We start from the raw sequence: 288,358 nt of genomic DNA, 5'->3' as shown, positions 1-288,358 counted from the left end.
ATACTTTGCAACAAATGCCTTACGCTATTCTTTAGAAGGAGTTAGCTTACTTTCAAGCGGCAGAATCGGTAATCGAATTTTACTTTATATGTTAATACATTCGTACAAAATACTAAGATTATGGATTATCAAGAATGATACCGCATGCAATGCCCAATGTCTTGTTCCATATTAATGTGTGTAAGCGTAGTTCTTCGCAGATAGCCAACAAACATTGACACGGATGACAGGCACGTGCGTTTGAGACGAGCCAAGCGTTAAGCTTTCGGACCATCCTGGCCCGGCATGACTTGGTCTGCATGGCTAACAGGTGCTCGTTGATGCTGATAAAGCTGCGAGGGAAACCGACGTTCAAACAAAGTGGTGGTGCAAATATGGAAATATGTACTAAAACGACGAGGCGACCATAGTGAAAGTAGTAAACAGAGAACAGCTGAACAGAGCATACATCTCACAAGGAAATGGCGAGAGCGGAAATACGCATGCGCTTAGAAGGCAGTATATTTTTCTGTGAAGATGTAGTTGTGTGCTCACACATTTTACTATAGTTAAGGGATATTCGGATCTAACTCGGAATGAGTTTACGCGATTTCGGTGGCGGCGCTATTGGTTGGTTTTACTGAAAATTTCCCTTTTCCATGTCAATGTGTGGAAGGTTTTTAAGGGGCTTAAGGGGATCATTAACGAAGTGGTTGCGGAGACACAAAGTTGCATCATGAATGGTTGTGAATGGAAGGCTATGGAGTTACGCGATTTTTGGATATATGGCAAAGGTTTAGTACAAATTGTGCGTTCGTACGGTACGGGTGTATTGACGACTTTTTGCGATTAAAAAATTCAATTTACCCGCAGCAAATAAGCGTATGCCAAAGTGAAAAATTAAATACGAGTATGCAGTTCGAATTTTCGGAGTGAGGAAAGTTGAAAGTGAAAAGTTAAATTTAATCAATTCAAATACAAAAGGCAATTTACTCACGGTAATAATTAAATTCTAATGGTCATATTGGTGTACATATAAATAGCTGTATGAAAAAGTTTAAGGAAAAGTAAACGAAAAATTAAAAGGAAGTGATATTGTATTTTGCAATATATGGTATTTGTAATTGATGAGTTGTAAGTGCGGGGAGTGTTGAACAATTCTTTAGCCTGCCAATCATTGGCACCCACAGTGATCATTGTTTTTATAATGCTGCATAGAAGGCGTTTAAGTGCTCAATTAACAAAGCTACAAATTCAATAAAAAGCGCATAAAAAGCGCTTGTCCGCATAGTGTTGAACGTTATCTCACACAATTACATGATTACACATATACATACATACATATGACTTTATGCTTACACTTATACATATCCATTCAAACAACTGATAATATAACAGCCAGAGCTGACATTAACCGAAGTGATGGCAGCCAACGCACAACTACAAGACGAAAACACAAAATAAAAAGTCGGAAACTAAAACAACGAACAACCAAAGGGCGCCTTGCACAACCGCCCACAAAAGGGGAGCCTCTCAAATGTTGAAGCACAGCTGGAAGGAAGCTGAAATTAAATTGCGCGCGCTTTTTAAATTATTTATTAAGCGTAATTAAAGCGAAGCGAGAGTAAGTGTGTAAGTGCGATGAATTGTAAAAGGAATTCAGTCTAAAGGGGGGGTGAAAGAGGCGGGATGGTGACGATGAACAGGGCGGCATACCAATGTTCGTATTTTAAGTGTAAATGAGCACGTAAATGAGTCTGAGCTCCCGTTGTACATCCACTCATAATCCTGACTCAACTTCTTGCTTAAAAGAAGTGAGTATAAAAACTGAAAACGTTGTCGGCAACATCGGTAGCTGGCGGCTATAATGAGCAGTTGCAGCAACAAAAGCACATATACGCATATAATTATTTGTGTAAGCAACAGGAAAGCGGTAATGCGTTAACGGTAAAAAGGCCATAATAACAGACAAGCCAGCAATGCCGCGTTGTCAAAGAGGGATCATATTGCATATACCACCATAAGCATGTGTAAAGGTATATGCACGAGTATATGGGCACAGTGTTGGGCCGTCTACTTGAATGTGTTACATGGCGTTGAACCGGTAGTTTTCAAATACTTCTAATATTATCTGTACTATATTAGTACTGTACGCATCAATGCTTGTGTATTGTATATATATGTATATGTATTTAAATACATGGAATTATTTATCGCGTTGATAAAAACGCCGCAAACAGATTTCTTTCTATGGGTTGAAACAGCAATTGATTCAGAAGAGGGTGAATATTTTTCCTTAGCCGTCTTTATCTAAACACTCCTATTCTCATATGAAGACTAGCTTGCAAGGAAAAAAGTATGCAAGATGTACCTATTAGTACAAAGGTTCAGGCAGAATTTTTTTCTTATGCGACGTGGCATTCCGCTTCGTACCAGTTACCCTTTTGCTCAAAGCCAATCGGCCGTTCGCAGCCTGGTGAACCGTTAGACTGAATACATCAGAAGAGTCGCACCAGAGTACCGCGTTCTCACTTTAGATTATGTTTGGTTACTAATCAGCGGATATTTGACCATTTTATTTGATAAGGTTAGCTAGCGAAACATGACGGGACTGCGTCTCTTTGTCTTTCTACTTCTACTCTCTACAATATCCATAAGGCAAGCCATTTCCTAATAAAATTCGATTAGTTCCAGTATAAAGCCAAGGAGCTGCAATAGAGCCAATTTGGAACCAAGTTTTTGTTTGGTTTTTACTTTGATTTAAATTTTATTTGCTATGTGAAATTGTACGATTTCTAGTTTTAGCAAGTCCATTAAACAATGTATCTTTTGGGCTCTAAGCTCGTAATCGTGGTATCAACCTATCAGCTTATTTCGAAGGGAATTTCGTCCAGTTATTCCTAGGATAAGATGCTATACCTCATGCCCGTAGCAATTATTTGAGTGAAATCTTGATGAACCAAAAATTTAGCAATATTAATAAATAAGTCCATTTATAAAAATTGTACAAAAATTATTATTTATGCAAACATATTAGATTTATTTTTAACATTTACAATTTTTTTCGGTAGTAGTAGAAAAGTTCAACAAATTTTCTTCGACATTTTAAACTTTCTAGTCTGCATATTTATATAATTTTTGGGTACGAATTAAAACTTTGACTTTTAACATGTTTTGTTTTTTGCTAACGGCATAAAAGTGCAATTTATAAAAACTGGACGCTGAGTTTTTGTTTTGTTTTTGTTTTTGCAAACAGTCTTGCATAATTTCTTCTACACTAAATTCGTTTGTGTATGGAATCAAGTGCAAACAGCAGTCAGAAAAACAAAATTATTAAAAATCTACACGACTTTTAGCTGCTCAAAACTTGCATTTAATGCACTAAAATTTTATCAGCCATGTAACTGCATATCCAGAGAGTTTCTGAAAGGTAAGATTAAAATTATGAAAATGTGTTGAGTTTTTCTAAGTTTTTCATAAAATTAGTTTAAGTGGTTTTGCTTAAAGCATGAAAATTTGAATTATTTAGAAAAATCACCATTTTTAATTGCAGGGCGGCCGCCGTAGCCGAATGGGTTGGTGCGTGATTACCATTCGGAAATCACAGAGAGAACGTAGGTTCGAATCTCGGTGAAACATCAAAATTAAGAAAAACATTTTTCTAATAAGGGTAAAGGGAAATATAATGCGCAGAAATCGCGAAAATTCGGGGGTACTGAAAATTCTCGAATAGAGCATGTACAACACAATGGATTTACTCAAGCCAATGATGAATTTCTGCTGGTCTTCTCGCTTGACCGATTGGATACCGCCAGATCTTTTACTGTGGGGCTAGAAAAAAAAGGAGTGCACTGTTAAACCTCAAGTACTCGTCTCTCTAAAACCCACTGAAGGCCAAGAAATGTACTAAAATGTAGTGAAAAAATGCAAAAAAAAGACTCCAAATGCGCGTCACTGTAAATGGTGATGATCTTCTCGGTGTTGGTTATGGTCATTGGCCCAATAAATTGTTTTGATCAATTAGAATTTTAATTGGAGGAAATCACAATTGTTGCGGTTTTCATCAAATGTTCGCTTGTGTTAAGTATGAGTGGAACACCCTGTACATTCTTGTAAAGCTCATACTGAAATGGTATAAAGTATGCCAGGTAGCAATTATGTTCTTTTTCAGCACGCAGACTTGGTATTTATGCAGTATTTTTTGTACATTCTGCCTCATTCTATAAAAAATACTTAGTGAATATTTTTTTATTAAATGTTTCTTCAGCATTTGATCAAAATATTTAAAGAAAATGAGCTACTCAAAAAATTGATGTAACATAAAATACTCAAAACTGTTTTATAATTTTGAATGAACTGTAACATTTAAGCCTCTAAATCAAAAATAAATTTGAAATGTGCGTACATAAACTGGCTGGCACACTTTATATTATTATTTTATTTATTTATTATGATTTGGCATACAACAATCACCTAATGGAGAAAACTAAAACTAATAACTAAAAAAAGTTGGATGCAGGTTATGCCGTGGTCCCTTCAGGTAGACAAGTAATAACGCAATATCTTATGACGGAAATCAAAAAAGTGTCAAACCAGAGCATTCTAGTGGTTGGTCGCGCAAAATATCTGCTCGGAAGGAAATAAAAATAACAGGAAGAGATTAACCAGCATGATTGTGAATGTATTTTTCTTCAAATAAATGGACCTACAGTTTTATGGCGCCTCCGAACGGCCTATTTTTTTTATGAGAAACTTTTTCATGGCAGAAATACACACGGTTAGCAAACACTTCTTCTATCATTTGATGTTTCATGTCCGTAGATTCGAACTTGGGCATTTCCGAATGGCGAGTAAGAGCCAATTGTATATATGTGTACATATATATATATATAATTAGCGCGTATACCCTCTTTGGGTGTTTGGCCTAGCTCCCCCTCCTATTTGTGGTGTGCGTCTTGATGTTCCACAATTGGAGGGACCTACAGTTTCACGCCGACTTCGAATGGCAGTTATTTTGTATGAGGAGCTTTTTCATGGCAGAAATACACTCGGAGTTTTGCCATTGCCTGCCGAGGGACGATCGCTATTAAAAAAATGTTTTGCTTTATTTTGGTGTTTCACCTAGATTCGAACCTACGTTCTCTCTGAATTCCAAATGGTAGTCACACCAACCCATTCGGCTACGGCGACCGCCAATTGTTTATACATATATAAATAAGACCCTACCAAAAATAGCTATTGGCGCTACCCCTGTGGTTATTGGCTTTAAGGCAGAGCAGTTATTCTTTAATGGAACCCTTTGTCGTCTATTTATATGATATGTATTTTAGAAATGTTCCATAATGTGAGAATGGTGCGGTCTCCCTTATCAAAGGATGATCGCATATCCACGACTTTCAGCACTGCAGTTGAGCAACTATGCGCTCGTCGATAAACGGATTGATATTCGGAAATGAGACAAGTCTCTGATAAGTACCTCATCATTTGAATTAGTATGACCCTTTTGAAAATTATGACAAAATGCTTCTTGACCCGTAAGTCGTAGGATTGAGTGGCAGTATATTTTTTAACAATAGGTACTACATTGGTCACTTTCCAAATTTTGCCGTATCTGAAGGTTTTACAAATTAATCGAAAAATGTTTCAAGTTTCTTTTGATTATTTAAAAAAATGAACTGAAATCAGTGTAGCTTAAATCAGAGTTAACACATACAGTAACCCAAATATGGAACACGAAAAAAGTAAATATGTTGATTTTTTATTATATGAATTAGTACTTTTTCAAAAGGTGCCACTTTTATTAACCCAAATGAAATTCATTTTGAATATTTTAGTATTCAATACAAATTTTTAATTCTCATATCTGGAAAAACAAAATGTCAAGCAATTCGTGTTGACTGTTTGGCTGTTTAGTGCCCCGCTATTGGAGTTTAAAAAAAAAACGAACACTGTGAAATCGCGCCACAATCGCGCCAAAAAAATCTCTGCAAAACTTTCTAAATTGACCTATTTTTCTGCTGCAGGCGTGAAGTGGTTGTTTATAATTTATTTATTTCCTGACGCAGACCCGTAACCGATGCTACGCGCATATTTGGAGATCAAGGAATAATCTGGGGAAAATGACTCCAAGTAAAAATTGTATTGCTTAAATGTGGAATTTATAAATTTTCAAATATTAAAATACTACTTCAAAACTCCTTTACGCGGCCTTTTTTCCACGATTTTGAAATTGCTCGGCTCACTAATACCTTTTTTACATGAAATTTTCGTTCTTGGAAGAATCTCAAAACAAGGCCGTATTAAGTGAAAATGTTTCATGTAAGATAGTCATGCTCCTTCAAAAACGATGAAATAAGTGCATTTAACTCTACCAAGTGCGACTGTGTCTTAAAATTTCAACGTCTAAAGATTACGTTGAAGATCACGTGTAGCTGGACAACAAGTATTGTACAAGGTGGCGCAAAATTAATCATCCAATTTTGTTTTCGAACCATTTTTTTAATGAATAAAAAATAATTTTGAATGACATAAATCTTTATTTGAGCTTTCCCTGCTCCACTGCTTGTCTATTTGTATACTGCAGCTGTATGGTTCACAAGTGTCAAATATGACTAACGTTCGACACCATGTGCAAAAAATCATAAGTTTTCCGATAGGGTGATTAATTTTGCGCCACCTTGTATAAACAACTCGAGAAACCAATACACAGTCGCTAATAACAGACTTTGTTGCAACAAAAAACCAGCAGCAGCCGTTAGTAATCTGCATAAAATCCGACAGATGAGCTGGACATATCTGACATTGTATTTGACATATGGCATCTGCTGATGATGGCATTTGCGGTCCAGTCCATAATAACGCGCACGTTTCTTATCAACTAACGATGAAGGTGTAAAATTGAGCTTTTTTGCTCACTTCGATTTTGAATTTTTATCTGTTTGGACTTATGGATTGAATTTTCACTGTTCACTAATTGAAATTTTTTTTGTAATAAAAATTAATTGTTTTTGCTTTTTAAATACATACTTATGTCATATGAATTTCATTATTACTTTTTTTGCACAGTGTTTAGGGAAAATATTTAAAGTTTTTTCATCTTACACTATTAGTTAAAGCTATCCCCAATGCTTTTTTTTTGAAGATTTTCAGACATTTATGGTTTTTTGTGGGGTCTTTTATATTTACTTATATATTTCAGCTATTAAAAAAGGAAATATGTAAAGGCAAGGTCATGATTATTATCTTCTTGGCCACAACGAAATAATAAGAAAAGTTATAGCTCATAATCAAATTATTTTCAAGTTAGCGCGGTACATCTTTTTAATACAATTTTCCGTATGCATGCCAAAAAATCAGTTAATAACTTTGAACTATGTATATGTACATATACTTAATTTTGTTACTCTGTTAACGAATCTGTAAATTTTTATCCCGCTGGTTGCGGCCTTCGTACGGTATTACAACGCCTGCCTACCATTTAGTAATTAATAATATTGTATTTTATTTTTGTGTCTAACTGACTGTCAAGTACGTGCAGAAGATGATCCTAAACTAACAAACTGGTCCGTGTCGAAATTCTGGACATTTTTACATAATGCAGATCCATCAAATTGGTTTGAAAGTTTTTTGACGAACTACTTGTATATGAAGATGCGCTGGTATATAATATATGTTAGGATATGTTTGCCGCTTTTGATTTATCGCTTCTTTGCTCGCTAGAAAACTCCGCTGCTCGATGACAAAAATTGTGAAATATGTGAAAGCAACAACACTTTAGCGATGATCAAGCGACTTTGTTAATAGCTCCCAAGCGACAAGTAAGAGTCTTTCAAAAGGGAACCGAGATGTAAGTAGTGAATAGTTCCTATAATCCTAGACCTTCTTTCTATAGACCTTTGGTAAGTAGACAGATGTATAACTTTGCACGATGGAACAACGCGTTAAAATTATTGAAGCTTGCAATAACTATAGTCGATCTTTAAGAACAACATATCGTGATTATTTTGTTGAAATAATTATCCGAATATGTCGACAATTCCAAGGTTGGAGAAAAATTGCAAGAAATTGGTTCCTTCGAGGATAGAAAAGAACTGGTAGATGAAAAATGGGCATTCTGTTGGATGTTGCTGCTGTAGTGCAAAGTGTTGCTGAACAACCTTCAACATCTATAGTCCGACGTTCTCAACAATTAGTTAGTTTAAGTGTCACTGTTAACTGTTAAGAACGATATTTCGAGTAAAAATAGTGAAACCTGAAATATTCTAAATCTTTATATATTTTATTTTAAGACAACATTTAGGCGCGTCTTTTGAAGGTCCTTTTGTAAGCAATCAATTTTTATTATATTTCGTGTTGAAGGACATACAATTATGTATATAGCAGTTTGAACAAGCGGGACGCGTGCTTTTAATGAACGAAGTTTCGGGTTACTATAGGTGGTCATACGGAAATCAAAATGGGATGAAATTTTAAACTTTTAGAAAATTAGTTAGCAATATACAAAATTTATAAGGTTTTCTAATGGAAACAACTTAAACTAAATCATTACAATTTTTCGTAATATGATATTATACGCCTGCGCACTGTGTTCAAAAGAGATCTACTGTGCAAAGCCTGTGGAGATACCCCTTATTTTAAGTATTTTTATTGTACAAATTTTAACACATTCTGTGGTTTATTGTTCCAAGGTGGTTCTGCCTTTTTTGCCATTTGGACTTAATACTTACAACTAAATAATTCTGTGTTGGCATAGAAATAAAAAAGAATATATAGTTTTTTATGTGTCGGATTTATTTCCGAATAAAATATTTAAAGAAGAGTTTTAAGCAAAAGCAATAACAATAAAGCAATAAAGAGAATATTTGCTATGAATAAAAAGCTATATAGAAAATAGGAACACAAATTAGGGAGTTATGTTGTTAAATTATTACTTAAACTTACATCCGAAATCATAAAATAAAATAGAAGCCCTTTCTATGCAAAAAAAAATCTAAGAATATGGTACTACTCAATGAATTGATAATGGAATTAACATTCCTATTTGAGTACCACAACTGTTTGGGTTCTGTTGCGCCAGTCGTTGCCTAAGAGTCAATGGAAGAATTCCCCTTCATTTCGAACAGCCCGGGCGTATGCGCAACACTTCTTCTGTGCTAATTTTGCACGACTTTGCTAATTATGCTAACATCGTTAGAAAGTTAGTTTTCCACAAATTCCTTAAAATGGAGATTAAGTTTATTTATAATATGCCCTTTGTATTTAATGTATGTTATTCATTATTATGTTTAAAGTATCGGGTGTTTTTTATGTGCATGAGAACGATTTTTTTATGATATTGCTTTTTAAAAGGACATTGTCTCTGTAAAAGACATTGCATGTTTTATTTTCGTAACTATTGTATCGGTTCGTAACATTTGGTTAGAAGGAAATAAATTTTGGAAAGCCAATCATTCATTTACAAAAGTGTATGTAACAGATGAAATGTATGTACATTTATGCTCATTCATATTTTCATATATTTGTTTTTATTTCCATTAATATATTATATATACACAAAATTAAAAGGAAATGTTAGTTCATTTCCTTGGGCAAAAATACATGAAGTTTATTTCCACTGATTTTCAAAAGTTTGTATGGCTTCAAATTATTTGGTCTCCATCCAGGAATGTGCCTCGCTTGTACTACATTGAGAGGGAATGAATAAATAGTGTTTAAGGCAACCCCAAAAACGAGGCCAGCGCAACAAATTAATTATTATTTTGTGCACTTCCCAACATGTTTTATTTTGCTTATAGAGTAAGTTTTTAAAATATTACGATTACTTGTTGATTGTTTTTAATAACAGTCGGTTACTAATAATTAAATGGATTCTTTAAGTTAGTCTAATTGGTAATCTCTGCATTCACTAGCAGCACTTAACGGCTCTGGTTTAAAGATACTTACGTACATATATCGAGTTGCAGACAGCTACCACTATATTTATTAATCATTAATAGTGAGGTAATTTGTTCGGTTTTTTACCATATGTTCTGCAGAGGAAATGATTCAATGATTTCTGAATTGGCAGTTTTGCTTCATAAAAATCAGTGGAAATGAAAAATAATATTTTGCATTGTTATCGTTTTGCAAGTTCACAAAGATATTTTTTATATAATGAAGCATTTTGGGCGAGTTATTATTGTATCTTATTTCTGTGGTATGAGTGTAATAATAAGTGAGAGTTTGTAAAGATTTCATTAAAATTCCCTACCATTTAATATTTGTAAAATAATAGATTTCAAGGTCATTTTGGTTGTGTTTTCTAGACAAGATTGCAATAGGATTGCCGTGGATGAATGAAATGAGTAAGGCAAATTTTCATGAAAAGCTTTGTTGTTGAAGGTATAAGGGGAGGAGAATAGGAAATATGGGAGTAAGTTGATCAAGATTTGGCTAATTTTTCAGCAATGCCCTCTGTATACATATATGTACATATAATATATATTAATCCCTATAAATGAAAAGTATGTGAAGGCGAGAATAGGATGCTGTAAGTACCTTTATATCTGGCCATACCTGTTTCGGGCTTGACGAAGAACTTATGGCATAATTGCAATAAGGGTTTCTAGGTATTGCCTAGTTGCTATTTTTAGCCTTTTGAATAGTGTATTCTTCGGGCTTGAATGTGATAGAAACATGTGTCCTAAAGTAAAATCAATGTTTTGTTTTCTGAAGCTTCGGCATTTATGTTTTTGGAATCCGGTTTATTACTTGACAAAGATATCGCAAGAAAACAGAATCTGTTGATATCGTTAAATATTGGTGATGAGGTATATAGCAATTAATTAATAATAAATATGGTAAGGGCTAATTTGTGATTAAGAGATTTTATACAAAGAAAGTCATAACGTGTTTACAAGTGGTATTTTGAGAGAAATAGTAAAAAGACTGATGCATTTATTAAATGGTTACGAGTTTTGTTAAACGAAATAAGAGATTTTTGAGACTCAACAATTTAAATTTATATAATTCTTACAAAGCCCATTAATTTTCAGTTGTTTGAAAATGGGCTGTCCGTGATGAGGAGTTGGAGTGAAAAGGAGGGAGGCTTAAGCTGTGAAAGAACGGATATGATCATTTGGTTTACATTGTAGTGGATGACTGAATTATCCGGTATGTGGTCCATGGTGATATCGTTGCTTGTATTTTTTGTGTAGTTAATATTATTGTTGTTAATATTAGAAAGAATTTGTTCAGTTTGGTAGTAAAGGTGGTTTGAGAAAGAAGGAGGTGCTGATAGTGGAGTGATGCTGGTTCGTGTAAAGCATTTGTTGTACTTTTGCTATTTTGTTTTGGTTATTATTTCTTGTGATGGTGTTTCTATTATTATTGCTTATTGAGGAGTATTGCATGTATTTGGTGATTGTTTGTGCCAAGTATATGATAATATTGGTCTGTTGATTCTTCTTTACATTTTTTATCACAAACCGTCGCCGTAGCTGAGTGGAGCATGAACTACTAGAGAGTACGTGGTTACTAGAGCAATTTACGCAAAGTGTTCGTGAACATGATGATAGGGTGTGAGGTGGTAGTGCAGTTGAATCATATATCGGAGTTTCATAATAACGGGTGATTTTTTAGCTATTATCTTTTTAAACAGTTGGTTTAAACAGCTGACGCAAGTTTCGTGTTTTGTTTCACTGTCAAACATCTTCAGTTTGGTCTATAATTTAACCATGAATCGTCTTACAAACGAACAACGCTTGCAAATCATTGAATTTTATTATAAAAATGCGTGTTCTGTTAAGAAAGTTTATCGCGCGCTTCTTCCATTTTATGGTCAGTTTAATCGACCCACTGAAGCGGCTATTCGAGCTATTGTGACTAAATTTAGAACCAAATTTACATTATTGGACATCAAACTACCAACACGCTTACGTAGAGTGCGAACTGAAGAAAATATCGCAGCTGTATCGGCCAGTGTTAATGATGACCATCAATTACACAGTCCTGCGAGGGTGAGTTTCTAGAATGGCTGTACTTGTTTCTTGTAGTTTTTTATGCGCTGAAAACGAATCTGACCTTCAAAATGCTCCATCACGTCAGGATTTTTGGTAAATGAATCCTAAAAGGTCAAAAAATGGCCATTTTAGCCATTTTTGATAATTTTTTTTGGGATAGAAATTTTTTTTTTTCAATTTTCGACGAAAAGGTCGCATAGTACAACTCTTTAGCTTTAAAACCCATTTTTTAAAATTATTGTATAATACGATTTTTTAAAAAAAAGTTATGATATTTTGAAATTAACAGTTTCAGTTACGCCAATAGACGTTATACCCAACGTATACGTATACAAGAAACAAGTACAGCCATTCTAGAAACTGAAAAAAGTGAAATTTCGCAGGCCTGTGTTATCAATTCGTCGCCGTTCGCGGCATTTGGGCCTCTGTTGCTCAACAACGTGGAAAATTTTGCGAAAGGATTTAGGTGTGAAGCCTTTCAAAATACAGCTGGTGCAAGAATTGAAGCCGAACGACCTACCGCAACGCAGAATTTTTGGTGAATGGGCTCTTGGAAAGTTGGCCGAAGATCCACTTTTTAATCGAAAAATTGTGTTCAGCGAGGAAGCTCATTTTTGGATCAATGGGTACGTAAACAAGCAGAATTGTCGGTTTTGGAGCGAAGATCAACCAAAAGAATTGCAAGAGCTACCAATGTATCCAGAAAAGGTCACAGTTTGGTGCGGTTGATGGGCTGGAGGTATCATTGGACCGTACTTCTTCCAAGATGCTGCGAATCGTAACTAACTGTGAATCGTAACTACCGTGAAATGATATCCAACTTTTTTTGCCCAAAATGTAAGAGCTTGACTTGCATGACATGTGGTTTCAGCAAGACGGTGCCACATGCCACACAGCACGCGTAACAATGGACTTGTTGAGAGGCGAGTTCGGTGAACATTTTATTTCACGTTCGGGATCTGCCAATTGGCCACCCAGATCGTGCGATATAACGCCTTTAGATTATATTGTGTAGGGCTATGTTAAAGTGCATGTCTATTCAGACAAGCCTGCTTCAATTAACGCATTGGAAAACAACATTAAAGCATTTATATGTGGGATACCGGCCGAGACATTGGAAAGAGTATGCCAAAATTGGACTAAGCGGATGGACCATTTGAAGCGCAGTCGCGGTCAACATTTGCATGAAATAATCTTCAAACATTAAATTATATATGGACTATCTATTTAAATAAAAGTTCATGCTTTTTTCGGAATTTTACGTGTGTTTTTTTGAAAAACTTTCCTATAGCTCTTAAAAAATCACCCTTTAGAATAATATGGCGTAATTTTAGAAGTTTACCGAGAGACTTCTATTTATTCTCGGAATTGATGAAAGTGGAGCTGGACCATAAGGATTCAAGTGAAATTGATGTGCCTAGGATTGCGATTATTTTAATCGGAATTTAAGTTTTTGCAGGTGAGACAATTGAACCTGCGTTTTGGATACTAAGGATTGTTAAAAGTGAATAGTGAGTATGATTAGTGATTTTATGGTTTCTGATGTACTGTGAATTTTTACCACCGGGAATTCGAATGCCTTTTTCCTGCTTTCGTTAGTTGCTTACATAAATATCAATATTTTGTCAATATTGAAATATGATATATAAATAAAGTTTGACCAAGTCTGCCATCGCATTTAAGAAATTTGTATGATGAAACTATAGCTTGGCTTTTTAAATTATCCACTTCCTCGTCTTCAGGTAATTCGCTGAGGCATACACTTCAGGTACTCCGTTAGAGTCGTTAAGATTGCGTTGTTTCTCGATTTTTGCGACTCCAACTCCAATTAATTTATTTGTAGCTGGAATTTCCCGATTGCATCAGATATAACACACTCGAAACTTGATATTTAAATTATCCAACAAAATGTTTTTAAAGCTATTCTTTATTCAAATCTATTGAATATTTTATTTGCCTTAGTATTTGTGCTCCATAGAAATCAGAGTGGTCTTCTGTGTCCTTGTATCTGAACCATTCAGTTTTTACCATCCCGGGCGGACTTGGTTAGAAATAATTTATGATTCGGCGTAAAAGTAAGAGCAGAATGTTTCTGTATCGATTTAGCTGCTCCGTCTGCGCGCTCATTGCCTTCTAAGCTTATATTAGTTTGGGGAAAAGAATTTAGCGATAATCAAACGACTTTTTTAAAAAGTCGCTTAGCTCTCAAGCGACAGGTAAGGGGTCTTTCAAAAGTGGGCCTAGATGTCAGTAGTGAATAATTTATTTTTCTTTGTAATCGTTGACCTTTACCAAGTAGACAGAGGTACAATTTTACACGATGTAACAACGCGTTAAAATAATTGAAACTTGTTATGAAAATAATAGATCTTTAAGAACAACATAATGCAAAGTGACGACAGAGCTGACGTGGCCCAGATTGACCGAGGTAATTGTGAACAAGTGGTCGCTGTTATGAAAATTATTAATTGTTCTGCAAACGCAATGTGGTGCTAGTTGAGATGAACATAAACCTATATCCACATGTGTGCTATGGTGGGCGAATGAGCCGTCATTTAATACACGGAAATTTTAGCAGAAAACAAAGCCTTCAGTAGGTTTCCTTTATTCATTAGGTTGGGGCGATCCCCATAATGGACTCCAGTCATTCAGATTGGTAAGAATAAGAGAAGGACACTTTAGCCAGTGTATATGAAAGAATGCAAAACCTAGTTTCACCTTTATATAGTGTTTAGCAGTGTTTGCGTTAACCACTTCGCGATTTTTTTACGAAACAATTGAGATAGATTTGTGAATGAAACAAAATCTGCAGGACATCATTAGTGCTAGTTCGTTGTGGTCTGAACAACGACTGATTGCACGAGTTTGTGAAATGTACGGACAGAATTCTGCTGCCGACTATCCGTGGAAGCTGAAGTTACTCTCAGAATTTCGCTTCGGATAGACACACCTGGTAATCTAACGTGAGCAATGGCTGCATTGATGTTTCCTTATATCACCAACCCAATCTCAATTTTTTTGTAAACAAACCGCCATCCCATCGCCGGTTATGCCAGAAAATCAGTTGATTCCTTCAAATTCCCTGAGAACCGGTTAACCTTCTGAGTTTTTTTTACCATGATTGCTACTGCGAAGTCGTTAATGCAAATACTACTAAACACTGGGCGTAGACAAATGATTTTTTTTAAATAACTGTTAAAATATGTTTTTTTTTTTGGCTTTTAGGAATTGCTATTATAGAATTGCACATGGCAATGTTTTCGTAATGTTTTCGTATAATGAGATGACACTTTTTTGGAGAAAAGGAAATAGTATTAGATACATACATGCATATGTATGCATGTTTATAATATTTGTTTATTAGTTTTTGTTTTATTTTATTATCCCTGTGATGGCAAAAATTAAAAACTCTTCCATTAGGTTAAACATTTAGAATGCAAAAAATAAAACACTTCCATTATATTAAAAATTTAAATCGATTTGCCGGCCTAACCAAATCGTAAAATGTAACTTTTCTACAGTGAAATTTTAGGTATGGTCAATAAATATTTATTTAAGTTACTGAATCCAAATAAATTGTAATTTTAAGACTTGCAATGTGCAAAGTGCTAACTTAATACAGATGCGAACATAAAAAAAGTGGTTATGGGTTTTTGCCCGATCTTAATAATATTTATGTCAGATCTTAATGAGTTGAGCAGTGATACGTGAGCCAAGTTTGTGTAAGTTTATTGAATTGTTATCGCGATACGCGCATTGGCACCAACTGTTTAACAGATTTTTGGGTGTAGAAAGGAGTATAATAAAATTACGTTAACCTTTAGATAAGCCCAAAATTAACCTCAAGCTATAGAGAAAAACCTCAAAGGTCAAAGTTTTCATTAAAAAAAGAGCTATAAAAAGCTCTTAGGCATTTTTGACGCCCATTAGCACAAGAAAAAAACGTCTGGCGACGGGTATCGCGCCAATCAAGAAGAGGTATTGCGCCAATTTTCAATTTGTTCTTGTCTACAACTTTTTACATATAATATACATAACATTATCATTAAGGAAAAAGCTCTGAATAAGATTTTGATGTTCCTTACAGTTCACGAGATAAGCGCAAAAAACTAATCTAAGGGCTGATTTCAAAAATTAAATTGAAGTTCACGGTGATGATTTCTAAAAGCAAACAATTAATTGCACTCAATATGAAATGCACAGTTGACTCATTTTTTTTGCCGGAATTTACTGTACTATTTGTATATTTTAATGCTTATAAATTTAAGTGTACAAATTTTTTAACGCAACATTTTTTAAAACTTATTAGTAGACCGAAGGTTGAGAGGAGTTTAATTTGTGTAAATATAAGTAAGTATATTTTATATAAATAAATTGAGATTTATTTATTCAAATTTAAGCTTTTCCTACTGTATAAAAAATTGTTGTGGTAACCTGTACTTGCCAGTCCATAAATTGTACGAAATGTAGGTAGACTCTGATCTACTTTGGTATAAAATGAAATGTTTGAGTGGCAGCACTATTTACATTTAATATTTCTGAGGACGGAAGCTAGTAATTTCGAAGGATCTGAATACGAGGGTGTTGCTCAAGTCCATCTTATGCAATTTATACAAAAACAGGAATGACAACAAATATCGACAAAATTACTACAAATAGTGATATTTGATGCGAGGAAGTCGTTGGCTTATGATACTAATATTTTAAACGCCAATAAAAACGCCATTCGCAAATTCTTTAGAATCGTCCCAGTGTGTTTGCTGGTAAATGCACGGTGAAGAAAATACAGAAAGTGGCGCCATGCGCGAGCCGCTATCCCGATCGCTGTGAAGTAGACAGAATCCACTATTGAGCTGGCTTATAACATAACGTAACCACACGACACCATTCTCTTCTTTCTTTATAATGTTTCTCATCTTCATTGCTATTAACCATCTATTTTCCCATAAAAAGTCGTTCCCTTTCTTATTTATTCATTTTTACGTCACAGTTACTCTCCCGGTGCTAGCATCCTTGTAATCTATCATTCTTGTTGTAGTTAGTTTGATATTTTAGCGTTTACTATCATACAAATCAAACTCATGGGAGATGACTTTGTTAGAGTAACAACAACATGTATACGTATATTGTTACTGTAATTTGATACTTTGATTGCCAAAATTTCAATAATAATCTTAAAGAAAGAAGGCGAAAAGAAAGAATAACGGTACCTTGACATTCCAAGCAGCAAAATGCAAGAAAGAGACAAATAAGCTGCTGTAGCGAAATGATCTAATGTGGACTCGCCTTGGTTCACGACTTGTCTAGAAGAAGACAAACGACTAATATTATGACTAGGCCTCTTCGTTTGCCAAGAGTTAGCAAATGGCGAATAGATGAAACAACTGGTATAAATGAACATACCTATGTATGTATATTGACAACGCGGGAATAGAGCTGCTTTAAATTACATGTGTTTGTAAGACAATGAATTACACCAGTTTAATGAGGCATAACCATACTCGCTAGCGGCGAATCTTACTCGATAACTTTGTTGTTGCATTTCGTTGAAGCGCCCCACTGATTCGAATGAGTGCCGACCTCTGAACTCTCTCCAGCTTCTTCACCAATGTCGTCTTCTCTAGTGAGTTCCACCAGACTATGACCCCATATAACAAGATAGGCTTTACAATAGTATTATATAGCCAGGAAACAACTCTAGGCGAAAGGCCCCATCTTTTACCAATTGCGCCCTTGCATCCATACAAGGCGATTGTTGCCTTCCTCACTCTTTCCTCAATATTGGGCTTCCATGTAAGCTTGCTGTCAAGGATAATACCTAGGTACTTTACCTTGTCAGCATCAGAGGAGCGCGCCCCAGTGAGGGAAGTTGAGCTCTGGGTATTTAATATTTCCTCGTAAATAGGTCGAGCGCCATCTTAAGAGGATTCACCGACATCCCGCAATCCGTTGCCCATCTAACAACTACGTTAAGATATCCCTGCATCAAGTTGTACAGAGTATCCACAAATTTTCCTCTAACGATTAATGCGACGTCATTCGCGTAGGCAACCACCCTGCAGCCCCCTTTCACCAGCTCCTCCAGCAAGTCATTTACGACAACAACCCAGAGGAAAGGCGAGAGAACACCACCTTGCGGAGCGCCCCTACTCACCTGCCGGTGGATGGAGATGCCGCCCCATTCTGCCGCGACAGTTCTGTCGCTAAGCATTTTATAGATAAATCTGATCAGGTCGGTTTCGACCCCCAGTTTACCCAGAGACCTGGTGATTGGCAAATTTTTCGTTACGTTAATCGAGAATAAATATAGGGAGCGGGGAAGTGGCAAATAGAAGAGGCCTACTCTCAAAGCAAAAAACGGATTTGAGCTGAAATATCCAATAAATGTGCCGCAGTGTTGCAGCGAGCGAACCATATAAAAATAGAAAAAAAAATTAAATTTGGAAAAAGGATCCAAGAAAGAATCAAATTTTCAGTCAGAAATTAATATTTTAATTATTATATATTCATTCATAATTATACGTATACAAAGTGCGCACAATTAATACAATTTTGTTTCTGAATAACTCTTTTTCTAAATAAAACAGTTTTGTGGGAAGGATTTATTTTGATTTGGTTGTTCATAGCTTGTCTGTTTGTATACTGCAGATTCTCAAGTGTCATATGATTGACGTACGATGCCATTTGCAAAAATTATAAATCTTCCATTAGTACACAAGCATTTTCAACAAAAAAATAATAATTGAAGGATACGTGCATGAATATGGGTCAAGTAAATTTCATCAAAATATATTATACTAAGTTGAAACAACTGTGCGAATGGGCTATCGGCAAATCCCGCCAAGACTGGTATTGTCCTCTTTACCAGAAAGAGGAAGCTTGATGGACTCGTTCTGCCTAAGCTTAAAGGAGTCACAATCCAGCTATCCAAAGAAATAAAATATCTTGGAGTAATCCTCGATAGTAAGCTCCTATGGAAATCACACGTTGACAGCTTTCTGGCAGTGCAAAGGTGTCTTTGGGAAAACGTGGGGTCTCTCTCCTAGCAAGGTGCTATGGATCTACACGGCTATGATAAGACCCATTATCACCTATGCATCAGTGGTCTGGATGAGTAGACTCTCTGTAGTGGGAGTCAGGAGGACCTTATCCACACTACAACGCACTGTGGCCATCTGTTGTACCGGAGCTTTTCCGACTACTTCCGGCCCGGCACTAGATGCTCTGATTGGTTTACCACCACTTGATGCTTTCATCCAAGGAGAGGCCTTGAAGGCCATCTGCAGACTGAAACACAGTGGGAACTGGTACGGCCCTTGTCCGGCATTGGAACACAGAGAAGGCATGGACATCGATCCAACGATTCTCCCCATGCCCCTTGACTCCATGCCATAAAGAGTCGTACTTCAAAAGAGATACAGTGTAGTGCTACCAGAGGCTCAGTTGTGGGGAGACTCAGAAAATGAGCCCGGCAAACACTGTTTTCGCATTTTTACGGATGGCTCCAGGACCGAGCATGGCTCTGGCTCTGGGGTCTACGTGGAATCCAGCGGGACAAAACTGCACTTTGCTCTTGGAATGCATGCATCTGTGTTTCAAGCGGAGGTGTATGCAGTTCAAGAAGCGATGAACTTTGTCGTGGAAAAAGGATGGAGAGGCAGATCTATATGTGTCTGCAGCGACAGCCAAGCTGCGCTTATGGCCTTAGACAGCCCTCCAACCACATCAGGGGTAGCGCAGTCTTGTAAATCCAGGCTGAACTATGTCGGTAGACATAATAGCCTAATGCTAACATGGGTCCCGGGACACGTGGGCATCGCGGGTAACGAGACCTCTGACCCCTTAGCTAAGATGGGCTCTGAGGCCAATTTCTTTGGCTCAGAGCCCGTTTTGCCACTCCCCTCTGCGGCCATCACGGCCACGGTTAGCAAATGGGTAACTACCACCCATAAGCGAGCTTGGCAGGCTGAGAGAGGCTGCAGATGGACAAAACTGATGTTACCTGTCATGTCCGATCGACTGTCGCAAACTCTTCTGTCATTAGGCAGAGGGGAGTGTAGACGGCTGGTTGGACTGATGACGGGCCACTTTCTGTGAGCAAAGCACATGGAAAGGTTGGGCATCTCAGACAGTGTACTCTGCTCAGCTTGTGAAGAGGAGGATGAGACGGCGGACCACTTCCTGTGTGTCTGCCCTGCCTTTGCTCGAATTAGGTTTGAGGTCTTTGGCACTGATGTGTTAAGAAGGGACCATTTTGGCTCCTTGACACCACAAGATCTACTCAGATTTCTTCGGAGATCGGGTAGATTTAAAGAAAATTAAAAGGGAATCTAAGTGTAGTACAATGGACTCAATTAATGTCTGAGTGCTGCACTTGCTAGTGGTCCCGACAAAAAAAAAAAAAATTGAAACAAATGTACATATATGTATTATTTTATGCGTTTCGTGAAAACATGTTCAGTCTATTCGTTTTAAAGAAATAAAATAAGAAATATTGGTTGAAAATTTAAAAGTAAAACTATTCTCTAGGCACCCACATTTCACCTACTAACTTACTTCTTAACAGTTCCTTTGGAAGAATTATGTCTTGAAGTTTATTCTTAATACTTGTAAAGTCCTTCTACACATATCTATTTGTTGCAGTTTTTTAAGATTCAGAAGTAATTGTCAGAATATAAATATTATCACAGTGAAATGTGAAAAGTGAATGTAGTCAAACAATGGGTTTTGACCAACTTTGGTTTAAAGTAAACAAAACGGCAATACTGCTTGTAAAGCGTTTTTCAGTAAGAACGCTTTAACTTTTTTTTTGAATAAAATACAAACGGTTTGACTTTTTTTACTAATTTTTTTTTTTATTATCGAGTTTGAACATATACATTTAAGTATGAAATTCGATTTCTTTTGCATGACCACCGCGGGCACGTTTTACGAAGTCCAATCGTTGAACCCAATTTTCGACCACTCTTTTGCATAAATCAGCCGAAATTCCAGCAATTTCGCGTTCAATATTGGCTCTGAGCTCACAAATCGTCGCCGGCTTGTTACTGTAGACCAATGACTTCACATAACCCCAAAGAAAATAGTCTAGAGGCGTCAAATCACACGAGCGCGGCGGCCATTCGACCGGTCCATTTCTGGAAATAATGCGCTCATCGAACTTACTCTTCAACAAATCAATTGTAGCGTGTGCTGTGTGGCTTGTGGCCCCGTCCTGTTGAAACCACATGTCGTCTAAGTCCATACCATTCAATTGCGGCCAAAAATAATCGTTTATCATGTCGCGGTATCGATTTCCATTCACAGTAACGTGGCGATCGTTCTCGTCAACGAAAAAATATGGGCCAATTACGCCGCCGGCATGTAAACCGCACCAAACAGTGATTTTTTCGGGATGCAACGGTGCCTCATGAATCACGTGTGGATTGCTTTCTGCCCAGTAACGTATATTTTGCTTGTTGACAAAGCCATTGAGCCAAAAGTGAGCTTCGTCACTGAAGATGATTTTTTGGAAAAAATCTGGATTACAGTAGGACAACAGAACGATTATTTTCATAAAAAATTTGCACGATTTGCAATCGTTGCTCAAGTGTGTAGCGTTCCATGATTAAATGATTACTAATGAAGTTTACAAATGACAAGCGAAAAATAAAAAATATTGCGTCGTTCGCCCTCCCTATCGGAAAAAAGTTGAAGCGCACCTATTGAAAAACGCTTTATATATGTACATTCAATGAAGTACAAACTTCTGCTGTACTATAAGCACAATGTAAGGAATACTTAAGGGGAACCAGTGGTCTAGAAATTAAAAAAAATCGAGTTTTTGTTTTTTCGATATTTCGAAAGTATAATATAATATCTTAAGAATGTACTGTGAAATTTTCATGCAGAAATTCTTTATATTATAGCTTCTACAACCCACTAACTAGGTAGAGAGCGGTCCGCGCGCTCCTGTACCTATAAACTATTCAACCGAATCGTTTGAAATTTTAAAATGTTTTTCACAACACCAATGGCTATTGCCCGTACTTTATCATTATTTCTGATATTTCGTATTTTTTGATTAAAAAACTAAAAAAAACAACCCGATTTTTAGAGTGTCAAATTCAAAACCGCGCCATTTTGTAACATTTTTCTGTTTTTTATTCTAGTTTCGGGACATAACTACAGTCACACTGATTAATAATCTTTTGGTTTTTGTGTTTAATACCCAAAATTAGGAAGTTAAACAGGCAAAACTACTTATGCAACCCTTAATATAATATTTACATATGCGAGTATGTATACTTTCTGTCAGCTCTAAAATAATGTCCTAATATCTATAATGCTTAATTTAAAACTTGAGGTATTTTAATGAACTGAATCAAGTTGAATTCACATTTCTTCCATTGTTGGCACTGCCTTGCTCCTTGTGCGGTTGAAAAAAATTGTAAGCGAAGTTCTGTTGTATAAGCACTTATTATCGCCACCAATCCAGCTGGGTCACTGCCGCCTTTCAACTCAATTCTCGCGATTCCGTTTATGGGTAAAGTACGAATAAAAGCACAAAGCAGAAGTGAATTAAAAGTATTTTTGCTCATTTAAGTAATGGAACGACGAGAGTTAAAGAAAACAGTGAAGTGTGAAAATGGGTTGTTTATTTATTCAATTATTAAACGCATTTTAATTTTAGCCAAATCTTCGTTGATGTATTTAAATACCCTGAGGTACACAGTTTGAAATAATGTATGAGTAGTTATACAATATTAAGCTACACCGTAGCGACGGCAATTATCGCTACTGACTTTAATTTAAATAATATAAATGTTGTCCTTGGCCCATTTCTTAACGACTTAAAATTTCCATAATTAAAATAGTTAATTGGGTATTTTAATAACAAACCAATTGATCAATTAATTTCCACAAATAGTTAGGTAGGAACATTTGAGAAAATCTTAAAAATTCCGGTTTGAGAAGCCAAATTATTTTACATCTAAATAATACTAATAATAATACATCTTAACTTTAGAATTATATTGTTAGAAATCTTTCCAATTTATTCTCATTGAAAAAAAAATATTTAAAGCGATAGATAATCACATCTCTTTCTTTTCATCCACTTGCGCTTCTTATAGCATTCCAGACCTTCTACAAACTTTTTTTTGGTGAACGCATGAATTTTAAGGAACTCTAGAATTTACGCATGCATAAAATTAATAATGTACAATAAATTTTTATTTTTGTTTTTTATTAAACGTTCTTTTTTATTTTGTAACAATTAGTTTTCTCAAAAGCTCATAATCCATTTTACAACCCTGTAAATGGGAAGTAAACCCATTAAAATGTTACATCAATATTATATATATATAATTGGCGCGTACACCCTTTTCGGGTGTTTGGCCGAGTTCCTCCTCCTATTTGTGGCGTGCGTCTTGATGTTGTTCCACAAATGGAGGAACCTACAGTTTCAAGCCGACTCCGGACGGCAGATATTTGTTACGAGGAGCTATTTATGGCAGAAATACTCCCGCAGGTTTGCCATTGCCTGCCTTCTTTTTGATCTTTCACCGAGATTCGAACCTAGGTTCTCTCTGAATTGGGAATGGTAACCACGCACCAAACCATTCGGCTACGGCGGTCGCAATATTGTTTTTAAAAAAAGTAGTACCTAAAAATTTCCGGGGTCTCCAGCACCATATTCACATTTTTTTTTAATATTGTGTTAAGATTCGCAACACTACTTCCTCGAACGTATTGGCTCATGCTATCATACATAATAAAAATTAGTTTAGCAATATTAATGTACATATAGTCACACAGTCAGTTTGTGTACTAAACGTTTGCCTGATTGGCTACTATGTAATTTAAATTACCTCAGCTCTACCTTTAAGTGAAAACCACGCCATCCATGGCTTTGGATATCATACTACATCTGCCACCCTTAGATCTCTTCCGCTCACAATGGAAGACTGTCACACATGGACATTCAACCATCTTAGACTCCTGCACGGATGTACCCAGTGATTGTGATTATCACACTCCCATTCTCTGCTTCGAAAGGAATTTCCTAATGAAATATCTTCTAGACTGGAATGGTTTGAAGAAGATCCAGCACCCAACACACCCGTTAAGATCTACACGGACGGGTCTAAAATGGACACCGGTGTAGGATCAGGGTTATTTTGCGAAGAGCTTTCTATTAGTTTATCCTTTAAACTACCGGATCACTGTAGTGTTTTTCAAGCGGAAATAAACGCTATTCATGAAGCCTTAAAATGGCTAAAGATAAACAGAATATCATCAGCGGATATCTGCATTCTATCAGACAACCAAGCTGCCCTACGAGCCCTGCATGCATTCCAAACAACACCAAGGAGTGTCTTACATTGTCGCCAATCTCTGAATGAGATGGCCAAACAATATCGTATAATCTTTTGTTGGGTTCCAGGCCACAGAGATATACCAGGGAACTGTAGGGCAGACCAACTTGCAAGGGAAGGTACCTGTATGCCAGACATAAGTAATTTTATGGAGATACCTCTCACAACTTGTAAGCTTCTCATTAAGGACGCATTAATCAGGTCTGCAAATCAAAGATGGATTAGCGTTAACCCCTGTGAAATTGCTAGGCAAACATGGCCAAGGTTAAATTTACGTCTGTCCAAGAGTAATATAAAACTGAATAGACTTCAAATCAGGGCCTTAGTAGGGGCCCTCACAGGACATTGTCTCATAGGAAATCATGCAAAGAGATTAGGCGTTTACACGCATGATTTCTGTCGTAGCTGCAGAAATGAGGAGGAGTTGGAAACAATTCACCACCTTTTTTGCTCATGCCCAGCTCTAGCCAGAAGCAGGAACCGATTTTTAAAATCCTACATACTTCTTAACGCATATAGATAATATATACATTTTAGGTATCAACAACCTTTTACGCTTTGTTAAAAGCTCAGGATGGTTTAATATGGAGAGGGAAATGTAGCTCAGCCCCCGCGGTTCACAACGGACCCATTTCGTGGTCTAAGTGGCATCGTTGTCTCTATGTGCGATGCGGCTGCCAAACCTAACCTAACCTACGTTTAAGTGGCTCACTAGTGCTTACATCTCCGCCCGCTTTAATTTTAGTATAATTTAGTGTTCTCTTTTAGTTTTTTTGTTTTTTTTTTTAGGCTCGTCTACAGCCACTAACGGTTGTTGTTGTTGTTGTTTTAACAGCATAGGCACTAATAGCATAGCCACTAACGCCCAGTGCGGCCGATTCCCGAAAAGCTGGCCAAAACTCAAAAAATTAAGTAATTGATTCAAAATTTCTTACTCGGGGGCTGTCGGGGTCGCTGATTACGAATTTGATCTTAAAATTTTGAAAATCCACCCCCTTCCACCCCTATTGGCCACCCCCTCACGTGAAATAGCGTATATTCTAGAACATAATCAAGATGCATGTAAATTTATATGTTTTCGGGGTCGCAAGGTAGCAAGTGGTAGCAGCTGAATCTTGTTTTATTCAGTAACCATTACTTTTTTGAGTAACCTTTAATAGGTTTCAAAGCAGCATATGACGGTGTTGTATTACTATACAGTTTGAAAACTCGAATTTTATAAAAAAAATTGCAAAAAATGTATCTACGTATTGCTGCAGCTAAAAATTTTGTGTCGAGGTATTGATATCTACTAAAGATTTCTCGTATTTTACTAACCTTCCGAAGATGATTCCATTTGGTTTTGTTCAATTTACTCCATTAAAAAATCTTTCAAATGTGTACAACTTTCACTACTCATCGACAGTAATACGATGCTCAAACGAAGGCCACGTTGCGACTGAAAATACAGAGGATACTTAGGGTACAGGACGTTGCTATGAACGGTTTTCACTACTCAAGGAATTACTGTAGCCAACCCAAAGACAAAAAAACTCTATCTAGAAACTTTTTTTTCGACTTTTGGCCAGCTTTTTGGGAATCGGCCGCACTGTGTAACGGTCCGAAGTCTTGGTGCTGATATGTTTCTTTTAATGAAAATATGAATATACCTACTAGGCACCTAAATGATTGCCAATAATTTTAATTAAAAAGTTGCATTCTTTCTACAATTTTTTTTAAATATAATCTACATTTAATGAATTCAGTATGTTTTTGCACCAACAGGAATGCTTTATTACGTTTATCGGTCTTTAATGGACACTTTACCAGATTTATTATTTGATGTAGAGAACTGATGATAAAGCAAAGACAGATTTCTTGATTAGAACAGGGCGCTGGCCCGTACACATTTTGTCCTTAAAAAATAGGTTCTTTGGCTACCTTTTCGCCTTCGGAAGTGTTTATGAGTCCATGTTACAAATGGTGTACTACTTTCTTTTGCATTCCAAACTAGAATACCATATGCAAGCTGCGGCATAGGGTCCTTTATTATAAAATAGCATAACTTTGACATTGCAGGAAAATATTCCAAGTGAATTCCCCCGAGCATTCTACTGAATTTTTTAGAACTTAAAATTCTTCCTCTGAGACATTTATTTATGAGGCTTCAAAAATATTTTATATAAGATGTGGTTGCATACAAAGCCATTTTGTTTATTAAGAGAACACATTATCGTAATTTCTGTATCTTGGTGACATATAAGTTATTTAACAGTGTTCCTCCTAATAAACGAACCATAAAAAATCTAGAGAATTTCTCCAGCAAGTAAAAGCGTTTTTACTGTACCTTAGGTTAGGTTAGGTTATGATGGTTGCCCAGGGAGTAGGGCCCACATGGACGAAATAGTTTGGTTCGTCCTTTGTGATACCATTGAAGGACAGAAAAGGGGAGGAAAGGGAAGGGATGGGGGAGTGGTGAGTGTTTGTGGACTACGAACGGTGAATAGTCCGCGGTTGTGTTAACCTCATTATGCTGCTGATGTAGTTCATCAGATTTTTTTTATCAACACCTGCTATATCAGCAGGCGCAGAAAAGAAGTGAGAACCAAGATACTTGAATCTAAGTCCCGCGAAGGCTGGGCAGCTAAGGAGCAGGTGCTGAGATGATTCCACCTCATCCTCCATACAGCTGACGCAAAAAGGACTCGAAGTAATTCCGAGTCTCACGGCATGTGCACCTCGCGGACAGTGCCCCGTGATGATGCCCACGAAATTTGAGAGATGACATTTTCTCATTCCCAGGATATCCCTCGAACGCCTCCTATCCAAACGCGGCCAGAAGGACTTCGCGACCCTACACGTTCGTGTACTTGCCCAGCGTTCGCTGAGTTGGTGCATAGCCCATCCTTCCAGGAGTAGAGTGCAGGTTGTCAAGGGGATCCCGATCCTCTCCTTTCGCGGACACATTTCCTCACAGGTCCCCTGTCTGGCAAGCTCGTCGGCTTCGCAGTTTCCTGCAATGTCACAGTGACCAAGTACCCAAATTATCTTTATGTCGAAGAATTCTGATGCAAGCGAGAGTGAAACCAGGCATTCCCTGACCAGCTTCGAATGCACCATAATAGCGCCTAGGGCCCTAATGGCCGCTTGGCTATCGGAGTAAATATTTACCTTCTTACAGTTATTACGCAAGTAAGTAGCCAGTCAGCTGCTTGTTTAATTGCGGCCACCTCTGCTTGGAACACACTGCAGTGATCCGGTAGCCTGAGTTTGAGTTTGATGGGGAGCTCTTTGCAGAATACTCCTCCTCCAACCCTACCGTCCAACTTCGAGCCATCCGTGAACAGGTTAACGAGGCCGTGCCCCCAGGTTTTGCCCCCGGTCAACTCCTCCCTTGGTGGAATATGGGTGGAGAAAGTTCCGCTTGGACTTAGCGAAGGCACACACTGGTCCGTCGACGAGGGGATGAACTCAAAGTTTTTGTCTATAGGTACCACATTTAACATTACATTAAGCGCCAGAGTAGGAGTAGTTCGAAGCGCCCCACTGATTCCAATGAGTGCAGACCTGGACCTTAATTACTATGAAGTCGAAATTTTGCTAAACCCAGTCATAAATAAACACCTAACAGAAGTGTACGCGCCAATTAGTTATTTTTTTTAGCCATAAAAAATTATTAGTGAACCAGTCATTACCCTTACTTTAAAAATTGACCACTTATGGCCGGCGATCTACCCTTTTTGGCTTTATTGTACATACATTAAATTTGCCAAATTTGCAACTCCATATGTATGTGTTTAATGAAGTGGCATTTAAAACTAAAGATTTGTTTTTAATATGTACTTTAAAGTAAATAAATAATTGACGCGTACACTTCTGTTAGGTGTTTGGCCGAGCTTATCTTCCTATTTGTGGTTTGCGTTTTGATGTTGTTCCACAAATGGCGGGACCTACAGTTTTAAGCCGACTCTGAACGGCAAATGGTTCTTATGAGGAGCTTTTTAATGGCTGAATAACACTCGGAGTTTTGTCATTGCCTGCCAAGGGGCGACCGCTTTTAGAAACAATTTTGTCGTTTGTTTGATAACTTTTTCTCTTATTTGATGTTCATGCACGGAGATTCGAAGCCATGCACTCCCGAATGGTAGCCACGCACCAACCCATTCGGCTACGGTTTCCGCGTTAAAATATCTGAGTATTATACATTGTACATAAATATACTCGTATACCTATACTTTGTATTAAGAAGAATAAGTTTAAATAAAAACTAAAAATATAATTCTGAAACTACATCATGAGTAAACTATTTCTGTTAAGCACAGTTGTGGTTAAGCGATCTCATAGATGTCAGTATAAGTGTTTATTCGTAATTGACAGATATACTCACAACGATAATGTCAAAGCTATTGATTAAGGATTCTGTTCTTCACCCTGCCAATTATCCAATATTACCCACTCGTTGTTGCCCCCAAGTATCTCTTATCTGGTTGTTATTTACATTCATTAAACACTTGTTTTGTATTCTTACTAACGCTTTTTTGTTAAGGCTTAAAGACGAAATAGCAGCAAAGGACATGCAAATTCTCTCAGCTACGAGAGGAACTCAAGGAATTGCACGTGCTTCGACGCTATAATAACTCCACCACCTCACACACCCAGTCGCCTGCATATGTATATAAATTCAAATCTCATTAGTATTTAATTTTGCCTCCCACTTTTTTGTCACCCCCTTTCTACAGACATTTTTGTCGGCTTGTTGGCATTTGGCGCTCTTGTTGTGTTTTCGCTCGCTTCTGCGGTTTCTTTGCAGCGTGGGAGTAATGGAGCTTACTTACCCACACTGCAAACACTTTGTGACTATTCCCGTCTCACTATAATTGCTTTCATTTCATTGCATGCGCTCACGCTTCCTGCATTTTTGTTGTTTTTATATTAGATCCCTTTCATCGGATACCCTTTGTTCTGCGCCGTGTAATATTTTATAGTTGCCATCATTGTTGTTGTTGGCACTTATGTTCCGCCAACTACAGCTGTTAACATCCTAGTCCAACAACAACGACTTCTGCAATGTATTTCCGACGTCTATAACCTCCCCAACAGCGGAAAAGTACCGGCATCCTGCAAACTTCTCTGTCCTCAAGCCACGAGGTATTGTATTGGCCATGAATCTGTGCATCAGTGCTTGTATTTGTAAATATGCAGCATAGTGGTTTAAAAATTTAATTACGAATTTGCCCACCATTAAATGCAACGACAACTGCCGGATAAACTGCTGCGGGTCTCAAGCGTCACAAAAAGTACTACTCAGTTTTGTTTAGTAAGCCAAAAATGTTGTTGCTTCTTACGTGGAATAATGACTTTCTGCGTATTTGTTGCTGTTTTTACAGCTCATAGTTGCTGGCAGCCAATTTGTTATTATATTCAACTGTGTATTTTGTTGTATTTCCCCTAGTGTGTTGGTCGGATGTCGGCATTTGAAACAATCAAATTTACAAAATTTTCTCTAAATAAATATTTAATTCATTTAGTGCTTGCAGATTGCTCTGGTTGGGATAAAGTACTTGGCAAATTGCTTGATTTTTAATGGTTGATTTGGGTTGTACTATTTGTGCTTAGCTGAACTAAAATACTGGTACATATGCACATGAATATGTAAATACACTAACCAGATATGCGCAAAGGTATAGTAGGCACGCCAATAACTTGTGATATTTTCAATTCATGGTTTTGTTGCTCCTATATTTCAGGAGGAAAAAATATAAAGCAATTCTGATATTCATAGATATTGGAACGGTCACGGCTTGGATATTATAAAGTCGCCTACCTGTTGCAGAGATGTATTTATAAAGGAACTGGCTGGCCGCGGTTGCAGAACTAAATAGACTAAACTTATTTCAACTGTTATTTTCAATGAAATTACTTCCTTACTGCAGTCCAACTATATACTCGAACATATTGGCGCTTAAATACTTTGCTGGCAGTTTGAGCGAGCTCTTGCTTTAATTTGTAGTGTGCGTCTTGATGTTGTTCCACAAATGGAGGAACCCACAGTTGTGTGCCGCTTGCGAATGGCCGATAGTTGTTTATAAGGAGTTTTATTTAACGGAAACAGGTCATTTTAGTGTTTTTCTTCAGACTTGTTAATAGCTTTCAAAGAGATGGAAGTCGTTTAACCTGGAAAAGTGTTTTGGAATAATAAGTATTCTGGATTTGAATACTATTTTACATGGATTACATCCAGTTATAATCTCATACTCAGATAAATTTTTTACTAAAGTAATTGTTGAGTCTATTAAAAATGTATGGAGTCATTGGGCTGTATGATATACTTATAACTGGTTGCAAACATTTTGGAAAAATCTGTATCAGCTGAACAATACATTTGGTGCTATCTGAACGGCATGAAAGTAGCTGTCAAATGCATGTACGAACGACATGTTGCCCTAAAGATGCATTTTCACAGTCAATCAATTACTGTTAATCAGCTGCCATTTCGCCTGATAGCTATGAGCTATATCAAAACAAATTTTGTGTTTGGACATTTGATATCTTGATATCAGCATTTGTGGGATGGAGTTCACCACGAATGTTAGATGCACAGAAGGGAAGTTGCTGACAAAATGCAAAAAGATAAGACCTACATTTTGGTTCAATCCGTTTTTAGTGCGACGGGTACTAAACTCGCGAATACGCCATTTCATTACTTTTTTTTCCTGTCATGAGACAATCGTGAATATTTGTGAGTTCCAAGCATTAGACAGGACAAATATATTACTTGAATGTATAAGTAAATACATTGCTTTTTGAATCACCTATTTTTTTGAGAATGGTAACACAAATGACATGTCAAATGTGTTCATAATTTACTTAAAGGTTTGACATTTACGAAATGAAACGCTATACGCTTGAACAAAATTGGGAAATATTGAAAACCTATTTCCAAAGTGGTGAGTCTTCTTCTTCTTTTCTGATTTTCACATCGGTGGCTACGTCAATAAGCAAAATTGCTTTAAAACACGAAATCGAAGTTGCCATTCATAAAATTGGAACCCAAACAATCGAAAATGTGCTTAACAATTGGGTTGATCGAATGGCCTACTGTAAAGCCAGTCGTGGGAGTCATTTGAACGATATTACTTTTCATTCATAAATGACAATGTTCAATCTTCAAAATAAAAAAAAAAGTTTGAAAAGATATTGATTAGTTTTTTTTTATAGCCGATTCAAAAAGCAAATTTTACATGGTCCACTCTATATATATAATATTTTGAGCTGCAGTGGATGTTGCTAATATTGGTTTGAGGGAACAGAAACCCATTATTTTTGCGCAAATGTTTTAAAACTGTTTTATGGTCGATCTTTAACTCATGGTGCTACGACTACTAACACGCCGGTCAACTTCGATTATAGGTATCTGTGCTTTTATCGAAATTCTCTTTCACATCAGAATTGCCTGAACGGAATCGCGAGACCAAAATTGCACATAATTAGCTGTTACAGTATCGATACCATAAACGCCATTCACAGTTTCAGCGGCCTGGCTTGTATTTTCGCCTTTATCAAAGAACAACTTTAAAATATACTTTTTGTTGACTTCCATTGTTAACACCCTGTAACTCACAACTGAATGAAATAAACAAAAAAACAGCACAAGAATTGTTTTAGTCTGAAATGTCATCTTTACACGAGCATAAACTTTAAATTGATATACGGATTACTACAGCCATCTACCGAAAAAAAATTGATTTTTTCTTCCCCAAACTAATATAACGTTTTCACAGAAGCTTACTTTCAAACCCATTTCAAACTTATCTTTTACAGCATATTGGAGCTGGTTTTGCATGCATTTTAATATTAAATAGTGGCAATAATGCTCATTTACGCGATTTTTCCCCTTTTGTTATATCATTTTATTGAAACGTGGCAACGATGTTCTGCAGCTTGTTGATATCGAGACAATTGGATTGCCTGCTGGCGTCAAAAATTTACATATACCTACACAAGGATGAGTTACTATACGTAAATCGGTGCTCAATTCTGTTTGGTATGCCTACCAATATGAAATGATAACTGTACGATAAAGTTGGGATTTTATGTCGTTTGCTTAAAACAATTTATTGCAGTTCCTTTCCGTTTTTTTTATCTATTTTCCGCCTGCACTGGTACTTATTCTAAAATTGTAACGAAGAAAATATGTATTATATGCAAGTATGCATGTATGTTTAAAAACACGTCATTTTACGTTATCCGTTTCGGAGTAGCGTGGTTTGTGCAAAATTTCCTATTAAACATTTTCCAAAATGAATTTTGTGTGAACAATTGGCTTTCTATTTGCTGTTAGTCTGTCTGTTAAAGAAAGAATAAAGAATAAATACGCTAATGTGGCCATGCCCGCCCTCGCTATTTTTCTCTACCAATACTCATTCTCTTTGTATTTTTTACAAATTTTGTATTCATTTCTTATTTGTAATAAGTCCATCAATAAACTCCGGAGGGAGCTTTATATACCCGCACACATTTTAGGATAATTTAATTTGGGCTGGCTGTTAATTTTTGGAATTTTACCAACTCAGAGGCAATGAGAATTATAGATTGTAACACCAGAGCTGCGGACAGAAAATTAATATTAACATACAAAAAGTGGGCGTGATTTTCATCAAATCAACGTGTGCGAAATTTCGGCGAGTCGTTAACAAAATTTTACCTGTGTCGTTTTTTTCTTGGGTTCATCATTTGTACCAAATTTGAATAATTTTTCTTTATTTATTACAAAGATATCACGTAGTTTATATATTATATATCGCACTTGTTACGTTAAAGCGTAACAACTCAAAATCTGAACATTTTCAGTAGAGACGAAAAACTGTTTCCGTAAATATTAATAATATAGGTATTACAAGGGAAAAAATATGTAATTGCAGGAAAATATCATTAAAAACAATATAACGGTTGTTTCATTCTTATTTGTTTAGTAGTTGCGCTAAAATAACAAATTTTTGAGTGGTTACTCTTTTCCTTTTCTTTTTGAGTTGTTACGCTTTAACGTAACAAGTGCGATATATATAATTGGCGCGTACACCCTTTTTGGCTGTTTGGTCGAGCTCCTCCTCCAATTTGTGGTGTGCGTCTTGATGTTGTTCTACAAATGGAGGGACCTATAGTTTCGAGCCGAATCCGAACGGCAGATATTTTTTATGAGGAACTTTTTCATGGCAGAAATACACTCGGAGGTTTGCCATTGCCTGCCGAGGGGCGACCGCTATGAGAAAAATGTTTTTCTTAATTTGGTGTTTCACCGAGATTCGAACCTACGTTCTCTCTGTGAATTCCAAATGGTAGTCACGCACCAACCCATTCGACTACGGCGACCGCGTAGTTTGCTTTTCTGAAAATTACCGTTATAAGGGAGATGAGTAAGTTTCGTTGAAATATTATATATAAATTTTTGCTCGATCTAGGTATTAGGCACAAGTTAGCTGGTAAAAGTAAATATTCAATGGCGATCAATAAGGTACTTTTTAAGAGCTTACGAACCTCAAATGATAATACAAAACAAAAATATTGTTGGAATACATTTTTTTTATTATAATGTGGTCGATTAAGATACTTTAGGCATAACAGCGTACTTTTTTTTAGAGTTCATATCGACAAAAAGTTTGAGGCTTCGATGTTGAAGTAAGGTATAATTGTGAGTGTAAGTTCGGCTTTTGAATCCTTACCTGATCTGAGTTCAGACCGGAGTAATCAGGGTTGGTTTCTATCTTTAATAAATTTTCTTAATCTACACGGCTACGAGTTACATGGTCCATTCGATTAGCCTAAGTTTTGACTACTTTTTCCAATAAATGTAAATACGCCGCAAACGATGGTCATTTGGCTTCAATTCTTGATGAAGCTGTAATTTATGTGCCTAATATATGAGAGCCAATATGCTTACGTAAAATTTTCCACATAGTCGAAAGACAAAGGCCAACAAGTTGTGTGTTGTGTGTCGACATTTGATCGTCTTCTTCAACACTTCGCTTTATGAACTTATATAGATATACCTTTTTTTCAAAGTGATTTTCCAATTTGACTGCTAAAAAAAACACCCGATACTTAATAAGGGCTTATGTCTGAATTCTGTAAGCAGTCTCAAGTCACTTATTGAGACTTTTCGTGGTGAAATTTAGTTTTGAAACTAGTTGCAATTCAGTAAGCAATCTCACGTCATTAGTCTAAAAAAAGTCACTAATTAGTGATCTACTTCTGAGCAGCTCACAAAACGTAAAATATGGAATAGGAATTAATTATTTTATATATATTGCAAAAAAAGCGCGAAAATGAAGCGAAGTAATATGTTTTGGGTAAAAATTTCTTAAGAACACGAATAATTGTGTATTTATTGACGTTTTAGAAATATGCGTAGACGGATTCTGGCAAGTTAACGCAGCACGGAAGACCCATTCCTTCTGGAAGAAGACGTTTTCAGGAGGTTTTTTAGATTCCCGAAATCCTTTTGCTGGGAACTTATTCAAGATCTCAAACCACTTGACAAGTTTGAGCGGAATTCCCAGCTCGTTCATTTCAACGGAATGTATATAGAGATGCAATTCAACATTATCGATTATTAATTTTGTTTGTCTCAATTGAATTGTTGATAAACCGATTCAGGTAAAAGGTTTAAGAAATTAAAAACGTTATTTTGTATAAGCTTAGTAGTATTCATATTCTTTATGTTTTTGATGAAGAAATTCGCTTGATAAATGAGTTTAAAAAATTCCATTACATATGGGATCGATTAGTGAATTTTTGCTCAACTTTTTGACTATCTCTAGCCGATATGTGCCATCAGCTGGCTGTCTCTATTTATTTTCACCATGATATTTGGTGAAATTCTTGTGACTTTCCCTTACTGAATAGCAAAATCGTCTCAAGTCACAAAAAGAGTCACTAATTTATAATCTCAATTTTAGTGACTTGAGATGAGATTCGCTTACAGAATTCGGGCATTAGTCTCACTTACATTCTAAGTCCCTAGTCTACAATTTGTTGGAATGTGCCTAAATGAATAAAACGATAAAAGGAAATGATCATTAAACTGATTATTATTTTATAGGCTTATCATTCTGGCAGGTGTGACAATGGGACATTTTTTTGAAAAATAACAAAATGGCGGAAGCTTTTTCGTTTTAGAGTCAACATCCTGTTGATAAGCCACCTATCTTTTTTAAGGCGCTTACTTTGGTGCCACCCTACCGCAAAAAAATATGTCAAAAAAATTGTTTTTGTGTACTATTTGATGTCAATAATAATATACTATAGAATCAAAACGATCACATTTTATTTTCTTTAAACAAAAAAAAATAATAAAAAATATCTACATATAAAAATGATTAGGTTTTCTGACAGATCACTATTACTTAAATTCTCATCTCTCAAAAATTCACATTGGGAATGCGAGAAAGTAAGGATTCAAAAAAGAAAATTGACTAAAAGAATTTGTCAAATCCTAGCCTGAGGCAGGGAACATCTAAGTTAAATAGAACCTGATGTAATATAGTATTTAATGGTAGTAGTGGTAATCAACAGCACTTGTACTAACTTCTAAAACATGTAGTAGGACACAAAAGGTCTTTTAAGTCGAAGTGTCGGCACTTGGTAACTACAGATACTAAAATTATTATTATTATCGTTAAATGTTCTAATGCAGCTTATAAACAACGAAAGGCAACTATTCTTTACTGCATATTTTATTATAAACTAATGGATTCACCTAAAATTTCATAATGCATTGGACATTTTACTCATGGTTTTCATAAAAGTTTTGTTCATTGGGATTTCTCTTCTGGACACTCTTTTTTGTATCAACGAGCGTAACTTTGTTAACATCAAAAAACGCCAATTTTACTACTGGTCAAAAGTATATTGTATTTTAGGCAAATGTTCAACGGGTTCACTTAAACAGGTAGTACTAGAGTTGAATAGATTTTGGTACATTATGCATAAAAATTCATTATTTCGTCATACAGGTGATGCAGGTAAGGTATTGCATTAAAGTTATTTAACTACGAAACTAGTCAAATAAAATTACTTTAAGGTATTTATTTAAATAGTAGATGACAAAATATACATGTAAGTACGCATATATTGCAAACGAAGTGCGCTTTTAATGGCAATACATTTAATTGGTTTTGTAAACAAGATTAAAATGAATTAAGTTGATCCTTAATTGAAATCCAGTGACTACTAAGTATTCTTTTGCTTGCATAGCGAAATATTGCAACTGATACTGGTAACGCAATTGTTGCTGCCGTTGAGTAAATGAATTGCATCAATGTTGGCGATGACAATAAATGAAATTAAAACATGGCTTTATTGTGCTGCGACGTTGAAAATATTGAAACAATTGTTAATTGTTTACCGTTCAAATTAAAAACACGTTACGGCACAAATAAAAGGGTAGAAAGAAAGAGATCGCCGGTGATGAAATTTATTATGCAACCGCAAACAATTGTATACATGCACATATCAGACTCCACGTATATATGAGAATATATATAAGACTATACTTATGTATGTACTTAAGTAGTTGTAGATGATAGATAGAGTTAGCAACTTTTGAATTTCGAAAAGCAACAAAACTTGGAAAAAACCGCGCACTAAATTAAACTTTTATATCAAATAACAGTTTTTTATAATAGTTTGTATTTAACAGGAGTACAAAATAAACACATAATTTCAAATAATTCAATAACACAAAATTTATTCGTTCATAACGATTCTGTAAAAAACATACCTATATATGTAAAATTAAAGTGTACAAATTATTTTCAACTTACATATATACTTATATATATATATTTATATATAACTTGTTCCACAAATGGAGGGACCTACAGTTTTAAGTCGGTTCCGAACCGCAAATGATTTATCATGAAGAGCTTTTTCATGGCATATATACAATCGGAGGTTTGGCATTGCCTGCTACAAGACGAACTCTATCAGAAACAACTTTTTTTTATTATTTGGTGTTTTATGCGCGGAGATTCGAGCCTGTTCATCTCCGAATGGTAGTTACGCACCAAGCATTCGGCTACGAGGGCTGCGAGCAACTTGTGACCATAAAATTGAGTTCAAGTCATATTTTGAATTTTGATAAACGTGCCTACTATCGATATGAAAATTACAACAACAATTTTCCCTTTTAACCAATTTTTTATGTGGAGTAATGCGATGGCTGAGAGAAGTGGTAAACGGCTCCGATTTTTGCTTTTAAAAGCACCATCAGAAACAACAATGGTTCGAAACGATGGTGGTAGAGACCCCACTGATGCACAACAAAAATCCACAAAACCGTTTTGAATGACCGAAAAGTGAAGTTGAGTGAGTTAGCTGACATCGTAAAGATATCAAAAGAACGTGTTGGCTTTATATTGTATGAGAATTTGAGAACTATGAAACTATGAGAAAGCTCTGTTAAAAGTGGGTGCCGCATTTTCTCACCTTTTTTGTTAGATAACGCACCGTCTCACAAGTCAATCAAAACAATGGCAAAATTGCATGAACTGAACTTCGATGTGGTCCCACATCCACCGTATTCGCCAGATTCGGCTCTTCGTAAACCTAAACAAGTGCTCGCCGAGTTTTATCTAAAGATAAAGCGTAACAAGATTGGAATTTTTATGAGAAGTTGGCGAATGTTATTAAATTTTGTACAACGTTTCTAAAAATCTCTGTGTAACAGGGTTTTTGTTGTAGTATGAGCTATACGAGTATGTCTATAAAAAAATAATTTAAATTTATATTGTATATAAATAAAGAAGTAGTCAAAACTTTTGGCGTAGATAGTAAATATATATATTAATTTTCCTTTTTTTAATTTTATTTTTAGCACATGGCACGAAGCCATTTCGGTAAATGTTAACTCAGAAAATTCGGAAAAGTGCCCAGTCTTTTCCTGCTGTTCTTTCTATCCAGATTATACCTTCTACTCAAATATGAACGAGACGGTATCAATAAAACGGTCCGCGGATGACATATGGCAAAAATAAATTTTTTGTTTTTTGGTAGGACTGTTATAAGCTTACATGGCAAATTTCAGCGTGATATGTCACATAGTTTGTTTTCTGTGCTACTGTAAACAAGTCAAGCTCGAGTGTGTTCTTCGAATTTAACGATGGAAATTCAAGTTGAACAAAGAAATTGTTTGAAATTTTGTTATTCCAACAAAATTTCGGCTTCAGACGCCTTAAAAATGTTGCAGACAATCTGTGGGGACTCTGCTCTATCGCGTGCACGTGTTTTCCACTGGTGCAAATCGTTCAAAGAGAGCCGTACATCGGTTGAAAAGTTGCCTCATGAACGTCGTCCAGCAACATCAGTAAACGACGAAAACATCAGAAAAGTAAAGGAAATTGTGCTTGAAAATCGCACAAATCGTCGCACATAGACTTTTTAAAGCGTTTGCGCGAGAACATTCGTCTTAAAAGGAAGGAATTGTGGGACAACAAGTCATGGTTGTTGCATCACGATAATGCACCAGCTCACACATCACTTCTTGTTCGCGATTATTTGAACAAAAATAATGTTAATATCGTTCCGCAAGCACCGTATTCGCCTGATATGGCTCCATGTGACTTTTTCCTGTTTCCCAAGCTCAAGTTGCCGCTCCGTGGAAAACATTTTGAGGCAATTGAAGTCATAAAAGAGAATTCGAAGAAGGAACTGAAATCCATACCGAAGTCGGCCTTCCAGAAATGCTATGATGATTGGAAAAAACGTTGGCATATGTGTATCGCCTCCAATGGTGATTACTTTGAAGGAGATAAAATAAAAATTGAACAATAATTAACCGTTTGTGTTTTATTAAACCAGTCTCGTTCATATTTGAGCAGAAGTATATGATAAATGGTCAGTGATTTCAATGTCTTAACGATTTTAACGAGAACGTGAGTAGAATATGCCAAATATTTTTGTTATTTTCGGATAGTCAAGCATTAAATAAGTACGAAAGAAAAGTGTAGTCTTGATAAATAATTTGAAAAATCTGAGAAAAACATTCACTCAGAATTCCGCTAGTACCATCAAATTAGGATACATCAAACAATTTGTCAGAAAACTTGATACTGATGCTGACGATTTTCGAAATGTTCGAAATACATATGCACGTGCATTTCTTTAACCAAGTGAAGCAAAACTGAATGGTATTTCACCACATACTATATAATTATAAAATAGGGTGTCAATTAAGGTATTTTCAATCATAGGAATGTTTGTTGAATCGTGAATCCGCAAAGTTGTAAGAGATACGGAATTTGCCATGGGCTGTAGTTGGAGAGAGAGAATTTGAAACGAACCAGGTGTACCGATGCATCAGAAAACAGAAACATTGGGAAAAATGTTAGAAGGTCATAAGAAAGTAGGCGTGGTAGCAGACTATTCTTGATCTCCCAAAAGGGGCACGAGTGATGATTTATTCAAACGCAAAAGACAAACTACAACTTTTAAGGTTTTCTTATTCAGTTATTGCAAAATTTTCCAATTTTGAAAGTGGATGTTCAACATATTATGTTGACTAGTGAGCTATCGTATTATGTTACTAATTAAATATTGTTTTAAACTATAAAAGCAAAATATGGTGGTGTCATATAAATATACACTTAGATTGCAATTAAAACAAAAAAATACCATCTAACGGTTAGACGCGATAGAAGTGAAACCTTCCGTAAAACAAATTGAGAGAGAATGAGACGAAAGCAGCATTAGGAGTGGGATAATTATAGGTTCATTATAATATTGCTATAAAGCTCATATTTTATTTTCTTCATTTGATTATTATTCATCCTCAATGTTTTTAATTTCAACAAATGATACGAGTGGCTTATGATAGCTAAAATACAAATGCTTTGGTTTCGATGTTGTCAACATATCTTTGAAATACTGCGTCAATTGTTGTTTTTGATCGTGTTGTCGATTCAGTGCGATTGTTACACATTTTTAAATTGAATGTTGTATTGAGAAAGTCAATTGAAGGAACCGCTGTGTCTAATGCAAAATTTACGTTAAAATCGCCACTTAAAATCATTGGAACTTTATCGTAATCTTTTCTAAGTATCCGCGATACTTCTGGTGTATACTTTATTAAATTTTCGTGAATGAATTCCATGACGCTATTTATTGATTGATTCGGTGAAATATAAATTGCCACAATTAAAACTGTTTTTCCATTGCTCAATCTGGTTTCGCATGCACATATTTCTCCCACTTTAGAGAGCTGAACAGACAGTGATTCTAGTTGCTGTGCGTTCATATCTATCTGTGGAGTTACAATACGAACACCGTCATTTTGATTGTGGTATATTGCAACACCGCCTGCAATTGCGGTAAATATTAAAAAATTAAAATATTTACGAATATAAAAATACGGACGCAATACAGCACACGCGATTGCTGTTATGAGCGTCGTAACGCGTACATTACACAGGCGTACTAACATACACACAAACATTCGTAGGACGCTTGGTCTAAGCAAGTATTAGGTAGTGTAGTATAGGTATACATAATGCCTTCTCGCTCACCGTGGCTCCGTAATACGCAGGCGCGCACACATACGTACTAGCATACATACAAACATACATACGTATGACGCTTGAACTAAACACCAAAGCAAGTAATAGGCGGTGTAGTATACATACTACAATACTCACTATACTAGCGTGGCTCAGCAGTACGCAGCAACACACATATACGTATATCAACATATAACGCTTCGTAGTGTCGCTTTTTCGTTTCATCGAGTCTCAAATCACTCCCAACGATTCTAAAGAAGTTTTCACTTCAAAAATTGTGTGAAAATATATTACATTCCTTATATTTGAGGTGATAAGAGATCCATATTCCACTAAAACATTGTAAGTTTAAATATATTTATATATTATATTTATATATATATATGTTTTCCTTTAGCTCCTAGTGGAGTATAGGGTTTGCCAAAAGTTGACGATTCTTTAGTTATTTAGTTTCGAATAAGTAGGTTGCTAGCCCGCTTATCCTAGCTTGGTTACAGATGAAAACTTTGTTACGCGTTCTTCTATCCGCCACTTGGGGATGCGACCGATGGGAGACCGGCAACTCCACACGGCAATAAATATGATAAACTTAAAAATGTATTGAAAAATGTTGCAACTATGAGTAAAAGAGTTAAGAGATCCCCAAGAAAGACCTTAAGTTCGAATTTTGAAAGTATGTTTAATATTTTGAGTTACTAGTTTTTTTATTACTCTACTAGGCACAAAACATGTGCTATATATCGTACCAAGTTACACGACTTTTTTGAGTTTTGTTACGTATTGATATTTGGTTCAACTGTATCGTTCTTTTTATTATTCTTATGTATATCATTTTATAGTAACTATCAGTTACTTTTCTAACTCCATTCTTCTTTTTCCGTAACAATAAAATACATTGCTATCTACATTCACGACGTCGATCTGTCCTGAGAGTGGTGCAAGCGTTTGAGTTACTTGGAAAAATTACTAATTTTCATATTTCACTGAAACATGTCGACAAAACTAAAAAAAAATTAATTGTTAAAAAAAATACCAAACAGCTAGAGTTTCAATCGGAATGGCTTTCGAAACTCTGAAATATTTGGAATTTCATTAGGCACTTTCATGAAACCATTTTTTAGCGACTCGAAAGCGAGCGGCTGTCATACTACTCGGTTTGCACTTCAAACTATGAGTTCATACCTTTGCACATGCCACCGAGCCGAGGTAGATATTTAAACGAATGCATACTTGGCATACAAATGTCTTACAAGTACAAGCAAAATATTTTTTTAACATCCCACGCACAGCTTGTTTTACTTAATTTCAACTGACCATATTGGAGAGCCCTATATAATATACCCCATCGTTACCTCGTCAGCATTTGGCGTTCAAACGTGCATCAAATATCCAGGTGTAGCAAACGTTGATAATCCGCTGTACTTTTTAATGGAGCTGCACACTTAATGCCTAACTACCCTCATACTGTTAATATGTACTATGTAGTACGAGTATGCACCTCAATACATACGCGCAGTTTGCTTCTCTTTGGCATTGGTTGCCATTGGTTTTGGTTGCTCTTTTTATGATAAAGTCCTGCAGCGACTTTTATTATTCGTTTGCTTGTACCGCAATTGTTCCCCATGTGAGTACATATTACAAACACTATTATATTTTGCTTCTAGCTCTGCATCAGTGTTGCCCTTTAGCTCGAAACGGGTTATAAGTGATCCAGCAAAGCCCTACGTTACGTATTTGTAAATTTGAGCAATATAGGGAAAAACTTGTACAAGACCACAAGAGATATACGAGATTATTTTAAAAGCTGTTAAAATTTCTTTCGGGTCAGTTTAAGTAATTATAAATTAAAAAAATATACCCAAAAAGAAAAGTTTGAGCTTACTTTATTCTTCACTGCGCATTTCAAAAATAGTTCATTTGCTAACCGACTAACGGCTGCTTACACGGTTACGAAATTTAGTGCGCAAAACATCGAGTGTTGGACGATTTGTGTGGAGCAGAGACACATTTTTTTCAAATACAAACTCGTTTAAATCTAATTCTTAAGTTCGGAACGTAAATGGAAGGTTTTTAGAACGCTAAATTCTGCAATTTTCCTTGCCCACAGAGAGAAACCAGCCTTCCTTCCCATTTGCCTTAAATTCCTAAATTAATCGAATTAATTATCAGCGATTTTGTTGAGGTTTTTACATGGAATTCTCTTTAGGATAGTACGACTAGTTTTAAGCTAATGAGATCCGCGTCGAGTTTATGTTCATGAGTTCATACGCAATGCGATAGTTTCTTCGAGTTTTTTTTGCAAATTTACATATACGTACATGACGTCTTCGGTGTATTATCTTGTTCCATTATCGATATAGTGATTGAAATATATAATCATGTAGCAAAAAAATACTAAACAACCTTGAAGTGGGTATTAAAATATTTGAAAGAACACACTTTCTCATTCATGGATTAAATGAAGTCCATCTATGAGGGGATATCATCGTATTTCTAAATATCTTTAATTGAATTAATCATACGGGGATTTCGCCAATTCTGGATTGTCGCCGCCGCATTCGAGTTAAGAATAAGTTAGAAACATACAATGATAAATCCGATATTTCTTATATGAATCACTTGCAAATTGAAAGATATAATAATAGCGACTTTTATGTGTTCCGAGACTTAATTTCTCCCAATACGGCAACACCGATCAACATATGTATACAAATGTTATCCTTTGTTTTTCGTCTCAGTCCTTCTTTATGATAAGGTAGCAACAATGGCAGCTGTCATTCACGCATACGTAACTGACAGTGAATTAATTAGTCGCACTCCCTACAGCTTTCGTAACAGGAGGGCCAATTCGTCCGCCGAGAGGGGCAATGGTGAACAGTTTCTGCATATACAGGCGTTTACTAGTGTAATAGCATTTAAACACCTCCGCATCCCATATCTATGCTTACGTAGTTCTCACTCGTAGATTCTGCTGTTGCCTTCTCTACCCGATTTTGCCTGTGAATGCTGTTAAGCACTTACGTGTATCTAAGCTACAATTTAGTGTTCATGTACATAGACTTATTTGCACGTACTATATGCACATACATAGATATATTCATTGGTTATGATGAAATTCTACATACGAGAGGCGTTCAAAGTATTCTTGTCGAGTTTAATTCAATAACATCAAAGCACTTGTTATATCTTAAAATTAGTTTTCCAATGGTCTTCATAAAATATTTTTCCTCCTTGTCCAAAAAGTGTGCGTTTCTTTCCGCTTTGAGGTTTTCATCATTAGACAGTTTTCCCCACAATTTTTTCGTTTTCAAATTTCGGAACAAAAAGTAAAGACTCGGAGACAGGTTTGAGCTACATGGAGTGTGACTGATTTCTTCGAAGCCACGATCTCATATAACGGCCTTCGAAACACGCGCTGTGTGAATCGGACCAATGCCGTGAAGAAGCAACGCACCAGCAGTCAGTTTTCCATGTATTTTTTCTTAACCCTGCTGCTGGATTAGAAAAATCGTACGAGTTCTAGCTTAAGGGACGAATTGGCCCATATCGCATTTTTCATTCAAAAGAACGATCTTATCTCATTATTTATATTGATTTTTGCTCAATATCAATTAAAATTATTATTATTATTATTTGCTACAGTCGGTGAATGAAGCCGCTATTCGATTTGCCATCGAATCTTTTGGCGGCTACAAGTCCCCCGGACCAGATGGCATTTATCCCGCCATGCTGAAGGAAAGCATAGAGTCAGTGACTGCAACCCTGAAGAAAATCTTCACTGCATGCTTGGCACTGGCTTATATACCACGCTCGTGGAGAATGGTGAGGGTCGCTTTCATCGTAGAGATGACTACACCAGCCCCAAAAGCTTTAGACCTATCAGCATGACCTCTTTCATGCTGAAAAGTCTCAAACGGCTAGTGGAGTTGAATATGCGTCAGAAGTCGCTGAAGGTTAACCCACTCTCTCCATTTCAGCATGCCTATCAAAGCGGACAATCCTACGAGTGGGTACTGCAAAACCTTGTTGCTAGGATAGAACAGGCCATCGATAGAAGAGACCACGATAGGGGCATCTTTTTGGATATAGAGGGAACTTTTGATAATGCCACTTTCGACAGTATGTGCAGCTCTGCCAGCAGACATGGTGTAGACCGGGTGCTGGTGAATTGGATTCGTGCATTGCTAGCCCAAAGAATCGTCACGGTGCGGGCGGAGGAGGGTCTGCTGGTGTCGTCCGGGGTTAATAGAGGCTGCCCCCAAGGTGGTGTGCTGTCTCCATTGCTCTGGTGCGTGGTGATCGATCTTCTACTCAGCGCCTTAAATGGTGCTGGAGTCTACACACAAGCATGTGCGGACGACGTTGCCTGTTTGATAACGGGCCCTTCGCTTATGAGCATCTGTAGAAAGGTACAGAAAAGACTGGATATGATTGACACTTAGTGCTGTGCGAATGGGCTATCGGCAAACCCCACCAAAACTGGTATTGTCCTCTTTACCAGAAGGAGGAAACTTGATGGACTCGTTCTGCCTAAGCTTAAAGGAGTCACAATCCAGCTATCCAAAGAAATAAAATATCTTGCAGTAATCCTCGATAGTAAACTTCTTTGGAAGTCACACGTTGAAACAAAGACATCCAAAGCACTGACAGCCTTCTGGCAGTGTAAAGGTGTCGTGGGGTTTTTCTCCTAGCAAGGTCCTATGGATCTATACGCCTATGATAAGACCTATTATCACCTATGCATCAGTGGTCTGGATGAGTAGACTTTCTCTAGTGGGAGTCAAGAGGACCTTATCGAGACTACAACGCACTGTGGCTATCTGTTGCACCGAAGCTTTTCCGACTACTTCAGTTGTGTACGCTGATGGTGCAGTGTTAATTGCATCAGGACTGTGTCCCAATGCGATCATTGGGATCATTCAAAGGGCGTTAGGCGAGATTAACTCTTGGGCTACAGGCTGTGGCCTAAGTTTAAACGCACATAAAACAGAACTTATGCTTTTTACCAGCAGATATAAGATACCAATTTTTAGCCTACCAAATATTTATGGAAAATCATCCCACTTTCAACCAATGCAAAGTGCTTAAGAGTAATTTTGGACTCCAAATTTAGTTGGAAATTAAAAATGGAAGAACGGGTAAAGAAAGCAGAAACTGCTTTATATGTGTGAAAATGTATGTTAGGAAGAAGATGGGGTCTTCAACCCAACTATACATTATGGTTTTACAAGGCGGTTATACGACCTATTTTATCGTATGGCTCGGTGGTTTGGTGGAAAGCTCTAGAGAGAGAATACAACATCAAATTACTTGATAGAATACAAAGATCAGCATGTGCAATAACAGTCGGTGCAATCAGATCATATCCTAGGGAGGCCGTCAACGCACTGACACACGTTATTCCAATAGACCTACTTATTAAGAAGACGGCAACCATGAGTGAATTTAGGCTAAATGAAGCGGGTCGCTGGAAGGAAAGAAACTAATGGCCATAGTTTCAGTTTCAGATTATTTGTTTATATAAATAGTACATAGTAAGACTAAGGTCTTTTAATAGTACTTCAACAATATTATAAGCAACTGGAATATTTTTAACATACAAGTTTCTTAATCTAAATTTTATACCAGTTCATTTACGAATCAATCCAATATATTTAACTTAACTACATATAATAATAAGAAGAAAAGAAGCAATAGGAAAAGAAAAGAAGGATTTAGAAAAGAAAGAACAAAAGTAGTAATTAGAGAATGTAGAGAGAAATTTAATGCCCAAATTTAATGCAGTCAAACACTTTTAAAGTACCAGTCTATTATTGCGACAAACTCAGTTAACCTCAGTGAGGACTGACTGCATCGTCTCAACGGTAACATTCAATAGGAATTTTGCCACTCTCTTCCCATCTAAGGAGGAATGAAATAAGGGATTCTCACTAAACAACTTCGACACTACAGTCTATACAGACTTAGCCAAGCTGCAATCCAAGCACCGGATTCGGCGACAACAACCTCTAAACTGGTGGGACAAAGAAGGAATAGCCTTACCACCTTTAGTGAACACCATAAAGTTACTTTAATCTGAGTCCCGAGATATCGGAAAATTGAAGATAACGAAAAAGCAGATGAACTGGCAAGAGGGTGATCCCATCATTAGGTGCAGTCAAGAATACAATTTCCCTAAAATACCTCCGAATCGCAGATTGTGGATGGAGAGACCAGACAACTTGCAAAATTAGCAGAACGTTATAGCCCACCTTCAACCTTTGAGCAATCGTCAATATTGATAAACAGGCGTCCGCCTGGAGACTAACGGCAGTCATAACTGGCTTTTGGTCAGTCGGAGAACAATCAGTCAAAATGGGCATCCTTCATAACACATACACACACAGTTTCAAACAACCGGAGAAAAATCGTCCATTTTCTCTATGAATGCCCTGCCCTATGAATGGACAGAATGTTAACCCTGGGCAAACCGCTGTTCGAGAGACTCGAACAACTGTCTTAGATGTCAACAATCTGATAAGGTTTCTGAACCGCACAGACTGGATATAGTCATGCTGTAAATAACTGGTAAACAAATTGGTAACGAGGATGTGGCAACAAAATGGTGCGGAAGCGCTAGTTGGATTCTGGACGAATTACCACTTAAACCAACCAACCAACCTACCTTGGCTTTCATTTAGCTTTTTTGCTGTGGTTCGACGCATACCTGTTTAACATACCATCTTGTTGTTTCAATTAATTTTAGCCCATCGTTCCATCTTCGAGGGCATCACAAAGTATAGTAGAGTCCTAGCCATACTTCTCTTCATACTTTCCACATTTGCTTTATGCGGATGATTTAAAAGTTTTTCCTGTAACTAAAAGCACTTCAGATGTAGCAAGTTTTTAAGACGATGCTGATATGATGCGAGGTATTATCGGGAAAAAATGTGTGAAAGTTAGGGTGTATGTTTTAAAAACCCATATTTTATATTTCGGATAAGCGAATCTTCGGATGGTATACACAGTGACATTCGAAAATGAGCTGCAACCTTTAGTGTTTTGTAAATAGTGAATTTGGGTTTTTTCAAATCAAGCCGTTAATTTCAAATTGCTTCCCTTCATTATAATATGATTTGTAAAGTTTATCTTCGACATTATTTCTTAGAAGTGAAGGCAACACAACGTGCACCGTTATCGTTGTTGTAGAAATAGTTTTAAGTTTTATGCCGGTACTATTTCATATTTTCTGGAGTATAAGTTTCGACCACTGATTTTAAAATTAATTTTTTTTGGATGACGAGAAGAGACAGCGTTATGGGGTGTGTGGGTCCGTAATGAGTCTGCTTTGACGCTTGTAAGGGATTGTTTTGCTTGTAAGCGTTCATAAGTATATTTGTTTGTTGTGCATTATGATTGATGCCTTTTTCGGCATGTGCAACCATACGTAGACGTCTGTCCTTAGTTCGGTAAAATTTATGCTTGATTTTTATTGCAAAGTTGTATTTTTCTTCCGAAGGTTAAATGTTTGTATGAGCAAACTTTTGCTGGTAAATATCTCCTTGGGCAGGCTTGAGTTTATTTATTCAACAAAACAAGTGTGCTATTTGATGCCGAAGATACATTTTTCTATTTATTTCCACTTAATTTGACGTTTTACTTAACAACGGACATAATGCACTGACAAAAACAACACGGCATGACAAATATACATATAAAATGTATATTTATGGATCATCCAAATCGGGAAAAGGAGGAGAAATTATATCAGTTTTATTTGAGTTAAGAAATAAACGGTAAAATTAAAAAAATTACTATGTTTGATTTTTTCCGGTAATATTTCGTTGTCAAATTTATTCATCAAGCGTGCTAACGCTAATGTTTCACTTTGACGTAAGCGTATTTTTATTTGGGTGATAATAGTTTGAGTCAGTTTTTAATATTCTTACAAAGCAATTTTTCAAGTGTTTACATCCTTTATAAGTTACATATTAACTTATATAGTTCCAGGGCTCGCCAATTATTGATATCCTCAATTATGTCGAAAATGGTAATTTCTCATGAAAGTCTAACGTAATGACATAGTACAGGGAATTAACCGTAACAATATTGGTTGTACAGGACCTGTGTATACTTGCACCCAATAAAAAATAGTTTAAAAATTAATAAATTCGGATTTTATGTAGAAATTTTACCATATTGAACGATTTCCGCAGAGGAACGCCGTTTGTTAAATTGACTACCTTCGTAAGTATTATGTAAAAAAGGTAATCGATTCAAGCCTAGGATTTTACTAATAAACTCACTGCACATTTCGCGGTATTCGCCTTAACCGAATGTATGATGCATCATAGCTAATAAAATAATAAAACATAAAATAAAAGGGAAATGCTGTGAGATATTATATATACATATATGTACATGTATAGGGAGCTATATAATACTTTTTCACAAATTTGTTTTTAATAAAAATAAAAAATTAATAGTCCGTATAATCCTCGTTGTACCAGGCTCGCTCCACTATATTCTTCGCTGGTGGTACACAGGAAAAATAAGATTTGGCCATCCGAAGCAAAATTGTGAGAGTAACTTCGCCTACCACGGTATAGGGGATCCGCCGGTAGAATTATACTCGCTCATTTCAGGCGCATTATCACGCTCTTACAATCAGTCGTTGTTCAAACCAAAGATAACTACAATATATGTAAGTATGTAGATAAGACACTCTTTTCCTCGTGAGAGCACTGTCAAAATACGCATTTTGTATGGGTTTAGCCAGTGATGTCGCATCGGAAGAAATATTAATTGAGCATTTTTTTAAACAAATGACAAATTAAACAAACATTGGAAATTTTCACTACTATTGAGCGATGCAACTGGCGCGTCGTAGCCGAATGGGTTGGTGCGTGACTACCATTCGGAATTCACAGAGAGAACGTTGGTTCGAATCTCGGTGAAACACCAAAATTAAGAAAAACATTTTTCTAATAGCGGTCGCCCCTCGGCAGTCAATGGCAAACCTCCGAGTGTATTTCTGCCATGAAAAAGCTCCTCATAAAAAATATCTGCCGTTCGGAGTCGGCTTGAAACTGTGGGTCCCTCTATTTGTGGAACAATATCAACACGCACACCACAAATACGAGGAGGAGCTCGGCCAAACACCCAAAAAGGGTGTACGCGCCAATTATATACATATGTGTATAACCGGCGCGTTACAAAAGTTAGTTTAGGGTGTTCGGTTCTCCAAAAGGTTCTTCACATATAATCTATACTATAAAGGTGAATGTCTGTACGTTGTCCGCGCTTCACTACGAAACGACAACACAAAATGACGTAAAAATTTTGATATATTGATATTTTCACCCAATGAAGGTTATAGGCATGTTTTTATGATGGAACTCCCTTCCCACAGCCCTCAGGCCGCGCCTGCACTCTCATTCGTCACTAATAATCGAATATTTGCTTAAATTTAATCTAAAAAATATTAGTTTTTCCTATTTCCCACTATTTATAGCACACTCTAGACTTCATAATCCGCATAAGCTGTTCAACTATGACCCAAATGCAAAGTTCAAAAACGGTTTGAGATAGAAAATTAGTAAAAATAATTTTGCTTGATATTTTTCTGATTGGTTGTTTTGATTTTATTCGACGAGGCATAGCAACGGATGCCGGGTATTGTAATACTCGTATTATGGTTATTAATAAAAAATTATTTTCTATGAAATTATTGCTTGTAATTCTTTATTTACATACATATCCCAAATCCCTCAAAACTACTCCTACGTGAGCGGAGCCGCGGGTTAAAGCTAGTAAAACATAGAAAGTAAATAATACGTAACATTAAAAATTTTACATCTAAGGCGCAAACGGCAATGAAGTCACATGAGCGGTAGCTGCGTTGATTTTTTCTCATATCACCAACATAGTCTCAATGTGCTCGTCTCAGGCCCCACGTCTTACTAAAAGTTCTCGGCCGCTGTCCAAAAACTTTTAGCCCTCGTTTTATGTTCAGCTCAATGTGATTATTTCATGTCGGCTTCATATATAGAGCTCCCCCTAGAAATTTTACTTCTACGAAAAGACTTGGGTTTACGTCTATAAATACTGACAGAGTGACACCTTACAATTTCCTTGTCCGCATGAGTTATCTTGCTCGCATTCGGAAGCATTCGGTGACTTAAAGTCGTCAAAAGGGTATGAACTAATCTTTATCGACTTTTCAGTCACCACCTGTGAATATAGCATCAGTTTAGTCATATATTATTATGTCTAAAAACGACGTGGTATAGGATCTTACAAGTTATTTGAAAAACTTCAGCCTAACAAGTAGGTCCTGTTGAATTAGCTTTCATAGCCTGGTAGACTCTTTGATGTTGTCAATATCACTGCAGAAGTCTCTATTAGAGCTTAATATTTAGCGTGCCCGATTCCAGTCCTGAGACTTTGCTTTGCTACTCTTGACTTCTGCTTGCAACCGAAGAGAACATCACAGCAGATATGTCATCACTCAAATCTTAACTTGAATCAGGTTTAACCTTTGTTGATTCCATCTTTGCTCTTTTCTTATTCAAGATTACTCTATCCATTGACATAGACTGATTTAATAGAATTTTATTTTAATTAATGCAATTAATATTAAATATTGATCATTTTATACCATAGATAGATGATAGATTTGATTTAAGGATTGCACTTCGACTTCATGGCCTTTTGTCCTCAGCATGCAGTTTGGCCCTCAGTATGCAGTTCCCTTATTAATGGCTAAAGTACCATTGATAAAAGTTATCATTAAATAACATGCTTACTCGTATACTCGTATACCACTAACAGCTTGAGAAAATTTCACAAAAAACTGTACACTTTTTTTATGGAACAAGTAATTTTTTGTGCTTATACGAGCATATTTTTATTTCTCCAAATAATGATTGCCGATTTAAATTTCTTGAAAATACATATACATTAAATATGTGGTATCAATGTGGAAATTAGATATTGGAAGCTGTACTAATATTTCTATTAAACTACTGGATTGTAACTATTTCATGATTAGCTATATGAGAACTATCGATACTGATAACTATGGTTTGACAGATGAGAATGGAAAACTGTGTTGATTAGTCATCCCTAAGCGTTTAACTGTTAACGTTTAACTGACGCTTCCAAATTATAGAAATTTACTTTGCACTTCTTGAATTTTGCGTGCAGTTTAAACGTTGGCGTCATCATTGGTCCTTATTTCTTTCGAAATGAGAAAGGAACTGTCGTTATGGTAAATGGTGAGCGCTATGGAGCCGTTCTGACTGAATTTTTGTTCTCAAAAACAAATCAGCTAAACATCGACGACATTTGGTTTAAGCAATAACCCGACTAGAAATTTTGGTAAGGCGGCGATTAGGCGCAAATAAGGCAGACCGAATTCCAAATTTGCGCCTCATAAGGCAGCCAAACTAGGCCCAAGTCCCGAAAGGTATGGCCACACATCTGCCTCATTAGGCGCAGGTTCGAAAAACCGAACTTCGGTAATACTCCGGATGCCCTTTTACAAATCAGCATGCCAATCTTTGCCTTGCCTAACGTGGGCCTGGTAAGATAATAGTGAGGCGTGCCTCAGTAAGGCCCGCTTAATTCGGGCCTAACTGATTCTTCGGCATGCCTCACTGTAATTCTAGTCGGGAAGGCGCAACTTGCCATCCAGCGCGCTTAACAATCTATTTATTGGACTCATCGAATGGACCATGTAACTCACGACATGCCGGATGTCATATTCAAAAAACAAATACCACGAAATTATCTACTAGACTGTAATAAAAATAAATTCATTCCAAAAATATTTCTGTTTTGCATTATCATTTTCAGTTCTCAAGCTCTTAAAAAAATACCTCATAAGATACTTACATTCTTATTAAGCCCGAAATCCACATTACATTGACGGAATGTGCGCCCGCGTATATTCCTTCGTGATCCTGTTTTTCAGAGAATTAGCAAATGCCAATGCAAAATTTACGATGATGCCTGTATACTCAGATGCAGACCAAGTGGCTGCACTAAAAGCATTAAAACTCATTAAAAACTTTTAATTACTAAAAAAAATTGCGGAAGTTAGAAAAATAACAAAACTCTAGCAGCAGCAATTGGCGGAATAGAAGTGGCAACAGTCGGAAAATGTGCGCCGTTAATATGTGCCAAAGCCACGGTTCTCATTCCAACTTTACCGCTAATTGACCCAAATTTTTGTACTTAGCTCATTACGCGACTTAGTGGCAAGGCAGACATGAATATCAAACAATCTTAGTTTACGTTGATGAAGGTGGAATCTAATTAAGAAAATTTTATTTAAGCAGCCAATGAATTAGTTAAAGGGTTGACTGAATGAGGGACTGCAAAATGTTAAATAATTCAGTTTTTTTTACTTTCTGCTTATTCATGCCATTTCAAAGAGCTCTTAGATGATTAATGAATTGGAGAAAAATAATGAAATAAATTGTGATGCATGGCTACTGAAAATTACTGGCACACGCAAATGTAATCTCTTTGGCCTTGTAGTAACTAAATTCAATTGCTGCAAATTGTTGATGCTGTTGCGTCTTTTATTGCTAGTCTTATTTCAAGCAGCAATCTGACAGCAATTAGTAACGCACTTACGAAAATGTAGTTTACGGAAAACCTACTTGTACGGAACTTCCATTACCACCAAGGGCAACTGCCTCTTCAGTACCAACTGTAATAACTGCAGGTAAACAAGTAAAGTAAAAACCCAGTTCTACCACTGCACCAACAGCAACAGCTGCAAATGCTTGAAAATCAAAATAAATGCGCAAGCGAACCATTTAAAATATGATTCCACGCGAAGATGACTGTGGAAGTTGATGCTGCGGCAAGTGCCTCGAAAATTCCAAGAAACTAACAACTTAATTACACCATTACACCGGCATACAACGCCTCCATGCCGACAAGTATAACAGAAAGAAGTAACTTATATCCCATTCAGATTTGTCTATGCTGTTCGGAAACGAGAGCATCTGGGGGACTGGCAAAAATATACTTGCAGCGCGACGGGGGGGTTGATTTAATGGTTAGTTGGGTAGCAGCAGCTGGTGCTTTTGCAGTCGTGCAATATTCTTCATTCATAAGTAATTTTGCAATTTTATTACCAGCCGCATGGACTTGCCATGTAAACAACCGCTGCCGCATCAGTAAGCAGCCATAACGATATGAACAAGCAAGTCCAGTACGACCAGTATGAAGCAAGAACATGAAGAACTGGAAGCAGTCCTGAAAATGGCTGCAGCCATTAGAGTAACACAACGTCTTCGACGTTTACCTTCTTCGCATATATCTATGTGCCTGCAAATGTACGTTAGTAGGTATATCTGTACATGCTACTGTTTTTTATTGCCATCAACACGAGTCAGATCATGAAGGCGATATCAATTGTAGCTATGTCAATACCCTTTTTTCTTTTTTGCAGCTGCTGGAGGTAGGCATAATGCAAACTGCTGTTATTTTTTCGTTGATGCACGTGTAGTTTGCCCTGCTGTTGAGGGCTCTACATTCAATAAATCTTACATTTTCTTCCAGCTCATACCGACGTTATTTTATTCCATCAGTATGAGGAGGACTATGTGCATATGTACTTCTGCGTCTTTGCGAGCGTAGTATGGCACCTGAAAATGCCTTAATGAAGTCAGCCATACAAATATTCCAGCGTCTTTATGTCAAGGCCACTTCTTGTGTACAGGTTCTTGCATAAGTATAAGTTTGCATGTTTGTGTTAGCTGGCTGCGTCAGTGTTTAGATACATACATATGTACATATGAAAATAAAATTTTATTTATTTTTGTTGTGATGATATTACGCCGCCACCGCTATTACCTTTGCGGATTTACTGTTAGTCCTGTCAGTCTTACCATCACCAACACATTAAGCAGGTCTGCTACAAACGTGTCCCTTCTCATATTTCGCCTATATTCGTTCTTCTTACCGCGCATCTCTGTAGCTATCGTGTGCAGACTTGTTTGTTTCACTTAATTTGTTGTATTTGGCATCACTGATGTCGTTTTGTTAGATCAGGTAATTATGTTATGAGGCATTACTTACTAAATGAGGCTCCCACAGACAAACAACGCTCCAATTGGCCGGGAGCAGATGAAGGCAACGGCGTACTTACATTTACCTTTTACGCATACATATAATTTTTAAAGTTACAAGTAAAAAAATAAGTAAATAATTGGCGCGTACTCTGCTGCTAGGTGTTTGGCCGAACCCCTCCTCCATTTGTAGTGCGCGTCTTGATGTTTTTCCACAAATGGAGGGACCTACCGCCTATTCCGAATGGCAAATGGTTTTTATGAGGAGCTTTTTCATGGCAGAAATACAATCAGAAGTTTACCATTGCCTGCCAAGGGGCGAGCGCTATTAGAAAAAAACTGTTCCTATTTTTTGATGTTCATGCACGGAGATTCGAACCCATGCACTCCCAATGGTGGTGCGTGACCACCTAAGGCAGCCGCCAAGTATGTATCGTTAATAGTATTATTATATTATTAATAGCGAAGTCGTTGCGCATGAAAGAAAACAAGTAGTCGGCGATATTTCTTCGGCATAATTGAATAGAGTGAATTTATAATTTGTCCAAAGTATAAACAAAAATACTTACATATTTTTAGAAATCATTTTTTTACTTTTCTCGGCTCATCCATCAATTATTTATACGTTAAAAGCGAATAAAAAAGTTGAATTTCAAAATAAAACAAAACGAATAAATTTCTCTTGATAAGCCAATTTATTTAATTTAAAATATGTCTGTTTCGAAATATTTTGTTGGGTTGGTGCGTGACTACCATTCGGAACTCGAATCTCGGTGACACCAAAATGAAGAAAAAAAGTGTTTTCTAATAGCGGTCGCCCCTCGGCAGGCAATGGAAAATCTCTGAGTGTAATTCTGCCATGAAAAAGCTTCTCATAAAAAACATTTGCCGTTCATCAATAAACATCAATAAAGTAAAAGAAAAGTTGATCAATAATCGTAAATTACGCATCAGAGAGCTAGTAGAGGACTTGAACATTACTTATGGATCTGTTCAGGTTAATGTAGTTAATGACTTGCAAAGTTAGTCGGTAGTCTCAAAGGATCTGAATTTCCGACCATTCATCAAACGCATCATTACTGGAGATGGCATATGGCTCCCTACTAATTTTAGTTTTTTTGTTTGATTGAGTCAAAAAACCACTAAGGGGACGCATTTTAACAGACGAAAGAATTAATGGTAAACTCAAAGACGGCTCTAATGGCTATACCGAAAAATGAATTCCAGAAATGTTTCGCAAGCTGGATCAAACGTTGGCATAAGTGCACTGCAGTAGATAGGGAGTAGTTTGGAGGTGATAATATCACTTTTGAGGAATAAACTTGCATTTTGAATTTTCTGAATACTTTCCGGGTGCTTTCTTGTCATGGTGGTATATGTTTGAATGTGCTCATAATAATATATCGAGAATTTTCGGATTTTCTAAAAATGATATTAAATTATTACGATCAAAAACGTTTACATATTGTATTACAACATCAGTTGTAAATCGATATCAATTTCATTCAAACTAGAGCAAGCCACACTTCCAGTTTGAACCTATTTACTTAGAACTTAACCTCATAAGCATTTTTGTCGACTTTAAAACTGTGCGGCAGTCGAGTCCCTATTCCAAATAAAAATGCGAACTTTTTCTTCATCTCGGTTTTCTAACGCAACGGCAGGTATCAGCTTTGCAAATAATATCTCTTCGAATGTTGTCATCGCATATATGTAAGTATATTTATAAGTTAAATAATATAGTATCAGGACACGATAAAGGAATTATATTTGCCGAGAGAACCACTAACACAGTTGCAGTTGACAAAGTAGGATTTGTTGGCATACGAAGGACTACATTTGTTGGATTTCAAGGTTTACATTGTTATAGATGTTCGTGTTGGTTCCATAGTAACCGAAGTTATTATATACTTCAAATTTAACTGAATTTGTAAGAAGTAACGCTAAAAGCAGCTGTGGCTTAATTTAATTCGAAAGTCACTTATGTAAAAATTTCAACTCGAGCTAAGATTTATATTGATGTATATAGAATATGTATATTGGACTAGAGCCTGCCCGATATAAAACTAAGTTGCATTAAACTGTGTTGAATATAAGTTGGTAGAAATGAAGCATAAGTATAGTAAATGCTAGATTTTACAATAGTATAATTTAGTATAAATTCCGCGGTAGCTGATAGCGCATCATGTTTGGGCAGAACACTCAATATCATAATATCTCAGTCGGCAGGCATGTGCTCCTCTTTCAACTTTCTCTTCTCCTCTGGAGTAACATTGGGAATGAGCAACAAGTATGTATGCACACAATCGTACTTTTATACTTTTATGTGCATATATACAAGAGTTGATTTCGCTGTAGAGTATAATATATAGAACTTATACTCGCACGCTTATGTGCCACCAGTTCAACTCATCACTGTCACTTTTGCTAATTCCCGTTTTTCGAATAGTTGCATTGCATTTGCGAACTCAGGCATATTTATGTATACAATTATGCTTGTACCTTGCGTGCGAACTAATTGACTTTGGCTGATGACATAACCAAGCGAAATGGGTGGCATGCAATTCTGAGAATTACAGAACCAGTAAACCAACTCCATTATGTATACCAGAGAGGAAAAATCAGATAAAGCATTAGAAGCGATTGAAATTACACACGAAAACGCAAACAAAAGTCGCAGACATGCAATGAAAATTGATTTCGCACAACTAGCTGTAGAACACTGAAAGGTTCAGGATGATTAACCATTTGAAATAAATGGCTTCCCACAGCCATGGTTTGTTGGCCCTTTGATGAAATGAAAGGGAAGGGAATGAATGAGTAATAAAATAAAACTAAACGTGATATTAATTAGCAAATGGCAGTTTAACGATATTCCAACTGGAATTTGGTTTGGCAGCGCACGTTAGTTCGGCCATGAAGCCATAAATACTCCAATACGATTGGTAATGACAAGGAAGAATAACTATTTTAGCACGAAACTACTTGTACGTAAACAACAACATACACGAGTTATGTTCTGAGTGAATTATGGTGTTGTCGGTTACCGCTCTAGCCTTGGTAATTTTTACACACATTTTGTTTGAGAGCACAAATGTTGCTAGTGACTTAAGTTGCCTTTTGTTTCTATAAAGTTTCTATTAAGATTTAATAAAGGAAAAAGTTTTTACATACATGTACACATACATGCACTCATATTTCACTTAATTGAAAATTTAAAAATGTTAGTTCATGAATTATTCAGTTTGTTGATAATAAAGAAACCATTTTATAGTTAACTAAGTATCTTTAAAGCATAATTTTAATATTCTGCTGAATTTACTAGTTTGTTTGAATAAACCAGAAGAAATATAAAACTTGCATATAATTCTCTCAATGTTCAATAAAAATGTATGGGTCAAACATATTTTTTTAATGGGAACTAATTAAATCTAAATCACAAAGGACCAAGTAAAGGTCTTTAGTCGCATGAAACTAAATGAAGCAAATAAAGACATTAAGCCGATTGAGAATAAGTAAAGAATAAAATTTCAGTTCGACCAGTCGCTTGTTTTCAGCAAATTTTTCTTAAGTTCTTTTCATTCAAATTCCTTTGGGGAAAGCTTTAGAAAAATTTGCTGAAAACAAGCGACTGGTCGAACTGAAATTTTAGTCATATATGTATGTATATACATATGATATTTATGTATATAATTGGGGCGCACACCCTGTTTAGGTGTTTGGCCGAGCTCCTCCTCCTATTTGTGGCGTGCGTCTTGATGCTGTTCCACAGATGGATTTCCAATTCCCAACGGCATTTATTTTTTATGAGAAGCTTTTTCATGGTAGAAATACACTCGGAGGTTTGCCACTGCCTGTCAAGGGGCGACCACTATCAGAAGAAACATTTCCATCAGTTTGGTGTTTCGCCGAGATTCGAATCTACGTTCTCTCTGAATCCCGAATGATAGTCACGCAACAACCCATAAAAATTGTTAAGAATTTGATATTTCTGTTTATTCATTTATTTTGTACACACAATATGAGGTTAAATTGTACTGAAGCTACCTTCTTTTGCAATACCTACCACTTTTCACCAGTTGTGTAACTGTATAAAATTTCAGTACTTTAGTTCCAGAGGAAAGCGATTTGGAAATTTCAGCTTACATGACGGGTGCCACACTTTCAGTGCCCTAGGATAATTGGTTTTAGAGATATGCATAAGTAATATATGCATTAGTTTTCACATTTTGGTGTTTATGTCAGATGCCATGCCGCCTATATAGGAGCGCAACATTTTTTTCAAATCGGTGCATGTTTTAAGAAACCGGGCGAACGGTACACTCAAGGAAGGGTTCATATGAATACTGATATATAAGTAATATGTAATACGGTTTTTTCTTTTAGTACTTATAACTCGAAAGAAGCGACTGACATCCCCAAGTATGTACGCCAGTATAGGTTGGGCCATGTAAAATTTTCTTTTTGAATCGGCTATAAAAAAAACTAATCAATATCTTTTCAAACTTTTTTTTTATTTTGAAAATGAATGAAAAATAATATCGTTCAAATGACTGCCACGACTGGCTTTACAGTAGGCCATTCGATCAACCCAATTTTTAAGCACATTTTCGATTGTTTGGGCTCCAATTTCATGAATGGCAACTTCGATTTCGTGTTTTAAAGCATCAATCGTCTCTGGATGGTTCGCATAGCATTTGTCTTTGACGGCTCCCCACAAAAAATAGTCCAACGGGCTTAAATCACAGCTCCGAGGCGGCCAATTGATATCGGAATTTCGGCTGATTATTCGGTTTTCAAAAACGGTGGCCAAAAGTTCGAGTGTAACTTTGGCAGTGTGACAAGTTGCACCGTCCTGTTGAAACCAAATGTCGTCCATGTCATCCTCTTCAATTTTTGGAAACAAAAACTCGTTGAGCATGTCACGGTAACGCTCGCCATTTACTGTAACCGCGGAAGAAGAAGACTCACCACTTTGGAAATAGGTTTTCAATACTTCCCAATTTTGTTCAAGCGTATAGCGTTCCATTTCGTAAATGTCAAACCTTTAAGTAAATTATGAACACATTTGACATGTCATTTGTGTTACCATTCACAAAAAAATAGGTGGTTCAAAAAGCAAACGCTATATTGCCCACCCGGTAGTTAGAGATATTTGTGTATTAGGCCGGGTCGATTTGTGGGGAGGCAAAAAATTCGCCCATTGCTCTGTGAAAATCATATCTAAAACGGATTCTGATGTCCCCCAATTTGGGTCGAACTTTTTAGTTTCTTTTCTATAACTCACTTAAATTAATTTTTTCATTTACATACCTACATATGTTCTGACTAAATAAATTTCTTAAGAGAAAAAAAAGATATTATTATAAATAAATAATAAATATTATTATAAATAAATAAAAATAAAGAAGAAACATAGCCATTTAGCTGATTTTTTCATGTAAAGGCCAAAAATGGTGATACTTTGAATTGGGGGACATCAGAATTTGGTTTAGAGGTATGGTTCCTTCGGCAATGTTTCTTATTTTGATCCCTAGAATACGATTTTCACAGAGCAATGAGCGATTTTTAAATCGACCCGTCCTAATGTGTATACATTAATTTCACATTCTTGTTATGTTATTAAATAAATTTTTGTTGTCGTGACAGATGTCAGCAACTAGAGTAGAAGCACAATATGCGAATGATGTGTATTGCGCTGTGCGACTGTGTAAGGTACTTGGGAGTTCAGCAGGTTGATAGCAAATAGCAAATAAATTGACATTTTGACAATTTCGATGTGCAAATTCGCTTGTGAATTAAGAGAAGACGGAATTTATTGTAGTTTTATGCATGTTTTGTTTGCTTGTTATTTACTTATTTATCGCTGCTAATGATCAACGATAGCTTGTGCTTGTAAAAAGTACTGCATTACCCTTTAATTTAATCCTTAACCCTTGCTGATGGCCACGCCGCTAAAAGCCACGAGCATGTCCAAAAATACATAAATACTTTATTTCTACATTTCGGAGGCAGTGAACACAATTTACAATTTCTTCGATCAAAGTTTCACCTATACTAATTTACTCAATTGGCTTACTTTGCTTGTACTGTTGACCCTTCTTTGTGCAGATTAAACAAAACCTTTAGCAGTATTTTCTTCTTTTGCTCGTTTCACCCCATCAAAAATGCCTATGCTCATTAGCGAATCGTCTGCTGCTTCCAAAACATCACCAACGATGTGTAAGGACTTGTTGGTGTACTGTAGACCCAGCAAAGAATGACGAAATACACTTAAGGACAAGCAACTTCGGAAACTAGAAACTAACTTGGCGTGTTAGTTAAGCGATTTCAATTAAGATGGTTCGAGTTGAGTATTACTACAAAATAAAATGAAATTTGATGAAAAATCAGACATCAACTCATTTACCAATTGCATTGTCGATATGTGCACGCATGTATACATACAATATATGAGTATATGTACCAAGCTTGTTTGTTCACTACGCCAGAGTACCTACGACGCATTCTTCCAATAGGAAGAGGCAACTAAGATATATTGCAAAGATAACGTAAAGGAAAGTACATTTTTCGCTAGTTGAGGGAGTACTTTAGAAATAGCTTCTATGCATTTTATTCATTTCACAAGTTTTTAAATGGATTCGAACATTCTATGTCTTAATCAGATTCCTGGAAAATTCGTCGGAAGTTTTTATTTCTATACCAATTCCGATCGAAGTATTGTATAATTTTTTTGTTCCATTTACTCCATTTTGCTAAACTAAACCAACTATTTGTATATGAGCATCTAAGCGTTCATGATGACGGAAAAGGTCACAAGGGTGACAATGGAAAATTGTGGAAAATTAAGCATTGATAAAAAATTTTACAACAGCCTCGTGACGCGGAAGGAAACAAACAACAAAATGCGCACATCGCGTGTTGACAGTTGCAAAAACTTTTATTTACTTTTCACATTTTCTTTTCCATTTCAACATTTTTATTTTCATTGGGTTTATGCACTCGTTTTTGTGCCAAATTTTTTATCATTTTATCATTGTCGCTACTCGCAGAAAATTGCGGTATATATGTACATATGTACGTACCTATTAATATATTTATGCCGCTACATATGTACATACAATAAGTTTGTAAGTGTTTATTTAAATTCGCATTTACCCCACTTGCCACTCTTTTTGTTGTTGCTTTATCACTGGCGATAGCGACCCAGTCTTTCAGTGAAATCGAATGTCTGGTTTGGGTCTTTATTGAGTTTAAAATTGATGTAAGTTTCGTAATGTGAATTCATTTATTTTGCGTTTTCGCTCTAAATTTTTTTATTCAGTTTCAACTCATTTATTTTGGTTACACCGTCACTTGTTAGGTGGGCGGAACAAGTTATGCCCAAAGTTAAATAGATTTTTTTAAGTAAAATGTTTTTCAGCGCAATATTTTGACCTGAGGTGACATCAACATGCTCCTAATTCCTTAAATATTATAATACCGCCATGCCGAGTGGGTTGCCTGGGTCGAAAACCGCTATTGACAAAAGAAGCGTGTCATAAAAATTCATCATCATCATCATGCCATCACAGTTCGCGGTGAAATGTTCACAGTTCGTTGCTTCCGTTCCACTTCGCCTCCACGTCACTCGGGTTCAGCTCTTCTTTTGACATCAGATATTCCCCTAGTTCTTAAGTCTTCTTCTATGCTATCTCTCTATCTTTTGTTTTGGCCGACCTCTTCTTCTGTCGCCTTGTGGATTTGTTTCGAAGATCAATTTTATAGTTCCATCATTGCTCATTCGCAGAATCTGATCATAGCATCGAATTATTTGCGTTGTAATAAGTGTGTCTAACTCGTCACTGTACCGAATGTGGTAGGTCTCATCTTCAAGGGTACAAAGCCATATATCTTTCTGAGAATCTTTCTTTCCAAACACTCCTTGCGACTTCAGCACCAAGACGTCGCCGCCGTATGTGTTTTATATCAGGTCAGTCCATAAGTTCGTGCGTAATTTCATTTTTGTGCGATTTTTGCATACACAAATTTCTTTTGCGGAATATAACGGAACTATTTATATTTTCTTTGATATATTGTGAATTCAACAAGCGAGTTTAATCGCGGATAGAAGCACGTGTTGTTAAAAAATAAAATGGAATCTTTGAACGTGTATAAGAGGTATATTTTGTATTTTTTTTATAAAAGTGGTAAAAATGCAACAACTGCTGCTGCAGAAATAAACACTGTTCACGGATAGGATACTGTGAGTGTAAGGACTGCGCAAAAGGGGTTTTCAAACTTCCGAAGTGGCAACTGCGACGTGGAGGATGCCCCGCGCGCTGGTCGTTCTGAAGTCTTTAACTCCAACGCCTTGCTCGAACTCGTGGAAGATGAGAAAAATTTGACAGTCGATATGATAGCTGAGAGGTTAAATTCATCGCATGGCACAGTTCACAGGCACCTGATTCAGTTGGGAGAGGTTTCAAAGCTTGGAAAATGGGTTCCGCAAAAATCGACCGTCTTGAGTGAATAGAGGCAAAGGTTTGTTTCCCACGCCAACGCAAGACCTCATACCGCAAGGCAAGCATTAGGCAACTTGAACGAGCTCAGATGGGAGCTAATGCCGCATCCACCATACTCTGCGGATATTGCACCTTGTGATTATCACCTTTTCCGTGTACTTCAATCCCATATGAGTAACAAGAACTACTCCTTAAAAGACGCTATAAAAAGCGATATCGAAGCGTATTTTGGCTCCAAGGACAAACGATTTTTTGAGCAGGGAATCAAAAATTTGCCTACGCGTTGGGAAGACATTATAAATAATGAAGGAAAATATATTATTGATTAATAAATACTTTAGACATTTTTTTTATTAATTTTAAAACCACCTTTAAAAAACGCACGAACTTATAGACTGCTCTGATATATTCGAAGCTCCAGGTTTCTGGAAAACAGTTTCGGCTTCATTAGTTTTGTATGAAGAATATTATCTTAAAAAGTGGTTCCTCGTTAAAATAACTATTTTTTAGACTAATTTGGGTTCGCTGAGCATGAAAGGCGTTTAAGGCGTTTTTTCCGTAGAAGCATTTTTTTTCCGTAGAAGCATTTTCGCATTAAAAATCTATTTTCTAGGTATTTTTGCAGTTATTGTCGAAAACAAAACCCTTTTATGGTTGAAAGTTGTATTCGTCTTTTTTGGATTGTTAAATTATTGTACCAATTAGAATAGTATTTTTTGAGTTAAAGGCATTTAAATAAGGATACTTTCAAGCTTTTTTGAAAGATTTTCATTCCTCCCTTTTAGTTGACAAACTTTGGAAAAAAACTGCCATGGCGAGTGTTTTTTCCCATAATTGTGGGTTTCCTAACAAGTATGGTATGTTTTAATATAAAGTAAATTTTTCGTATTTGTGTATTCTTAAATTTGTTTAAACTGGCAGCTTTCGATAAAAATTAGTTCGATAGAAAACATATTTGCTTAGCTTTTTTCCGATATTCACTATGAATGCTTGAATATCTCTTGCAATAGTCGTATGCTTTAAAAAATAATTTTGAATTTTAGTACAAGCCCGCCAGCAAACTTTTTTATGATCGACCCGTGTCAAAAACTTATTCAAGGATTACATTTTTATCACGGTGAAGTTCACAAACTATCAACGTTTGCCAAAACTATGTGTCGTTAGTGTCAATACTAAGGCAATTAATTGGTCGTAATAATCGTCCCACCAGACAGACTGTGTGTGCTACAATGGATAAATTCCAGCTAATATATAATATTTACTAGACAATGTTTCTGTATCAGCGAGACAACACACCAGACAAAGTATAAAATAAATATATTTGATTCTACCCAGTTTACAAGAATTGAGTATCTATCTATCAATCCGCATTGTGGCAGCCTCTTAACTCTTTGAAGTATTGCAACCTATCCGATTTGGCTCGGCAAAAGTGTTACTACCGCTAGCACTTGTTGTTTGTAACGGCCTAACTGAATCGCGATGGATATAGACATCTATATCATCTATTCGTCCGTGCGAACGATAACTCGAGCAAAAATAATTTTCCTATCATACATTGGAGTAAATGTATGTATCTTGATAAAAACTCTAAATTGGTATGTCTTGGTTTTCATTCAACTTTCTTTGATTGGATTCGATCCTTTTTAATAAAGAGATGCAGTACTGTAGTTATCGATGGAGTTTCTTCGGAACAGATCATTGCCACCTCTGGTGTACCTCAATGTAGTATTTTAGGACTTTGTTTGTGTTTTTTCTTTGCTAATTTTTTTCTCTATGCTGATGATCTAAAAGCTGCTGAAATAAGAAATTCTAGTTATTCAGCCGTCCTACAGTCTGAGCTGAATAATTTATTTTCTAGGTGCCGTATGAATCGTTTATTTCTTACTATTGAAAAATGTCTTAATATCCCATTTTCTAAGCTTGAAAGCCCCCTTAGTACCACTTATCATATTAATTATACATATCTGATGTGATAAACGATTTAGGAGTTTTCTTTGCTACAAAGCTCAATTTTATCCCGCACTTAAATTATGCCGTTTCTATTTCACTTGCTATGCTCGCTTTTGTAAGACTTCCCTCATCGCACTTCACTGACCCATATACTCTTAAAATATTATACTCTGCGTTTGTTCGGTCCAAATTAGACTATGCTGCTATTTGGGAACCTCATCATGCAGTCCATATAAATTGAGTGGAGATGGTTCAAAAAATTGTTGTGCGCACTACATTCACTCAATTTCTCAGATCCGAAACCATCATACGAATCTCGCTGTCGATTGATTAGTTTTTTCCGATTAAGTACCTTGCAGTATTATTTATCTTTGATCTCGTTAATAGCGAGATTGACTGTCCAGTAATTCTAGCAAGAATTAGCAAGAATACAGTTTAATGTTCTTTGCAGAAATTTTCGTCGTTTCAAGATTTGTCGAGTTGGCTTTAATAGGACATTATATTCATATAGTGCCAATGCACCACTCCTTAGAACGTTTTCTGACTTAATTATCTCTCAATCTTTTTGGATTTGGACGTTTCTAGGGCCAAACAGGTATTTTAAATTCAATTAAAAAATTACTTTCTGTGTAAGAAATGAAAATAATATTTTGCAAATATTTGTTATATTAGTTTCATAATTATTAGTTTCTTAAATTAAATAATAATTTGTAAGTATTTTCAGCAATTTAATGGTTTCTTGTGTTGACAATGTAATTGTACTACACCTTTTAATCTTAAATTTGTAAAATTTGTGTTTTAGTTTTGAATAAATATTTATATATAATAATAACATTAATGAATAAATAAATACTTTATATTTTTCTATAAGGGCGGGTAGATGTTGAAATGGAATAAAACAAGCTGTATTTGAGTTATTGACAAAATTATTTTTTTATTTGAAAGGCGCATATATGCCATTATGTGTGGAATATGACATCATTTAAATGCCCGTCTCGGCTTCTTACGGTGGAACGGATCCGAGTGGTCCAATTTTCAATGACTCTTTCGCATAGATCCGGCTGAATTTGAGATGGCCTGTGTTATGTTCACCTTTAGAGCATCGGTCGATTGTGGTTTACTTGCATAGACCTGAGACTTCAAGAAACCCCACAGGAAAAAGTTTAGCTGGGTCAAATCGCATGACCTTGGTGGCCAACTCACATCGCCCCTGCGAGAGATAACCTTACCCTCAAATCGTTCGTGCAGAATGTAAATCGTGGCGTTTGCTATGTGGCACGTAGCGCCGTCCTGCTGGAACCACATGTCGTCTAGGTCCATATGGTTCAATATGGGCCATAAGAAATTGGTTATCATCGTTGCGTAGCGCTTGCTGTTGACGGTGACGGCCTCACCAACGTCGTTTTCAAAAAAGTACGGACCAATAACGCCGCCGGCCCAAAATCCACACCAAACGGTGACTTTTTGAGGATGCATTATCCATTACCTGGTGAACCTCGTGTGGATTGGTGTCGTCCCATATACGTCAATTTTGTTTGTTAACACAGCCATTCATCCAAAAATGCGCCTCGTCACTAAAGATGATTTTTCGCCCAAAACTGGGGTTCTCTTCCAAACGATTCGAAGCCCAGTCAGCGAACAAACGGCGTTGTCTATGGTCATCAATTTTGAGCTCCTGGGTCAGTTGGATCTTGTACGGGTGTAGGCCCAAGTCCCGACGCAAAATTCTGCAAGTTGAAGTCGGCGAAAGGCCAAGTTCTTGTGCACGGCGAGGAATAGACTGCCTCGGGTTCTGCTGTACACCTTCACGGACCGCGGCAATGTTCTCGCCTGATCTTGCGTTCCTTGAACGTACGGGTGTTGGCTGATTATTTACTGACCCGGTCGTCTCAAATTTGGCCACCAAACGTTGAAGAGTCGAAGTTTGAAGGGCCTCCACGTCTACCGAAAAATGGGCGCAATGCGCGCAACGTTTGCGTTAATGAACACTCATTTTGATAATAAAGTTTTATCATTTGAACGAGCTGTTCAATAGTGTAACTTGCCATGATGATTTGGCATAAACAACTGAATAATAAACAAAAGATTTGACAGATGTCACCAAAACAAAATGGCTGCCACAGGGCGCCAAAATCGACCCACGCCAATTGAAAAACCCTTTATATACTTTCACAGCATACCAGATTACCAAATAGACGACGGAATTCACCCTTAGCTCCGGTTAAGCCAGTAATTTCTTGGTTGTTATTTCTTTTATAAAACTGATTGAAATCGCGACTTATAAGAAGCTTTTAAAGCAAGAAATGAAATACACTTAAAAACGCCATACCATTGTCGGAATTTGTTGAAAACATTACATTTAGCAACATATTCTGTTTGAAGATATTGAGAAGAAAACTAAAAATCCTATTTCTTACTCATCTCCCCCACTATCTTTTGTCTACCCCGTTCAAGCAAAGTTTCTAATATGAGTATGCTTTGGCGAAGTCGTAAATATTTTTATACCATTTCTTTCTGTTATTTTCTTATGCTGCTATATATTTTTGTCTGCATTTCGCATCAATTTTCCCATTCGAAAGGGTTGGCAAGTGTGAATAATTGGAATTCTTGTTCTTAAGTTACGAGAAAATCATAGCATATTTTTGGAGTCATAGTCTGCATAGTCCACATTCTTGCGTTACCTCAATTTTACTGCTTTGCATAAATTTGTGAATGCAAGAGTGCATATCCCATTTTGGCATTTAATTTTAAATTTGTGGCATTCTATTCACAGAATATATGTATGCAGCTGGTGTTTGTATTTATTTAACTAGTGTATACTGTTTTATATTAGCACTTGACTGTAGCTACGTATTTGTAAAAACTACTTAAACATAGGTAAGCACATGTAAATGTATATGTCGATCAAATATGTGTACATATATGCATGTACTTGGTGGTTGAGTTTGTGTCAATGTATCCCTTTTCATTTTTGCAATTATCCCGAACATTTCAAGTGCTAAACAAACCGCACAAGTGACCGTTGTTGTATGTAGTAACACTGCATGCCGCAATTGCCCCACTCTTACTCCATTTTCTATACGACCACTCAGGCGCAGCCATTGCAGCTGCATTGCAATATTTCGGAATGCCTACAATGATGTGCCTGAGCATTTTGTATAGGTTTACAATCTTTCTTTACTTACCACCTTTTGTTGTCAAGCAGAATCCTCAGGCGTATACGCAACATTTTCTGCTTCCTCTCATGACTGCATCTCAATTGTGCAGCTTAACCAGTAATCAAAAGGGTCGAATTTTTGATCAAAAGGGTGCTATTTATACTAGTAATACATTCCCTATTTCATTCAGGTGCTAATCTTAATTGTTGTTAATAGTTTACTTAAGTAATACCTACGTTCTATTCCTTAATGATTTTTTTTTAAACAAAAAGAGGTGAAAATAAATTATTGGCGCAGTGAAATCCACAACTTTCATCTCCTTTAGCGTTTGCTGGTTTGGCTGCTTACGCAAAGCAATTTTTGTTAAATGTCTATAATTGTCGTGAAAGAAATATAATGACTAAGACTATATTTCTTTTTAGCAATTTTTATATATTACAATAGTTTTACGATTTCTGATTTGTTATGAATTGGAACTTTGAAGAGACCATAACTCTTTTTCTTACATTTTATTTCAAACATCTGAAGTAAATAACATTTTAACAAATGCTCTTAAACTCTTTGGTGACTTTTGCTAACTGGGCTAAACTGGGCTAAACACTAGCACATGCATGTAAATGCAAACAAACATGTACAAAGTACATATGTGTAGATCTATCTGTCTGTCGGCGTTTACATTCGTCTTTGTGTTCTTGTTTATAAAGCTTTTACAATTTCTAATATTCTTCAAGAGCCATCGTATTCACTTCCGGTGTTGGTTTTGGTCATGCCTCAGACATATGGTGAACGATGCAAATAAAAATGTGTACATATATGTACGTGTCACCAATCTGCAGTGAAATGCTTCAGTACCAATCTGATGTGCTTCTAGTGAATTTAAAACCAATGGTGGTTCTCGTTCCTTCTTTTTTTTATATATTTTGGTAGAAACGCGATTTTTTGAAATTGAAAAGCTTAGTTTCAATTATACTTTTCTTGAAATGTGCTTAAACTTAATTATATTTTGAGTTTATATGAGTTCCACAACATCTCTCAATCCATACTCAAATCAGGAAGTTAGTACGGTAAGAACTAAAGCAATTCAGTCGCGAACTTAGCCATACAAGAGCATTTTCGTTGAAGGTGTGGCGTGGTATGGCTAGTGATTATTTAATTGGCAATTATACTTATAATTGGGTGCCGCCGTAGCCGAATGCGTTCGCGAGTGTCTACCATTCTGGGGTGCGTAGTTCGAATCTCCGTCAAACACCAAAATGAAGAAACAGTTTTTTCGAATAGCTGTCGCCCCTCGGCAGGCATTGGCAAACCGCCAAGTGTATTTTTGCCATGAAAAAGCTTCTCATAAAAAATTATGTCCCGTTCGGAGTCGGCTTAAACCGTAGGTCCCACCATTTGTAGAACAACATCAAGACGCACGCCACAAATAGGAGGAGAAGCTCGGCCAAACACCCAAAAAGAGTGTAAGCGGCTATTATATACATACAATTATACATGTAATATACACAGTATGTTCAATAAATAACAGAACTTTTTATTTAAATCATGAAGCACGTAGAGCTATCTATTAAACTTTGATCATATTGAAAAGGTACGAGCGTCAGCTTTCAACCGCAACCAACTTCATGTAAAGCGTTTGACAGGTTAAAAAGTTACGCGCCTTTTATTGACAGTATGTTTCGTGCTTGTGTCGTAAAAATACAATGGAGCAAAGAGCAAATATTAAATTCTGTATTAAACTTGGAAAAACATTGCAAAAACTTTATGGTGATGGCTGTTTAGCTCGTTTAAATGTATATAATTGGTTTAAACGATTTAAAAATGGTCGTGAAGATTTGAATGATGATGAAAGACCTGGTCGTCCAGAAGCAAGTAATCGTGCTGAATTGGTGGAAAAAGTCCGCGAAATCATTGCTGTTGACGGAAATTTCACTGTAAGAATGTTGGCTGAAGAATTAAATTCATCTACTGGTACTATTTGGAAAATTTTAACTGACGAGTTGGGCTAAAGAAAGGTTTGTGCACGCTTTGTTCCACACCAATTAAATGAAGATCAAAAAATCGCTCGTGTAGAGCATTTTAAAGACATCATTTCAACAGCTGAAAACGGTCCAGATTTTCTTGATTCGCTCATAACTGATGACGAAACATGGTGCTTCAAATATGACCCTGAAACTAAGCGTCAATCTGCAGAATGGAAGACGAAAGGGGAGCCAAAAGCAAAGAAATTGCGTTTTCAGAAGTCAAGAATCAAAACAATATTGATCACGTTCTACGATTCCAAGGGTATTGTACACAAGAAATTTGTTGCAGAAGGTCAAAATATTAATGGAGAATACTATTTACAAGTTTTACATCGTTTGTGGTCAAGAATTGTTCGTGTAAGACCAGAATATCCAGAGGGGAAACAGCTGTTTTTATTGCTTGATAATGCACCACCTCACAAAACCAAAAATGCTCGTGAATTTTGATGCAAAAACATAATATATTTGTGTCATCGATAACCCTCCGTATTCTCCTGATCTATCACCATGCGACTATTTTCTGTTCCCTAAATTGAAAACTTTCATGACAAGTGCGTTTTATGATAATATTCCAGCCATTCCAGCAGCTGGGACGCAGGTGTTAAAGAACATTTCCTTAGATGACATAAAAAAGTCCATGTAGAAATTGGTTGATCGTTCTGAACGATGTATCGAGTTAAATGGAGACTATTTTGAATAAAAAATAACTTTCAAACACAGTACGATACGTGTTTTATTCTACATCTGAAAAGTTATGTTATTTATTGAACATACTGTGTAGATACAATTTGTAAAAGAAGTGTTTAAGGGAGGGGTCTAGGGTTTGACTTTCAAAAAATCGATTTTTTGGAAATAGCTTTTTCTTATAGTAAATCATCTCAAAAATATTGTCCCAAAATTTCAGCTCAATCGGAGCAAAACTTTTGGAGTTATAGACGTTTTTGTCCCCACTCCTCTGCGACAGCTGCGAGCGTTTGGAGCGGAGCGTTTTTTTCAAACGCGTTTTTCTCGAAACCACTTTTTCAAAGTCCGTGACTATTAGAACTTCAACAATATTTAACCGATCCTTTTCAAATTTGGTATACAACTTCTATATATAAAATACCTCCCCCCCACTGAGAGATTTTTCACTTTTTTGTTTTACATTAAGGGCGGTTTCCACTTATACAGCGAAAAAATCAGTGAAAATCGCACTTTTTGCTTCAAAAACCCGCTGGCAACGTAAAAATTAAAAAAAAAAAAATCGAAGCCAGTGGGGGGGGGAGGTTTTGGTGATAATTTAACCAAATAATTCTGTTTTTTTTTATTTCAGGTGATTCTACAGCTAGATACGATAGTCACCGCAAATCACCTTTTGGAAAAGGCGTTTTCGGAAAAGTTACCTCACCGGCTTATTTCCCGATATTTTCTTACAAAAATTTAGTACAATATTGTTGAAATGATGCTTTATAATGTACAAAAAGTTTTAATACATTTTCACTATTCATATCTCTAAAGCAAAGTCTCAAAAATTCATTAAAAAAAATGCTCAAACCCTAGACCCCTCCCTTAATATGATTAATGCTGATTGAGAATTACCCAGCTAGAAGCTTTTATGCGCGGGAAAGACTCGAGGTTTCCAGCCGAGAAATTTCTCTTATTTTTCACTTTATTCTTTAAGTAAGCAATACAGTTTGTCGAGAAAATGTTTTGACATTTACTAATCTATCGAGATTCAGGAATATTGCTCAAGAAAATATGTATTTTTTTGTGGTTTTTATTTTAATCTTTTTTTTATTTGACGAATATAAACAATTCACGAGCCCATAATAGAATATGCGGTTGTTCCATTTAAGAGCAACACAAAAAAAAGAGTAAAAATTAAACACACTTTAAACACAGCTGTCTAAAATGTCTTTTTGCATTTGCAGTTATTAGCTTTAAGTTATATGTTTAAACAAATGAAATGTAAATCAGTACTCTGCATGACTACTCCGAGCATCTACATATAACACCTTCGCGCATGCTTCTCATAGAATGAATAAATTTTAAAATATCATAGTCCTGAGGTATCTTACGTATGCCATTCCTTGAAAATACGTTTTAGCTCTGCTCGACCTACTGAGTGATTTTTTGGTACTTTTTGCTTCAAATATGCCCACAAATTAGCCGACATTTGCGCTGGTGTATCCAATACTTTACTTCAATAAAAAGGAGCGACGTTTGCGAAATTTCTCTGCTACTTTGCTTTATAAAATACGATCGACGTGGTCAGATATTTTCCACGGCCTTCCACTTACAGATTTTAGCTCCATTTTATTTCCATTTTTTACACGATTTATTATGTTATAAATACTTTGCCGGGTTAAATAAAACAGTTCTGATAACTGTTGTACACTTCTTCCTATTGTAAATTATAATAGACCGACTGATCGACTCAAATGATATCCGTTTTCCGGGCATTTTTGTGTTTTTTATAATTCATGTATGGCTTGATACTTTGATCAACAAATCAGTCTTTCGATCGGTTTATGACTGATTGATGACTAACGCGTGTGTAACAACTCAGTGAGATAACTGTATATCAAATCACTTTAGCAAACGGTGCCCAAAATAGATACGTAAAACTCTCCTTGTCAGTTTAGATAAGTATTTGATTTGTTTTTGCATTTTTATTTTTGCTTGCTTTTGTGGATTCGAACAGTTTACCGTTATAGACGGAGAGCTGGCTACATAGATAGTGTCCTCATCAGGTACATGGCTAATTTATATTGAAAATAATAGTATTAGTGTAGACGAATATAAAAATGAATGTCTGCCATTGCAAAACTGGGGCGCAAAGGGGGGATACGCAGTGAAAGGGGTGAATTTTGGGTGGAAAAAAATTCATAAGGTACAGGTATTCTATGTACGGGAAAAGTTTGGTTATATATTTGAGAAAGTGTAAAAAAAATTGGCAGACATTTTGCGAGGGGCTAACTCGCCGGCAGACGGCGCTGAAGATTGCAAAAATTAATTTAAAAAAAGTCATAAGGTACATGAATTCCAATTATTGTATTTTAAAGTTTAAACATTCCAAAAGCCATTTACAAAATGGCAGACAAAAAAGAGAGGGCTAAGGCCGCGGCAGACGACGTTAATAAGTGCGCTACACATCAACATTTTTAGTCACATTCTTGATATTTAAGTGCAGAAGAATTATTATCGATATTTATGGAGTGTTTCGAGTGTAAAGTGTCTTGAAAAAGGCAAATCGATGATGGTGCCCCTTAGTGTTGTTGACTTATTAACGTCTGATGCACAATCGAAATTGAAGATATCTTTCATGAATTTGATAAAAGTTTCGTAATTTTTTACGTTTGTGTAAATGTAACTTGACCTATTCCATTCCCATTCCATTTACCTCCTCCTCTATATCCATACAAAATATCTATCAAACAAATAAAATTTAAATTTTGTTTTGAAAATTGCAACCCTTACATCAGTATTTTCTTATGACGTTGTCACGTTAAACTATCGTCAGTAAACCGACTTTACAGACAACCTCTATTTCAATGAATGACAATGCTAATGTTGAAAAAATATTGACTTATCCTCTAACACCCGTTCCAATGTGTATGTGTCACTTAGATGGATCGATTTATAAAACAGATAAATCTGTTTTGTTGAAGTCGTTGGAAAAAGATGTTCAAAGTACAGCCCCAAGCTACACTGACATTTGTTTAATAGACGGATTCTTTCTCATACATTGTATCAAGGATTTACCAAAAACATTCGGAAGTATCTCCAAAACAATACTTCAAATGGTGACTAACAATGCAGCCCGTGAAATTCATGTAATTTTTGATAGATATTGGTCACCATCTATCAAAGATTACGAAAGATGTCAGCGAAGCGGTTGCTCTGGTAATCGTATGTACGTGATTTCTGGACCTGAACAATCAAGACCATCAGACTTTAATAAAGAACTCCGAAATAGCTTTTTCAAAGAGGCACTCGTGAAATTTTTAATCGTCAACTGGCAAAATCAAGAATTAATTCCATTCTTTCAAAATAAAAAAGTGCTACTCAATTTTGATAACTGTTATCAATATGAAGCTGTGAATGAAAGCATATTATTTTCAAAAAGTGATAAGTTTACTTTCGATTTGCATGAAGAGGCGGATTCAAAAATAGTATATCATGCGTGCAATATCGAGTCAACAGCGAACATTCTAATAAAATGCTCAGATACGGATATTTTAATTATTATGTTGGCTAATATGATTCACGTACAACACAATAGCAAAGTTTATATTCAAACAGAGGTTTGGAATAAGCAACGAATAATTGACGTATCGACGTTGCATGAAAAGTTAGGCGAGATAATGTGTCAATCTCTGCCAGGATTTCATGCTTTGACTGGCTGCGATTTTAATCCCGCATTATTTCGCAAGGGAAAGCAACGTCCTTTACAGATTTTAAAGAAAAATGAAGACTTACAAAAAGCATTCGGTCAAATTGGACATGAAGACTGTGATGAAACCGCTGTTTTCCCGATTCTTGAAAAGTTTATCTGTGATTTAAACAACTTTCCGCTGTTGAGCTCCGTAAATGATGCACGATTCACCTTATTTTTAAAAACCTATAAGGTCAACGATTTGGAGGAACCTTTCCAGAAAAAAAAATTGCAGAATTTTGACTCATCCACTTTGCCTCCTATCCAGGCTGAATTAACGCAGCATTTATTGAGGACCAAATGTATTGCTACAATATGGAAAAATGCTCATAAGAAAATTCTATCATATTTACGACCAGAAACTTGCGGATGGATATTAGTAGAGGGAAAGTATACATTTAAATGGTTTGACGGACCACAGCTGCCTAGTACAATACAAGATATTATTGATCCTGGAACAAACGAAGGTAATATATTTATCCACAGAACATATAACTATTCCATTCTATTAAATGTCTAAAAATCATTTTGCTTTGTGCCGAAAGCGAATCAAATGAAGATGAATATAGCGATAGCGAAGGAGATATCACGTCCGAATCAGATTCCGATTGCGAATGTGACTAAAAATGTTGACGTGTAGCGCACTTTTTAACGTCGTCTGCCGTGGCCTTAGCCCTCACTTTTTTGTCTGCCATTTTGTAAATGGCTTTTGGAATGTTTAAACTTTAAAATACAATAATTGGAATTCATGTACCTTATGACTTTTTTTTAATTAATTTTTGCAATCTTCAGCGCCGTCTGCCGGCGAGTTAGCCCCTCGCAAAATGTCTGCCAATTTTTTTTACACTTTCTCAAATATATAACCAAACTTTTCCCGTACATAGAATACCTGTACCTTATGAATTTTTTTCCACCCAAAATTCACCCCTTTCACTGCGTATCCCCCCTTTGCGCCCCAGTTTTGCAATGGCAGACATTCATTTTTATATTCGTCTACACTAATACTATTATTTTCAATATAAATTAGCCATGTACCTGATGAGGGCACTTTCATGTACCCAGCTCTTAGACTATTACGAATTACTGGAAGCTATGTAAGTTAATGAAATAATTTTGAAAAGGTCTCCCAATTCAATAATAGCCGATAGTTTTAGTTAAAGAGGTGCAAATGGCTTGTATAATTTGGTATAACAAAACATTTTCTTGACAAACTGTATGGGTAAATATATATTTTAAGTTCTTTTTTCGGTTTTTGCTCCTCTTTTAAGCTCACTGCATACCAGCACCTGTGCACATGCTTTTCGAATTTCCCTTTAGACAACGATGCAACTAAGAAATTGAAAGCTAGCGCAAGACAGCCAGTTCGTCTACTTGTGGGGGAAAAAATTATATATCTAACATAAGGATGATCATATGGACACAAGCCTTTCAGGGCTCACATGTGAATTATATTTTTATAACTTCTTTTTAGTAAACTAGTATTGTGAATCGAGAGTTGGATTGTTTGTATAAACGAACGAAAACCATGTGCCCTATTGTGAGTTCACAACAATTTGGAAGTTTACTGAGTTAAGCAAATTGTCGACTCAAACTGTGCTTAAATATATACGAGTATTCGAGGAGTGTTCAAAAAGTATCGCGAATTTTGAATTTTCGCAGGTTACGTATATTCGAATTTTAATTTTTTTGTTGACGACATGTTGGTACTCATGTCTTTTACTCATGCCGGCGAGTTCGGCCATTTTGAATGTTCAGATAATTGTTGACAGCTGCTTTGCTTGCACGTCTTTCAGCTCGTCTTCGGTTTTTACCTATTCAAAAAGATGGATCAAAGAACCTGTATCAAATTTTGTGTGAAAAACGAAATGAAGTATCGAATCACCGTTAGAGAAATTGCTGAGGATCTAGACATATCGGTTGGCTCGTGTCATTCGATTTTTTCAATGATTTGGCATGAGACGAGTCGCCGCAAAATTCGTACCAAAACTGCTCAATTTTGACCAAAAGCAGCATCGCTTGAACATTGCTTATGAGATGTTGGACTCTGTCCGCGACGACCCAAATTTGCTCCAGAGGGTCATAACTGGTGACGAATAGTGGTTTTTTGGTTATGACGTGGTAGCCAAAGCTCAATCATCTCAATGGAAGCTGCCGCACGAACCAAGACCGAAAAAAGCGCGCCAAGTTCGGTCGCACCATCGTTAACGTCCCTGCTCACACATCTTTACTTGTGCGCGAGTTTTGGCCAAAAACGACACACTAATGATGCCACAGCCACCGTATTCCGCAGATCTGGTCCCCAGTGACTTTTTCTTGTTCCCGAAACTGAAGAGGTCCCATGAAAGGACGACGCTAGGCTACGATTGAAGAGATAAAGACGGCATCAAAGGAGGAGCTGAACAAGATAAAAAAAAAAAATGATTTTTTGAAGTGTTTCGAAGATTGGATAATACCTCATGGGGATTACTTTGAAGGGGACAAAATAGATATTATTGAATAAATAAAAATTTTTGAAAAAACACAAAATTCGCGATACTTTTTGAACACCCCTCGTACTTCAACATCCACTCGCTACAATTGCGGTGCGATTGTTATATACACGTACGCGCCCACTAATGCACAGAAGATGCGAAGCGTACGAGGGCTGTATTTTATACTTTGCGCCTTATAATGAGAACAGAGTAAAATAGTAAAGAAAATGGGTTTATTGCTTTTCAAAATATTCTTTCGGAAGTCACACTTCTGCATTCACTTACACCAATTTTCTAAGCACTTTCGCCACTCAGCAGTGGATAACTCCAAAACGAGCTATTTAAAGGCTTCAACGGCGCTAAAAACCATTGACCTCGCATTTTATTTTTGATGTTAGGAAAAAGAAATCATTTGGTGCCAAATCAGGGCTGTAAGGCGGATTATCCAGTAATACGATCTTTTGAATGCTCAAAAACTCTCTTGTGTGCGCCCATATGTGGGAGGCCGCATAATCTAGTTGACGAATTATTCGTCTACGGCAATAGGTTTTCTCTAATTTCTGAGGATATAAATCCGGGTCGTTCCGGTAACGATGAACAGATGGATGTGGGAGCGCAGCACACTTCGGTCGCCTTCGTTGGCTCTAAAGAATAGATCGCTGCAAACATAGTACTCATGGTGAGTATATGAGCGATATCGAATTCTATACCCAAGTTAAACATGTGTACTACACCTATCCAATAACTAACTATTTTGTGTTTTGTTTAGTTATTTATGTTCTTATTGAAATTTTTTTTTAATTTTATGAAAATAGAAATATAGAAAATGTTAATTCTCCAGACCACACGTGTAAAATTTGGCAGTCGAAGCGTAATGTAATTGACTAAAATTATTAAGCAAATTATTAAACGTGATGGTGCACTTAAGAACACACGATGTGTAATATTTACGCAAATATATTTCAGTTTGTTAAAAATGTGGTCATTCATGAATATGTGTGAAAAATCGGATACGAGATCTATAAAAAAAACTTCCTCTTCACACACTCCATAGTGAAACAGTATAACTCTCCTTTCTGTATCTAAACTTAAAATGTAAAATTTATACTAATGCGAATGTATTAAATACAATTTCTTTATCTTCTATTGGGTAGTCGAAAAAGTCTTTTCGTATTTCTAATCAAACTTCAACTCATTTTTTTTTATATTTATAATGAACTTTATTAAACCAAATATATACCATTTTGGTCGACCACTTTTTGCCATTTTTCTTCTAGAGACATTATTTCATCCGTGTAAAACTTTTGTGGTTTCTCGGCGAAAAACTGCGACAAGTAATTTTCACACGCTTCTCTTGAAGCCAACTTTACTCCATTAAGGGAGTTCTGCATTGAACGAAACAAATGGTAGTCCGATGGTGCAAGGTCAGGGCTATATGGTGGATGCATCAAAACTTCCCAGCCAAGCTCTCCTAGTTTTTGCCGAGTCATCAAAGTTCTGGCCGTTTTTTTTCGATTGCTTGATTCAATCTCATCAGTTGTTGACAGTAAAGTGTAGAATCAATCGTTCGAGCAGGCTGGAGCAGCTCATAGTGGATGATTCCTTTCCAATCCCACCAAACACACAGCATAACCTTTCGAGGCGTCAATCCTGGCTTTGCGACCATTTGTTGAGCTTCACCACCCTTGCACCATGATCTTTTTCGCACATTATTGTTGTATTTGATCCACTTTTCGTCTCCTGTTACCATTCGCTTCAGAAATGGTTCGATTTCATTTCGTTTCAGCAAAGAATCGCAGATGTTAATTCCGTCCATTAAATTTTTCACAGACAATTCATGTTGTACTAAAACATCGAGCTTCTTTTTGTAACCAGCCTTTTTTCAATGATGAATGTTTAGTGCCTTGGCGATGTCATGGCAGCTTATGTGACGGTCCTGATCTATCTTTTCCATAATTTCATCGACTTTTTCAACGATAGGTCGACCGGAGCGAGGTGCATCTTTCACATCGAAATTTCCAGAACGGAAGCGAGCGAACCATTGTTGTGCTACACGAACTGATACAGCATCGTCTCCGTAAACTTCACAAATTTCATTGGTGGCATTCTTTCTTTTTTTATACAAAAATTTCAAAATATAGCGAATTTCCTCATTATTTTCACTCATTTTTGAACAGCTATAACTTTTTTTCAACTTCTTCGAATTTAATTTTTTTTTCGGTTTAATGAAGCTTCAAATGTCACCTTTCTAACACCATATGATATGACACAATGTGATTGGTAGCACTGAAGATAGATGACTCCAACGACATCTATTGACAAAATACGAAAAGACTTTTTCGACTACCCAATATATCAGAGTTTCGTTTCATAATCAAAAAAAAAATCTTTATGAAATCAAATTCATATTAGTAAAGCTACACATGTGTGTATGCATGTGATATCCCCACATCCGATTGGTTTTGAAGTAATACGTAATACATAGTTCTATACCTGATGGAAATATTTTTGTTGAAATACTATTAGCCAAACGGTATTCATAACGGATTTCATCGCGCTTTCACATCTTTTTGGTAATAAAGATTTTTATTGGAAATATAAAGTAATCATAATGACGCCACAAACTATAGATCTTTTATGAAATTTACAACAATATCGAAATTATTTAAGACTGTTGTTAAGGCAAAGCTGGTTTGTTCTGTATATGGCCTCATAAGCCCGAATGAACATAGCTTTATTAGTGGAGGGTCTACGCTTTCAAACGTTGCAAGTTTTTCTAAAGACCGTATCGATAGCTTTAAGACTGCTTATCAAGTAGATACCATCTACACTGCCTTTTCGAAAGTTTTTGATAGGATCTCTCATACAATTTGGCAAGTAAATTAACGTATTTCGGACTCCATTCCACCTTCCTAACTTTGACAGTATCATATTTATCTAGTAAGACCTGCTCAGTTGCACTGAAAACACAGGTATAGTCCTTTCCAGGTATCGGCTGCTAGTATAATTTTTATTAATGATATAACTTCATGCCTTCACTTTTCGGAATTTCTCCCTTACGCTGATGATCTTAAAATTTACTCCACCACATCGAATGTTGAAGATTCAGTTACATTGCATAGATAGAGCTTATGCCTGGTGCGAAAAAAATCTTTATATTTGAACTGAAACAATTGCTTTCAAGTAGTTTTCTCAAGAAAATCAAAGATGATAGATTATACATATGATATTTCAGGGTCTAAACTGAAAACTGGGGTCCAAATTAAAGATCTAGGAATATTTTTCGACTCTAAACTCACATTCAGTAACCATATAGATTATTAAATTCCGAATGCTTACGCTATGTTAGCCGTTGCCCGGCGTAATTGTATACATTTCTCAGATTCTTATGGACACCATCAAGAAGTTGTACACAGCATGGATATGCCGCTTTTATTTGGCGGCCTTTCTGAGCGACTTAAGTAAAAAGATTGAGCGCATACAAAAAGTTTTTATAAAATTTACGTTACGACCGCTGAACTTTTCAGATCCTTCTTTGCCTTCATACGATTCTCGATGTCAGCTTTTGAATTTAACATCACTACACAGTAGAAGAATATTCTTGTCTTGCTCCTTTGTACTAAATGTGCTAACAGTGAAATTGATTGCACTGATATCTTAAGAAGATTACTTTTCAATATACTTTTGACATGTTTCATGTGCAACTGAACAAATTCAATTATGCTATGAATGCACTCATTGCAACAAATTCAATTATGCTATGAATGCAACTCAATAATATCAAAGATGTCGACTTGTCATTTACTGGAGCGGCATTGAAAAATTTACTCCCAAGTCATATACAAACTCATAGACCCTACTTATAATCGCATAGCTAATAAGAATATAATTGTATTCCTTAGATATATAAATAAATAAATAAATAAATAAATAAATAAATAAATAAATAAAAAAACTTGTTTTATTTATCAAAAATAATTAACGAAGGATAAAGGAATCAATTACACATCCCTGCGGTATACACAGTTTTAATGGATGCTGAATGATTACATAAGAAAATTGGTCATATAAAAATCGTCTGACCGTATAAAAATTAATTGGCATTTATTATCTGTGACCCAACTTAGAAACTCTTAAAATTCACGATGGTGATTTCTATATAATAAATCAATTTCAATTGCAATTTTCAGCAACTTCTTATTTAAAAAAAATGTTCCGCGATGCTTGCTAAAAATATGTGCGGATAAAAACTATGTGATTTAACTGGTTGACTTGCAGTCACGCGTAGACTGTTTCGGTCCATAGCAATAAAAAAATGTATTTAAATAACTAATGAAATTTAATCATTTCATTTACTATTTGCAGCTTTACATGCCAATAAATATGTTCAATAATTGCTTCCTTAGATAGAACCAAAAAATCATTTTATTTATTTTACTCTTTCACTTTCTTGTGTTTTCTAAAAATACCACTTTAAAAACAGTTTTCATCAAAGGCAAACGATTATTTTTAGGAATTGAAGCCTTGCTTACACAGGGGGTCTTGAAAACTTCACAATGCTAGTTTTCCATTCATTCTCATTTCCGTTTTAACTACATTTTAAATGTGTCTGATACTAATACCAAAATTTCAAAATTTATATACTTTTCCTTCAGGCAAAAGCAAATACGAGCAAATTTCTAAAAACTGTACAAATATCAACTTAAGCGAAAATTAGAAAAGGAAACTGAAGAATATAACGGAAACTAAAAGTAAAAATCGGTAAAAGGGAAAAAATCGGTGCACCCAACCCTTAAGTGAGCAAAGAATACGTAGAAATTCAAAAGAGAATTCGTGGAAAGGAAAATAATATAATTGACATTGTTTTGAATAATTGCAGCGTTATTGATTTCATGAGCGCTTGCGTTTGGTTGGTGTATGAGCTTGAAGGGAGGACTAAAATAAGAAAACAATATATTCATTGATCATTGGAAAGATTTACTGTCCGTCGCTCGCCAACACGACAGACGCAAACACAAAAATTGAGCGCCTAAGCAAAGCGTTAACATAATGTTAAGTTCGCTCGATGCTTTAGCTGGTAAAATATCACCAGGTTCTGGCAAAAATAGTCCGTCCCAGCAGGTACAGCTTCAACAGCAACAAAATAACACCAACCAGTCCTCAGCGACACACATTGCGGAACAGCAACTAGAACAGCAGCATCAGCAACAACTATCGGCGACGACAGTCAACCAATTGCAGCAATCACACCTGTCAACGGCAAGGGAACAACCACAGCAGCAGCAGCAGTATCTACAGCGTTTCAATGGCAATCACTACAATGGACTGGATAGCAACTGCAATAAATTGTGCCACATCAATCACAACAGCATACACCCATATCAGAAGCAACTGCCAGCTCAGCAGAACCAACAACAAATGCAATTGCAACAAATCATACCACCAACCCAACAGCAACAGTTGCAGACATTTTGTCAGCAGCAACAGCAATTGCAACAACAGCAACATGAGTTGTTTCAGCAACAGTTGTTGCAGCAGCAACAATCATTGTTACTACATCCGCAGCAATCGTCGGAGGAAACCGATTCACAACAGGACTTTCGCAGTTGCCTGAAGGAGAAGTAAGTATAACATAGAAGCAGAATATAAGCAAAACAATTGGCCTCTTTCACCGAACTAACCTTTTATAACACACACATGCGTAGATGCATCACCCTTATATTGCATAGAATCATACAAGTAGACATAACAATATAAATATGTATGCGTGCAATTTATGAGTGCTTTTAATTTTCCGCTGGGAACACAAAATGAAATCGCATTTTCCTCAAACCACAATTAAATTGTCGTTATCTGATCAGTACATTTTGCTTTTTATTTAGAAATGTAACGAAATTTCGATCAACTAAGAAAATAAGATGGGTTTTTTAAACACGAAAATGCTTCTAAGTCCATCATTCCTACCTATCACAAATCCTTAAACAGATTACGTCTATGAGAAGCCACATGGATAGCAGAAATAATTTCTTTTGGCTTCATTGTGAAAATTTGGAACTAACCAATTTATTATTAAGAGTCGTTTCGTGAGTTTCATGACAATGACAATGACAATGAAATGAAAAATATTTTCGTAATTAGTTCCCATACTTTACGATATTGTAATATAGATATAAGAACAATTTGTTGTAGAATTCGCTATAAGCCACATATTTTAGTTTATATGAATATACTTTATTACAAACTTCACTTTATAAAAACGTCAGCAAGGTTTAAATAAAGCAACGTTTGTAAAGTGTATTGGCTCACGGTATATCGACTGCTGGTCCAAAGGACAATAATTGGAATGTTACGCTTAAAATGTAAAGCATTTAAAATTTCTCTATTCTTTATTAACTTTTCCATATTTTAATTTTCAATGGTCTCTTTTAATTGTTTTCTTGGTACTGAAGAGCACTTTTTCTTTTAGTGCTACAAATTCTAGACTGGAAAAATATTATGATCCATCTAGTATTGCTATTAGCAAAACCCTTCCGCCTCTTGCGCAACAAAATAAAACTTAATTAGGATATTTTCTTGTTAGTAATCGTAATTTGTATGCAATGCTACATTTAACAATATTTCTTTATACGTGTTGTCTCACACGCTCCAAAAAATTGTCCGCTTGTTGGCTGATTTCGATAGCGCATTGACATCTTTTTTGCCCAGACAAATCATTCCAGACTCTACTTCTAAGTGTTATAAATCAATTTATCTTATCGACGGTAATATACCTAAGTAGAAATATTCCCATGTGTAGTTTACAATAAAAACACCAATATTTATACCTTTATCATGAAGTTTTCAAACTTTCGATTCAACGTAAATTAAAAAAAAGAATATATATGTAAATATACATATAATACACTTTTCCGCCGCCTCCAAACGGCAGAGGGTTTTTTATGAGATTTTTCTCAGGACGGAATTCATTTGTTCTTGGTGGTCTATACTAGATCTTCGAAACCAGAATCGCTGTGACACTTATAATAAATACGAGTTTGGGAGCAAATGTGTATTTGTGCTTCTACCACATGCTAGTAATCAATGCAAACCGACGTTCACATTAGTGTCATAGTACAAATTTGTTTTTTTGACTAAACAAAAAATTGCATTATGATTATCAAATAGAGCTAATTTCTGCCTTTCAATTAATGTATTATCTATTGATTTAGGCTCCGTATGAAGAAAGAAAAAAGGGGATTAACAAAATAATGCCCTTGAGAAATGATATATTCCCGAACATCGAAAGTTTTATGTCATACCAAAATCCAGAATACCATGCGTTCAATTAAAGCAATAAACTTTCAAACTTGATTTCCCAATATTTTCACATTCATGTTTTACGCTTGGCAACCCTGCCTGTGTGGTGCCGGCCGAAAAGTCAGTCGTTGGCTAGTGGAGTTAATTAGGCATTAATCACTATGTCATGATATAAAACTACACTTATTTTAAAAATTACTTTTACTATCATTATCCATCGCGTGGGGGCCTTTATGACCCCAAATTTAAATTTTTGATGTATTGTATCAAACATCTTAAATCAAGCTCTTTTCTCAGCCGTCTATATCACGCTTTGCAGTCCACATATGGTACTTTGTTAGTAATAAAGTAAATTACACCAAGCATACCTGTCTTTTAATTATCACAGAGTTAATTGCATTTAAAATATTTTAGATTTTATTACTAGCTTACTTTAACAAAAATTTGATTTAGATGTATTTTAAATAAAAAACACTTTCAGTTACTCAACAAAACACATTTATTCGCATTTAAAGTAAATTTACAAAAGACGCCATAAATTATATCTTAGTAAACTTATAAAAAGTTCAGAGGTAACGAATTCATATGAGCCCTTGATTTTGAAAGTCGACTAAGTCAAAATTTTAAAAAATCGAGTTTATCAGCTACTTGTTATCTAATCCTAATGAACTAACATAATCTGAAGAGATTAGCAATATGCCATGAAAATTAACTCGTAAAATTTAGTGTATTTTTTGGTTGTTAAACAAAATACGGAAACTGTTCATTTTGATAGTCGACTAAGTCAGTTCGTTGAGAAATTTTGGAAAATAAATAATAATTTTGTAATGCCTTCAGATAACAATTCAGGTATGATCGAGTAATCATTTAAATGTAAAAACGTACTATTTATAGTTAATTGTAGACATTATACGACGAAGAAGTGTAAGTAATGCTCCCAAGAAATGGAAACGAATAAGAGCAATATCGTCTTCAGATGAATCAACTGATACTGTGAAAGTGAATTCGGAACCCCTACAAATGGAAGAAATCACAATGAAATCAAGAAAGAGGAGCCGAAATCAACTTAATTATGCACAAAATATAAGAAAAATGAAGAGAAATAGTGGAGAGGAATATGAAACAAAAAAGTCTAAGCTTGTGAGTGGTAAACTTTTCGAACATAAAGATTGCCGTTGTTCCAAACAATGTATAAATGCAATTGGATATGAAGATAGGAAAGCAAATTTTGATTTTTTTTGGAAATTAGCAAGTTTTGAAAAACAGAATTTGTTTCTGCACGGTTTGGTTCGAAAACTATCAATAAAGCAAAGACGGCCCAGAAATGAAGAAGGATATATGAGAAAATGTAGTTATAAGTATCATATAAATTTACGGAATTCAGAAGTTTCCATTTGTAGAACTTTTTTTTGGATACTTGTAAAATATCTTACGGAAGATTAAACGGTGCCTTAAATGCCAAATCACCTGGAATGGATTTACGTGGCAAAATGCTTGGTTCATCTAGAAAAACAGATGAAGATAAAATTAAAGTGGTACGAGAACATATTCTGAGTTTTCCAGCATGTGAGAGCCATTACACGAGATCACATCACACTTCAGGTCGAAAGTATTTAAGTGCTGACTTAGATATCCGAAAAATGTATGAGCTGTATGTGAAAAAATGTGATGAAAATAATATATCACGTGTGTGGACTTACAGGAAAATTTTCAATACGGAGTTCAACTTAAATTTTCATACTCCTCGTGAAGACACTTCCCAAAAGTGTGATTCACTAAAACTAAAAATAGAAGCATCCAGTAACGAAGACGAGAAGTTGCATCTTATGGAAATTCGGGATTCACATCTTATCAGTGCCGAACAGGCCAGAAAAAGTTTAACAGATGACATACAAAAAGCAAAAGATAACCCGAGTGAATATTACGGTTTCACATTTGATCTACAGAAAGCACTTCGTATCCAAAACTTTCTGTTTCGGTAGCTTATTATAAGCGCAACATGTATGTATACAATTTGGGGTTTCATAATTTCCACAATGAAAATGCTAAAATGTATGTATGGGATGAAACAATCGCTTCAAGAGGATCACAGGAAGTTGCGTCCTGCATCTTAAAGCACATTCAGGACATTACCACTAAAAAGCACGTCATAGCTTACAGTGATGCCTGCACAGGACAAAATCGTAACATCAATATAGCTTTAGTTTGGTTAAAAATTGTACAGTCATCTGATAACAATGTTGAAACGGTTGATTATAAATTTATGGTATCCGGCCATTCTTTTTTGCCAAATGATTGCGATTTTGGTATGATAGAAACTAAAATTAAAAAATCGAATTATTTATACATACCTGAGCATTATTATAATTTAATAGAAGTATGTAAAAAAAAAAACCCATTTTTGGTGGTACAAATGGCTTAGAAAAATTTCATTTCGACAAAACAACTAAAAGATTCAACGAATAATAGAAAGAAAACCACCAATGGAGAAGCTGTGTCTTGGCTAAAAATTCAATGGATCAGATTTCTAAAAAATTCTCCATATAAGATGTTTTATAAAACTTCCTTAGATGACAATTCCGAATTCAAAATATTAGACCTCTCACCTAAAATAGGAAGACCTAAAATATACAAAAATATTGATTTGCCTCCATTGTACACAACTATTAGACCAATAACAAAAGAAAAACCACCAATTTTTCACAAACACTTTACTTCCCTAAATATGTATTAACAAATAATTTACTTTGTTACAATGAAATGAGTTGGAATAAAATGTTAATTACTAATAAAAATGTTTCCTTGGAATAAGTCATTTATAAAGTCATTCTGTTAATTTTGAAAGTCGACTAAGTCATTTGCAACCTTTCAAAATCACATATCCAGTTAAAAATGGTTATAAATTTCACAACCATAATAAATTCTTGTTTGTTGGCACTACTTTACTGTCGAAAAATCATTTTCCATAGTGCAAAAATATTTTTAATCCTTAAAAACGCAAAACTCTAATTATCTCGAAACAAGGAAAATATGACTTAGTCGACTTTCAAAATCAAGGGCTCATATATGAACATATATTTTATTGCTAAAAGCAACAACAAACATACAAATTTCTGACCGAAATTGAAGATTTTTACTCTACGCATTCCATGAAAATTGTTTGGCAGTGACCAGGACAAATAATTTTTTTTGCAATGGGCACATCAGCTTGTATATAATATGTTCTCTTTGAATTCCGAGGACAGAATTTACATCAAGGCTTTTTTTGTTTGTATATTTTTTGTTCGTGAGAGCATTGTGTAAAACGCTGAATGAGAAACCACTGCTGTGATAAGCAAGATGAGTTTCAATTAGGGAGAATATCAAACGCTAATGAAATCCTTGCATTTTATATTCTTCTCCGTATGCAAAGTGTCGAAATAGTATTTAAACATTTATACAACCAATATCAAGCATTGAAAAAATAAACGAAGTGGCCTCCTGGAATAAGAACGGGCTACTGAATAGTTAAGTTTCAGTCTATCGACAGCATCTCCATTTTTAGTAAGATTGTAAAACTCAATAATTTCTGGGAGTTTTTTATGCGACAAACGTAGCCGAATGAATTGGTGCGTGACTACCACTCGGGAGTGCCTAGGTACGAATCTCCATGCATGAAAGAGCAAAACGATAAACAGGATTGGCAAGCAATGGCGAAGCAACCGAGTGCGTTTATGCCATAGAAAAGCTTCTCATCAAAAAGCCATTTGCCGTCTGGAGTCGGCTTAAAACGGTAGGTCGCTCCATTTGTGGAACAACACCAAGAAGTGCACCATCGATGCCGGCAATTATTTCGTCATTATTTTCCTCGTCTAAACACCACTTAATGCTAGCTTCTTGTTGCCAAAACAGTAGTAGGTAACGAGGAAACGATGAAATTTTAAACGACTGTATTTCATAATAACGACGTAATATCTGAGCCACACAGAATAAAGGACTTTTTTCGCCCCACGCGACGGGCAGAGGGTTAAAAATGTTTAAAATGAGTAAAGTTATTTGTATTAATATTTGATGTTAATAAGACCCAACCATCCTTTGTCTGATATTTCTACCATGAGGAGAAATATAAAATACATAACAAGAATATGAAAGTTTAAAGGTGTTGAAAATTCATTGAAACATTTGATTTGCTCAAATGCTTTCAGCTCGTTAAACGCATATGATGCTTTCCATTTCAATTCAACCGGGCTATTCGGGTCATGTTCTTCGATTTCGATGTAACTCCAATATGTTGCTCTCTGGTCAAAATAATGAGACACTTATTTTTTTGTTCGCCCGAAAAAAATTTTTTTCAAGAGTTATCGCCAATTTTGTTTTTTGGCTCAAAATCAATTTTTTTATTTATGTAAGAAACAATTTTTTTTTAAATGCCCGTAACTTATACAAAATGAACCGATTTTACTAATTCTGGGTTCAAAATGATCGTCATTACTTACACGAGCGATTTCATGTAGAAACAATTGCAAAAAAGTGGTCGAAAATTTTTTATTTAGCAAAAAAGAAAAAAAATTTAAATTTTTTCGAAATTCAATATGTCAAAAAGTGTATTTTTTTTTTTTATAATTTTTTCCAAATCAAGAGGACACCTCAAACTTCAATTGAGCTAAATGCCCAGTAGCTAAAATGAGTTGTTTTTGAGTAATGAATTTTTGATTAAAAAACCTGTTTCGCACTTTTTGTTTTTTGGAAAATAAAAAAATTTCAACAACTTGTTTGCAATTGTTTCTACATGAAGTCGTTCGTGTGAAGCAGTGTGAAGTTGGTAATACTTCATATCGTTCACCCTGTAGTTATGAAAATCTTGGCAGTTTTAGCGGAAGGATGGGGACAAAATTAATTGTCTTAAAAATAGATTGTTCCCTTGAGGTTTAAGCTAATTTTTATTTTCCCCATAATTTGCCCACGTAAATGTATATATACATACCTATGTACCTATGTACATGTGTACATAAAACATGCTTCTCTGAATATACATACTTACATGGTTGTCAGAAAAATTAGAGAATGCAATATTTCAACATGCAGTGAGTGCCGTGGTCGCAACCGCGATCGATAAAGGTGTTCTTGTACATACATACAAACACACACACATATGCGAGTATACTTTGCGAATTAAAGATATAATTACTTTCAGAGTTTTTTATGACGAAATTTATGATGAAATTGTTATCCAACGTATGTACATATGTGCATGCATGTGTAAATGTAAGTGTATGTATGAAGTAGGAAAGAGGACACGCGACATTTTACTGAATACTTATTCGCAGAGTCCCTTCAACTGTACCGCGTTTATGTATACAATAGTTTTATATAATTTAAATGTGCAGGAATGCGTGAGTTATGGTTGCGCACACGACGTGTTATTCTACGCCTGACTAATTTAATGTGTAATAACATTTGACATTATTGTTGCCACATATTGTTTTTGATTTGGCTGTTTTGGAGCCATAACATGTATACGGTCACAATAAAAATATGCATACACTCATATGAGTATATATTCATTTGCATGTGTATGTATAAGTATATGAGTACCTACATAAAATGCCACAAAATTGCAAGATTATCCATATGCCCGAGAGCACATAAGTGAGTTTATGTACCCTCATTTTGCCAGTGTACCTCCAGTTCGGTGTGCTATAAAAACTACACTAATAAATTTAAAGCAAATAAAATACTTTTCATAGTGGGGCCAATTTCATATACCATTCCACACAAACGTATGTGTATATATGAATACTACCCATAGAAAGCATACCGACCTTATGTGTCTACACACAGACGTACATTCAAATGCATATAAATTTCTGAAAATCTGAAAGTGCTGCTCTTATGAAAATGACAGGCTGCGATAACCGTTGTGTATTATTTTTTATACTTTACTATAAAAATTTATTTCTTTTATTGTTTGCTACTCACCAGCGGGAGGACACTTCAAGGAACATTTCGGGTCCTTGTTAAACAGTCCACAGTGGTATGATGTAGGCACGTACGTATGTACATATGTATGAAGCGTATATATGGTATGCAAAATGAGAAAACTTCGTCTTAAGAAAAATAAGTTAGCTATAAATTTATTACTTAAAGTGTCTAGGAAACCCATCACATGCTCTTGGTATCATAAACAAATAAATGATTACATTTTTACCTATACACACCAGTGAAATTGGGTATTATAAATTTGTTCAACTGATGCTTCTATGTTATTAGCATAATAAAATTAAGATCGATAGAGATTAAATACGCCAACACTTCAGAATGAAGAAAAGCGTCCATTTAGCTATGTCTATCTCTCCATCCTTCCGCTTACACGATAAAACGATGAAAGTTAATATATCTTACCGCAATTGGTACATAAGTTAAGTTTGGCCCAAAATAGGTTGGTAGGAGTGTTGAAAAAGAGCAAAGTCGAGAGATTAATGGTAACTTCCAGCACAACTTAGAACAACAAGAACTTGCTTGAATTTAATATGAAGCCTTGGTACGAAAGAAAGATATGCGATAACTCAAATTCAACCAACTGGATATATGTAGTGCAATTAGTTTCATTCTGAATATGAAGCGAATTAGATCGCAGCTGGCCAAATTTTCCATATTAATAGTAAACGCATTGACTCCCATCGGCCAGATACTCTAGGCAATATAAGTAGATAAAAATGAGAGAAATGAGAATGACATAAATCTTTAATTTGATCATTATTCGCACCATTATTTGTCTGTTTGTATACCTACTGCAGCTGCACAAATTATAAATCTTCCGACGGGTGATTAATTTTGCGCCACCTTGTATTAATCCGTCCAAAAACGAAATATCTCAACAAAACTTGGTGTAATCGTTAGTCTAGTTTAGTAATTAAAAGCCTTGTTTTTCAAATAATTACAAACAAAAAAACTCTTCCTAGTATAAAGAAAACATGCACTCAATTCCAACATAAAATACATTGCAAATGAGTTAAAATTTGATAAAAAGACTAATCGAATAATATTCCAAACTATCTTAAAGTAAAAAATATGATCGTAATAATAAATACCTATGACTACGCCATTTTACTAAAGCATGCACAGTTAAGTTCGGTTGAACCCCAAATTAGGCATTTCCTTTCATACTGAATTTAGCTTTAGCAGTCAAATTTTCATTAGAAACTAGCTTTCACCCGGCGCGTCATTTCCACAGAAAAGCGAATTTTACTGAAAGATATATTTTGTTTAGTTATAACCTATAATGAGTACATTTGTTAAAATGTAATGATTTATAAATGAGATTTTAATCAAGTGCTTTCGGACATATAATATTTTTTATTTTTCCGTCTTTGGCAAAAACCAATCAGTTTCTGGCTGACCGACGCAAGAAAGCACAGCCATGGCCATGTGGAAAACGCGGATTTTCCGAATTCGATTCGCCCACTCGAAGTAATTGGCCTTGTGCCCTGTTGATGGTTATTGATAATGCAAGTTGAATGAGGAACTGAAGTCGTTTGCAATCAAATGGCAAATCTGTAGGATAGTGCGCAGGTCGAAATTATATATTGTTGGATTACATTCTTTCAGTACTTTCACTTACTCAACCATAAATAATTTCGAAACTATGCAATATTAAAACTAGTCTTTATGGGAGGCGCCGCTCCCCATTTAATTTTCGGTATTTTTTATACATCTCTGCGAAATCATAATACTGCCCATGAATGATATCGAAATTATACAATAATAAGGAATTGGTTTATATGGGGACTGCCATACCTCCTTTACTGATTCCGCCCACTTTTCTGAATTGTTAGGGCATTAATATTTTATGTCCTTGACTGAAAACAAACAAATATTAAATTTACTATATAAGATTACGTACAAAAAATTCGAGTTTATTTTGGGAAATAGAAAGGTGGCACACTGTTTTTTAAGTACAATTAATTTAGCAAAGCTTGTGCTGCATTATAACTACTCGCATACATCTCCTTATGCAGGCCCGTGCGCACGGGGGGTTTGCAGGGTTCAAGACATGTCCTGCTTTCTAGCTTTGAGTTTTTGCTTCCTCAAGAAATATCGGTGGATTCGCTCCCGCACAGCTTTTATGGCTCTACTACTACGAAAACCACGCGGACGTGCGCTTCTGACACAGTCATCTACTTGATTTAGGATATGTATATAAAAGAATTACAAACAATAATTTCATAGAAAATAATTTTTTATTAATAACCATAATATTACAATACCCGACATCCGTTGCTATGCCTCGTTGAATAAAATCAAAACAACCAATCAGAAAAATATCAAGCAAAATTATTTTTATTAATTTTCTATCTCAAACCGTTTTTGAACTTTGCATTTGGGTCATAGTTGAACAGCTTATGCTGATTATGAAGTCTAGAGTGTGCTATAAATAGTGGGATATTATTATTAGTGACGAATGAGAGTGGTGGCGCGGCCTGGGGGCTGTGGGAAGGGAGCTCCATATGCAAATGGATAAAGTTAAAAACATGCCTATAACCTTCATTGGGTGAAAATATGAAAAATATAAAAATTTTTTTACGTCATTTGGTGTTGTCGTTTCGTAGTGAGGCGCGGACAACATACAGACATTCACCTTTATAGTATAGATATATAAACTTCTTCGGTAATACGGTATTAACTTATATATTCATTTCTATGTAAATAAGGTCCATGCGTAAATGAGCGAATCTGACTGAAGGCAAAGAGTAGTGGGATATTTGCAAAATAATAACGCCAATATGGATGTTAGTGAACAGAAATTAATACAATTTCGCTGTGCACATCAATCCATCAATATTGAAGACCTGCGGAATTTTCTTTTAAATAAAAATAAAATAAATAATTGGCGCGTACACTTCTGTTAGGTGTTAGGCCGAGCTCCTCCTCCTATTTGTGGTGTGCGTCTTGATGTTGTTCCACAAATGGAGGGACCTACAGTTTCAAGCCGACTCCGAACGGCAGATATTTTTATGAGGAGCTTTTTCATGGCAGAAATACACTCGGAGGTTTGCCATTGCCTGCCGAGGGGCGACCGCTATTAGAAAAATGTTTTTTTTTTGAATTTTGAATTTTCTTTTACTATCCTTTAATTCTAGGGATATTGTTTAGTTTTCCATTGTGGTTTGCTGCTGGTGATTTTTTTATATTATTATTGTTACATGTTGTTACTTCTGCTGCTATTTGCTAAACCAATTCAGTAGCTGAAACTGGGTATTACGCTGGAATTTTTTCCCACTGATGCTTGTTCATGACGGGTATTTTGTGGGTGTGTTGTTATTTGGGATTTTTTCTTCTTTACTAATGCTTGATTTGCGTTGGGGTTTTCTTTTTTTGCATGTAAATATTTTAGCGATTATGTTTTATTCATTTTTCTTGTAAATTTTTGCTTTTTATGCTTAAGCGTATTAAACGCTTGTCTGCAATTCATGTTCACTTGCAATTGTTCAAAAAAAGTGAAGATCTTGGCTTATTGCCCTTTTATTCAGCTTAGTTATTACAAGTGTTGCGCCAACTATTGTTAACTGTTTCTCGCGTAGCTGTTTTTGAATTTGTTTTGTTTTTACCCTAAGGAATAGAGCCAGCACTTTATTTCCGCCATTGCCGTTTTCGTACGTGTTTACTACCGTTTTCCCTAATGCTTTTTGTTGCTTTGAAGGCATATCGATCCGCTGCTATTTTTGCCTTTTATTATGTATTTTGTACCGCGTCGCTAAAATTTTCATTCGGAGTAATTCACACTCTGTTCGCAAAGCTTTTTGAATTTGTCTTCCGCTTCGTTCGCTCATCTTGAAACGGTTTAGATATGTTTCTGTTGCTGCCCGGCCATTGTTATCACTTCTGTAATCACCACTGCTTCGTTCACTTTTCTCTTTTTATTCCGTAATCTTTGTCTTTTTTTCTGCGTTTTTACCCAATTGTATTTGCCTTTTCCAAATATAAGTTCATACATTTTGTGTTTGCTTCAACGTTCTCGTATTTATTAGCTTGTTACTCGTACTTCAAAGATTTCATTAATAGGAGATTTAAATTGAATAGATAATGATTGCGTTCTGAGAGCGTAGTGTAACGCAACAAAAGCCATTATTCATATCTACTACCAACAAATATTTGATTACTACAGCAAAGAACATATAAAGACAAGAGGTGTAGTTTCCGGCCGGTTCCGCTAACAAAAATCAGTTAGGAATCTCCCCACACTAAAACTAATTGGGATTTATATGACAAAAAAAAAGAAAAATCCAACACTCCCACAAATTATATCTAGATGCTTTCCATTTCAATTCAACCGGGCTACTCGGGTCATGTTCTTCGATTTCGATGTAACTTAAATATGTTGCTCTCTGGTCAAAATAATGAGACACGTATTTTTTTGTTCGCCCGAAAAAAATTTTTTTCAAGAGTTATCGGCAATTTTGTTTTTTGCCTCAAACTCGATTTTTTTTAATTATATAAGAAAAAAATTTTTTGAAATGCCCATAACTTAGTCAAAAATGAACCGATTTTAATAATTCTGGGTTCAAAATGATCGTAATTACTTACACAAGCGACTTCATGTAGAAACAATTGCAAAAAAGTAGTTGAAAATTTTTTATTTAGTAAAAAAGAAAAAAAATTTTAATTTTTTCAAAATTCAATATTTCAAAAAGGGCATTTTTTTTTTTTTATAACTTTTTCCAAATCAAAAAAACATCTCAAACTTTAATTGAGCTGCATGCCTAGTAGCTAAAATGCGTTGTTTTTGAGTAATGAATTTTTAAGTAAACACCCTGTTTCGCACTTTTTGTTTTTTGCAAAATAAAAAAATTTCAACTACTTTTTTGCAACTATTTCTACATGAAATCGCTCGTGTAAGTAATAACGATCATTTTGAACCCAAAACTATTAAAATCGGTTCATTTTTGACTAAGTTATGAGCAATTAAAAAAAATTTTCTTATATAGATTATTTCCATTTCAATTCAAAAGGGCTATTTGGGACATGTTCTTCGATTTCGATGTAACTTAAATATGTTGCTCTCTGGTCAAAATAATGAGACACGTACTTTTTTGTTCGCCCGAAAAAATTTTTTTTCAAGAGTTATCGGCAATTTTGTTTTTCGGCTCAAAATCGATTTTTTTTAATTATATAAGACATTTTTTTTTTTTAAATGCCCATAACTTAGTCAAAAATGAACCGATTTTAATAATTTTGGGTTCAAAATGATCGTTATTACTTACACGAGCGATTTCATTTAGAAATAGTTGCAAAAAAGTAGTTGAAAATTTTTTATTTTGCAAAAAACAAAAAGTGCGAAACAGGGTGTTTACTCAAAAATTCATTACTCAAAAACAACGCATTTTAGCTACTAGGCATGCAGCTCAATTAAAGTTTGAGATGTTTTTTTGATTTGGAAAAAGTTATAAAAAAAAAAAAATGCCCTTTTTGAAATATTGAATTTTGAAAAAATTTAAATTTTTTTTCTTTTTTACTAAATAAAAAATTTTCAACTACTTTTTTGCAATTGTTTCTACATGAAGTCGCTTGTGTAAGTAATTACGATCATTTTAAACCCAGAATTATTAAAATCGGTTCATTTTTGACTAAGTTATGGGCATTTCAAAAAATTTTTTTCTTATATAATTAAAAAAAATCGAGTTTGAGGCAAAAAACAAAATTGCCGATAACTCTTGAAAAAAATTTTTTTCGGGCGAACAAAAAAATACGTGTCTCATTATTTTGACCAGAGAGCAACATATTTAAGTTACATCGAAATCGAAGAACATGACCCGAGTAGCCCGGTTGAATTGAAATGGAAAGCATCTCTAGAATAAAATAAGGCACAAATATTGAATAGTCAATTGCTTTATTTTACAAAAAGAATAAGATTAATACAAAATATTTCGACTTGACTTTAGCAAAAATAAAAAAAAAGTTAATAAATGTAAAAGTTATCGCTGTTTGTGTCGAGCCCGTTTCTCCAGAAGTCTGTTGCGGTGATCATCACAAGTCCTAGGAGATTCATCTAAAATCAATCGAACAAGAGAAATTAGTTTTATTAATACATCAGATTTTCGAGAAAAAGCCGACAATTAATTGGTTAAAAAATTAAAAAAAAAAATCCTTCGGTCAGTCACGAGTTTTCTATGTTTTTTTTCAGAAGCAGTATAAATTTTATTGAAATCTACCAAGCGGTTTTTAAGCCACGCATTTAAAGTTTTGCTACTTGCTCTCAAGCGCTCCGAGCTCCCGAGCGCCCTTTGTTAATTGTTAAATAACTCGGATTCACTTCAAATTTTCACACAATATTTTTAAGATATTATACTTTAAGAAAATGCCAAAAAAAAAAAATCAAATTTTTTGAAATTTCTGACTACCCAGCCCCCAGCCTCTTAATGAAATGGAAGATTTATTTCAATGTTTTGGTAACAATTAAAATTTTAGCAAAACTATTTTGACGAACTTGTTTGAGAAAAGAACACACCCTCTATGAATATGCTAAGAACGCGAAAATTTGTACAACCCAGGCATAGCAAAACAAATAGGACATTATTACTGGAAAAAAAACCGATAAACTATTTCTAATTAGTTCAACTTTTTTTTCGGTGGTGAATCTCCATGACACCTCCTCCGTTTACAGCATTTCATCTATACTAATATTATAAAGAGGAAAACTTTGTTTGTTTGTTTGTTACGAATAGGCTCAAAAACTACTGGACCGATTTTAAAAATTCTTTCACCATTCGAAAGCTACATTATCCACGAGTAACATGGATTATATTTTATTTTGGAAATAGGGCTCGAGATATAGGTCAAAACGTGGACCCGGGTAACCTTCGGACGTGTATGTACAATATGGGTATCAAATGGAAGCTGTTGGTGAATGCTTTAGTACAGAGTATTTTTCATGCCGCTCCGTGACTGGGGTCTCGAGATATAGGTCAAAACGTGGACCCGGGTAACCTTCGGATGTGTATTTACAATATGGGTATCAAATGGAATCTGTTGGTGAATGCTTTAGTTCAGAGTATTTCCATCCGCTCTGTGACTAGGGTCTCGAGATAGAGACCAAAACGTGGACCCTAGAATGTGTTTGTACACTATGGATATCAAATGAAAGCTGTTCATAAGTGCTTTAATACGGGGTAATTTTCATACCTATTGATGACTAGGGTCTCGAAATATATGCCAAAACGTGGGCCCGCCGTGTCTTTGCACCGAATTAAACCAAACTTACACACATTGTTAAGTAAGTATTGAAAATGGGTTTCGTAAAGTTTGGTTGTAATTCGGAGCACTGGCAACGGGTACAGCGTTCTTTTGAACCATCCATAATGTCGCTTACTTTTTTAACGCTTGGGGCGGAACTGAACTGTCAAATTGACAGTGTGAGTTACAATGGGTCTATATTTCTTTCTGATTTGGATGCCATAAGGAAAAAACGTAAGTGCAACATGTAAAAATTGTTTGTGAATTTTTTTGGAGTGGATTTTGGAACAGTGAATAATTTCTTACGAAATTTGAGAATTTAATGTGAAATCCGAATGAAATTATGTGTTCGGGAAAAAAAAATTTTTTTCGTTTTTTTTTTTGAAAAATATAAATGGATAATGGTTAAAAAAGCTCCAATGGATCAGGAAAAAAGACGATTGTTTATTCATATGCGTTGATTTGACATTTAAAAACAATCATCTTTTTTCCTGATTTTCAATTTATATTTTATATTTACTCAAAAACAAATAGAAAAACAAAAAATATTGTTTATGCCAAAGCGCTTGAATAAAGAATAAAGAAATAAATAATATGAAAATCATATATTTTCTGTTCTAAACCATATCTATTCTATTTTAGTGTGCCCAGCGAAGGGGGCCGGGTTTGCTAGTTTCAATTATAAATTACAATCTGTTAATATTAACAATAAATAATTGGTGCTGGGGTGTGGAATTAAAATGCCCCTTGGAACAGAACATTATTGTATTTAGTAGTATTTAGTTATAATTTTACTAGTACAACATAGTTTTCTATAATTTTATTTATATTACAGCACGAAGAAGATCTGTGGGTGTTTTGCGCTTTGGTCTTTTTGGTTGAAGTTCCATTTCCGGTATCAGTCTCATTTCATAGTTTTCATTTCATAGTCGCAAGATATGCTTACTGCTGCTTCTTTATACTGTTTCAGTGACATTTCTTATGTACCAATTTGCGTTTGTGATTTTTCTTATCATCTTAGATTGACTTCTCTGTATAATTTGCAGGTTTCATTTACTGGCAGTCCCCCACATTTCTAGTCCGTGGGTCCAAGTCGGTCTTATTATTGATTTATACTTGTATATCATTCGTTTATCAAATAAGCTTAGGGTTTATTGTTTTCCTAGTAGCCAGTAGAGTTGTTGGAATTTGTTTTTCATTTAATTTCTCTTAATCAGTATGTGCTGTTTGCATGTAAGTTTTGGGTCAATCGTGATGCCTCAATACTTTGAAGTTGAAAAATTGAAATTTGAAAAAGTCGAGCCATGGAGCACGAGAAGATTTGGTGCCTCCTAAAGCACTCAGGCTAAAAAGTGTTTTAGGAAAGAGGGTAGATAGTCAAGGAGGGAAGGAGAAAAGTATCAGAGAAAGAGATAGAAAAGAATAGAGACAGAGATAGAGAGACAGGACTGAGAATTTTCCAGATTCTTTGTCAAATCTGTAAATATCCTCTAGTTTTAGAGAACGAATATTACTCATTCTCACGACATCGGAACCCAAAACTCGTAGCCTTGCTCCAGCAAAGGCAGGACACTCACAGAAAAAGTGCTCAGTGCTATCCGCCTCCTCCAAGCACGACAGGCACATTGGGTCCTCAATGATTCCAATGATGATCATATGCTGCCCTCAAGGGTTGTGTCCTGTAAAGATACTGACCATTAACCGAACGTCTTTCCTTCCAAGTTTTAGAAAAAAGTTTGACAGTTTTCTGTTCGGACTTGCCACAGCGTTCTAGACCGGACCATCGCTCTTTATGTAGATTGCCTACATAATCGCTGATCCAATTCATGATGCCTGCGGAACTGATTCCTATTATTGGCTCTGGTCCTTGTGGGGGAATCGCTGATCCACGGTTGGCCAGTTCATCGGCAATTTCGTTTCCTTGAACACCGGGATGTCCCGGAACCCATATAAGTACAAACCTGTTTTGTCTTGCGACAGAGTTAAGCTTCTTCTTACATTCTTGAACAATCTTTGAGGTTTGCTTCGCGTTCTCCAGGGCCTTCAGTGCAGCCTGACTGTCACTGAACACTCCAATCTGTTTCCCGCTCTATCTCCTCTCGATTATCCATTCGGCTACTTTCAGGATGGCAAAAACTTGTGCTTTGAAAACAGTTGCCATTTTCACCATAGCATAGTGATACTTATCACTATCGTTTAACTACCATCCGGCTCCAGAACCTATTTCAATTTTGGACCCATCGGTAGAGAAAATATCCGTCAAACCTCCCTGCATGTATCCTGGATTGCTCCATTGCTCATGCAATGGAAATCTGACATCAAATTTCCTTCCAAATGAAACTGTGGGTATCAGGTCATCTTTAGGTGCCAAAAACAGTGGATAGTGCTCAGATAGTAACTTAAAGATTTTTCTGTGTCCCGAAGTTCCATCTTCGTGCCAGAACCCAAGCATAGCATTTAGGGCATCGCCAGAGTTTGTACTCATGGCACCCATGACGCATAAACATACACTTCTTTGTGGCCTGTATAGTCCCCGAATTGTGAACTTAACCAATCTCCGTCGCCACCAGACCACAGAGGCGTAAGTGATGATTGGTCTGATAAGTGCTACGTATATGCATAGGACCACAGCAGGCTTCACACCCCCGGTTTTACCAAAGGCTCTGCGGCATTGCTGAAAAATCCTTAATGCGTGATTCACCTTCAGTGAAACGTGTGACTCCCAAGTCAGCTTCTTATCGAAGATTACTCCGAGTATTTAACTTCATCGGAAAGATCAAGTGTCGGACCTTTCAACCTCTAACGAAGCACAAGATACGCTGTGAAGATCCTTTTCATGGCCTCAATCAGCCTGTCTCCTCCTTTTTTGAGCATTGCTGGATATATTCCGTCAGGTTCAGGGGACTAAAAGTTCTCAAAGGAAGACAAGGAAAGCCTTATCGATTCTTTTGTCACTATCCGACTTGCAATATACCAGCTGTATCTAGAAGTTCCACCGTTGCTACTGTTATTGTTCATGCCACTCTCTACTTCAGAGAGAGTTCTACTACCCGGAAAATGGGTTCCGAGTAGAGCATTAAACGTTTCCGATTTGGAAATGGTGTATGAACCATCAGGTTTTCGAATGAAATCCAGCTTTACTGAGTGGTCTAGAAGAAGGACCTTTCAAAGTCTCGCTGTTTCCCTCATTTGTTCGACGTTACTGCAGAAATTCCTATAGGATTCAAGTTTGGCTTTCCGTACTTTTGTCTTATATTCTCTCTGTGTAAGTCGATATTAGCCCAGTCCTCTTTTGTCTGGGTCTTTAAGGCCTTATTAAGAAGTTTTCTGGACCGCACACGAAGATTCGACAGTTCAGGGTTCCACCAAGTAACCTCTTTCCCCTGTCTATATACTTTGCCTGAGTGAGCACAGTTCCTCAAAGCAAGTGATTAAAGTACCTTCTAATTTCTCAGTAGCATCTTCAATCATTTCTATTGATCTGAGTTTTTTCAGGTTTGGTAATCGCTCTGTTACAAGTTCACCATACCTGTCTCAGTTCACATTTCGAGGATTCCTACTGGAAGGTATTGATATTGTATCAATTCCCAGTCCGAATTCGATAAGACGATGATCAGAAAGAGAGTCCGCTTCCAAAACTCGCCATCGGTTGATTTGATTTCCAACTGACCTAATGGTAGGGGTTAAATCAATCTCCCCTTTGTCTCCTTTTGGTCACAAAAGTAGGTTTGTTAGCAGTGTTTTGAATACCAAATCAGATGACAGGATAAAATCCAGTAACTTGAGACCTCCAGAGTTGCATTTGCTGCTTCCCCATACAATGTTCTTTGAATTTGCAACACAGCCCACTATTAGCCCCAGATTATAGGATTCTGCATACTTGACTACTTCTCTTAGCTCCTTCGAAGGAGGTGGCTGTAACGAGTCGTAGGGTAGGTAGGCCGAAACTATGATAGCTTCGACACTGTTCCCACGCTTCCAGTACTTTATTTTTGCAACCACGATATCTTCGGAGCATAGCTCTTTTAACATGGTGTGTTCGATCAATCTCGACTTTCGTCTTCTTTGCCTTTCTCCTTTTCCTGGTCGTTGGCACAAACTCCGTTTCGTTTCCGGAAGAGTGCAGCGTTACAGAGGAATCCTCTGTTCTACCACGCTTTCCTGTTTCCATTACTGGTGTCGAAGTTCATGGAGCTTGAGTACTAACCTTATCTAATACTTCGGTTTTCTTCGCCTTCTGTCTTCTTCGTTTGGTCTGCCCTGCGGATAGACCAGCATCTTCGATCGAATCTCCAATAACTTCAGTCTTTTTAACGGTACTTACCTGATTCGTACCAGGTTTGACCGTTGCTAAAGACTTACTCGGTACCAGACATCCATCTGAGTCTACTGAGAGATTGTTCGCCATCTCCACATCCTCCAAAACTTGTTCATTTGCTTCGGATCATTTCGGCGATGGTGTATTGGTCACACTCACTCGGCTCTCCATTTGCATAGCCAATGTGCTATGCTTCACCACTAGTAGTGTACTTCCTCCGGAACCCTGGGTGTCAGTTCCGGCCATAAGGGGCTGTGCGGTCGTTTTATGTATTTTGTTTTTATTGTAAATATTCATCTTAAATTGAAGATACTTTGAGCTTATATGTTGGTGTGTATAAATATATGGTCCACCATATAACTTTACGGAAATAAAAATGCTACAAAAAAAAAATACTCAATATTTTTCCAAACTGTTCTTTTTATTTTGAAGTACAATCCTTCCGATTAATGATGGAACACAACTTCATTCATATGGCTGCCTCGGCTAGCTATGCACCATTCCAGACGATCGGTCCAATTTTCCAACACATTTTCGATTGTATGCGGCTGTATTTCAGCTATGACAACGCGTATGTTCGTCTTCAGTGCATCAATTGTTGCTGATTTGTTGGCATAACACTGGTCTTTGACGGCACCCCAAAGATAAAAATCCAATAATGTCGCAATATTTCCCAGCGTTCTTTGAGCGTATACACAACCATTTTCGTTCAGCGGAAGAATAAAACTAATTTTCTGTCAAATCAGATGATAGCTAAGTGTTACCATTCTTCAAATAATACCTATTTCAAATCCGTAACGATAGATGGCGTACGTACTATCGTACCTTTTCTCTTGAATAACGGATCACACGACATAGCTATACTTATGTATGTATATATATACCAAAACACCTTAGAATGAAGATCGTTCTATATAACGGTAGTTTTCAAAAAGTAAAAAAAGTTACATATGTCAATGTTATAAAAGAAGCAAAATTAATGAAATTTGATACAAATGATGAAACCAAAAAAAGAATAACATGCGCATATCTCGATAAATAAAACTTGCTCCCCACCTCATTTAGATCAATCATACATATTATTGAGAACGGACAGAAACCCCGTACATATAAAAGTGTACGGGTATAAAAAAGTGTTAGAACTAAGTTTCTCTCAATTCGTCGGATGTTACAAGCTATTACTTTCATTGTTCATGATATGCTAGATTTCAAAAATTTTCAGCCATATTAAATTTATTAAAGTGTGCGCTGGTATGTAGATACATTTCACTTGGACCGAATTTTACTTTCCCTACTTGTTTTGTACATCCTTTGTAAGGGATCGAATTACTGTACACCGCACAGTAATCGAATTTTGCTCATCATCACCCATCCGCAAACAAAAAACAATCAGTAAATGAACACAATTACAACGATAGAGAAGAAAGACCCAGCCCTTACGTCAGAATGCGCGCAAACCTCAACGACTAAGCTTGCGTTTGTCCACATGCCGCCAAATACAGAGCAACAAAGGAACCGACCAACACGCCTTGTGGTTGTGACTCGATAAAATTTATCACAAAAATAAAAGTGAAAGCCAAACATTAATAAAATACACTCCTCGATGCTACTTTGCGTGGCCCTTTGGTTAACCGGTAGGGGCGACGAAAGTGGTTGTGGCAATGCTGTTTCGAGCATCAGTATCTGGGCTTGATATTTGAAGTGTGCTTATTTCCATTGACTGCCCATTGAATACATACATACGCACGTATGCCCGTTGTTATGGTTTGCTTAGTAGTAGCTAGTGGGATTTTTTTGTGAGGGCTGCTTTCAATTTTAAGCTTCGCAAAAATAACACAACGCAACAGCAGTCACACTTCCTGCTCGTAGGTGTACTCGTATTTTGGAAACGTGCACACTATTTTCACTACTATATATTTTATGTATTTTAAGCACATTCATATGTGTGCATGTTTGTTATTTTATATGTATTGTAGTTCGATGTTAACCCGTCCGAGCGCTCGGTTTTCTTTTTTTCCTTTTCTTTGTTTTTCCCCGCTTACATTTCTACATACCATAAGACCACCAGTTTTGGTTTGGTCTTTGCCGCTTTTTGTATGTGCCACGCTCTCTTTCACCAAAGTAAATTTCTTGCTGACTTCTGCTCACTCTCGTGGCTTTGTAAATGTGGTTATCGCGAGTGTTGTTGCCTGTTATTGGCAGCAGCACCAGCAACAGCAATAGTCACTGACATGAGCAGACCTGCTGCTTTACATTTCAACGCTTTGTATGGATATATGCACATTTTTGCAGTACATACATTTTTACATATGAACTTAAATAAAATTATATTTACTTCTGTTGCTTGTATTTCGACTTGTTGGTTTGCGCTTTGCCTGACAAGCTTCATTGATTCGGTGCGGTTATAGATTTGGGTGTTGCGGTTGTGCATTATTTGTTTTTTCTTATTTGGCTGTGGCTAAATTTTCGTTTTTTTCTGCTGATGAAATATATTTTTTTGCATTGTACTTTATTAGGCAGTGATTCGTTTTTTATTGCTGGCTGTGGATTGAACCTGACAGTGTTTTATTGAAAGCCATAAAGCTAGACAGCTTATTAGTATACAAGTAATTGACAAATACTGTGAGACTAGGAAACTAGCACTTTGTTGTTGCTTATGAAAATAATTGGCAAACTAAGAACTAACAAAGAACTATGTACTTCGAGGGCCAACGCAAAGGGTACATGCAAACCTTTTACATATTTTACTTTTGAAGGCAAATTTGTTTTTTGGCTGTTTGTATGAATTATTAACTACTGCATCAACCTGTAATTTTTTGATGTACTTTCACGAATTTACAGGGTAGTCCATATTAGAGGTTTCAGTTCAAATATTCAGCAAAATGTATAGTTACCACCATTACCCGACTAGAAATTTTGGCAAGGCGGTGATTAGGCACAAATAAGGCAGACCGTATTCCAAATTTGCGCCTCATAAGGCAGCCAAACTAGGCCCAAGTCCAGAAAAGTATCGCCACACATCTGCCTCATTAGGCGCAGGTTCGAAAAACCAAACTTCGGTAATACTCCAGATGCCCTTCTACAAATCAGTTAGGGATTCAAATTTATGCCTAAGTGAGACACTGCCACAGATTTTCGTGACCACAACCATATTTGGTATTGTTCTGGCATACCAATCTTTACCTTGCCTAACGTGGGCCTGGTAAGGTAATAGTGAGGCGTGCCTCAGTAAGGCCTGCCTAATTCGGGCCTAACTGATTCTTCGGCATGCCTCACTGTCATTCTGGTCGGGTAACTATAATCGCTTCATATCTTCGAGTCATATTTTGCGTTAATTTCTGCGCAGGTTAATCAGCTTCAAATCAGACGCACTTGCCTTGAAAGCTTTTTCATTTCATAACGATTATCATATGTGTCTGGACAAAAAGTTATCAAATACCAACTTGTTTGTGAAACATTTATTAAAGTAATTTTTAAAATGCTGCGGTATGATGGCGGACCACTTTTGCCGAATTCAGCAAGACATTTATAAGGAATGGATACGAAGAAAACTAGTCGATGGTGTTTACTCATCACTTGCGTCAAACTAACTGTAATTAAATAATGAGTATACATATTCATAGTGTTGTCATTATTAATTTGGCGCATTCACTTTGGCAAGAAAATGGCCATTTGGCACAATGCCAAAGCAAAAACTTCAAATTGCGCGAAAAGTATGGTAACGAAGGCCTGGCAGTGGAAGAACAAAAGGATTTGCTTCGGAAACAAAAGCCAAAGAATGGTGTCATTATTCCGAAATAAACTGGCCTTTCAGATGTTACAAAACAGGCTCGTATGTCGGAAAGATGCGCCCAAGAAATGTACCAAAATGAAAGTTTACGATAATGTAAAAAGGTTGTAGGGCCCAATCGAAATGATAAACCAAATAAGAGTGATACAAAGATACAAACTGTATAAGTCCAGATATTCACAAATATCGCTGAGTGGTAAAGGACGATGCATTAAAGGAGGCTTTAAACAGATTCATTACGCTGCAACGAAAAGAGTAGGAGTCCTTTAGGATAAAAATATTGGATATGTGCCATAAAAAATGTTTGGTTAGCCAAGCCATCTGTCAGTGTGGTATGAAAAGCAAAACGTTCATTGCCACAGATATTATAAATAAATCAAGATATTTTTAAGAAAGAGTGTTTGCAAAAACGTTTGCTGCCGTTCATAAAACAACATAAAGGCTAAGTTCTGTTCTAGTCCGACGTAGCATCGTACCATCATAGCCAGTTTCTGTCCACAAAAGTGACCTAGTGGAAAATATTGGACAATTGCTAAAATTTAAAAAAGATATCAAAAGTGAGAAACAGTTTAAAATGAATTGGCAGAGTGCAGCAGATACCGTAACAAAAACTGATGCCCATCGCCTAATGGGAGGAGTCAAATCAACTTATAAATTGCGCCATTTTGTTTATAACAAAGAGAATTGATATGAGTCTTTTGTTTAATATAGTACGCTTGGTAAAGAAAAAAATAAAATACAATATGTTATAACGATTTTCGCCCAACCAACATATTTTGTGACCATTGTTTGGATATACATACATATTTTTTCCAATAACTATACATAAACTTAAACTTAACTTCAAGCTTAAAATTAACTTAACTTGAAAACATTGGACTTAATGTTCATTCAGAAAAATACTGTTTCAATTATGAATTGGAATGGAATTTAAGATAAAAATACTTCTAAGAAAATGAAGTTGTAGTCAATTGTTTTGTGCTTACTCAAGGAATTGATCACTAATTATAGTTAGTTGAAAATTGTAAATAAGAGTAATTTAAATCCTCGAGAAATCATTGCGACCAGCTTTGATAATATAATATTAGATAGATAGATATATGAATGAGGTTTGCACTTCGACCTCATAGCCTTTTGTGCCCTCTACTCATCACAGTACCTCATCCAAGTTCAGTATTAAACTCAGGATAGAGCTCTGCAGGATTGAGCATTTGTGCCTTTCCTCTGGCTGCAGTTGGCCAAGATTTCAAAACCTTCTCCGTGCTATGGCGCTGCATTCCAGGAGAAGGGGCACTGGAGTCTCTTGGGATTGGTCGCAGAAACGGCATTGACTTCGCAGTCTGCAGTGTCGTGTGAGGATGCCCCGTGAGCATTCTCAGATTATCCTTGCGGAGGGTTATGAGTGTTTAAACCTCTTTTGGTTGTACCCTCCCAGTAAGGATTTCGAGTGGCGTAGCCCTATAGTTTGGTTCCAGCAAACCTCCCTTAGCCCTAGCTCTTCACTCCTGAGCTTCTGCTTGATGGTGTGTTGGCACATGGCAAGGGAGGGCTCGGGTCGTATTAAAGGCCAGTCTGCAGCCTCTCTCGCCAACGCGTCCGCTACTTCGTTCTTAGTTATACCCCTGTGTCCTGGGACCCAAATTAACCGGATGCAATTGTGTATTCCTAGTAGATTAAGTTTCTCGATACTAGTGCGGATTCGATCTCACAGGACGAAGGGCTCATGAGTGTCGCCTGACTGTCACTCAGAATGGCAATTCGCTCATTTCGGACATGCCCGTTTAAGTTTATCTCTGCAGATAGACAGATGGCATACATCTCCGCTTGGAAGATGCTTGGACTGACCGTTTGGCGCCTGCTCCTATGTCTTCTGGGGCCGTCGAGCCATCTGTGTACCAGTGCAGGGTACACTTCTGGAGTTTCTTTTCAAATACATGTCTACTCCAGTTCAACTTATCCGATTCTGAACTTCTTTTCGAATTTGATCAACTTAGTGTTTTCAGATGACATCACTTTTCCTTCCCTGGCAATATTCAGCAGAGTAGGCTTGACTGATTGGTGAATGACTATATGACCATCGCAGCTATAGGGTAGGTCCGCAGCGCTCTTGTGATACACACGCATGCTAAGCACTACCCGCACTTGTCGAGAGAGTGACTCTCGATGCCCAAGCGACCGCTCCATATGTCACCATTGGTCTTATTATATTACGTCATCCCCATATCCTTGACAGCTGATTCCGTAGTTTATCAGCAAGTGAAGCAGGTCGTCCACTACTAAGCTCCACAGGAGGGGTGATAAGACTCCCCCTGTGGACACCCCTTACTTATTTGTAACTGGATAGTACTATTTACTGTTGCGGTTTTGGCTATCCTTGTCGGCAGCAGGGACTTTATCCATCTGCAGATGGATCCCTGGACGTTTCTCTGTTCTAGTGCCCGACATACCCCTAAGTGAGAGGCATCGTTCAAAGCTCCCTCGATACCGAGGAAGGCACAGAGAACCGTTTCCTCACAGTCTAAAGCACTATGGATCTCCGTACTTAGCTGACACAGCGCAGTGTCTGCAGACCTTCCTGCCCTGTACACATGTTGGCTTTGATGATGATGAGAGGTATTAGAGGCAGAGTGTTTGATCGGATTTCATTATCGATAATCGTATGCATTGCTTTTAATATAAAGGAGGCGATACTGATTGATCTGAAAGACTTAGCCAGTGAATAATCATTTTGTTCCTACTTTTGGTATGAAAACCACTTGTGATCTTCTGCACACTGTTGGTATGTATGCTAACGCTGGGTAAACATTTATGTTACCAGTTTCCAGTCCGATGGGGTCACCCTCGAAAGCACCGTATAGGACTCAGGGATCTGAGTTGCGGCTCGCGGAAAATGTGTTGCCAACAAGATGTTTGCTCTTTCTACATCATCGCATGTATATGTGCCATCTATCTTTTTGATACCTAGTTTGATATTCAATCTCTCCTTAGTCATACCTTTACGGAGCCTAGCTACAACGGGGGTTGAGGTGATTTCCTCGCAGAATTTTCTGAAACTACCCCTCTTTGCTTTCCTAATTTCCTTACTATATGCGGTTAGAAGGGTAGCGTATTCATTCCAGCGCCCGGTGCTTTGGCTTTATTAAATATCCATGACGTGTTGGTTTTGCCTTTTGGTTTGGTCTCAGAACAGCTACATTCAAAGCCAGTAGTAATGGAGTTACTCATGGTGGCCTATGTTCCTGGGGTTTCTTCTCGGATTTCCATAAGTGACTTCTATTCCTAGTTCAAACTGAATGATTCTAGAGTCAGATAAGAAAGGCTCGGAGGAAACTTTTCAACCCGGCACAAGGTTTTCAGCCAATTTATTACATTAAGAACTGGCTACAAAAGTTGGTGTACACCCAACATTTTTTATACATAAATCATTGCTTATTTTAAATTCAAGTAGGGACTCATCTCTTCTGTTGCAGTCGGTGCTCCTCGACATCTCATTATGTGCATTGGTGTTATCCCAACAGGCGTGGTACCTTTTTTCTGTTTCAGTAGCATACCAGACTTCGTACTTCACCTGGGGTACGGTGTTATTATCCCCCGCATAGAATTCTGACGCCATTACGATGTCTTTACAGATTCCATTCACCAGCATCTGCAGTGCGGAAATAAAGGGTGGTTAAGTTTCAAGTTGATTTTGAACAAAATACAATTTTTTTAATAAATTATTGTCATTTCTCTTTATTATGATGATATTGGTATGGCTCAATTAACTATGGAACAAAATATTGGCCAACAATGGCCGCCGAGGCCTCAGCGGCACACCTCCATCCGATGGTCCAAATTTTCGATGACGATGAGGCATAATTGCGGTTCTATGCCGTTAATGTGCCGAATTATCTCATCCTTTAGCTCTTGAATTGTTGCTGGACTATCGAACTTTTCTTTCAAATAACCCCAAAGAAAGAAGTACAACGTTGTTGACGTTTAGATGTGGTTCACATTTAACATCGGCCCTTGAAATTTAACCACCCTTTTGTTAATGTTTCTATTTAAGACTGTGCATGCTCTAGGTTTCTCTTCCGAAAGATCCCAAAGTACCTTACTGTTGCTGTTATTGAGACCCCTAACTTGGCCTCTGTATACCCACAGCTCTTGAACCAGTAGTATGCCCAAAGCTCCCGAGGCATACCATCGTGTCATGACGGCTGATGCCGCTACCGCACGATGAAGATTGATCTGGATTACTGTCTAGATTTGTGGCGTCATTATTGTGGGTTTTTTTCTGGCTCGTCCTAATCCGGGAGCCTCAACTCGTTCTCGTCCCTTTTGTCCAGCTAGAGCTTACCTAACTCTAGCTCCTCCAGAAGTTCTTGTGTCGTGGGGATATAGGCCGTCTCAGTAACTTGCCTGGATTGGGCTGGTATAGTAACTTGCCTGGACTGTGTCGGCCCAGTGACTTGCCTGGGTTCCCCATCAGGAGAGACTTCTGCCATAGCTGGTATGGTAGAGCCAGGTACCGTTTTGGCTGACGGATCGCTACCCTCGTCCGTAACCACTTGTTTTGGCTAGGCTTCCTTATTCCCGGCAGGCTTCTGCTACCATGGCTTTATGGTGATAGGGCTCAACCGGTAATTTAGTCAGTAGCCATCTTTTTTACGGTTACGTATGAGTTTTCGTTAATGCTCAGGTTAAGCCTGAGCCCTCTATCCTCGACGTCGCTGCTCAGAATGCGCCACGCTTCACTTTCCAAGCCGCCGTTCAGGGCTTTCCGCAGCTCTTCTGCATATTCCGCAGACTTGTCTGCGCCTCTCGGCCGGTATACTGTGACATTGTGCATAGGGGGTATGTCGTTCTTCTTTTCGTGCCAAGTTGCGTACCTTCACGCCGCGATATTGGGTGCTACGCCTGCTAACCTCTCCGCGGTCTTCTCATCCTTACAGTCCATAAGTAGTAGACCCGGTCTGAAGTACACCCCACAAAATGCCAGCGGGTGAGTCCATTCTTTAAAGATCTCATCCATTGTGACCTCCTGAAGCACAGTTAGGCTTTCCTACCCTAGTGTTTCTGCGGGGTAGTTCTTACGCAGCACTGCAAGGGGATGCCTTTAAGAGCATCCGAGTAGCTTATCTGCTGTCCATTATTACGCCACGGGGCTGCCGGGGGATGAATACCCTGCTGCTCCCTGGGCCGTACTGAAGGAGGTGGTTGTGGGGTGATCTGCCCACATCTCCTCTTTGCAGCGGGTGCAGGCTCAGCTATTAGTTTCCCGCTTCCCTGTTCGATGCTCCGTGGACAGATCAGACACATTCTAGGGCCGTTGTTCCACAAATTGGCGAGCTGCTTCTGGGGGTTTGCCCTCCTCCAGGTAGCACAGGTATCATTTCACCCCCGCGCCACTCAACCCTGCCCTGTAGGGGTCGTCCAACGTGCCTACCTACCTTTTCCCCTGTTTGAGTCTGATGACTCCTCGGACTCTGAGTGCCGGAGAGGTTGTGGCTCCTGCTTGCTAGAGATGGCGCCCGATCTGGCTGCTGCGACACCTTCGGTCGGTTACTAGCCCGATATGTATCCGGCCTTGTGCTAGGCAACAACGGCGACGTTGTTGGTTGGTGAGAACCAACGATTGCATTTATTCGCGGGTCTCCTCGCTTTACTGTTTTAGATGCTGTGGTGACTGACCCAGTAGCTTTCTCAGCATCTAGGGCTAGTTCATGGTACACCCCACGGCTGGATGGTTCATCATCCACACGGGCGTGTTCCTCAAAGAGCAACACTTCCGCCTCTTTGAGCCCCGCAAGGAGAGGTTTGCCCAGCTGCTTTCTGCCCTTTTTGTCGTTATTGTTCGTGTTGTTTTTGTTTTGTTCTGTTTTTTGATTTTGATTTTTATTTTTGTTCATCTTGTTCGCACGACTTCCTGCTTGACAAGGCAAGCTCAGCAGTGATATTTTGGGGATCTCAAAAGTACGCCGCGCCAGCGCCCATTGCCGCGGTAAGGCCACAGTTACTCCTCTATTCGCCCCGTGTTGAGGAGGCTCCATTAAAATACATCCGAATTTACCTGCTGGCTGCAAATCATAAAATGGGCATGGTGACGCATAACACTCTGGATTAGGAGGTGGCAGCTCTTGGTCATCGTTCTCAGGCGGTACCAGACATGAGTTATCGTTTGCACGACAATTCTTCCTAGTGTTTTGATCCGTTTTAAGATTCGATAAAGCCCCTGCACCGCGTCAAGGTGGCTGCCATAGCAGAGGATATATAATATTAAAATATTGAATTACTCCGTCTATTTCAAAACCTGTTTCCTTCCTTCGTCTTTCAGACGTAGAGGGTTATCAAACTTGGTGCAGCATAGAATCATTTCAGGACTAAAGCGTTTGCCAATCTGCAGCATACATGCTTAATTCGCTAAGAGCATGAGAATGAGCTGGACTATTTAGAACTACATTTAACTCACTTATGTCATCGTTTCATCTCCTTCATAATTCGTCGTCGCGTTATCACAAAATCTAACAAGTCTTCTTATTGTTTTAGATATACTTAATATACACATTTATTGGGACAAATATGCAAATATACGTATTATATATGTATTGATAAGTATGCCTGCATATGCATAAATATTAATACGAGTATACATAAGTATATGTGTACCTGACACGACAATTATAGGTATGTATATATGTGATCGAATATTAAATTACTCAGACATATTTAGCTCATTAGCATGGTTGTCAGCGCACATTCCACTTATCAATCTGTGTTCTATTATCTATTCAAGTTTCGTTGGTGCGCCTTCAACACGCTGTCTGCTCGTGTCGTTTGTAGTTGTAGTGCGCTTGTTTGCAACCTAGCATGTTTTGTGCCAATATGGTCGCCAGAGCAATTCAACTGTCTGTCAGTCAGACAGCCAGTGTACAACTGAAAGTACTCCCCTACACACACCTAACTGATTGCATTTTTGCCCGATTTTTGGTCTGCCAGTCAGTGTGATTACCTCGCAATGTGCAAAATAATAAAGGTTCATGAACTTGGATGCACAAAAAAGGCTTATCTCCTTGGTAATAAATAACAAAATGAGATACGCATACACAAACGTAAATACTGGCGCATACCGCTACGTATTGTACTAGAGTGGAAATATGTAAGTTACAAATGTAAGCTGGCTGACTACACGTAATCAAAAACTGCAGACATACGTACATATGATACATAAGTATTAGGTTGGCCCAAAAGAAACGCATTTTTTTCTTCATGTTGCTCCCTAAATTTGTATCACACTATAGCCAAAAAAATTAGTCACCTATTATTTAGATTTTTTTAATTTAATGTTTAACACTTTGAAAACTACCACTGAAATATATGGCTCTGTAAATATGGTATAAAATCTTTACAGACCTACATTATTTAAACTCCCCTTGTGATTTCCATTAAAAAAAACTGTTTCACTTTTTTTCTATTTAAAAATTAAGTTAAAAGAAACATATATTGTTTTGTTACATTTTTCTTATGCGAATTTAATGGCGGCACGAATAGGTGTCTCACTCTTATGACAATAGAACAAATTTAGTGGGTAACATCAAGGAAAACAGTTTGTTTGGTCCATCCTAATAAATGTCAGCTGCACGAGCATTGTCGATATCGGTAACTATGGTTCGACAGATGAGAATGGCATTGATATTTTTGTCCAGTAAGGTTTGGCAAGTCATCATGAATCGTCTGACGCCAGAGCAACGCTTTCAAAGTTTGGACATTTTCTTAGAAAAAAATAAATTTTGGTTTCCAAAAATTAATCAGCTAAATATCGACCACATTTGGTTCCAACAAGATAGCGTAACTTGTCATACAGCGCGCTTACCAATAGTAAGCGTAGACTAATGGACCATGCAACTCATAGCCGCGGCGAACACATACCGGGTGTCATATTAAAAAAATAAATGCCATGAAATTATCCACCTGATTATAGTAATTCTCAAATTCATTCCAAAAATATTTCTGTTTGTATTGTCATTTTAAGTTCTCAAGCTCTTCAAAAACACCCGATATTTATATATTGGTAGATATTGCTACAACTATGAAGTTTGGGCGAGAGTTAAGCACCTTAACATGCACCCTATCGAAAAGTTTGCACAGACATTCAATATGAAATATACTCGAGCCAATCGCGTGAGTACCGTAACTTTGGTAAAAATGTATAGGTGACTCCTGGTATAGCGAAGAATATGCGTTTTCAACTAATTAGGAATATTTCTATTTCAATGTGAATATCCGAATATTAGTTAGGGAAAGGTTTCTTCAATATTTAAATGGAAATTTCTCTGCAATAGTCTGACTGCATTTATCAGAAGCAGATCTATTCGGAAGGTTATATTACATACATTTACGTGTGAAGTCAAATCACGTATTTCTCCATATAAATTCGCATTTACTAAATGCCACTTTTTGACATTTCAACGACAAAATTAAAAAAACAAAATTTTTAAACAAACGCGAACCAGTCAAAAAACCACAAACTCTGCCAAAAGTCTTGGATAAACTTTTAAATTATGCATTTGAGTTCAATGTAAAGGGGATATTACTCGTACTTTCAACTTGTTAGAGTTAGCGTATTAGCAGGCATTCCTTTTCTGGAAAGTGTTGCCAACCCATTCGAGTTTCGCTGTGTGGCATTGGGGGCAAATAGATATGGAATATTAATGTTAATAAAATAAAATATTGGCTCAATTAGCAAACCAATTAATAATAAAACTATTTTGATGGTAACAATTATTTCCTCTCCAAATCCTTTTCATTATGATCAGTTTCAGTTTCCGACAAATATAGTCCACCCCAGCATAAAAACCGAAAACTGGTTTTAGCAAGATTCAATTCGAGCCACATTGCAGAAATAAAAACTTCTTTCAAAAATTGCTTTAAATACACATTGAACGAAACCCAGCTAATCACTTTCTTAAATTCTTCTGTCCGATAGACTTACTGAGAACACTTTACTTGCCACGTCTGACTCACCTTAACTTCGAAAATTAATTAATTTTCAAGGCAATACTAATTGTTTCCCTCTTTACCAATCCGACTTCTTGTTTACTTTTGATGCGTTTTTGCTGCTGTTAATTGCCTTTGTTGACGTTGTTCACAACAAATACACGAAAAGCTAGCAAGAAAAACAAATAAAATGGACAAGCAGCTAAGATTTCGCCATTCCTGGGCGTGACGTCAGTATAGAAGCAAAATAAAGAAGAGGATAGGGGAGTTCACGTTGAAAGCAAGAAAAAAAGTTTCGTTTGGAGACTTTATTATCATACGTGCTTTCATAATTTAATACGTGACACTTCAAGTTTATTATTTTGCTTAATATAAAAATCAAAATATTCTCTGCTTGATTCACAAATCCGTAATTTGCACGGAAAGGCTTGTTTCACGCCTGACGTCATTCAGGCCAGCCGATTCTGCCAAATTCGCCAGGTACAAAGTAGCGATACTATGAATGACGCCACTTTTGTGTTCTCTAAATCGTCGAAAGTAACCACATTTTCCTGCGTACATATCGAATATAATATTTATATTTATATATGTATATTTTTATATCAAGTATTTTTATACTCAGCGAGAGAGTATTTATAATGGATAAACTGGTTTGGGTGAGGATGGTGAGAGATGGTTAGTAGCAGGCGAAACTCCTTCAAATGATCCAGGGGGGGTATGTCTTCCAATATGGCTCCTGCTGTAGCAGAAATTGGTGGCAGAGAATTTTATTATGCTCACTAACATGCAGCACAACTGTCCTCAGCACAATGTTTTGACAGATCTGTATTTTCATCGACTACGTACTTGTTGTCCTCTGTGACCTAACTGGCACTACATAGTTTTGAATGGCTGGTCAATCGTGGTCCGCACCTCTGTAATTTGGGTAAGTTTGAAGTTGGCTGAAGCTCATGCGAGTAAATAAACTAAGTATAAAGCTGTGAGACTTAACCGTTCAAGTTATCACTGCATTGTCGGACTCCATTTTCGAACAGTTATCGCCAGGGCTCGGATTTTGATTAAATTACCTAAAAAATTACTTAAGAACCAAAAATAACAGTAAATATCCAAGTACTTTTAACCGATTTTCAAAAAACTTATTTCTACATCAGCGCTGAAAAGAAGAGCAGACGTAAAAAACGTAATGTGGCTGAATCTTCTTCTTCAAGCTGGGAAATATTAAAATTTTTGCCTAGTAATACTTTACCTATAGAGCTCTAAGGAGCATAGCCCTAGTTTATGTCTAATACTTGCTTCATCTTTTTCGCTCCTTTTCTGCCTATATAAATGTAGGAATATATTGAAAATCGAGCTTCCAACTAACTGGCTCTTTAAATCACTGCAAACGAAAAGTTTTGGCGCTTGGTTGACAGTTTTAGATTCCAATGAATTGACGAATTCCTTTACTTTTTCAAAGTGTTTGCACTGAACCCGCAGTGTTAAATCTTATTTTGCGAGGTAGAGCCCTTACTAGCTTTTTCCCCGCATTTAGAATAAGTGTTTCGATCTCTGCGAACCGCGATCTTCCAATAAATCTGAACCATTTTGTGGTAAAAGTTTTTAGTTGCCTTAGCAGGAGGCTCCTATACGTGGAGCTGCATCTGTTGAAAACATCATAACGTCGTTATGTTAAGCACCTGCAAGCGCAAGTTAACCAGAAATAAATTATTGTAGTCAAATTTTAAAACAACGTTTCGCAAATACAGCAAACAAGCAGGGATTAGTACACATACAATACTTTGTACTGCTATAAATGGATTAAAAAATACAAAAAAAAATTGTATTGAGTGCATGCCAAAATATATATGACATTTTCCTTTGGCCTGAGAACTGGCCTGCCAATGTTAGTCTGCCAACACAAACTTAATAGCTGATGCATTTTTTAATAGAATACAAATTTATTTTTACAACGTATCCGGTATGAACACTAAGGCGAACTCGGTTCGCAGGCTGAGCTGGTTAAATTTCTATTGCATCGATTTGGTTCTGTTAGAGGTGGTAGAGTTACAGATTCTTTCCTCGACCAGCCTTCTATATATTAGCGGGCAGCAACAATGTACGAGTAATTTATTTAAATAAATAAAATAAATAATTGGCGCGTACACTTCTGTTAGGTGTTTGGCCGAGCTCCTCCTCCTATTTGTGGTGTGCGTCTTGATGTTGTTCCACAAATGGAGGGACCTACAGTTTCAAGCCGATTCCGAACGGCAGATATTTTTATGAGGAGCTTTTTCATGGCAGAAATACACTCGGAGGTTTGCCATTGCCTGCCGAGGGGCGACCGCTATTAGAAAAATGTTTTTATTAATTTTGCTTTCGCCGAGATTCGAACTAACGACCTCTCTGTGAATTCCGAATGGTAATCACGCACCAACCCATTCGGCTACGGCGGCCGCCGAGTAATTTATTTATTCCACGTAATTAAAGTAACAAATTACTGTTTTAATAAGCTCAACCGGCTATTAAATTTAAACTTTCTAAGCAATAATTTACATTTCCAGCCATGTAAAATTTGCTTTTTGAATAGGCTATAAAAAAAAACTAATCAATATTTTTTCAAACTTTTCTTTAATTTTGAAGATTGAACATTGTTATTTATGATTGAAAAATAATATCATTCAAATGACTGCCACGACTAGCTTTACAGTAGGCCATTCGATCAACCCAATTTTTAAGCACATTTTCGATTGTTTGGGCTCCAATTTCATGAATGGCAACTTCGATTTCGTGTTTTAAAGCATCAATCGTTTCTGGATGGTTTGCATAGCATTTTTCCCTAACGGCTCCCCACAAAAAATAGTCCAACAGGTTTAAATCACAGCTCCGAGGCGGCCAATTGATATCGGAATTTCGGCTGATTTTTCGGTTTTCAAAAATGGTAGCCAAAAGTTCGAGTGTAACTTTGGCAGTGTGACAAGTTGCACCGTCCTGTTGAAACCAAATGTCGTCCATGTCATCCTCTTCAATTTTTGAAAACAAATCGTTGAGCCTGTCACAGTAACGCTCGCCATTTACTGTAACCGCGGCTCTTCGCTCATTTTCGAAAAAAATGGTTCGATGATGCCGCCAGACCAAAAACCGCACCAAATAGTGACTCGTTGTAGATGCATTCGCTTCTCTACAGTAACGTGTGGATTTTCTGAGCCCCAAATCCGACAATTTTTCTTATTGACGTAGCCACCGATGTGAAAATCAGAAAAGAAGAAGAAGACTCACCACTTTGGAAATAAGTTTTCAATATTTCCCAATTTTGTTCAAGCGTACAGCGTCCCATTTCGTAAATGTCAAACCTTTAAGTAAATTATGAACACATTTAACATGTCATTTGTGTTACCATTTTCAAAAAAAATAGGTGGTTGAGAAAGCAAACGCTATATGACCCACCCTGTACATCATATTATCTTTGTACAATAATAAATATACAATTTTATTAATTCTTTCAAATTTTTAATTACAAACTTATATAATTTTGATACCTTAGACTCAAACTTGACGGGTTATTATTAGTCGGCCTTCTTTTCTAACGCTGAAACTGGAAAAGCATTTAGTTTATTTAAATCATTAATATATTGCCCCATGAATATAAACGAACGCAAAAATGCAAGAATATATTTTTTTATTGAGATTAATTTTGGCGGCAGATCAGCGTCATTAATTTATTTTCCTTTTTATTTTATTTCGGCTTCTTGCTTTTGCCTTATTAAAATGGTGTCACGGTCACAGAGCAATCATTCTCTTGTTGCTTCCAACCATCCGCCCCATCCACTTTAAACATAAGTAAATATGTATTTCTACACTTTGTTCGCTGGCTTCCCTTAAATGGCGCGCAAAACATTTTGACATAATGGTAGCATTGAAGACTCCCCGGAGAGAAATTCATATATATGTATGTATTTGCTCTTTTTATTGTTAAAAATACATTCCAGCGTTTGGACAATATGTGAATTTGCGAGTCTATAATTTATATACAAATATGTGTATGTGTAAATGTGTATATGCATATATGTGTATACGTGCAGGGATAAAGAAATATTCGTCCACTTAGCCATGCACGCAATGAAGAATACAAATGTGCCCCACGTATTGGTATTTATAGTTATGTCTATGTGTACGTATAAGATTTTATATGTGTAGGCGGGAATGAATTCAAATAAGGGTCCTTTGTATTTTTACACACTTTTCTATAATAATATATGTATGCATGTAAATACAAGTGTCAATTAAGTTCCAGGAATTTTTCAATAAAACACGAGTCAACAAAGTGATAAGTTACATTTTATTATCGACCTTCAGAACAGTCTCCCTACAGGAATCTCTAATGTTGATCTCGGGATTGAAAATACCCTTGATAAGTCTCCGAAGTTAACCCATTCATCTCATATAACGTTTCCCGCAAAGCTCAATTTTCGATTTGCTGCCGCCAAGGATCGCAAACATCAGCTAAAAACTTGTAAAATCCTATATAAATATCAATACCCAAACCCATTCCACACCCATCTTTCACAGCGTATTTGTGCTGTGTTTGCGTTTTAATATAAAATGGTGGCAATAGTGTTTATTTGCGAGATTTTTCTCTTTTGCCATTGAATTGTTATCGAAACATGGTAACAATATTTTGGGGCGAGACAATTTGATTGGCTGCTGGTGTCTAAAATTTATTTATATAAGTCCCTATACCAGATTGATCTCTATATCGCGATACATCAAGAATGATAGAAAGAAGATTGCGCCCATCAGAGCGTACGTGACGTCACGTTTGCTGAGTTGTGCAGTATTGCCAACCATTTGCTCTTCGCAATAAATTTAGTGCTTTTTTATACCGAAAATGCGAAAATTTTGAAGTTTCGTGTTTGTTTCTTTTTTTTTAATTTAAAGCGACCGAAACTTTAGGTTAAAAAAACTGTATTATTATACAAAAGAAGCTTAAAAAAGGCCACTCTGAGAAGATTTTAGTGCTAATGAAAATTAGTTGGTTTTTATAAAATTTGATATTTTGAAAGTGTGAATTTAATTTTTTGCTCCTTTTAAGGTTATGGAAGAATATTAAATGTCCCTCTCTCAACTCTTCTTAAGATTGAAAGCTTTTTACACATTTTAAAAGGCGTTTGAATTTATTGAATGCGGATTAAAACCATAGAGGTGTAATCGTTTCTACCGGCCATCAACCCTTAGTGGGACATAGGGCATCAAGAGGTGTATTCATTATAAAAATAAGCAACAAAATACCAGAAAATACTAAAGAAACCATACTGACATTTTTACAAAAAGAGTAACACATTTATTAAAAACAAAACGTACATTCTAAAGACAATGTGTCACGCATACAAAGTTCTTTAAATGATTCAATAAAATTTTTTTGTGTTATTTTCTTTGAATGAGAATTTTAGTGCGTTTTTATGTTCAAAGCTAGGCAATACTGCAGTAGCGAGAGAGAGATTTGACTGCCGAAAGCAGAAGAACACCAACAACACCTGCAATCGCGGGCAATGCCACCAGATGTTAAAAAAAGTAAAGCTAAAAAAAAAGTGAATTACAATATTAAACTAATTTAAAAAAAAGTATATTTTACAAAATTATAAGCATTACTTTTAATTAGAACAGGTTAGAAAAATGCCAAGAAGAAAGAACTAAAACTCTCAGACTAAATAACAAAAAAAAAAATGCTAAATCAAGTTACGAAAATGGTAATCTGGCCATACTGGAGCTAAAATCACGTAACTCTTTGTCAAATTCGCTGAGAGCAAAGTAACGGGACCACGATAGGCGCCATCTCATTATTCTTTCCAACATGGCGATACATGCTTGTATGTAAAGGGTTTTCCAATAACAGGTGTTATTTTGAATAGCCCGTTATTTCGATAGAAAACACTTTTCAAGCTGTAATTTTTTGATATTTGACAAGTAGAAACTACGCCATTAATAAAAATAGAGCAATACACGTTTAAACAACGCATTGAAATTATTCAAATTCACTCAAAATGGTGAAAATTTGGCAGAGACGGTTCGTAAAACTCGAACATTTCTGGGTCATCGTGAAACACCTTGTCGGACCGCAATACAGAAATTGGTAAAAAAATTCGGGCTGGTGGGGCAATTTAGTGATGTGAAGAATTGAACCAGTGCACGTCGCACTATGGAAAATAGTAGAGCAAGGGCATATCAAAAATGATTTTTACAAATGTCGCTATTGTCAGCTTTTTTTATTTCTTCCCCATAGTTTAAGGATTGAATTAAACTATCGTACAAAATTATTAATAAATTATATGAAATTAATTTTTTATCATTCGGCAATCTTTGTTATTTTTGAAAACGTCCAAGGGAAGCCACTTCCCCTTACTACATTTAAAGTGATTTTAAGGTCATACTTTGTAGCAGTAAATATGAAGTGTTATATATTTTCGGAAAGCTTATTTTTTGCAGATTATTAAAAAAATAATATGACTTCAAATTCGTTTTAAAATTAGTACAACAAAAAGGGTTTCAAATAACATAAGTTAAAAAAAAAGCTTTTTAAGTTTATCGAAACTGTTACCCACGCCTCCTCACGTTTAAAATTTAAGTGGGATTTGTAACTTTATTATTAATAAAAAACATTTATAAAAATTGGCTTTGTTCGCTGGTCATTCTCAAATATTTCGAAGAAAAAGTGATTTTCGAAAAATACGCATAAAACCTAAACTAAACGTGATATTCCACTTGAAATCTCGACTCGAACTAAGAGAAGGCGCCCTCTCTTTGGAGCAGTGTTGCAGTTGCCGATATATAACTAAATTATCGCAACTGAATTGCCGCACCTCACATCATACATACAAGTGCGTGCCAAGAAAAATATACCCTAATAGAATTTAACTTCTTCAAAAATGAAAATAGTATTACACAATGGTATTAACTGAACACGCGATGGTACTGATAAAATTTCCACATACATACGTGCATACAACATAAAATTTATAGTCTATATTAATACTTTCACCACAGTACATATACTGAGACCGTAATTTAGTGGTTTTTCGGTCCTAATTTATGGTTTGTCTCGGGCTAGATAGCGGTCACTCCTCGACACGCATATGCAAACCTACACCTGCACGCCTGCCATGAAAAAGCTTCTCCTGAATACCATCTGCAATTTAGAGGTGACACAAAAATGCACATTGCTCTATTTGGAGGCCAACACGGAGATACAAAATACAATTTATAAACCCAATGATTACGCTCCTCCTGCGCAACCGACACGATGTAATGAAAAAATTGGAGGTATCGTCAATTATTTGTTGAGGTAGGATAGTATAATTTTTATGTTAGCGAGACGATACTGATACATCACAGGCGCAGGAATGAGAATAATATGAGAAAATGGTTAATTTTATTCATAATTTTTTTACATGGTTACAAAAATGAGATCAAAAGTACCTTGATACTCAAGAGAAGGCACTAAGGTTAAATTTAGCCAGAAAGAAACTGTAAATGTTATTCCTTGTATCACTCCATTTTTTTTTTTTTGTTTTTGGCGGTGAGGTTGAGTTAAAAATGCCTTCGCACCATATAGTAACCGTCGCTAATACGTGTGTGGTGATTCCACTAAAAATATCGCTCCTCTTCTCTTGGATTTTTCCCCCCACCCCCACTCAATGCTCTTCAACATAAGTTTCCATTTCACGCTTCTTTTGTCGGATAATATCCTCCTCAAAATTTGCGACGGAATTCCATTTTTCTTCGCTTATCATCATTTTCTCGATCACTTCTTCAGGTGTAAATACACCAATAGCTCGTTGCAGAACTGTTCTCTCTACGTTCCACCTCTCGCATTTAAAATAGGTTAGCTCCGCATCATCCTACTCAGTATCTCCATATATGCAGTTTGGTAGGCTCACTTTTCCAATTCGCCACAAGTACTTGAGAAAGGGCCTATGCTCGGACAAAACGAGTAGTAAACCTCACCGTGCTTTATTTCTACCCACTTTTTTAGATTCGGTACTAGTCTCGCTGTCCTTCTACCGTACCGTTCAGAGTTCCATCTTGCCTGCCAAAGTGTGAGCGTTTGAATTCTAATATCGGAGAAGCGTGCTAGAATATCTATAGGGATGGTTCCGCTGATAACTAACACCGCTGCTTCAGATACTATTCTGTATGAAGAAGCCACTCTGAGAGCGCATGTACGTTGGACAGATTGCAGAGTTTTCCGCCACATTGCACTTTTAGAGAATCTCCCCATATTTCACATCCGTATAACAGAATCGAGTTCGTTGTGTCCATTAAAAGTTTTCACTTGTTCTGCGTTGGACCTCCAAGGTTTGCCATGAGCGTACTTAACATGCCGCCTACTTTGGCAGCTCTTGTGGAAGCAAGATTTATGTGCGCCCAGTATGTTAGCCTTGATCACTCTTTTTGTCGATAAAGTGGCATCGAGTACTTGAATATCTACTTCTAATGGAATACGTCTGTTGGTTAGAAAGATTAGCTCTGTTTTCTCTGTGGTCAGCTTTAATCCATGGCCCTCTATCCATGCCTGAACTCGGATCATCACCTGATTTACCTTCCTTTTGGCTTCGTCATTGTTTCGAGCGATTATTACGGCAGCGATTATTAGGGCAGCGATGTCCGCGTATCCCACTAAGTGCACATCCTCAGGCATCTCAATTCGAAGGATTTCATCGTAGCTTATATTCCAAAGTTCAGGTCCGAGTAGTGATCTTTGGGCCGCACCTGCTGTTTAGTCTTACATCCTTCTCGCGTTTTGTATAAGAGCACGCAATTGCTTAGATAGCTACAAATAATCTTCAGTAGATTATTCGGGATCTTGAATTTTACCTTTGTAAAGGTAATCGAGACCGAACCGAATGGTAATCACGCAATAACCCATTCAGCTACGGTGGCCGCCGAACATATTTTATTTAGTTTTTAAGTTTAAAAAAATTTGTTTGCTCTTCTTTTTGATGCTGAAGACAGAGATCTGTTCTGAATGCTCCAAAAATAGTCAGCCATCATGTGTGCGTTCCAGTAGCCTTGATAGCGTTCCTCCATCGTATGAAGGTCCTAGTGGAACCGCTCTCCTTTTTCTTCGCTTAGATTGGCAGGAAAATAGTCGATGTGGTTATGAAGAAAGTGGAACTTGATGCTTATGTTATTTCCAAGACTTTGAAAGTGGTTTATTAGTTTTTTGACGTGTTGGGAATAATCAGAACTTTTTTTATTCCCCAAAAATTTTTTTTCGATCTCTGCCATAACGTTCGTAAAATTTTAGTCTTTTATTAAAGATCTTATATGTTGACCATCAAAAATTCCCACCTTTATTTTTTCTGCACTGAGTTTTGGAAACTTGTTTGATAGAAAAAGGAAAGAATTTCCTTTTTTGTTAAGACCTTTTACAAATTCTTTAATGAGCCCTAATTTTATGTGTAACGGGGGTAAAATTATACGATCTTTTGATACAAGAGGTGGGTTTCTCACATTTTGTAGACCGGGAGCTAGCGCTTCTCGAGTGGGCCAATCTTTTTAATCTAATGTTGTGCTTTAGCTCTATTGTCCCACAACCAAAAAAATAGGGATACTTTTGTGAAACCTCTATATAAACCTCCTTACCATTTATAATAGGGACATATGAGCCATTTGTGTTCCACATATTTAATTTTATCTAAAACCAGGGCAACAGTTATATATTCTTATTTTTTTAGTAGAATGTGTAATAGGCAACGACCCAAGTGTATTCCCATTGTGCAAGAGAACGGATAATTTTGTAATTCCATTGTAGCAATTAAAGCAGGTATATTTTTACAAAATACAAAGCCATCTTCTTCAGCAAAATATTTCTCTTGTGCGGTAATAAGAAATGTTAGTTTCCTTTATTACTAACTTTTAACCTAGACGCCAAAACTTCAGAAGGATATTTTGATAGAACCAAATCTCTAAAAAGGTCGTTTAAATCATCTTGGTTAAATGGTCTTGGCGTTTCCACATTCAAAGTCACTATTCCTACAGTCAGTATTCACTTTTAAATGCATAAGATCCTCCTGTGATCATCCAGTTTGAGGTTCAGGTGATATATTAGGGCTTAAAATACGTCTACACGCCAACCAAATGCAAGGATAGTCCTATTTGGCTCGATTTTTCCGGTTACTGCCAGTTATGTTAACTACACAAAAATGACGGTCGTCGTGGTGCTTCACGGGTTTCTTCCAGACCAGAGCAACTTCGTACCTAAATCATTTTCATATTTGTCCACAAACATAGAAACTAAATGCATATTTTCCACCATCGGGTGACCAAAGTAATTTTGTAAGCCTCAATTACGAACGGTGCCACATTTAATTGGTGTTCGTTAAACATATACTCTCCGCAGATGAAACAAAATTGATTCGGATGATTTACAAAAACTCTAATTGACGATGCCATGTCAAATTATAGTAATAAAACCTTTTTTATAATTTTTCAGCAAACGAGCAATAAAAAACAATGAATTATTAACGAAACCTTGTAAACAACAGCTGTCACAAAGTAATTCAGGGTATATTTAGAATCAGCGACGTCAAATTAGTAAACATCAAGTGATAAACGTCCATCATCAGACAAATGTTGCAATTTTGTTGGCCAGTGTTATTTAAAGCTTATTAGTTTGTGCTGCCACCTTGTTTATAAATTAATTCGTAAATAAGTCGATGAATAGATTGGTACAAATTCTCCAGATAGACTAATGGAATTTCTGACCAGGCCGCTTTAATGATTCGAATTAAAGCGTTTTTGTCTCCAAATTGTTGCCCATTCTCATAAACAAAATGAGCAAGCCATCCCATTAGATTTTCAATAATGTCCAGACCTGGGGAATACGGTGGCCATGCTGAAGTTCGAACATTTTGGCATGCAATCAAAGTTTTTACCACACTTGAGGTGTGTACAGGTGCATTATCCTGTTTCACGAATCTCGGGAAAAGATAATTCCCACAGAACTTTATAGCTGTTCTCGTTTGTAAACTACAATTTTCAATTCGAATGCGCCAAACGATTTGCTTCCAATACTATAACACCACCTTCACGGCTGTGATGTCAACTCAAGTACTTTTCCTCTTTTCTTAAGTCATGGAAATAATAATTTTATCCATCCGGCCCATCTAGATTGAACTTCTTTTCGTCACTAAATACTAATTTTTTTAATTCATCGGGACGTTATTTGTAACGGAACTCCAAGCCATGTGATCCCTTGCAAAATCGAGGCGGCGTTCTTTGCGAAATTTATTCAAAGGTGCTTTTTTTTGGCAATTTTTTATGCTTCGAACGGTGGATTTGCTTGCTGCAACATTTGGCATTTTTTTATATTTTTAATGTTGGAAGGGCGGAATTTGATGCAATCCCATCTCAGTTCTGCCTTTATAGTTCTTACCATTGGATGCCCCTTGTTTCACGTAAAGATCCACATCGTTTAGACTTCGACCACTCTTTTTGGAAATTTGGCGATTTGAAAGTCCTTCTGAAGTCAAGATTTCGATTTGCCTGTTTTTTTCATCTGTTAAATCTTTCTGCTTTCCCATTTTATCCGACTAAACACAATGCATGTAATCTAGGAAAACTGAGTGCCTCTACTCAAGTGAACCAATAAATCAAGCACAATATTACAACTGCTGAAATTTTACTGCTGCGAAATACCGTTAGATGTTCATACATGTTTATTTTCGAGCAAAGTATAGTCTTCACTTGAAAAGAAAACGTTTGCTTTAATAACAATTTTCTTCCAAAAAAATATTGTCTCCAATTAATATATCAAAATATTGCCCCCGGACTGTACTCGTATATATAATTTTTTTTTTGCTTTGGAAAAAGCTTTAATATATTGATTTTAGAGAAGTCGAATACAATATTTGGATTTAGAAAAGGTAATTCTTCGAAAATGTCATCAAGGGCAAAAGTGAAATTATATTATTTAAAATTATTTATATATTAAAAGAAATACACGATTTTTTGATAGATGACTGCAAAGATCGATATCTCGTAAAGGATCGAGCAAACAATTTAAAGTTTATACTCATTGCCATTTCACACTTAAAAAATTCTTTTGCTATTTTTTGCTTGTTCGAAAGCCAACAAATAGAAAATTTGGTTCTTTAATAAAAGCGAAAGTGCAAGCCGAAAGTGGCTGAAATTGTGAATGGTATTTATGGTGTCCTTTACCGTAACAGCTAATTACGTGCAATTTTGGTTTTGTCAATTCCGTTCAGGCATTTTTGATGTTAGAGATGCTTCCCCCTCAGGCAGGCCCAGTAGCTATCACCCAGGAGCTAAAAATCGACCATAAAACAGTTTTAAACCATTTCTGTGTTTTTAAAAAAAAAGGGACTTCATACAAACTTAAACACTTTTCTTTGCATACAACTTCATACTCCCAATTTAATTTTGGCCAGATTTCTTTGCATTTGTAGCCAACGCTAATATCATCAACGTCAATTTTCACGGAATAGAAAAAACTTCAGACTTTAAAAAATTTCTCATACACATTTTTTATTGATGTCTACATGAGTAACTGCCATTCAGGGCACAGTACAAGTGGGCAATGAACGATAATTATGAAATAGGAATGATTATTCCAAGTTGAATTCAGATTACTTAAGCATCGATAATTGTGTTGCGAGAAAATTCAATTAATGTAAAAATTTCCCTTTTTGCCCTCTTAATAAATGTTATTGCAAAATATCCCTAGGAAAATACTCCACAGACTAGCATCACTGGTTTTTACTCGTACACAGATACGAAATAAATCTAGTAAGGTTTGTAAGTTATAAGCAAGTTTTGGTCACTTAGAGCTACAGGTCAGCACATTATCCCGGTGCTAAAACTTGTGAGTTAAATTCAGAACAAGCAACCATCAAATGTGTGCTACACATACATACATAGGTGTACCTGCATAAAACATGCCAGTATGACGCACTCATTGTCAAAGATGTTGTCCACATTTCACACCATCCCATGCCATATTCTGTTGAAGCTACTGCCAGCTGTACTTGCCACCTCGAAGCGTCGATATATGCCCTACTCAATTTCATGATAACATCCACTACAATCCCAGCGGTATTCTTACTGGTACGGCATGCCCTTTGGCGAATGTGTAAATTTTGTATTTTATGATTATGCTGCCGCAAGCTGTCGAGAGGTGCACAGAATATGTTAAGTGAATATTGTGGCCAAGCTGAAGTCACCTCTGCCAGCAATGTTTATACCGTCATCACCTAGTTTATGTACATTTTGCATATACAAGGGGCAGCTAATAATACTAAAACCAAAAGTAGCTATGTGGTCGAAGGGGTCGGTGGGTGACTACCATTCAGAAATGCGTAGGTTCCAATATCCGTGCATGTAACACCAGAAATTATAGAACAAGTTTTTCAACATCAAAACACACGCCACTAATTGGAGGAGGAGCTCGGCGAAGCACCCAGAAAAGGTTTAAGCGCCAATTAAGAAAAGTTTGTGTCACTTTACAGGATTTCATTGAAAAATAAAACATGTAAAGCCGTACTTTCCACTGATTAAGTGCCTGGGGCCGAGAACTTATCAGCTGTCCCTCATATGTGGGTTTACGTATGTATTTATGAAATCTATACATACATACTTGTATAAAAACGCACGCTTAGTGCCACTACGAATAACATCATCCACGTAAGGTAACAAAATGGTACTGCACGCTGCTCTCAACCGAAGAAGAATTGAGGAAGAAGCGTGCGCAAAACGCCTATAGAGCCGCCTGCGTCCATAATATTATATTAGGGCGCCAAATGCGCTGCTACCACACAGCATCACGAGTTCATCTCAAAGTCAATTTCAAAGGTGAGCAATCAGGTATCCAATCAAAAAAAGAGGTTGTCTGTAAAGTCGGTTTACTGACGATAGTTTAACGTGACAACGTCAAAAGAAAATACTGATGGAATGGTTGCAATTCTCAAAACAAAATTTTAATTTTATTTGTTTGCTAGATATTTTGCATGGATATAGAGAAGGAGGTAAATGGAATTGCAATGGAATAGGTCAAGTTACATTTACACAAACGTGAAAAATGACGAAACATTTATCAAATTCATGAAAGATATGTTCAATTTCGATTGTGCATCAGACGTTAAAAAGTCAACAACACTAAGAGGCAACATCATCGATTTGCCTTTTTCAAGACACATTACATTCGAAACACTCCCTTTCATTTCCTACTTTTCCTATCATCGTCCTATTCTCAACAGAGAAATGGTTTATTACCATACACACAGGAAGAAGGCATATGCAAATACAAATATGTGAATTTATATATGTACATATGCGCATATACATACATATATATGCTCACTCAAGAAGGAGAGAGCGAGATGGCGAACGTTGCCGAATGCGGGGGCCGATTGTGCTCTTTCTCGTTCGTTCCGCGCTCTCGCTTGCAGTTCAAGCAAGGTAACGACGCATGAGCAAGAAAACGACACATTTTTTCGTGCGTGCAGCAAACATTGCCCAGTACAATTCTTTTATTTCTCTTATTCTTTTATTAGTTAAATTTCTTGGTTCAATGTAGCGTTCTTTGCTTTCGCCTGTTTTTGCTGCCTTGTAGTCTAAAAATGCCTACTTTTATGTTTAGTGATCCATTTTACTTCTTCGTTGAAGGCAGTTTTGTTCCTCTTAGCCTTAGCAATGCTTACTAGCTGTTTGTCTAGAGCTTCTTCTGATGCTTGCAAAATATTGGATTTAATTTTTTCCCATGTTGCGTTTGGATCATCATTTTACGTAATTTTTTGCGACAATCTTTTTGCTAGTAAAATATAAATATACTTTCATGAGCAAGTGCTTCTAGATTATATCGCACCCTAAATACAAAAGGGTCACAACTCAAAATTTTCCACATTCGAGCTTGACTTGTTTACAGTAGCACAGAAAACAAACTATGTGACATATCACGCTGAAATTTGCCATGTAAGCTCATAACAGTCCTACCAAAAAACAAAAAAATTATTTTTGCCATATGTCATCCGCGGACCGTTTTATTGATAACGTCTCGTTCATATTTGAGCAGAAGTACATTTTGAGTTGTGACCCTTTTGTATTTAGGGTGCGATATGTTTCTATTTTTTCGTTCGTTATTTTTTATATACATGTAGCCAATTCTTTTCTTATATAATACCAATTTGTGGTCACTTCCGAAATTGGCCAAATTAAGAGTTCGTACATCCAATATATTTTACGGTGCGAACTGTCTATTTGTAATCATATAGTCGATTATTGATTATTGTCCTTGAGAATTTTCAAATGTTTGATTATATTATTGAAATAGATTGCAACTAAAAATTATTAATAAAAACATACGGAAATAAAGAAAAGTCTGCTTATTATGTTAATTTCATTTACTAGGTTTTGCACCAACATTTGTTCTACTGCTGCAATCTTAAACTTAAAGAATTACATTTTTTTGAACAGACTGTAATCAAAATTTTATTGTATTGACTAGAACAGTTCAATATATCTATTATAAACTAATAAAATTTGTTCTAAAATTAAGTTTTTCTATATTCTGCTCACACCGAATTTTTCAGAAACAAAATCGGGACACTTGCAGCTGTCAAATATCATACTACTTGTGTAGGCTAAATATTTAGTATGTGTGTGAACACCAAACTCATTGACGTAATTTAAAGCTTAATTGCGTTAGCTAATAGGTCTGTTTGAACATAGTCTAACGGCAGAGCAGCACATGCCGGATATTTGGTATACATGAAAGTAAAAACAAAATAAATTCAAGAATCCAAAGAAAGAAACATACATTGAATTCAATTTAGAATATTTAAAACAAAGTTTGTGAAATTGAGCTGTAGTAGTCGCTTGCCGGGTTGGTAGGTAAACTTCGTATAATTGGAAGTTTCTTTAGTTAATTTTTGTTACCTGTGGCAAACACATGCATACACATACATATCATTCGAACATACTCTCATATCCATTTTCTCTATTACCTCTCATCCATTAGGCAACTTTTCCGGCCACGGCTGCTTTTACCAAATAACTCAACTACATTAAGAACAACAACAACTTGTTAAGCATGAACACAGGAAAAGTGTTGACTATCGCCAAAACTATTTCAGTACATAAATGCTCGTTTCCGTTTCAATTTTGCTGAAATGCATGTAGTGCAAGTCAATGCAGCGCCGTCACCTTTATAGGCCTTTCCTCCTATTCTGGTATTCCACCCATTTTACCATCCACTTGGGCAGGCGGTAGCCACATAAGCTAGTTTGGCTTACACGTGTTGTTTGCTACTTGCAGTGGCACGCATTTGGCCCACTTGTGACAGCAGACAGTTAACGTGCTGCCACCATACAAATATATTTTTCCCTACTCCACGTTTTACTGTTATTTCTGATGCTGTTAAGTGGCAAATGTAATAATGTCTGGCGTTTGCTGATGTCATTCTGCCACTCGCTTAAAATGCAAGCGCACTTTAGTGACTCGTTGCGACAGCCGCTGTTTGGAATTTGAACGCGATATTTCTTATATGTTACATTGGCCATAGTGTATGTGGAGTTGAGTGCATGAGTATATACCTATACATATATGCTATGTGTATATGTGTTTAGGCATACGCCTAAGTGACTCTTTAACCTGCTTAGCCATATTTTTACACCTGGAATGTGCATTTTAAAAGAGCTGCGGAAGCATGCGAACAGAAACATTTTTATGAGGAAGGCGCTTTTTCTTAATAAATTAAGTACTTATATTATCCCGATATTCTAGATTTCCATGTTTACAAAAAATTTCAAATGTGAACAAAAATTAGCTGAGAAGTTACTGCACTATAGTACAATTTAGCATACAGGGGAACCCAACAAACAAAACAGTATATTTTATAAATGTTTAGTGGAACAAACGTTAAGCTTATGAAAGGCAAATTATAATCCAAATGGTAGCCATTGTTGCAGATTTATAAAACGCTTATAAAGATTGTTGTAAAGATTTCGTATTCACAAGATGATATAGATTTGAACGCATATCGCAAAGTTGCATACTAAATTTTTAATTTTCTCATCAATTTATTTTTCTAAAGGATTTTGTAAGAACTACGTAAGACAAGGTGGGTTTATCCCTGTATGCACAGAGGGCCCAAATCTCGAGGGTAGGGTGAGCGGAGGTGTATATTCCGAGCATCTGGGAGTCTCATTCAGCTTTCGGCTCTCCAACATCTGATGGCAATAATAAAAACCATGACACTGGTACAGTGTGATGCGATGCGTGGAGATGATGTCTACATTTTCACTCATAGCCAGGCGGCGATAAAATCTCTCACAAAACAGGGTTCCTAGCCAGAAATATAAGCTACTTATCATTGAAGAAGTTGTAGACGCAGCGAATGAAAAATGGCGTAATCAAACCACCTGCAGAATTGTTCGAAAAATTTGGTCGACTATTAACGCTCAACGCACAGAATATCTGCTAAGCTAAAATAAGCACAGTCTTAGGACACTGATTTCCGTTATAGCGGGACACTGCAGACGCCCAGAGAATAGGTGTGCAAACACATAACATCTGCCGAAGCTGCCTAGATGAGGAAGAAGAATAGACCATCCTGCACCTGCAGTGCCATTGTCCTGCTCTATCCATTTTAGGTAGACAATTATTCAATGAATTGGCAAATCTCAGTATGTGGAAATCAGAAATGTTCTAAAATGTTTGCAAAGTTCGCACTGATTAGGAAAGATAAGGACAAGTTCCCCACCCGGCATCACATTGTGCTACGCGCCTAAGCGTGTCCTAGAGGTGACAACCGCTACAACCTAACCTAAACTAAAGGCTTTAAAATTTCAAAGCCCTGTATTTCAGAGTGCGAAAATGTCTATTAACATTTTCAAAGGCTCTTAAAATAACAAAAATGTTCAGGGAAACATTCAAGCACTTAACATACTGAAAGACAAAAATAATTTGGGGAAACCTTTGCTGTCTCGTTTTTTCTCTGAAACTTGTTTGCAACAGAAAAATATAATATTTATTAAGTCGGCAAACTGACTAAGGCACATAATTGATTGGTCTGCTGTATGTAAATATATCCACGAATACATTTTATAGCAGCACTTCTCCCAACAAAAGCCTGTAAAAAAATCGATTATCGGTAGCCATATCTTCGCATCAATTTCTAAACCATTGGTATAGATAAAGCTAAATCTTAATATTTATGTTGTGTTGAAAAATAAAATATTTCTCTCACTTAAATTTTTTTACCACTCTGACAGCTAGCTGTTTTTTTATTATATATAACATCCTTTTCGCCTTAATACGGTTACAAGGTACAGAAAGTTTATTTTTGATTCCTTACCAAACTTTAATGATTAAAAGATTCAAGCAATTATTGCGAATAAACTTTACAAATTTGAATGTAATAAAATTTGATGACACAATTTTCCAAGAACAAAGATCTTGCACTCTTTTGCTCACTATGTTTTGACATTACTGGGCGTTTTTTCTTTGGTTGATAAATAAGCCAATATTTTGTTTTACCACTTTGTTCATACTGCACTTCCCTTTTCAGCTGGTTTCCGCTAGTGGTGTCTATCCTTACTTTTTAGTTGGCTATGTATGGTTTTCTTTTCCTACAGAAATTTTTTAGGACTTTCGGATACAAAGGCAATACTTTGAAGGTTGTTTTCGCGACTAATTTGGCTCGAAAGTTTTCGAAGCACTCTAAAAGCGTATTCCATACAATTTCCAGTGTTATATTTCGAGGCTAAAAATGTTTCGAGGTTTAGAAGCTTTCCGACGCTTTTTGAGTTTTTTTACTTTTCCAAGGGCAAATATTGTACAGTAATGTGTTTTGAAAATGTATCTTTCAATATTCTTGAAATTTTCTGAAGAATTATTTGGACAAAATATATGTTAAAGGTATATATATATATATATATATATATATGTATGCCTATTTAGCAAAACACATCTTCAATGCTGTTTTATGAAAACGCAAAAAAAAATATTCGAGTTTTCCTGCTATCAAATAAATAAAGTATACTCTGAGGAACACTTTTATTTCTTACTGATTTTACAGGGTAGTAAGGAATAATTATTGATATGATGATGTATTCAGTTCTCTATGATCACATGCAGGTTGTCCCATCACCAGATGCGGCATTTTTGCTTATTAACATAATTGCCGATATTAAAATGCTTGGAATTGATTTTTCGAACTAAATTATTGTCTAAAATTTGTGAAATATTTCCTCAATGTTGTTTAAGAGTAAAGCGATTCATTTAATACTGACTTCTTGTCAAGATTTCTATAGGAAAAGAGCTGTCACTGACAAAATAACATATGTTTAAAAAAAACATATGAATCAGCTTGCTAAATTGCATAAACGTAAATTTGGAATAGGCCGCGGCTTACTTCGAAGACATGCATATCTTCTTCAAGGTTCGAGGTCGAGTTGCTCTTCAGCAAACACTGAAACCTCAGCTTGAGAGGCACTACTGAGACTCGTTGTGCGTTGTGTGCTCGATTCGGTAATACTGCTTTTTTGCAGGCTTCTGGCATTTGCCTGTAGAAATATACATATACTCGTACACTACCGAGTGAAATCTTTTGTGATTAAGTATTAGTATGAACATTTTATTCACTCGAGAATCCAAACTGAATTTTGATTTATTGCATCGAAAATCAGAACTTCAAATGTCAGATTCAAGTTCTTTTGCTAAAAGATCATAGATTCGGAAGTCACTAAAATAACCCTTTACCAAATCCAGCTGGAACAGCGGTTCCAACTCCAGCAATTATAGTTCTGTCTTTCCTTTACAGACCCATCTAGTCGAACTTCTTTAGCATTGCACGTCAGGTTTTACAGTCTTGTTTTATATTTTAAAATCAAGGCTCTGAGTGTATAATTGTTCCTGTTTCTGAAACTTGCTGCAGTGCAATTGCAATCCCACTCGAATGCATGAAATGGGTGGGAGAGGCAGGTGAAAGAGTTTGGCGTATATGGCCACTTACAAATGCTGAGACACTTCTGCAACTTACTGCTGTGTACATATATATGTTATGGTGATTCGTCTTTATAGGGTTTACTTTAAAAATCTTTACTCCAACCCAATTTAAATGTTTGTATACATCGAGAGGACTTTATGTTATCGTTACATAACCTAAGTTTGTAACAGAAAAAATTAATCAAGAAGTTATTTCAGACAAATTCAACATCTTCTTTATTTATAAAGATTGCTTACACAGGCCTACATGATTGACATTTTTTTAAATGAGGCTGGTTTGTGCTCTCTTTTTGTGCTCTGAAAAAAAAAAAACATAAACACATTTTTGGGTGATTTTATTCATATTTTATAATACATATATTAATATAATACAAAAATTATATTTTTATAATACATAATGTACCGCGACACCAAACAGTATGATGCGATATCCGAAAATGATATCTACATTTTCACTCATAGCCAAGCGGCGATAAAATCCCTCACAAAACAGTCGACAACCTCCAAGGTAGCCATGAAATGTCGCACATCTCTTAACGAGATGGCTAAGTTATTTTACCCAAAGGTAACATGGGTTCCTGGCCTTCGCGACATTGAGGGTAACTGTAGATCCGATGAACTAGCAAGACTCGGCACTAAATTTTTTGATGATCACATAGATAATGACATAGGGATACCCTTACAAACATGTAAGCTACTCATCCTTGAAGAAATTGTAAAGAAAGCAAACGAAAGATGGCGTAATGAAGCCACCTGAAAAATCGCCCGCCAACTGTGGCCGACTCTAAATGCTAAACGCACAGAATCTCTGCTAAGCCAAAATAAACACAGTCTTAGCATATTGATCTCAGTCATAACGGGCCACTACCTAATAGGTAGATACGCCCAAAGGATGGGTGTGCAAACACATGACTTCTGCAGAAGTTGTCTAGATGAGGGCGAGGAAGAGACAATCTCGCACCTACTGCCCTGCTCTATCCAGACGCAGGTTTACTATTCTGGGTAGACAATTTTTTAATGAGTTAGAAGGCCTCAGTTCTATAGAAATCAGAGATATTTTAAAATTTTTGAAAAACATACATTGGTTTTAGGAGAGATAGGGACAAGCTCCCCACGCGGCATCACAATAGGCTATCAGCCTGAGTGTGTCCCACACGACAACCGCTTCAACCTAACCTAACCTAATATGCCAGAGACTTCAATCTATACTCAAATAAAATCTTGAATCTTACCCCATAATAACCTTATACACCAAAATTGGATTAAGCGAATGGACCATTTGAAATAATCTTGAAACATTAAATTATATGGACTGTACTATCGATTTAAGTAAAAATTTCATGCATTTTTCTGAATTTTACGTGTGTTTTTTTGAAAACTTTCCTATAGCTCTTAAAAATCACCCTTTATATATATATATATATGCCTCAATCTGAATCCCGGGAGTACTTTAAAAATATCTCGAAATTCCGGGATCAACAGTTTCCGCTAGCATATGCATCCCTGGTACTTAGGTATGTATGTACAGATATATATTTAAAGAAAAATGTGTTTCATATAAATCGTCTGAGTCTGGATTCAGATTTTTTAGGAAATTCGGAAATTAAGAGTCCAGTAGGAGTAATTGATATACTGTTATTTTTGCTCCAACTCCCAATAATGTTGTACGCTCTCTTCTATCCTTCGACTCCAACTCGGAATGAGAGCAATTTTGTTGTTGACAATGACATAATAATATTATAATAATAACAGAACGTACGACTATAACACAAGTTGTCGGTCGGGGGTATAAAAATAAAAGGTTATTTTAGCGCATAGCAACATTACTTATTCTCAAACTAGTCCTAAAATGAAAATATAAATAATCAGTACACAAACAAAAAACAAGCAGATTACGAGAATTCATTAAGAACAAACTCGCTCTATTTGAGGCAGCTAGATAAGAGTTTGTACAGAGCTTTATAATCACTACCGTTCAAAATCGTGTTTATATTTAAGAAATTCACTGCCGCATCCAACGAAAATTTGTATAGACGGGACAGGTACCAGTGACGTGCTGAATATTTTTCGGGGCATCCCAGTTACAAACTGGACAGGCGGTAGAAGTTACTTTTTTAAAAGGCCTTGTATTTAGATTAAAAAGAGAGAAATTTTGATAAAGGTAATAGAGGCAGTCATATACATATATTTCTGCACAAACTCTGGTCAAATCTTGACTCATTTGTGAATCCTTAACAAACTAATTTTTCAAAGACTGCTGCAATGTTGGCGGATAATTTCTTCAGAACTCAGCAAAAAACTTTGAAATATGCATTTTTCTCGAATAATTATAACATAAATGAAAAAGGAAAAGATGAAAGAAATATTCATTTCAGGAAATACTGTTTTGAGCAAATGTTACACCGCTTTTGTTAAATTTCCTTACAAGAAACTTCCTATAACGACAAACAGATTGGCGTGGCGACTTGACATTTTTTCTTGACACTTCTAGATAAATAATCTAAAAAATCAGTACCGAAAGGGTAAATTTCTACTTAAATGGGAAAGGATTCCGCAACATTAATGTCGAAGCAGTAAGATTTGTTGTCTATGACCAATACAGTTTATATGAGCTTTGCATTACATGCTTTACCAATAGTATAGGAGTAAGCGCTACGCACTAATGCCCTATTTGCATAGAATAAAAACTGTTTGATTTGTAACAATTTTACCTAATTGTCAATATTTAGTTTTTTTTTTCAAATGCGTAGAATATAGCTGTATGACTTTGGCTGCTTGAGTAATAGGTAATTTCTTAATGCTTGATTGGGTCCTCCCTAATACACGTATTTCACAGCATTGTGCTTCAACCGCCTTTCGACCTCTGCTGGATCAGGAGCAGATTAAAGAGGTAGCCGAATCAAAATTGCGCATTTGGTTGCAGCAGTCTCCTCCTTTCCAGGTACTCCACGTTCTGTGTATATGGTATATATATGTTCATAAGGATGGTTGCTTACTCGACATAAGTGCAGAAACATTCAAACGTGCACATCCATAAAAATATACATAAGTGAACACATATACATACATACAATGTGCATGTATGTATGCATGCAAGTGTTTGCCGTTGCATAGGTACCCTTGAGTGGAGATTCTGCGACTACTTTTGCAGCCAGCAGTGGCAAATACACCTTAGCCCACATTACACATATTCATTTAAAGGGTATTTAAACCAAGCGACTAAAGTATGTGCAAAATGGTGCAAAATAATTATATACCTTTTATTTGCTGGCCATTGTTGTTGAAAATATGAATATGAAAGTTAACATTTCTCTGGTTGGTTGCAGTAGAGTTTTTTGACCCATTGATAAATAAAAAGTTTTTGCTTTCCACTTGTTATTTTTAAACTTTTTATACACCAAAATATTGCCATTTCTTACTCGAAAACCAAGAATGATAGAAACAAGAGTGCGTGACGTTACACTAGCCTAGTTGCGCAGTGTTGCCAACACTTTGCTCTTCTTCTTATTTAGGAACCAGCATTAACACCTACGTATAACAATGTCAGCCTTTAGATCCAACGTAGTGCTACTTGCTCTTGCCAACAAGTGCTACTTTGGACTAAGTAGGCAAATGAGTAGTAAAGTCCTCTCTCAAAGAACAAAACTAACACTCTGCAAGGCTCTCATCATACCCGTCCTAACGTATGGCGCAGAAGCGTGGACGATGATAACATACGATGAAGTGACGCTTGGAGTGTTTGAGAGAAAGATTCTGATGACAATTTTGGGACCTTTGCACGTTGGCAACGGCGAATATCGCAGACGATGGAACGATGAGCTGTATGAGCTTTACGACGATATAGACATAGCGCAGCGAATAAAGATCCAGCGGCTCCATTTACTGAGCCAAGTCGTCCGAATGGATACAAACGCTCCCGCTCTGAAAGTATTCGATGCGGTACCAGATGGTGGTAGCAGAAGAAGGGGAAGGCTCCTCTGCGTTGGGAAGATCAGGTGGAGAAGGATTTGGCTTCACTTAGTGTGTACCACTGGCGCCGATTAGCACAAGAAAGAAACGTCTGGGGCGCTTTGTTAAATTCGGCCAGAATCGCGCCAATTAAGAAGAAGAAGAAAGTTGTCAAAAAAACGTTTAGAGCCTCCCATTTGTTTTCAAGTTAATGCACTTTTGAAGAACATCACACATGTTAAAGTTTTAATTATGTTTATTTCCCATACCCTACTGCCCGTGTAGTGCTTTGGAACAAACTTCCAGATATATCTGCATATGTAAAATAATACTGCTTAACGCTTGGCTTATAATATAATTGTATGAGCCTTTTAATTTTTTATTGAAGTATAAGTATATTTTGTGGGTTAATGGACTAAATGTCTACTTAAAAACAACGTTATTCTCCTATGACTTCAAAAAGATCTACCAGTTCTGAATAAGAAGAAAGAGTAGTGAGTAAAATTCTATAGCTTTCCAAAGGGTGGGCAATTGAAAAGCAAAGTTCTCTCTCGATGATCCAAAACTACTTTACAAGCTTCTCATCCTGCCCACCCCTTTATATGGCGCAGAAGCTTGCATTGACATATCATTCGGCGAGGCCGTCTTGGAGTGTTCGAGAGAAAAATTATGGCGAAAATTGAAATCCGATAAGCTTGCAGAAATACATTTGGTTGTTGACCTTGTCTATGGACGGGCGACTGAAAAAAAAATACTTTTTCCTTGAAGCAATTCGCTGTTCTATGCAGCTGAAAATCTGCCGCTCTTCCCTCCCCCTTTTACTCACCTAAGTGTTTTAGGGATGTTTTATAAATCATATGTATTTTAGGGATTTATCTACTATATGCGCATTATTAAAGATACACAATTTAGTTAAAATAATAAATGAATATTAATAAATCCTCGTTGGTAATAATCAGGAATAATAAAAAAATATTTTATTGCTTAAGTCCTATACTCCACTAGTCTTGAGTATTAACACACCCTTTGAGGCAGAGGATCTACAAGCAGCGCACTTTCTACCCCCTGCATGCCTGTGGATGCCCTGCGCTCCGACTAGGAGTGATATTATGTGCAGAAGAAGTAGAAGAAGAAGTTTTTTTATAGTATTTCTTTAGTTCTTTTCAAAATTCTCATATGAATGTATATACATACTATCAAGGAATGAAAAGAGAATGTAAGTTGAGTCCTGCCAGACATTGAAAACACTGCACCCAGGGAATTGTCACACACATGGGATATATTCTCTGATAATCTTCCAAACGCAGTAGACTCTACACCGCGAGAATAGGCGTACCCCAAAGGATCTTTCAATTAGTAAGATCTATGTAATTTTGCCCTACAAAAGTTTCTCACAAGCAACTATCTTATCCAGATTTCCTTCATAGAAAGATTTATTTTCAACTAGCATTTCCCAGTGGGCTTCGCACCACCATACATAACATTTTTTTTTATATCGCAAGAAATTTTTCATACTAAGTTTTCTTTATAGAACTCGTAAAATATGTAAACAGTTGAATTAGTTGATTTTTTTCATTCAACATGCTTTCTAAAGATGTCACAATAGCCTTTTCTGTACTTTTTTAAAATTTGATTGTGGTGGTCACCTATATACAGGTAAGGTGAAAGAGCCGATAAAAACTTGTAATTAAACTTTGATTCTTTAATTTCCATTTCAATTTTTTACGCTAAATAAATTATGCTAAAATAAATAAAATTAAAAATGTTTTTCCAGTTTCTTGAATGCTCCAGTTTTTTTTATATTTTCGTCCAAAATTAATATTAACATAATACACTTACAACCACAACAGTACAACAGAAACGCTCATAAGCGGCTGTGTATTTGTTGTTGTTTTTCTCATACAGGCATTTCGTATGAGAGGAAGCCATTACTCACATAAAATGTAATAACTCAGAAACGGCTACACAAATTTCAATCAAACTTCACACAAACCACCTCCTCAAAGATAGAAAAGAACTCTAAAATTTTTGTGTCAATCGGTTCGGCGGTTCTTGAGTTATAAGATTACCAAGGAAATGTAACTTCTTTATATATATATAGATTATTACTGCAGGAAATACTTGTTCATTGCATTTGGCTACTACGCTATTAGCGCAGGCGTTTGGAACTCACGCGTGCAAGAAGAAACCAAGTATATTTTGCGGAGTGCTTTCAGAAATATAACCTATTTTGTGCTTGTTTGTTTGTACTGCAGCTGTTCTCAAGTAATTGACGTACGATGCCATTTACAAAAATTCCATACCTGAGGTTAGGGTGATCAATTTACTGTCACCTCGTATGAATGATGCATTACAAGAATGGGTGTATTTCTGGCTGTGGCGTAACAATTGTCGCAAATAACAATTAAAATTAAAATCAATACAACAATAAAATTGATACAAATAGAAGATTATTACGTGAGCAAATGTTTACTCTGTCAGAGTAAGATTGCGGTTGGCGGATGTCGCCACCTCTGCTTTCTTTACCTCATATATATACGTATGTTTATGTATATTGAAATATTATACTTATTTATTATTTTACTTACTTAAAGGGAAACAATAGTAAATAATTGCAGTACTTAAATCTAAAGCACAAATATTTAAATAAAAAACTCATTATGGACAAAAAATAGTCAAAGATTATTTTCTTTTACTAAATCAGGCGGCCGCCGTAGCCGAATGGGTTGGTGCGTGATTACCATTCGGAATTCACAGAGAGGTCGTTGGTTCGAATCTCGGTGAAAGCAAAATTAAAAAAAAAACATTTTTGTAATAGCGGTCGCCCCTCGGCAGGCAATGGCAAACCTCCGAGTCTATTTCTGCCATGAAAAAGCTCCTCTTAAAAATATCTGCCGTTCGGAGTCGGCTTGAAACTGTAGGTCCTTCCATTTGTGGAACAACATCAAGACGCACGCCACAAATAGGAGGAGGAGCTCGGCCAAACACCCAAAAAGGGTGTACTACGCGCCAATTATATATATATATATATATATAAATCAGGTGTGTAGATATATCCAAACCTTCCATTACATTGAACTTTGAGCAAATCTATTTCTAATTAATGGCAATTTCTGGTTAAAATATTATAATGGAGAGCGTAACTTAATATGAAACTTTTTTATGATAAATACCTGATTTTCACTCTAAGAGACACCAGCTCAACTTATCGCTAAGTTAACTTATCGCTTGCTGTGCATATTCCGATATTTTTATTTGTTCCTTGCTACCAATGGTTAAGTCATTGTGAGGCTTACTTGTGCCTTTGCGTTTGTCCTTGTTGAAGATGGCATGGGGCAATCTAACACAAATAGTGGGTGGGTCAAGATTGTTACTATCACACAATAATTTTTCCCTGTGCAAGAAAGGGCTATTGCGAAAAAAAATATTTAAAAATATATTTTTGTGTGGTTTATTTTACGAGAAGAATAGGCGCCTAATTATCATAAAATTAACTTTATCACCCACTACGATGTTATCTAATTAAATTACCGTTCAGAATAATAGCATACGTAGGTATAAAAAATATACGTATAAAAGCCTAAAGTGAAGATATTAGAAAAAACGTGCCCGTTTAAGAAGAAGTTTAATATGGTACACTTAAATCTCTGTATATATTGTACGAACAATTGCAACAAAGTTGCACACTCATAGAGACACAGGCTTGTGGGTAAAGCAAATATGTGCCAAGGAGACAAGGCTGCATTCTCACACACATGTCACGTGTTTAATTATTTACGTGACTTGGTTGCGTGTTGTCATTCTAAATTTTATGATGTCTAGTTTAGTCTAGTTTAGTTCCAAAATAGCAGACAACATCAACAATAGCAGCCGTCGTTTTGGAGCAAAACCGAGCGTCTATCACACATTTTGTGGTTTTTAAACCGCATTCACTCTCCCACCTATGATGAGTGCTTTGCCGCTAATTTCCCATTTCTTCGTTTTCTAAACGAATTGATACATTCACATACTAACCATGCTTTCACCTCAGAAGCACCGATTCTGCTCATTCCACCGCTGTTACATTCCCTTCAAGTTGCTTTGTTGACTAAACTAAAGATGGCCCTCGTTTTGTGTCTTTGTGGTCCATAATTGTTGTTGGGTGCTTGAGCTGCCAGCAGCTAGTACACAACTTGACAGTTGCCACTCTGCACGCAACATGCCTTTGCAGTGAGATGACTACATACGTACATCCTTAAATGTGTGTGTGTGCATGTATGTTGAATTGGGTATATTTGCGGTAAGGCGAGAGAGTAAAAGTTTTGAGGCGGATTGGTTTTTCTTGCTGGTGGTGATGCTTAGTAAAACCTTACAATGTCACACCTTCGTAACGATCTATTTAGCTACTAATGTATGTGAATGTACTTAGGCACATACGAGTATGTGAATAAATGAAGTTAGTGGGTAACCCCAGAACTGTCAACAAATACACACGTCTATTTATTTGCATATATAAGCAGAACCAAATCTTCATACCAGTAATTCGGTTTGGTTGGTATGACTGCCGCTCAGGCTCGCCCGCTGTCACCTAGTTAGTTATGTGTGCGGGATGTGTGGAAATATGCAGGAAACTAAAAGTATCTCAGCTTGTGGATTGAGGCAAATTTTTTTTAATAAAAATGAAAATTTCCTACTGCTTTACTTCGACCATGGCATCGCAGCATCGCAAAAGTTGCTTGTACAAAAACTGCATTTACACATTAATTAATTACAAATATGTAAAGTGTTGTGCTTTGTAAGAAAATTAAAAGGAGTTTTATAAATTGGCAAAAAACATGCCATTCAAACGGCCCAGAACTTACCACAGTTATTCTATCCATTAGTACGACTTTACATAACTTAATTGCTACTTTTGATAACAGTCGCCGTAGTCTACGTGTTTGGGTGTAAGGCACCTTAAGTTCTGAGTTCGCAATAAATATACATATTTATCTTGCAGTTTTGACTCTATGTACGAGTATTCCCCGCAATATGCTTTTTTACAAACTAACATTATGTAGTCTGTTAAGGCATATTGTTAGCGCTTTACAATTGTTATATGCAGAAACTTCAAACCAAGTGTGGCATAATGGGGAGCTTTCAGAATCGTTCGTTGTAAATTAAGGTGTAAGAAGGGCTGTCTATTAAGTCCTACACTTTTCTCTTTATATTTAAATGATCTATATGACCGCCGTAACCGAATGGGTTGGTGTGTGACTATCATTCGGAGAACGTAGAGTCGAATCTCCGTGAAACACCAAAATGAAGAAAAGCCACCCCTCGGCGGGCAATGGCAAACCTCCGAGTGTATTTCTGTCACGAAAAAGATTTTCGTAAAAAAATCTGCCGTTCGGAGTCGGTTTGAAACTGTAGTTCCCTCCATTTGCGGAACAACATCAAGACGCTCGCCACAAATAGGATGAGGAGCTCGGCCTAACACAAAACAAGAGAGTAAGTGCCAATTGTCTATTTATATATATATATATGTATATACATAACAGCATTGCGCTGTTAGCCGAGTCATAAACGAGCTTGCAAATAATGAATAACGCAATGCGAGATTATAGTTTAAAATGGGGCTTGTTAATCTAACCAAACCAGAAGTCGTAGTTTTCAGAGAATGTAATAGAATACCGGGTTGCTATAGTTGTATATATGAGAATGAGCCTGTGGAAATTGTAAATGAATACAAATACTTTTAAGTTCGTTTAAATTACAAACTTGAAGAATCAAAAAGACATTAATGCAACATGGCTGAAATATATGAACCATCCTCGTATTTGTATTTCCAAAAAAATGAACATCTCCGCTTCTGTTTCAAGGCCTATAAAGTTTTATGTTGCTCAAGTGTGGGCTATAGATAAATGTCAGGCAGTCGAACAACTTCTGTATTTCTTTATAAAAAATATATTTTTTTTTACCATCCAACTCCTTTGACTGTATGATTCAAATAGACACAAAAACGCTACTATTATTTATTTCGTGACCATATGCTACAATATTTGTTGCGTTTGCGTTGCATAGTCTTGCCTTCTAATACCATAGACTACCACTTAAACTTGCTTAGGAAACGGTGCGTAAAAATGCTAACTGGGTTATACTATAGTGGCTTAACCTCGCTAAAATCACAAATATGGGCGCAAAAACTGAGTTATCTCCCGTAAAGATAAAATCTTTTATACCCGAGCTGTTAAATCGCCTTGCTAAAAAAGAATTTGAATTGTATGAGGAAAGTGCCCGCAATTCCACTTGACATGAGCCATACCTAATTTTAAATTTGTCAGATACAGACTATTTTGTTGACAACTTTTCTACGTTTTATATAAACCTCATATTTAGTCCAAGAGGTGGTATCTTATATGTAAATGTACGAACCTTAAAAAATATAATAAAACCTGAAAATGTATATCATATTATTGGCTTCTGCCCAGTGTATAAGAACATGTGCTTAATCACATTTGGCGAAAAGACTCTAAATATAATAAAGTTATTAATGTCAATATTAATCTTGATTGGATCCTTGCTCTCCACTAGAGTAGGGCAGGATGTTGTTATTTTGCTGCTTGTGGTTGTGCAACACACTTCGATGCTAGATTCACTGCTAAGAGCGATGTTGCTGATTGCTCCAGAGTGTTCTATCCATTTACGGATCTGGTCCTCATTGGAGGTCAGTAAAACACATGCAAATCTCTGACTGATTGATTAGGCGGCCAACTATGCGGCACAGCTGTCTCATATTGTTTTCTGCTGCTGCCGATAATAGAAAACAGAAATATTGTTGGCATTCATTTTTTTTTATTATAATCTGGTAGATAATTTATTTTCATTAATTTTTTGAATATGATATCTGGCATATATCCGCCGCGGTACATGGTCCATTCGATCAGTCCAATAAATCTCATGTTCTCATGCAGCTAAAAATTACCCGATATGTATAAACAGTTTATCGTTTTTCCAACCCATCTACACACATATTCTAACTTTATTCATGAAATTAATACCAAATCGTGAATATACATATTTATTTTATTTATTTTATTAAAGCAATGCAATTGAGAAATGTGCAATTACCCTATACACGGATTAGACACTGTGTTCATAAACTATGTACGAGGTGTGTTCGAAAAGTAAGATGACTTTATTTATACATCATATATAATACGATTGTGCTAATGCCCTTCTGCGATTCTCAAACACCCTCTGATCAAAAAGAGGTTCGGTCTGAGCTCGTCCAACGGTGCGGACTTTGTCTTCAAGTGCATCTAGTATATGAAAGGATACTAATAAGCAATTTTTATTTGATGATTTAACTTGTTTTAAGAAGCATTTTATAATATACTCGCTATTCGTTCTCGATAAGGTCTGCTTGCGTTGTGCGTTTTAATAGTCTTCGAGAAGAATTCAGTCGAAGTAAGTTGTCGTTGACATGATTCGCTAGTCGCTGTTTGTGAGCTATGGCAAATTGCTTCGTTACATTAGTCACAGTTGGTATGGCAATATCATAAAGAATGCCTTATGTAGTATGGCGCGTTTACTATGCTCCACAGGATTTTGTTTTATAGGGGTTTTCAATAAGAGCGCTTCAACTTTTGAACTTTTTTGAATAACACACAAACGGTTTGACTTTTTTAACTAATTTTTTTTTTATTATCAAGTTTGAACATATACATTTAAGTATGAAATTCGATTTCTTTTGCATGACCACCGCGTGCACGTTTTACGAAGTCCAATCGTTGAACACAATTTTCGACCACTCTTTTGCGTAAATCGGCCGAAATTCCAGCAATTTCGCGTTCAATATTGGCTCTGAGGTCACAAATCGTCGCCGGCTTGTTACTGTAGACCAATGACTTCACATAACCCCAAAACGGGACGGCTTGTTAAATGGACCGTAAAATGGCCGTAATGCTCTTAAAGTAGCAGCAACAGAACGATTATTTTCATAAAAAATTTGCACGATTTGCAATCGTTGCTCAAGTGTGCAGCGTTCCATGATGAAATGTATACTAATGAAGTTTACAAATGACAAGCGAAAAATAAAAAATATTGCGTCGTTCGCCCTCCCTATCGGAAAAAAGTTGAAGCGCACCTACTAAAAAACCCTGTATATGTAGACGTTGGATAGAGGTAATGTACTTTTGGCGATAAATTATATACCGTAAATCCAAACCGGGATTGACAACGTTGAGCGTTTACCAAGGAGATAATATAGTTTATTTAATTTCAAGTCAAGCTCTTCTCTTTTTTGTTTACATGATATTTCCGCAGTTTGGCATCAAGTGATATGCCCAGATATTTGGCCTCATCGACGTATGGGATTATCATCGCATCAATGTGATTGACTTGAAAGTAGCGTTTCATAGAAAAATATCTATATGTGCTGACTTCTTTTTGTTTGGCTTTATTCTCCTTTTTTAGCCCATGTAGCAATGAGGTTAACAGCTCCTTGTAGCTTATTCCTTGCCATTTCGACAGTGTTATCGACTGCAAGTATAGCAGTGTCATGCGCAAATGCGTTTATATTTTTTAGAGACGAACATGCTTTTCCTTTTTTTTTCATTTACGCAAAAGTATCTATCACTAAGATATGACGAGAGCACCTCGCAGCTTTGTATTGGCAACAAGACTTGAGCTTTTGGAGGAGCAGTTCGTGCCATACTCGGTCAAATGCTTGCCATACATTAAGAAATTCGGCTGAACATACTCTTTTCTTTTCCGCAGCGCTATCAGTGGTGCTTACGACTCTGTGTATTTAATCGAACGTTGAATGATATTTTCTGAAACCAAATTGGTGAATGGGAGTCAAGCGTTTTTTTTCAACGACTGCCTGTGGAAGTTTTAAAAGTATTTTTTCAAAAGCTTCGACATTACTTATAACAGTCCCTGTAAAAGGGACCATCGTTGGGTTATTTATCAGGCTTAGGTGTCATGGTAACTTCGGCGAATTTCCACCTCTTACTTTTATTCCACAACAAATGATAAGATAAGTTGGTTCAGGCTTCAGCATACCCAATATATTTAAGAATTTGGTGAAATATTTGTTTGTGAAATTGATAATATCAACCATTACTGACTCAAACAAGGCCATATTTTCTTCATTAAATACGATTCTGAAATCCTATTTGCAAAAACATTATCTAATTCAGATAACTGCCAAATCAAGCTCTGAATTTATCCAACATTTCAATGAGAAAGCCTGACACTTGTTCATGAACAAAAAACCTTAAACGAGTTTATGGGACAATGTAGAAGAAATAACACAACAGAAAATTGTTATAAAAAAACGTATGTAATTGGAGAAAACATCGTTCGCCAAAAAAATAAAACCCACCAAGAGAGCAAAATCGGATGTTTGTAAATATACGATGAGTTCATATCACAAAAATCATATGCGTTCTCAACATATACATACATACAAATATTTATGTACGTGTTTGTATGTTTTTGGCGCCCCTAAATGCATCAACTCAAGCGCATGAATTCTATTATAATCCATTCTGCATTATGAAATTCTTACAGGTTTCTAACGCTTTACAGACCCCCTATACTCTTAACCCCAGCTGTTTTCTCTCTTTTATATATTATTGTTTCCACACTGAAAAATGAACTGGAAAATTAAAAGAGCGTTTGTTTGAAGGGCAAAAGGGCAAAGCGAGCTGCCCTGGTGTGAAGGCAGGCGATGCGTACCTCTGCCTCCGCTATCTTGTACTCCAACGCTGTTGTTGATGTCAGTTGACATCAGTTGAAGGCAGAGATTTTGCACCTTCGCTTTGCGGTACACTACTACGATTGGCTGAAGAAATAGTACATGTTTTTCTTCGTATGCTGGGAAATATGTCTACAAATATTTACTTGGCCATATATACGTTCAATGTTCAATTGGGTCCAGTACGCTATACGAAAATAGAAACAGGCGAAACTAAAAATACCGAAAAAAAAATATTTCAAAAGAATGAAGAAATTTTTTAACATTTGTCTAGTAGACAGGTGTACAACCTTAACAATGGATAGCTAGGCGTTGAAATTATTGCAACTTGTTATGAAAATAGTCGATCTTTAAGAACAATACATCGCTAAATTCGTGATTTTTTTGGTGAGAATAATCGACCGAATGACTCGACAATTGAAAGGTTGGTAAACAAATTTTAAGAAACTGGTTCTGTTGGGGATGGAATAGCGTCTCGCAGACCAAAAACCGGACGTTCTGTTGAGAATATTGCTGCTGTAGCGCAAAGTGTTGCTGAAGAACTTTCAACATCGATATCTGGACGTAATCAGCGGTTAGGCATTCACGAATCGACATTATGGCGGATTTTACTTGCGCTCATGGTGGACTTTTAAATAATGTAATTATTGACAAATAATTGCTAAGAGTCGTATTTTGAACAAAAATAGAGAAACCTGAAATTATGTAACTTTTTAAGTGTTTTATTTTAAAACAACATGTATACGCGTCTTTTGAAAGGCCTTTTACTTTGATGTGTAAAATTCTCCAAAATCACGTGCATGCAAAGTGAATAAATTAGCAGTTTAGTTTTAAACTAATTAATTAGTTTTAAACTAAAAATATACAAGATTACAATAGACATAAGTATATAAAATTCTATTAAAATGTTGTAGGAAGAATAGAAGAAATTCTAAATGTGGAAGTGTATAAATTGATCAATGCATCATTTCTAATCATAAAAAAATAATTTAATTAAATCTGATGGTTACATTATACCTAAATCAGTATATCTAAAGAGTAGGAAACATATTTAATTAACATTAGCTAAGGTTTCAATTCGTGGTTGGTTTTAGGTGTTGAATTCTAGTTTCCGAAATTTGGTTAGCGGAAAGGTCTGGGAACTACACCTTCCTGTATTTATATATATGCTTTTAGTTGCAGCTACTCCGATATGTTCATACGTAAACTTCGCATTATCCAGATTCTACTTGTATTCTTCCACGCATGGGAATGGGAGACTGCATTCTATCCTTTTCATTTGGCTTCCCTGAAAAAACGTATTAACCAGTCATTGACATACATGCAAACTTATTCAGATAGGAATGCACGCAATAGCATACCAAAAGTATTAAAAAATAGAAAAAGTAACTAAAAATGTGTACTTGAAGAGGAGATATCGAATGTATTACATACATACATACATATATATGTAGTAGGTCTGCTCACTGCAAGCGGATGTCATCGCCAGACAACGCAAACGCACAATCAGCGTTTAATCCCTTTATACGGACGTGCCATATAGCAGGATCAGCGAATGAAACAGCGCATTGGATAGCAATGTAGCCGGTGGTGGCAATTGTTGTCGTGGTCGTGTTTTTAGTTTGCTTTTGTCATCCTTTTGAAGAAACGCTTTTCAACTTAACCACTTGGCTTTCTCCTTTTTGCATTATTACTGTAAATCCTTTTGATACAGGGAAAAGTCCGTTTAAAGTGTTCTTCACTCACACGAATACTCGTTTCCATTCGCTGCTGGTTCTTCAATATTTATACCCAACGAAGTCTTACATAAAAGTTATAGCAATAAAGCAAACGACTGTTCAAAATGAGACCTATCATTTTACCTGGCGAGAATTCAGTTCTGTGTGAATTGTATTACCCATGCATATGGTTTGCAGTTACGATTATATATTTATATGAATGTGTTTTTTTTCATAGGCCTTGTGGTAGCGCGCTACCCTCAAGTGGTCTTCTGAAACCGGGCTATTTTCTTCTATTACCTCTCGTCGCTGGACTACCGCCAAGTATTACTTCGCGGAGAGGGAAGACGATTAGCCTCCGCTGCTGTGTCGGAGTCTTTCCAGACTCCACATCTCTTTCATAATCTCGGCTACTAAGTTGCATGCCACATTCCACTTTTCCATCGAGCGCAGCATATGGAAGAACGGAAGCGCGAGCATGTGCAGAATGGTGAATGTCTTCTAAAGCGTTTTCGTCGCAGTAGTCGCAATAAGGACTGTCGTCATGTTTAAACCTGTATAAATATGCTTTGAATAATCCATGCCCACTCAAAAACTGTATTAGGTAAAAACTCTACTTCTCTATATGGCCTCCTTACCCAAAGGTTTAGTTTGGGCATGCATTTTTGCGTACAACGTCTTTTTGCAGATCTATCGCACCTTGTTTGCCACTCATCGATGCAATTTTCTCGTAGCGTCACACGAGTAGATGAGCTTTTAGGCCTCTGTGTTCTTGCTATTAGGGCAGCTCCCATTGCTAATATGTCTAGCGGGTACATGCCAGATATTACTAAGGCTGCATCGTCGGACACCGTTTTAAATGTGCTACCTACTCATAGTGCGCAGAACCGGTAGGTTGGCTGTAGACCTCGAAAGTATGATACGTGATGCGTTTTGTACGCCCAATTTGTTGCACCATAACCAAAATTTGGTTTTCACAACATTAGCTGACGGCGATTTTGTTTTGGTTCATGTACGTTTAACATCACCTCGACAGCACCGTCGTAGTGGTGGATGCTTTTTTGTTGGAATACTCGAGGTGTGCTTTGAAAGATAGACTTTTATCCATCATTACTCCCAAGGAAGTGATTGCGAGAACGGTCGATATGATGAAGTCGCCGATTGTAAAGGAGACCCTTCTGGCTTTTTCGGCTGAATATAATGACTGTTTTGGTCTTTTGATGCGTTAATTCTAGATTGGTTTGTGCTATTCCAGATTGCACGCTGAAGATTGCGAATATCGCCTAAACTTTTAGCTGTTTGGAATCCTAACACGGAGAACACCGTCGTACATAATATTCCACAGCAATGGGCCGAGAACAGAGCCTTGTGGAACACCAATCGTTATTTCAAACATTTTTTTATTCCTTTGATGTACCGTACCATAGAATTCGGTCATCAAAGTAACTGCGTAGGTTACGTGGGGACCCCAATTCGCTCAGGTACGTGGGAACCCCAATTCGCTCTAGGGCGTCGAAGATTTTCGCCCAGTTTGCCGAGTTAAATGCATGCCTGACGTCTGGGATGATAATAAGGCAGTACTCTTTAGTGTCACTTAGCCAACGGCTACCGCTGATGGCATTAGTTGCGAGCTGGATTGCTAAGAGACTGCCCCGTTTCTAAATCCGAATTGATTTTTAGACAGGCCTCCTTTTGATTTACGTACGCATCTAGTCTATCGGATAGAATTCGTTTGAGTACCTTACCCTGTAGCTAGACGGCTCCTCTGCTGATTTACCTTGTTTTGGAAGCATCATTAAATTTTGGCGTTTCCAAATTGTCGAAAAGGTGCTCTTCGAAAGGTAGCTATTAAATAAGTTGCTAACACTTTTGGTTTGTTACATGATCGCTAGCTTGAAGTATTTGTTTGGCCTCCGCCCGGTCCAGGAGCTTTTGAGTCTACTAAACTGCTTGCAGCTCTTAGTGTTTCGTCTTCTGTAATGAAGTCGAATTCGGTTAACTTGGTGTTGTTGATTGAGGACACCAAACGTATCTTTTTCGGAAAGAGCATATCCACAATTTTAGATATGAAAGACGGGCTCATAGATGCTGCAATTTTGCTGCTCTTAAGCTTTTTGGTTACTATCCTGTATGCGGAATCCCAAGGGTTTCGTTCGGCATCATATTTATATGTGTATGCACAGATGTGTGCATATTTAGATGCAAAATGGGTGATTTAGTCTTCTTTCAATGAGCGCAGAGAGGTAAATTTAGAAAACCGGATTTAAATATTCACTTGTAAATCTGTCCTCTTCTTTCTTTCTTTTTGACTATAAGTACTCATATTTTTCCATTTATCTTCAATACAACCCATTTTGTCTTTAGTGCAGATATGTTGGGTTTAACGATAAGAATTGCATCTCGCTTCCTATTATTCATATGGATTCACAAGAATATGAGGGGGATGAGATCTCGCAATGATATAAAATAAATCGAAAATGTTCATTGAAAAAAATTTCTTTTGGGATGCAAATTATTTAATAAATTTAATTCAGAATAGCAGATAACGAAAGTCAAATTCCAGTTAATTTTTTTGGCTGCATAATTCACATAAGATGTAGGCCCGGCTTCACCTATCAATCTAAAGTTTATTAGGTTCTTAAAATTTGAAATGGTAAAGCTTCATATTGAAATTGTACAACCGGGCATTATAGTATAAAATAATTTATGAATATAGAAAAATTATATAGGCTATTAGAAAAACATTTTCTTCATTTTGGTCTTTCACCGAGATTCGAACCTACGTTCTCTCTGAATTCCGAATGGTAATCACGCACCAAGCTATTCGGCTACGGCAGCAGCCGTAATATAATGAGACATAAATGGTTTATTGTACACCATTGCTGACTGTAGATCATCGCTGTCCGGTGGTTTACTTACTTCAAGTAGAAGTTTTACATCATCTGCAAACATTAGGCAGTCAGCAAACTTAAACTGGTGGCCACGTACTATATCTAACCCTCGCCTGTGGCAACTGACGAACCAAAAACCTATTGAAAAGGAAATAATGCACAGAAAGTACAAATGGATCGGGCACACCCTCCGAAAACAACCCGATGAAATAGTCTACTCAGCCTTACAATGGAACCCGCAAGGCACTAGAAACAGAGGGCGTCCCAAAATGACGTGGCGTAGATGCGTTAACTAGGAATCCAAAAAGTCATTCAATGAATTAAAATTCCTAGCCAGCAATCGGAATATGTGGAAATCTTTTGTAGATAGACTAAGTTCTTAGTACATATACATATGTGTATTGTAACACCTGAACATGTCAATAATAAACTTAAAATGGGTCGGTAAGTAGTACATTGTATAGTGTACTCGTAGTACATTCCTTAACAACAGTTCTGTAGTTGCGAACAGCATTTCGGTTACCCGATTTGTAGATAGGCTCAAACGAGCAGAGTTTCCACGAATCAATAAAAATACCAATATCTACACATTTCTGGAATACCCGAGTCAAGGTATAAGGAAGAGAATCACAGCAAGCAATATACTAAATACTTGAAATATAAATATAAATAAAACTTCCAATTTAATAATAATACTGATAAAGTTTTCATTGCGCAAGACTAGCAGGTTTTTTTATTCCTGATCGAAAGTGAAAAAATGAGGTATTTTCAAACGAAATTCTAAAAAAATATTTTTAAATATATTTTTCATTTATTGCATTAAAAATTATCATTTTTAGAAATATAAACTTTGTTTTTCAGAAAAATGTCGCTTTTTTTTAATTTTATTGCAGAATTTATATTCCTATAGTTCAAACCAATATTTTATTAAAAAACATGTATTTTTGAAATTTTTTTTGAATGTACTTTGATTAAAAGTATTAGTATTAAATTTGTTAACTTTAGAGGCTTGCTACAGAATTTGGATATAAGAATTATATGTATGGGCAATAGATTCGACTACGAATATTTTAATCGCACCCTAAACATTTTTTTTCGCATCTCCTTTGGCTAGGTGCTATTGAAGTTCTTCAGAATGGCTATAATATCATTATGATTGGCGATGAACCGCTCGTAACAGGCGTATTCGCTTTTTGTGGTGGTGAGCGAAGTAATCGTGGTTTTTGTACGAAAGGGCTCTGCTCTAAATCTCTACCATTAATGGCGTTCTGCTATTTTTCCTTTTTTTTGCCTTTTTTTTGCCTTTTTTCCTTAATTTTATCCATACTTTTTATTTAACCAGCGCATCGCCTGCAGGGGCCGCACTGAAACAATCAAAAACGGGTGAACCCTCGGAGAGAATGCTTATACCCCAGTTTTCTGAGGCCTGACCTACGCTTTACCAATCCCGGAAAACACAGGCTATTCTTTCGTCTAATGAACACTTCCTGGCCAGGTCCAAGTCGGCTGGTTACTGATGTACCCCGGAGTTAACACATCGGTTGAGCGAACTCACATTACCCCTTTAAGGCCGCAGGTGGAAAGCCATAGCGACTTTTTCAGGGACTTCTAGGGACGATTTAAGGATATTTAGACCTCCAAAATAATTTTCACATTTATGTATACCATTTTGCAATGGCTCATAATACCTACAGATTTAAAGTTTTATCCATTTTTCAATGTAAAATGGGAAAAGTTTCTTTAAGTCAAGAACAATTAAAAATTCGGACTCAGGAGCAAGTTCTATTGATTTGAAAATCAAGTAGGTAGACTAGCCCCTAATCAACTCTGATGAAAATGGAAAACTTAATAACACTTGTTTCGGTTTTTATTACAAGTTAACATCATTTAACAGCTGCTGCCACTATTCGTCATATTTCCTTTATTCACTACTTCGCCTTTGACATACTTTCTAATGCTCCGACCCACAACCCCAAATCAAATTGTTAGATTTGCTCATATCGTATTGTCCTTGTGTGTAGTCGAATGAACTGAACGACAGCAGTAGATACTGCAACCAAATACACTCATATACTACTGTGTCCAAAAAATAAGGTGACATTTGATTTTAAACTGCGCGCTTTGAAGGATTAGGAGAATTCTTTTTTTTTTTAGGTTGGTAGTACTGTGAGTGACATCTATGTCAAATTTCATGTGAAATATTCATTTACTGTTTGAGATACGCGTCGTTTTGTGAGCTGCTAAAAGTGAGTTTCTCGTTTTTTGCAATGTCGAAATTTGTTGAGCAAAGAATTTGCATTAAATTTTGTTTGCGGAATCAATTTTCGGATACGTTGAGGATGGTGCAGAAAGCCTTTGGTGATGAGGCTATGTCTAAAAAAAATGTTTACAAGTGGTATAGTGAGTTCCAAGCCGGTCGTGAACGTGTCGAAGACGAAGAGCGTCCTGGGCGACCATCAACCTCAACTGACGAAGCTCACGTCCAACAAATCAAAGATTTGGTGTTGAAAAACCGTCGATTAACGATTAGAGACCTTGCTGATGATGTTGGCATATCGAAAGGCTCAGTCAATACCATTTTGAAGGATGTTTTGGGCCTCAAGCGCGTCAAATCTCGACTGGTACCGAAAACATTGAATTTTTTGGACTCGTAATTCGTGATCATTTCATCAAAAACTCAACCCATATCGTTCCGCAACCACCGTATTCACCTGATCTGACACCGTGCGACTTCTGGCTGTTCAGCAGGCTCAAAAGACCGCTCCGGGGACACCGTTTTGACACGATAGAGGAGATTCAAGCCGCAACGAAGACGGAACTGAAGGCCATCCCGGAAAGTGACTACAACCAGTGTTTCGAAAATTGGAAAAAACGTTGGCATAAGTGCATTGTGTCGGGAGGGGATTACTTTGAAGGGGATGAAATTGATTTGGAAGAATAAATAAAGAATTTTCAAAATAAATACAATGTCACCTTATTTTTTGGACACAGTAGTAGTTTCAATAAATGTGTGAACGAAATAGAAGAGACGCCAGGGCATTAAGCAAGGAAAGTGGTTGGTGAAGGAAAGTGCTGAGATTGATTTTCTTCATCAATTTATGTTGACAAAACGTTCCATCCTCTACACTCAACGTGTGCTTTTCCGGCGTAATTTAGTCCCAGGGTACTGCCTTTGCCTGCACTCATTGCTGAATGAATCAAAGAAAACAGTCAGCCACTTTTGTGGATTTCGAAAATCTTCCTACAGTTGACTCTGCTTACGTGTGATTCGTTACCAGAAATTTAGTAACCGGCAAATTTTATTACTAAAACTTCTTAGCGGTTCAAGTAACCGCAACTCTAGGCATTATTTCTTTATATTCGAGCTGGATATGTTGTTGTAGTAGTATTATACTTAAGGAACACTATTGCCACTTTTGGTGTAAAATTTAAACAAAACAGGCTATAAAGTAAGTAAGTATAGGTTAATCATGTTAATTTTTTAAACTATACTTTCGTATTTGTCTTTATTTCTAAAAAGTAATTAAACATCAGCTGTCATTATTACCGCGGTGCTCCCACATATACATATGTATTTACTTATACTACCATGTGTAGTGCTTCCAAAATCCTGCGTTGCAGAAACGAACGTAAAAGTTATCAGTAGTTTTATTTGTCGACAACAACAAACTTTATTACCATTTGCTTAGGAAAGATTAATAAGTAAACGTATTCGATTTTTAGTTAAATTTTATAATTAGAATTAAGCAGAGTCACCTATACCATAATTCGTATATCCATACATATCTTTTGGGTGTCCCATTATGAGCGCCTGTATTGAGTTCAGCACCATTTGTATGTGTCGTTCATACAGCGTTGTAATTTGTACGCTTTCATGGAGCATTACATGCACAACCCATAGATTTTGTCAGGTTTGCAGAGGCTGTTCGAAAAAGTCTTTATCTCGCGCCGCAGTTATGTGAATCTGCGACCAATGTATAATAATTCGATTTGACACGGTCTAGGACTCGTAATTTTAAATTAAAAAAAACTATGTATGGATTTTTATTTTATTTGATACAAAATTAGTGGTAAACTCAAACTTTTATTTTTTTATTAGTAGAATTTATATAATATTATTTCAATATACAAGGCAGTTTGTTTATTGGTGCGAAAACCCTTATATTATAATATACTTTGTTCTAAAATAGCACTAAATTTTATAAAAATATTTTAGTAAGTGGCGGCCCTAGTTTGGACATTGCAGTTTCCAATCTTTTTCAGTCATATTTCATTTGATATCAATTACGTGCATCCTTAGGAGAATTCCACTTACATACGTACATATATGGAAGTATGATTGTAACTTTGTTTGTAATAGGTTGGAAATGTCAGTAACCTCCAATATCAGACAAATTATGTATTTTCTAGAGGATCAAAGCAATCGATTGCTTATTCAGAAAGGTCTTTTATTTGGGCGTAAAAAAATATTATATTATAATAAGTCAAGCTTAACAGTATTATAGGGCTAGAAAAATAAATATCCGGATTTTTCAGTTATTATTACACATTTTTTCAAACGGTTCAAAAAATAAAAACAATCCTGAATTCTGATTCAAGAATCCAGAAAACTGTTAAATTGAGTTCTAATATACCGTTGATTTATTTTTTTTTATTTTTTCTACCTAGTTTAGCAGGAAAATATGTATACCAATATGTCTAAAACTATTTCGAAAGTGCAAGCCAATATTCGACGAGCTGTTGAGAAAATTTAGCCAACATCTTATCGAAAACTTTATCAAAATTACCAATGAAATGCCCATATTCTATACCTAATCTCCTTGTCTTCACTCTTTATTACAATAAATATATATATGTATAATTGGCGCATACAGCCTTTTTGAGTGTTTGGTCGAGCTCCTCCTCCTATTTGTGGTGTGCGTCTTGATGTTGTTCCACAAATGGAGGGACTTACAGATTCAAACCGAATGGCATACATTTTTATGAGGAGCTTTTTCATGGCAGAAATACACTCGGATGTTTGCCATTGCCTGTGGAGAGGCGACCGCTATTAGAAAAAACTTTTTCTTCATTTTGGTGTTTCACCGAGATTCGAACTTACGTTCTCTCTGAATTCCGAATGTTAGTCACGCACTAACGCATTTGGCTACGGCGACCGCTACAATAAAACGATCAGGCATTTTTGAAATAAGTACCAGAAAAGTTCAAAATTAAATGCAATTGCCCAGTCATTAAGATTTAGTTGTGAACTTATCTACGACATTCTGTAAATTTCAAAACAGGAGCTCTTAATGAAACACCTTTTACATACGTGCATGCATGTGTGTGTGTTCTTGTAAGTGTTGGCACACTCCAGCAGAAAGTAGTTTTATTGCCGAAGTCGTTGGTTGATTCAGTAAAGTTCGTAGTGTGCTTATATGCTCGCATGTATATATGAGGAATTAAAAACAAGTAGCAATTTTTTTTTATATGTATGCATTTGCTTGCTGCAAATTATCTGCGTTTCTTATATGGATGTAAGTACAAGAGTATATTGCCAGTTTTCTGGAAGAACGTCATAGCTCAAAAGTTCGAAGACTCTAGAGAAACAGATTCGAAGTTTATATTTTTTATGCCTTAACATTTTCATCTAATGAGAGCCGTTTACGGATATCGCCATGCATTTACCCAGCACAAAAGAAAAGCTGGTAATATTTTCTGCATACTTATCTAAAAGTTTGTTTGTATGATATTATAATACTCTTGCAACGAATGAGCGATACATGTGTGTGTCTGTGGGAATGGGCGGTATCGTCAGTAAATTACTTCAAGCTTGCTTAATTAGCTTTGTTGAATTTAATGAATGAAGGTACAGTGATTCGCTGAGGCAAATAATGAATAGAGATGGTGATGTTGTATAATTTGATGCTGACCAATTGTCATACCTGCCGAGCTACTGCAATTACTCATTATCCTGGTGGGGCCATCGTTCCGCATCGTGCAGTATCTTGACTCGTCTATTTTGTCAGCCAATAGGGGTCCCCACAACCGTTGGTCACATTTCGAGATATGAATTAGCCACTTTTAGGGTGCATTAGGAAATCATAAGTTCTTTGCGCAGTGTTGGTCGACGCTCTCCATTGGCGAGATTAAAATGGGCAATAAAGACCTTAAAGCGACTTCATCTGTATGTATGCCAAGCACAAGTATACCGCATTCATTAACCAGAACAATCTGAAGTAATTGAAGAACTCAGCCTCTACAAAATGTATGCAAAGGGTCGAACTACATAGCTTAGGAAATAGAAGCAATATGAAATTGTCATAAAACTTACATACTTGGTATTATTCGCTTATCCAAGGAAATATTAAGCATATAAATATTATATAAAACAAACTGTGGCACTAGTTAAAGTGAGCATTGGTCAGTCGGGACATGCGTTTTTAGATAGGACATGGACATAAATTTTAATTCTACAAATGAAGAGATGCAGTTATCGCCATTATATGCGCAAATCACACCATTCATATGTACATAAGGTTCGCCGTGAATTGAAAACATTAGCGGACGATACAGAATCGACGAGGAACATTCTTTTCAAGGGCCCTTTCGAGGGAGTTCAATGTTTCTGAAGGTCCTATCCGTCGAGTTGTTCATGAAAATCTCCGGTATAAATCCCACATTATGCGTACCAGACAGTTTATGCCGGAGCAAACAAGAGAACAGCTATACCTCCACGCGCATCAATTCAAGATGTGTTGAAGAATGCAGGAAGTCGCTCTCGCTCATCCCACAACATAATACCACACTTTTTTGAGTTCCCGGCCACTCTGGAGTGGAGGGAAATGAAAGAACGGATGAGTGTACAAGGAAAGGCTCTGAGCTTGACATTCATCGAGTGGTGGAGGGCATAAGACTTTCTCTAAACGAATTATACACTGCGATTAACCTGAGCGTAATCGCGGAAACCAAGGTCTCTGACCACTAACTGTAGGGTCTCCAAAGCGCTCTGGCCAAAACTGAATATTAAAAGGATAAAATCTCTGCTTGGACTTAACAGATCACTACCAGTGTCCTCACAAGTGTTATAACGGGTCACTAAACGGGTGTGGGTCACTGCCCTAGCCAGTAGAATGGGTGTACCTCATAACGACTTCTGCAGGAGCTGTGGACATGAAGAAGAAATTGGGTCGCTACAACACCTCCTCTGTGAATGTCCTGCACTTCAAAGAGCCGCGCCAAATATCTTGACAATTATTTCTTTGAGGAGCTGAGAAATTTGCAAAATGTCGAACTGGAGGAACCAGTTCTTCTTCTTCATCTTAATTGGCGCGATAACCGCTTACGCGATTTTGGCCGAGTTTAACAAAGCGCACCAGTCGTTTCTTTCTTGTGCTAACCGGCGCCAATTGGACACACCAAGTGAAGCCAAGTTCTTCTCCACCTGATCTTCCCAACGCAGAGGAGGCCTTCCTCTTCCTCTGCTACCACCAGCTGGTACCGCATCGAACGACACGATCCAGCCAACATAGCCGCTGGATCTTTATTCGCTACGCTATGTCTATGTCGTCGTAAAGCTCATACAGCTCATCGTTCCATCGCCTGCGATATTCGCCGTTACCAACGTGCAAAGGTCTAAAAATCTTCCGCAGAATCTTTCTCTCAAACCCTCCAATCGTCACTTCATCGGATGTTCTTGGCTTCTATGGCTTCTGCGCCATACGTTAGAACGGGCATAATGAGAGCCCTACGTGTTAGTTTTGTTCGTCGAGAGAGGACTTTACTACTCATTTGCCTACTTAGTCCAAAGTAGCACTTGTTGGAAAGAGAGATTCTACGATGGATTTCAAGGCTGACATTGTTATCGGTGTTAATGCTGGTTCCTAAATAAACGAAGTCTTTTACAACCTCGAAATTATAACTGTCTACAGTGACGTGGGTGCCGATACGCGAGTGCGCCGATTATTTGTTTGAAGACAGGAGGTTATTCGTTTTGTCCTCGTTCACCACCAAACCCATTCGCTTTGCCTCTTTATCCAGTTTGGAGAAGGCAGAACTAACAGCGCGGTTGTTAAGGCCGATGATGTCAATATCATCGGCATACGCCAGCAATTGTACGCTCTTATAAAAAATTGTGCCTGAGCGATTAAGTTCTGCGGCTCGTACGATGCTCTCCAACATCAGGTTAAAGAAGTCACACGACAGCGAGTCACCCTGTCTGAAACCTCGTTTGGTATCAAACGGCTCGGAGAGGTCCCACCCAATTCTGACGCCGCTGCTGGTGTTGAGCAATGTCATCTTGCAAAGCCGTATTAGTTTTGTGGGGATACTAAATTCAGACATCGCGCCATACAAGTAACTCCTCTTCGTACTGACGAATGCAGCTTTGAAATCGACGAAAAGATGATGTGTGTCGATTCTCCTTTCGTGGGTATTTTCCAAGATTTGGTGTATTGTAAATATTTGGTCGATGGTGGACTTTCCAGGTCTAAAGCCACACTGATAAGGTCCAATCAGTTGGTTGACGGTGGGTTTCAGACTTTTACACAATACGCTCGCTAGAACCTTATAGGCGATATTTAGAAGACTAATCCCACGGTTATTGGCATAGATTGCAGGATCGCCCTTCTTATGGATTGGGCAGAGCACACTTAAATTCCAATCGTTCATCTTATACACTAGAAGCATGTCTTCCATATATCACATGATGAAAATTCCCTCCTTGCTCACCCTGGCGTTGAAGTCGCCAAGCACGATTTTTATGTCGTGGCGGGGGCAGCGCTCATAGGAACGTTCCAAGCGCTCATAGAAGGAATCTTTGGTCGCATCGTCCTTCTCTTCCAACGGGGCGTGGGCGCAAATTAGCGAGATGTTAAAAAATCGCGCTTTGATTCGGTTTATTGCGAGACGCTCGTCCACCGGAGTGAACGGCAGTACTTGGTGACGAAGTCTCTCTCCCACAACAAATCCGACACCAAATTTGCGCTCCTTTACATGGCAGCTGTAGTAGACGTCGCAAGGTCGTATGGTTTTCTTACCTTGCCCCGTCCATCGCATCTCTCGCAGGGGTTGTCATCAGTAAAGGTAGTTCTCGTCCGAGACTTTGTAATTATTTTCATCGGAGGGGATTTTTAAGTGGCGGGTCCCCAACCTAGCGCACAGCCAGCTATCCTGGAATGCTTCGCCTTCTCACGTTAGCTCACTCCCGAACGGGTGTTCGGAAGCTACCCAGAGGATACGTGGGCTAAATTCGGACGTTGTGAGCTGCTTGAACCATATGCAGAAGAATCGTCCTGGCCACTCCCAAGTGAATGGCAATCAGTAAATTTCCCCACTTGCGTGGACTTTTACACATGAAACCAGTTACCTTCTTAAAAAGCTCTAAGTGGTTTAAGCAACTTAGTTAGGGGAAGGAAATCAAATGCTTGTATCTCAATGGCCCTTAGGGACACCGAGTGTCTTGTCTTAAACAAGCAACCTGCCTAACCTAACTTAGTACTAGTACCAAGTTTGGGCGAGTTTTTTCTGTCATTATTGAGATACACGCATTTACCGAAACATAGGTATGGCTAAGCATATTTTCCAACATTTTTCATTCATTGTAGTTTTGCTTTGGGTTTATCACTTTTACCACATTTCACTAATTTTGCTTCATTTATGACAGAGATATAACGTTTTTTTTTAAATTACCGATATATGGGAAAGGGGCATGGTTATTGATCAAATTCGCCCATTTTCATTACCAAACTGCCTTGGAAAAAGAGTATAAGTAGTATGTGTACCAAGCTTTATGCATTTTTTCTTTTTCGACGTTCATAATATCAGAACGGTATCATTGGAGTCATCGCTTCGCTGTTGCTTCTATAACCTTTTGGATTAAAAACATAACTTATATTATTTCTTTTCGCCTATTCCGACTTTTTACCTTGGGAGAACGCAACGATTTTTTTTACTTGTATCTAGAACGCTCTAACATCCATATTTTCTAAAATACTTTTTAAGCCTCCACAAGCTTAATATCTTCAAATTTAAAGTGTCTAAAGAACTACGACAACAGAATGTCATAAAATGACTTCTGTAATTCACCTGATGATTGAATCAAACTCGATTTTTGGGATGAAGCAAAAAATTCACATTTCTGATTTGGAGGTAAAACTCAAATGTCATGCCCAATATTTCTTCACATACATACATACATAGATACAATAAGAAGGGATGAACGAGAGATTCTTAAATATATGGAAACATATTTTCCCACTACGTTGATAAAAAACAAACAAAATAGCAAAAGCTTCAAGATTACGTTGAAGTAAAATAAAAATGAAAGTTGAAGACACTGAATTGCATTTGATTTGTTACAAATGTGATATTCTTGTTAAGTCGAGTAAATCCTTAGTTTTATCCCTCAATATGAAGAAGTTTCATTGCATTGTATTGCTGTGCCGGCAGGGAACTTAGTAAGAGGGTCAAAGAGGTAGTAGAGTGACGCGCTATAGTGTATTCCCAGTCATTTGATTATCCTTTTGAGGCGCTATGTGGTCGCTGCTTCGAATGATGAAGATGGATTGCCGCTTGAGCGCGGAAAAACTAAGAACATGAAAACAGTAGCAAAAAAGAATTTAATAGTTGCTGCAGTTGTGCAACCGTTTGATGGTATGTAGTTGTTGCCCTCGTTTTCGCGGGTGTTCGCGCCAATCAACCAATTCGTTGCACTCGAGCGATGACTAAAGCTTGCCTCTGTCAGTTCCTGCTGCCTGGCTACGTCACATATTCACCCAATCACGCTGTACAATCCATCTGCCCGCTACTTGCCGACATTTCTACCCGTCTGTCTGTCAGCTTGTTGGCCTACTATTGCCATGCTTTAGCTGTCACCTGCGAATTCGTAGTTGCAGCAACTGCTGGCAGTCTCTCCGAATGCCCTAATACGAGTATTAATATATGTATGTGTAAGTATCATATTTGTTCTACAGTAGGGAAACTTGGTCGTTGCATATTTTTGGGGTTAATCTAATCTTGCACCATCGGAATGCGTTGGAACTTAGTATAGAACTATCGGTGCAACATTTTGTTTGTAATGAGAATTTTATGTGTTTTAATTAAAAGTCATAAGTTTGCCCCTGTTAGCGCCAACGAGTGAAATTCAGCACCAAAATGAGTCGAAACTCAATGTGCACAATACATTTGTAACACACTGCGAAATGAAGCCTGTGCATACATATTTCGATTCTTTACATACATATGTACATACACAGATGTGTAGAAATTTGCTATGAAGACAAAATTTCTTCCTCTTTCACATAATTGTGGAAATCTTTCTGTTTGTGCTTATGTATTTATACGGTCTGAGATGGCTCATATTTATAGAAATCATATTGATTGTCCTATAAAAAAATCTATAAAACAATTAAATAAAATTACTCTTTTCACCGCTCAAACCATAACGTCAAGAAATATTGGTATACAATTAGTTACGCTTGATATTCGAGTTAAAGGGCGTATAATGTATGCATAGCCGGAATCACAGGAATATCATTTCAATCTTGATGAAAGAGTCCAGTTGAGACCAAGAGAGCAATTAGTATAAAATGGCAATGCTATGAAATTATCCAAATTTGGAGCAGAAGCTGCTACCCTACATATTTATAAGAACGGAGAAACTCAAATATAGTCAGAGAGCGATAATTCTAAATTCTTATTACTATGTTTGTAAATGTTTTTTGGTAATAAGAATCGCTTCTTTCTCTAAAGAAATTCCATTATGTTACGCATAAATACTCACATTAGAATATTTTACTTGAAGTAAAAGGCGAAGCATGGGGTTCACATAGCACAGAGAAGACTAGGTAAGGATTAAATTAATGATGCATAGAGAAGGTATAGGAATGTTTGAGAACCCGTTGTTATTCTGATTTGAAAGCGCTTCATATGCAGAACGGCGGACAACCTCTACTCTTGTAAGCACCTATGTACTATATATAAATAGCTGCTTTAAAACTTTTAGTCTACTCTGCTTTAATAGTAATTCAAGCTAATAAAAACTTGGTTAGAATTTGTCATCTACTAATTGATTGTTGCTTGCTGTAGGCTTTGTGTTGCGAAAAGTTAATGTGCATTCAACAATCAGCATTCATACCGAAACATTGGTATAATTTTCTTCTTTAAGGATACCGGAAAACTACTTTACGCTACAAATGCTATCAACAATGAGCGAGCAAGAAAATGGCAAAAACCCAAAAACACAAACAACATTTAGGCAAAGTATTCGAACATGAAAAGAGCGAGAAACGAAGAAGAAACAATGCAGTGAAATACAACGGCAAAGAGTTTACACATAGCGATGGCCGGAGTAGCCGGATCTACATAGTAGTACATACTTGTACAGTTGTTTGTCACTGAAGAAATTGTAGAAAGATTCAAGTAGTAAAAGTCACAAACTTTAACTGCTCGAAAACAATGGGTAGTGCACAAAAAGGTTAAGCAAGGGTGAAATGAGCGTAGATGAGCGGAGATTGCATAATGGAAAAAAATGGAGGAGTTGAGTTTGAAAGGAAGAGTTCAAAACAGCCGTGGAGCGAATTGGAGGGCAACTAGAGTGGAAACAGTAGTGGAAGAAAACAAATCCACGGCTCAAAAAAACCGGTTGAAAATTGCCGAAGTTATTTTTTATGTAATTTCCGTTTTGAAAATTCCAGAGAAACCTGTCATAGACTGGTGATTTATGGACTATAACTGCAATTTAAAATAGGTCAGTCAACTAAAGAGTTAATTTTTAAATTAACTACTTTTTCAACAGGCTTTATAATTTTGGCGAGCCATTTTCTTTTCCTAATGGCGAGCGTATTCGACGCAAAGAGATAAAGGTTTAAAAAGTGAATAGAGGTTTATTTTGTTTTGTAAAAATGGCATTACTTAATATCGCCCACTTCGTAGGGGCGCTACTTTTTAAATATCAAAGTTTTATAAAGTGCACTGTTTTTTTTTTGTTTTTTCAACAGCTACTGGTTTCAAATTTATTCTCGTAGGTTATACCCGATGCTGTGGCCATCACGTCATGGGTTTTACAAAAGTGGGCGAAAGAAATACGATAAAGGCGTGTATTTTAGCGTTTTTACGCCCACAATTTAATTCAATCGAGAGTAAATTTTAACTATAAACATTATTGGAACGCCTGAGCATTTTGAATGTCAAGAGCCTTCAAACTGAATTGTTGTTGTTAAACTGGAGAGCTTTACTCATACTTTCACATACGTGTATGGGAATTTACGTAGGTTCGAAATATGTACATTGTATATTGAACCTTTTTACGCATTTTACTAATACCGGATGTTTTAATTGCAAAATCTTGAGACCGAGTGCAACGACTCAATAAATAAGGTTTTGCTCAGTTTGATGAAGTACTTCTATGTCAAAAAGTATGAACAAATAAATTTAGATAATTTTAGATAATTTCTTTTAACAAATTTATTGAATTACTCGTTGCTTGTACAATTATCGTTACAAGGAGAGAGTACCATTAATTTACCGCTTTCGCCTATTTAAAAAAAGTCAGGCGAAAAAGTACAAAAAAGTGTATTTACAAAAAGTTAAATTGTCCTAATCTACTTAGAAAACATGCGCAAAATTTCTCAATTATGGATTTTGCATATAAGTGATTGATAGGGCATAGAAAAATACATAGTAGAGTATGTAAGAATCGCTAATTATGCTTCGTTATTTGAACCTTTTGATAATATATTTCTTCGGCTATGCAAAATCCCGCTATTACAAAAAAACCTAAGCTCTCAAAGTCTCCATCGAACACTAAACTCTTGATGGCTTTGCCGGCTCCGTTATTGGAAGTTTAATATACTCTCGTTCATTTGTCTGAAAGTCGTGTACAGAGGCACATCGAAGTTTAGGTCTTTCGCTGCAATAACCTTCAGTTTATTTATAATTTCTTTCATAAATGTGTATTTAGTGCACTGTTAAAAAGTTGAATATTGAATTTCCAGTGTGACTTTTATAGAGTACCAATAAAATTACTGTTTTTAAATTTTACATTCTTAAGCGCATTTTTGCTTTTGCTATACATTTTTAATTTGTATTTCACTGGTGATCTGTCGGTGTTACATGCACGAAAAAAACGGTTACTCGTGAAAAGTGTATATTGCGTAGACAAATAAATTGTGCAGCGTGAAAACTTGTGAAACTGAAGGATATTCGTAAAAAATGTTTAGCAGCCACTCATCCACTTTCCTCGGAAATAGGCCAACCATATTCGACTTTTCGGAAAAGGCACATAACCTTTATATTGAGTGAGTAGCTAAATTGCATTCATGTAAGTCTAAGATTAGCGGGTTATATGAACATATAAATAAAATCTCTTAAAGTGTTTGTCTCCCAATTATAGAATATAAATGCTAAATATTGTAAAATAAATTACTACGTACTGTGTTTCTTCTCAAACTCTTTTTTGTTTTAATGACTCTAATTCCACAAATTACTTTACATTATTTTTTCTCAATTCATTACTTTTCCGTTATCGTCTTTGTCTTCTGGACTGTAATGAGAAGGGCGCAACGTTGCATTGAAAATTGAAAACTTCAGCGATATTAGAAAGACAAGACTGGTATTGGATATATTGAAAGGAAATGAAATATTCGAAAATTGATTAATTTAAAAGTTCTACTCCATTTCTCCTCTCATTTATCTAGATTCATGTACTTCCTGCTTTGCCACATTGCATCCTTTAATTTCTACACGATTCGCAATTCTTTTAGTCACTTCTCAGTTGTCGTATTGTTTTCACGTACATATCTCTATTACTTTTCGTGGCTGCTGCTAAGTCTGTTCTTTCCTTGCTGATCATTTTTATGTGCCTCATTTATCATATCCTTTTTAGGTTGTTTTTGTGAATTTTTCAATTATCTCCTTCACTCTCGTTCCAAATATCAAATCGAATACTTGTAAAAATCATGGTTCCTATTTCAACAGCTCAAAAATGTTTTTTCCCTTACATAAAGAATGTACATACATATGTACATATATACAGAGATATACATATAAATATCCAATGCCTTTAGTTAAATTTTTTCAAATCGTTTCGTTACAGTGCATTTGGCATGAGTGATAAAAGCAGCACCACTAACAGCCTTCCCAACAGTCCGATTCACACATCCACTCCGGGAAACAACAATAATAACAGCAGCATTAACAGCAGCAATGGCTTCAATAATAGTCCGTCTCTGCTAAACAGCAGTAATAGCAACAGCAGCACAGGTCTTGTCAACGGCAATAACAACAGTGGACCGCCAAGTCTTTGTAATGCCAATGGCAACAATAACAACAACACATGCAGTGCCAATCGGAATGTTGTCGACAACGAATCATCATGCTTCCGCATGGATGCCGACGTGCCGTTCGGCGAGAAGGAGCCCGATCCAGACAATATCAAAATGTTTGTTGGCCAGGTGCCAAAATCCATGGATGAGGCACAATTGCGTGAGATGTTCGAAGAGTATGGTCCAGTGCATTCGATAAATGTTCTGCGCGATAAGGCGACTGGAATCAGTAAAGGTAAGCGAGAGCTAATAAGTGTATGCCTGGGAAGTGGGAGAGCGGTGTGATTGGCTAAAATAATAAAATTCCGGCAAAATAAAAAGCGAAAAAACTGTTTTGGAGGTTAATAAGTATTTTCATTTATATTATATGTAGTATTCTCATGCATGTAGAACTCAAAATAATTTTTCATCGAACGTAGCTGCATACTCTATATTAAATTATGAAATAACGGAACATGTACTTCCCAAATCAGTTAAATACCAATTCTGTTGGTTTTAGTTTTGGTCAGTGAGAAGCCGGTACTGCTGCTCTTAAGAAAGCCTCGTTTTTATAAAGGCAAATACATACTATCAAGACTACATACTCATAAAATACAGTCAGCCCTGGATAACCGGAGTCTAAGGTAGTCGGACAATTTTTTTTTGCTTTTAGAAGTTTTTCATGCGAGCAAGTTTTGCACTTATAGAGACGCATTGACTTTGTCGTTGCAAGTGACTACGTCATATAGAGGTTTCTTCTTTTAACCTAAAGAAATGCTTGAGACTCAATATGCCTACACTTTTCGATTTTCCAGTCTTCGCTTATATTTACATGGTTGGCCATACAATATATATTTTTGTTTAATAATTTTTTACTAAAAAAAAAACAATACTTCTATTGTTGGACATCTTTATTTGGGCCGTATATCACTCAATTTGGTTATCTGTTTGTGTACTGCAGCTGTCTAGTTTTCTAAGGTCAAATAAGATTGAGGAACGACTCCATTTACAAAAATTATATTTATTTTGATAGGGTGATCAATTTTGCGCCGCCTTGTATAGTTAAAAACACTATGTATACTTTTCTGAAAGAGTAAACTAATATACATATTATCGAAATAAATGCGAATAAATTGTTCGCAATGATTGCGCTGTAGTGGACTGGGTTTGTGCGTGGCTACAACTCGTAGGGCCCGGTTTCGAACCCCGGGCATGAAACACCAAATCACAGAACAAGTTTTTTCTAATAGTGGTCGCCTCTGGGCAAGTAACAAGAAATCATTGACTTTTGCATTTGCATTTTCATAACAAAAGATGTGCTTCAGTTGTCCTAAATGTTTCTGAAATGTTGGTTAGCAAACGCCGTAGCCGAGTGTACGAGCTGTGGTTAAAAATTATGGTAACTTTTAAAATTTCGCTGTGAACATACACCCGACCTTAGATTCTTCTAATTTGTTGTATTGGTACCCATGAACTGAACATATGTACGATTATATGATATTTACAGTTTCAGTTGTATGGCGTATTCAATTTCTGTTTGACAGATATAAAGATTATACGTCTTTTGGTGTGCTTAGCCGTATTTTGAACAAAAGTAGTGAAACCTGAAAGAATCTAAAATTTAAAATTTTTTTAAATTAAAACAACACATATGGTAATTTTTTAAAATACCCTTCGTTTATATATTTTATATAATAATTATATATTATCGGTAGGGAATTGATTTAGCTATTTATGGTCTTCTAGCAAATTTTTCAAAGGAGAACATCAACATAAATTGAGATATCGCATCGAAACTCCCCACAGAACTCTCTCCTTAGCAAAGAAATGCGTTTACTTAAAAATTATGAAAAACTGCACTGCCGTAATTACGGTATACAAAGTATGTACATATGTATATATATCTGGCACTTCACATTTAACTAAAGACCAATATTTAACTTGAGACTAAAATCAAAAAAATTGGGAAATAAATAAACCTTTTAATATTAATATAAAACTATTCATGAATGTTTTATTTCAGTAACAAATACAGAATAATTCCAAAGGAGTTAAAAAATGAGAGATACGATATGCTTGAATAGATAAGTTGTTGTTGTTGTTATAGCAGTAATACAAACCCTGTCAATGTAGGGTATATCACCGGTCGTCTTCGTCTTGCTCATCTAAAGGTAGGCCCAGGAAATATGCTGTTTCGACAGGTTGAGTCCAGAGGGATAGGGGTGTTAGATGAGTAGGTTTTAAGGGGCGTGGAAAAGGTGGTTAGTGTCGTGCGGGGAGCCTTCATATGCCGGACATATGTTTGGTATGAAGTCTGTGCCGAGTTTGCTCGCACTTTGATTAATATGCATATTAGGGTGGTCCAAAAAAAATTTGTATGCTGCCGCCCCCCAAAATAGTAAAGAATGAAAAATAAAAAGACCCGTATTTTTTTTTTTTTTAATCAGACCATATTTAATGGTGCCGCCGGGGCTTTGAAATATCCCATGTATTTTGCATGGGAAAAAAATACTTTTTCGTAGATTTCATGTAAAAACCTGGAAAATGAATATATTTTAACCGGATAACTCAGTTTCTCTTCATAATTGGTCAGGGAATAACAACCAATTATGAAATAATTAATTTTTTTTGTATTAACTATTTTCATAAAAGTAATATAAAATATTGTTTTTCGATTTTTTCTTAGATTTTCGTTTTATGGGGGCTTTTTGGGGTTCTATAAAAAATAGTTAATACAAAAAAATTAATTATTTCATAATTGGTTGTTATTCCCTGACCAATTATGAAGAGAAACTGAGGTATCCGGTTAAAATATATTCATTTTCCAGGTTTTTACATGAAATCTACGAAAAAGTATTTTTTTCCCATGCAAAATACATGGGATATTTCAAAGCCCCGGCGGCACCATTAAATATGGTCTGATTAAAAAAAAAAAAAATACGGGTCTTTTTATTTTTCATTCTTTACCATTATGGGGGGCGGCAGCATAAAAATTTTAATATAAATTTTTTCCCATGCATTTTTGGACCACCCTAATGCATATGTTTTGAGAAAGGAAATGTCATCGATAAGCATGCCATAAAATTATTGGCGCCAATCGCTATAATCATCATATGTATCATAGCCGCAACATCTTCTTCAGACAACTTATATTTGTTTGTGCGTTCTTGTCCTGCCAAATTGAGTCCATCTGCAACACTCAACACCTCTATTTACCCCTCCAGCCTTGTACTTTTGTATCTGTACCAAAGATGGTTACACATATGGGAATTTCTTGTTTTGCGGACATTCTAACCTAGCACATTTTTTTCAGTATGCAAATTTTTGGTACTAATAGGCTTTGGATCAGCAATTTTTCTTTTGCCACGAACAGTCTTCGGAGTCATACAGTGGTCACACAATTTATTCGTACAGCCCGCATGGTACGTAAAAACGTTAGCTGTGCGCAAAATATTTTCTGGAACAATATTTTTCTTTTGGGTCACTGTAGGAGGGTTGCATTCCTAATGAATTGCCACAAACAAAACTCCGTTATTTCGACCCCCACTGGTGGGTTCCAAGGAAAGTAGGCAGACTTAGCAAAATATACAAAACATTTATTCGTACACTTTCCGCTCATTGTTGCTGCAAAAGTAATAGTAAAAATCGTTTGTGTTTTTACCAATTGCTGAAAACGAAAAAAGATTGGTTTTTCTTAGTTTTTATCGTCGATTCAGTTTCAGTTGCGCATAATATCTCCATTGGAAGTGACAAAATGGGACGAAGCGCGCATTTACCATTAGAAATGCGTAAAATTGTTATTCAATTGTACTTGGAAAACACGTCTCTGCGCGAAATTGTCAAAAAAGTTGGTAAACTGCATCCTACGGTGCAAAATGTTATTGCTAATTACGTTAATACTGGTAAATTGGAAGCTAATCAACACCAAGCCGGGGGCCAAAAATATTGACTTCACGTGAGGAACGCAACATGGTAGCACCAATCGCGCAAAATCCAAAAGTAATCTCCACGATATTACGCTGAAATATTCAAGAGACTTTGCATAAAAAGTAAGCCTATAAACAGTCCGTAATTGTCTGCATAACGGTAGTTATCGTATAAGAGTGGCACGCCGCAAGCCCTACATTTCAGATATTATCAGAAAGATGATATTGGAGTTCGCCAAACGCTATATACTATAAATGAGCCAGATTCCTTTTGGGAAAACGCCATATTCAGTGATGAGTCGAAACTTAATGTTTTTGGTTCCAAAAGTTTGGCGAAAAGAAAATACAGAACTGAATGAAAAAAATTATATTCCCACCGGTAAGCCTGGAGAAGGAAACGCAATTGTTTGGGGGTGCATAGCTGCATCTGAAGAAGGCAAAATGGTGTTTATTGATGATAAAATAGACAATCATCTGTATTTTAACATTTTGAAAATAATTTGCATGACAGTGCCGTTAAACTTGGGCTGGACGCTAAAGGGTTCATGTCTTAACAAGACAATGACCCAAAAACTTTGATATCTTTTAAAGGAAGTTTTTAACGTAACTTTTTGCACAAATGCAGTCTTCATTATACATATACTATATACATACATACGTATGTACTTATGTATCTACATGGTATACTATATATACTGTATACATATTTGGGTACATACAATTTCCAACACTTTTCTTTTGACAACTGACCCTACTCCATCAACTGTGCCTTTGCCGTGCGGCGCAGCAAATACATTTCATTCAAAAGTGTTCATATTAAGATCCTCAATCAAATTTGGAATGCTTCTTAAAAGGAATTTGTTTTTAAATTGAGTTGTTCATTCTTCGGAAAAAAAATATAAATTGTAAATATCAAATTTTTCTTTGGAATGCATAATAATTTTCCTCAGGAAATAGAAAATATAGTCTTTGTTATGATCAATGATCGGAAGCACACGAAAGATTTCACGAATGAATCGTCCGGAGGCGCCAAATTTCCCAACAAATTGAATCATTTTATACTGAAACAAAAAAAAAAAAAAAAAAAATACCTGTCTAACGGTTAGACTTGATAGAAGTGAAACCTTCCGTAAAACAAACTGAGAGAGAATAAGACGAAAGCAGCATTAGGAGCGGGATAATTATAGGTTCATTATAATATTGCTATAAAGTTCATATTTTATTTTCTTCATTTTATAATTATTCATCCTCAATGTTTTCAATTTCAACAAATGATACGAGTAGTTTATGATAGATAAAATATGATACAAATGCTTTGGTTTCGATGTTGTCAAAAAAAATACCCAAACGGACCGAAGAAACAGACTTACAAATTTCTTCCATTTTCGTCTACTTGTATTCATATAAAAATTTATGTCTCTTCCCACCAAAGCTAAATGTATTAGTATATTTCTTCTTGTATTTATTCAAGGCTGAAATCCCGGCGGTACTGCAATACCGGGTCAACCCGTGGCAGAGGTGGAGAGCAAGCCCCTAAAACACTCCGCGCATTTCCAAAAATTAGTTTAACATTTGTTGTCCTCCGATGGAGGATCTATCAGATGTTAAGCTGATAGGAACAGATAACACACTACCTACCAATAGGTTTTCTAATAAACCTTTTGAGAATTACACGCTCACAAAAATTAATGTACGAAATATTTATACCGATTCACTTAAACTGACTTTCAGTATCTAAACCAAAAAACTGTTTTCAATAAATAATCAGAAATGTCCTACAATGCAAATTTCAAAAAAAAAAAAATTCCATTTTCGTCTACATGTATTCATATAAAAATTTATGGCTCTTCCCACCAAAGCTAAATGTATTAGTATATTTTTTCTTGTATTTATTCAAAGCCGAAATCCCGGCGGTACTGCAATACCGGGTCAACCCGTGGCAGAGAAGGAGCAAGCCCCTAAAACACTCCGCCCATTTCCAAAAATCAGTTTAACATTTGTTGTCCTCCGATGGAGGATCTATCAGATGTTAAGCTGATAACCACACTACCTAGTCAATACATTTTAAATAATAAACCTAATAAACCTTTTGAGAATTACACGCTCACAAAAATTATTTATATCAACATATAATATAACGCTTCGTAAGTAAATAACTTTTAGGCCAGCACCTACAGCATGACGCGGTAGCCGAGCGACTAGCAATGTGAGCTTCCGATCCAAAATCCTTGGTTCGAATCACAAGAAAAAATAAAAGTTATTTTTATTTAGTTCGTCGCTACGTTTATATCAACATATAATATAACGCTTCGTAGCCAAGTTGGTCGCTTTTTTCGTTTCACTTTTCCTCAAATCACTCCCAACGATTCTAAAGAAGTTTTCACTTCAAAAACACTATCTTTGCAATGCAAAGAGTGTAAACAAAGTGATTGCTGTTTCGCTCCTTGGCCATCACTGGTGGATGGTTTATTTACACAAGTGAGAGTAATTGCGCAAGCAAAGAACTTAGAACGCACGTAGGGAAATGAAAAATGCAACTTTTTAGTTTACTTATACATATGTTTATTATCGTACAAGGTAGTAGTCGAATTTTGATTAAATCGCGTTCTAAAAATGAAATATTCCCTTTTCAACTAGAGGAAAGTAACACATTTATCTGAAGTGGAGATGCCGGCAATTTGGAGCGTCACTTAAAAACGGTTAACCCTTTAATGCTAGTACTAACTTTAGAACCGTGAAATTTCGCCTGCAATATGCATTTGGCTTGCCCTGAAATGTTGCTAGCAACGTTGATTGCCAAATTTCAAGAAACGTCAGAATGAAAATTGAAGAAATGTAAACAAACAAATTTAAGAGCATCGCCCCAGAAGCAATTGGCTTATTTTAGTAAAAAAGTATTTTTAAACAAATTATTAATACATATACTTTGTCGTGAGTACATACGAAATTTAAGGCATATTTCACAGCATTACTATTTGTATGGATTTTGACAGCCATTTCACCTGAAACGCGAACTTGGTACATATTATGCTTTTTTGTTATTGTGTAATTTTTTGTTTTTATAATTGATTTTTAACAATTTATTTTTTACGTTAATAATGAAATAGGGTTGTATGGGATAATTAAAAACCTTTGTTTATTTAAGACTTAATTTAAATTTGCCATGATAATATTGTATAATATAATCATGAAAGTGAAGTTGTAATATGAATTTGTGATTTTCTGTAGTAAATATCATCAATTGATCAGTTTTCCCGCGTGCATATAGTGTATACATACATACATATACTTAATAACATGGACATACATTTAAGTAAAAAAGGATTTTTCCCTAAACTAACCGGCTTTTCCATTTCATTCTTTGTGATTTTGATATCTGAAAAACACATGTACATCCATGCTCACATACTGAAAACATTTCTCGCTTGTAATGAACAAATTGCCAACAATACGTTTGCGAATCAGCCCAGCGGTTGGATAACTGATATGTTTTCTATGTTGCCTCTCACATCTCCACACTTTTGCTTGTGGTTTTATTTGGCCTCGCGCACAAAAACCAAACAAAAACAAATCCAACTGCAATTCCCTTTGTTTGAGTTTCAATTGTATTTATCTGCTCTCTGTAATGAGCGAAACGAAACAAAATAATGCGTTTCATTTCGTTTATTTTCGAACTTTGGTTATGAGAAAGTTTATCATTAATAATTGCGAAAGATTGTGCTTTTCCATGATGCGCAAGTACAAAGTTTTACTTGAATGTAGCTCAAATGCCCTGACTGGACTTCAATTTGTAAACTCAATTCCGGCTCGAACGTTTCTTTTTCATGTTTCAAAATATTGCTGTTGCGTCTGCTTAATAAAGTAATTTAATTTAAAATTTCGTAACTTTGATTCCAATTCGAATAACACGACATCTAAAGAACTTTTGCTTCAGTTTAGAATGGCATGGTTTTCGACTTTCGTCCAATGCTTCCAACGCACAGTATCATTAAGTTATCAGAAAACTGTTGTGTTTTTAGGTCATCTTTTATATTGGCTGCGCATTTGTCATATACATATGTATGTATGTATACCGGGCATACAGTTCTCATTTTTCATATTACAGCAAATTTTGGATAAATATTTTTATGGGTATTTGTGTAATTGTACTCTCCAATGCTTCTAATATGAAAGCCATATTGGCAATGTGGCATATTTCTGGAAAGTAAAATTTGCTTTGGTCTACTTGTGAAAAAGTTCATTTTGCTAATTTTATCATTTTGAAATTCCTTTTTGAATATTTCATACGCTTCGCCTACCGTCAGAATTATTTTCCGTTTTGGTACAGGCATTCAATTTTTGTTCAGTTGTTGTTGTAGCAGCATAAACATGAACACTTTCCCTGCAAATGTCCGGCTCTGGCGGCTAGGTGATTGAGATTCCTTAGCGTGCCCTTTGGGGATGACTTGAAGAAATTCTCCAGCCTAGATCCCTTTTCTCTCCTCCACTACATCAACAGCACTGGATGGCTGTAGAAGGTTTTCTCTTCCCAAAATTTTTTTTTGCACAGGTAATGGTCCACATTATGGTATCAAAACCGCACGTAAGTGCTACTTGTAGTGTGCATATGGCACTCTTGCTATTTTACCTACCTACCTACCGTGCGGTAGTGCACAGGGTGGAAGCCTGGATCATGAAACACGAAGAAAAAAAATTTCTTCCAATAGTAGATGCCCATTGGCAAGGGCAAGCTTCCGAGTGCATTCCTGCCATGTAAAAGCTTCCCATAAAAAACATCTGCCGTTTGGAGTTGGCTTAAAACTGTAAGTGCCTCTGTTTGTGAAAAAACATCAACTAGGTTCTTAGCAGTTCCTTGAAGTTGTTGATTATCAGGAGTGCACCAGGACCGACGTCTGCAACTATTCGTCCAAAAGGAAGATTCTTCTGTGAATATTACGTATTAACCCATGCAAATCTTTTCAATGTGTGATAAAAATAGCGGGTTTTTTTGTGTGCTCCGGAATTTGAGGTCTTCTGCATGTAAACGCCCTCGCATCGTGCCTTTGGATACATTAGCACCACGTTTACTTAAAACTGCTTCAGCTTCACACAACTTCACTTTTCTCTTCACTTTTTATTCCAAATGATTTTGTAGATTCCTTTTGGCGTTTTGTGATGTTACAGCCTCATTTGGACGTCCACTACGTTGTGCATCATCGGTGTCTCTACAACCACGTTTGAAGTCATAAAACCATCGTTTTATTGTTGTTTCTGATGGAGCGGAGTCCCCCAACCAAGTTTCAAACCATTACTTCGATTCAACGGTATTTTTCCCCATTTGTAAAATTCAAACACGAAATTCTTTGTTATCCCTTATTTAAAAAAAAAAACCAAAGGAACACCACTCTTAGCACAATAACTCACGAACTAATGAATAGAATATTACGGAATTTTAACAACTGTCTTTTTAAGGTTCGTACTAACTAAAAAAGAGGGGACTACAATAAATCTGGCGCTATCTATGTGTTAGGACTGGGACTTTCAGCCTATGTGTTACCGTTGCGCCGATTTATTTATAAATATCTTCGATTTCTTCAATTGTTACCCTTTTTAGACTTTTACGCTGTAGACATAGGAACATTTCTTCAAATCGTTTCTCAAACGCGGAACCCATTTTGTAAAAGCAATGTACACTTTTTAAATTTCTCACAAAACCAACACATAGCACAACGCGTATTGCTGAACGGAGCCACCTATTTAGCAGCATTTACATTTTTTGTATAATGGAACTCTAAGTTTGAATTTTGCCGGTCACGCTTCTATTAGGCAGACTCTATATATATATGTATAATATATACAGTGAATTTTTTTAGTTTTTATTGTAAATAAAAAGTTTTCGCTCCGAACTTAGCGCGTACCTCCGTGTTATACGTAGACGCAACATCAATCTGAATTTCGTCTAACTTCTGCCCTTCTTTGTTTAATTCTCGTTTTCATACCCGTCCACTTGTGTCTAAGGAAGAGTCTTATAATTTTCTTTGCATAACATAAAATAACCGAGATAGGCACTAAGTTGCAACTCAACTTTTTAATTTTAGATGTATGATAAAATGTAACCTTAAGCTAAGATGAATTTGAATGAACCTCCAATCTCGAGGTAAATTAGCTATGCCAGTTAAAGACTTACATATGTACATATGTATACCGAGTTAGCCATGTTTGTCCGTCGGTCTATGTGCACGATAACTCACGCAACATTTAATAAAATGCATGAAACACATCTTACTCTTACGATAATTTTTAAAAAAGCAAACAACTTGATATATCTGTTATAAATTATGGAAAGTTACACAGATTTTATAACGAGTGGGCCATATAGCGTTTGCTTTTTGAACCACCTATTTTTTTGAGAATGGTAACACAAATGGCATGTCAAATGTGTTCATACTTTACTTAAAGGTTTGACATTTACGAAATGGGACGCTATACACTTGAACAAAATTGGGAAATATTGAAAACCTATTTCCAAAGTGGTGAGTCTTCTTCTTCTTTTCTGATTTTCACATCGGTGGCTATGTCAATAAGCAAAATTGTCGGATTTGGGGCTCAGAAAATCCACACGTTACTGTAGAGAAGCAAATGCATCCACAACGAGTCACTGTTTGGTGCGGTATCATCGGGCCATTTTTTTTTCGAAAATGAGCGAGGAGCCGCGGTTACAGTAAATGGCGAGCGTTACCGTGACATGCTCAACGAGTTGTTTCCAAAAATTGAAGAGGATGACATGGACTACATTTGGTTACCGTTTTTGAAAACCGAAACCACTGAAAACTGAAGAAGCTCAAGAAGATATCTTCAAACGCTTTGATGACTGGAGTAATCGTTGGCATATGCATATTGCTTCGAATGGAACCTATTTTGAAGGCGACAAAATAAATGTTGGTGATTAGACAATTATTTTGCGTTTTATTGAACAATCCCGGTACTTTTTGACAGAATGTAAAGTTCGGTGCGGACGGAGATTAGCCTTCAATGTTTATTTTTATGTTTATTGTTGCTATAATCCCTTTTTCATTTTATTTTATTTTCCTCGGCTCAAGAAAGAGTGTTTCCCTGATTTGCAAACTAAGCGCCTGCAGAAATTCTTCTTCTAATATCGTGGGATGTTGCTGCGCATCCAATTTGTGGAGAAAGAAAGTAGATTGGGTATCTCCACGGCTCATCTTGTTAAACTTGAAATATATGGAACGATTAAAATATTCTTTGTCACTGTAAGTATACATACACACTCGTACATGCGTAAGAAGTAATAGGTGTATGTATATACATACATACTCGTATATGTTAGCTTTTTCGTCTTTCAAAATAATTTATTCAGTACCACCTCAAGCTGATTTATTAACTGCATTGCAGTGTCGGTGGCCTTTATTGTGACTGTGGCTTTAGCACGCTTCCTACACCACTATTACCAAAGTGTCATCCGCGCTGAAACAAAACGTTAATCTTTACTTAACTTCCAGCATGACATTTTTATTTATCTTCCTGCTAGCAGCCAAAAATCAGCCACAAACAAACATATATACACATACGCGCGCACCCTAGTAGAACTATCATATAATCCAACGCGGTGAGATAAAAGTGGGGTAAGCAGAACACTTTCAATAATTTGCTTATATTTACATACATATGTGGAATACGAGGAGGGAGATTCCATCTCACAATCTCTTTAGAGGAAGAGGTGCGTTGGGTTAGATAGCTCTCGCATAAGCAACTGCTACAGTGGCATGCTCACTCTGCGAATAAATGCACCTCGTATTTCAAGGTAAAGTGCGACTCTACAACTAAACGATAGAAGCGCCTTGAGGTCTGATAAACAGAAATGCAGCCCGAAGAGCAAATAAGGACTGACTTCTGTAAATATAAAGAAGGGAATATGCTAACCAAGCACTAGAATAAGCTTGAGATATGTGGAACAACTTTGTAACACTGTCAAATGGCGGCTTAACAGAATGACAAATTTGATCATAACGAAAAAACTCCAATACATATTCAGGGACAAAGTTCACATCCCTATCATAATGCCAGTTCAGAACAGCAGTAACGCGGTTTAGAAGGCATAAAGCTTATAGAGCCGATGGTACACAATCTTCTTGGATGAATTCATGTTCAACGATTGGAACCTAAGTACACTCTGATCATCTGCAAGAAGGATAGTCCTGCCTTTTGTACAATACAAACTTGGTATAAGATTTTTCAAGATCGCTTATAAAGTTGTATTGACATAACTGTGCGAAAGACTGGTGGTCGTCATTAGCTACTCATATTTTCGTTTACTTCAAACCACTTTTGAACCAAGGTTCCTGCTGGCAACAGATAAAGAGTATTGGAAAGTACGTCGCTGTTGTCAGTTATATTCTTATTATTGTGTTAATAATTAAATTTACGAGTAAAATTATAAATTATTACCTTATCGCAAGCTTCCAGGGATATTGGTTTATTCAGTATATGAATTTAAGTTAGATGCGTAATATTAAAATTTTTTTTACGAAGTCAAAGATAATTTTCACATTAGTTTCTGTCTGGTTGCAAAGTAGATCAAAGAGTTGACTGAGAGCGAATATGAGAGCAGAGCAGTATAGCAGAATATGGCATACAGTTAAATCCGAAGCGTTGCAGAATTGGTGAGTAGCTTTCAAAAATAATGTAGGGAGTAACTTGGCCTTTACAAGTACAATTCTGCAGACAATAGCAATACATTCACATTTTTTTAGTAACACTTTCCCAATTCTCTCATATTCTTCGTCACTGTCAGTGATTTTTCAAAGACACTACATTTACTGTCGTAGCTGACCAATTCGGCGACGTTTCGTTGTATTTCGCGAAAGTAAGCGAAACTGAATCACAAAAGAGCGCGATATTCGGATAAATCTATTTTAATTTGATGATTTCGAGTGCTATTAATATTATATATTACAGTACTCATATTACAGGCGATAGGAATTGCAATTTCCAAATGGTTATGATTCCAGTAGCCACGAAAGGAATCAATTAAAATGAATACATATAAACTACATCGAATTAACTTAATTACAAATGCCACGATCGTACTCTTGAAAAATTTAAAATACCATTACAGTAATTCGCTCCTGCTTTGTCTGTGAAAATGAGACAACATCCTTCAAACGGAGCAGAATAGTTAAAATAGTTAAAAAAAAAGTAAATTTGGGAATCGTATGAGAAAAATTTTTTATTGAAGTGAATTTCATTGGTATCTTTCGAGGTGTTTGGAATCGGTTGATGATGAGTGATTAGATGACATCCCGGATGAAATGCGACAAACCAAATAAAAATCTCACTCAGTGAGTAGCATTTTTACAAAAATCCTCTAGAAGGCTCTCATGCATTCACCTGCGTTTAAAGTTCGTAATTGGGTTTTACAAACGGGGGAGCTATTTATGGATATTTCATACATTTCGGGGGAGTTTGTATGGTATGTAAGGTTCTGGCGAACGGTTGTAAGAGTTACACAATATGAAGACGTTAGTTAGTAATTAATTTTGAAACAAGAACCTCTCTTTTTTTGTGAGTTCTCCTTATTACTGCACGATCGTACTAAGTAAATTCCTTAAAAAAATTCTTTTTGCCACAATCACAATTTATTCTATTGTTGAAATATCGTTGACGCTATATTTAATAGTGGGTTTTCTATGAAACTATCTCGAGGCTCCAAAATATTTAGCTGTATATTGCGAGTACTTTCCTTAGTATCTATTTGTGTGTAATTGTGCATATGTATGGTTGTCCATGAGTGTATACATATGTATGTAGCGACAGCAAAAATGCATAAAATTCGAATTTATTTTAGCATATCAATTCGTCGCATATCCTTGGCTGGTTTTTTTTCTATTTTTTCACGTCGCTCTCTCTTCCTTCGCTTTCTGCATGGCACAGCTACGGAAGAAGTCGGAATCTGATTCCACTACTGCACTACTAAACTTTGACTTCGGAAACCAACGAAAACATGAAAGGCCAATATAATCCAAAAAAGCTGTACGTTAGTGCATGCTTATGTATGTAAATATGCATATGTGTGTATGTACATATGTGGATAGTGTGTGTATATGCAGCGATGTTTTGGCCAAAGTGTTATGCATGGTGCGTTGGTGTCGCCTAGGATGGTTGGGTGCTCTCGCAATTGACGTCGTACTGGTGTTGTTGTTACCCTGCGCATGTCACAAGACATCGATGTCAACTGGCGGCATTGGCGCTAGCTGTTTAGCTAGCCGGAAGTCGATATTTTTGGTTACTTATCTATGGAAATTATTTTCCGCTCAATGTGCTGCTCGCTTTTTCACATGAGCAACAATATGTATGTATCCATGAAGTAGTTATGTTTGCATACTGGCTAAAGCAAAAACTATTTCTATTTGTTGACGTGCTGTGAGCAGTCTTCGTAAGTACATATATTGGTCCACTGCCCCTGTTGCTGTCAAAGTAATCTGTGTGAAACTTAAAGACGTTGATTTATTTATGTTCGATTAATTCATTTCCAGTACGTGGCGTGGTATAGTGCCCTGAGCCGCACACAATTGTAGGCGATTTACGTTGAACTGTCGAATGTACTCTTTGACCGGATTTCGGCTGTTGCTGTAAGTTATCATTTCCTGTCGCAAGTAACTTAGTGCCTTTTACTGGTTCTTTATTTTCCATTTATAGCACAAATCGGCTTATGTGTTTTTAGGTAAATTTGTTATATAAACACATTTTATTATTTGGTCTAATTGACGACGACCGCCATTAGTTTGCGCGTGACTATAATTATTTGACAATTAAGGTAAAAAATAATAAAAAGCAAATAAATTTAAATCTGCATATAGAGCCGTCGAGAGAAAACTTGATGATGTGATCAAATAGAAGTTCTCCGTGTAGATATTCTTTAACGTATAGAGGCAGAAACATCATAAGGATGTTAAATTTCCAGGTTTGGCCATCCGAAGCAAAATTGTGAGACTAACTTCGACTGCCACATGACCGGGTACACAGCAGCACAGGTTTGGCCTTCAGCTTTGGTGAAAAACGAAATTAAGTGAACAAACTTCGACTGCCACATCAATCATTTTTTATATATATTTTCAGGATTTTTTTTTTAAGAAAATAAAATGCGATCGTTTTGATTTTATATTATGTTATTATTGACATCAAATAGTATACAAAAACATTTTTTTACATATTTTTAGTGTGGCACCAAAGTAAACGTCTTAAAAAAAGATAGGTGGCAACAGGATTTTGGCTCTTCGGGACATCTGAAACGAAAAAGTTCAACTGATTATTATTCTGTAAGCCTGCCATTCTAGCAGGTGCTACAATAGGAACATTTTTTTGAAAAATAATTAACAAAATGGCGGTACTTTCAAAAGACCTATAAGTTAGGTTAGGTTTGGCAGCCGCATCGCACATAGAAACAACGATGCCACTTAGACCACGAAATGGGTCCGTTGTGAGCCGCGGAGGCTGGGCTACATTTCCTTCTCCATATTAAACCGTCCTGAGCTTTTGACAAAGCGTAAAAAGTTGTTGATACCTAAAATGTATCTATATTCGTTAAGAAGTAGGATTTTAAAAATCGGTTTCTGCTTCTGGCTGGGCATTTGCAAAAAAGTTGTTGAATTGTTTCCAACTCCTCCTCATTTCTGCAGCTACGCCAGAAATCATGCATGTAAACGCCTAATCTCTTTGCATGATTTCCTATGAGACAAAGTCCTGTGAGGGCCCCTACTAAGGTCCTGATTTGCAGTCTCAATTTCCCAGGTGTTAACGCCAATCCATCTTTGATTTGCAGAACTGATTAACGCGTCCTTAATGAGAAGCTTACAAGTTGCGAGAGGTATCTCCATAAAATTACTTATGTCTGGCATACAGGTACCTTCTCTTGCAAGTTGGTCTGCCCTACAGTTCCTGGTATATCTCTGTGGCCTGGAACGCAACATAAGATTATACGATATTGTTTGTATAGAGATTGGCGACAACGTAAGACACTCCTTGATGTTATTTGAAATGCATCCAGGGCCCGTAGGGCAGCTTGGCTGTCTGATAGAATGCAGATATCCGTTGATGATATTCTGTTTATCTTTATCCATTTTAAGGCTTCATGAATAGCGTTTATTTCCGCTTGAAAAACACTACAGTGATCCGGTAGTTTAAAGAATAAACTAATGGAAAGCTCTTCGCAAAATAACCCTGATCCTACACCGCTGTCCATTTTAGATCCGTATTAATATGAATACGATCCGATTACAACATTCGTCAGTTGCATTTAAGTTCTTTATTTAGTTATAGTGTAAGTACGTACATGCATATATACATACATATAAATTAATACATGTGTTTGTGAGCTGCCAATACTGTCATATACATACATATATGTGTATATGTACATATTTTATTGAAGTATGTATAGAAAAGTATTTGCTATTTTTATGCTCCACCACAGAGTTTGCATTTCCCATCACATCTGTTTTTGTGCAGCGGAAAGAAAAATCGTTAAACCGGAAATAGATTTTACTCCCGTCAGTGAAGCTTCGTGTGTATGCGGGAGTAAATTTATGCGGTTAGGAGCGTGGATGTGTGTGTACGAGGAAATGAATCATGTGCTTGCGAAAAATGGATGCAAAAAATGTTATGGATAAAAAGCTAAAATTTTATAAAAAATGACACCGAATGAATTTGAATGACAAGGGAGCAAAAAGTCAAATCACGCAGGCTTGTGGCTTCGGCAAAATTAAATTCAATTTTGAACGGCTGCGAGGAAAGTATTTTGCTTTGCTTTAATAAAGTGAATATAAATAATAATAGTGTGCACATTTTAACTATATACATATGTACGAGTATATGTACTACAATGTAAGAACTTGCATTCAGATCTCAAGCTTAAATTGCCCAATCGCGATTATGAAACGTTTGATAGTGGAATACTAACAAAATAAACGCCAAATTAAGCAATTAGAATTAATATTCCACTTTAGTTGGGCTGAGTAACGCACAAAAATAACCCTCAGTGCTATGCAAATTTTATGTGCTCCCAAATCCGCTTAAGCTCATAAAATTTTAATTTTTTTACCTTTGCCTATTTCGCATTTTCATTTGGGTTTTGTGGCTGCATTCTGTGCCTAATTTTCCGTCCTGCCACAGCTCTGCTGGGAAACTCTTAACAGCCTTCCTCTTCTGGCAACTGCCAACTGAATGATCAACCACAAACGAAAGTAAAGTTGTCGCGGTGATAAACATTTAATTTAGTGTTACCAAGTTTCCCACTAACATTTTTAGTTTTTTATATTTGGTTTAACTGTATATAACTACGCGTATATACAAACATACATATCTTTTTATATATAAACAACCACATCTCTTCTTTTTGTTTCCCATAACTTTTTCATAAAATTTTAAATAATTGTTCACTTTGTTTGTTGCTGTTGTTTTTCGATTTTTTTCAGGCTGCTGTTTTGTGACATTTTACACTCGTCGCGCTGCCTTAAAAGCCCAAGATGCCCTGCACAATGTGAAAACCTTAAATGGGGTAAGTTAATAAATCAAAAAAAGCTTTACCCTCTTTTTGTTGTTTATTACTTTCCTCGGGGTGTTTACAAACTAAATTTAAAGATTTTTCTTAGTATGTTAATTAATTAGGAGATAATTTTCAATAAATACACACCTCTTTTCCTAATTTATAAAGAGTCTGTTTGTCCATTAGATTGATTTCAAAACAATTCAACAGGCTTATTAATTTGTAAAATAAAAACATTTTTATGAAATGGCCGAAAGAGCGATATTGGGGTGAAACCTCTTTTAACAGTTTAATTTTGGCCTTGATTCTGCATATTTTGATTTATTTTATTTATTTATTAATCAACGAACAGGATGCGTACAGACTATGAGATAGATAGAGATGCAAGCAAAGGTCTTATGAAAAGTGTCTTATGAGTAACTTTTTAAAAGTAGACCTATATTATAACAACCGAAAATCTGTGAGGAAACATTAAAATTAATTTGATTGAGCCACAAATATCAACGAGAAAACTCATCGACAACAGAACACGCCTACACTCTAAGATTAATTAGTAAGCAATGAGAGGGATAGCGCGGAATGGGGCCAGCGAATTTCATCGAGCGGAAATCAAAGCGCACAAAAGTTCTCTGAACAAACTCTAGTCCATTAATATAGACCGCGTATTTTAACCTGGACCGAACTAAGACGAGTACAACAGTTTAAGAAAACGAAGGACTGGATTTGTTAAACTACTAAAAAGAACAATTGCGTTTTGGGGTAAGAACAGCTACACTTACATATATAATGAGAAAGCCTAGCATTTTCATTTTCCAATCTTGTAAACATTCTTTCTATTGCATGTGGCTGTGCTAAGGTCTTGTTAACCCTTTCGCGAGCAAACAGGCACGGAAATATAGGGGCAGGACGGCATTCCTCGCCATTAATTATTGCTAAAAAATATGGCAAACCTGCAACTCCCCCGCCAAACGGTTTCCTAATATTTGTGTCGCAATAAGTCTTAATTGTTTCAAATGGGAGCGTGTCATTATTCTGTATTACAAAATTCTGGATGACAAAATTCTGTAAATTGCAAAAAAATTCTGCTTTTTAAAATTCTGCTTTTTTAAAATTCTGCTTTTTAAAATTCTGCTTTCTAAAACTCTGCTTTTTCAAAATTCTGCATGTTTAATGCGAAAAATTCTGCTGTATTCAAGTTTTGTGATTTTCGTCATACAAGAAGTAACAAAATAAACATTTAATTCATAAATATACATATAGGTATGTTTAAGCGATAACAATATTTTAGTTTAGCCAATTACAATATTTTTTGCAATTCTTTTTAAATATGTAGTGTGACTTAATTAATTTCTTTTTTTAATAATTCTTCGCAGCTGTTCGTTTTTTTTTAGAAGAGTTCTACGCAAAAATACTGTGGATTGCGTAGCCGGAGTTGGACTGATGAGGGTTATTTTTTTAAAGCGTGGCCGAAGGCCACCTACGCGAAAAGAAGTTCTACGCAAAAATACTGTGGATTCTATCGAAACTGAAGAAAAAATTATTATTATTATTTTTTATTTAATATCTCGAATAATAATAATAATAAATTAAATAATTACATTACCTCTTTAACATTGTTTACATAGTATTTTAATACAGAATTTTGAAAGCAGAATTTTAGAAAGCAGAATTTTGTTTCTAGAATTTTGTACAGACAGAATTTCGACACCAACCCGTTTCAAATCTATGTATGCATTATAGAAAAGAAGTTACTTTAGGCAAGCTCGAGAATGTTTTGACTCATAGCAGCAAGACGGCGTACTACGCCAGTTTTCAGTTCATTCATTATATCCGAAGATATAGCAAGTGCCCCATCGAAACGTTATACCAAGAACTATTGTCCGCAAAAGGGTTAAAGGAGAATAATTCCGGAGGTAAGCGCCTCATTCAAAAGCTTTATTGGAGTGGGTTTGGGGTTCAGAAATTAAAAAAACTGCACATGCGATGTGTAAGCACGTTGCAATGCATTCGCTCCTCTGACTCTGTCTGACCCTTAAAATACTTTGCCAATACAAATCTATTATATTCATGGCTTAATACGTATTTAAATAATTGAATAAATATTGCGGCCGTCTAGTTGACAAGTGCCAAATACAAGTATGATTAACGTGCGACGCCTTTGGCAAAATTATAAATCTTCTGATAGGGTGATTAATTTTGCGCCACCTTGTACTAAGCATTTATTGGAAGGAAAACAAAACAATACATTCATCATCAATTTGCATTTTTGCGTTGGTATAAAAAACTTGCAAAATTAAATCCGAGGAGAAACCAAAACAGGTTCCAAAGCCATTGATCTGTGCCGAAATAATACACTGCCGGATGTGTGTTCAAAATTTATTAGTTACTCTAGTAACCCTTCAAATAACAACTTGTGAGAATAAAAGATCATTTACACCACCTTGTCGACTCAAAACGTAATTAGGAAGTATGACGTCACAAGAGTTGTTGATTTGGGCAGCACATCTTTATATATATTGAATGGATATCTATGTTTGTTTTGAAGTTTTTCTCCCTTTTAATTAACAAATTATGGCAAGAAAGCCTAGAAATATTAACTTATTTTATACTTATTAATACAATTAGCGCTTACACTCTTATTTTGGTGTATGGGCGAGCTCCGCCTTCTATTTTTGGCGTGCGTCTTTTGTTGCCGACACCGAACTGCAGTCCGGGGTTTCCAACCCATGCACTAAACTATTCGGCTGCGGTGGCCGAAAAATTTTGATTTTTATGGCAAAATCAAACACCGCGGGAGACTTTAGATCAGATCCTATCTAGAAAAAGAGGTCATCAAATCTTGATCGAACTTAAATTAATTAGGTATGAGCCCTGAGAGTTTGTAGCTACATTATCAAAACGCCACATAAGGACACTTTTGGCAAAAGAGACATATATTTAGGGTCGATAAATTCCAAAGCGTTAACTTCCTAGTAAAAAAATTTAAATTAGACGGTGATGATGGCTGCCACCACTATCACTTATGATATGGCCAGCCTTTGGAAATGCTGATAACCCTCCGATTTACTTTTATACCAGTCAACCCAAATGCGGACATGTGCGTTAGTCTGCGGAATGACCAGAATTTACGAAGAATTTTATTTAGTTTTGGGGTGCAAGTAATTATGAGCTATTATTTGCCGGCAACGAGGTTACAAAACATTTTGGAATACAGAAAGCGAAATTAGCAGTCATCGTGAATGCCTACTAGCAATTGAATCTTATTTACTAGACTTAGATGCCCAATTAGTGGCAACGGAATGGAGTCTGTTAAATCAATCTAGCAGCTAAAGCTATCCTGAAAGACTCCAGAAGATCGAATTTAATTTTACATTATGTCATAGTTTCAAATTTTGTTCCAAATTTAGAGGTATAATAGGCTTGTTTTCAACTTATATTTAATACTTTCGTTATATTAAATATTTTCGTTGCTATCCTTTTCGCATTTGTGCAAGTTTGAGAATTAAATTGACACTGTTATCAATTCAATAACATTTTAATATAAAAAATGTTCCGTATATGAGGTCTAAAATTTTATTTGACTTAAGCGAATGGTGTTGAAAATCTTACAGAAATATGTGGATACACCTTTACCGTATCGAAATCCATTAAGAACTAACTGGAAAAACTTCAAAAATGTGGTGAATAATAGGTTGGGAAGAATTCCGATCAGCCAAATCACTCTCACGGAAAACCTTGAGAGCAGGGTTACAATATTGGATAACACATTCAGTAGGGCTTACAAAACGTCGAGTCCAATTAAATATAGAAAAAAATATGCAGCAATGAGCTCTCGAAATTAAGAGATTAAATTTTAAACTCAGGTACTCAGCAAATAAGTGGCAACTGTACAGAGAAAGTCGGAGACAGTACAAAAAGACAACTAGGGACGCCAATTAGAAGAGCTGGAGAGATTTTTGCTTTTCGATCGAATCTACCAGAGATCCTGCGAGGCTCAGCCGTATCTCGTCCAAAGATCATTCAATGGCTTCTTGGGTCAAGAGGCCAGATGGCATTTGGACATCTATGGCGGAAGAGTCTCTAGAACTTCTCTTAAACACTCATTTTCCGGGATGTAGCGCTCGCGATAGCCATGTTGGGAGAACCGGCGGAGCCGCTATGACCCACAGCATCTTGCCGATGTAATAGTCACAAAAGAGAAGGTTGCATGGGCAATAAAATCATTTTCACCTTTCAAATCTCCAGACCCTGACGGGACTTTTCCCAAGATGTTACAGGATACTCTTGATAATATTCTACCATGGCTAATGGAAATTTTCTAAGCTTGTGTAACCCTAGGTTATATTTCAAATATTTGGAAACCTGTTAGAGTTGTCTTCATACCAAAGGTAGGCAGAAGGGGACATGAATCAGCGAAGAACTTTAGGCCAATTAGTCTGCCGTCCTTCCTTTTAAAAACATTCATTTGAACGGCCTTTAGACATACACATTAGAAGCTCACTGGATAGCTCTAATATATCAATGGCATAACATGCTTCCCTCAAAGGTAACTCGACGGAGACTCAGCTTCACGAGGTAATCCAAACAATAGAGGGGTCTCTAGCAAGCAAACAGTAGACAATGGTAACTTTTCTTGACATAGAAGGCGTATTTAATAACATTAGCACTGATGCTATCCAACGCTAATATGGGTAATATTAACATAACTAAGAGTAAGTGTTATTAGTAAAATCTTAATAAAACTTAATGGAAGTGGGTCCCTTATGATGATGATGTGTTGCCAATGGCATCAGGACTGTGTCCCAGTACGATCAGTGGGTTCATTCAAAGGGCGCTAGGCGAGTTTAACTCTTACAAGTTACATGCTGTGGCCTAAGTTTAAATGCGCGTAAACCAGAACTTATGCTATTTACGACCAGATATAAGGTACCAATCTTTCCCTACCAAATATTAACGGGCAAACCCTCTCACTTTCACCCAGTGCAAAGTGCTTAGGAGTAATTTTGGACTCCAAACTTAGCTGGAAATTAAACGTCGAAATACGGCTAAGAAAAGCAGAAATTGCTTTATATGTGTGTAAATGTATGCTTGGAAGAAGATGGGGTCTTCAACCCAAGTATACATTATGGTTGTATAAGGCGGTTATACGACCAATTTTAATGTATGGCTCGGTGGTTTGGTGGAAAGCTCTAGAAAGAGAATACAACATCAAATTACTTGGCAGAATACAAAGATCAGCCTGTGCAATAGCGTTCGGTGCAATCAGATAATGTCCTAGGGAGGCCCTCAACGCACTGACACACGTTATTCCAATAGACCTACTAATTAAGAAGACATCAACCATCAATGGATTTAGGCTAAATGAAGCAGGGCGCTGGAAAGAAAAAACGTATGCTGATACCAGTCTATTATTGCGACAAACTCAGTTAACCTGAGTGAGGACTAACTACATCGTCTCGACGGTAACAATCAATAGGAATTTTGCCACTCTCTTTTCATTTAAGGAGGAATGGAATAAGGGATTCTCACTAAACAAGTTCGACACTACAGTCTATACAGATGGCTCTAAAATGGATTGTGGTGTTGGAGCTGGTATATATTCTCATAGACTTAAAAATGGAAAAATCGGAGACGCACAATGCCTGAAGTGTCTTCCAGACGGAAGTTTTTGCAATTGGGGAAGCTTGTAGGCTACTAATCGCAGATTTCTTTTTCAAGGGCAATATCGCTATTCTTTCGGAAGCCTTCAATCAAGGCACTGGATTCGCCTACAACAACCTCTAAATTGGTGCAACAAAGCAGGACTAGCCTTACCACCTTGAGCGAAAATCATAAAGTTAATTAATCTGCGTCCCGGGACATAGGATCATTGAAGGTAATGAAAATGCAGATGAACTGGCAAGAAGGGGATCTGCCATGAATAAGGGTCTTGCAGAATCGGTATTCACACCATTAGGTGCAACCAAGAGTGTAGTTTCCGTAAAATACCTCCGAATCGCGGATTGTAGAAGGAGAGACCAGACGAAATGCAAAATTAGCAGAACATTATGGCCCACCTTAAGCAATCATCAACATTGATAAACATGAAACGACGGGACGCTTGGAGACTGACGGCAGTCATAACTGACTTTTGGTCTGTGGGAGAACAATCAGCCAAAGTGGGCGTCCCACACATACTGTCACAGTTGCAAACAACCAGAGAGAAATGAAACAATCTTCCATTTCCTCTTCGAATGCCCTGCCCTATGTTGTTAACCCTGGGCAAACCGCTGTTCGAGAGTCTTGAACAGCTGTCTGGCTTAGATGTCGACAACCCAATAAGGTTCTTAAACCGTACAGACTGGATATAGTCCTGCTGTAAATAACCGTTAAACAAGTTGGTAACGAGGATGTGGCAACAAAATGGTGCGGGAGCGTTAGTTGGATTTTGGAAGAATCACCACTTCAACCAACCAACCATGTATAAATAGAATGCCGATCCAGTTTTTCAAAACTGATTTTGATTTCACTTAATTTACGTACTTATATATTATAACTTCCAAACAGTAGTCCTCATATTGTGTTTGTCTTCTAAGCTCTGACTGCAAATTTAATAGTTTTACCATTAGCAACGCTATCTCATTAAAATAAACTATTATAAAGAACACCAAAGCATATCATAATATTAGAAGCAGTATTGTTTTGTGGGGTAAATACTACTGTGTCCAAAAAATAAGGTGACATTTGATTTTAAACTGCGCGCTTTGAAGGATTAGGAGAATTCTTTTTTTTTTTAGGTTGGTAGTACTGTGAGTGACATCTATGTCAAATTTCATGTGAAATATTCATTTACTGTTTGAGATACGCGTCGTTTTGTGAGCTGCTAAAAGTGAGTTTCTCGTTTTTTGCAATGTCGAAATTTGTTGAGCAAAGAATTTGCATTAAATTTTGTTTGCGGAATCAATTTTCGGATACGTTGAGGATGGTGCAGAAAGCCTTTGGTGATGAGGCTATGTCTAAAAAAAATGTTTACAAGTGGTATAGTGAGTTCCAAGCCGGTCGTGAACGTGTCGAAGACGAAGAGCGTCCTGGGCGACCATCAACCTCAACTGACGAAGCTCACGTCCAACAAATCAAAGATTTGGTGTTGAAAAACCGTCGATTAACGATTAGAGACCTTGCTGATGATGTTGGCATATCGAAAGGCTCAGTCAATACCATTTTGAAGGATGTTTTGGGCCTCAAGCGCGTCAAATCTCGACTGGTACCGAAAACATTGAATTTTTTGGACTCGTAATTCGTGATCATTTCATCAAAAACTCAACCCATATCGTTCCGCAACCACCGTATTCACCTGATCTGGCACCGTGCGACTTCTGGCTGTTCAGCAGGCTCAAAAGACCGCTCCGGGGACACCGTTTTGACACGATAGAGGAGATTCAAGCCGCAACGAAGACGGAACTGAAGGCCATCCCGGAAAGTGACTACAACCAGTGTTTCGAAAATTGGAAAAAACGTTGGCATAAGTGCATTGTGTCGGGAGGGGATTACTTTGAAGGGGATGAAATTGATTTGGAAGAATAAATAAAGAATTTTCAAAATAAATACAATGTCACCTTATTTTTTGGACACAGTAGTATATATGTATTTGCAGTGGATAAGATAGCGAGCTTGATTTATTAGAGTGACCATCCCAAACATTTTACTGAAACAACTCGCTCTGTGGTGTGCGCGAGAGAAGAAGTGAACAAGTGAGTTGGCCAAAGTCATTGTCGTGGTAGCCGGGGTATTTGCTGAGGGATGAAAAACGGAAATGGTGGTGGCCAGCTACAATAAAAAATGTATTCACTCTTTAAAATTTACTTGAATACACGGCTTTGACCATCAGACCAACCTTCGGTCGTTGCACACCCAATGAGTATCCCCCCTGAATTGGTGTCAGAGTGCGTATACTACACCTGATGTTGTTGTTCAAATAGCAGTGTGATATATACATGAATGTGTATTTACATTTACGGCTGATGAATTGGAATTTATGGCATGCTATTCTGGTGCAAATAGCTCAGACATATATGTATTTTAGAATGGAGATCTCACTGCAGGTACGCCAAATAATTGCTGCACTTTCAAGTGCCACTCATTTATGTGTAAATAAGGAGAAAAAATTCTTTTTTAAAGTTGTTACGGTTAATCCGCTCTGAAATAATTTATAAAAACCAATGGTATTTCCATGCTGCGTAAGGACTCTGTATAATTTAGAAGTTTATTCAATCAAAAAACCTTCACGTTAAATACCGAAGTCTTTAAGGTTTGATACTTACAGCAAGCATGTCCTGCGCTTTGTGAAGTTTCGATGAAGGAGACATTTATAAGCTTATTGGGACCCTATTCTCTGATGGTTTAATAAAGTAGTTCTGCACCAGATTTTCTGATATTTGCATGAATGTAAGGACTTTGAAATGGAGTTGCAACTCCGTCCGCAAAGTGGATACCTTTTTGTCCCAAATAATTTCTTGCTAAAACATTTCAAATTTTTGTTTTTAAACTTCCCGATAGTATCTCTAGTCTTGACGATATTATTACTAAATTCAAAAAAATATAGTTTTTTTTGTTCATTACCCCCATGATATCTTTATTTCGATTTAATTGGTTTCGTTAAAAAAAGGTTTTTTGATTGTTTTATTATTATTATTTTTTTTTTGTTTGTGAGAACATGGACAGAGAATTTTATACAAATTTGAAGCGTGAAAGTATAAAGGTACGTCTCGTAGACGTACGAAACTTACTCTGAAAAATCAACCACCTCTGAAAATATATAAATATCGACTGAGATAAATGCAAATCAAAAATTAAAACGATTATACTACTGTGGGCAAAAAGTAAGGTTAATTTATTTGTCAAATTTCGCGGGATTAAAATTTTGCTTTAGTTATTTTTTTCATGAGTTGGCAGCACTGTTAATAATATCTGGGCCAACGTTCATGTGAATGTCATTATCAGTAATATGTATATTTACGCTTGTGTTCACCAAACGACCAAGAGTGCATTTTTCGATTTTTACAATGTCTGATTTGATTGAGCAGAGAAGTGCCATCAAATTTTGTTTGCGGAACGAAATTTCGGCTGCGGAAACGTTTGGCATGTTGCAGAAGGCATTTGGTGATTCGACCATGTCGCAGAAAAATGTTTATAAGTGGTACAAAGACTTCAAAGAGGGTCGAGAACATGTTGATGACTTGGAGCGCTCCGGACGACCATCGAGGTCAACAGATGACCAACACGTCAATAAAGTGAAGGAGTTAGTGCTCAAAAATCGTCGATTGACTTTTAAAGATCTTACTGATATGATCGGAATATCAGAAGGATCTGTGAAAACCATTTTGAAAGACCATTTGGGCCTACGAAAAGTCAAATCTCGTTTGGTACCGAAAACTCTCAATTTCTTCGCGTTGATGTGTGTGAAACAATGCTTTCAGACTATCAGGACAAGCTTAAATGCATCATTACGGGAGATGAGACTTGGATTTATGCTTACGACCCTGAAACAACCGACCAATCAAGCGAATATCGTGCTAAAGGCGAGGCCAGACAGAAAAGAGCACGTCAAAGTCGTTCAAAAATAAAGGACAGTTTTCTTCGATTTTCGTGGTGTGGTGCACTATGAATTCCTTCCACCTGGCCAAATTGTTAATAAGGAATATTATTTGAGCGTTATTCGTGGTTTACGTGAAGCAATTCGTCTAAAAGGACCAGAATTATGGGCCAACAACTCTTGGTTTTTGCATCACGATAATGCACCGTCTCACACTGCACTCGTTCTTCGTGACCATTTCGCCAAAAATTCCACGCATATCGTTCCGCAACCACCGTATTCGCCTGATTTGGCTCCGTGTGACTTCTGGCTATTGCCAAAGCTCAAGGAACCACTCCGGGGAACGCGTTATATACTGGCTATACTGGAAATGGACTATTTGGCATGTTTCGGGGATTGGAAAATCGTTGGCATAAGTGTATTTCATCGAGAGGGGATTATTTTGAAGGGGATGAAATTGATTTACAAGAATAAATAAAGATTTTTCATTTTACAATCAAATTCCCCTTACTTTTTGCCCACAGTAGTATGTACCTATATCTCCCTACCGTACGTTATGAAACCAGGGTTAATGTCGTTTTTAAATCATTATATTCTCCTGGTTGCTAGAAAATGTTACATTTAATTAGTTTTCATTAAACTCGCTAAATATTTGCTTTTTTTATCACTTCTAGCACAAGGGCCATTATCAGATATATTGGTAATTTTAGATATTTAGTGCTCCTTCAAAGTGAGTAGGCGTCTCTTTTATCACTGGAGATATTAGACAGAAATCGGTTGCAGATGTTTTGATGCCTTATTAAGGTTTGATTTGGCGGCATCTGAACGCGTTCGTTCCAATTTCGCCGTAAATAGCTTTCTTTTTTAGATAAAAATAGTTTCACTTCTTTGAAACCTTGTATGTGTTGCTCCAAGCAGCTTGTTATAAATAAAAATTAATGTTTGTCTGTATGTCCTCGATGAACTCAAAAACTTTTGGACCGATTATTATAAAAATTGGTATATATATGTACATTTCACGGAGAAGGTTTGTAGAATATGCTTATTGCTGCGACTCGCCACCAGGTGGCGCTGCAGACTAGCAACTTCTGCCCCGTCACAATAAGCATAAAACAAAATCAATAAAAAAAATTTTGAATGAATTGAATATTTGTGTACTGATTTTTCTTTAAATTCCTTTTAGTTGTTGGCGTAGCAACGCGAGCCGGGTACAGCTAGTTGTTCATAAATATATCAAACATGAACCGAAATCATCGTTGAAATTCATAGAATCGGAGTTGAATATCTCCAAAACATCGATTTATCGTATTTTAACTGATCATTTGGGCTTAAAAAAGGTCTGTGCACGTTTCATTCCGCACAAATCAACATTCAAAAAACATTGTAACTGGTGATAAAACGTGGTGTTTCCCACATGAACATGAAACTTAGCGTTAAAGTGCCGAATAGGATAGAATAGTTTGGATAAGTCAAAAATCAAGTCGATGCGTATTTGTTTTTACGATTCTAAGGGAATTTTAAACAAGGAGTTCGCGCTAACAGGCCACCGTCAATGCAATTTTCTATCCTGGCGTTTTGAAGCGTTTGTTGCATCGCATTCGTCGAATTTCTCCTGAATACCGCGAATGAGGAAGCTGGCGTTTATGGCATGATAATGCACCATCTCATCGATCCACTTTTGTGACTGACTTTTTGACTAGAAATCGAATTTTAACCATCAATCAGTCACCGTATTCGCCTGATATGGCTTCCTGTGACTTCTACCTATTCGGAAAATTGCATTTGGTCATGAAAGGAAATCGTTTTGCGTCTGTAGAGGCCATCCAAACGACTTGTACCGACATCCTGAAGGACATTGCGGTCAATGACCTGTAGCACTCTTTCGAAAAGCTTTTAGATCTCGCAAAACAGTGTATCGAGGCCAGAGGGGACTATTTTGAATAAATTAGCTCTAAGTTATCAGAACAAAGCTCTTATCGTTTCAATTTGAGCTCAGTCTTGTTTATTTTGGTTTTCACCTTGTAGATACTCGATTTTGGATTGGTATTGCCTGCTTTGATACATTCGGATTCAGGTGATACTGATTCAGTTGACTCATCAGCCTTTCGCTTTTTGATAAAACGTCGATGATCTCCTACTTTACGGGCCAAAATGTAGCTCTGATTTTTGAAATGCTTCATACTTTATTTTCGAGAGTAAGATTTGTAAGTGCTTGTAACTTGAATAACTGTGTATCACAAAGCAAAATTGATGATTTTGTACATTTTTATTCTAAAACTTTGGTATAATAGTTTATTTAGTCGTACAAATAGACTTTGCCAAGAAGAAAATATTCAAAAAATAAATAACAAACTGACATCTGAAAATGAAACGTATGCAAAAATTGTATGCGAATTTATCGGCATTTCCAGAAATGTCTTCGTCGGAAGAAAAATCAAGCTCTTTGGCGATTTCCTTTTGTACGTACTATGCAGGTTCCTGGGTGCAAAGTGCATAGCGTCACGTCGCTGCACACGAATGACTACGTAATTTGCATACAACCAACTCTCGACACGAGCACATGCCGGAAATGCTGAAACGCAGCATGGCATGCGCGTGTGACTCATGCATACATACATCTATATGTGTTTGCTATTCCATTGTACACGTATGTATGTAAAAAAGGGCGTTTGACTTTTGTAGCTGTGGCAGTTTTGCTGTGGCAGCAAATTTAAATCTTTACTGCTGATGATGACGGCTCTGCTGAGTCATATGTATTTGTAATAACGATACCTTTTTTCCATCATTTCTATCATAACTTCGAGTATGCACTTGTGTGCTACATATCTACACATACATTTGTATATAACATACTACTGGTATATATAGTGAATGCAGAGTTATTTTAAAGTTTGTTCCTAGGATGTTTTCCAATCCTATTTCGGCTTTCATTTCACAATATATTTCTAAACTAAAAGAACATAAGTTGTTAACGGAACTTAATGATTTACCACCAAAATGCATAAAGGAAAATTGAATTTAATACTTCCAGTCAGTACGTCTATTAGATACCATCATAGATATATTCACAATGCTGACTGTGGGGGTCTATCTAGACGAACAAAAGTCATACTCTAGTATCTCGTCTTGTCCAGCTTTTTATGTTGCTCAGAATTATTGGGTATATTATGTCAAGATTTAAAGGTGCTAAAAGGATCAAAAAGCCTACTAATGTACAGTCCGCCTAATACACGAAGAAGCGCGACCGCCATAACTTTGAAACTATTTGACCAATTCGATTCTATCAAACTGCACTTAAATTAATATTTATTATACGCAACATTTTACGAGCGGACACCGTAGCTGAATGGGTTGGTGCGTGACTACCATTCGGAATTCAGAATGAACGTAGGTTCGAAAGGTTCGGTGAAAGACCGAAATGAAGAAAAGGATTTTTCTTATAGTGGTCGCCCCTTGGTAGGCAGTGGCAAACCTCCGAGTGTATTTCTGCCATGAAAAAGCTCCTCATAAAAAAAATATCTGCCGTTCGAAGTCGGCTTGAAACTGTAGGTCCCTCCATTTGTGGAACAACAAGACGCACGCCACAAATAGGAAGAAGAGCTCGGCCAAACACCCAGAAAGGGGGTACGCGCCTATTATATATAAAGCGTTTTTCAATAGGTGCGCTTCAACTTTTTTCCGATAGGGAGGGCGAACGACGCAATATTTTTTATTTTTCGCTTGTCATTTGTAAACTTCATTAGTATACATTTCATCATGGAATGCTAACACTTGAGCAACGATTGCAAATCGTGCAAATTTTTTATGAAAATAATCGTTCTGTTGCTGCTACTTTAAGAGCATTACGGCCATTTTACGGTCCATTTAACAATCCTTCAGTTCAAGAAGATGCAAATGTGTCGCTCAAACGACGTTCTCAACAATTGGGCCTTTCTGTGTCGTCATTGTGGCGAATTTTGCGAAAACATCTTGGCCTACATCCGTACAAGAGCAAGCTGACACAAGAACTGAAGCCGTTTGACCATTTGAAGCGACGTCGATTCGTAAATTGGGCTGAAGATCAACTCGAAAATGATCCAGATTTTTTCCAAAAAATCATCTTCAGTGATGAAGCTCACTTTTGGCTCAATGGCTTTGTCAACAAGCAAAATATGCGTTACTGGGCAGAAAGCAATCCACACGTGATTCATGAGGCACCGTTGCATCCAGAAAAAATCACTGTTTGGTGCGGTTTACATGCCGGCGGCGTAATTGGCCCATATTTTTTCGTTGACGAGAACGATCGCCACGTTACTGTGAATGGATATCGATACCGCGACATGATTAACGATTATTTTTGGCCGCAATTGAATGGTATGGACTTAGACGATATGTGGTTTCAACAGGACGGGGCCACAAGCCACACAGCACACGCTACAATTGATTTGTTGAGGAGTAAGTTCGATGAGCGCATTATTTCCAGAAATGGACCGCTCGAATGGCCGCCGCGTTCGTGTGATTTGACGCCTCTAGACTATTTTCTTTGGGGTTATGTGAAGTCATTGGTCTACAGTAACAAGCCGGCGACGATTTGTGAGCTCAGAGCCAATATTGAACGCGAAATTGCTGGAATCTCGGCCGATTTATGCAAAAGAGTGGTCGAAAATTGGGTTCAACGATTGGGCTTCGTAAAACGTGCACGCGGTGGTCATGCAAAACAAATCGAATTTCATACTTAAATGTATATGTTCAAACTCGATAATAAAAAAAAATAGTTAAAAAAGTCAAACCGTTTGTGTTTGATTCAAAAAAAAAAGTTGAAGCGCTCTTACTGAAAAACCCTTTATGTATATAATATTTTAAATAAAATGTATACCATCTAATGAGTATTAGCTATAATGGCTTTACATCGCAAAATCAATCTTTGTGTTAATTTCTGCACAAGTTTTAGAGGTAATCGGCTCCCAATCGGCCAAATTTTCCGTGATAACTGTTTGACCGTCCATATTTGTTTTCCCTTGAGTTTGTGTTTAACTATTGCCCAAACATTTTCATAGGGCTGACAGTAGGCCACTACCATGTTGGTAAATTCCGCATTTCGATCCCTTCTGCTTTTTCCACTTTATACACCTTCGGCTTCAATGATTGGGATGGTTGTGTTCTTGTTTAATTCAAAGTTGGCTAGTTCTTCCAAACATCGTCGAAGCTGACGGTAATAATGCTTTTTGGTAAATTTTGTTAATCAAAACTGCATTCAAATTGGCGGTAAACATAAATAAACGGCAAATTACAATACTTTTTCGGAGAAGCGGCCCCAAACATAAACTTTTTCTGTATGCTTAACAGTTGGTTGAAGTTGTTGATAAACAGCAGTACACCAATAAATGTATGCAACTCTTTGCTCGAAACAAAGATTCATCCATGAGTATTACGTTTGCCCAATTCGGTTATAAATATGCCTTAGCCCGTTCAGGTATTTTTTGATGTCGGATAATGTGACAGAATTTTAGGTCTTCTTTATGCAAACGTACTGAATACGTTCACACCCGTTTTTCTTAAAACTGATTCAGCTTCATGCAAGGGTAAGTTCGGCTTTGTCACAAACAAATCAATGATCTTCTGATCCAGCTTTAAAGAGGTATATCTGTTGGGTATCGTCCTGGGAAGACGTTTATAATTTGGGTATACTGTTGTCTAGAGAATAGAACACGGCACTTATAGTACCAATCCTTAAAAAAGGCGACAATACAAAGTGTAAAAGTTCCCGCGGGATATCGCTCCTCAGTATAACATATAAATTACTGGCAAAAATCATCAACATAACTGCCGAAAAAGTTTTACCGGTATACCAATGTTGTTTCAGACGCAGAAGAGCGACGGCAGATCAAATATTATGCCTAAAACAGTCTATGGAGAAAAAAGTGCTATGAACACAACATCAACCTGCACATGCTGTTCATTGTAGTCATAAGCAATCATTCACAGAATGAATGTACCTGTAGTATTAGAGCAATGTGGAATCCCTAAAAATCCGCAACACCGAATCGAGAGTTTTGGTACAAGGTAGATTATCTGAGGCCTTTAAAATAGAGACGAGAGGCTAATCTTCGGTACAGCCAAAGACAACGGCGAGTGGCGTATAAGATGGAACCATGAACTGAACCAACTTAAAAGAGGGGAAAATGTTGTGCAGTTCATCAAAGCTCAAAAACTAAGATGGCTAGACCATACCATAAGAATGGACCCCAGGAAAAATAATTGACGCTAAAACATTTGCAACGAAAGCAAGAAGCAAACCCAGATCAAGATGGATTGACGAACTAGAAGACGACATGGGGAAACTCAAGTTCAACAACTGGAAGGAATCAACCAAGGATCGAGGCAAAGGGAGACATTTTGTGCAGCCAAAGCTCTCACAGAGCTGTAACGTCAACGTCGTTAATGTTTTTTTATTAAATAAGAGTGTGCGCCTTTCTACGCATAAGCCCAGGAGACTTTTAGAGAGTGTCGTGGCTTGCCATGTGGGTGCACAATGAGTAAGTGACATTGCCACGTTCTAGTAAGCTGTGGGTTTTACACCTATTTGTTATTCGCTAAATGCTTCCAAAAAGATAATTTACTGAAGAAATTGCTACTCACACTTACGGGAATAATCACTGAAGAAGTGCAGAGCTTGACTGAAAGGGATTCAAACATTAAAAGTATAATTTCAAGATTTATAAGGAAATATTATTAAAAAAAATATAAAAGATATTTTCAAACAGTCAAATTCATTCAAATTTAAATTCAAACAAAACATTTCTGTTTATACAGTGAAATGCATGGTCCATTTGACATATTTTTCCGCTCAAAGAAAAAGGTCTAAATATGATCTTCATTTTTTCGATAAAAAAATCAATCGTATTGCTATTTTATTTAATGGTAACCGTTGAAGTTAAAAACGTTTTATTTCATGAACGATCTTTACTTAAAACATTTCGTTTCCCAAAGGCCTAAAAAACTTCATATTTATTAAAACAAGTGAGAAAGGTTAAATTTGGTCCGGTGGTTTAAATTTTGCACGAGCTGAATTTTATAGACACGTAAGCCAAGATCCTCACGCAGTCGAAGGACACATGAGTTGAGAACGATGACGAAATGTCGATTCGTGGCCTCTTCTTCAACACTTCACTTTATGAACTTTCCGAATAAATTTATTTTTTTGAAAGTAAATTTCCAAAATTTGTAATCTGTGTTAAACGGGCGTTAAACGATCTGTGATGACTTGCCAACAGTTTGTCATTCTAAGCTTTCACACCATAGTTATTTATATTACTTCTCATGCGGCTAAAAAACACCCATTATTAATTTTTGCCCGAATTATCGTACAGTCGGACTAGATCGAGTTGTTTCATTATTCTAAGAATTTTGGTACGTCTATATATATCTCGATTCCCTTTTACCTTTACGTACACCCTTAATTTGTAATACCTTTATGTATAATTGAGCGCGGGAATAAAAGGTAACTAAGTTAAAAATTAGACAATGCTAGTACATCAGGTTGTAAAATTTCTTTGCAATTTCGGTACCATTGACGGTGAATATTAATATCCATTTTTTTATTTCAGATGTATCATCCTATTCAAATGAAGCCGGCGGATAGCGAAAATCGGAATGGTAAGTATAATATTGACCTACTTCGAAAGCATCATTGGAAAGACATTTTCTTATCCCTTACATTTCTTGGAAAATTTTATTTCGCATATGTGCATCACTATTTTGATTCTGTTGATAAAATTTCTTAATATGCCGATATTTTAAACTTAAACTGTTCTATCATCTGCGGTGCCTTTGTTTGGTACCTAAACCTATTAGGACACACGCCAAGGGTGTAAGCGCTAATTATATGTATATCAGTTGTTGTTATATGCTATTCTGGTGTGTTCATGGAATTATAGTATTATATTATGAATTTGTTGATGCATTCTTTCTTCTATTTTTTTAAGACATTAAAATTATGTTAAAATACGTTTTCAAATTTCAAACTGTTTGCAATCCAAGCCAATGGATTTACATAGTATATACATATATATGTGTATTCTGTCATGAACGGCTCCTCCTCTGCCGTTGAGAAGTGACACCGCGTTCGCATTCTTTCAGAGAGGCGTTCCATCTTCCTCATTACCTATGTGCTTACGTACAGATCCCTCTTTATTACGCGGAGAATTCTTTCCGTGAAACTACTGATGATCTTCCACGTTTCCTTCCTACTTAGCATCTTGTCGATTACATTTTCTGTGGTGACCGACTGCATTCTCCAGCGTTCGACGTTCTCGTTCCCAACGCATGCATTGGAGGAATGTGTGTTCAGCGTCATCTTCGGCGGCATCCGCGTGTATGCAGGGCTGTTCGCATTTCCTTATTTTGAACAGGTATTTATGGTAATACCCCTGCCCCAAAAGCATTTGGGTTGTATAAAAATTGATTTCGCCGAAGTCCCTGCTGTTCCATGTTGCGACGACTTTGTCTTTTCTTGTCATAGTCTTAGCGTTGCATCTCTTATTTCGCTTTACCTTTAGCGCATTTGCCCATAGGTTTGCCATTGCCTGCCGAGGGGCGACCGCTATTAGAAAAATTTGTTTCTTCATACTTGGTGTTTCACGGAGATATATTTACATACCGAGATCGAATGGTGCACCCTGCACCTGTACAAATATCTACGCATTATACAGTAGCTATTAAAAAAAAAAAACCATAATACATATGCACTAAGCGAACTGAGAAGTAGCAAGTTTCACCTACACCTGAAATGCGAAAAGGAAAACATTAGAGGAATGGGTTTTGAAATATCTTCTGGGACTATTTACTAAAGCAAATGCCAAAAAAATATTAATGCACTTGCTCTGCTCAAAGGAAAACATTAGGTTTTTATTTTATTTTCAAATAGTTGTAACAAATGATGAGCCCCGCAAACAGACTAATTATGAGGCTTTACTTCCACTTGGAATGGCGTATGCACTTATATTAGTTTTCGTCAAAATCGTCAATTTGGTAGCTCTAGTAAATATGCACAAATGTATATGTCAATATATGTATGTATGCCCATGTTTGAAAACTCTATAGGTAATCACTTGGCACTTAAGGGGTCTCGGTGGTCTATACCTTGAAAATTTAGGGTATTTTCATGATTTTTTTTACAATAAAAAAATCAAAAACAATATTTAATTTTTTAGCCTTTTTATTTAATTTCTTTTACATACAAAAAAGAAAAACCATTTTTTTTTTTAATTTTAATAATTTAAATAATATGATTCTAGTGTGGGCGATAGCCTTTGATTTTGTAAACAACATATTCAAATAGTGTTTTTTTGACAATACCAGGCCGGAAAAAGTTGTTTCGAGATAAATGAGTTTAAAGTTTGAGTACAGGAGCGCGCGGACCGCTCTCTACATAGTTACTGGTATGTAGGTAGAAGCTATAATATTGGGAACTTCTGCATGAAAATTTCACAGTATATTTTTAAGATACTATACTTTCGAAATATCGAAAAAACAAAAAATTGATTTTTTTTTATTTTCAAGACGACCCGGTGGTACACGACTCTTAAGTACAATACACGTATGTACATTTGTTAAACTGCCAAAGTGTGGAAAAGCATTCAAAATTTGCATTTTTGCTGATTTTGTCAAAATTTTATTCAACTGTGCGCCTGGAAGCCGTCCAAAATGATGTTGTCGTCGCCTTCCGCATTGTAAATCTAAATATTATTGAACTTTTTAATATACCAAAGCAAAATCCACAAAAACATGCTAGAAAATAAAATGTCTCAGATACCTATTCTTCATGAAAAAAGAGAAATGAAAAAGACAATAGTGCAATCATTTTGCTCAAGCGAATCGCTGCCCCGCCTCTCACATCTCCTTCGAGAGACAGAATGGCACGAACTTTGTATTGGAAACCATAAAACAAAAGCGGAAAAATTACAGAACGAACAAATTCACATAGAAAAAAAGGGATTGGGTTGAATGGGAATAAAATTTGGCGAAGAGCAAAACAACATCCGAGGAAGTATAATAAAAAATAGCAACAATACTAAAATGTGCAAAATGATGAAAAATAAAAAAACAGGAGGGCTAAAAAAGAAAAGTGAAGAAATGCGGAAACAATCGTAACGGAAGGTGGCAATTTAATAAAATGCTTGAGTAGGTTCAAGTATGCATGGCGACCGAGGCGAATCCGGAGTAGAAGCAGCATGTACATGATGCAAGACTAAGCTGTGACTGAGATAGTAATGGTAGAAGTGGTGGTGGAGTACTGTTGCATGGGTTCTGGCGCAACTTTTGAATTGTTATGTCGCATACTCAACTGATTTTTTTGGCACTATTTTCGTGTTCAAACGAAATTATTTTTTTATGTTCATTGTGATTACGCCGATTTAGAGTTGCCAGAAATGAAGATTTATTTTCAAAATGAAAATTTTTACAGAAATAACAAAAAAATCTCCAAATGATGGAGGTTAAAATAAAAATTTCATACAAAAAAGTTCTCTTAAATCAGAAAGCTATGAAGAAGTATTTGGTAAGATACTAACCCACATTTCATTATAAGGTCCAAGGTCTTGCACCAGGTAAATTTTAAAAAATATGATCCTTCTTCACACACACAATGTGAAGTTTTTTGCAACAATTTTATTTAGTTATTAAATTGAAATAAACTAGACCTTAGTCATATAATTTACAAAGCTTAACAATTGTTGGTACTTATGCATTTTTAAACGTCTCATTTCTTTAACCTTAAATGTTTAAAAGCGTGTTGAGCTGCTGAATTTTCTATTTTGTAATTTATATGTTTTGGATGTGGCGGTAATCGCAGACACGTATGTGTAGACTCAAAGAGTAAAAGTAACTGGTCCTTAAGACTCTTGTAACCCTAACGAGTAAGAACCGATTATGTAAAAACCTCATATGCCATTTTCAAGGAGCGAAATCGAAGCGAAGCGGAAAGACCTGAATTTTATCTTACTGCCACCTGAGATATTACAGTAGTCTGCAAATATTTTCTTAAAAAGTGGAACCTCGTTAACAACTTAAATGTGTTTCTTTTATTTTTTCAAAAAAACTACTTCGAGATACATACATACGAGGTGTGTTCACAATTTTGTGTTTTTTCAAAAATTATTTATTTATCCATTAATATCTATTTTGTCCCCTTCATACTAATTTCCATGAGATATTATACACTTGTGCCAACGTTTTTTCCAATCTTCGAAGCACTTCAAAAAATCATTTTTTTGTTTTATCTTGTTCAGCTACTCCTTCTATGCCGTCTTTATCTCACCAATCGTAGCGCAGCGTCGTCCTTTCAAGGGACTCTTCAGTTTCGGGAACAAGAAAAAGTAACAGTGGAATACGGTGCTGTGGCATCACTAGTGTGTTGTTTTTGGCCAAAAAGTCGCGCACAAGCAACGATGTGTGAGGAGGGGCGTTATCGTGATGCAAGAGCCAATTTTTGTTCTTCCACAAATCCGGGCGTTTCTGGCAGATTGCCTCGCGCAAATTGCGCATAACTTACAGGTAATATTCCTTATTGACCGTTTTACCCTGTGGCAAGAACTTATGATGCACAACGCCTATGCAATCGAGGGAAACGGTAGCAAAACTTTTACATTCGACTGAACTTGGCGCGCTTTTCTCGGTCTTGGCTCGTGCGGCAGCTTCCATTGAGATGATTGGCTTTGACTACCACGTCATAACCATAAACCCACGATTCGTCACCAGTTATGTCCCTCTAGAGCAAATTTGAGTCGTCGCGGACAGAGTTCAACATCTCATTAGCAATATTCATGTGATGCTGTTTTTGGTCGAATTTTGAGGCGACCCGTCTCATGCCCAAATCATTGAAAAAAATCGAATGGCAAGAGCCAATCGATATGTCTACGTCCTCAGCAACTTCTCTAACGGTGATTCGACGATTGGCCAATACCATTTTCTTCACTTCATCAATTTTTTCGTTTGTTGAAGTGCACGGGCGTCCGATACGCTTTTCGTCGTTCACATCTTCTCGGCCTATTGAGAACATTTTGTACTACCGATAAACTTTGTTTTGGTCCAAAGTAGCTTCTCCGTATGACACAGTCGACATTCAGAATGTATCCGCGCACTTAATTTCGTTTTTCACACAAAATTTGATACAGGTTCCTTCGAGTGTATTTCTGCCATGAAAAAGCTCCTCATAAAAAGTATCTGTCGTTGACGTGTTAATGATCATTGCAGTGTCCAAAGCCACTGTACGATGTTTCTTCTAATAAAGGTGCCTTTTGAAATTTCGCGTGCCATGTAATATATTGTATTTATTGCTATTTCCGATGCTAGATTTTTAACATATTCTTTATATACGTTGACATTATCAATGATAAAAATGGATCAAGAAATATGAATTACATTTTGTGTGGAAAATTGAAACAACTGCGCCAGCGTACATATTTAAAATGTTTATTGTAGCATTTCACGGGTTTACTTTGTGCAAAAAATAACGTTTATAGAATTACGCATGAAAAGATTAAGATTTCCTACAATTGGAGAATAAAGATCGCGTCACTGGAGGAGCTCAAGACCATACCAAAAAGCGCATATCTCAGAAGTACTTGGAAAAGGTCGGGGATAAATACCAAATCCCCTTTAATGTTTGAATAAATCTCGTATGTATATGCCGTTATATATATATATATATATATATATATATATATATAGTTTAACACATACATATGTCTACATGTTTCCTCTTTTGCTCAGTTTTCGTTTATTTTTGGATGCAATTTCCCTCCTTAAACATATAGCGCTTTGCCAAATTTATTACATTACCGCAGTGTAAACTTTTCTTACGCCCAAACTGCGGCACTGCAATAACCTGCGGCTACCGTGACTTGTGGCGAATTGCACAGGCAGTATATCCACGTAATCTTTGTTGTTCAAATTTAGTTCTGAAATTCGTTTATTCTTTGCGATGCAGCAACAACTAAATTCACTTTTTCAACATTAAATTCTAAGTCCTATTGATTTTCTAGCAGGAGCATCTTCAAGGATAACAATAAGACCTCAAATGCGCGTTGTACTCTACATACTTAATTTGAATTTTTATTATCCCTTTGCCTATATTTGAAGCACGCATATTTTTGCACCACATTTGCATAGCGATTGCATATTTAATAGGTGACTTCTCTCGCACACTATAACGTTTGTGCTGCGCAAAATGCGGCTGTTCATTGAATATACACCTCATATTTACGAGGGGCGACTTAGAAGTTCGCTGTCTAATGTACGTGAAGAATGAAAATTATGGTTTTATATTTTTTTTTTATTTTGATGTAATCCTCACCAAGTGGAATACACATTCCACAAACACTTCTATCAATAAGATTCCTCGAAATGCCAGAAAATGTTAGCAATAATCTGCCAAATAGTCTTTTTCACTTGAAATGTCTTTGGTGGTCTTACTCCCATTTAACTACTGCATCGAATATTGCTTGGACTGCGATCATGGTTAATCAGCGTTCACAAAGCGGTTACACGTTTGGACCAAATCACTTTAACACAACTCCAAAAATTTTCCAATTCTCCAGTCGTCACAATATGTCGCGGAACCTATCGCCCACTCATATTTTTCATGTGCAAATGTCGATGTAAAATCTCAGCAATACATTATTTGCTAGTCTGCGGTTCTTATGTTATCCGCCACAATTTAATTCTTCTATCGGTATTTCACTTTTTGAACAACTTCGTTGGTAACTACAGTCATTGGTAGACCCGGGCAGGAGTCGTATTATATTCCCCAAATAGCTAGAATTTCCATGAGTCGCGCAAGTATTTAGTGTTATCTGACGAGATGCTAAGTTTTCGCCAGGTACACACCATAGGCCGTAATATTTCAGCCGCCCCTGGTAGAATGGCGAGTTGTCTCGCGCTTGATGTCCGCCAAATTGAGTGTTATAAGTGAATTACCGAGCTACCCGCATTCTGTCAACGTTTGCATGTTGAATTTCCTTATTTTATCTTTCGTTCGTATGGTTAAGAATGCACATATTTATTTTGTATTTGCATGCTATAAAAATGTGTTATGTAAATATGTGCCACCGTTACCATGAGTACATAATACCTATGTACATTTGTATATTGGTATAGTCAAATAGATAAAACATCAAAACTATGAAAATGGTTATTTTAAAGTTAAAGGGCCTGTTTACCAAGAAGATATACATAAGAGGGAATATTCAACCGGATACCATTTAACAGTTATGATATGTATTCGTATTAAATATTGAAAGATATATAGATTTTCGTTTTTGATTTGTTTGACAAATCAGTCTAATTAACTGATACGGCTCCGACAAACCTGGTAATTGAGGGACATCGAATGAATATCTTTTATATGTATGTCTGCTGGGTATGTGAACCTGTGCAAAATGCGAAAAGCACTGATTTTATAACAAATTTTACCAATTTCAACGCGTTGTTGAGACGTGCAGCGTCCCGTGGTTAAATGTCAAGACCACCAAATATGGCAGCTATATAGACATACCAAGGTGGCTACAATGCCAAGTTTAGAACAAACCTTTTGAAAAACTCTTTATAACGTAAGTGTACTATTTTTTTCAGAGCCAAAATAAAATCTAATAAACCCAGTTGATATTCACCCGGCCGACCAACACGGGGAGCGCAGTCCGCACAACACAACACACGCGGAACATTTGTGTTTTCCCGCCGGGCCGAATTTCGGGCAAGAGTTTTTTGTTAAACGTTGAGATCTAAGAACGTTGGGTTTTATTTTCTTCTTCTTAAGCTCGTTTAGGCGAGTCAGTTATTTCTTTCTCGTGCTAACCGGCGCTAGGTGGACACACCAAGTGAAGCCAAGTCCTTCTCCACCTGATTTTTCCAACACAGAGGAGGCCTTCCTCTTCCTTTACTACCTCCAGCTGGTAGCACATCTTATACTTTCAGAGCTAGAGCGTTTGTATCCATTCGGACGACATGACTCAGCCAACGTAGCCGCTGGATCTTTATTCCCTGCGCTATGTCTATTTCGTCGTAAAGCTCATACAGCTCATCGTTCGCCTGCGATGTTCGTAATTTATTTTACATGGTCCTAAAAAAGAGGAGTGTCTTAGTACTTCATAGGGTTAATAATCCCTTCTGCCAGCAGAAATAAGCATTATTCCCAACATTTTTCGACCACTGTCAAGAGTGAGAAGATTGATAAGCTCTAAATAACCACTGCATGCAGAAATTCCATCAAACATCTCGTAAGAAGTTGTATAGCATCAGTATACATTACAATGTTTGAGATATAAGAAAAGTTGTTCATATAACAGTAGCTCATATAAAGTACAATGTTTAATGTTTATAAATTACTCTTTTCGTTCACTTATAGGGGTAAGAAAAAATCCAAAGCAGGAGGACTGGTTAAAAACTTAAACATCGATCTTATAAACGAGATATATCTCACGTAAAATGCCTTATTGAAATCAATATATAAAGTAAACTACCCGGCTACGGTAGTTCCGGACGAGACCGGTCTTTATTGGTCACATGATATTTTACAACTGAACTTACAAATTTGTTTAATTAAGACTCAGTGATGAGGCATGCTCTAACTTTTCATCCGAGATATCCTCATCTCTAAATTTTGGCAATCTGCACATCTCATCTTATGACATTTACAAGGGAATGCTTTGTCTGATATCGTCGTCACATACAGATGCTGATGGTCTTTCAGCTATTTTGCTTAAGAATTGTCTAGCGTTAGCAATACCTCTAGAAATTATTTTTAAAAAATGTTTATCTACGGGCACTTTCTTAAATGATTGGAAGTTTACAATCATTGCACCTTTTTTTAAAGGTGGAAGAAAATATGACGTTCGTAATTATAGGCCGATTTCCAAGCTATCAATCATCTATAAACTGTTTGAATGCCTTGTAAAGGGTACAATTTATTTTCCGGTTAAGTCTTTAATTAACTCAAACCAACATGGTTTTGTAACTGGCCGTTCTACAGCTACCAATCTTGATATTTTTAGCGAATTTTGTATTTCATCGTTTCTAAAGGGCTCCAAGTTGATTGCGTCTACACTGACTTCTCTAAGGAATTTGACAAAATGTCGCACGAGATTTTAGTAAACATGTAGGCTTCCTTGGGCTTTCACTCCACCTTTCTGCAATGGCTTAAGTCATATTTAATGGACAAACGGTGTGTGGTAAAAAATGATGGAGTTTTATCGAACCACTTTGTTGCAACTTCAGGTGTCCCCTAAGGGGGCATCTTAGGGCCACTTCTTTTTGCAATTTTTATCAATGGCATAAGCAAATGTTTTACTTTTTCTAATTTCTTGCTCTTCGCGGAAGATTTAAAAATCTTCTCTTCTGTTAAGGATTCGGTGGATGCTCAGAAGCTTCAAATCGACTTGAACAATCTTCGTCATTGGTGTAAAAAATCGCGTCTGCACTTAAATATTAAAAAATGTTTTCGAGGTGTCAGTGCATTTTTAGCACATCCTACACCATTTCAAATGATATACTACAGAGTGTGACAGCGTTTAAGGATCTTGGAGCATTATTCGATACAAAATTTTCCTTTAGTGGCCACATTAATTTTATTCTTTCAAAATCGTACTCGGTCTCAGGCTTCATTCGTCGCAATACAACTGAATTTTCTGATCCGTATACCTATAAGCTGCTGTCTACGTCTCTTGCTCGTTTTCACCTCGAGTACGCTGTTATCATTTGGAGACCTTACGACCAACTCTCGATTAATAGAATAGAACGCATTCAACAAATTTTTGGGAAGTAAGCTTTACGTTCCCTCCGATTTGAGATTTGTTCCATTCTATAATTCTCGGCTAAAGCTAATTAATCTAGAATCTCTTGAAAAGAGAAGGGCAGTCCTTTCCCTTTTGTTTATTTTCAGTGTTGTCAATGGCATCGTCGACTGTCCAAATCTATTTTCGCAGATAAGCTTTAATGTTCCACAAAGAAGATTTCGAAATGTTTACCCTTTCTATGGGGAAAACGTTAAGACTAAATTTGCGAGTAATATACCCATTGCTTGCGCACTTCGAGACTATAATTCATTATGTAATACCAGTCTGCTTGATTTTGCATTATCCAGATCTAATTTTGTAAAATTTTTTGCTTTTATTTACATTTGTGTCTAGTCTGTAAGGTAATTTGCACTGTAGATTATTAAAATAAGCAAATAAAGGCTAAACCCGCATGCTTGCAGCGTGACCGGTACTTTGCTGAGCAGGCGTTTCCCACGGGAACGCCAATCGCTGCTCTGGTATTGCCTCAATTACTTTTTGGTTGCGCGAGTGGAGAGCTAGTTTACCGACATACTATTTTGGTTGGGTTATGTGTTGCGTTGGCTTATACAAGGTGGCACAAAATGAATCATCCCACATTTTGAACAACTCTTTAACTAAATAAAGAAAAAGATTTAAAGTGATAGAAATCTTTCCTTTTACCTTTATGCGCTCCATTGCTCGTCAGTTTGTATACTGCAGCTATCTACTTCACAAGTGAGAAACATGCCGCCATTTGCAAAAATTATAAATCTTTTGATATGGTGATTCATTATGCGCCTCGGTTCAGACGTAAGAAGTACCTGACATAGAATGTGAATAGTTGATTTGCCTTTACAAAACCCGTGTTGGGGAAAAACAATTTATGGGGGATGGCATTCCCCTATGTTTATAAAGAGGAGTTTTGAAATACTTGCATAACTGCTTAATTGGTGAATTAAACCAATTCGTTGAAGGCTGGTAGAGATATTTATCACAATTTTTGAAGAAACACCTGGGGATCATAATGGGGTTATGCATAACCGATTCCTTCACATCATCAGCATACACGAGACTTAGGGTTTCCCCTAACATTGCGTATGATATTTTTTGGTTGAGACTAGCCTCATTTCGTCTAAAAACTCATTGTAACACACTGGAGATAAAACTGGAACAAAATTTCGATACCTTTTTATCATGTGACCAAGGTTTATGTTCAAAATGTTGTTAATAAAACTACCTGATGGGCAGAATGAACTGCTTAGGAGAGCTTCGAAATTTTCTAAAGCGACATAGATTTGAATGAAGATACACTTTTTTATATTGAAAATTAGGCTTCCTGATTATTAAGCTCTCAGTCTTTAATTTAATCAATATATTTCTTCAGCAAATTCACCGTTTGTTTGTTTCGGAATAAGGACAAGAAAAATTAGTCAATGGGGAGATATTTTGAACTGGAATCAAAATAACGGTATTACACGGACCATTAATTCTTTTATACTTATTATCGTGACATTTTTGTGTTGTTTCAGGGTAGGAGATTAAAAGAAAAATGTCAGAAACATCGTCAAGGACACCGTCGCACCAGTGGTATGTGGGGAATGTTCCTACTAATAGCAGTCGCCCCTCGGTAGGTAACGGCAAATATCTGCCATTCGGAGTCGGCTTAAAACTGTAGGTGGAACAATAACAGGACACACACCACAAATTTGAGTCTATTTAATGGTCAGCTTCACCAAATACCGCCGACTACATAGAGTGTGGAGGCTAGCTTGTCTCTCGGATGTCAATATATTCAACTATAGCAATAGAGTCTCTATAATTTTATACTTCTTAAGAGACATGCCAATACGTGAGTTGGAATGCCCCAGTTTGATCACAGAATTCTCCTTCGGCAGAAAATTCCTATTCAAATTCCTAGACCAAGATGGCTTGAGTAAAGGAGTCTCATATAAGAGATGGAGTACTTGATCTTATCTTATGTAGTCCAAATGTATTATCCGACATCTCAAATTAGCATGTGCCGGAGGAAGCATCAATCGGCATATGTACCCTGAAAAAGCCAGGTAGGGCTACACCAAGAACCCAGAGGAAAGTTATCAACTTTTACTGGACATTCATTTCCCGGGATTTCAAGATTCACATATGTAGATATGTACAATGGTATACAGAAAATTTACAGAAGTTGCAAGTGCAAGTATATGTGAACCTGGTACCGAATGGCATAGAAGGTCAGTAAATATCGAGATAAATATTTTGATGGAAGGCTAAGACTTGTTTGAACACCTCTCGATAAGATTACTTGTTCTATCCAACCGATCGTAATCGACTAAGTTCATATCTGCATAAGAAGGGTGCGGCTACCGAGGTCAGATGGCGACCATTTTTTTCAAGAAATGTATTGTCTTTTTTAGGAAGTATCTTCTCTACTGCCGACTTTTAGAGACGAGATACTAGATGCAATATATTTTTAGATAGAAGTGTCCCTCCATTCTCTTGTTACGCAATATATTATCTTATTATAACTTTAGATAAATATGCTCTTATTTAATTTGTATTTTTTTTTTTGCGCATAATTCAATTCACTTTTGGTTTCGGGTCATTTCCGTATTGGCATATTTAATGGTTTTGAGCGCAATATAAACACTTCTTCTGTTTTGCAGTATAAATATGTACGAGTATATAAATCAAACATAAAAACCTCAACAATACATACACAGCCTTTTTACTTTTACATTTTTTTATCATGCCACCTTGAATTGAAATATAGCGCAAATACTTTTTTATTTCATTTTTAAATCACACTATCAACAAATTCATTTCTCATACAATAGGACGTATAAATACAAATGTGGCTAAATGTACCTCTGACTCATAATGTCGTCAGAATCTTTGGTTACTTAATACCTCGATTCAAATGCAACAAATAAAAATTGAAAATGGTTGCTCATTCCTACACTCATATACAAATGTATGTATACATACATATATAAGTTCATGCTTGCTTTGGTTCGTATTGTAATTAGCACTTGATTGCTGGCAACTGCTGCAACTTGCTTGAATGTGGCTGAGAGTGCTTTAAGTGAAATTAAAACAGAACAAATAGTTAACACTTCTAAATGCCCTTAGTAGACGAGGCTTTCAATTTTACAAACATATGGCAATATGTTTAGTTATATATACAGGTTAGCTAAAAAGTATTAAAGCGACACCTAATAGCCACTAAAGGAATGAAAGTATATACGCCATTTTATGTTTGTTTACAAGCCATTTGAATTTCGCGTGTCAGCGTTGTTAACAAATTGAATAGCTGAGGATTTTTGGAGGTTTATCAGTAACAGAAATTCATAAAAAAAGTATTAAAGAAATTTTCTCCTTACTTAGAACTGCGCACCGATAGATTTCAGAACTAAAACGTGGTGTAAAAGCTTTGAAAATGCACCTACACAGGAATCAATGAACAAATCAATGGTATCGTTTGTGTTGGAAATCTCATACAAAACTACGTTAATACGCTACTGTGTAGCACTACCTTCAATAGCCCGTCGTCAGCGAAAGACAATATAAGATATTAAATAGACATTTTTGCATACTAATCTAGTGGCAGTAGCACATCTTTCAATATTTAAGTACAAATCTCAGATAAATGAGTACTCCATAATTTTAATGTAACGCTAATTGAGCATAAGCTCGAAATCATATATATATATATATACATATTAGGCCCGGTCGATTTGTGGGGAGGCAAAAAAATCGCCCATTGCTCTGTGAAAATCATATTCTAGGGATCAAAATAAGAAACTTTGCCGAAGGAGCCATATTTCTAAAACGAATTCTGATGTCCCCCAATTTGGTTCGAACTTTTTAGTTTCTTTTCCAAAAATGGTGATATATTTGAAATGATTGTATGGGGAACCTCCCAGGGAAGTTCCAGGGGGTGTGCCACTGGCATGGGTGGATCGGCCGTCCAAAGTTAGTGGGGGTCGGTCATAAATTTGGACTCGATTGGAGCACTCTAAATGGGTTAAAGTGGGATTTTTCGTTCGACCCAAATTGGGGGACATCAAAATTCGTTTTAGAGGTATGGTTCCTTCGGCAAAGTTTCTTATTTTGATCCCTAGAATACGATTTTCACAGAGCAATGGGCGATTTTTAAATCGACCCGCCCTAATATATATGTATTGTATAATTGGCCTTTTTGGGTGTTTGGCCGAGCTCCTCCTCCTTTGTGGCGTGCGTCTTGTTGTTGTTCCACAAATGGAGGGACCTACAGTTTCAAGCCGACTCCGATATTCTTTATGAGGAGATATTCCGGCAGATATTTTTTATGAGGAGCTTTTTCAAGGCAGAAATACACTCGGAGGTTTGCCATTGCCTGCCGAAGGGCGACCTACGTTCTCTCTGAATTCCGAATGATAGCCACGTACCAACCCGTTTGGCTACGGCTACCCATTCGGCATTACAGTGGTGGTATATAAAATGATTGGAGTTTTATCGGAATAAGTGTATTACAGTTGAAAAAAATTATATTGAATAACAAATTCAATTCACTCAAAAATTCACATATTTTGATTTCTTACTTTTCAACCATCCTGTATGTGTATGATTAGGTGTGCAAACTTACAATACGCAAGCTTGTATACGTACATATACATATGTAAGTACGTGATTGTGTAAATATAGCAGTGCAAGAAGCATAAATTACGGACTCACGTATAGGTGCCAACGAAGACATGCTCATACACCCATAAAGATGCTCTATTAAAGCTTTATGGCAAACTTTTTGCAGTAATTCAAAAAAAGAGATTCTATCATGCCATTTGCGCTTAAAACGTCAATCCGTTCGTCTCGTCAAGTGTCGTGTGCACATCTCTTTGCCGCATATCGTATTGACTGCAAATCGGTGCGCACACATACACATTAACGCGTTCAACATATCGTTCAAGCATTGGTATTTTAAAATTAGTTTTTTTAGAATCAGTGTTTTTCCGATTTCGCGCCTTCATTGTATCAAAGTGACAAAGCGACACATTTCAAGTGATTTATACCACACCAACACCAGCAGCCAATCACGTGGCTTATATGTGAATAAGATTCATTTATAGCACGAAGAAAGCCCAACTTCTTCTTTCAATTGCAAATGCGTCGATAATTTGGATAGATCGAAAATATTCCGCCATTATATCTACAGCGTAAGATGGAATTTACTTTTCTATTGCAATGTGGTGGTATCTGTGAACCTACGACAAAATATATATTTATAGCACACTCTTAGTTCGTTAATTTAAATTACTGTGAGTAGAGAGTAATTTGGTTATATAGAAATAAAGGAATAGACAGAACACTTTTATAAGAAGAAATTTTTTTATCTTTCAAGTTTTACATATTGCATTTGCATACAAAGGAAATAGTATAAATATCCGACCGAAATCGAGTTTACTAGTTTTATTCTGTCTAATTAACTGACATGGTTATGGCTCTTTAGTAACTTCGTTATCGTTATCTAATATCAGATCTGGGTAAAAGATTCATAGGTAATATTTTCCTATCGATGTTAGCAGAAAAGTATTTAGTTTACTAACATCCATTTGTCTTCATATATGTATCTAATGCTTTAAAACCCCTTTCCTTGCGCAGGTAAAATTCTACACATACACATGACTCAAATAAGAAAAATGTTTCAGGACATATTTCTTTGCCATAATTTTTAACAAAAGATCCACCATACTCCCATTTCGTGTGTGGTTTTATACATTTTTATTTTTAAAATTTAGCTTATAAATTCAATTTTCATTTTAGTGGATTCTTCAAATTTGTTAGAATTTCTTAATTACATAAAGCAATGCCCTCACAAAGCACCTATTATTTGAAATTGTTTTTGAATGTCAAGATTTTCTTAACTACATATCACATATAATATAAAAAAAGTAATATAGTATTTGTTGAAGAAAGATAAACTTTTCAATTCCAAATGGTTTCACCGAAAAGGTATTAATTTTGCTAAAAATGTTTAAAGCCTTCTCCAAATCCGAATGTTGGATTAAATAAACCACAATATATTTATTCAAAATGATTTGTTTACTTTAACCAAGTGTTGCAAACGCCCCGCCGAAGCCACGTCTCCGACTCGAAACCCACCATGAGCATCCAACACACCAAATTATAGAAAGATTTTTTTCTAATAACGTTCTCCCCTCATTCAGTAATGTCAATGTCATAAAATACCACTACAGGGCTATTTACGGTATATGCCTCGAAAGCAAACACCTAAGAAATATTAATGTAGTCATACAAGTTTTCATAAAAGCCCTTCAGAACATTTTGCAAAATGTTCTACGATTAAGCCAAAATTAGAAAGGGTTTTATTAAAAGGTGCAAAAAGCATACATATGGCTCGTGGTCCAATGGAGTTTAGGCATTATTCCAGAAGATTCAGCCAAGGAATAGTTAAGAATAATTAATAATAAGAATGGTTAGGAATAAGCTAAAATATTTTGATCAATTGGGTAAATAGCAGCTGCTTATAAGTTTTATTTAAACGTCGAAAATAAATATTTGTTCGGAAAGATTTGCCATTTGGATTTTCGTCATGGTATTTTGGATCTTGAAATGCGACTTCTGGCTTACCGTGGATTCTTTGAGGGCAAGTAATCGTAGCTAAATTTGTTACTGCGCCTCTGCTCCATCACAGCAGCGGCCGAGGTGAACTCATCGCTCTTTGGCGCATTGCATTTCATCGTTATTTTTTTCTTTTATTGTAATTGTAATTATTTGATTTTTGTTTTTGTTTTTGATTCAGCCATTACTTCTGGCAATTAAGTGATTGCACACTATTTTTAGAAAACAATTCGAGCACGAAATTCACGCTAATTCGATTTAATTGATCACTCGCTAGCGAATGGCGAATGTCTGGCCTATCGTAAAGCTGCGGTCGTGCCAACAGTGCCGTTTCGCCAATTCACCAATTTGCAAATCCGCAAAACCTTAAACCATTGCAATTCATTTCACGCACCGCTAACAAGCCAAAGTGCGTGTGCAAGTGCTTTTCTCTGCGCCTACTAAAAAAAAATTTATATTCTTCTAATTTTTTATTACGAAATTGTGTTTAATTAACAAAACTCGACGTTTTATGTGTGCAATAATTTGACCGAAAATCGGGAAAATGCCGATATGGAGTTCTGAATACACTGTGTTTATTGTTGACTTTTACTCAATGAAATAATTCACCTAATACACCATATATCAGTAATTTATTTGTTTAAATGTTCAACGTGTTTTTGTAATACGAATGAGCTCCAGTTTTACGTATTATTATATGATGTAGAACAGTAGTGCTAATATAAAAATCGTAGAAAGTACACACATATTCACAGGTTCTTTATGCTAAAATGTTGCTAAATGTGTTTCTTCCTTTAACGCAACTGTAATTTGTGGCTAAGTTGTAAATTTGGTTACGCTTATTCGACGTCGCAGTGCAAATTAAAAAAATAAAAGACAAGAAAATATTAAAAATTGAGTATCAGCTTTACGTGACTTTCTTGCGGTGTCGTAAAAATACAAAAATCTGTTATGTAAAAATCGTGTACCTCGTGTCTAATGGATTGCATAAATATGTTACTTATGTTCCAAGTGCTACCTATTATAACGAAAAATAAAGGCCTACAAAAACTATATTCGATGTACTCTTTCCACGGAATCCTCTAAACTTGTTGGCATTTACCTCACACTGTGTGCATTTCATTCTATATTTTATTCATTCTTTGTGCGAGCCTTGACATCCGTCGTTATTTGAAATTTTCTCTGAATTGTTGACCATTAATTACTATGAAAAATAATTCCGCAACAATTGGCTTGACAAATTGCAGCAGCAACGGCAGCAGCTGTGGCAACGAGCCGATTAGCACTGCCGCCACCGGTCTTTATGTTTCTGGCTTCGACAACAACAACAGTAATATTCTTGGCTACACCAGCGGTAAACATAGCAGTAGCAACAACATCAGAGATGAAATCCATATTGGTGATAGTGGTCGAGCCAGCTGCAGTTCTCAATTATCGTCGATAATTGAGAGCTTATCCAACAGGAATAGCGACTGCATTCCCGGTATTCGCCTCGGCCTCGGCTTCAACCTCGGCATCGGCATCGGCTCTGACAGTGGCACTAGCTACGGAAACCACATACCAACTTCAAATTCAACACTAACGTCAACGTCGTTTGCACTGGGCGGCGTGGAAGCACCCAACAATTTTACAACAGCATTTTTGCCAACATCGGCATATAAAACTTATCCGGCTATAAATTCTGCTTATTGGCTGCCATCACCAAATTCATCACCGTATTCGGTGCCAGGTATGTTGCTGTGTTTATGGGATTGGTTGTTGTTGTCATGATAGTTGAAGCGGTGATTGGAGCAGCAACAACACCTAGCTACATAGAGCAGCCATACCGTCTGTCAATGTGTCAGTCTTTCAAGCGTAACGCTGTCGAATACAAATTGAAGGGCTATTTTTTTCATGGCGTCCTCTTTGTATTTGGTCGTGGTCGGTTGAACGGCTGCAGTGGTGTTAAACGGGGTTGGTACGTGTCGCCTGCATTGTTGATAATTTGCATTTCGTAGCAGAGAGTCCGATATGTAGTCGATGGCAGTAATGGCTAGTGAAATGATACCAATAGTTTAATTATTGATGTTGGCTATTTCTGTCATTTAAAATGTCAATTGCAGACATTTAATGAGGTCAATTGCTTTAATCCCAAGCCCGTTGAAAATGTTCAGAAAATTCACTACTACCAAACTTTTGCTAAGTGAAAGACGTGGAGGATATATGTAATATGTAGTTTAACACTAACGAAAAATGTAGAGTATAATAATAATTGGAATCAAATAAGCTCATGGACAATGGGAGTTATAGATTGCAACATCACGGAACGAGGCTATGCAATTTAATTATGGTGGATATAAATCAGGTTGGTCTCAATACGTGTACCAAGTTCGTGCGAGAATTAAAAAGTCAAAACACATGGATTTAAGCAAAAGTGCGCGTGGAACCGACAATTTTTTAAAATAGATAAATATACAGATAGATAGATAGATAGATCGATGGATAGATAGAAGAATTAATTATATTGATTTATAAAAAATAGTAAATTACAAAAAATATATTACATTTAAAAGGAACCTGCAGCATTGACATATTAAGTCCTTTGCTATTATTCATATAATATAAACTGCCTACATCGTAAAGCACCAACAACAAAGCTAATAAGGTTTCTCCAATTTGGATCATCGATACCGTTCAGAATTTGTACAATTTCAGATTCGAGTAGAAAGTGTTTCCCAAATGCTGCGTGTCGATAACATGTTAATTGGAACATCTTCCTAGAAAGTGCTGGATTGTTTCAATTTCATTTAAGTTACAGATGGAGCAGTTTGTCTTATACAGCCCGTTTAGCATAATGCACCCACTCCTCGCTTTAAAATTCAATAAAATTCTGTACCTATGCAAATCGGCTCTAAAATAATAATGTCTTATATTATGATCTGACAGTTTATATATCCTGTCAGTACTGTTCATTGCACGTTGCCACATTTTTTCTTTGTTAGCTGTTTTAATGCTGTTCAGTATTATTTCACATTTGTCATTCCAATTTCTTGTGTCATTTTCCATGTGATCCCATCTTAGGTTATAAGCATTTCCTACTTTGTTGAGTTCTCTAACCCAAAAAATTTTCGTTTTAAAACCGCTTGCGACAGCATATGAGACAGTCTTTCATTCTTGGATTGGAATAATGTCTTATGTATATATTTCAAGTGTAGTGATAGAGTATAAATGTGTCCTTGTTCTAATCCTGCCGTTATGTAATTTTAAAATCTTCTTTATAAAATGCAAATGGAATTTATCCACATCTGAGCTGCATAACTTGGAATAGCTCGACAGACAGACTGGAATTTGTACAACAGTTATGTAAGCAAAATTAAAATACCCTTGGACATAAGTGCGCACGGGTATGAAAATCTTAGAAGACGAAAGGGCATCATTCTTCATTTGGTTGGTTGGTTTAAGGGTGACCCCGCATCGGAGTGCCACAAGACCGCAATTTGGGTCCGTTGTGTTGCCCTAGAGCTCATTATGTTATATGATTTCCCCACCTAACCGAGATTTTTATTGTAGATTTTGGTCAAAGATATTAATTCGTTTCGAGAATTTGATGAGAGATTCGATTTTCAGGTTCGAGAGTACTGAAAGATTGTCAATTATTGGAGAGCCTAGAAGAGCGAGTCGACTTCTGGCTAGACCGGGACAACTGCACAGCAAGTGCCTGCTCGATACTTCCTCATCTTCGCCCTCGCAGTATCTGCACAGGTCGTTTTGAGGAACCCCGAGCCGACGTGCGTGCGTGTCCAAAGTCAGTGGCCGGTGATAAGAGATATTATATGCCCTAGTTCGTGTTTCGAAAGACTTATAAGGGTTTTTTTCTGTTTCAGATTGTAGGATGGCCAGATTTGTCTGGTCATAACGCAAGTAGTTTCCACTCGCCACCTCCGATCAGCAGCATTTTACATGTTGAGAGCGGAATGTGGATTGTGGGTAAGTTACTAACATTTCATTGCGCAGCTCCAGCTCTTGCGAGCTCATCAGCTTTGCAGTTACCTTCGAATCCACTGTGACTCGGTATCCAGATAACTTGGACAGAATTCTGAACACTTATTTCGTTAAGAGATAAGATACAGGATCGAACCACATCTGAGTGGGTATAAGAGGAGCTGAGTGCTCAAACGGCCGCTTGACTGTTGGTGAAAAAGCGTATATCCTCTAGTGATATTCTATTTTCTAAGAGAGTTTTCGCAGCATACCAGATAGCGCTTCTTCATTTATTGACTAATATTTTTCACAGACTGAATTTTGCCTAAGGAGAAATATTTAATAAAAATATTTAAAAAAGTTGTATTCGTTGTTCGTTGACTTGTGTCGTGTATTTTGTTTTGTAAATTTATTAACACACCAATTGATTTGTGTTATTCTACATTTGAAGTGCTTATTCGGCTTTAGACGTAGGAATAATAGTAAGTATAGAATTAAGTGTATTTTATCTAAATTTATTCTAAAATATTACAATTGTAGTGGGTATTTAAAAGCACACAAAAAAGAGCGGGAAGCTAATAAAAATCATAGAAAAACAAATTAATTAATTTTTATAATTTATAAGCTTCATTCAATGATTGCAATTCTCTCAACAGCATTGGTTATCAAATATTCAAATATTCTAGACTTCTCACTTTCTCGTGGCTTACTACTTTTTTTCTCCTGTTTTACAACAAAGAAGAGCAAAGGGGTATACACTTAGAAAAGTTTGCTAAGGTCACGTATAACCACTTTAACGAATTCGATGCGAAAACCTATTGCACATTCTGATCTTTTCATGGCAAAGGACATCATACGCTCTATTTGAGTAACTATTGTTTACTGCTACGTATGTACATACATGCAAGTAATATAAGCATCTCAGAAAATTTATTCAATGTTGGCTCCACCCCAATTTAAAATACTGCTGGCCACCTTGGTTGCAAACGTTGGTAGCAAACGTAGCTAGCATTATTCACGTGTAGTTCATTTGCTTGTCTGCCTACTGACCCGTACAAAAGCGTTTAAATAGGTTAATAAATCGATATGACATTTGGGAATTATTTATTTTCTGAGTCTCCTTCACTCAACAATACATATGTATTATTATGCCTCTTTTGTGTGCATTTAAGAACTCAATTGCAAAAACCGATAAACATACATATGAATAGAATAAAAATGAAGGATATGAATAGGACCCTAACGCATATTTAAATTCGTTTTGATGTCATAAATTTCCATGTTGAAGCAATAAAAAGGACAATTTTAGTTGGGATCATAAACACACGCTTACAAAAGTCTTGATAAAGTAGCACACATAAATTTTTTAATGCATATGTGAATTCCCATCTGTGCGTACTTAGTCCCTGCCGGGAATTGTATCGGCGATTACTAATAGTGTTTTCTTTTCTCCAAAAAATGTCATCTCATATAACCAAACATGTATACTTGGTGTTATAAGTCTATGATCCTTGTAGTTGAAAAAGTAGCACGGAAAAAGCTTTGAAGCCTTTAAAAAATTTTTTTATTTTAACTATGTATCGACATTAAACGTATCAAATGAAATATATAACTCATTTTAGATGCCATCGCTTAATACATAAATAATAGTTTTATTTAAAACGCAAAAATGAGAAGCCCCAAAAGTCTACGCTTATTTATAAAAAACTTAAAATATTTTAAAAACTTTCCACAATGATGCGTTTTTAGTAGCTTGTTGGGTACCCACGGCATTTAAACACTTCTTTAAGTATATCAGACCTAGACTTCACCTATTTGGTGGTCTCTTTGACATCAATTCTTTCCCACATAACATCTTTCAACGCCACTTTTCTCCTAATTTGGTTCTTTTGGCTTAAATCTGGCGATTGTGGAGGTGTTGACAATAGCTTGGAGGCATTACGAGTATAAAGAAACAATAACTTTACTATATGAGCCATACGAGTTGATTTTTGTGTTTTTTCAAAAATTTTTTATTTATTCATTAATATATATATATTTTGTCCCCTTCAAAGTAATACCACAACGTTTTTTCCAATCTTCGAAGCACTTCAAAAAATCATTTTTTTTATCTTGTTCAGCTCCTCCTTCGATGCCGTCTTTATCTCATCAATCGTAGCGTAGCGTCGTCCTTTCATGGACCTATTCAGTTTCGGGAACAAGTGTGTTGTTTTTGGTCAAAAAGTCGCGCACAAGCAACGATGTGTGAGCAGGGGCGTTATCGTGATGCAAGTGAAGTGTTGTTGAAGTGCTCGGGCGTCCGGCACGATTTTCGTCGTTCACATCTTCTCGGCCTTCTAAGAACATTTTGTACTACCGATAAACGTTACTTTGGTCCAAAGTAGCTTTTCCGTAGGACACAGTCAACAGTCGGAATGCATCCGCGCACTTAAGTTCGTTTTTCACACAAAATTTCATACAGGTTCTTTGATCCATCTTTTTGAATAGGCAAAAATCGAAGACGAGCCGAAAAACGTGCAAGCAAAGCAACTGCCAACAATTAACTGAACATTCAAAATGGCCGAACTCGTCGGCATGAGTGAGAGACATGAGTACCAACATGTCACCACAAAAAAATCGAAATTCGAATATACGTAACCTGCGAAAGTTCACAATTCGCGATACTTTTTGAACAAACCTCGTATACCGGGGGACGTTGTCTGGTTGAAAGTAATATTCATTTGATAACTGTGACATCTCAGCGCCTTGCTTTAAATTTTGTTTTAAAATATTCATCGTTGGATCCACCACTCACCACCACCATTCTTTATTCAGCGCTGTACCAGATTTTCTCAGCACAATTTTTCTTCCTTTGATACCAAAAATGCGAAACTGGACTTTCTTCCGAAAAAACCTTTTCCAAAATTCCTGAGGCTTTTACTCATTTCCGAAATCAATTTATTAGGGAAATATACATATTCTACCTAGCAAATCCGTATTCTGACTTTTGGAGCATTAATTCGTATATACCATATTTTTGAAACTTATTCCTTACTTCATCTTTCATTGTTGAAAAGTGTACTTTGCATCTTTCTTGAGAAGCTTATTCCGTTTTTCCCTTTTTTTAATTTTTATTTATTCCCTGCCTTTGCTGACTTCGTAATCATTGTTAATCCGCACCTGTGAATCTAGGTTTCCAACTGCTTGGTGACGGTTTTTGGCTCTATCTCAAGTATGGCTTGCTCGTCGCTGAATCGTTAATGTATTGTTCGCATATCTTCGGCTCTTTGCGGCAACTCAGAAAAAAGTCGGATGGCGTTCAGTCGAAGCTCCGAGGTGGCCATTTGAGACTGCCGAGACGGATGTTGATGCGATTTCCGAAGTTGGAGCGCAAATGTTCGATTTTGTCATGGGATGTGTATATACTGAATTTCCGGCCACAAAAAAGCCGTTTTTTGGGCTTCTATAGCACTCATCATGGACCCTATGCTGTTTCCAACAGCAATCAGAGAAGATGATTAGTAGTTCCTTTTAATAAAAGCACTGTTAGGGGTAGACAATTTGACTTTGTTTGAATAATGAAATTAGTTTGGAATATTTACCGATATTGTTCAAGCACAAAGCGATTCATTTCGTTCTGCGGAGATAGGATATTGCTTTTTTTCAAGATTTCTATCGGGACAAATAAAATCTGATTAAAAACTATTATCTGGACCACCGCATACTTATATATCCACACATATGGATATCAGAATATTTTATTAATAAGCTTCAAAGCGTCAGGGAGTACAGGTAGTCAGTTAAAATCAAGTAAAGCAGTCGGTAGTTCAACCAGGGGACAAGTAGTTGAAAAATATTGAAATTAAAGTGAACTTAAAGTTGACTGCATTCCCTACAGAGGTTTTTCCTCTCAGCTCAGTTATGTACATACAACAATATGTATGTAGGTATGTACGCATTAGTTGTGTACCGTAATAATCACGAGCATTCTTTATTTCAAACTTTTTAAATTTTTGTCTGTAAAAAAGTTCGGTTTCAGCCTCCCCATGTAAATATGTATATCAGCACACCACATACATACATACATATTTACATATATACGTATGAACCTCAATAAGGGAGAATGGCTGAGCACGGAAGCGGCTCGGAATTCAAACACATTTAAGGCAGTTTCACTCAGAATGGTTGAATCGGGGTCAACCTGCTTAAGGTCCGGCACTGGCCCATGACAAGTGGTCGGTCGGTTTATGCAATAAAAGACAAAATACTCAGCAAGCATTCAGGTTTATGAATTATCTTTAATGAAAGAAATCTAACTAATTATTAATTCCAGAGTATCTAGAGTTGTACTAGTCACATAATAAACTATAAGAGGTGTATGCAAACAAATACTTTTATATTACTATCATATGAAGAGGGATATTTTAATAGTTAAGGGAGCACTCAAGAGGATTAGGTGACGGAGGTAAGTATCTGTTTTTTTGTTCTTTATGAACTGGCTCGTTAAGTGCTGATACAAAGGCTACCTAGCTCACTGACTGGTGTAATGCTAATGCAGGAGTTGACTAGTACATTTAATGGTGTCGTAGGACAACACAATTTTAAAAATACGAATTGGCAGCACTGAAAGAAGATAGCAAATGGGACTGGAAGGTTTGACTACAGGGTTTTTTCTCCAATACTAAATACTGTTGAAAGAGCAATATCTACATAATAGAGAACTAGAATTCTATACCACACCACCAACTCATCCCTTTCCTTTCGCTTTATCTCTTTTTTGTTCATTCAGCAATTCTTGTTTTATTGTATTCAAAGTTATACTACGGACGTATTTTTTGTTTTGTTTTCTGTTTTTCTTTTTAAGCGGCTGTGAATTTTCTGGTTTGGAGAGATTATGAATATTGGAGTTTTCGTATGTGTTTGTGTTAGTAGCAATAAATTCCCAGCAGAGAATGCAATAGTACGGAGCAGGCGCGATCTAGTGCATTTTGAACCATGCTTTGTTCGCATTCTTCCCCTTCTTCACAGGAATAACTGCTATATTTTATGTGGCGATGGCTTAGTAGCTGTTGATATGTAGTCGGTACGCTCTGTGTGCTCTTTGCAATATTAATTCCGAACTGTAACATACTCTCTTTTTAATTCTTCTATATTGTACCGATGGGGAAGAATTCCAAACTTATGGAAGAGCTCCAAACTTATGTTTTACTAGTTTAAGCATCTGCTCCAGGGCTTGCAGAGCAGGCAAAAAGTTTGACTGCAAATTGAAGAAATTTGCGCGAATTGTGACAAAAAACAGTGGATATAGCGGATGCAGCATACGAGTAATAATAAAATGGTATTGGCTACATTTGTAAATACATAGTATGGTGGCCTATTTTGAGATGTGGCTATATTCTTTAAACTTCTTTTTAAATGTATTCACAGTAGATCTAACTGATTAACTGACGCTTACCTGGATTAAAACATTTTGGGGAAAATACTAAAGTAGGTTTGAGTTTATCTATTCCGAAAAGATATTTTGTGGCAAGAAAAATTAAGCGTAACTGAATTCGAAAAATGTATAGTTTTCGTGAACGCGTTATAGGATCATTTCCTTGCCTAATTCGCACTGAAGTTCTTTATATAAAAAGAATAATAAGAATGTTGAGCTCTTGTTGAAAGAAGAACCTTGATAGCAGTCAGTAGTTGACGGCTATCAGTATAACCATTTCTTAAGCTTTCGAAGGATTTCAGGTTATTTAAAAAAAATGAGAATTTATAAGGGGAATCCCTCCTTAAAGAGATTAGAAAATTTTAGGGAAATAAGGGTAATTATAGAACACTCTCGATTCTATTAATGTGTGTGATTTTATGACGGGGTCTGTAAATAAATGCGGTATATTCAAACATGGAACAAACGGAATGTGTGTACAACAATTTCAAAGTATCGGATGTTCTTTATAAGAGCTTGAGGACCCAAAATAATAATACAATACAAAATTGAAGTATTGTCTGCCATGGCTACGAGTTGCATGGTCCATTAGATCAGTCGAATTCTTGACTTATTTTTCTAATACATGTGAATAATAATCTAATGAGCCCAATCAGCAAAAATACTTCTTTAACACTTCGCTCTATAAATTTCGAAACCAGAGTAAGGTTTTAGTTTGATCGACAAGCTAAAGGCAGTACTGGGATACTGTAAGACTTGCTTTTCGATCATTTTTCTCACCCCTTTAGAAAACAGAAATTTTCCATGAAAAGGCTGTAGTGACTACAAAATAAAAAATATTATTAGTTTTAATAAACCGACATTTTATTCACCAAAGAAAAAACTATGTTTCTCCTCGATAAAACCACTTTCTGGGTATACTAAAACGATGGAGTGAAATACCTACGAATACATGAAATTTGTTTGCCGATAGTTTGGTCAAATATGTAGCTGTTCCCAGCTTTCAGTGTGCTTTTATTAGCAGAGAAATTCATTCGCTTTAAAGTGGAATATCTGATGGTAGCAAAACTTACGGATGCAGTCAAAAAGTCATTGGATGCGCGTACATAGAAACTAAGAAACTTAGTATTATAACAAAAACAGTGTACGAATGTTTGTTAGTGTGGTTTCTATGTACTACAAGCAAATGTGCATATGTATGTGAGCAGCAGTTCGTATGATATGCATAGAGACACATAACTGGGACACTACGAACTTTGCAGTTAAAAGTGGAATCATTTGCATATCAACACTGCCACCACCGACACCTCGACCGCTTGACTGCTGCCCACACCTGTACCGCACAGTTAAGGCAATCTATTCGCCGTGTCACTGCTGACATAAAATGTGAAGCATTGGGCTCTGAACGACCAGCCAGCGATTTTACGAAATGTTACAGGTACCTACTTCCAACACTTGGCTGCGTAGCCACAGAACGCGATACCACTGCTAGAATAGCCGAAAGCAAGGTGACTTACCAACAATACCGCCAGTAATGCTTCGCAGTATCTAAAAAGTAGAGCACAGTCGATTTGCGTGTCGGTCAATAATTTGGTGGGTTGGTTGTTGGGGGAGGCAATCTAAGCTTAAATAGCACCACGGTAGCTTGGGACTTTAAACACGATTTCATATGAGGGTTCACAAGTACATATGTGTTACAAGTACATATGTATGCGTGTGTTAATGCATGCTAATGTAGGAATTGTACATAGAAAAGTATGCATAGATGTTTATACTATGTTTCATGGGCATACAAATGCTTATTCACCATTCTTGGGACATGGGTATAGTTAAGCCACTTTTGTATGTATCTGTTTATTTTCAGTTGCGAAAATTGTTTGTTGACTCTTCTAAGTGCATCTGTAAATTATGGATATAAGTGAAAGTTTGTTAAAATAGCGGTCACTGTTTGTACCGTAACTGGATGATACAATTTTTCTGCTACTATTTGCAGTAAAATGAAAATGTAAATGTGTAGGTATCTATTTTGCACAAAGCAAACTTATAAGGGAAACTAGGCTAAGCCATTTGTGTAAACTTTTTATCATAGGATAGCCCCTATAGTAAAATAATACCATATTGAAAAAAAAATTATATGTTTCTCTCAAGCTATCTATATCCCGTATATCAGTGTGAGCAAATTTCTCGACCTTTCTGGCTTCATATCCGTAAGAGATAATCATACAGTTAAACCCTTCACGCACGGTGCCTCGTGGTGTTAGCTTAGTGGCACTAAGTTCCGCTCTGTTTAAACCACGTGGTGTCCACGTCGTATCATTCAATTTGAGCAAAACGGATTGGTTCCTATCGATTTTTATTGCCTGCCGTTGACGGTGATGATCATTGCATTTTAAGGTTTCGCCTTTTCCCTAACTCCGACCTCTGTAGCTTTAGTTTGCCCTGCGGTACCGCCGTTTAAGCATTGCATCGCAGGGCCAAGCTGGCCAGTATGGCTCTTCGTATACATATGTTTCCTCTGTTTACCCTTCATTACTTGTTTGTCTTCTTTGTTTACTGCGTTCCCGTTCTTTTTTCCGCAGTTCCTGTAACGCATTTGCGGAACATTCTCTCATCTTGGCCCACACCAACTTCGATTGCAGCATGTGAATTACATTGTTGAAACATTTATATAGCAAAATTAGAGGACGTAGCACAAAACATGGTTTAATATATAGTGTCTGAAAATTGTTTAGTAGAAACAAATCTGAGAGCAAATAATAAGTTTTGGAATTCGGACACCGTTTTGTATTTTCCATTTTTAATTTAAAAGGTCCAACAATACATTTATCATAAGTGATTTAAAAAGCTTGCAGACCAAATTCATTTCTGAAAAAATTAATTAGGGCATAATGAATAAAGTTATTTTAGGTTATATTCATAATTTAAAAAAAGTGGATATTCTTGAGTTTTAAAGAAAAAAAAGGGTTTGAAATTCACTGAGATTGGATATTTAGTTGGTGTATTTTTTCACTGTGTGCCACCGCCAGCTTAAAATCCACACTAAGCAATGGATTTTTGCGGATGCATTGCTACTTGGTAAATCGGATATAAAATTAAGCATAAGATTCCGAAACGAAATTCACCTACTTGAAGCCTGTGAAAGGCTGAGTTTATGTGCACAGAAAGCGGTGATACTCTGAGCCTTGGACGTGCGGGTATTGGGTGATCCGTTCCCGAACTGGTCGTCTAGAATTTGTTCCACAAATGTTGGTTAGTCGACCTTGAAGGGTAACTGCATCTAACGAACACTCATTTTAGTTAGAAAGCTTTATCATTTGCAAGATTTGCTCAATTGTGATTTGGTTTTAGTGGCTGTATAGTAACCAATATAATAGTTTGAGGAAGAATAAATTCATTATTTTTGTGTAAATAGCTAAAAATTGTTTTGTGGTCCATCTGTAGCTCTTGGGCGATGCTTCGACTACTAACATGCCGGCCAATTTCGCTTATTTCTGCGATATTATCGATATTATCGGCATTTTCTTTAACATCAAAAATGCCTTAACGGAATCGACGAAATGAAAATTGCACGAATTAGCTGTTACAGTATCGGCACTTAAACATCATTCACAATTTCAGCGCCATATTCGTAGCTTGCATTTGTGCCTTTTTCAAAGAAAAACTGTAAAATATATCAACTTTGCTGTCATTGCTGAATGGAACTAACAAAAACAGCAAAATAATGGTTTTCAGTGTGAAATGTCACCTTGACAAGAGTATAAACTTTAAATTGCTTGATCTATGCATTACAAGGTATTGGGAAACCCTTTACACCAGGAATGATATTAGCACTAAAAATGAAGAGGACCATTGAATATTGTAATTTAATTTCATAATAATTGTAATTTTAATTAATGTGTGTTAAATATGTTGAAGTGACAAAAGTATAAATACCCGATAAAAAGAACTAATTAAAAAAATAATTAGTTTAGAAAAAGTAAGCTAGCAAAGTTTTCAGTAGCCACAATGTCCATACTTTCCGGCTGCAATTTGACCCAATCAGTGTGCCATGGATTTCGCACAATTGAGACAGTCCTCTTGGTACTGTAGGTGCAATAGCACCGTATTTTTCCACCGACTTGAGTAGGTCAGAACGCTTTAGTATAATAATATAATAGTCTTTTACTGGGTGCCCACCATAGATACACCATTCCTGTTCTCCTATTCACAACACCGAGTTCCAAAATAAATAGCTTAGGTATTAAATACTTGTATTTTGGTCCTGTTTACTTTATTAAGTCTGGTAGCTTGGAACACGTTGGTGTAAATTATTTCGACTCAATCTGTTACGGACTAGGCCGGCCGGTGGAATTTTCTTATCTTCATTACCTTCACATTTAAAAGCATCCGCCTTTACGAGTGTGGTGTGGTTGCTTTTGACTTTTTGAAGACGACAATGGTATTACATGTATGTAGTAATAAAATTTTCCACTGTGTATGTTGCAAGCATGCATTTCATACAAAAATTAACTTTATCTTCACCACCAATTGCAGAACTATTATACATTTTGTGCATAATGACTTTTAATGCGCGTTTTTTATAGGAACACAAAACGCAAACTTTCCTTTTTTACTGTTTTACGCTTTTGTTGATTGAGAATCATTACTGGGTGGTGGCTGCCTTGACATTGGCCTTCATCATTATTTGACGCTAGTACTCTTACATATGTGATTTTAGATTTAATGTGCGGCGGGAAGGTACGAATCTCCAGTCTGATTTTCAGCCAGTGTGCAGTTCCGAAAAATTAACTCGTTTCAGAAGAGAAATCGTCCTTCATACACACACGTCGGTATATTTACCTTTCTGGATAAATTTAATCCACCGGTTCGATTTTTCATTTTCTTGTCATTCATTTCCCTTAAATTAGATCGGCATGACTCCCCAGTTATAAAGCTGCTAGACTGACATACAATAATCTATAGTAACGCCATATACCTTGTGCACTGTCACAAATCCCTTACAAACTTAAAGCATACTTCGCGGGTTTATTTAGGATATAAATCTTGAAATCGCATTTCAATCGGAATTCCACTATCCGCTCATTTATGTTAACATTTGTTCCAGAAACAAAATTTTGGCGGCAAAGACTCTGAGCATTTTCCATCCATTCTTTTTGGAGTAATAGCTACATATACAAGTATTTTTATTGATGTATCGCAATGCACAGCATTAGACTCCGTCGGAGAAAAGTCTTATTTTTGGTTAATGCGTTGCCTAGGTTCAAATCTCTGTGCATGATACACCAAATGATAGAAAAAAATGTTTCTAATAGCGGACGCCCCTCGGCAGGCAATGACAAACCTCCGAATGTACTTCTGCTATGAAAAAGCTCCTCAGCCAAAGTCGGCTTGAAACTGTAGATCCCTCTATTTGTGGAAAAACATCGAGACGGACAACACAAATAGGAGCAGGAGCACAAACAAACACCCAAAACAGGGTGTAAGCGCCAATTATATAATAATATATCGATACCTACATATGTAAGTACTTACACTAAGTAAGTAAGAGTTGTATATAGCCTTTGTGGCATTATTCAAATAAAGAGGCTGTGAAAGTTACGCTAATGCGTGCGGTCTTATACGCACGCAACCGTAACTAAGTTCACTGAAAAATCTTTGGGTTTTAGCTTTGTGAGCTACACTATATCTTTGTGATATAATAGTACCTTCTTTGTGCATACTGGCCTGAGGTTTCAGTTTCCACTGCTTTAAAGTAAATTAAACAAAAAATTGTTTGTATGTAAACACCTTAACCGACGGTATCATGTTATTGACACTGAAAATTTCAAGTTCATTTCCGTGCTGTGTTACTGAGCTTAACACAAAAGCATATACTTAAGTTCGTGTGTACTATTTCTACAATAATGATTTCAATAATGAAAATCAAGAGATGCACTTTTCACGCAAGAATTATGTTACCAGTATTCAAAGTGACCGCACTGAGGCTAATGGTAGCATGTTGCCGATACAATAACGTAAATTTGGTAAATATTGTTGTATTACATTCAAATATTTAAGTTTTGTAACCTATTCATATAAAGAGTATTTCAAAAGTGACGTCTAGATGTCAGTAGTGAATAATTCTTAGACGGTACTTTTTTTATGTCAGCTTTGACATTTGTTAAGCAGGCAGTGGTATAATTTGACCATGTATACTTACACTGATTTTGAATGCAGAAATTGCGTGTTCAGCTGGTTTTTCGCAAAATCATCTTTAGTGATGCAGCTCATTTCACACTGGATCGATTTGCCAACAAACAAAATTGCCACATCTGGGGAGAAGAAAGGCCTCGAATAATTTTAGAAAAATCATAACATCCACTGCTTGTTGTGGGTCTGGGGCTGGTGGAATAGTTTACCCATTTTTTCCGAAGACGAAAATGAAAAAACTGTTGCTGTGAATTAAAGATTTTTTGTTGCTTGTAACGACAAGCCATACCACACGGAAAAACATTGCATTATTGCGATCTAAGTTTCCAGTCGATTGATTTCTGCCACTTCTGCCCACTTAGATCGTGCGATCTTACTGCACTAGACTAATTTTTGTGGAGTTTTTTGAAAAGTAAAGTCTATGTGAATAAACCAGATTGCTGAACTCAATGCGATAATGTGTGAGCGAGTCTTTGAAAATTTTAATTCCCGTAGGACAGCCTGTAGACGTGCTCATGGTGGACATTTAAATGATTTTTTTTCATATATAATTGTTAAGAGCGATATTTGAATAAAAATAGTGAGACCTGAAAGAATCTAAATGCTTGTATGTATGTTTTGTGTTGAAACAATATCTAGGCGTGTCTTTTGAAATACCTTTTATTGTTGTATTCTATTAAGTTTTTTCTTGTACGGCGTCGAAAAATCTTACTGAGAAAGGAATTTGCCTTTTTTATTGTGGATATTCCAGATATTGAATCGTTATCACATTCTATTGAATTCACATCGTTTTGGTTATACTTGCTTTATTTGTACTAGGTTTGTGATTGTGGGGCTGCCAAAGGCAGGTCGGCTTATGTATTTTTGCAATTCATCGGAGGTACGAATGACTAAAAAGCTGAGCTATTAGAGTTAAACGCGACTGTTAGTATAGGTATATGTAGTTGCAAATTTTCCTATCTGTCGGTTTGTGGAATATATAATAATTGTCGCCTTCACGTACGAAAATTTGTCTGTACGTTTGTCAGCGACCTCCTTGAACACATACTTGAGGATACGCCAGTTGAGAAGTGTTACATCGAAACGTAGTGTTAATTCGGTTTACAAAACATACTAGAGAGTCGCATGTGCCGGTATACTTCCAGCATTAAATACTATTTAAAATTTGATTTTAAAATTGTGTCGCTGTATTACTGCGAGATGGAAGGAAGTAACGTGATCCATGTTTATCTTTTGTTATATGGATATACCTATAGTCTAAAGCTGGTCCTTATGAAAGGTAGCCGGGGCAATCGCTCTCATCCAGAAAATTACAATTTTTCTCACTACCCAATTCGAAATCGCTGAAAGAGTAGACAAAAAGAAAATACGAAACGATCTCAATAAAAGCTTCATTTAAACCCAAGCTAGCTACAATAATTTGCATAAGTATGTTCCTCATTCTTTCTTACAAAAAAGTATGTGTACGCGCACAAAAGTATGTCATAACGACCACTTCATGGCTATTTTTATTCTTCTTTTGCAGAACGGAAGCTGTTCGTGGGAATGCTCAATAAGAAGCTGAACGAGAACGACGTACGCAAGTTATTCGAAGTTCACGGCGCCATCGAAGAGTGCACGGTGTTGCGTGATCAGAACGGACAAAGTAAAGGCTGTGCCTTTGTTACATTTGCCACTAAACACGCAGCGATATCAGCGATAAAAGTAGTAATGCCATCGTTCCAATGTTATTAAATTCAGCTCAATTTGTGAGCGAAATTACACGCAAATGAACCACCAATTATAGCAAAGTGCGATACTTGATAAACAGTTATATCGCATTGCTCCAGTGAAAATTCCTACCAACAAATAATAGAACTAATTTATTTCCCAATTTTTTCCACAGACTTTGAATCAAAATAAAACTATGGAAGGTTGTACTTCGCCACTTGTTGTGAAATTTGCTGATACACAAAAGGAAAAGGAACAGAAAAAGATTCAGCAAATTCAGGCGAATCTCTGGAATTTAGCATCGAACATAAATATACCATTGGGCCAGACTGCTACCACCGTTTCAACGCCGATACTGGCCAACCCGCCACAGCAAGCGAGCCCAGTTTTGGGAGCCGATGCTATTACACCGGCATCTCTGCAATTGCTGCAACAGCTGCAAGCGGTTGGGCTGCAACAACAACTGCTGCAAGGTACGTACCCGCAATGATGGTCTCCATTCATGGTCATTTTGCGGTTGAGATACTTGCGAAGGGTGGTTGTATTTTGACATACATATTGTTTCAATGCAGTCAATTGGTGAAAGATAAATGAGAAAATGTTTTTTGCAACAGGTTTGGGAGCCCAGACGAATACCGCGGATACAGCAGCAGCAACTGCGGCCGCCGCTGCTGCTGGCCTATTACCACCGATGACGGTACAAAACCTGGCCGCCATTGCGGCAATGACACAACCGTCGCTCACCAGCGCTGCCTCTAACCCAGGCAGCGCCCAACTGACAAACACAGCGGCACTCTTATGTAAGTTCGCCAGTCGCATGACTATTGCGGTTTTTCATATTATAACAAATAGGGAAGTGCTAAATTCGGTCCGACCGAACTTTATATACCCGCGCACATTTTATTACAATTTGGTTTGTTATAGTTGTAAATTGGCTGTTGAAATCCTACAAACTCAGAGACAACGTGAATTAAAGACTCTAACATCAGACAGACGGTTGAAAATTTAGATTTAACGTACAAAAAGTCGATATGGTTATTGTCCGACTTTAATAATATTAATATCGGATTTAAATGAAGTGGGGAGCAATGCGTGCAAGAAGTTCGTAGAAGTTTTTCTTTCATAGAATTTCTTTTTTTTTGGTTTACCACTTTTACTAAATGTTAGTAAATTTGTTTTATTTATGACATAGATATGACCGTTTCGGCCATTTTCAATACCAAACTACCTTGGGCAAAGAGTAACGTGCGTATCAAGTTTCATTGAAATCTTTTAGTTTTTATTTGCTACATACAACCGTTACTTGAACAAAATTTTAATGCTTTTGTGCAGAAGTGCGTGCGGGTATAAAAATTACATAATTGTTATTTGAACTGGATATGCTACACTACCTCTTTTATGCTTTGTGCCATTATTTTAATACTTTATGTACTATATATAACACATACGTATGCATACTTATTATATTTATTTATATATGCACATTTACTTGTACATACTATATGTGTGCACATTAGATTGGCTCTGAAAGTTAGAGATGAAGTTTAAACAGTTAATTTTTAAGAGATAATCAGTCCAACAAAGGTTTTTAATTTCAGTAAATATTTAAGTTCTAAAATAAACATTTCGAATGAGTCGGATGATAAAAACGAGTTTTTCATACATCCGTATTTTCAACTCGCTAATTTTTATTGCATTAACTTCTGATGACCGATTTGTAATGTGCAGGTACATGCTAAGTTTTTCTTCATTCGGCTGAGAACCAGTCTAATACCGGAAAGCTTGTAAGCATTTGCGTGCATATATAACAGTATATACTTACACATACATACATAGACACCCATTGTTTTTCGCCGTTGCTATGTACCTGAGTGAAATTCCCTGAATGTAATTGACAGGAGGACGGCAATCGATTATAAGAGCCGGACAGTGACACATGTCAGTGTTAATCTGTAATAAAAATTAACAACACGCAAGCAATATATCGATTACCATATCGCGCATCACCCAACCATCATTAAAACTTGTGTTGGCATTAAATTATGTGTATTTGTTCAACGGATGCTTATTTGTTCGTGCTGTGTGTGTTAGCAAATACATATGCACGTTTGCTCGCAATGGCGGAAAGACACGTGGTTTGTTGACAAGCTATTAGCTATTAGCATGCAAATGGATGCGCCGATAGATTTTATTAAATTTAAAGAAAATAAAATACTTATCGAACCTATTTGAATATCTTACTTTTGGTGGGATAGAAGCAAACTTCAGGAGCTTTCCATTCTAAATCTTCTCAAAATATCTTGTAGCACCAGATTCCTTACCTCATAGCAAACTCAAGCACACTAAGAACTGCTTTTATATGTAAATATAAACGGTTATATTTTGTTTGTGGTCCACATGGCAAACGATATATCTCTTCCCCTTTTCTTAAATATATTTTTACTGACGAGCAAGACACTAAGGAATTGTCTTTGGGAACTCCTCACTAAAACATCCAGTTCCACATGCATATTCGTGTATGCAAAACAGGGGAATGTACTTGTTAAGCAAAATAAAATAACTTCTTAAATAAAATATGATAAATTTCTTTTCAAGCTCAGCAATTCGATAAACAAATTATTACCTTCTATTCTAGGAGTTAAATCTCTATAGAAATAAAGTAGTATTGACACGTTTAGACGCTCTTATGCATGTTTTTCTTCCACATATACTGTAGGCAAAAAGTAAGGTGAATTTGGTTGTAAAATGAAAAATCTTTATTTATTCTTGTAAATCAATTTCATCCCCTTCAAAATAATCCCCATTCGATGAAATACACTTATATCAACGATTTTTCCAATTCCCGAAACACGCCAAATAGTCCATTTCCGGTATAGCCATCAGCACCTTCTTCGATTCAGCTTTTATCTCCTCAATCGACTCGAAACGCGTTCCCCGGAGTGGTCTCTTGAGTTTTGGGAATAGCCAGAAGTCACACGGAGCCAAATCAGGCGAATACGGTGGTTGCGGAACGATATGCGTGGATTTTTTGGCGAACTGGTTACGAAGAACGAGTGCAGTGTGAGACGGTGCATTATCGTGATGCAAAAACCAAGAGTTGTTGGCCCATAATTCTGGTCCTTTTAGACGAATTGCTTCACGTAAACCACGAATAACGCTCAAATAATATTCCTTATTAACAGTTTGGCCAGGTGGAAGGAATTCAAAGTGCACCACACCACGAAAATCGAAAAAAACTGTCATCATGACCTTTATTTTTGAATGGCTTTGACGTGCTCTTTTCGGTCTGGCCTCGCCTTTAGCACGATATTCGCTTGATTGGTCGGTTGTTTCAGGGTCGTAAGCATAAATCCAAGTCTCATCTCCCGTAATGATGCATTTGAGCTTGTCCTGATAGTCTGAAAGCATTGTTTTACACACATCAACGCGACGACTTTTTTCCAAGAAATTGAGAGTTTTTGGTACCAAACGAGATTTGACTTTTCGTAGGCCCTAATGGTCTTTCAAAATGGTTTTCACAGATCCTTCTGATATTTCGATCATATCAGTAAGGTCTTTAACAGTCAACCGACGATTTTTGAGCACTAACTCCTTCACTTTATTGACGTGTTAGTCATCTGTTGACGTCGATGGTCGTCCGGAGCGCTCCAAGTCATCAATACGTTCTCGACCCTCTTTGAAGTCTTTGTACCACTTATAAACATTTTTCTGCGACATGGTCGAATCACCAAATGCCTTCTGCAACATGCTAAACGTTTCCGCAGCCGAAATTTCATTCCGCAAACAAAATTTGATGGCACTTCTCTGCTCAATCAAATCAGACATTGTAAAAATCGAAAAATGCACTCTTGGTCGTTTGGTAAACACAAGCGTAAATATATTACTAATGACATTCACATGAAAGTTGGCCCAGATGTTATTAACAGTACTGCCAACTCATAAATAAAATAATTAGAGCGAAATTTTAATCCCTCGAAGTTTGACAAATAAATTCACCTTGCTTTTTGCCCATATTTGCGAAGCTTCGGCAGTACCTACTTGGTCTTATAATTGTGTTTGAGGTCGTCCCTGCTTCTGTGCTCCATTCACGGATGCCGAATAGAAAGTTTCACTATGGCATTATAAATAGTTCTTACGCGTGAAATAGCCATGTTATTGAAGTCATTGAATTTTTGTGAGTTTTACAAAGTCCATGTTCGTGCAGTTAATTATTATCACTTCTTTTTCGATAACTCTCGCTCATATGCATAGGGTTCATGATTACGGAATATATGTAGAGAGGTATTTCTTGGTAAGATTTATTCTTCGCTTTATCTCAAGATTATAAACTTCCTGCTTTTTTTCTTCAATATCTTTCAACGATTTCAATATCTTCTACGTATTGTGTTTATCATTCTTTTGTTGTGCATGAGGTGCGATTAGTACAACGAGATTGGCAGTATATATACAGTACCTGGCCATTGAATTATAACCGATGATAAAAATTCCATATTTGTGGATTTGAGAACGAATAAAAAGCAAACGGTTTTCAAGCATTTAAAAAAGTTTACATATTTGTTTTTATTAAAAGCTTCTTAAGATTTTTGCATTAAAAATATTTATTTTAAACGAATATTTCGTGACTCCTTCCCTTGCTGTTAAGACGGCCGCAATTCGTTGAGGCATACTGGCTACGCACTGTGTTATATTATCTTCCTCTTAAGATTTTGGTCATTATACCACACATCTTCGATGTTTTCCTTAAGCTGTTGTATTTTCCTGCAGTCATACTGCCGATTTGAGGTATGCCTAACAACTTTCGATAGGGTTATGGTCCGGTGAATTGCCAGGCCATGGCGAAACCATTATTTCCATTGAATTCAGACAATTCATGCTCATTTTGAATAAAGGTGTATTAGTCGCTCGGACGCTTCAGGGTTTCTAAATATGTACATACTGGATAGAGCGCATTGTTCCCTCAACAAAATGTAGCGGACCTGGTCCCACTGAGTTTATACATCCCCAAACCATAACACTGGGGGGGTGTTTGACCCTTGGAAGCACACAATCTTCAGAATATCTCCGGCTTTTCTGCGAACAACATTTTCTGTTTTTGTGACCGCTTCCTACCGGCAATCATCGCTGAAGATGATCTGTAAGAAGAAAAACAAAACCACAAACCATGTGAATATTCACATCTTCTTACTACTATTTGACAAGGGAAAAAAGGTTTTTTTATAAACTTTACTTTTTTTTAAACTTACTTTTTTTCAACATTCCGCGTCGAAGTCTTTGTGAAGTTGTGCCCAAAAATTGCCGCCGATTTCGCATACACGGTGTCAGTTTTGGCTTTTTTGCTGGTCGTCTGCAAAACAGTCCATTTTCGTATAAGCGTCGTCGTAACGTTCTTTCCGAAATATTTACTCCAGATTCCTGAACCACTCTTAAAATCATCCGACTTCAAGCATTTCTGTTCCAGAGAACTGTTTGGTTGATTTTGCGATCCTGCCTGGTTGAGGTGACGCGTTCTTGGCGACAATTTTGGCGATTGTTTGAAGTTACCGCTAAAACGTTGTTGGTATTTTTCCACTTTTTGGTAACATTTACCACAGACGCTTTAGATACTCGAACGGTTCTTGCTATGTCTGCATAGCTCAGGTTCTTGGCTTTCAAAATACCTACAATTTGTTGCTTTTGTCGGGATGTCAAATCCAACTTTCGGCCCATTTTCAAAAAAAAAAAAACTGGTTAAATTGAAAAAAAGATAGTTCACGTGAAAAATTCAAAAGATATGTATATTTTGTAGTTACTGTATTCATATTTTAGATGTATGAATATTCACTATTCAATTCATTCACTTTTCAGACGATCTCAATTAGTGCTTTTCACACAAGATCGAATTAATCCGCATTAGCTCTTGCACACTTAACTTTTCACTTATAAGCAAAAAAACATCTAAGAACGGGTTAAAAACCTCTTAATACCCTTTTCTATTTGGAAAAGCCCAACTTAGATTGAAAATGTTACCTGATATTTGAAGTTTTCAGAAAAAATGCTATCGGTCATAATTCAATGGCCAGGTACTGTATTTAATCACCTTTGATATGTTCTGCCCCCTTTCTCTATTCGTACAATAATCCATGCAAGTATTTTATATTATTTTTCAAAATAGTACTGCAAGTTTTCTTCTATGACCTTTTTAGGACACTTGGCGTTTTTTTCTTTCACTGCTTCAACAGACTAAAATAAGGTGCCTTTTAATACAGATTCCATCTTAAGACGGATAGCAGTTGCATGGCGCAGCAAGTTCTCTGAATAAGCTGAAGGTTCTAAAGCTGGGATGACCTTTTGATAAGCAATGCGTAATAAACCAAAGCAATGTAATTATAAGTAGAGTAAACTATGCAGCGAAGCACATCATTATAAATTAATAAAATTATTGTCTCCATTGCTTCTCTTGGTTTAGTTCGAATTAATTTCCTATTTGTACACTATCACCAGCCTTCTGTTTGCGTAGTAAATAATTTCTGCAAATATTTCTTCTTTTAAGCTAACTCAATAAATTAGTCGCAGTGCCCGCAAGTGATATTCAGCCTCCTCCAACTCTCACACCAAGTATTTGTTTAACGTCACCACTACCGCTGGCAAATTAATGTAGCAACATGCCGCAAAATAATAGCCTACCGAAGAGACTACGAAAGCGCTCTTCCTTCGATGGTTACACCTCAACGCACAAACATTAAAAAAATTAACAATATACATATGTATGTACGAAAGTTGTAGCCAGAACGTTGTGTGCTGAAACTCAAATATTTTTGCTCTTCCATGGCAATATTTCCTTTGTATGTGTGTGTACGAGTGTTTCTGACCTTTTATTTTTGCTTTGCTTTGTATCCTTTAAGTTTCTCGTGGGCTGCCTTAAACAGCAATTGTATGTGAAAGAGATTGTGCGCCCGTATGTTTGTATGTATGTTACAAATTGGTAGCAGCTGCGACCATCGTCTCATACCTTACTATTTCGGAACGTCATCGTCGGTTAACCGTCAGCTTGTTAGGGTTCAAAATGATCTTATTTCCTTCTTCCGGCTTCCAATTTACCGGAAATATCCTAGTGGCCATAGTGCAGTGTTTTACTCAATTTTTTACTTTACTAATTTTCCACGGCATTGTGGGAATTACTAACGAGTGGTGAACACTTGATTAACCACCATCTTTGATGAAAGTGTGTTTGTGGTGAACACACGACACACTCGCTGGTGTACATAAGTATGACTAGGCAACGCTAAAAGGTGTATAGACGCTATCGATTTCAAAGCTAATCTTGTTGTCTATCATTAGTGTCATTCAAGTCTACGATTATTTGGAAATTAGTTCGTTAGAAAGTTTCACATCTTTGTTTTTGTTGTCAGTAACAAGGATAAGTGCTCTAAGCATTTACTTTAGCAAATAAACGATTTGGCAAACTTTCGCACACAATTTGTTGAAAGAATCGATACGTAATCGAACATCCGAAATGGTATAAGAAGCAAAGTTTTAAAATAATTATATTTACGCTTAATTATACCAATATTCTGTTACTCATAGTCGATTAATTTATTATTTATTTATTTTTATAAAAACCATTAATTCACCTTTCAGTGTTTGATTACGTGACTTCATGTCTACATAAAAAAATGCATATAATATTATTAAGGTAAAAAAAGTTATCATAAAGATAAAAAATATTTCAGCCTCAAATCATCGAGTACCGATCTGAAGCAACCCGTGAATGCTTTCCTTTGAATTTTTAAGTGTTGAAGAAGCTATGTAAAACAAAACACTAGTGATGCCACAGCACCGTATTCCCCCGTTACTTTTTCTTGTTCCCGAAACGGAAGAGGCCCTTGAAAGGACGACGCTACGCTACGATTGATGAGATAAAGACGGCATATAGGGAGTAGCTGAACAAGATAAAACAAAAAAATGATTTTTTGAAGTGCTTCGAAGATTGGAAAAAACGTTGGCACAACTGCGTAATATCTCATGGGAATTACTTTGAAGGGGACAAAATAGATATTAATGAATAAATAAATAATTTTTGAAAAATCACAAAATTCGCGATACTTTTTGAAAACACCTCGTATCTCTCGTCTCAGACCAGGGAATCGACCACCAAGATCGTATGATACCACATCCTTGGACTTTTATTTGTGGGGATATATAAAGGCTTAATGCTTTATGTATAAACCAGCTACCATTGAGGCATTGGAAGCCAGTATTACTAAAGTTATTCTGGAGATACCGACCGCAGTCCTCCAGCGATTCATTAGGAGTTTACGGATGGCCAAATTACAATGCGGGAAAGGGATTATCTTTAAAAATAAATACCATGAATGGTTCTGCACAAAAGTAATAAAGATTGCCCATTCAATTTGAATTTTCGTTGTTTTATTTCAATTTTAAATGCGATACCTCCAAATTCATCACCCGTCATATTATAATATAAGTAACACTAGATTAATTCTGTGAGCAAAAAATCAAAAAGTAAAAAATAGCGATTTAGTGAGAGCTTAAATTACTAAATACAATTAAGAACAAAAACAAAGAGTTTAAGATTCATAAAATTCCTTTTTGACCCCGAAAGTCAAGCGAAATATTGCTCGAGAGCTCGTTAAATTATCTAAGTGTGCGCGAAATATTTACAAGCACTACGTGTTAAGCAATTTGATGTGAGGTGTTACTTAGGGTTCCAGTAGAGATATGAAAATGAATATCGCGCAACAGAGATGAGCAATCAATAATTACAGTAAAAACAATATAGACCTTCTGCTTTCTAGACGTTTTAAATAAACTGGAATTACACTTTAAATATACGGGAATTATAGAAAGGGATAGAGTTTGAGAACTGTAGCGAACTGAGAACATATGACATTTGAGAAACACCTTCTGTACATTTCCAATTCTCTGAATGGCAAATTGGTAGGAAGTCCTCCAGATAAAAGTTGCATATTTTAATCTAAAGCTAACAAAGAAAGTGAACAGTAATTTTACAGATCAAGTGTCCGAGAACTTAAAGCTATTACGCCGTATAAAACCTGAGATAGAGTAAGAAATAGATGCAAAAAAATAAATTTGGCAGTTGAATGAAAAGTCAAAGATCAGACCCGGATCTTTAAAAACATTTCTTGATATTTAAAGAGGTATCAGAGATACTGCACCAACAAACGAGTTAATTAACATCTGATTGCAACATAAGAACATTCTCTATATTTCTAGTCGTATAAAATATTTTTAAATAATCACCATATGGAAGAAAATTAGCAGACGAAAAAGAGGTACTAATATCATTAATAAATAAAATGAAAAGTAGCAGGAATAAAATATTGCCTTTTGGCACCACCGAAGCGTTCGCCCTCAATCCTTACCAGACACATCGTGTTTGCTAATGCTTGAGCCGGATTTTTCGTTACACGTTATTCATTTTTACACAGCTTTATTATCAATAAATATGTAGGCCAAGCTACAACCGCCAAAGCCGAAAGCTATTGTCTCGAACAAAAGCACTTTATGCACACAGGCGGCCGCCTCTCATAAATATGTAGTTTTGTTAAAGAATACAAACACCTAGGTGGGGCAAAATTTATCACCCTATGGGAATATTTATAATTCTTGCAAATGGCGTCGTATGTCATATTTCACACTTGTGAGGCGCTTAGAAGTCAAGCTACAGTTTTTCATCCCTTCAAATCTTTTTTTATTTAGTAAAAAAGTTATTCAAAAACAGAATCAGATGATTAATTTTGCGCTACCTTGTATAACTCAGTTATTTCTAGAGTCGGCTTAGGCAGCGATTGCTTGTGAAATCTAATATTACTAGCTTTAACCCGCGGCCCCGCGCGCGTGGGAGTAGTTTTGAGGGATTTAGGATATGTATATAAAAGAATTACAAACAATAATTTCATAGAAAATCATTTTTTTATTAATAACACACACAATACCCGGCATCCGTTGCTATGCCTCGTTGAATAAAATCAAAGCAACCAATCAGAATAATATCAAGTAAAATTATTTTTATTAATTTTCTATCTCAAACCGTTTTTGAACTTGCATATGGGTCATAGTTGAACAGCTTATGCGGATTATATAGAGTGTGCTATAAACGAAAAACTACGATTTTTTAGATTAAATTTAAGCAAATGTTCGATTATTAGTGACGAATGAGAGTGGTGGCGCGGCCTGGGGGCTGTGGGAAGGGAGTTCCATCATAAAAATATGCCTATAACCTTCATTGGGTGAAAATATGAATGTATCAAAATTTTTACGTCATTTGGTGTTGTCGTTTCGTAGTGATGCGCGAACAACGTACAGACATTCACCTTTATAGTATAGATATTAAGAAAAATAATCTCACCCAATACAACAACAAATTTGAAAATTGTTGTGTGTTCATGGATGTTTTATGAGCCCTATTTTTGTATATACTCAAGTACTTTCAATTGATTTTAGTGCACGTTAATTTTGAAATCAAGAATTAAATTAAATAACTTACAAGATCTTTCAATTCATTTTCTTCTCGTCTTATTACATGCAACTTGCCATTCGCTTGCAGGTCTTTTAGGAAAAACCGCCAACTCAGGTGAGAACCGAAAGTGTTGTAGATATCTTTTAAGTTTTTCTTCCTAATTTGTCGTCAGTATGCTTATTATGTTCGTGTATTAATATAGTAAACTATGTATATTTGTATTGTACATATGTATGAGTGTTCTTTTTACAAGTGTTCAACTACACACAACTTCATTAAAAAGATGTACTTTATCATTACAATTGCACAATTTTAGATTTCATTGTCAGCGGTTGTAAAGAAAATCCATATGTTTAATGTCAGTGAAAAACAATTGCGCATTTAAATTATATTAACTCTCTTACTATGAAAAAAAAAAACCAAAAGGATGAAGCATAATAAAGGAAGGAGCAAACGACTTTCTTTCTGAACAAAATCACTCGAATAAGGTAGTAAAATTCTTGCCAAGTCATAAAATTAAACGAACCACAACAAAGGCGATAATGCAGACGAAAAATGAGTCAAATAAAAAAAAATGAGCAAAGGGGGAAATATGTAGTGTAACGAAGTTGCAACCAGAGTTGCCATTTTGATTTGAGCGCCTGATAAATAAGGCACTCCAGAAACAGATTTTGCTATTCAAAGATACATTGTATGCCTCATAAGCCATTTTCCAGTTTTTTCTTATTCTTACACTCTTTTAGATTTATGTACAGAATGAAGAAAACTCTGAATGTGACAATTTTCATTGAAACATTAGCATAGCTACGATAATTTCATCACGATGTCGTGGCAACACTGGCTGCAACATTTATAACCACCAGTAATATGCGCGTCATGGTGAACAATGAATATGAGTAGGTTGAACGTAAAATACATGTGGGCTAAAGGGCAAGCGCCCTAGCACTGTGCAGAAGAAAACAAAACTGTTAAAGAGTCGAAAGTTGGGGAAAAAGTGCAACAGAAATATAAAAAGGGCAAGCAACGAAAAAAAAGGAAATTGCAAGTTGCACTTTCGTCGAATTAACAGTACGGAACTCATTGATACAGCGAGTAATGCTACCGACAGTCACCGTTTGCCTTGGTTGCAACCACTCATGGATGCAAAAGCAATTTCAGTTCATACGCACTGACTAGAAGTTTTTATACCACCTGCATACAGTTACGGATATAAATCTTCGGACAACGAAAAAATTTCACTTTTTTCCGAATTACTTTTCCATATTCTATGTGAAATCATATAAATGTATGTATGTTTATATATATAATTGGCTTACATCATTTGTTAGGTGTTTGGTTGTCCGGCCTCCATTGAGCGACAGATGGTATTTTATGAGGAGCTTTTTATGGCAGAAATACAATCGGCGATTGGTCATTGCCTGTCTAGGGGTCACCACTATTAGATAAAACCTTTTCTATCACTTCGGTGTGTCACAATGGGTTTTGAGTCCCGACACTACCGTATGGTGGTCACGCGTAAACCCATCCGGCAAATCGATCGCAACGCGATCCGGAATTGAATTAATCAAATTTTTCAGTGTTCCTTATGCAATTCCGTTTAAGCAATTGCGATACGAAAGCAAATTGTGTGACAAAAAGAATTTGTTATCTGCATTCGAACAAAACGTTCCCGATGTAGTTAAATTTCTTCCAAAAATGAGATATTTGCTATATAAAATACTACATTTGCTTTCGCACCGCATTACAGTAGACCCCCTAATCGTATGTGATTATAACTACCCCCCAAACTTATGTGATTATAACTACTTATTATGTGTTCTATTCTGTACTTTTCTGGACTTTTTTACAATACGTTTTGTTGGTAAAGTATTTCTACAAGTATTTAAGTTACAAACACCCTTATTTTTCATTTAAATATTAAAAGAAGAAGTAATTTTTCTTGTGTTTTTAATTTATTTTATAAACAGAATTTCTAACTTGTATTTGATACCCATATTTTTCACGTATTTTTGTAAGACGAAATAGCATTTGAAATCTTTTCCGTCCATTCATTATCGCATACCATTTCAACAGCCTCCACAATAGCTTTCAAAATTGTAATATTCGCTACACTGGCATTCAAAATATCTGACATCACCTGACTTTAATCAGTATCTTCTTTAGCAAAACCTGCGTGTGACAGTTAAATAAACGTACATGTAACTGTTAAATTGCATAAATTGCAAATATATAAAATGTTGCCCAAGACCCGTTGACAATGGAAAAAACGCTGCTGCTCAAAAATTTTAAATCCCAAGGAAGTAGTAGACGGAGAGCTGGCTACATAGATAGTGCCCGCATCAGGTACATGGCTAATTTATATTGAAAATAATAGTATTAGTGTAGACGAATATAAAAATGAATGTCTGCCATTGCAAAACTGGGGCGCAAAGGGAAAGGGGTGAATTTTGGATGGGAAAAAATTCATAAGGTACAGGGATTCTATGTACGGGAAAAGTTTGGTTATATATTTGAGAAAGTGTAAAAAAATTGGCAGACATTTTGCGAGGGGCTAACTCGCCGGCAGACTGCGCTGAATATTGCAAAAATTAATTAAAAAAAAATCATAAGGTACATGCATTCCAATTATTATATTTTAAAGTTTAAACATTTCAAAAGCCATTTACAAAATGGCAGACAAAAAAGTGAGGGCTAAGGCCGCGGCAGACGACGTTAAAAAGTGCGCTACACATCAACATTTTTAGTCACATTCGCAATCGGAATCTGATTCGGACGTGATATCTCCTTCGCTATCGCTATATTCATCTTCATTTGATTCGCTTTCTGCATTAACGTCTTCATCGCCTGTAACAAAGCACAAAGCAAAATGATTTTTAGACATTTAATAGAATGGAATAGTTATATGTTCTGTGGATAAATATATTACCTTCGTTTGTTCCAGGATCAATAATATCTTGTATTGTACTAGGCAGGTGTGTTTCGTCGAACCATTTAAATGTATACTTTCCCTCTACTAATATCCATCCGCAAGTTTCTGGTCGTAAATATGATAGAATTTTCTTATGAGCATTTTTCCATATTGTAGCAATATATTTGGTTTTCAATAAATGCTGCGTTAATTCAGCCTGGCTAGGAGGCAAAGTGGATGAGTCAAAATTCTGCAATTTTTTTTTCTGGAAAGGTTCCTCCAAATCGTTGACCTTATAGGTTTTTAAAAATAAGGCGAATCGTGCATCATTTACGGAGCTCAACAACGGAGAGTTGTACAAATTACAGATAAACTTTTAAAGAATCGGGAAAACAGCGATTTCATCACAGTCTTCATGTCCAATTTGACCGAATGCTTTTTGTAAGTCTTCATTTTTCTTTAAAATCTGAAAGGACGTTGCTTTCCCTTGCAAAATAATGCGGGATTAAAATCGCAGCCAGTCAAAGCATGAAATCCTGGCAGAGATTGACACATTATCTCGCCTAACTTTTCATGCAACGTCGATACGTCAATTATTCGTTGCTTATTCCAAACCCCTGTTTGAATATAAACTTTGCTATTGTGTTGTACGTGAATCATATTAGCCAACATAATAATTAAAATATCCGTATCTGAGCATTTTACTAGAATGTTCGCTGTTGACTCGATATTGCACGCATGATATCGAGCCATAACCGCCGAAAAAATGTATCCCACAAACTCGAAATTTTACAGGGGAAGGTTTTTTTTAAATTAAATCAGTTTGAATAAAGCCATTATTTAAAAATTTATAATGTAAATATTTTTTTGTGTAATACATTTAATTTTAATAATTTTAAATAGATATTTGCATCATAAGGGTTGTTTTTGTGGGATACATTTTTTTTGCTTTCCTTCGGGCAACCTATTATTAAAAAAGTGTGTGGGTTACACAAAAATTTATTTTAAGGAAGTGACTTCCCGTTTTTTTTTATTTCATTTTTTTACTTAGTCCTTAAAATTAAATTACATTTGATTTGAAAAAAAAAAATGTATACATTTCTTAGTATATTCGATGTCCAGGCAACAAGTATGTGATTTTTATATTAGTCACAAAATTAGAATTTTCAACAAAATAGGTTAATGTCGCAAGCATAGCTCTGTTTTTGTTCTGTCCTGCGCAGCTATCACAATAAAGATGGACTATCAACTGGGTTTTTCTTTCATCGACTAATTTAAGGTATTGGAAAACAGTTGTGCAAATTTCATTACACCCTCGTTTATCATCCTTTTCTCCCCATAAAAAACATAACCCATCTCTTGTACCACTCTCATAAAAACTTTCATTGTAGAATGAATATTTTCTAGAATAGAACAAAGTAACACTTTTTCCATAGGAAGTATTTAAGACCTTTTGCAAGTCGAAACTTAAATAAGCCGGATTCTCTTTGCATAGCTTTTGGTCCTCTTCTGATGAACGCAATTGCGTTTTGGATTCTGTGTCTAAATTATTGTAATTCTCGTATAAGATGCATTTATCTTTTTTAGGTAAATGAAAGCATAAATTGAAACTGTTTCTAAAAATATTACGGAATACTCTTAACGATAACTGACTATTTACTTTATTAATAGTTTTCAAATGTTCTACATAATGCTGATATACAGTTTTTATGTTTCGAAATTCTTGAGGTAGATATAATTTTGTACTTTTATTTCTGCAATAATGTGAAGGAACCGCTGGTAATTGTTCTATAAAGGATTTTACTAGCGATATGCTTGCTTCCTCAGATTTGTTGTGTAGTCCCCTGTAGCCCCTTTTCGCAACACACGTTTCCTCCTCGACTTCTTTTAAACTTTCCAAACCATTTAAATCAACGAAAGATTCATCTGAATCGCTATACGGTACCAGGGAGAGCTGTAAAAATGTCCAATAATTGAAAACAAAAACATATTTTGCAAAAAAAAAAACAAACTCATGCCTTCGACATATTGTTCTAAAGCTTTATCTTTAATGAAAGTCTCAAAAAATTGTGTTTTTTTTTAATTTTTTCCCCTTGTGTTTCATTTATTTTAAAAGAGAATTTAATTGTATCCCACACAAGCGTTCAAAGAAAATGTAAACAAGTCACCATATGCATTTACATTAAAATTGTTTTTGTTATAAAATCATAACGGTTTAATCTACAGCCATGAAATTTTGACAGATGATGCAAATGATGTTGAACTATTGATTTCGATAACAAAACAAAAATCGATTATGGTGTGGGATACATTATTTTGGCGGTAATGGCTCGATATACTATTTTTGAATCCGCCTCTTCATGCAAATCGAGAGTAAACTTATCATTTTTTGAAAATAATATGCTTTCATTCACAGCTTCATATTGATAACAGTTATCAAAATTGAGTAGCACTTTTTTATTTTGAAAGAATGGAATTAATTCTTGATTTTGCCAGTTGACGATTAAAAATTTCACGAGTGCCTCTTTGAAAAATCTATTTCGGAGTTCTTTATTAAAGTCTGATGGTCTTGATTTTTCAGGTCCAGAAATCCCGTACATACGATTACCAGAGGAACCGCTTCGCTGAGATCTTTCGTAATCTTTGATAGATGGTGACCAATATCTATCAAAAATTACATGAATTTCACGGGCTGCATTGTTAGTCACCATTCGATTTTTTTTTTTTGGAGATACTTCCGAATGTTTTTGGTAAATCCTTGATACAATGTATGAGAAAGAATCCGTCTATTAAACAAATGTCAGTGTAGCTTGGGGCTGTACTTTGAACATCTTTTTCCAACGACTTCAACAAAACAGATTTATCTGTTTTATAAATCGATCCATCCATCTGATCATGCTACAGTTAAAAACGCACTTCTTCCCACTCATAGCGATGATGCAAACAAACTCAAAAATATTGAAATACTAGCGAAAACCCGCCCGTTCCGCTGGTCGTCTTTAAAAAAAGAGGTTGTCTGTAAAGTCGGTTTACTGACGATAGTTTAACGTGACAACGTCATAAGAAAATACTAATGGAATGGTTGTATTTTTCAAAAGAAACTTTTAATTTTATTTATTTAATAGATATTTTGCATGGATATAGAGAAGGAGGTAAATGGAATCGCAATGGAATTGATCAAGTTACATTTACACAAACGTGAAAAATGACGAAACATTTATCAAATTCATGAAAGATATCTTCTATTTCGATTGTGCATCAGACGTTAATAAGTCAACAACACTAAGAGGCACTATCATCGATTTGCTTTTTTCAAGACACTTTACACTCGAAACACTCCATAAATATCGAATTATTCTGCACTTAAATATCAAGAATGTGACTAAAAATGTTGATGTGTAGCGCACTTTTTAACGACGTCTGCCGCGGCCTTAGCCCTCACTTTTTTGTCTGCCATTTTGTAAATGGCTTTTGAAATGTTTAAACTTTAAAATATAATAATTGGAATTCATGTACCTTATGATTTTTTTTTAATTAATTTTTGCAATATTCAGCGCAGTCTGCCGGCGAGTTAGCCCCTCGCAAAATGTCTGCCAATTTTTTTACACTTTCTCAAATATATAACCAAACTTTTCCCGTACATAGAATCCCTGTACCTTATGAATTTTTTCCCATCCAAAATTCACCCCTTTCACTGCGTATCCCCCCTTTGCGCCCCAGTTTTGCAATGGCAGACATTCATTTTTATATTCGTCTACACTAAAACTATTATTTTAAAAATAAATTAGCCATGTACCTGATGCGGGCATTTTCATGTAGCCAGCTCTTAGACTATAGGCATTTTCTCCCAAATTAAACAGTCCAACATTCAGTCCTCGCATATTCTATTACAAATAATAAGAGTTTAATTACTTAATATGTTATTGAAATAGAAAATATTCGACAATATTTTTTTTTCAATTTAATTAAAAAAGCAATTGAATGCATTTTTACCTTTGTAGCGATTATTTGTAGAGAGTCATAAATAATAACTTTATTTTCATTATTTTATTATTCTTTTCCAATACTAATACTTATTTATTGGTTTCTATTAATAATTAACTTGTTAATGCTTAAACCAATAGTGAATCCAATAACTTTTCCGATAACTTCTATAGATTTAAAGCTATTGCTTTATTAAATGCAAAGCCAATTCAAAATTTAATAACTTTTTTGGGTATTTTAGCGTATTATTTTTGATTGAAATTCGATCGAAAAAAAGAGACAGAGTACAATTATTTTATTGTGACTTCACATAATACATATTAATATACTAAGCGAATCTTGAAGTTTCCATAAGACATGAAGACATAAAATTGTAAAAAATTCGATAATTGAAGGCTCGACTTATAATTATTTGGTGACTATCAGTTAGAAAAAAATACATATCAATGTAAAGAATTTTACAAATACATGATTTTTTCATTAACAACGCGCATTATTTTTAGTATATGTTAACGAATATGTCTCAAGTATCCTTCATCTTAGTATCCGTTATGGTTTACCTAAACACTTCTTTTCACTGGGGATGAAAGTGAGAGACCAATAAATTCTTGAAACCGGAAAGTAAGCGAATTTGACTTTTCAGTACAAATTGGAGCAAAATTACCTAATATTAGTAAAAGGATTCAATAATTCAAAAACGAAATTCAATAATTTTGCCCGTTATTTTGAATCACATCCACTTCCCATGTAACAGAGATTTTGGCTTTTGTCCCCCGACTGTTTATATATGTGACCTGGTCTATGAAAAGGTACCTTACGTGTAAAAAAATCATTTTTCACTTTTTTGTTGATTCGAATAGTGTGTGAAAGGCTCTTTAAAATGGTGAAAACCAGAAAGTCATAATTTGTTTGAAAGTTTGTTAAAAGTAAAAAAAACAAAAATCAAATACGAAAAAGACTGATTTTTTTGTCATGATACAAATTAGAATAACGAAGACAATAATTTGTGCAAATTAAAAACTGAACCATTCCTGGACAGTCTGAGGTGTAATGAATACGATACTGAAGTTTTCAAAAAAATTTTGTCACCGGGTCTTATAAGTTTTTTTTTGGCATGGATGTCGGTACAAAAGCTAACTTATTTTTTAAAACGATTCCTGCGATTTGTATTAACTTTTTCTTATTTATTTATATATAAAAAAATGTTTTTCACTGCTTCTGTGATTTTATTGATACTGTGATCTATGCTGAAGAAAATAAGCGAAACCGGATTGAAAAATATTAATATTTAAAAAAGTTACAAGGGTTTTTAGAAGTTTAAACTTTAACTGCTGTTTTCTCAAAAACTTGTTTTCGCACGTAAGGTACCTTTTCGTAGACCAGGTCACATATATATAATATATAGGTTGGCAAAAAAGTCTTGCGGTATTTCCGCAAGCTTGTCTTTGCAAGCGCGTAGTTCTAGTTGTATTCTTTGCATCGGTTCACGCTAGAGCTGTTTGGAAAGCTCTTTTCTCGTGCTAACACGTGTTTGATTAATTGTTGTTTGCTTTTAGTCGTTCGTGAGTTATAGCGTTGCAAACATGGAGCAAAATAAAGAGAAAATACGGCATATTTTACAGTACTACTACGATAAAGGCAAAAATGCATCTCATGCTGCCAATAAAATTTGTGCAGTTTATGGACCCGATACAGTTTCCATTTCCACAACGATGGTTTCAACGTTTTCGTTCTGGTGCAGAGGTAATCGAAGATGCGCCACGGTCCGGAAGGCCTCTCGTCGAAAATTGCGATAAAATCGCTGAATTGATCGAAAGAGACCGGCATAGTAGCAGCCGTAGCATCGGCCAAGAGCTGGGCATGAGTCATCAAAGCGTTATAAACCATTTGAAGAAGCTTGGATTCAAAACGAAGCTCGATGTATGGGTGCCACACGACTAGACGCAAGAAAACATTTTTGCCCGTATGGATGCATGCGAATCGCTTCTGAATTGCAACAAAATCGACCCGTTTTTGAAGCGGATGGTGACTGGCGATGAAAAGTGGGTCACTTACGACAACGTGAAGCGCAAACGGTCGTGCTCGAAAAGCGGTGAAGCTGCCCAGACGGTGGCCAAGCCTGGATTGACGGCCAGAAAGGTTCTTATGTGTGTTTGGTGGGATTGGCAGGGAATCATCCACTATGAGCTGCTCCCCTATGGCCAAACGCTCAATTCGGACCTGCACTGCCAACAACTGGACCGCTTGAATGCAGCACTCATGCAGAAGAGGCCATCTTTGATCAACAGAGGCCGAATTGTCTTCCATCAGGACAACGCCAGGCCACACACATCTTTGGTGATGCGCCAGAAGCTCCGGGAGCTCGGATGGGAGGTTCTTTTGCATCCACCGTATAGTCCGGATCTCGCACCAAGTGATTACCACCTATTTCTGTCCATCGGGGTAGCTTGGTAGTCGGAAGTTGTCCACAAGGGAGTCCTGTGAAAATTGGCTCTCCGAGTTTTTTGACAATAGGGACAATAGGCGAGCTTCTATAAGAGGGGCATTATGAAGTTGGCATCTCGTTGGGAACTCGTCATCGAACAAAACCAATTTTATGAACAATTGAAAATTCAATAAAAACACCGCAAGACTTTTTTGCCAACCTTTATATAACTCGAGTAAAAATTTAGAAATTTAAACGCCGCTTGGCATGCATTAATATTTTAGTATACCTTTACAACAATTTTTTCAAACTCTAAAATACTACAACTTTATTTGTATATAATTTTTTAAATAAATTTGAATTTGCAAATATAAATGGCATATAGGTTTACCGGGAATGTTGTCTGAGATACTTAAGGAAATTTTTATTAAGTAATTTTTGTTTAATTTGGTTAAATGACATGATGTCCGAAACTTAGCCGGTATCGAAATATTCGATTTTAAAGATTATTAAAACAAAATATTTTTTTTTGCTTGTAAGTCCATTCTCTTAAATGTTAGTTCAAGGGTTGATTGTTTTCCGTTCCTAGTTGAAGGGTATGCCAGTTGACAAAGATCATCAATATTAAAAATAATAAAATAACAGTTAAAAATGGCTGCTCGCTAAAGTTTCGAATTTACGTATTTTTGCTTAGTGTTTCTTAATTAACATCAAACAAAAAAGATTTTGTATGGAAGCTATTCCAAGAAATAACTTCGAAAATAAGTAAGTGAAGAAGTATTCTCTAGGCGGATTGCGTGCTGAACTAGCGTAGGGTACAATTTTCTGAGAAGGAAAATCTTGTAAATATATATGTGGTTTGAACAAAAAACTTAACAATTTAAACCTTTTTATTAATTATAAATTGTTCTCGACATGAGCGCCCCTATTCCTGATACGATTTCTCATTATTATCCTTAAATTACTTTTCCGCGTCAAGATTTGTATGAGAGGCCTTTTGTTTGACGCCACACGCGAAAATCCATCGATGTCAAGTCGGGGCCTCTCGCCGGGCACGGTATTGGTCCACTTCTTTCAAGCCATTTATGGACATAATTATTCTTTGCAGACACACAAAAAGGGTGTTCGTGCCAATCGATTTGTGGGGAGGCAAAAAAATCGCCCATTTCTCTGTGAAAATCATATTCTAGGGATCAAAATAAGAAACTTTGCCGAAGAAACTTTTTAGTTTCTTTTCTAATGTAAAGGCCAAAAATGGGGATATTTTGAAATGATTGTATGGGGAACCCCTCAGGGGAGTTCCAGGGGGTGTGCCACTGGCATGGGTGGATCGGCCGTCCAAAGTTAGTGGGGGTCGGTCATACATTTGGACTCGATTGGAGCACTCTAAATTGGTCAAAGTGGGATTTTTCGTTCAACCCAAATTGGGGGACATCAGAATTCGTTTTAGAGGTATGGTTCGTTCGGCAAAGTTTCTTATTGTAATCCCTAGAATACGATTTTCACAGAGCAATGAGCGATTTTTAAATCGACCCGCCCTAATTTACATGTAATCAAAAATTTCCCAACATATGTGTAAGTGTCAAACGACTTTCCCGGTAACCCTGAATACATATACTTATATACAATATATGTATTATATAATATATAGACACGTTTCTATTTTTCGTGTTTTTTTTAATAACCTAAGATTTAATTATTCGATTTTATCTTATTTACCTAAGATATGTTTGTGTATATATACGATTTTTAGTCTCTATCTAATTCAAATATACTCGTATATGAACTTATATTATTTTCGTACAGTAAATTTGCCACCATTAAACACAAAATGGTGTGAATTCTTCCAAAACTGCAAATTTTCTTCATGACATATACTTAAAATATGTAGGCCTATGATTTTTGCATTTGGCCTAATGAAGTCGTCTGCCAGCAGAACACTTTTTTGTATATGTTGCTGAAATGTTGGTTATTAAAGTATAATTTAGACATGTTGAACTGCTACAGCTGCTTTAGCGAACTCAAAGTCTGAGCACTTTTCAAAACCAAAATGTGTTTGTACGGGTGTGTGCATATTTATATCTTGATATACATTGCTTTTATGTAAGTCTATGCATATGAACATGGTGCGGCTTCTATATACTTAAAATATAATTAGTAACGGCAATTAGACCTAACGAAGATAATACCAAGTATTTTTTAAATTGTTTAAAATCTTAACTTGCCTCCACGCAGAAAGTATTTGGCTCGTTACATTACAAACTTGTAACATTTTTAAAGTTTACTTTGTGCTGGGACGTCGAATAGAAAAAATACGTGGCGCAAACTGCCAATACCCCTAAGGAAGAAATGAAATGTAAAGGGGGTAAATCCATTTGGGTAGTGCTGTGCTCAGAGAGTTCTTGCCAGGTTTCAATGAACTTGAGCTCACGCATGAATGACCGCACCATATCCCCACAGAGCAGATCGACAAACATTTTTTTCTTTTCTTTCGCTTTCCATTTTCTACTGTTTAAGTCTTCCGTGCGGTCACTATGAATATCAGAAAAAATTTTCTACTGCATACTTTCCCTTGTTTTATTCTACGCTGCAAAGAGTTTCCTTCTTTCAGTTAAAATCTACAAACACTGCAATACATTGCCAAAAACAATTGAAGAAATTTAAGTTCATTGCAGAGATGAAAGAATCTAAGCAAAATATATTGAAGAAACGCATCGGCATCAAATTTAATTTACTCGACTTGGTGAGTAAGTAGATTGCTCCCTGTGCCGTGCTAAGCTTGTGTGCAATGAGATACAACTAATCTGAACGGGTAACCACTACAAGCACTCATATACTTATGTACGTATGTTCTGTTCAAAATTCCCAATACTTTGGCTGTTCATCTGAGCTGTAAAACATAAAAGTTTAACTGTTTTGTTGGGCTTCGTTGAGGAGAACAAGGCAAGTTAAGAAAAAGTGCATCGGTTTCGTTGAATCGAAGCACTTAATTTAATGAAATATTAAAAATTCCTAAGCTTTCGTGCAGATACAAAACCAGGAACGAGCGTAACGGAAAAAAGCATAGAAATTGGAAAAGGAATTAGAAATGAAAATGGCGCCCATATAAAAGGCGAGTGCTCCTTTAGTTGTAACGTTGTAAAGTTCATTTCTGTGAATTCTCTGGCACTGCACCAACTGCAACTGACAGCCAAGTGTCTGTGGATTATTTTTCGATGCCGTTTTTTGCTACTCACCCTATGTATGAGTATGAACATACGTATATGTACATATGTAGAAGATTTCTGAGTGCGGGCGTGTGGTAGACTTCTCACTACTTCGCTAAAACCCAAAAAGTTTGACTACATACGAAATATCAAACAGACAACAAAATCGCTTTAAGAATCAACCAAAGGCAAAACATATGAACATCGGACCATACATCCAGTATGGTAGTCGATGGGATGGTATTAGTTGAGTGGAAGGTATGAGAATTGTAGGGAGGTGCGGAACAAAATCGAGTTCATAAATGTTGTCTGAATTTACTGAGCTAACAAGTGCAAATAGGATATGGCGAAAATATTGTAATAACAGAAGCTTGAAATCGAAAATAACGTAAATCGTGAGTGTATAGAGTTAAATCGAATGGAACCAAGAAAAATATTTTAACTATATAAGCACTAAGATAAGTTTATAGTTACCTGCGTGTACTGCGTATCTATGAACATAATCGAATAATCTGCACGCATTCATGTGCATGTTTATCTTATCCGTTCAAGCTGCATTTATATATTTTCCTCTACTCTAGCTGCCTGCGCCTCTAAATAAGCCTGCTCAAAGCCTGCAAAGAAATTGCACAAAATCGCATGCACAAACGGGCACAAATCTCATAATGTTAATTTCCAAATTTTCCACAAATCGGCTTACTTGAAATAGTTACTTAATCAAAATCTTTGAAATTACACCTAACGTTTAATTCAAATGAGCTGAGTTATAGTATAAAGTATGCATATGTATGTACATAAAATATTGTATCAGCAATTGGATCATTTATGCTAGAAACCAGGATAATTAGAGCTAACATGGGTAATATCAACATAACTAAAAGAGTCCACAGGGGCACTCCACTCCTCTGGTTATGTGTTATTAGTAAAATCTTAATAAAACTTAATGGAGGTGGGGTAAAAGTGGTCGCGTACGCTGATGATGTGGTGTTAATGGCATCAGGACTGTGTCCCAATACGATCAGTGGGATCATTCATAGGACGGTAGGCGAGCTTAACTCTTGGGCTACAGGCTGTGGCCTAAGTTTAAACGCGCGTAAAACAGAACTTATGCTATTTACGACCAGATATAAGGTCCCAATTTTTACTCTACCAAACATTAACGGACAAACCCTCTCACTTTCACCCAATGCAAAGTACTTAGGAGTAATCCTGGACTCCAAACTTAGCTGGAAATTACAGGGAGAACGATATGAAGTGTTACCTATTCAAAACACCATAACTTTTTTGTGTGAAATTAGTTTTTATTGATTTCAAAGACAAAATTGTTCAAAAATGATTATAATTTTAATATATATTCACTTTAGCTCGATATGACCACCTTTTGCCTTGACTATAGCCTTCAAACGGTCAAAAAATGAGTTGTATGCTGCACGAATGTGATCTTGAGGTATTTTGGCCCACTCTCGTATAATCGCTTTTTACAGCGCATCCATACTGGCATATTTTTTAGTCCTCACCTTGCTCTCCAAAATGAACCAGATGGAATAGTCCATCGGATTTGCGTCTGGCAAATTCGAAAGCCATTGTGTGGACGAAATGAAGTGTCGAACATGATTTTTTAACCATTCTTGATTCACACGAACTTTATGAGACGGTGCCGAGTCCTGTTGGAACGTCCATGGTCTACGACTGGAATGTTTGCGTGTCCACGGTTCTAAAGTAGTTTCTAAAACATTTTCCCGATTCCCTGCATTCACTTTGACACCAGGCTCGATAAAAACGATTGTAGAGCGTCCATCAGCGGTCACTGCGGCCCAAACCATTACTTGCGATGGGAAATTGCTTCGAGTGACTATATGTAGGCTCAAATTCTCGTATGAGCATTCGGTTAAGTAAACACGACCGTTTTGAGTGTTTATGAATTGCTCAATTGGGAAATTTTTTTCATCAGAAAACACAATGTTAGTAAATTCGTGCAAGCGCAACCACTCCTTTGCTTTTTCGCACCGAACTTTTTTTTGGTGGGGTAAAAGATCGTGTGCTTTTTGGAACTTGTAAGCCTTGACCTTGAACTCATTTTTCAATATGCGTCGAATACTGTCTTACGATATTTTCAGTTCTTTCGCCATTTTTCTTCCACTTCGACGTGGATTTCGTTCAAGTCGAGCCTTCACTTCCCGAACCATTTCTGGCGTTGTTGCGGTTTTTTGGTCCACCTCCATAGCGTTTTGCAATGCTACCAGTATCATTGTAATGCTTTATAGTGCGATACACAAACATTTTATTCACTTTGAGGTGACTGAGCTCACGAACAATGGCTGGTTGTGATTTTCCAGCCAAATATAACGCAATCACTCTATTACGTTTGAATTTCATCACAGAAAAAATATCCACAAAACTGAGACGCAAATGCTTTCAATGGCTTATAAACAATATATTGAACTGTCATTAGAACAATGTCATGCACAAAGTGAATTTTGAACCTGGGCCCTACCTCATGGTAGTCACGCACCAACCCATTCGGCTACGGCAAAGGGCCTTTCAAAAGACGCTCCTAGATATTGTTTTAAAATAGAATATGTAAAAATTTAGATTCTTTCAGATTCCACTATTTTTATTCAAAATACGGCTCTCAACAATTATATGTGAAAAGTGACATCATTTAAGTACCCACCATACGCACGTCTATGAGTACAGGTAAAATCTGCCAAGGTGTTGGCTCATGAATGCCTAGTTGTTGAGAACGTAGGGATATCGATGTTGTTGGGTGTAGGGTGTTCAGCAAGAGTGTACTCTACAGCAGCAAAATTCTCAACAAAGATTCCAGTTTTTGATCTGTCAGTCCTTTTTCTATCCTTGAAATTTTCTATATTCTATCTATTTGTTCACCAACCTTTGCATTGTCAACTCATTCGTTTTAGTTGTTGTTGTATTGGTGCCTGCAGTGTGAATCACGCTGCGATGACTGCAGCTTCATCACCTTTAATTCCTATTTGTTATTAATTTTCATATATTGCTGATTGCTCGAATAGTTTAAAATTAGTAAATCTAAACAATATGCTACTTTTTTAGATTTTTCAGTACTTTTATGGTCAATAAAATAGCTTCCGATTCCGCGAAGAATATGCAATATTCGAGTTTTGTCAAACGAAGATACTGATTATTACTGACGCCTGACTATCGGTAGCAAACTGATCCCAAAAAACAAATAGGGAAGGTTAAATTCGGACGAGCCGAACCTTATATTGGGTTGGGGAAAAAGAAATGTCGTATTTGTGATCGAAATTTGACGTACTTAGAATTATCCAATTCAAGTCAAATATGCCCCGTTTTGTTCGAAAACTTGTTGCTATTTAGAAGGCCACTTCATTATCCCCCTCCTTATTTGCAAAAAACTCAGACAACCAGTTTTCGCAAGCCTCTTTTGAGGCCAACTTGGTATCATCAAGGGCGTTTTGCATGGACCGGAAGAGATGATACTCACTTGGTGCCAGGTCCGAACTATATGGTGGGTGCGATAGGACATCCCATCCGAGTTCCCGCAGCTTCTGGCGGGTCATCAAAGATGTGTCAGGACGCGCGTTGTCCTGGTGGAACACAACACCATTCCTATTGACCAATTCTGGCCGCTTCTGGTCAATCGCCTGCTTCAAACGGTCAAGTTGCTCACAGTATAGGACCGAATTAAGGGTCTGGCCATAGTTGAGCAGCTCATAGTGGATAATTCCCTTCCAATCCCACCAAACACACAGCAAACCCTTCCTGGCGGTCAATCCGGGCTTGGCGATGGTTTGGCCGGCTCGCCGCTTCTCGACCACGATCTTTTCCACTTGGCGTTGTCGTACGTGATCCACTTTTCATCGCCAGTCACCATCCGCTTCAAAAATGGGTCTAGTTCGTTCCGTTTTAGCAGAGAATCGGAAGCGTTGATTCGGTCCAAGAGATTTTTTTGCGTCAACACGTGTGGCACCCAAACATCCAGCTTTTTGTGGTCTACACCTAGTTCCTGACTAATCGAACGAATGCTCACATGCCGGTCTCTTTGGATAATTTCAACGATTTTACCAGTCTCTACGACGATTGGCCTCCCAGTACGGGGTGCATCTTCGACATCTACTACACCAAACCGAAATCGGTCGAACCAACGCTGTGCTATGCGAATCGTTATAGTATCAGGTCCATAAACTTTACAATTTTTTGCCGCCGCCTTCGTTGCATTTTTCCCTCTAAGGTAGTAAAAACGTAAAATATGACGAATTTCTTGCTTAGTGGACTCCATCTTTGACGCGCTATAACTTAAGACTGAAACGTACAATCACAACACTGTCAAAGAGACACTTGTAGTACAGATTGTCGTCTTCAAATCGCCATTTAGTGTGACCCGATGCAATAAGTACAACGCAAGATATGTTTAAATGTCGCGCTCAATTGACAAAATACGACATTACTTTTTCCCCAACCCAATATATCCGCACACATTTTAGTCAAATTTAATCAGGGCAGGCTGTTAATTTTCGGCTGTTCATTAATAATCAAACAAGCTCATAAAAAATTATGTATTGTTATCATGCTTGTATCATAAGAGGGATGGCGGAAATTTGGTCATGAAAAAGTGGGCGAGGGTTTTATTCGAACACAAACTTATGTCGGATCTAAATAAGGTGGAGTACAATACGTATTTGAGCAAGTTTTGTTGAGTCACTATCGAGATACCCGCTTTTACCCAAAAGTTGAAGTGGCACTACCCATTTTTTCAATTTTAGTATCTTCGCATTTCTTTCGTTGAGTACAATATTTGTCCCAGATTTCACTAATTTTACTTCATTTGTAACAGACTTATCAGGTTTTATTTCTTTGATAATTATCATTATATGGGAGGTGAGCGCGATTATTGATGGATTTCACCCATCAATACCGAAGTATGTATCTTGGTCCTATTTCGTGCTTACACATTTTAATTAATTAAATTATTCAGCCGCGAGAGCAAAATCTACCGTGTCTCAAAGACTTTTTCTGAGACTAATTTAAATGCTTCGCATATGCGTCGAAAATCTGATTCTATTTGCTCTATTAAAAAAAAAAAAATAAATAATTGGCGCGTACACTTCTGTTAGGTGCTTGGCTCCTCCTCCTATTTGTGGTGTGCGTCTTAATGTTGTTCCACAAATGGAGGAACCTACAGTTTCAAGCCGACTTCGAACGGCAGATTTTTTTTTTATGAGGAGCTTTTTCATGGCAGAAATACACCCCATTGCCTGCCGAGGGGCGACCGCTATTAGAAAAAATGTTTTTATTAATTTTGCTTTCACCGAGATTCGAACCAACGATCTCTCTGTGAATTCCGAATGGTAATCACGCACCAACCCATTCGGCTACGGCGGTCGGCCGTTAGAAGCTATACGTAGATTAAAAATAACTTAAAGAGGCTGAATACTGACTTTACCCACAAAAATGACTTCACCCATAAAACAAACAGGAGCAACTCACAAATGCATACAGAGGGGCAGATTTGAGCGTTTAAAACTCGGTGTCGATGGATGTGTATGAATTTCTGAGAAAAATCTTTTATTTTGACTAAATAACTTTTTTTTATTCTTTATATAAGCTTAATTAAATTAAATTAAATTAAATTAATTAACATATGTACAACCTAAAACATGCAGCGCTAGCATCAGAGACTATCACCTGATAATGAGAGTTATTTTATACTAATAGAGTTATTTTATACTAATAACAGATATAAGTAAAAGTTTGAGCAAAATGTTATGATTTATATTGTTGTATCTGATAAAGAATTTCGGAGCACTACTACAAGCCAAAGCCATTAAACAGACCATCTATCCAAATGATTGTTTTGGTGAACATTTTGATACTATTTATTCGTAAATATTATAGCGATAAAGGCCCCTCGCATTGTGCAGGAACTGTGTTGGACTACTTTGTTGTGAAAACATGAATTTTCCCTCTAAGCACAGAAGTTCCACAAACTTACCACAATGGCAACCACTGGCAGATTTTGCTAGTGAACAGTGAAGTCAATGTTTGAAGAGCCCAAAATGGGTAATAGTATCCGAAAATGACTTAAAGAAATTGACACAATTGAAGTATAATGTACCTGCACCCATCTTCGCACAAAACTACGACGAAATGCTGGTAAAGTGCCAGTTTTTGAGATTCATTGATTTAAAATCATTGCTATAAATATAATCTAAGTAAAAAATATACATTTAATTAATTTAATATGTATTGAAATTTTTAATTAGTATAGCTTTTTAATTATAACCCGTTAGTATAAGTTCTTCCAAACCAGTTCATGAATTCGAATGTTTGTTAAATAGTTTGCCGTTCCCTGAAAGGAGCCAGTAGTTTTTGTTGCGAAGTAAAGCAACATTATAAGCTAAAAACTTTTTTTGATTGCGTCAAGCGCAACTGTTTTACTCATTTGCCGTGCTGTACCGTCTCTTCCACTTTCCACTGTTTTGTATAACTCCAACTGCGTTTGCTTACTCCAAACTCTTTAACATTAAAAAGTTAAAAGAAAAATATTTGGAGGTTTTCACTTTCCTCAATATTGTAACTTTTACATATCTGCTTCGGTAACTTTTTGGTGGGAATGCTTGTTTATATCGTATATATGTATGTAGATGTATTAACAGGCATGTTTCATGCATATTCAGTGTGTTGTTCTTTTTCGTGTACTTCATTCTTACTTGTATTGTACTTGCAATTTTATTTTAGTAAACACAAACAGCCAAAACAGCTTTTGCTGTCCCAAGATATTAACCCCCTTACTTTAGTGTGCGTTACTTGCTTGGCAATTGACTTTGAATACTGGTGAGGCAGTGAGTGCTCAAGTAGACAATCTTTGCAATTGTTCAAGTTGCTTTAGGATCTAAGCATTTTGTATAGGTACACATTTACGCTTCCATTACACGGCCTATGTGGAGCTTTTTTTTGCTGAAATGTTTCGTTTTGCAAAAATTGGGCTTAAAAAAGTTGAAGTTAAATTTAAAAAGTTTTTCACGTGAACGAATGAAGGGAAGTTGTACGAGTATATATGGTAATTGTTCTTGTTACGGGAATAAATAAAAATTGAACCTATATATTATAATAATTGGAGTGCCGTACTATGTAGAGGGCATTATTATTATTACGAGGGTTATTATTCCTTACAGATTTTACAATCAGATGAGATTTAGTAGATTTTAATATTTGTAAGCAAACTAAGATTAATAGACTAGCAAAATAAATGTTTCAACACATCTGTATATGTACAATCCCACTTTGACCCATTTAGAGTGCTCCAATCGAGTCCAAATGTATGACCGACCCCCACTAACTTTGGACGGCCGATCCACCCATGCCAGTGGCACACCCCCTGGAACTCCCCTAGGGGGTTCCCCATACAATCATTTCAAAATATCACCATTTTTGGCCTTTACATGAGAAAAGAAACTAAAAAGTTCGACCCGAATTGGGGGGCATCAGAATTCGTTTTAAAGGTATGGTTCCTTCGGCAATGTTTCTTATTTTGATCCCTAGAATATGATTTTCACAGAGCAATGGGCAATTTTTTTGCCTCCCCACAAAAGACACTAAAAGTTCGACCCAAATTGGGGGGCATCAGAATTCGTTTTAGAGGTATGGTTCCTTCGGCAAAGTTTCTTATTTTGATCCCTAGAATATGATTTTCACAGAGCAATGGGCGATTTTTTTGCCTTCCCACAAATCGACCCGGCCTAATGTACATATATAAGGTAGCGCAAAATTAATCACCATATTGGAAGATTTATAATTTTTGCATATGGTGCCTTACGTCAATCACATTTGGTACTTGTGAACTAGATAGCACAGGATCTATTACGATTTAATAATTTTTGAGGGATATCTATAAAACAGTATTAACACCGATAACAATGTCAACCAGGCAATCCAGCGGAGAATCTCTTTTGCCAACAAATGCTACTTTGGACTAAGTAAACAATTGGGGACGAAGAACACGTAACACTCTATATGGCTCACACCATGCCCGTCTTAACGTACGGCACAGACGCTTGGATGATGCAATATCCGATGAGGCGTCACTCGGAGTGTTCGAGAGAAAGATTCTACGGACGATTTTTGGGCCTCTTCAAGTATGAGCTTTACAGCGACATAGACATGGCGCAGCGAATAAATATCCAGCGGCTTCGTTGGCTGGGTCATATCGACCGAATGATACAAACGCTCCGTTTCTCTAGACTATCTCTACATAACATAGGAGTAGTCCCTAAACTACTTTTTATAGACCTTTCTACGAAGTAGGTCCATTGGATCATTTTAGAGTGCAAATTCGGCGGACGAGTCCATAAACTATCTATTATGTAATCCAGACATTGTTTCATTTGCACATAACTAAAATACAATCTTCGTTTATTTATCGAAAATGTGGTATAATAGAAATAAAAGTAATAATAAAAACCTTAAAATTTCACATACCTTTATAGTAAATATTAGTTTGGGGGAAAAATAAATTCAGTATTTTTTCGTTAGATGACAGTAGTGATCGATATCTCGTAAAGTATCGATCAAACAATTTAAATGCTAGGCGTCAAGGTGACATTTCACACTAAAAAATTATTTTGCTGTTTTTGTTTGTTTCAATTAATTGTGAGTTACGGAGTGTTGAAAAAGAAGGTGAACAAAGAGAAAATAAAGGTGAAAAAAGCCAGCCATGCCGCTGAAATTGTTAATGGTGTTTATGATGCCGATGCTGTAACAGGTAATTACGTGCCATTTTGGTCTCATCGATTCCGTTAGGCATTTTTGATGTTAACCCGGGGTTTGGCGCTAGGAAAATACAAACACAAACGGTCGCAACCGGGTAAAAATTACCACATAATATTTGTTAAATATTTGTTGACGTGATAACGTCTTATAATTCGATGTAGCCGCACTGCAAGCGAGAGCGCGGAACAAACGACAAAGAGGCACAATCGGCCCCCGCGTTCGGCAACGTTTGACAACTGGCTCTCTCCTACTTGACTGAGCATATATGTATGTATATGTACATATGTATATGCGCATATGTATATAAATTCACATATTTGTATTTGCATATGCTTTCTTCATGTGTGCATGGTAATGAACCATTTCTCTGTTGAGAATAGGAGATGATAGAAAAAGTAGGAAATGAAAGGGAGTATTTCGAGTGTAAAGTGTCTTGAAAAAAGCAAATCGATGATGGTGCCTCTTAGTGTTGTTGACTTATTAACGTCTGATGCACAATCGAAATTGAACATATCTTTCATGAATTTGATAAATGTTTCGTAATTTTTCACGTTTGTGAAAATGTGACTTGACCTATTCCATTGCGATTCCATTTACCTCCTCCTCTATATCCATACAAAATATTTATCAAACCAATAAAATTAAAATTTTCTTTTGAAAATTGCAACCATTCCATAAGTATTTTCTTATGACGTTGTCACGTTAAACTATCGTCAGTAAACCGACTTTACAGACAACCTGTTTTTTTTAAGTTAGAAGCGCGTCTTTTGTTTCTATGCAGAAAGGTACTTGAAGCGGCAGGTCACGATATTTTGTAGAAAAAAGTTAAAAGTGGTTTTATTACCTCTGTGGTATTTTTTACCCAGTAGCGACGAACACCGGGTTGAAGAAAATGTCGATCAAATCACAGAAATAATAGAAGTTGACCGGGTGTTAGTAGTCGTAGCATCGCCAGCAGCTAAGTATCGACAAGAAAAAAAACAAATGTTTTAAATCATTTGCGTAAAAATTGTAACCAAAAATAATGGATTTATTTTTCCCCAACCTAATATTATAAACCTTCATTGTTTTCCTTACTAACTGAACTCATTCTGATACTGGGTATCAATCTTGGCAACAGAATCTTAAAAAAAATAAACACATTCATATTAAAAAGGGGTTTTTGTTATTTTTATTTTTATTATTACTATGACTATGATGTCGTCTTTTATATGTACAACAATCACATTTTATATAAAGAAAGAAAAAACATTATGAAAGGAGGAAAAATATATAGATACATACATATATTATATAACCGCACTTACGTCTAATGAAAATCTCGCGGTTGTAGAGGGGCCATATATACTTGTAGCTTACTGTAAAATTTTATTTCAAAAAACATGTTATAGTTCTAAAATACAAAAAGCAGAGATTTTAAGAAAGGTAGAAGTTGAGGTCTCAGCAGTGTTCGCATACTGTGCCACCTGCAGTATTATGCACTTGCATATGCAAAAGCATCTGTATGCATGGCAGCACAAAGGGTGTTGAGAGAGCCGGATGGTACTTTTTACTACAATATCTTGCAATTTCATTTGTAATGAATTGATGGAGTGCTGTCAAAGGGACTTTCACGTACTCTTCACAATGCCATTGAAAATCTTGTTCTGTACAGTTTGTGCTTCATTTTCACACGGCTTTCGCATACATAACTTTGAATAATGTGTTGAACAGTATAGGAACTTAATTTAACCAATTTGGTGATTTTTAGTTGGCTTTTTCCATCCCACATAGCTTATTTAATACTCTTTCACACACCTCATCAGATGGTTAACGATCCATTTTAATTTTCCACTCGCGACCACTATCTTTTAGTGTTAAATATGACCGCTTTGTTTCTAGGCACTAATAACACCCACTGCGCATTTTAGACCGTTTTATCGCAACTAGCAGTACATGCGTTTGCATATTTTGGATATGACTACATATTTGTGCATGGGTATACATACATATGTGGTATTTTAGGTACCTCTTTTGGTTGCATTATCTCCAAAATACCTAAATATTCATATATAGTAAATAAAAGTTGCAAAAAAAAAAAAAGAATTGGGGTAATATATTTATTTATTATTAATTGGTCGTTTTTTCATCGCCGGGCACTGTTGTTATAGCTGCTTTTTCTGAGCCAACTTTTGCATTTGGCATTTGGACTTATGGGATCATCCAAGCGGCATTCTTTTAGAACTACTAAAAGCTCCCTTCTACTAGTTATTCAATTTTTTATACGACAGTCTCTAAACTTTTGTTTTAAGGATTTATTTACATTTTTACTATTTTCTAAGCACAGCCCATTAGTGGCGTCATTAATATCGCTAAAACTTTAACCAAAATCATATAAATAATAACCTATCACTTTCCACATCCACATTTTCACATTCTTTATTTATAGAGATAATTAATATTTTGTCCTTTTTTGTTTTTAAATGACATTTACTGCACGGCATTTTATTTAGATTATTTTAATACACTTAGTTAACTTTGTTGCCCGCACGGATAACGCCCTGCTTGAACGCATTTACCTCACAGAAAAAATGGAAGGGATTTTAAAGGATTTTCATAATGGATTAAGGAGACAATTTCTTGGAATGCTACTTTTTTCAAGTGACGAAATAAATATTATATATGTACGCACGCAGTTTCGTAATTTGGTCTGGACTGATGTTGCATTATACGTTTATAGGTGTGTAACCAACATTAGCCCTTTCTTGCATAGGTGGACATTAATATCGTAAAATAATATGAACATTTTTGTTTAAGCACATATAACTATGTACTTGTACATTGACCACATGTTGAGGGCATAAAAAATAGTATATAATTTTCCTTTAAAAATGTATTATTGATCTAAATACATATTAAGGGTTACGTGTAAGTGACGTCCACTAGGTCCAGGCGAGTTCTATTAAGTAATTATCGAAAAATGGGGGTAGCACGGCCAATTTTTCAAAACTTTTAATTTATAACAGAGATATCACTTTCTTTGCTTTCTTTTATTAACGCAAAAAATATCTACATTTGTCTCGAGTTAACATCAGACAGGAAATTTAGACTTTTCATATATATAGATGTATTCTTTTCAGTCCATTGTAAAATTTTCTCTGATGACTCTGTGCATACCTGTTTACGATGAAGTTCCGTGAACTGGAACATCTAGTTATTTGAGCAGTGTGCTATCAGTGCCCACACCGAATTTAAAGGCGATATCATATTAATCTTTCATATTAATCTTTCGCCTTTACTCGCCATCACAGAGAGAACGTTGGTTCGAATCTCGGTGAAAGATCAAATTAAGAAAACGTTTTTTTCTAATAGCGGTCGCCCATCGCCAGGTAATGGCAAACCTCCGAGTGTATTTCTGCCATGAAAAAGCTCCTTATAAAAAAAATATCTGCCGTTCGAAGTCGGCTTGAAACTGTAGGTTCCTCCAGTTGTGGAACAACAAACATCAAGACGCACACCACAAATAGGAGGAGGAACTCGGCCAAACACCCAAAAAGGGTGTACGCGCCAATTATATATATATATAATGTTTTAGTTTCGGCTTTCACGCCAAGAAAGGTAAATTTGTTAAAAAAACTTTCCGTTCATAATACTTACATACATATATATTTAACAGATACTGTATGCATTTATTTACGCACATATTACTTATATATCCGTACTCATTTGTCAGCACCCGCAACTATTTTCTCCACATTTTTGTTAAAATTCGCAAAATTTTCTCTTCACTCACAGGGTCCGATCCGAATCCATTAGCGTCTGCGTATATGTCAACGGCTGCTGGCTTGCCACAATTCGGCACCACCACTTTATCGACTTCGCCTTTGGCCAGTGTGGCATTGAGTAGTGCTGCAGCTGCAGCGGCTGGTAAACAAATCGAAGGTAAGTTCATTAGTGAAATAAGAGTTGGTTGCGATGTGACTGGTAAACTTGCAAGAGGTGTGAAGCATGGATTTATGCTATCTATTTTTTGAAATTTTGCACGTTTATAATTTGTTGCATCGGAATAGGTGTAGTATGGTACAAGATAAATATGTATTCACATGCTACATAAAAGTACGTGTCTGACAGTGCGCGATTTTCGCTACAAAATCAGAACAGAACTGTTACTAATTTACTAAATGAGGTAAGTGTTCATTTCGCTTGTTTGCCAGGCTACAACAGTATTGCTTTTGAGTGCATCGCCTTTATTTGCTCGTGTTCATTTGTAAGGAGCACCGTGGAAGTGGTGCGCCATTGGCTATTGTTTCATGTGGTTTTAGCGTTTTGCAGAATGTGTCAGTTAATGCTGCTGCCACTGCTGACATGTAATTAAACAATTTCATGTTCATGTTCATGTTTCGCTTATACGGACATGACCCATTCCAGATGAATAGTGGACAGCCACCAAAAATGCCAACGTGCAGTCATTAATCATAAGCTGTAGCTGAACATCCAACCATATCCCAATATAAGTAAAGTAAAAATCTTTATATGTATATAAAATAAAGTTGGGCTGTTACATCATTTAAAACTCTAAAACGAACCGTTTTCTATCATACCTGAAGACGTGCGCTGCGACTTATCAATTTATTTTAGAGTTTGAACCAATTTGAATTAATTTTTCGAAGGTTTTTACATTCGATTTCGATTCAATTAATTCTTCTCAAAATTATTTTCTGAATTTCATCAACGAAAAGTGATTTGAAAATTAACTTCAGTTTGATGATATGCACGGTACGTTGCGTTCGAAGATGTTGACTTTGTGAGCTTATCAAATTTTAGTGTTGCCTACAGTACCACGACCCAGAATTGGTTAGGCAAAGTGTTTCGAACTGATAGAATACATAATAAAAAGTCAAAGTTCTTTGTGTAATAGATCATCTTGAAAAAGTTTGCATGTAGCATAGTTCACCTAATCTGTTTAGAAACAATAGCTAAAATTGTATATTGAAGTTCTTCGAAACAGTACACCAGATGCTTTCCCTACTATGAAAAAGTTTTTAAATGGGCCCGAGTTTAATTTAGAAAAATTGCTTTCACAACTTACAGTCTTCAATTACTTTTTTAAAATATTAAATACATAAATAAGAAGGTATACTTTACTGGCTCAAATACTACCTTCAAATAGGTGGAACGCTTATGTTTACATGGTGGCTGTTAGTTTGTAACATCCTTTAGCGTAATTTGCTCGATTTTGAGCCTAAATTATCTTCCCTTTGAACACATTTTGATTTTGTGAACTGTCTGTTTTGTATATGTACATCTTAACATTTGTCGCTTCAACAGGGCCATCTGTTTTTTTTTGTATATGTATGTAAACATACATATAAAAGAACCTTATGGCTGCATATTTAGAGTACGCGGACGAGAATTTCATAAGCCAGTGCGGAAAAATAATTTATGGATATCGCAAAAGCAACTTCTTATACTCAAACACCTCTTCTGTTTCTCCACCAAAACGAGAAAGACGACCTTTTATTTTCCTTTGTACACAACAATCCATTTCTGATCTGTGTGCTGCATTTTAAAAACATGTTTTTTATAATAGCAAAGCGGTGCAAACCATCAATGCTCTATCGTCATCGTTCAAGTACAAAATTACTTCGGTTGCTATAATTACGCCATGGGAGTCTATAAATACGTTGATTTTCATCTAAAACATGTAAGCTGAAATGATGTATTAACAATTATGGAGGGCATATTCTCCTACCGGTTGTCTTTTAAACTCCATTGTACAAGTTTATCTCGAGTATCACCTATATGTGAAATATTAATTTCATATCGATAATGATGAGAGCTGCAATAACTGCATCCTATGCTAACGATAATATTTTCCAAACCTTTGCAGTAATCTTGATTTCATTTGAATATTAATTTCCGTACGTAATTTTAAGTATTCGGGAGCTAAATGGCGCATTTTTATTTTGATGGGCACTAAAGCGGAAATAAAATAACCAAAGAGCATATTTCGTTCTCCTTGAAGGAAGTCGATAGCTTTTGTGATGGGTTGCATCACCGCTGCATATTATTGCTAATATTCAATTTCTTCCTCAGTAAAAGTAGAAATTCCAAGCGTGTAGCATAGTTCACCTAATCTGTGTTTGACTTCTAAAACTCGGGAGTGCCATGCAAATGAGTTCGCTGCTGACACCAAGAAGTCGTGATTTATTTCGTTAGACTGCTTTAATGACATCATTTCGTTACACTGCCTCTACACCAACAAAAAGTTTTATTAACAAACCAGTTGATAACTAATATCGGACATAAAATATAAATTCAAATGTGTTCCAAACTACAGATTTAGTGATAATGGAATATTTTTTTTTCACTATCACTAAATTTGTGTCCCTTAAAAGTTTAGTTTATTTTTTCACTATCACTAAATTTTTAGTAATAATGGATTTTGCATCTCAACTACAACTAAATATACAGTGGTACTGCAAAACTATGCGAACCTGGATGTTATAAGCTATTACTCTCATTCTCTGTAAATTACATTGATTCCAAAAATTTCAGTCCAAATTAAATTTTGCTAATGATACTTTAAAAAAAGTTCTTACGTTTTTATCTTATAGCCTAGACCCACCCACCGTCTGTCGTTAATCGAGTGCATCTAATGCGGATTGACAACTATACTATTATATAATTTAAGCGGATTAGGGGAATTTTCGATGGCAACATTGCTGAAAAATGACAATTAATATCTATTGTGAATGAAATTTAATGAAACTTTTAGAGAAGAACAAGAGAAACGCTAGTTTGCACATTGCATTAATTGTTTGATATTTCGGCGAGGTTTGAGAAATTGCAATTTAAGATTTTTTGAAATAAATAATTATTTCTTAGTATGAGCACAGCTAATGCTCGTAGTTATTGCCTGCGGTCCATCCTTTACTGACAAACTAGCCAATAAGCAAATCAGCTGCTAGCTTAAAAATCCGCGTAATGACCGTCTGTCACACTACAATTTCAATCAGAAATAACTGCGCCAGTAATCCGGATTAACGGTTTCGGATAGAAAACTTTTTTGGTAAATAATTTGCTATATGAGTCCGAGGAAAACCCAAAAACCGTTTTCAAAGCCCTTGAAATGCACCAGAAAGATAATAGATATAATTTATTAACTATTCAGTAATTCGTTTCAATACAACTTGCCAGAATCAAAGACTATTCTTATTACTTTATCGGCTCAAACATTTTGTAAGAAGTACGATGTCAAAAGAATGCTTGAACAAACTTCTACTCAAAATAAACGTGTTTTTATTATTTCTTTTATTTGCATATACTCGTGTGTAGCTTTGCAACTGAATAAGTGTATGTGTGGGTATGTTGAACGCTGCCCAAAGGACATATGGACCTAAAAAATTCCCCAAATGAAGTGAGCCTCCATTAGTTTTTATATTTGCTTTGTCCAAATATGTATTTGCTTAGGCATAACTTGCGAAAAGCACCAGTGAAAACTTATACAAATTCACAGTAAAACTGTTTCATTATATTCAGGGACATTAAAAACTACAACTGATTTCATCGAAGACGGGATTCTTCCGCAAAATATAACTTTTTACTGAACTGCAATGGTGTGTAGATCAGTATAGTGAATTTGTTTCAACTAAAGTAAATGGGCTTTCAGGTGCAGTTAATGGCTGCTCGTGTACGATTATCCCCTCACGCCTTTGTGTGCAATCTTGGTAGTCTCAAATACATCCAATAGGGCCAGCTTGCACCCATAAGGTAATGCAATCAACACATTGGAGCTGCTCAGGCCAACCCTTTTAACCTTTCACTTTTGTGGTGGGTGTATTTTTCCTAATGCATGCATTCGCGCTTTGGTGCACTAATGCAATTTCTGTTGTGTTTAAATTAATTAAAGCGAAACGCATCCTCCTATCTGAATACACCAGTGTCAAAGCGTTTGTGCGTGTACGCACAGGCTAGTGCGTAATTGTACATATATAAGGATGCATGTCCAAAGTGCTCCTGTGTGTGGAAATGCAGTAATGCATTCCTTCTGCGTACTGTACAATGCAATCCCCCAGCTTTAAACCAGATAATGGCCCGCACCCTTCACTATACGTAGGCGATGTTGCAACTACAGGGAATCCAACAAGGATATCGCAATAGCAAGGGTATATGTTGCACAAAGCACCGAAAAGCTTCTTCAACTACAAATAAATTTGTGTACGTGCACGCCACCTACCTACATATATTGTTTCCGCAAGGGCAGTCATCAAAGAGTTGTCGTGCGCTTGTTACATGCATATAAACTCACTAAAGCGTTCACATTGACGAAAAGAGGCACCGAAGAGATTCCTTGAGAGAGGGTGAGGGAACATAAGCTATTTTAAAGGGTCTTTCAAAAGGCGCGGCTAGATCTTGTTTTAAATAAAACATGTACAAATTTAGGTTCTTTCAGGATTCAGTTTTTTGTTCAAAATACGGCTCTTAACAATTGTAAGTGAATAAGGACATCCACTATGTCCACTAATGTCCACTATGAGCACGTGTACTGGTAATATCCGCCAAACGGTTGATTCATGAATGGCTAATTGTTGAAAACAACGTGAATCAATTTTGAAGGTTGTTAAGCAACACTTTCTCAGCATAACGTCAAGTTTTCGGTCTGTCGGTGCTTTTTATCCTCGATAAAACCAGTTTCTTGAAAGTTTTTCACCAACCTTCGAATTGTCGACTCATTTGGATGATTATTCGCACAAAAAAAATCACGAACTTTGCGATATGTTGACCATTCTCATAATAAATTTCAATACTTTTAACTCGTACCGTAAAATGGTACCGGCTTGGAATTATTCACTAGTGACATCTAGATATCTCCTTTAGTAAGGATATATTTAAAACCTGCAATTTTAAAATATTTTATTTAGCACATTGCTATGAAAATATGGAGAGGTCTGGTACGCAAACTTAATTCCATTTCGATCTATTGTACTATGTGTGTAAAAAGTCCATGCGGTGTAAACTGATAAGTATTCATTAATTGTATAAAAGGTACAAAGGGACCAACCAAAATCGCAAACAGAACCGGTTGGATGAGCAATGGTCAGAACAATCTCATGTCAACAACTGTTCAACACCGCAAAGTCCCATATAAAAACACCTCATGCTACACTAAACAATCCCTACCAGGGATTGGCTGAAGATCATACACTGTGATAAATAACTTACTAACACCAGTTAAACAAAAAATCATCCAACTCTTCAATGCCATATATAATACAACAAATACATTCCTCAGGCGTTCAAAAGTAGTTTAATCATCCCAAGCGAAATTAAAAAAAACCTCGGCCATATTCAACTTTTATGCTCGAATCGAATAGGCTTTCAAAAAGAAGACTATATCTGATTCTTTGTTATAAAGGGTATTTCAAAAGGCACGCCTAGATGTTGTTTACAAATAAAACACAATGTAGATTATTTCCGGTTTCATTTTAATTATTTTTATTCTAAATACAGCTCTTAATAATTTTATGTACAAAATTTTGGCATTTAAATGTCCACCATAAGGATCCACTACAGATAAAATTCGCCAAACAGTCGATTCATGAATGCCCAATTGCTGAGAACGTCGAGATATCGATTTGGAAGGTTGTCTAGCAACACTTTGCGCTATAGCAGAAATATTTTCCACACGACGTTCAGTTTTTAGTCAGCCAGTCCTTTTTCTCTCCTAGAAACTGGTCCTTTCTTGAATATTTTTCACCCACCTTTGAATTGTCGACTGATTCGGACGATTATTTCCACCTAAAAAATCCCCAATTTTGCGATATGTTGTTTTTAAAAAGCAACAATTTTCATAATAAGTTTCAATAATTTTAATCCGTTTTTCTATCGTGTAAAACTTTTCATCTGCTTATTTGAAAAATCTCAAAGATGGTATAAAGGAGATACGATCCAGGAACTATTCATTACTGACTTCTATGCGTCATTTTTGAAAGACCCTTTACCTTGACCATCGACGAAATTCCTTAACTGCGGAAAACATGTATGATACTATATCGCTTATATCACTAGGTTTCTCTAAAGCTTACGAAAAAATTTGTTGCTAATAGCAAAAATTTAATGCCGGACAACCCTTGTTCCAACATATACTCTCTACTGAAGAGAACTCCAGTTAAGATTTTTAAAGAGGTGAAATCTGTTTATGGCGATGGGGTTATGATGGTGTCGTGAGTTTAAAAACGCTACTTTTGGACTCACTTGGATGGGATGTTTTTAACCCCCACATTTTATATCGACGACAAGGAAGTTAATGAGGACGTGGAAAAGTGGGCGAAGGAATTGGTACGAGACGAAGCAGTCATAAAAAAGCTCATGCTCTGGTTCACTACTTACATGGAAAGGGATAGTTGCTATGTTAAAAAATAGTTTAAATATGTTCAAATACAACCATGTAATATTTTTAAATACGTTTTTTGTTTTTTTTTTGAAGCCGCAACCGATTTAGTAGGTACACTTACATGTCTTGCTTTAACACTTAAGTTATGACACGTCGCAAATATGTACAAAGGTTGTTGCTCACTAGTCAACCACGTTTTCAGATGTACTATGTTTTGACTCTAGCAAGATGAGCGGTACAATATTTGATTTTGACCAGACAGAGGTTGAAATACTTCTCCTGCCTTATATTCAAACCATTTACCGTTAGAAAGTCGTCTACCAAGAAGTATATGTCCCTTCTTAAGAGTTCGGCTGAGATTCTCCTCAAATATCCGTTTTATGCCGACTCCGAATATTGGACAATTTTTATAAGACTCTCTCTCATGGCAAAAATGCACTTGGAAGTTTGTCGTTGTATGCCGAAAGGTGATCGCCATTAGAAAGAGCTTTTTATGTTTATGTATCTCACTTATTTTATGTATCTTGTAAATAATCGGACCCACCGATTAGTCGTCACACGCTTATCTACCACGCTATTCAGGCCGTGAAGAACCAATAACACTTCATCATTCATTATTGCGGCAAAATTAGAACCATACGAGTATTACTAGGTTAGAAAATAGGTTTTACGTCTCAGTGCCCTTTGCTCTGTTACACTCAGTATTCTACTTTACATAACTATCTGTGATAAAAGACTTTCAAAGAGCCTTATTTCAACCGGTAGCGGAGGACCTATATTTATATGCTCTTATTTTCCTTATTTAAGCCACTGAACTGATTTTGATGAAATTTTAGTACATATTTTTACATATTTGGAGCCACTATTTTAAAAATACGTGTATCCACCACATATACAATACTTTCACTCAAACTTGGTGCGCTATAATTCTTTTACTCACCTCGGTTTTGTAATGGAACTAGACTTGCTATAAAAAATGTCGAAGTTTCAATTCTAAATGGCAAATTGAAAGGAAATGAAGGTTTGATTTTAAGAGCTTATCTGTTATAGATACGAAATTATAATACTTCTTTTAATGAAGTTTTTGTTATTTAATCATGTAAATAGTAAAAAACAAAATATTAAATTTTCATTCAAACTTGCCACCATTTGCTTTACACAAGCCTTCAAACGATTAGACCATTAAACAATTACAGCATGCACGGCTTCCATGGATACTGACGGTGCTACCCGAATCAAAGATTATTTGAGAAATTTTCTGTGAAGCCTTGGACAGGGGTCTCTCCAAATCTGACCTCAAACTGTAATCCAATGGATTCAGATCTGAACTTCCAAACGGCCAATCTTCTGCGGCTATGAACCCTGGAATATGGATTTTTAGCCATTGCTGGTTTTTGACTTATGCACTGAAGAACAGAGTTCTGCCCAACTGCTTCACCACATCTTATAAGACATCCTCGTGGTACACTTTTGCCCCGAACTTAACCCCTTTTTCGCAGAAATGAAGAGATGTAACGTCTTTACAAGATCCTCCCACCAAACCATTACGGAGGCTAGATGGTGGCCACGCTGAACCCTTGGAACAATATTTTTTGCGTATTTAGAAGTTTTAGCATAGATTTTGTCGGTTTGCTTATTAAAAACTTCTTCAACAGTGAAAATTCTCTCATCTGCGAAGAGAATATTTTCATGGCCCTCGGCCGCGTGCCACCAAAGAAGCTGCTTTTATCTGTCGAGTCTAATTTTCGGAAGGCTTTCAACGTGGAGATCACCTCTAAATAGTCATGACATGGATCTGTTTGATACGTTAATTTCCCTCGGCATGATTTTCCGCTTTATATGGGGATTTCTGCGAATTCTTTCCCGAATCACGGGAGAACGACCACTTCTTTTTTCTGTCTGTCACTTCAGACTTTTGGGAAAAACGATTGATCGTACGGTAAACAAAACAAAAATCACCTGCTGAGTAATAATTTTTTACCTGCTCATCCTATTAACGAGGAAATATAAAATGCGCAAATGCTCAACACCCTCCTTCTCCCTGCACCAAGGATTAAGATGGTGAATTTGATTTTGATGCCTAATTATGTCACTAGCGCTTTTTATAACCAAAGATATTTTCAATTCATCTGCATAAAGCAGAAAGTTAGCAAAAGAAAATCAATTACTTATGTCATTCATAAAATGAAAAGTAAAGAGCTTATTATACTCCCTTGAGGGAGCCCAGAAGAGGCAATGAATGTGTCGGAAGATATATCTCCAATTCTGGCTACAAATCGCTTATTAGTCAACTATGACCAAATACATTGCAAAAAATGGAATGGAAGCCTAATTTTGATAATTTGTAACCAAGATCGAGTGCGATACTTTGTCGAAGCCCTTAAAAAAATCCGTGTATATACATTAGACGTGGAAACCCCCAGGAACCGGTGCGATTCAGTATTCATAAAAAACAACAAGCTATGGAGAAATTAAACTTTTTGTTGTAAGCACAATTTAACTATGCTTCTGAAAAGTTTAGAAACTGTCTACCACTTTATATATCAAACCTTTAATTGCAGTCGTTATTTTTATTCTCAATCTTAAAAACCGGATTAATATGAGTAATTTTCCAATCATCAGTCTAGGCACCAGATGTTAGTCACATATTAAAAAGACGTTCTAATGGAAGAATTGATGTCGCATTCTTAATTGATAAGAATAATGTCTCAGAAAATTCACTTTCTAGTGCAATGATTACTCCTCCTCGTTTTACACTACGCTTCCAAATCGTGGAAATTTACTTTGGAAAAAAAAATGTCGAATGTACTTCCCAACTTGTTGGCCATTGGCCTTCGACTGCGGGAAAGTTTTTACGGTATGGATCTTAGCTTACGTGACTATAAAATACAGCTCATGCAAAAATTTAAGCCAAGTGACCATTGTTTGCGTCGCTTTTTTGCTGATTGGGCTCATGGAGATTTATTGTTTAGAGTTATTGGACAAAGTTGTTAAGAATTCGGCTGATCGAATGGACCATGCAACTCGCAGCCGCAACTGACGTATACCGGACGTCATATTCAAAAAATAAATGCCTTGAAATTATATACTATTCCAACACTATTTCTGTTTTGTATTATCATTTTAAGCTCTCAAGCTCTTAAAAAAATACTCTTCATAATGACCGCGCACTTGTTCCCTAAGCTATTATAATTTTGTTCACATAGCGGTAGTATTTAATATTATAAAGAAATCGAGATATAATATAAATATGCTAATATAAAACAAATACAAATTTCTAGGTTTTCTTACAATACTTTATTTCTCATAAGTACGAAAAACTTAAGTATAGGGTGGGCCATGTAAAATTTGCTTTTTGAATCGGCTATAAAAAAAAACTAACCAATATTTTTTCAAACTTTTTTTTTTATTTTGAAGATTGAACACTGTCATTTATGAATGAAAAATAATATCATTCAAATGACTGCCACGACTGGCTTTACAGTAGGCCATTCGATCTACCCAATTTTTAAGCACATTTTCGATTGTTTGGGCTCCAATTTCTTGAATGGCAACTTCGATTTCGTGTTTTAAAGCATCAATCGTCTCTGGATGGTTCGCATAGCATTTGTCCTTAACGGCTCCCCACAAAAAATAGTCCAACGGGCTTAAATCACAGCTCCGAGGTGGCCAATTGATATTGGAATTTCGACTGATTATTCGGTTTTCAAAAACGGTAGCCAAAAGTTCGAGTGTAACTTTGGCAGTGTGACAAGTTGCACCGTCCTGTTGAACCAAATGTCGTCCATGTCATCCTCTTTAATTTTTGGAAACAAAAACTCGTTGAGCATGTCACGGTAACGCTGGCTATTTACTGTAACCGCGGAAGAAGAAGAAGACTCACCACTTTGGAAATAGGTTTTCAATATTTCCCAATTTTGTTCAAGCGTATAGCGTCCCATTTCGTAAATGCCAAATCTTTCAGTAAATTATGAACACATTTAACATGTCATTTGTGTTACCATTCTCAAAAAAATAGGTGGTTCAAAAAGCAAACGCTATATGGCCCACCCTGTATATACACACTTGCAATAAAATAAGATATCATAAAATTTTTTTTAATAAAAAAAATTAAATCAAAATTGCAATGGAACAAATAAAGTTGCGTGAAAATAAATAAAAAAGGTATAATTTGATTTTGACTTGTCGTTTGCTTTCAACAAATTTTTATAAAATTATTTCCACCGTGCCACCCCATTCAACCGCTCTTTTGACATTGTACCTGTTAAATGTACCTGTTGAGTCGATGAAGTAATGAAAACTATTTTTAGCCTTTCTTCGGACTCCATATTGCATATTATTTCATTCCATCTGAACTTTCACAAAATCTCCATCTAAGCCATCACTACAAAAAGCAAAATGTTTTTACAATAATTTATAAAATAGAGTATAGAAAGTTCGGTGCGAACTGAGTTTAGCCTCCTCATATTGCATTAAAAAAGATAAATTCCTTGAAATTATCTACCAGATTATCATTTCACGTTATCAAGCTATTAAAAAACACCCTTAACTTATAAACGTAATATATGGTACATCTGCATTTTTACACCCAGTATATCTGCATTTTTACACCCAGGAATTGCAAAACTATAGCCTTTTATTATGTATTAAAAATACATAACTGGCAACATCCTTGCATTCGTGATTATGTTGTGATAAACCTCGACATACAAGGATTTGTGAAGCTGTTGATAAACTTTCTGTTTTCTGACTGCTTCTATTGTATGATGTTGCTTTTAATCTATTTTAAGACGATATGCCGCTCGCTGTCGATGTTATTAATAATAATAATGCTCGCAGAGCAGTTTCCACTATATTGGATTATGTGCGCTCCCTATATCAATGCTCATCCAGGCATACATACATACATACATGTATACTTACAAACACGCAACCACGAAAACGTACGTATACAAGCATACCAATATGTATTCCGCTCTACATACTGGGATCTACAGTATTCGCACATCCAAAGCTGCTTCTGTTATTAAGGATTTGATTCCTTGTAAATTGTGATAGATTTAATTGAAAGTTACATAATTTAATATGGAAATAATTTATTACAGTAAAGTCTTTAACATATTTACACATGCATACATACATATGTGATTTGGCTTGTATTATTTGACTTCGAAAGGTTTCTACTCCGAAAATATTCTGCGAATTACTTGAGCTTGGCGGATCTTAGCTTCAACAAGATAATGATCCGTTGTTTATATGCTCACAAACAGTGACTAAAAATTCATGTAGACTAAAAATTCATGCAGCATCCAGCTTCCTTCGGTTGAATTCTTCTCGAAAACGTTTAATACTCACAAGAATAGCAAACTTTATAGAGAGCGAGTAGCGGTTATATTGTAAAATGCTTTTTAAACAAGTTAAATTATCAAATGAAAATTTCGTATTAGTAAGCTTCTAAAAAATTAATAACAATCGTTAATTAAAACAAAAACATTAAAAAATTTACATAGCTGGTAAAGTAAATGGCTTGAGAAAAAACATAAGGAGTATTTGGATGGAGAAATTTTACTTTTTAAGCCAGGTTTTTCAACTGAACTAGGGCAATCAGTAAAAAAACTTCGCAGAACGTGAGAGTTTCGGAACTAATCGAAACGAATACATATGATGAGCTTATGGCGTCGACACAGGTGAGCTTGGGTAAGGCTGGAAAACGAAGTGATCTGCAACTTGTGTCAACTCTGGGCAGTGATACGAATATGTGTACACAAGTTAAGAGCTTCGTTGAATCAGGCATACAACTGTCTGTTCAGTCCGCACCACAATAAGATTTAGCCCTGTGCATTGATGGAGGCTACTCGAAGAAGCCCTATAAGCTTTGGCAAGCGGATACGAAAATGGAAACCCACCAATGCCAACATTTATCGAATTTGCAGTGCTTTGCGATCGGCCAAAAATCCAGACTATCAATCAAATAATATAAAAATAAAATAATAATAAAAATTTTATTTTTATATTATTTTTATAATGTTACCTTACCTCAAAAAATTAATCGTTTCCAAACAAATATAGGGTTCGCAATATAACTTTACGGAATTAAAAATGCTATAAAAAAGAAACTACTCAATATTTTTCCAAACTGTTTTTTTTATTTTAAAGTACAATCCTTCCGGTTAATGATGGAACACAACTTCATTCATATGGCCTTTGTGCGGCGTCATACCAAGGTCTTTACGCAAAATTCGTCTCAATGATGTCTCCGAAATGTCCAATTGTTGAGAACGACGGTGAACTGATGTTCCTGGTGATTCACGAACACTCTCGGCCACAGCAGCAATATTTTCCGGTGTACGCACGGTTTTTGGTCGGTCACGCGTTGGTTTGTCAATAAGCAACCCAGTTTCTCTTACTTTTTTCGCAAAGTAACGCACATACGCTTCATTCGGTGCTTTTCTTCTTCCTATTGCCGTACGTAATTTTCTTACACATTCTGCAACATTACCATGATATTCAAAGTAATGTCGCAATATTTCCCAGCGTTCTTTGAGCGTATACACAACCATTTTCGTTCAGCGGAAGAATAAAACACTAATTTTCTGTCAAATCAGATGACAGCTAAGTGTTACCATTCTTCAAATAATACCTAGTTCAAATCCGTAACGATAGATGGCGGGCCCTGTACATTGAAATGATTCTTTGATTAATTACACCATGCTACAAAATCAAACTTGCTGGCTAGTGATAACTTTAGGCGTCAATAATAGTTTGTTAATGCCATTTTTCGAGTTTCGCTCATATAAGAAAGATATTCTTAATTGAATTCTAGCCCACTATTTATTGCTGCTTAATTAGGTTGTTTCTGAAAAATATTCCCAGGAAATGCCAATGTACTCAAATAAGTAGCCTAGCTTTATTCGTCAGGTTAATCTAATAAGAGATAAGTATTTTTTTAAATTTAGCACATTCAACAAAAATGATTAAAATACTTGATCACACAAACTTTTCTACCTTAAAGCCATTTAATTTGAATTTTTTTTATTTGCAGGTCCCGAAGGATGTAATTTATTCATCTATCATCTACCACAAGAATTCACTGACACCGATTTGGCATCTACTTTCCTGCCATTTGGAAATGTGATTTCTGCCAAAGTCTTCATCGACAAGCAAACCAATCTCTCCAAATGCTTCGGTTTCGTCTCTTTCGATAACCCGGAGTCAGCGCAAGTAGCCATTAAAGCGATGAACGGTTTCCAAGTAGGCACTAAGCGCTTAAAGGTGCAACTGAAGAAACCCAAGGACGCTTCAAAACCTTACTAGAACATTGTTAGTAGGAAATATCGCCCAGTTGGCCAGTTTGTGGAAGACGATTTGGGTGACCGTTTGGTGAACGACGATGGAGAAAATCACGGCAACTCACAAATGGAATAACGAAATAAGGAATGGGAAAGAGGGATAGTAATAACATTTTGAACTAACTGAATTGATGTTGACCAGCTGTGCGGCAATTCAATCACTGTATGATGTGAAAAATTCTGTTGGTGTGGGAGGTAGGAATACGAAACAACTGCTTACTATACAATCATCCATACAAACACATATTTTACTCAAATATAAATATGTTAGTGTATATGCTTGAATTATGGCCAATTCGTTTTGAATTAATGTGTATTTTTTAAGATTCGCTTTGTCTGAAAACTACCCTTACACAATGTTTACGTAGTTTATACGCACAAGAGCAACTCTTTAAAAGAAAATGAAAAACATTATCTGAATTTTATGTTGAATTGTTAATATAGAAACTGAACGTTTTTCTTTATTATTGGATTTAGGTTTTAAGTTATTTGTAAATATAGATTGTTTAAAGTTTTCATTACTTGGACATGTTGTAAATTTATCATTTTGAAACGAAGCAGCAATTTTACGACGTTGAATTGATATGTTGTTCATGGCCATTTGCAAAGATTTATCATCATTTAAAAAATCTTCTATGTATTTTTTTATTATAATTAAATACTATATCGGCGAGTTTTCAATTTCGCAGTGACAAAATGCTAATCAATTTTACATTGTCTCAAGTTGTATAGGCCATAATGTATGATGGAAAAAGTGTTGCAACATTTACTACATCCTTTTAATTTCAAGCAACGCTCTTTAACGAATATTTATCGAGAACTGAATAATTTGTATATGAAAAAAATATGAGCATGTAATTGAGTGTATACATGTGTATATCTAAAATTTTTAGTTTTCAAACTGTCACAAAAACTAAATCTGAATGTGCACAAAGTTTATAAATGTAATGAATGAAACTACAGTTTTGCAACTCAATTTTTTTTTAACTCTCATATTAACTTCATTTCAAATGACTCTACTTCTCTCAATAAATTGAGGACAGAATACCTACTACATTTGCATATGTATATGTATGTGTATAACTTTATAACTATATTGAAGTATCTACAATATATATAATTCTTCGTAGATAAAATTGTGCGATTTCGTTCCAAAGCAAGTGTTTCTGAAATATTAGTATTTGAATCGTTTATTTGTCATTACCATGGCAGCAGTTTTTCAGTTTTCTTAATTTCTTATGCACACATACTTATATATCTATGTCGATGAGTATCCTGCAGGGTAAACTGAGCCAGTGCGTAAGTAATTCTAGTTCACAGTTGTGGGTGGGTAAGGAAATGCCCATCGTTCACACATCAAGGATTTTGAATTGAATTGGACTAGTGCCCAGAACTTTCGAAAATACAATGTAGCCTAAATCTATATATCGATGGTTTTTGAGAAAAGCGACACAACTCAAAATTAATTCAAATTCGGACTTTTTTCGTTTAAAGCAAAAATCAACTACAGAGTTTATATATTTTTATCTGGAAAAGCGTCATAAGCGAATCTTGAAACAATTCTGAGAGATGGCGTTAGTGTCGCTTTGTCAGGTGATCGAATTGGCGCGTCACTTATCTAGAAAACTGACCCAACTCAGTATTTTGTATTTTTGAGTTGTGCCACTTTTCTCGAAAACCATCGATATGTATATATAATGGGTTGTATCAAGTTCAACTTCTAAACTGCACTCCTCAGTGAAAGGACGATTGTCCAGGTCATTAGTAAGGCCACTAATTCAGAACTTTGCGATATCCCTGCAGGGTATTTGAGTAAACAAGTGTGTGGTAAAATAATGTATAAGTATATTTACGTATTGCATATTTTAACCGTATAATGCTTACTTATATATTTATTCGAAAATGTCGTTATTTTTCATTTTACGTATCTACATACATAAATATATTTACCTGTAAGTCCTTTTTCAATATTTTACATTTGCTTTGTTAATGCATTATTTTTATAATTATGATTGATGAATTTTCTTGTTCTTTGTAAAGTGAATTACGCGCTGCTTATTACAAATGGAGGCGTGCATACTCAGCTACTGCAACTTTATTATTTTATACAAATAAAGCTTTGTTTTTGTTTGAAATTTCTGTAAAATTGTGTGTTTTAATTTGCTTTTGTGCTATTTTAGTTTCTTTAGTTGCTTAAACATTAAACATACATACATACATTCATATAAGCATTAGAGCACTCTTATACGCTGATATTCTCATTTGTGCGCTCCCCCGCGAAAATAGGATACGTTGGGGAAAAACTAAGAAAATCATCTAATTGCAATATGAGAATAAAATGATAAATATTTATCCGTCGTGAACTCTTGACCAACCCTCGGATTTTCGCACTTTTTATTTATTTATTTATATATATGAAGTCTATGAATACACAAATTAAATAAGATTATATTCAAGATTTCAGAAGGTTAATGAATGAATCACTAGGCAAAGAAAAAACAAGCTCTTTTTGTATTATATATATATGTATATATATATTAGGC

The 288,358-nt window shown here is 36.3% G+C and overlaps 2 protein-coding genes, 1 non-coding gene and 1 pseudogene across 6 annotated transcripts; 2 read left to right on the top strand and 2 right to left on the bottom strand.

Moving 5' to 3' along the window:
- Window positions 1-70,247: 70,247 nt before the first annotated feature.
- On the top strand, window positions 70,248-70,553 carry LOC129248793 (protein GVQW3-like). Its single transcript, XM_054888409.1, has one exon. It carries the CDS (start codon window positions 70,248-70,250, stop codon window positions 70,551-70,553), a length of 306 nt encoding a protein of 101 aa, XP_054744384.1.
- Window positions 70,554-82,114: 11,561 nt separating this feature from the next.
- LOC129249464 (CUGBP Elav-like family member 2) lies at window positions 82,115-287,961 on the top strand. 4 transcript variants are annotated; one of them, XM_054889292.1, is made up of 11 exons: window positions 82,115-82,252; window positions 82,336-83,077; window positions 168,398-168,861; window positions 186,001-186,083; window positions 203,229-203,277; window positions 236,135-236,316; window positions 236,495-236,792; window positions 236,934-237,119; window positions 246,887-246,913; window positions 271,866-272,012; window positions 285,509-287,961. In XM_054889292.1, the coding sequence occupies exons 2-11, from the start codon at window positions 82,506-82,508 to the stop codon at window positions 285,778-285,780; spliced, it is 2,280 nt and encodes a 759-aa protein (XP_054745267.1). In that variant the 5' UTR covers window positions 82,115-82,252; window positions 82,336-82,505; the 3' UTR covers window positions 285,781-287,961. The 4 variants fall into 4 exon arrangements, with proteins under 4 accessions (XP_054745267.1, XP_054745268.1, XP_054745269.1 ...); XM_054889294.1 differs by lacking the exons at window positions 82,115-82,252; window positions 82,336-83,077 and adding an exon at window positions 167,161-167,600; XM_054889293.1 differs by lacking the exon at window positions 246,887-246,913 and having other exon boundaries at window positions 82,115-83,077.
- On the bottom strand, window positions 173,994-174,188 carry LOC129249671 (U2 spliceosomal RNA). The gene has a single exon (XR_008582707.1). It is a non-coding gene; the product is annotated as a U2 spliceosomal RNA (small nuclear RNA).
- On the bottom strand, window positions 174,421-174,604 carry LOC129249537 (U2 spliceosomal RNA; annotated as a pseudogene).
- Window positions 287,962-288,358: the final 397 nt, after the last annotated feature.

The sequence above is a fragment of the Anastrepha obliqua genome, chromosome 5 (assembly GCF_027943255.1).
Source record: "Anastrepha obliqua isolate idAnaObli1 chromosome 5, idAnaObli1_1.0, whole genome shotgun sequence".
In the NCBI taxonomy this organism is placed as follows: domain Eukaryota; kingdom Metazoa; phylum Arthropoda; class Insecta; order Diptera; family Tephritidae; genus Anastrepha; species Anastrepha obliqua.
This window is presented reverse-complemented; position numbering and strand designations above follow the sequence as displayed.

Coding starts and splice junctions, on each gene's coding strand:
- LOC129248793 (XM_054888409.1), top strand. CDS start 70,248: ATGGAGCAAAGAGCAAATATTAAATTCTGTATTAAACTTGGAAAAACA.
- LOC129249464 (XM_054889292.1), top strand. CDS start 82,506: ATGTTAAGTTCGCTCGATGCTTTAGCTGGTAAAATATCACCAGGTTCT. Junction 186,084..203,228: donor ATGTGAAAACCTTAAATGGG/GTAAGTTAATAA, acceptor TTTTTATTTCAG/ATGTATCATCCTATTCAAAT. Junction 236,317..236,494: donor CGATATCAGCGATAAAAGTA/GTAATGCCATCG, acceptor TTTTTTCCACAG/ACTTTGAATCAAAATAAAAC.